Here is a 288,358-nt window from a genome sequence, read left to right as displayed (position 1 = left end):
ATATAATAGTTTTTAATACTCTAATACACCCCAAATAACTAGTTTACCAAATACCAAGAGCCTGTCTCTAAGGTAAACCAATCATCCCAGCTTACTAGGCCTACAAGCCCCAATTAGCCCTCAAATTCTATCCTCTTGCATTTTTCTGCACATTTTCCCATAAAATAAAGAAAATAAATTGAATATTAGGATACCCAATTGGCTTCTCTATGACATATCAAAAGATCAAGTATGCTTGTTTTGGACCAAGTCTGTGCTGTTACACTGTGGGTCACTTTTTAGGCATAAAAACCCCTCCATTTATAAAGGAACTATATGGAATAATTATCCCCCAACCATAAAACTTAGTAAATTATCTTAATATGATCCTAAAATAAGGATTCTTCAATTGGATTGAACCCATCAACTCTCTATATGTGCTTTTTATGAAACCCTCACCAAATAAGGCCAAAAACTAGGGCCTCATCAAATCTGACCAAGAAATCACTTTCAGGACCTATTAGTTGATCCTACACCATTTTTATGATGATTAATTTTACCATTTTACATAAAATCATGGCCTCCTTTAGGTAGATCTCCTGTTGCTATACCTATGTCATCAAATTTAATGCATTTTCATGCACCCAAGCACTCCAAACTCGTCCAAGTGGATGATCATCTAGATCCTCTAACTATTCCATGCATTAGTATGAATAATTACATATGATACATTTTAATAATCCATCCCTAAGTCACAGTTAGAATAGAAAGGGGATGGTTACATCATTTTTCTTGAAGGAAATTGGTCTAGGGCACCAAGGTAAATGGATAGTGATCTTAGTTTTGGATTTGGAACATTAATAAGAATGTTGTAACAAGACCAAAATGTAAAGTCAATTGGATGCAATTCTAGGTCTTATAGGACCGTGTTCTGGAGATGTACAATAACCTCTCTTTCTTTTTGGAGATCTTACTCCATTTTGATTTTGCGACGCCATCTCGAGTGATGTTGAAACTCGTAGTGTTGGCTAGTACAAAGTTGTAAAATTTTAAATCTTCCTCACCATTCATTGTGGGATCAAATTATCTATTCTATAAGCTCTAGGTGGCCAGGTAAACCCTAGCCCCAAGCTCATCACGTCCCATTGAGCGTGCGAACATTCTTGGGCATGCCAAACTAAAACATCCCTAAGGGTCACTAAATGCCATAGGGAAGCGATATTTGATAGGGTATATCTCAGAGCTCATGCGAGGTATGGATGTGATTCTATGTCCTATAGGACCATGTTGTAGAGACCTATAATAACCTCTCTTTATTTTTGGAGATCTTACTTCGTTTTGATTTTGTGATGCCATCTCGGGTGACGTTGAAACTTGTAGTGTTGGCTAGTACAAAGTTGCCAACTACCAAATCTCCCTCATCGTTCATTGTGGGATCAAATTGTCTATTTTGTTATCTCTAGATGGTTAGATAAACCCTATCCCCAAGCTCATCCCATCTCGTTGAGTGCTCAAATGTTCTTGGGCATGCCAAACCAAAACGTCCCTAAGGGTCACTAAATGCCATAGGGCAACAATCTTTGATGGGGCATATCTTGGAGCTCGTGCAAGATATAGATGTGATTCTATGTCCTATAGGACTGTGTTGTGGAGACCTACAATAACCTCTCTCACTTTTTGGAGATCTTTCTCCATTTTGATTTTGCAATGCCATCTCGAGTGATGCTAAAACTTGTAGTGTTGGCCAGTACAAAGTTGCCAACTGCCAAATCTACCTCACCATTCATCATGGGATCAAGTTGTCTATTTTGTTAGCTCTAGGCCACTAGGTAAACCCTAGACCCAAGCTCATCTAGTCCTGTTGGGTGCTCAAACATTCTCAAGCACACCAAACTAAAAAGTCCCTAAGGGTCACTAAATGTCGTAGGACAGTGATCTTTGGTAGGGCATATCTCAGAGCTCGTGCAAGGTATGGATACGATTCTAGGTCCTATAGGACCATGTTGTGGAGACCTACAATAACCTCTCTTTCTTTTTGGAGTTCTTACTCCATTTTGATTTTGTGATGCCATCTCGGGTGATGTTGAAACTCGTAGTGTTGGCCAGTACAAAGTTTCCAATTGCCAAATCTCCCTCACCGTTCATCGTGGGATCGAACTATCTATTTTGTTAGCTCTAGGTGACCAAGTAAACCTTATCCCCAAGCTCATCTAGTCTCGTTGAGCACTCAAACTTTCTCAAGCATGCCAAACTAAAATGTCCCTAAGGGTCACTAAATGCCATAGGGCAGCGATCTTTGATAGGGCATATCTCAGAGCTCATGTGAGGTATGGATGTGATTCTAGGTCTTATAGGACCATGTTGTCGAAACCTACAATAAGCTCTCTCACTTTTTGGAGATCTTTCTCTATTTTGATTTTGAGATGCCATCTTGGGTGATGCTGAAACTTGTAGTGTTGGCTAGTACAAAGTTGCCAACTACCAAATCTCCCTCACCATTCATCATGGGATCAAACTATCTATTCTGTTAGCTCTCGGTGGCTAGGTAAACCCTAGCCCCAAGCTTGTCCCATCCCATTGAGAACTTGAACATTCTCGGGCACACCAAACTAAAACATCCCTAAGGGTCACTAAATGCCATAGGGCAGTGATCTTTGATGGGGTATATCTCGAAGCTCATGTGAGGTATGAATGCAATTCTAGGTGCTATAGGACCATGTTGTGGAGACCTACAATAACCTCTCTCACTTTTTGGTGATCTTACTCCATTTTGATTTTGCAATCCCATCTCAGGTGATGCTGAAACTTGTAGTGTTGGCCAATACAAATTTTCCAACTGCCAAATCTCTCTCACCTTTCGTTGTGGGATCGAACTTTCTATTTCGTTAGCTCTACGTACTTAAAATGTAAACAATAAAAACAAGATATATATTATGATGTTGGTACCCAATATAGACATAGTTTGAAAAAAAATTAATTTATGGTTTCAAACCATTCAAAGTGGTTCAAAGAGGAATCTTGTAGGTTTAGTTCAAGCAAAGTTCAAAATCGACATTTGATTCAACACCAAAAATTAGTGGTTGTCAAGATTGAAGTTCAAAAGGCTCAAGAGTCAATGTTCAAAAGATTAATACATAGTTTTTCTCAATTCCATGTGTGATTTCGTTGAGGTAGATTCAAGCATTGAGGGAGATTCAAGCTAAGTGTTAAGAAGAAGAAAGACATTGAATCTTTATATACAAAGCAATGGCAATTACAGTTGTCTATCATGAGATGATCGAACATTGATAACTTATAGAGACCAAAAGTAGAAACTCAAGATCTTTTCCTAAGATTCATGGTACCAATTGTGAAGACCAAATTCATGAGGTATGCTAGGAAACTAGGCTTAAAGAATATGCAGAACTATCACAGTTTGGAAGAAGAGAATAAATTGCATTAGCTATCATTAATATCATGAGAGGCACCAAAAGCATTTACACATTCACTCAACAAGTAGTGCAATTTTAAATACAAAGTAGATAAATCTAAAAATGTGACGAATGATGATGTTAGGTTGCAAAAAGAGACACTCATTATTCTGGGATGTATTGATTATTCCCCATTTTTAATTCCCATGGCTAGATACAACAATGCAGATATGCTCTTTCTTCATCATAACTTGTTTGTTTGAATATTGGTGGAGATTCAATAGAATGAATAAAGAGACTCGAGTACATTATCTCATGGATGGAATCAATCTAGGGTGATTAGCATCCTGATCTCCACCAAGTCATTCACATGAAAGATGCAGGTTAGTTTCCCTGCCAAGTATGGGAAGATATAATAGAAAGCAAAGCCATTCTACGATGACTAGTTGGGACCCCTAATCCCCTCTAAGAGGAACAAATTGGTTTGGTGGTTTTTAATACCCAAATGAAAATCATAGTTTATAATTTAACATTAAAAGGTGAGATTCAATGCCATCATCTCCATGTTCAAAACACTCACAAGTAGAAACACGAGTGTGAAGAATTGTAAATTCATATTCACCATTCGTTTGGCACATCCCGAGTTGAGAAGTTGGACTTAACATGAAGCCTTGACAAGGAGGAGTCTTAGATTTCAATAAAAGAAAGAAGACTAATGTTCATATTCTATAATGAAGAGGCAAACTTTTCCAGGGAGAATTCAGAAATCTTGCCACAAAATTGTCCCTCCTTGCTCTACACCAGTTTGATCATGGGTTTAAAAACAAAGCCAATGACCTAAGTGAAAAAAAAGATCATTAGATTGAACTTGTTATGATGACTCTTCTTTCAAATATCGGAAACATACACTCTCCATTAATAGGATTGGATCAAGCCTTGCATAGACAAATTTAAGTTTAACCCACATCCATCAAGTGTTTGTTAAGACACCTATGCACTTGTGTTGAACATGATCTGACCCTAGGAGAACCTGCAGGAAAAGTAAAAAGAACATGTGCTAGATTTCATGGAAGGTTCTCCAAGCCATAGAAGACAATCACAATATAAGTGACAGAGCACTTGTAATCTTGAGGGAGATACGAGTGTACAAGAAAATTTGAACTAGCATCAACTAACATATTTTCCTTTGTCTCAAGTTGAACCGGCAATGAAAATGGTTCAATCATTAATCCAGATTTGGGAGGAGAAATGTTTGAGAATAGGCATAGACATGGCTATAGAGAAGGTTGATGATCAGAAGCCATCTTTAGAAAGAATATTGAAAACCTTCACATGGACAAGAATATCATTATTCATTGTCAAAATTTGTTAATATGGATAAGCCAAAAAAAAATTATTCAAAATACTCACTCCTGCTATCACAAGAAAATGACACAAAATACTGAGATGAAGGATGTAGATAAGGAAGTAATTGAGCTACTAAGATGGTTAGCATCATCCCAAGCCAATACACGAAGACTCAAAGCTATGGCATTCAGATAGAAGGTAGGATTTTTTCATGACAAGTCAAGTTATTAAAGATTTGAAGGAATCGTGATTCATGGAGCACCCTCACCAAAGCCGAGCCTTGTATTCTTAATCAAAAGATGACTGTCACAAATCAAAAGTTGTGGGAACTCAAAGAATGTGGTGAAAAGATGGGGTGTTGGTAAACAATGACATGTGAAGGTTAATATATAAAGTACACAAATTCCTTTAAATAGGTGTGATTACTTATTTCCTAACCAAATATAGATTTGAAGATGTTATCCATTCCATACAAAAGAAGCCAATATAATGCTAAAAGTGAATCATAATAAAATGTTTAATTATGAATAAAGCATTACACACATATAGGAGTATAAGAGAATAGAGGGAGGTGGTTTTCTTTTAAGAATCGGTTATTATAACTAATAAGACTCGTCAAAAAGATGAAAACTTATATAAAGGGAGAGAGTCAGAGGTAGATGGTTCCACTTTTCTTTCCCAGAGGTAGACTGGGCTGCTACAGCAGGAAAGAGAGACAAAAGATTTTGGGATTGTAGGAGAGCTGATCTTTATTGTCTTTTCTGAACTTTGTGTTAGTAAGAATAGGAAATTTTGATTTTAGGTGTAATGAAGGGAGATTCTATTTTATTTTAGATGGTGATTCTGATGCAATATATGTTGAGGTCTATGTAATCTTATACATGTTAGGGAAAAAAGATTTTAGAGAAAATTGTATACTAAAACTTTGAGTTTGGGTAGATTTCTTTCCACTGATTGTTATCTTGGTGTAACTTTCAGTTTTCTCTAAATGCATTTAGTATCACTATTTCTTGAATATATTTGATTTCAAGATGCCTTTAAAAGTTTTGATTCTTCACTTTCTCAAGATTTTCATTCCTTTTGTAATGCAGCATCTAGGCAAATAGACTTTGTGTTATTTCTTGTTCTTTTCTTTCAGTCACTTAGTTTCTACATCTATTTTGTGTTTAAGAGTAGATATTTTTAAACCTTTTGTGCTTTCTAGTTAAAAGAATCCATATTTAATTCATTGTAAATCATGTATAGGGATTTGTACTTGATAAAATTTAGAGGAAGGTTATCAATTCAATGATAACCTATCCAATTGTTAGTGCTGATTCACTCTTCCTATCTAGGCATTTAGAATTAATTTGTATTTATTTTTTCGGAGGATAATTTGTTCACTAACATACGATAACCAATATGGGTACGAGTACGGGTACAACTATTTTTTATAATAGGGGACGAGGGTACTTGGGTATATCAAACTTTATTTTTAATTATATTTTTATATTTACAAAAAACCTGAATTTATGAGTCATGACAATGATTTTTCAAATCAAGAACAGTGATAAAGTTTGCAAATGTAATGTATTGTTTTCAGTTTCAGATTTGTTATATGTTTGTAATAATAATTTATGATAAATGTTTAGATGCATAACATAGAAGGAAAACTTTATACATGAACAAGATGATCATAAAGCATATGACAATGACATATTGGAAATGATAAATTTCTAGCTTTAATACTGATAAAGTTTATTGTTGATCAATATTGTATCAAAGTTTCAAACTAATTAGGTATTAAATTAAGCTTGATAAACAAATAATAGAGAAGGAAAACTTTAAACATGAACAAGATCATAAATCATGTGACGATGACATATTCGAAATGATAAACTTATGCTTGAACAATGATAAAGTTTATTGTTAATCAATATTCTATCAAAGTTTTGAACTAATTAGGTATTGAATTAAGCTTGATAAACAACGAGATGATACACAAACAAAAAACCAAAAAAAAAATCAAAAATCTCAATCAAGGTCCTTAGCTATGATGCTCTCCACTGAGTACTTGGTACTTGGGATACGTGTACCTAGTACTTGAGTACATGGGTACGAGTACCAAGGGTGTGAGTACAAGTACTCATGCAACCTCATAATATATTATGATAACCAATACTGTCATACATGAACAAACATATAATATATTATGATAACCAATAATGTCATACATGAACGAACATATAATATATTATGATAACCAATAATGTCATACATGAACAAACATATAATAGAAAATGATAACCAATAATGTCATACATTAACAAACACATAATATATTATGATAACCAATAATGTTGTACATGAACAAACATATCATATATTAACCAATAATGTCATAAGTCTAATAATGTCATGCATCAAATATATGTCATACATCAAATATAAAATGTCATATATACATCAAATGTATATCGAATATGTCCACTGAGATGAAATCCACCATATATGTCCACTGATGCTTATGCATGTGTGTCTATCAAATCTATCTTCTCCTTCCCATGAGGGGAAGGAAAAAAATCCCTAGAGGTCTTCGATCGTCATGTAGAGGGAGATGATGGGGATGATGGGGTCTTCCTCACATGCTTGCTCATCCTCTTGTTTAGGATCTTCTCTAACTCAAGCTGATAAAAACAAAGTAGATATAAATCAATAATTATTATACATTGAAATCATATATATGTACACACAAAATTAATTATTTTCTTACCATCATCAAATAGTCACTCTACACGTCCACCTCAAATGTTTGGGGACAATCGGGTGTAAAAAGGCCCTACAAAAATTCAATCAATATAATCACTTATAAATAAGATTAGAAATTTTGATACTAACTATTATAAACAATAATAAAAACCAAGAAAATTCTTTCATACCTCAGTCAATGGCTTTGAACTAGCCATCATTGCAGCAACTCCACGATCGATGGACTGTCGAAGATGAGGAGTCTCAGATGTCAAGATTTGCATGTCATACAATACAAGTTACATGTATCATAAAACATGAAACAAATATAATCAAATGAATTAAATTAACATGAAACAAATGTACCTCTATGAAGCTCATATCACGACTAGGCTCAAAGTCCCTAGTGAATGTCGATGATTCAATAGAAAACTGATGCACATGCATAATTTTTTTGTCAATTTTTCATATGATTACTTAATAAATATATGTATTAATTTAAATGATTAAATTGATACATACCTCTGGACTCGTTGGTGGGACAAAAAATGGGGTTGGGGGATCTCTACTAGAGCTGCCAACACTCTGACCTTGAATTTTGAACAATGTCAATATATGCTAATTAATTAGTCATTCACTATACATATGAAATGTGATCAAATTAATTTATTATAATTGTAATTCACCTATGTGTCAATGCCAAATGTCTCATTTAGGAACTAATCAGTGACTAGCCCATCATCCATACTGTCTCTAGCATGACTGCCAAATGTGCATAAGGATACGAATGATGTGCACATGTGACCGTGATGCACAAAAGGCTCCTTCTCAACTAATGGACTCATCCAATGAATGAGGGTCTACATCAAAGCATTAATAGTCCCTAGAGTGATGGTCTCTATATGTTCCTTTACAACTAAAGGAATAATCACATGCTCACTCTATGGCTTGACAATAGATGCCTTAACTACATTAGGGTCATGACGTGCCCCTGACCTCTCAAATGATTACCCCCCACCTCTACCTTGAGATTCTAATATATCAAAATAATTGGGGATCTCCCCAAGGAAAAATTCACAATACAATTTCCTTAAGAAATACATTGGGACCTTGTGATTATTGTAGGGAGGGGCATCAAATATCATCCACCATCTATACCAAGAATTATTTCTAATATCATCATGTATGCACCAATGGATGGGGAACCATTTATTTGTCTCTCTAACAGTATTTTGTTCACCAGGCTTTCTAAACAATGCACAAATGCTACCTTTTGGTATTTTATTTTATTTTACATCTTGATATGATAATTTGTTTACATAATATCTTTTTTGTTCCTCCCTCTTAACATGCTATATATCCAACTGACCACTAAAGAAAGCTACATGGGTCATAATGGACTCGAGGGAGGATGCCAATTGTGCTCTCCTTGGATTGGTTTGTCCACAAGCTTTCAACCTACCAATGAGTGCTTCTAATTCATTTTTCCCTCTTTCTATTTCATTTATTATGTTGTCTTGTGTGCCAAGAGGAGGTCTTCCAATCGGTGTAGGTTGCAAAATTTCTTGTTCTTGTTGTGGAGGGTTTTGATTCTCATCTTGTGGAGAGTTTTGGTTTTGATCTTGTTGGGGATTTGTTGGTTCATTATTCACATTTTCTAATAAGAAACCAATTGCAATCTAAATAAACAAGCAAATTTAAAGAAAAATTGAAAAAAACCTACAAAACAATGCAAAAACAAGGGTAGAAAACATACATCATGATCTTGATCTTGAACTTCAGTGATGAGGAGGCATTTTGAGGAGGTGGGTGGCGAAAATCTTCAATTTCTTCAACTCATCTATGCACTATGAGGAGGAAATCTTGCCAAATGAAGTTAAAATGAAATGGGCTGTGGTTTGTAGCCCATTTATTAAAAAAAATGTTTTACAAAGCGTGTATGCACTATAGCACGTACCTGCTTTGTAAAACTAGAAAAAAAACAAAAAAAAAAAGGTGTCATGTTTTTGGCACCACGACTTGGTGCACTTACCCACTATGAGCTTCTTTATTCGAAAGGAGAGATAGAGCTTTTATTATCATACCAAGTTGAACCAACCAACTTTAAATAAGCTTGTTCCCACAAATGGGAGTTAGCAGTGCAAGAAGAAATGGAGTCTCTATTGGCCAATAATAATTGGGATTTGGTTCCATTACCATCAAATCAGAAAGCACTCAAAAATCAATAGATTTTTCAATTGAAAGATGAAGACCAAGCCTAGAAAAGATTTAAAGCTTGAATAGTTGTTAAAGGCTTTGATCAACAAAAATGAATAGATTTCAATGAAATCTTCTCACCCATAGTCAAGATGACTACAATCTGGACTATACTTGGTTTAGTTGTTGTTCATAATCTTGAACTTGAACAGTTGGATGTCAAAAAAAAATTCCTTCATGGTGACTTGAATGAAGATATCTATATCATGTATCTCAAGGGATTTGTTAATTATGAAAAGGAAAACTTATATTGCAGATTGTGGAAGAGCTTGTATGGTCTCAAACAAGAATCGAGACATTGGTACCTCAAGTTTGACTGATTCATGACTGAAAATAAATTTATTTAGTGTGAATCTAATCCATATGTCTACTATAAGAAGTTATCCAATGGTTCCTTTGTTCTTTTATTTCCCTGTGTTGATGACATGCTTGTTACTTTCCTCTATGAAGTTGATTTCAGAATTGAAAGAGAAGTTGTCACAAAGGTTTCATATGAAGGACTTAGGGGTAGCAAGACAAATACTTGGCATGAACATTATCCATGATAGGCACAAGAGATAAATAAAACTTTCTCAAGAACATTATATTCTCAAGGTGTTAGAAAGATTTAGCATGTCAGATGCCAAACCGGTCAGCACTCCTCTTGCTGATCATTTTCATTTATCTTCAACCATGTGTCCCAAGACACAAGAAGAGAAAAACTACATGAAAAACATCACATATTCTTCAATAATGGGTAGCATTATGTATGTGATGTTATGCATGTAACGCCCCACTTGGGAACCCAAGAGAAATAAACCTATCATGTTACAATGTTTACTGAACTATTTTTTTTAAAGGTTTGAACAACATCAAGATAATATTAATGTGGAAGAAATATGAACATACACATCAAATACACATTAGCAATTACAGATACAATTTCAATTCCTCAAGGGTTCCTTTATGTTGAGTCACATTTAAGAAGTTTAAATTAATTAGTTTAAGTTTCAAGTACAATTGTATCCTAAACATAAAGAAATAACAAATACATAATCACATAAGCAATGCATAACTAATACAATGAAAGTACATCCAATAGATAACATCCACTACACATGTCCCAGGGTATGTGACAATAAATACAATACATCAGAATACATGATAGCATTATTACATCATTTGAAAAGAAGTCTCTAAGATAGGAAATAAGAATGATAAAGGTACATCTTTTGCAATGAGCATCCAATAGCTCGCAATGTGAGGGAAACCCAAATGGTAAGAAGACACTACCTCCCGACTGCATGGTTACCTAGTTAGGCTTCCACTCTAACCGTGCAAGGAACATAATGAACGATCCACATACGGCTAATCAAACATAAAACATTCCTAGGTAAGGAATTTCTACTAGCCAAAACTATCTCAAAGGTAACACATGCTACTCAAGAAGATAAAATAATCCAAAAAGAAAGAACACTCAATCCAATACCAACACCACATAACCAAACATCATACATGAACTAAGTATAAATCAAATACCAAGATCATAAGATAAAGTCAACAAAAGATATTCACCTCAAGTCAAAAACCACATGTCAAAAGTACATCATCCATGAATCACCAATCATCATCAAAGAAAGTAAATAGCCACAATATCACATCCAACAATAAGTACACCACTAGAGGTACACAAAATCTATAGAGAAGACTCAGGCTACATACTAGGGAGTGTCATCACATGGTCAAACTACTTGAGTTACCCTAGGCTGGTCTCTCAATGGACCCCGAACCCTCAAGCATTGAGTTACCCTAGACTGGTTACTCTGAACCCCAGTCCCTCAACATAACACATGTGGAACTAGAAACCCCTCTCAAGAAGATGAGGCAACCAGTTATATTGTCATCCCATTCCCATCCTTAGTCTATACAAGCACTCCAGGCATGGGTGGATCAAATATCTCTAACTTATCTTTTTAGTGTGTTTCCCCAAAATATCAATTACTAGATTATCACTTATTACATAACTTACAATAGGTTACCCTGGCACTAACCACTTTGGGTCCCGGACCTCTACTGCAAGCCACTCCCAAAGACATGTACCTAGACAACCTCTCCTAAGAACATAAGACATAGTTGTGTCCCATACCACAACACCCATAATGATCAAACTCGGTTCTTTAACAAGCAACCTGAAAATAAGCTGGTTCTCCAAACCCAAGTACACATAATTGCTCCACAAAGTAAATCTCATAAATATAATTTCAATTTGAATCACAAGACACATCATGAAACCTAGCCACCTAAATGGTATAAAAGAAATCTCACAAAGCCTCCAGTGTACAACCTAGACTGATCAACATCTAATTCTTTCAAAAATCCCAAAGCATAGACAATACAAGCAAAACAGTACAGTTTCATAGTTTGGGTTTGATTTGAAAATACAAAATTGGGTTACAAGTAAATTTTTTCAGTTTTATGTTCAATGTACATAATTTTTTCAGTTTTGTGTTCAATGTACGTTTCCAAGTGTATAAGATTCTCAATTTATTCCACCCAATAACCCATTTGTTTATTTCATTCAACTATATAAAGTTACCCTCATTATTAAAGTCAATATCCTAAAAAAAATAGTCTTATAGTTCACCCTTACAATTAACTCATTTTTTAAAAAAATAATTTAAAAAGTTATCCCTATTTGATTTAGGTCCAATTTTTCCAAAATAATCAAGGAATATTAATTTATTCAAATTATTAAACAATACCTATCAATTTCTAACTAAAATAATTTACAATTAATTAAGGTCAGTATTATCGATAATTTAAATAAATTCAATACTTAATCGAACATCTTCCTTTATTAATTAACCTTAGTTAAATAAAATTTTAACTAAATTAATTAATACATACATATCTTAAACGGATCCATTTTAATACTATTTAATTATTTATTTACTAAATAATATCAATCACAATACTTATTAATTAATTATAAAAATTCTAAATTTTAATAAAGTTTATTAATAAAATTCATTAATTAAAATTTTCTAAATTTAAATATAAAATATAAAAGAAATTTATGAATACTTATATTTAATACCAAATAAAATCTATTTATAAAAATTATTATTAAATTTTTTTAAAACTAAGAAAAAAATATAATACATTTGTGATTAAAGGCACGTCGGCCTAGTACTTGTGACAGCAGGGTACCCTACTACGCACAGTAGCAGTACAACTGTTGCCTGCAGCAGTAGAGGTACTGGTTGTTGCAGCCAATAAAAGCTACTGGTGGGTACGAGGTGGGGCTTTTATATATATATATATATATAGTTTTTTTTTTAAATATAAAAATTTTCTTTTAAATAAATATCACCCATAACTTTTTAAAACATTTTTCCTTTCTTTTAAACAAAATTAATTTATTTTATATTAATTTCATAATTAATAAAAACAAAATAACACTATTCTTATAATATTTTTTTTTAATAAACAATTGCTATCTTAACCTAATAGGAGGAATACGAGCAACTATTTGAATTTTCCCATATTAGAATTTTCTTTTCTTTCAAACCCTATGTGATTTAATTAATTTTTTCTATGATTTTCATCTGTAAATATAAATAAGAATCAAATTTATTCCCACATATCTGAGAAAATAAATAGAATGTCAAGCAAGATTTAAGTACCCAATCAAACACGGAGCAAACAGATCTTTTCCAACTGAAAATACATTCTTGGAATTTGAAAATCCTACCTCGTACTAATGCTAAACTCTGACCACTAGATGAAAATTATTAAGCAAAATCCTTCAAGCCACGAAAAATTCCCTTCTTTTCCAAACCCTCTGAGTTGCTCTCCAAAACCTGTGTGTAATAATGACTCAAAAACACTCTTAATATAAACTCTAATTACCTTTTAGGGTTTTTGTCTCCACAACTCTAAAATTATAATTATTTCCTTCATGCACAATTAGTTTGCTTTTTAATTAAAATATTATTTTATTATTCCTTTCATGAATGTCAAATGAATTATTATATCACCTTATTTAATTTTCCACTTGACTTTGCTTTTATTTAATTTATTAACTTTTAAATCTCATGTGCACTTTATTAGAATATCTTTATTAAGTTCACATATTTTATCTTTTTAATTAATTTTCTATACTTTAATCTCATACACACATCATGTGAACTTGAATCTTTTTCATAATTTAATATATTTTCACTTCTTAATTTATTTTTGAACATTTGATTTGATAAATATTTATTAACTTAAATAACAATAATATTTAGCATTTATTTTTTAAAAATGAACTCTAAATATATTATTATTAAATAAAATAAATATTATCACATTCTAAAATTTAAACTTATAACTTTTATCTTCGAATTCAATTCTTTTTATTTAATTAATTTATCAATTAATTAAATATTAAAATGTCATAATAATTTTCCATTAATTTAAATCATTAAGTTAATCCTTTAATTAGACTTAATTAACAAAAAATTCATCGAAGACTCATAAAACAACATACGTACAAAAGACTACCGAGTTTTAAAAAGGGTAGACAGTTTGTTACAAGTCCTCCTTGCAAGACAAGTATTTTAGGCTATGGCTGGGATTGGACCTAATCATTATCTTCCCATTCTCACCATTTGAGTATTTGTAATACGGCACGCTCATCCTGGCAATTCAAGGAAGTCAATGCCTAGTACCTGCATCTTGCATAAAAGATGAGCATGTGCATGTACATGAATATATCTAAACTAAATAGGTAATGGCAGGGAGTGGTACATCATGTAGATCTCAACTAGTAGGTGACTATGACTCCCTCCCCTAACCACATCAAACATGTCAGACAGAAAGATAAAATAAACACGCGCACCATACACATGCAAGTATGGGGTAAGTATCATAAAAATCACAAGTCAAACATCAAATGCTCAGGTATAAAAATGCATCATCATGAATATGAAATAATCATCATTAACAACATCAACTCACATCGCTATGAAAGAGATCTCATTTATTAACTACAAATCATTAAAGCATCAATAATGCACTAGTAACCACAGTTATTAAACAACACGTGAAATATAGTCAGCCAAGGAATCATCACTGATATATCACTAATCCAAGTCATGAAATAATATCATAATATTGTAAATCCAGTATCTCTAAAACTAATCAATGCATAAAATCGGCCTAAAAGAAGTTGACAGTCAGAACATAAAAGCAAACTACGGGTGGGCATTACAATGCACTTGTCTAGATATTGCTCAAGCATGGGGGTTGTCAGCAGATTTATGAGCAATCTAGGTAAACAACACTAAGATGTGGTTAAATGGATCTTGAGGTATCTTAAGGGTACTTCTGATTTTTGTATTGTATTTTGGTGGCAAGTATATTTCATTAGGAGGTTATAATGATTCAACTATGGCTAGAAATTTAGATAATAGAAGATCCACTTCTGGCAGGGTAATCATTAAGAAACCACCTTCTAAAAAGAGATATAAGATGTTGGCAAATCTTTCATTATTTTGAAAAACAAAATTATTTCTATTGGTGAATCTCTCTATGTTTTTACTTTAAATATTATTTATATTGGGGATTATTTTGGAATCACAATTTTTGTGTAGAAAATATTGGCGAGTCTCAATAATGATAGGAAATTCATTAATCACCGTAAAATATTACAAATCAAAATTGAATTTTTTTTACCTCGTGGAATATTATGAGGATCATTACATTATATTTTAAATCAATGGTGAAAACTAAATATTGGTGATATATTCCTAAAGTAACTAATAATAATGATAATTATTGGTGAGTTAATTTTAATTTCTATAATAATATATAATATTTAGGCTAATTAAATCTAATCATGTATCGAATATTGTGGCAAATATTTCAGTTTAATTTTTTTAATAAAATAAATTATTAAGTGATTTTAAATATTTTAGAACTAAATTTAATAAAAATCTGATGATTTAGGTTACATTTAATCTGAAATTATTAGCCAAATTACTAGTCAAAAAATTCTATAATTAGCCAATTGACAAATATTAGCCACTAAAAAATACCCTAACTACTGGTTATGGTTTTACATTTGTTGGAGCAGCAATTAGTCAAGCATCAAAGTTGCAATAAGTGGTCTTAGTTTCATCTACCAAGGCTGAATATATTGCTCTCACTAAAGGGGAAAAAGAGTTGATTTGGTTGCAATGTTTTTTTGGTGACCTTAATTGTCCTCAACCCTTGTTGTGATAGTAAAAGTACCATCGACTTAGCCAAGAATGTAGTAATTCATAGTAGGACTAAGCATATTGAAGTTTTTTATCATTTCATTTGAAGCAAACTTGAGGAGGGAAAACTTCAAGTCATAAAGATTAACACTAAGGAGAATCTAGTTGATGCACTTACAAAGGTTGTTCCACAAGAGAAGTTCAAGTTTTATCGAGCTTTCTTGGCATTGTAAAAAAAATAACAATAGGGGAATTCAAGGGAGTCTCATATATTACAATAGTTGAACTATTCTCACCCATAAGTATTTTCCAAATATTGATGTTGTCGAATTTCACCACTTTTCTCTAGAAGGGAGAGGATCCATGATTTGGAATATGCTAAAGTTTGGAGCTCAGCTGGTTAAAGATGGTCTCTTTTGGATTTGTCATTCGGGATCACAAACTTTATTTTGGCTTGACCCTTGGGATGGGTACCCTCCTATTCTTACCACTCATCCTCAACTACATGCCCTTTATCAAAATTTTAGTGTTGCTGGTTGGGACACAGTTAATTTTTATAAGATAGGGTGTGTTAGAGGTTTGGCTCCTTCCTTTCATTGGAAACACCCTTTTGAATGACCTCTAGGAGGATCTAAGGAGGATAGGAAGGAGATTTTTCAGATTTTGCAATCTCATGAGTGTACTACTTTCGTGGGTAATGATGTTCTTGCTTGGGATAGAGAAGATTTGTCTGGAAAATTTGCAGTGTCTACAGGATATGTTAAGCTTCTTTGGCAAATGTTAGAGGACATTTAGATGCCTTAGTGGAAGCAAGTCTGGTGCAAGTTCTCTTGGCCCAAATGTAATTTTTTTATGTGCTTGGTGGTCCATAGCTGATGTCTTACATGGGATAATTTATGCAAGTGTAGCTTCCAAGGACCCTCAATGTGTGTTCTATACCAAACTAGTGAAGAAAATATCTCTCATCTCTTTTTCCATTGCTCTTTCAGTAGACATATTTGGCACTCATGGTGGAATGTGTGGAACCAACCCTATTGGCATGTTTCCTCACTGGCAAAATTCTTTGCTTGCTAGGGTAAGGCTCCTGTCAAGACTTCATTTCTTCAAGTTGTCTGGACTCTTGGACCCTCCTTAATAATTTAGCATATGTGGTTGGAAAGGAATTGTCATATCTTTAAGGATGAGCTTTTAGAGGTTCCTCACTTATGATGGAAAATTCTCCATTCTTTGGGAGAAACTATTTCTACAAAATGTGACACTTCTGAGGCCATGGAACTAGGGGAGGATATTTTCCATAATCGTCTGAATATTCCCCCCTCACATGGAAAACTACTAAGAAAGATGTGTAGACATCCCTTGCGAAAGATAAATAGGGTGGAGAAGTGGAGTGCCCTTCCACATAGTATTCTTAAAATCAACACAGATGGGTCTTCCAAGGGAAATTCAGGCCCTGCTGGCATTGATGGTGTTGGTAGATATAGTAAGGGGATGTCCAGTTTGTATTTTCTATTTATAAAGGTCATAACACTAACAACCTAATGGAGGCCATAGTTATTTTGTATGTTATGAAGAATTCTTGTGACCTTGGTTGGAGAAGGCTTATCTGTGAATCTAACTCACAAGTGGTGATATGTCTTTTGAATCAACAACATTCTGAAGTTGTTAGTTGGAAGTTAGCTTTGATTGCAAACCAGATTCATAATTTGTGTACTTCTATGGAGTCTATTACTTTTTCTCATATTCCTAGGGAATAGAATAGTGTTGTTGATTGTTTGGCGAAGTGGGCTTCTAACCATATGTGTAATTGGAACATTGTTAATAAGACTCAACTTTCGATGGGCTTGTCCCATCAACTTGATCACTTCTGGGTTGATCTTGATAGGGTTGTCTAATGCCCTTTCTCTGTTTGTTCTTGTTTCTCTTTATTTCATTTCATTTGAGTCTATAAATATATCTTATTGGAGGTTTATTATTCATATTGTATTCGAACAGCTAGAGCTATAGCTATGATGTAAAAACAAAATTTGAACATTAATAAGAGATTCCCCTATAGTGTGGATGTAGCTACAATTTGCGGTGAACCACGATAAATTTGTTTTTTTGTGTTTTCTTCTATCTCGATGTTTTGTTTCTTTTCACTTCATACTTTCAATATACTTCACACTAACCTAAAGAATATATTTCATTAAATCCATGACATCAATAAGTATATACAAAAATGTCAAATATTATTGTCCAAACTATAGCAATTGGTTCCTTTCATAATCATAAAGATATTAATAGTACTTGCTAAATGTAATTTGGATCTAAACCATTTTAAACCATATAGATTTGGAGTAAATTTGTCACAGGGAAAACTAAGAATTTTGTAATATTAATCACAAATCTCCAAGCCTTTTATGGGGTTCCACTATAATTTACTTCTAGCACTAGCTATTTGAATCTCTTGCGTAAATCTCATAGCCTAGGGCATGATCTACGCTCAATCCCTGTGGGCTCATTGAGAATCATTCATTTTCACCAGTAGACCAAGGGCCTATTGACTTTTTTTTTTTTTAATTAACTAAATGGCATACAAATTTAATAATAATTTCTATGTAATGGTCATCAATTTATCTACCAAATTATAAGAATATTATAAAATATTAAAAACAAAAATAAAGGGATTGAAATTGATATGAATTTGAAAGACAAATTGAGATACTTAACTACCTCTAAGTTGAGTATCTCTTCATGTTTCCTTTTTAGTTCTTCATTTTTTCACTAAGCTCCATAAAAGTCATTTTAATACTTTATTAATTATTTAACTAAGATTTTATTTAATTTAATATAATTTAATAACTTTGAATTTAAATATTTAATTGAGTACGAATATCTCCAAAAGTAAACATTAAAAGGACTTGATATCCTCTTGTAAGAAGCTTAAATATCTTGTTTTATGTGATTCTTGTAGCATCAAAAGCTTGATGGATGTATCAATGCAAGTGGGAATAATATTGGTCTTTGATCAATTTATTATAATTATAAATTTATTATTGATTAGGCTAAGTTTTGTTGGAAAAGATATATGGTCAAATGTGTTTACCAACTTATTTTTCTTTTTGAAGTGTTGGGCACATCCCAGGTTCTACATAAATCTTTGGCTAAAATTGACTACTAAACTTTTAAGGTTCCTATGGAACCTTAGCGATGTGTATCATGGTGATAAGAGGCTACTTATATATCACATATTCTTAGATAGTACAATTGAAAAAATATGTAGAGGAGGGGAGGCACTCTACAAATGTTTTGAGGTGTTCTGCAAGTAAGCCAACTGCACATTTTGCCCATACTTGCAGGGCATGTGTGCCATTCTTGAAGCCTTTATTGTGCATGTCTTTTAATCATTATTTGTGTTTCTTTCATTTCTGGGCTTTTTTTTTAAATCATTTTTCTTGTGATTGTGTACTGTTGAATCCTTGGTGTCATCTAGGGATTGATCGATTTGATATCATCTATGTTTAATTGCTTTGGAGAGAGTCTAGTCATGATTTCTTGTCTGATTAGAGAAATGAGGAAGGATTTATTGCAAGGAATGGAAACTAGAAAGAAAGTCATAATGAAGATATTCGGGCAATGAAAATTGTTCATATAAGGTTGTGGTGGATGACAAAGGAGCAACTAAATGCCCTTCTTTTGATTGTTTCAATGGAGAAATTATGAGAGCCCTTGTCAGAGGAACCAACATAGGAGGCACTCCAAAAGTCGATGGACATCAAGTGGGGAATGGTTGCATCATCTAAGGTTCAAACCCCGAAGGGGGAGAAAATTGTGGGTTGAAAACTCTATCATTATCTTTGATTGAGGACATGGTAAGAGCCATAAAAAATGAACAATATTGGCTAATAAATGTAAAAAAAAATCTATTTACATGGGTAATAAGTTTCTTCCTACATCAAAATTTATTGACGATTGGCATAACAATGTTTGGGGAAGAAATTGGGCATTTATGTCAATTTTAGTTGTATGATTCAAAAGTGGTTATTTGTGGTGTTTTTGAAAAAATATTTTATGCAACAAAGAATTTTGAAAATGTCCTTCTTGAATGTTCGACAAGCTTTATTTAGGGTTTTCTTGTGGTCCCCTAAGGGCAATTTTGAAAATATTTTTTCTAGATCTCCATACATTGGGTTGAAATTAATAATCTACAACTAGAGGTTTGGCCTTTTATCCCTCAAATTGTCAAACCTTTGGGGTTGGTTTTGAAAGTTGAAGAAATGAGAGCCACCCTCCCTCATCTAAATGACTATCTCCTTATTGCCCTACAATCAAAATTCAACTTCCCATATGTCATTTCCTTAAATATTGAAGGTGACTTTTGTTAAGATTATAGCTACATTCGGATTGATTTAATCATAAGATACAAAGTTAATATTATATATATATATATATATATATATATATATATATATATATATATATATATATATTGTGATTAATATTGTTAATATATATTAACTAATAATGATTAAACATAGAGACATGTCTCTTCAAGAGACATGTCTTCTACTCTCATATTTATAAGAAATTGGGATCTACATTTTGAAAATACCAATAACAATGGCAGTGTAATTACATTTGCAAAAACCAATCCATGTTACTCAACATGGTTATCAGAGACGGTTGCAAATGTAGAAAAGAAGATGAAACACATAGACTTCAACAACTTTTGCATGCATTTGACTTACCTATCACAAAGTATAGTTGAAGATATCGATTATATGAGGCTTATAGATGTATGAGAAAATGCATTCTCCCTGTTGGTGTTTTAAATGGTACTAAAACTACTAAGCGACAAAAAGCTTAATACCAGAATGACAGTACATACACAATCTAAAGACTAGCCTATTCTTATCAACAATTGCATATGTAAGGTATTTGGACCCAACTTCAACAAAACTACAAATGGTTTTCTACTCTTTTGGCTCTGCACAACCAGGGTGGGTATACCTAGGGATGGTTCAAATATGAAACTATTGTATGAGGATTATTCTTAGTTTCATTCTGATTCTCATTTCAAAATCCTCAAATATATACATAATTCTTACTAACTTGCCAAAACACATCCCATAAATAGATATGGCCAAGAAATCTTCTATAGATCTGCAGACGTTTTCAACAACAATGGCTAACTAAAGCTAAAAAGATTTCATGCAGACAAGTGCTAGCCAACTTTGAAGATCTACAGGAAATAAAAGTAAAATTTAATTTGATGATGCATTTGAACAACCATTTGTAAGATACTTCTCTTTCAGCTGAAATAACTTGATCAGTGCCTAATCCATTGGGGTTTCAGAGTCTATAGCAAAATCTAAGATCTAATTTGTTTCCTTACGAAAAATTGTATCAGCAATTCTTATCAGAATTTATCATTCAAAATCCTTTTCAATACTTAAGGAATCTTATCACATTCATCAAAGCTTTTACTTAATCCATTGAATTAACAGCAATGATAGATGGATATACAACCTAACGAGATTGCATTCAATTGCACAGGCTTTTACTCATACAACATCAAGGTAGCTAAGTATTGAGTAGGAGACAAAATTCAAAAAGAACTGATATGGGAACAATTCATAGTTTGTATTCATTTCCTTTGAAAATGGTACATATTTTACAATAAACTCATAATAGCCTTCAAAAATAAACACAGTTCATTCTATCTTCATGTATTTTCAGAAAATTTGACAGAGAAACACATTACAAACTTGCCTTCAAAATTTGGACCAAAAACTAGACTAAGCATAGTACTTAGAAGAAAAAGAATTCGGACCATTCTTTAGCCTTGGGATCTCACTTAAATAGTGTGAGATGCAACAAGCTTAGGGCTAAAGAGAGTGACATGTGTCCTTTTACAAAAATTTGGTAAATTACCCCTTTTCAAAAGAGAGTCGAACAAACAAAACCAAAACAAATAAAACGGAAGGCAAATGACAACTGGAGCATAAAATCTTCAATTTTGTCCTTTTCTCTAACTGCTCCCAGTTGGTAGCACTTTGATTTTTGTGATTGCTTCCTAGACAAATATTTCTCTTTTAGTGGTCCAATCACATTCTTTAACTGTTGTTAATTCATCCACTATTTTCTGCCACCTGGCATCAGTAATCACCCTTCCTTCTATGATAAACCTATTCACTTCAGTTTCAATTTTGAAAAGGGTATCAATTAGTTCATTGAAAAGACATCCATCAATACCATCTTGGAGGATGGACACCATTTTTGGCAAGTCTATAATTCGATCAAAAGAATTAGACCACTCAGCAAAATCTTTTAACTTATCACTAGAATCGATAACAGAAGGAATCAAAGAATAGAAACCATTTGTTAGCATTTTTAATTTACTTTGGATTACTGCCAACTTCCCTGTGAAGATTTGCAATAATTCTTTCACTTTGTCCATACCTTCCTTCACAGTAATAACTTTATCTGGGAGATCTGGCTTCTTGGCTAACAAGGGTATCAACCTGTCAAAAAATTGCATATAGGGTCCCCACTGTTGAAAAATAGGCTCAAGCCACCTAACTGCACCCATGCATACCTATTCCGCAGATTGTAGACTGACGAATATATTATAAGTATCCTGAGATATTCTTTTCAGAATGTTGATTCTATGGTTTAATACATTCATCAAAACAATTTTCTTGGTATTATTGTCAACCTGGGAAACTTCTGTTTCCACACTAATCACAAGCACTGACATTGTTGTTTCCATGAGCATTTCTTCTATTTGAACCTCTGCTTCTACTTTGTGCCTTCTTTCTTCCTCTTGTCTTGGTGCATGCTCTGCCTCTGCTACTATCTTGAGCTGTTCTTTGAGGGATTTTATTTTTGTTTCCAGAATTTTAATTTTTTCCTCTAACTCCTCTATTCTTTGTTTCTGTACATGGCTCATTTTGAGCTCTTCTTCGTATGTTCTCCTGATATCAAGGCATCCATTAAACATTGCAGCTAACTTATCCTCAATTTCATCAACCTTTTCCTCATTCATTAGAGCAAAATGTTTTACCAAACTGGAGATTTCCTTCCCAATAGTGCTCTCCAATGTCCACACAATCATATTGCCCTGAGCAGTTTCTTCTATATCCATCATCTTAGGCTTCTTGGTGTCAGGGGCCACACTCCATACTGCTAGGGTTTTAGTGTCCACATTAAAACCTGACCCTCTTTTAAAACCTTCACTGCTAGTGGCTTCATAACTGATGGCCTTATCTTGTCTTCTCATTTGGTCCAACACAAAAGCTTTCTCAATATCCCAATGTGGTATTAGAATCATACCACTCCTATGTACTAATTCCCTAGCTTCTGCGACAGTCATTGCTTCACTTTCAGGGTCATAAGCCAATAGTTTTTCAACTAACTCTTTATTTTTTTCTGGATCTTCTCCTAGCATGAGACTCAATGTGAGTTCATTTTGTTTGATTTTATAGAGAAAACTTTTAAATTCTGATGATTTAATAAAATCATCATCTTCCATGAATTTCTCAGATTGAATGAGCCTGTCATCCAACCTTGACACTGCAATTTGCATGTCAGTAGAAGCTTTTCCTGCTTCAATAGCCCTTTGATGAAAATAATTTTGCCTAATATCAGCAAAATACTCACTACTTCCAGACATGACCTGTATAGCTCTGCTTACCACCTTTTCAGGGATGTGCATTGTCTTTTGTCTTTTATTTCCTTGTGGTATCCAAGCTGAAGTTGATGGATTCTCTTCTTCCAAATCAATTTCTAATTGTGTATCTGGTTCAAGGGATTCTCTATTTACAATGACTTCTTCTCCCTCTGGTTCATGAGGCATTTGTAACATAATATGATCAAAATCTTCAATCATTTTCCTCAAATTATTAGGATATGGGATTTTTGTATAAAAACCCTTAAAATCAGGGTTGGTCCTCTTCAGATGGTCCTCTTCAGAGCATTTTCTACTTTCCTTATTTCTTCATATTTCCTCAGTAACTCATCTGCCTCCCCTGTTGCTACTATGTTGGAAATTAGGTCCTCTACAGGGATAGGCTTATTTGGAGGCTGAACAAAACCCCTAATGGTCTTAACCTCGTTTGCAATGTAACCGTCAAGATCATATACCCTATAGGGCCCAGTAGCAAATTTATACTGACCTAAATAGTCACTCAATTCCTCAAAAGCATTCTTGCCTATTTCAAAATCTCCTACCTTAAAGGTTCTACACACAAAAGTAGGCTTATGCAGTGAGGGAGGGATCATTTCTTTATTTATCAACAAGAATTGCCAAAAGAATTCAATAATGGCCAATCTAGGGGGTAGATATTTAGGCAATAGATGAGGAGGCTATGGGCATGCAAAAACTCTGATTAAAGTACATTCTTTAAACAAAAATATGCTTCCCTAGTTATGATCTAATTTTCTTTTTTCATCTAAGAAAAGGGGCCTAAGCAGAGTCTTCAAAACATTGGGTGCCCTAAAGAAAGTATGATCTAGCTGCCTCATAATAACAGAACTGAACAAATTGAAAAAAACTAGAGCATTTGAATAGAAGAAATCTTTGTGCCAGATACGAGTCCAGAGTTGCACAGGTAACTCACCAAATTCATTAGAAGTTTGATCAATGAAGTCTCCACTAATGTACCCAATGTTGCTATACAGGATAAGTTGCATCAATAATGAGTAATGGTGGAACTTGAAGTCTTTCAGTTCTCCTTTCTTAGCATCACATATTTGCATGTGCATACTGTCAATGATAAAGGCCACATAATCATACTCCTTATGATGAAAAGGATCCTGTATGTCGCATGCCATTAGAAAAAGAGAACCATATACACAATCCTCTGCGCCATCACTTCCCAATACTTTGTGCAACCCATAAACTATGTTTTTGAAATAATTTTTGAACCTACTCAGAGGTAAAAAATCTCCCACCTTTCTTGGAATTAACCCTGCCTTCTTAACTCTGTAAGGAATGTGCGGCAGCATGACATTGTTTACAAAATAAGTTTTATTTCTAGCGAACTTTCCTTGTAAGTCTGCTATGTCAATAGGTACATCCATTTGTCCCATCAATCCAAAAGCTTCAATAAACAAAGTTCTGTCCAATGTACATAATACACTCCCATTATGCCTGTGAAAAGTCCTGGTTACTAGATTGTATGACTTTATTAGGGCCTTCAATAGGTCAACATCAACGAACACTTCTGGAAAAATTAGTTTTTCCATATTTCTATTCCAAGGGTTACATACTGGCACATTCTCTATTCTGTTCTGATAAAAGTACATGAAAAGATCATAGCCGATAATTCTAGGGCATTCAGCATCTTGAACAAAAGCATAAGGGTCTATGAATATATGATCGTTTGTAGAAATTGCATTTGACGACCCTGGAAGAAGTTTTAACCAGTCTTCTGCATGCTTGTTCAATTTTCTGGCCCTTGTCTTCTTTTCTGTTTTGACAGCAATTTTCTTCCTTTTTCCTTCTGGTGTGACTTCTACCACATCATCACCCTCGTCTTTGAATTCGAATTCTTCTGCATGAACTTCTTCAACTTCTTGGTCGGCCATTTTTTACTTTGAATTCTTCTGCAACTTCACAAGATACACAGAGCTCTGTAGCTTTTAAAACTTCAGAACAGCACAGGAACAAGCTTCTTGAGTCTGGTAATTCAGATAAATCCTTGATGTTTTAATTATATATCTGCCAACCTTTTTAATAAATTTAGCATGCATGAGCTTTAAAACTTATGGTCGCAAGGTCGTCATCAAGGTATATCAGCCGCAAAATTTGATTTTGATTGTACTTTTCAAAACCTTACTTTGCTTGGTTACAGTAGTTTTGTCCTTTTTGCTTATCTGTCGTGATACATCAAAATTTCTTTCTTATATGACTACCTTTCGTTCTTACGCTGAGTTACACCTTCAATCTTCGTCATGTCGGAAAAGCTATTGATGGATCTCTACGCTCACTCAAAGAAAGCTTCAAAATGCCCTAATCGTAGGAACGTAATGATGCTCTTACAATGTATTACAAATCCCTTTTATGTTCCTACGAAACCTTTTACCCCGTAGGATCTCAAGCCCTGTTACTATGTATCTCCGCCTCTATGATTTAATATTCCTTGTGCGAGCATAAAACCCTCATTCAAGCTGTTCTGGTTGCCTTTACGCTCCTACGTGCATGTATCTGCGGAGACCTTGGAAATTCCTTCTACGTTGTTCCGCTTACTTCATTTCCCAGAGCAGCGTAAGGCTTCAAAAATTTATCTCCCACTCTTATGACTCAGCTTTATTTGTATCACCGGAGAGCCCTCTCAACTACTATTGCGGTCTCACGTCTTCCTTTTGTTGTATGAGCGTAAACCCCTTTTACTGATTTTCCTTCTTTCCTCTTTACGCTTACACGCTGAGACTGGATCCGTAACCACAGAGGAAAGAAAAAATAGCTCTTCGTTCATACACTTAACCTACAAGCGTAAGGGCGTAATATCAAAAGCTTAAGTCATATGCCACGAGGGATGGGCCCATCTGACATAAATGTCGTGTCTCCATCTGATTTGCTGCAACTGGGCCCTTCTAACACTTCAACAAGTCCCACATGATTCCCTCATCGCTAAGAACAAAGCTTTACGATTGTCCGCAAACCTAAGAATCGTAGACACGTAAACACCATGAAACCTTGCTTTCGTGCTTACGGAAAAACCTTTACTCGTAACACCGTGATACCCTTGCGTGCCCTTCAAATCATGCTTTACGCCTTTACGCTACCCATTGAGGCGCATATGTGTAGGTCACATTGTAGGCTTCCCCGCTCCTTCGCTCAAGTTATTTACTCGTAAGCCCGTGACGAGAGCTTTTCCAGGCGCGATAATCCTTTACGCCTCTTCCCTGTATCAAAAAGCGTGGTCACGGAAAACAAAAACAAAAGGCATTCCGTTGTTACATGAATCCTCACACCGTAAGAATGTAAAGGACCAACTTAAAACATTTTACAACTCGTTCTGAGAAATTCAAAAGGGATGCCATCAATTTCAGACCTAGGACAATATCATGGGTGTTTTTAGGAGATCAACCCGGAGAAATCAACAGACTCTAATAACATATGAGACAGGGCAAGACTTAGGGCAACCTAAGAATTCAAATAATTTATCACCATGATTTTTAAAAAAAAATTAGGTTTAAAAATCAGACCAACACTCCCAACATCTGTTAGAGTAAATAATTAATTTATTAATTATTTATTCTATATACTTAAGCTTACTTAGGTAAATGCATTCATTAATTAGTTGTAGTCTAGGAGTTAGTTATAAGTTGTTGACAATACGAGATTTTGTTCTCTCTAAGTCATACTTATCCTCTGACCTTGTTCGAGGACTTTCCACCTCATGTGGATGTATGCTTAGTTGTCACACTTATCTCCTAGCGTCTTCTAGCTTGTTCTAGGAGATTCTTGGAGCTCTTTATATTCGGGCTCCCTCATTGTATATCAACATAACATTCAACATATTGTAAATAAATATTTTCTTGTATTTGCAATATTTTATCTCTCATGTCCATTTAGGGTTTTTCCCTTGCTCCACACTCTTCCTTCCTTGGCTTCCCTTTGACAGGTTTTTGCATGCATGTGATCTTGGGTGTCTTCTGAGTTGGATTTCATCAACTCCAACAACATCCACTCTTATGTTCTTTTGTGTCCTATAGAACATGTTAGAAAATACCAAATGAACTATAGATCCTGAATAGGTGCAATCATGGTTTATGCACAAATACATTTGTTGAAAAGTCTTTATAAACCTCCAAGAAATGTGACCAGCAGATATCGAGATGTGAAAGCATGAACACTATATAGGGTGTATCAGAGATCAAAGAAAAGGATATTGTCTTGGCGAATGACTATGGATGGAGGTGAATACAATATCTCTAAATCATTGAGACAAGGAAAGCCACTAAAGTTTAGAATGCTATCAAGGAAGACACTTAACAATAAGTACAATAAGTAGTCATCTGGAATAATAATGTTTGGGAGAACATACATCGAGGGGTAGAAAGGACTATACAATATGGGGAACACCAATAGGTACTCTTGAAGATATTTTACAGAAATGGTGATGAATGGAATAAAGAGGAATCTAAATAAGGAAGGACATGGGTCCCTTATGATAGTCCATTTCATAAACTTGGTTGACGATTAAAATAAGGAAGTTGTCATCGTCCTTGTATCTCCAAATCAATGAACACAGTGATAGTATAATCGACTAAGGTGCAAGTGTGAGTCAATGCTCAGAAGTTCACTAAATCAAATTAAAATTAACTGCTACCATGAGGATAAATTTGAATACAGAAATATTGAGCAAGATATTCAACATCCTTACAATTCTTAGAAGCAAAGAATTCAATGTCTTAAACAAGACAAGTTGAGGAATAAATGCTATGAAGAAAATGATCTGGTGGATGACAGAGATCCTATTCAGATGTCTGACTTGCCTGAAGATTCTGAGAAATTCAAGTTAAAAGTTTAGAAAGCTTTCCTATATTTTACAAAACACGATTAAACAATGAACAACTAAGAAAGATCAATGACAATGTATTTCTAAATGTCTATAAGCAAGAATTTATGTATGATGAATGAAAATTTCATCTGAGAAAATAGTATGACATCATTTACAATACACTAACATGTTAAATGGGGTTGTGTAGTCTTTAGTGATTGCCATAAGTATTTCATTAGTAAATGATTGATATCTCCTACCATTTCAAGACAAGGACACGATTAATAGTTGTATAAGGTTATGTAATAAGATGCATAGGAAGGATGGAGGCTGACATCAATTAAGGGCCACATATCATGAATGTGTACGGGGTGAAGGAAAAATGACTCAGGAACCATCTGACCAATGCATACATGGAGTAGCAAGGCTTTCATATGAAAAGGGTTTAAACTTAATAACCATGTAGCCTACAATTACAACATGGAACATGGAACCCCAATAATTGTAAAGGCATCAGGTAAAATATGTGGCCATCAAGTCATCTATTAAGGGTAGATAAGACATAGATTAGAGCCCACATTATCAGGGGGGCAAGGTAAGTAGAAATTGTTAGGATAAACCATGGACAGAAATAAAAACTACATGCAAATATAACCAATAACAGAAAATAATAGATCAGATAGAAATGAACACAAGGCACCAAGATTTAACGTGGTTCACCCAATCCTTGGGCTATGTCCACCAAACAACAAGTCCAATCTTATTACAATCCAGTGATTACAACCTGATTACAGCCTGTAATCCCTTACAGCTCAATATCGCCGCAAGAAGCAATTTTGCATCACAACATAATGAAAAAATACCTAACCCTAAACCCTTTTATACAAGTATTTCATCTTTTTTAGGGTTACAACATGTTGGCCATTACACTCCACACTAAACAATAATCTCCCACCTGGAGACTGATCCTATAGCAATACCACTACCACATGGGGCTCCCACTGGATCAAACCACCCTGGACTCTACTGTTCTTTTATTCATGTTTAGTCTAGAAGACCAACCGAAGCTGAAGAGGAGTTCAACTTCTCCCTTGTTACAACCTTTGTCAACATATCTGCTGGATTGTCATTTGTATGGATCTTCTCCAGCTTTAACTATCCATCCTCCAAAACTGACAGAATGAAATGGTACCACAACTGTATGTCTTTCGTCTTAGAATGTAGAGCTGAATTCTTTGCAAGATGAATGACACTCTGACTATCTGTGAACAAATAATTATCCTTCTAAGGATGTCCCAATTCTTCCAAGAAGAACTGAAGCCATATCATCTCCTTGTCTGCCTCTATAGAAGCAACATACTCTACCTCTGTAGTGGATAGAGCATTAATCTTTTGTAACCTAGAAACCCAGCTCACAGCGGCCCCACCAACAGTAAAGACATAACCTGTAGTACTCTGCCTGGTATCGATATCCCTTACCAAATCTGAGTCAACATAGCCCTATAAATCAGTAGTAGAGCCCCCAAAGTGTAAACACTTATTGGATGTTCCTCTCAAATATCTAAGAATCCACTTGACAGTATTCCAATGCTCAAATCCTGGATGACTCATACCCTTGCTAACGACTCCCACTGCATGTGCAATATCTAGCCTAGTACATAACATAGCATACATTAAGCTTCCTACAGCTGAAGCATAGGGTACCTTGGACATCTTATCCTCCTCTTCATGTGTCTTAGGACACATCTCCTTAGTCAACTTCAAATGACCAGGTAAAGGTGTGCTGACAGCTTTAGCATTCTCCATAGAGAAACGTTGCAACACCTTCTCAACATAATCAGTCTCAAATAGCGCCAATGTCCTGTTCTTCCTATCTCTACAAATCTTCATACCAAGAATTTTTTTGGCTACTCCCAAATCCTTCATAGAAAATGCATGTGCTAATTGGCATTTCAGCCCCTTAATATGATCCATGTTAGACCCAGCTACAAGCATATCATCAACATATAAACATAAAATAATGTAGCTATCATCATCCAACCTCTTAAAATAAACATAGTAATCTGAAAGACACCTATTATATCCATGCTCATGCATAAAACTATCAAATTTCAGATACCATTGCTGAGGTGCTTGGTTCAAGCCATATAAACTTTTCTTCAATTTGCACACTAAGTTCTCCTTACCTTTGACCTCAAAACCCTGTGGCTGAGCCATATATATTTCTTCATCAAAATCACCATAAAGAAAGGTTGTTTTAACATCCAGTTGCTCTAAATGAAAATCTTCAATAGCCACAAGACTTAAAACGGTACGGATAGAAGTCATTTTAACAACAGGAGAAAATATCTCATCAAAATCAATTCCCTTTTTTTGTGCAAATCCTTTTACAACTAACCTAGCCTTACATCTTTTCTTACCTCCTTCCTCTTTTTTCAACCTATAAACCCACTTATTCTGTAAAGCCTTTTTACCTGCAAGCAACTGACATAGATCCCATGTCTTATTCTTTAGCAAAGAGTCCATTTCATCTTTCATTGCAGACTCCCACTGAATCTTAGTATCCACCTGCACAGCTTCATCATAATTTTTAGGTTCACCAGCATCAGTAAGTAAAATAGAATACAAAGAGGGAGAAAATCTTTGTGGAGGTCTAATTTTCCTCATTGACTGTCTAACATTCACTAGTGTGTGTGGTATTTTTTGTTGCAATGGTTGCACATCATGAGGAATGGCTGGAACATCAGCTTTTGGAGTATTATCCAGCACTAGATAATCATCTTCTTTCTTCTCATGTTGCTGCAACAAATCTTTGTACAACACTTTCTCATTGAATATGACATCCCAACTTCTTACAATTTTATGATTTTCAAAATCCCAAAGCCTATAACCAAATTCATTAATTCCATATCCAAAAAAGACACATTTCTTTTATTTAGCTTCTAGCTTGGTTCTATCTTCAGTCTATATGAGCAAAAGTTTCACTACTGAATGTTTTGAGAAAAGAATAACTCACCTTCTTACCAGCCCATGCTTCCTTTGGAATACCACAACCCAAAGGAGTAGAGGGACCTCTATTAATCAAATATATTGTAGTATTGACAACCTCCGCCCACATGTGTAAGGGAAACCTAACATGCAACCTCATGCTCCTTGCGCGCTTCATTATAGTCTTGTTCATGCGTTCAGCCACTCCATTTTCTTGTGGAGTCCTTGGAACAATTTTCTGTCTACGAATACCATTAGTGGAGCAATAATCTTCAAATTCATGACTGCAATAGTCACCACCATTATCAGATCTGAGACATTTTAATTTCTTACCAATCTCATTTTCAACCAAGCATTTCCATTTCTTAAAAGTTTGAAATACATCAGATTTTTGTCTAAGGAAATAAATCCATACTTTTCTAGTTGCTTCATCAATAAATGTAACATAATAGTGAGAGCCACCAAGTGAAGATACCTGAGTTGGTCCCCATACATCTATATGCGCAAGCTCTAATTTCTCCTTTTTATTTTCCTTCCCAGTATTTACAAAACTCACTCTCTTTTGTTTTCCATACACACAACTTTCACAGAAATCCATATTAACACATTTCAGACCTGGTAAAACTTTCTTTGAATGAAGTACTTTCATACCTTTCTCACTCATGTGCCCAAGTCTATTGTGCCACAGTGTTGTATCAGAATCTATAGTAGCTATTTGTTCTCCCTGCTCAACTGTAGCAATTGTTCCTAAACATTCATTTTTCTCTGAAACAATCAAAGTAGAAGGAACAATATGACCTATACAAAGATATAAGGTGCCTACTTTCACACCTTTTTCTACTACAAGGGAACCTTTTGAAACCTTCCAATTTTTATCATTAAAAGTAACTACACAACCCTCATCACTGAGTTGCTCCATTGAAATTAAATTCCTACTTAGCCTTGGAACATGTCTTACCTCATGTAGTAGCCAATGATTCCCATTCTGCAACTTAATCTTAATTTTTCCCTTTCCAACAATCTAATAGGGTTCATTATCCCCCAAATAAACAAGCCCAAAATCCCTTTGGAAATAATCAATGAAATAACCTCTATGAGGTGTAGCATGAAATGAAGCACCAGAATCTAAAACCCATGAATCATCAACACTTTATAAAGATAGAAGCAAAGCATCCTCTTTGGATTTGTTACTTACCACATTTGCCTCCTTGTCTCCATCTAATTTATCTCCTTCATTTTTATTTCGATTCCAACAATCTTTCTTTTTGTGCCCTAGTTTCCCACAGTACCAACAGTTGTTCGGTCCTCTTGATTGAGACCTCTTCCCTTTTGACTTTCCTCTTGATTTCTCATGATTTTCGGAGTTACTTCCTCTCTCAGTCATTATGCCCCTTCTTTGTGCATTCAAAGCACTTCCTGATGTAGATCCACCTAAGGATTTCCTACGAGTTTCCTCACTCAAAATAACACTGATCACATCATCATATTTTAGGGTACTAGATCCAAGAACAGAACTACTCACAACCATTACCAAGCCATTCCAGCTTTTAGGAAAAGAACACAAAATCAAGAGAGCCCTAATTTCTTCATCAAAATTGATACCCACAAAAGATAACTGACTAGTAATTGTATTAAACTCATTTAAATGATATGTAATAGATCCACCTTCTGCCATTTTCATATTAAATAAACACTTCATGAGAAATACCTTGTTTGAAGCGGAGGGCTTTTCGTACAGTGTCGCTAGGGTTTTCATCAACTCTTCTGTCATCTTTACTTTTGTAATATTAAATGCCACTAATGGTGCCAAGCATAACCGAATGCTTCCGAGTGCCTTTCTGTCCAAAAGATGTCATTCAGCATCTGACATAGTTCCCTAATTCTTGACTTTGCCTTCCAATGGCTTCCATAAATCCTTCTGATACATATAGTCTTCCATTTGCATCTTCCATAACTGGAAGTTTTGCCCATTAAACCTATCAACCCTCAGCTTACCCTCATCTGCCATTGCTCTCACTCAACCGTGAGACTCCCACTGAACCGTGAAACTTTCCTATAGAGGATAACTGAAAAACAATTAGGCGCTGATACCAATTGTTAGGATAAACCATGGACAGAAATAAAAACTACATGCAAATATAACCAATAACAGAAAATAATAGATCACATAGAAATGAACACAAGGCACCAAGATTTAATGTGGTTCACCCAATCCCTAGGCTACATCCACCAAACAGCAAGTCCAATCTTATTACAATCCAATGATTACAACCTGATTACAATCTATAATCCCTTACAACTCAATACCGCCGCAAGAAGCAATTTGCATCACAACATAATGAAAAAATACCTAACCCTAAACCCTTTTATACAAGTATTTTATCTGTTTTAGGGTTACAACATGTCAGCCATATGTCAGCCATAATATGTCGGCTACAATGTCAGCCACGGCCAAAAAAAATTTTATGAAGTATGTACAGTACTTTCCTGATCAGTCACCATAATCTAACAGAAATAAGGTAAGCATGTATGTCATATTAATACTAGCATGCTTATCTATTAATATTGATCTATTAACCTATTTTATTATTATGAATAGTGAATATTCAAATAACTATTAGACATATTGGAGGGTTATGTAGAATATTAATTAATTATCATGTCGATGTGAAAATGGGTATTTAGTAGCCTTGAGTATTTTATTTAACTAATCAATGAAGTCTCTCTCTTATTTGTATTTGTGTAGTTTTATAAGAGCTATATGTAGGAAAAGAGGGAGATTGAGATTTAGAGGGAGACTGACATTTCAAGCAACCTTGAAAGAGAGGAAGCATATAGAGGATATGATTCAGTCAATCTTTGGTGATCTTGATCATATTAATTCAGAGGGAGTAAACCACATTGTGATAAATTCACTCATGATATAAATTTGGAATACAAAGATCGCAAGATGTTCATAATATAAGTTTAATCAAAAGATCAAACAAACACCTTTGCATGAACAAAGGAAATTTGAGTTGTGAGAAGTTAATGAAGCTTTTAAGAATTCATTGTGCATTCATTCATGTGGCACAAACATACTCAATCAAGATATTGGCAAATTATGGACGAGTAGAGAAAATGGAAGGACATGTTCACTACTATTAAGCTAAATGAATGTTTGGACCTTAATGGATGAAAAGGGCAAGATGGAACATGGAAAGGTGTTGTCATATTTGATACAAAATTGTTCAACAATATAAGAATGAGAGGAAATTTTTACATTGTAGGGGGAATAATAGTCAATTTTCCATTTCCCACTTGAACCTTATTTAGAAGGGAGATGTTCCATTCTCCAATAATCTAAAAAGGCAATTTCTTAATCTTCATGTGCAGATACGTATTCTTATCTTTTACATTTATCTACTCTTTGTAGTCTCTCTCTTATTTGTAATTCTATAAATACTATAAGAGTTATTTACCTTGATCTTTTCCTTTATGGTTGAGCATATTCTTACAAGAAAAGAAGGTTGGTACTTTACATATATGCTACCTAATATTGTGCAGACTCAATCTAATGATAGTAGTTAGACCCTAATGATCATGATGGATTAAATGAAGCTCTTGAAGAAAACATTCTTGATGATTGAGATTAAGACATTCTTCTATGTTAAGAGGGAGTATGACACTTCTTCTAAAACAAACACAAGAGCTTAGAAGATTGATACTCAGAGGGAGTCTAGAATTTCATGTGTGTGACTACATGATTTTGATGGGCCTACTCCTATGTATATCATGAGGAAGTGATGACTTATCACCAAATATTAGATTCAAAGTGAGTCTGACAAGAATCCTTGGGGAAGAGAGCCTCTAAGGGAGTAATTATTGAACCTAACTTCCTAGGATCATTGTTTAGAGGGAGAATTTTTGAGGTGCAATCCTTTGTGAATGATATCTTCTCTATAAGGAGGAGATCTAAGTGAAACTCCTTGTAATACATTTTCTCTGTGAGAGAAAATTAAGGTGAAAGATACTTTGTACCACCCTATACCTAGGTTCATGGTGGTTACTATTTCACATATGATATGTAATGAAAGATTATAATATTTTACTATAGACTTGATAAGATCTATGTTGACTCTTATGTTCTTAATGTTTCTCATGTTCATAATAAGTCTATAGAAGAGGCTAATATTTTGAATCATTGCCCCATCTTGATGTGTTAATATTGATGGTGGTCAAAATGGCATTTTCATTCCCATAACTAAGAATCTTGACAAGTTGAATGCCTCCCTCCTTAAATATCAAGATTCTAATGATGCTATTCACATAGCCTCCTACCTCTCCAGGTTTAGATCTAAAATTAATTCCTTGTTGAACAATACAATTATATCTTTGAAACTTGGAAGGAATCATTCCAAATTATTGGAAAAAGAAAGTTATGGACAAGAAAGCCCATACTACTAGATGTCAAAGGATGCTTAATGAGGTGGAGGAAGAAATTCATATCAAAGGCACCAATGCTAATCTTGAAAGAAAACAAATTGCAACTAAAATGACATTAAGAAAATAACTAAACTACGAGATCTAAGGATAAAAGATCTGACCAAGAATGAATTGGATTAAAGAAGGTGACAAAGGGACTAAGTATTTCTTCAATATTATTAGATCCAAGCATAAAAGAGAGTCTGTTGATGAAATTCAAATTGGAGATGGGCTCTCAAGTGATAATCTTTTACAAAGAATTGCTCACCTCGGAGCATGGTATTAGTAAAAAGAAGGCTCTTGAAAGTTGCATTAAGTTGGCACCTACGAAGATTTTAACAGAGGAGTCTAAAATTCTTAGTGAAAACATTAAAACCTATGAAATTGAGGATGCAGTCGAAAGCATGGCCAATGGTAAATCTCCTGGGCTGGATGAAATTCTTGTTGAATTTTACAAACAAAATATTGAGTGAATCATAGATGAATTGACTACTTTGTATGCTAATGCTTTTGAAAGAGGCTCTTTATGAGAGATGTAATAAAGGGGTGATTAAATTGTTACCCAAAAGTGATGATATAACTCAAGTTGAAAATTGGCAGGCTATTACTCCTCTTTATCTTTCTTATGAAATTATTGCTAAAGTTCTAGCTAGAAGGATTGTTAGCATTCTTAGTAGAATTATCTTAGTCAAGAAAATTGTATTTATTAAAAGAAGATACGTTTTGGAAAAATTGATCACTAGCCAACAAGCTATAAATTGAGCCAGATAGTCTACATAGAAAGTTTGCATGATTCTATTGGACTTTGAGAAAGCCTAAGATGGAACAGAATGGCTATTAGTTATTAGTGTGCTTGATTGAGGCTTTTAGATTCCCTTCCTTCTATTGCAAATGGATCTCTATTTTGTTCAAAGATTCTTCCACGGTGATTGAGGTCAATGGTGAAATGTTCGAGCTTATTCCCCTGAGGAGGTCCATTAGACAAGGCTGCCCTATCACACTACCTCTATTTTTCATTCCAGCAGATGCAATGTCTTACATATTAAGGGCCTCTAATTTGGTCACCCCTATAAAGACATCTCTTTACAAAATGACGATGAGTTGATTAATGCCCAATTTGCTAATGATGTTGCTTTGTATTTGGAATTACACAACAAAAACTTTGATAATGTAATGAGCAGGCTCTAGCTATACTATCATGCTTCTAGAGCTAAGATTGCTCGCCACAAGTCTAATATTCTTAGATGGACTAATAACCCTCCTTCATGGCTCTTTCAAAAAGGTTGGATGTGGAATGGTCTAAATTGTGTTGTCAGAGACTTGTTTCAAATGGATTTTGCTTCTTAAAAAGCTTGTTCTTGGTTTCGTCCTTTCCTCTGTTGGGTTGAAACTAGTTCAATGTTCTATCTATGGTTTTTTTTTAATCTTTAAAATCTTTTTGTAATTGTATGTAATGTGTATACAGTTCAAATAAGACCAAAAATTTTAGTAGGCTAGATAGTGGCAACTGGTATATTAGAATTTCTATTGGAGTAGTGGTACTTTCACCTTGAACATGTTAAGTTTCTTGATGTGATCAACTTTACAAACTATTTTAATAAAAAAAATGTGAAGGGCTCAACATTTTAGACAAATAGGAATACGAGAAGCAAATCAGCAATTTGGCCTTTAGGTCTCCAAATGAAGTTGATGTTGACGAGTCTATCATTTATCATAATATGTAGTTGAATATAGGTGTATTAAAACCTTTTAATATTACCATGGTTAATTATTATCTTGAAGAATGTGTGGACAAGAAACTACTCAAAATCTTTGGAATGCAAAAGCTCGAATAAGAAGAAACAAATCTTACAATATGGTAGTCACTACCCTAATTTGATGGGGAAGCTAATAAAGAATCGACAGTGCTAATAAGAGTTGGGATATGTTAGTCTCTATCCTACTTGTATGGAAAACTAATAAACCATATCAAAGGTATGGAAAGTCAAATTCAAGCTACCCAAGTAATTTGGATGGAGATGTTCTTTCTCACAAAGAGCCTTTTGTTGCAACATAAATTTGATTAGGTTTGATATTGGTATCTTCAAGATAAGATTTGTTTATCTTGACAATTTTTTATTTCTACGCACACCTTGGGAGTTGTAGAATTCAACAATCTATTGTTTTGTTGTTATGATGGCTCATTGTCATGGCATAATTCAATGCTAATAGGTCATGATTTGATATCACTTTGAAAACTCTTATACAACATATAGCTATGCAATTTTATTTTGTCAATATAAGAAATAATAACTATAAGCACATTTAAATAACATATTTACAAGTATAATGTATAATTCCATGTTTGCCAATGTGATCAAAACCACATTACTGAGATGCTATGTGGTTGGTCCTCTCTACAATTATTATTGGTTAATCACAAAGACCCTTCGTCGAAATCAACTTCTACTTGTGGTCTATCCGATTTCCTTACAACTCACAGATACATGTTTGAAACTGACCTTATGGTAGTCAATTCCAAAAACTAGTATCCTATTTTCCATCGTAATTGTGCACCCTTTCATTGAAATCAATAGCTTGCTTTACAAACACATTTCGTACAATATTTATTGGCATTTAAAAGATTGCGTTACAGTTCCCACGAATGTGTCTTTGTACATCAAGCTTGTTTGAATTTGCATATATCACATTGAAATGGTGTCAAGTTCTCTCAAAAAAGACGTCTATATAGATCATATTGATGTTTCTAAAAAGAAGTCACCTTGTTTAATAGAATTTTATAAAACTGCATCCATATAACGAGACCTACTCATGTATCCCGTTATATTAATATTGAATGCTGACCAGGACCATAAACCAACTTCCTCAGCGACACTCCCATTACACTCGAATATATAAATGAAGATATATATCTCTCTCACTGATCCTCCTTCAATACCTCGTTTGTTCGTGTGCATCTCACATATAATTTCATATATACATGGTTTATCAATGTAGGATTTGACAAGATAAGAGCGCTTATCAGAGTTGTGGGAGTAATATTAATAGTCATATTAAATTGCTAAATTCAATTTGCTCAAGTGATCCATTCAATTCATTTAAATATTCACTAAGTTAATCTTCTACTTTGTCTAATCCTATGTAATTAGATGAGTACACTTGCCAAAGTCTTTATTTCACGAATCTTGAAGCTTCAGTATCACATTTTTTCTCTGCTTGATTTCAATATCATCATTTTACTAACAAGAGCTCTGGGAGAGCTTGAGTCCCTGCCTTCAAAGCACTAAGTAATGACATCAAATGAATTGAAAAAAATACAGTTACAAAGTAAACTTTAAAGACTATTATTCAACTTTTTTAAAAATAATTTATCAATTGCTTTGAATATTTATTTCTTAAACATGTGTATGTCTTAAATGATTTTTAAAAGACTTAAGTAAATATATATATTTAAATGATGTAAATTATTAATTTCCATGTGAATTAGTGTGATAAAAATTTTAAATAAAACATACATTTTTTTTTAATGATGGAAAATATTAATTGATGTGAACATCACGATCACAAATAAAATTTGAAATGTAAACAAAGAAAATTTATTTCCCAGCAAGGTAAAATCTTCCTGATATTTCTAACACAATTGTTTATAAGATCTCTCATGAGTTAAATGTGAATTGGATCACACTAGGCTATTGACACTCTCCTCTAGCAGGTGTGTTTGATCTTAAGAAATTTCAGAATGTGTTTGAGTTGTAGTGTATTACTATTAGATAATCATTGGACAATCCCAATGCTTTAGTGTATTACAATTAGATAATCATTGGACAAATCCCATTGCTCTAGCTAGATCTACATAGAACCACCTAAACGAACAATTAAATATGAATTCATATGAACTAAATATGGATCAATGAACTTATGTACTAAATAGTCAATTTATTCACATGAAAGGGATGAATTCATGTGAACTAATGTGTGGATCAATGAGTTGTACTCAAAAAAACTATATTACTTAAATAATTTATTCCATAAGAAATGAATTCATGTGATTGAAATTATGAATCAATAAGTTCTACTACAAACAACAATATAATTGAATCATAAGAACAATATAACATTACATCAAAATTTAAAAAACTGATTTTTATCCAAAAAAAAAGAAAAAAGAAAAAAGAAATTAAAAAGATGAAGCTATATGAACTAAAATATGGATCAATTAGTTGAATTCAATTTTATTTTAAGATCTTAAAAAAACTATATAATAAGAAGATCTAAGAAATGAATTTATATCAAAATAAAAATTAAAAAATTTAATAAACTCTACAAAACACTCTATAATTGATTGAAAGAACTCTATTACTTTAATTAATTAAACCTAATTAAAATAATAATAAAAAAATTAGCTTTACTCAAAAAGATCTTACAACTCACTCCTCTTTTGGAAAAAAAATTACACAACAATTTTTATCCATCCTCTTGTGAACGAAAAATGGTTACACCGCTTGCCACCTGACAAATTCCTCAAAAGCAAAGAAAAATCCACCACCAGCTCTATTTTCTAGAGAATTTAAAAAGACTATTTTCCTATACCACTCAAAGAAATCGCAATTCATTTTATCTGATTCTGATGGTAACAAGAGATGCAATGCGTCATAGTTTCTGCCTAACGCATAATGGTTGTAGAGGTGTAGATGAGTGAGAATCTAAATTAACATTGTGAATGCATTAATTTTTGCTTAGAAATGCACTTGTGGTTTGATAGGATTGCTCATATTTTGTTGTTAAATTCTCATCCTAAAAATGCGCTTGTGATTTGATAGGATGGCTCATATTTTGTTGTTAAGTTCTCATGCTATATTATTATATCTTTGGGCATTTAAGCCCAAGAATAAGAGGCCAAAGTCCCCAATATGGCACTAAGTACTTAATATCATCCTACGATCAATACATATGTTTTAGACAAATTTGCACCTTCTACATTGACAACTTAAATTATGTGTAATGAGGAAAGATATCCATACCAATATTTGAATTATAGAACTTGAATAAGTGATGAAGCATTTGGACTATCACATTATATGTTTAAGCATACCATGCATGCTACTAGAGAACCATAAGTAGTTGGAATAACTACCCCAACTATGTATTATTCTCATCTTGATTATCAAATGGAACTCACACTATTTTAAATCACTAGCACTGGACATGTTGGTGTTTGAAAACGCCGGAGGGTTTTCAATTATCCCATTGAGAAACTGACATATCAAGGGGTAGCTAACTCCCATTTTCAACATGCCATTTCTAACAACAGGCCAACTATAAGGCATGACCCTTCTTCTACTTCAGGCCATGCTAAACCTAGGTGGGTGGACCTCATATTCAATTGATATCATACCAGTGCAAAAACATATCCCTAAATCTATTAAGCAGATGAAAACCTCTAAAATCTCCTAAAGACTTATGTGGTAACAAAGAAATGCAGTAGCAAATTACAACTCTATGGAATGCACAGGCTGAGTGAGGATTAAATTGTTCTAGCTCTTCACCATAAAATGTAAAGATGACTTGAATTTGATTTGATTTTATGTGGGTGGGGAAAGTGGATGAAAACCAGGTATGAACAACAAGCTTATGATCCTATAATAGATCAGTGCCTCATCCATTGGGCAATTCATGAATCTCCCTCATGCACTTTGGATATCTAGAACATAATTCTCATGCCAAGACTCCAAATCTATCCATTCACCTTGTAAATTGGATATCAAAGCTCAACTTAAATCTCATTATCACCTAATATCCTCCTCAATAAACTTGCAACCCTGTTGAATCTCTGAAGCATTTACACAATTCCTTGAAATACAAGCAACAATGAAGCAACATACAACCTTAAGGGACTACACTTATGATCTAGGCTCTTTGTTCAAAGACCATAAAACATTACAGCTCAAATGAGAAAGGAGACAAGATTTGAACTGAAACTAAACAATTGTTGTTCCTTGTATTGATTTCCTTGAAATAATACATGAAAATGCATGAAATTAACTCACAAATCACCTAATAAACCAGACTATACAATAACATATGATGTCATACAAGAGATAAAATGGTGGGAATTAGAAATTGATGGGATGGGAAGGGGTATCATAGCCAAAGCAAAGCTTCATGGTTTGGAACCAGCACATCCCAGATCTTCCATTCAGAATTCATCAATTCCAAGGCCAATTCTACCAAGTGTTTCCATTCCAAAGAAAATTTTCCAAAATTCCAACCCTTACGATGAAAGAAAGAAAGAATGATATAGGATGAATGAATTCTCGGATCTAATCTATGCTTGACATGTGTCCACTTCGAATTCAATCCCTTGCAACTGAAAAACCTCCCTCTACCTCTCTCTTCCATGGGTAAATCAAATCCCTCAACTGTTAATCATATCCTTTCTATTTTTTCTTTCCAAATGCAAAATATCTCAACAAAAGACAAAGATCTGCTAATGAACCCGGATATGTGCCAATTTATCAAATTGAAGCCAAAACATCACAAAAACTCAAAATAATCTAATACAAGAGTCACTGAATATTTTTATAATGTTTTTCCATGGAATTCTGCGACTAGTGACTTGAAACACCTGACAAAACATGTAGATCAATCTCTGAGAGAAAACCTCCTATAGCATGTACCAGTGAGATCATGTGCAAAAACTAGCTTCAAAAATGGATAGTTCATCTTTTGCCAATTCCAACGGTATATTGGAGTCTATGTTTTGAGTACTGAAAACCCTCTGAAAGTTGATTTGAAAAAACATCCCTCTGCCAGGGCTCTATGACTTGCAATCTTTTAAAATTTAAATTTCTCAAGAATTTAAAAACATCTAAAGTTTTTACTTTAGATAATACCCTTTCTGAATTCAAAAGATTCAACGTGCATTTTCCTTTTGAAAAAACAATATTTTAAAACTAACATTTTAAAATATTTTCCTTTTTGGTCCATGGGGGCACCTGACATGTGCCACGTGGCACTATTTTATTGGCTACTTTAGTGCTCTGTCACCTACTGATAGGGGTCGCCATGTCATCACCGAGCAGGCCCACTACCACGTGGCGGCAACCTGCTTACCCACATTACCTATCCACTGAGCATCTTTCTTTTGCGAAAATGTGTAGTCCATTCTATGCACCACGTGTCGACATCTGAGCGATTCCTGCTTGAGCTTGCTCTGCAACGCCACCTCACCATGTGCAGGACCCACTGCCACGTGGTGGTGTCCTGCATTCTCGCAATTTTTAAACTTTGATCACTTTTGCCTTGCGGGCTTGCGCCCACCACCGATCTCGCCACGTGGCACCATCTTATGCATCAGCCTATGAATCGGCCATGTCATCAACTGTTCCAGGCCCATGCCACATCACCATGCGTCAGGACCTGTTGCCACATGGCGCTTGCTCGCATGCCCGCAATTCTTATCCTTCGAGCAACTTGATTTTGCAGGTGTGCGCCCATCGTCGGATGAAGCCACGTGTCAGCATCTAAAGCACTTGGTCTTCAATCCACCACATCAGCTCGCGCGTTGGTTCATTTAAAAATTTTGCAGTGCGCCTCCATCCGGCTGACCATGGGCCCCACCACAACATGCGGCCTTGCCTTTCAAAAGGCCCAGTCTTTGAGATACAATGAGTGATGTGTGCAAAATTATTTAAACTTCACAAATCTCCTCCCTCGTTGAATGTGGGATATTACCTTTACATTGTTTTTTTTGTGACTGCAATTTTTCCTCCATGGAGGCTTTTTTTTGTGTGGAGTGTTCTACTTATGCTGGCCTGATCTCTTACATGTGTGGCCTCCTTTTTTATGCCTGCTTGCCTCTTTTAATCTGCATTTTTTACCTCTTCCTTTTTGGCATTCCACGTGGATGCTTTGCGTAAAAAACACTGAGATTGGTTTGAAAGTCTTTACATTTTCTCAGTCCAATCAAATCGAGGGTGTGGTAGATAGTGCTAGCTATCTTGGGCTTGGTATCACAGCCGCAATGATTAATAAAAAACATCATACGGCCCCCTTTTCAACAGTGCCGAGCATGACGAAAATGCTTGCGCTACAATTCCATGGAAAGCATTTGGTGGCTCTTCCTGATGCCGCAGAGGAACGAAAGTACAAAGATTTCCCGTTGAAGAATGAAAGAAGCCCAACAATGAACTGATATGGTTTCCCATTGCTCAATATCGTGGAGAACACATTTACTCATTATGGATGCATTTTAGCGAGTCAAAACAACGCAATTTCCTCATGAAAGCAATACAATTTCTTGTGAATCAGAAAAAATATGTTCTTGGGTAGTGTGTCCCTATTATAGAGTTCATATGAATCGCTCGGGTAATGATGAAGAATGTTGGCAACATTAACCTTGGAAAAATCTTCTTTAATGTTGGGCAGCTTAGTGCTCTGTGGTCAGCATAAGGCTGAGTCTTCTTAGATTACAGCATGAACTATGTTCAATTGCTTACGGATTCCCTTTATGAATGCAGGTTTCCTTTGATTTTAACTTTACCTGACACATTGCTTGCAAACAGATATATGCAATCCAGGGGAGTCATTGCCATATCATATAGATCGGCATTCATTGAGAGGGCACATTACCAGATCATGTGGATCATGAGGGATGAAGAATCAACAGATATACCTATGTCCTTTCAACATCCTCTCATTTAATATTAGCTTTCCTTTTCACTCCTTGTGAACACATTTTCTTGCTCTATTAAGATGGCTTTGAATCCCTAGACACAAATTGGCAGACTTTATTACTGAGTCCCACTTTAGCCCAATGCACCACATTGTACTGAGAAGCTTTATCTGTGCATTTAAGTTGTAATATTTACTGAGTCTCCTAAGCCAGCCTATATAGGAAATATTAAGAGCGATGACAGATGAGATATTTTGTTGATCTTGTTTGATGTATAGATATAAGTTATTCAATAGTTATGCAGCAGGAGATTGACTACCGCAGGTTCTCCATAATTATTTGACCTTTCACTTCTTCTCCAGCCTCTTGTCCATCATCACCATTATGTCTTATCAACTTTATTCCACTAGTATTACTTCGCAATCTGATGTAAATTAGTCGGGCCCCAAAGTGGGTCCGATTATAAAAAAAAATTCATTTTCAAACACTTGACTTCTCAAACTGGCCTATTGAACTCATCACACTGATTGGAACCAAATTTGATCCGTGACTAATCATTTAAAACTCACTTTATCACTTTCTTGCAAACTGTCAACTTTGTGCCAAGAGGTCCTTTGACTGGCCTTAAAAGCTGACAAAAACACCTGATTGGGCTCTAAAAACTAGCTCACTAATTCTCTGCTCCGCACACTTGTACCATGTCAAATCTCGTCTCATGACAAATTCAAGGTCAAAAGATATTCGTTGTCAAAGTTGACCTTTAAGAACTTCTTGCAAGAAAACATGTCAAAAAGCAATAAATTGAGTTTAGAATCAACTTTGAAAACTGGGTAAACTGACACTTGGGAAGACGAAAACTGGGGCATTGGTTCTCTGTCATGAGGACATTATAAATCTGCAATTTGGGCTCATGATGAATAACATGACGCATTTGGCGAGCGGTCAAAGTAGGCTACTTGGATTTGCTGACTAGAGACAATGGTAAGAAATCAATTTTTGCAAATGGAATCAACCTGGAAAAGTGTGCAAATCGATTTGTCATGACTTACAAACTAGCATACTTAAAGTATTTTCGGAGGACAACATAAAGGTACAATCTATTCAATCTCACCAATCACGGATCTCAAGTTATAATGTCCCGAACAGGGGTCCTGAAAAATCTGCAAATGTCGATACCAATAAAAAGATAGAAATTGCGTTTGGAATCGCATTTGAAAACTAATTAAACAGATTCATCATAAGCTGAAACTTGAAACACAACAAGTCTCTGACGTCTATAATGCAACGCAAAAAGAATTTCAACATTTGGGTCAACTAGTCAAAAGTTATAACTCGTCAAACAGAGCCTCCCAGAATTATGTGCAATATGCATTAGCATGACAAATTTAAATGACCAACTTTGAGGGATTCAAAACCTAGTCAAACGAACTGGAAACGACTCGAAATCTGAAACATAGGTTCTTGGATATGGACACTAAACATTCCCAAAGCAACGAGTTATGAAACATTTCTGGGTGTGAGATATTCAATAGCAAACACAACCTCATGTCGCTATCTAACACTTAGGTGAAAATGCAGATTTGAAATTTGCTCAAAATGGGACTTCACGGAATAGCTCAAAATGTTTAGTTTAACTTCATAGAACACTTAGACACACTGACTGCAGGGTGTTAGAAACATTAAACACCTCATATGTTTCAAATGGGCAGCCGGGACATAGGCATCAAAAGGCGTTTATAGGGCTTGAAACACTCAATGGTACTCAAAATTGGGAAAGCAATTTTGAGTCCCAACAAGACAAAAAATAGGATAGAGATATAGATAGAGGTAACAACAGTATAAAACAATAACAACATAAACATATATGCAGAGGAAAAAAAAAGATAGATAATATACAGGAGGAAGAGGAAGAGATAAAATAGTAAGAGAGTGATACCAACATAAGTTGTGTGTGTGAGAGAGAGAGTTAAATATGATTATTTTTTTTAATAAAACAAATTGTCAAAATAAAATCCTGGTTATAATAAAAAATTAAAAAATTATTATATTTTAATTAATGAAACTAAGAATTTAATTTTTATATTAAAACTCACATTTCTATAAGAAAAAATGAAATCTATTGAAATATAAAAATTATTTTATAAGTAAAAACTAATTGTTTAATTTTACACAATTAGAGTAGGTTTACTATTTAATGTTTTGTATTTCCAAAATTTTCATAAAATTAAGTAATTTTTAATTATGAAATAATATCTATATAATTTAATATGTACATTTGTAAATAATAAATAGATGTAATACATATAAATTTGATGTTGATGAAGAAATATGATGTAATAAATAAGAAATAAAATATAACTATTTAATTTTAATACATAGTTTATAAAATCCTAATAATAATTTATATATCTTTTAGAATTGAATTATTTCTTTTTTGTGGTTATTTCTTTAATTTTTTTAATATAAAATATAATTATTAATTTAATATTAAAATATATATTTAAGTTTTAAATGTATTTAAATAAATGATAAATTGTTTAAATAAAAAATATTAATAATAATAAATGATATAATTTATAAATTGTAACATTTATCAATTATACATATTACAAATGCTATTATAAAATATAATTAAAAAATAATATTGTTTAATTTATTTTTATAAAAGTAAAATAATAGTCATAATCTAACTACTTTTATTAAAAAAGAAAATTTTTAAACAAATTAGAAATTCAAATATGAAGATATAACATATTGAAATTATATTAAAAAGACATATTTATTAGTTTTATATATATATATAATTTGAGCTTATGCATTACATGAAGTTTTAGGAACAAGTTATATCAAAATAGTTAAAAATAAACATCAATATAAAATTAATAATAAATATATTTAAAATTAAAAATTAAAAATATTTAATCAATTGTGATAATTAATATTGATGAGGTAGAAGATAAAATGATTGAAAAAAAATCTTATCAACTTGTCACAAATGTGGAAAAGATAAAGTTGTAATTAATACATTCATTAATGCAAAATGAAGTTGTTAAAAAATATTTGTATTTTTTGTTGAAGAAAATTAATTTTCTCCCCCACCAAAAATAGTATGGGCCAATAGAATGGATGGAAAATGTGATTTATAAAATAATGAAAAATTAGAAAAAGATATCAACATTTAAAATCTCATGTAATCTTTTAAATTCTTTGATTTGATTGATTAGTGTTAATGTCATATTTGCATTGAGTCGAATGCATAAGTATTCCTCCTTGACAGGCACTTATGAAACTAGTGGGCAAGTGTTTATCCGTCAAAACCATTTTCCGAAAACAGCAGAAGAGATTTTTACTCCACTAATTTTGGAAAATCAATGGAGAATCGATTATTTGGAGAACCCAAAACAAAGAAATCTTTTTCCTCTGGAATTATGAAAATATAAATTTTTTAATTGAAAATAGTGTAATGCGTAATGTGTAATGTGTAATGTGCATGTAAGGTATGTCTGCGTATGAGTGGAGAAAGGTGAAATGGAAGAAAGGTGTGCAATGGAACAGTAAAGAGGAAGGGGGGAAGGAAGGAAGGAGAGGGAAGAAATGTATGGATTTGGACTCGCAATGCCGCCCTCGTGCAGTCAGACGATAACGATGGTGTTGGCAATGACGACCACCACGAAAAGGACGGGCATTGTTGTTGTGTTGTACAATTGCATTGCTTTCCTTCTGCCCATTTTCTGACGCGTTATGCGCCACAATAATAATTATCCCTATTCCTACTCCTCTTCCTTGGCTTCCTTTGCTTTCTTTAACTCCATTACTTACGCTCTTTCCCATCCCATCTCCTTTGCTTTACCAATTGGACTTGGTCATCAATCAATCATGATGAATGATGTTCATATTGTGATGACCGCGCTCTAACGGGTTCTCACTGGCCCCGGACTCCATCATATCTCTTTAAGATAACAATTTCTCCCCCATCTCTTCCTATTTCTCTTCTACACAGCTCAAGGCCTATCTTCTGATCCTGATTTGGGTGTGAGTGCCAGTTTTGCAATCTCTATTTGGGTTTTGTTTGTTGGGTGGATTGGCAATGGCGGTTCAAGCTCAGTATCCCTCAAACATTGTGCTATCCGATTTCAGAAGCATCAGGTTAGTCTGTCTTTTTCTTGGTTGGATAGGATTGCTTGCTGTGATCAGAAAAATCGATGCCAACAGAAGGGGTTGTTCTTTCAATTTGGAATGGATTGTAGAATCTTGAAAACGTGGAGGATCGAGAATTGTGAAAGAGCAAATTATCATTTTGGGGAAGAATAAATTGTGAGAAGCTTCAAGAGAAGTGAATGGTGAAGTTTCTGGAAGAGTCTAGGATTATTTTTTATATTTTTTAAATGGAAAAAGAGTGAAAACCCCACCTAAATTTAAACCAGCCAATAAGAAAAAAGAAATAACAGTTAGAAAAATATTTTAAAAATAAAACATTTCTGAACTTTAGAATATGACATAACAGAAAGAAAAAAACAAATTGAAAAGGGGCCACTGAAAACATTAGTTCCCTGCCTTTATAAGGCAGCGACTAATAAAGTTCTCTGTGGATTTCTCGAGTCGAAATGAAAAACATTATCATTCATTGAGAAGTATCTTTCAGATAATCATGTAAAATTATCATAAAAATCCAAATATTATCACTACAACATGCCTGTTGTTATTGTCAATAGCTCTTAAGTAGTTGTGAAACGGTTATATTAAATCAACGGGAGTAAATTTCCAATGACATTATGGTAGATGTGTGTAACTGAACTTTTTTTAAATGGTGTATGGCATCGTTTGTTTAATATGGATCAGGTTGTATGATATAACTCATTCACACAGAAGCCTGTTAGGTTTTTCATTTTAGTGCAAGGTGGTAGCAGAACGTATAACCAAAGCCTTGAATTTACTTGACAGAAAAAAACCTCAATATTTGCAGGAGTGGCATCAATTTACAAACTAAGTAAATACACATTCAATTATTAAGGAATAGTCATATTGGAAGTCCACTTACTTGACAATGCATCTTCGATTTTAATTACAAAGCTTCCCATTAATGCATCTCTGACATCTAGAGAGATTGCAACATATATATACTTTAGTAGGAACCTTTTCGTAAAATCAAACTATTTCTTTTTTCAAGAATATCTAATTATGCAGGCTTTTGTACAATTAAATCACTTATTGCCAGCCATATCACCCATTGGCTCAGCTTTGACTAAAAGAGGTTCATGAATATCTTTGCCCTCTTCACTTCTAATGGCAGGACTTATTGGAATGATGCCATCCAGCTTATCATCCTCCTCTTCTAGTGCCTTGGCTAGTGATCTCTTTGCTATTTTAGTTACCAGAATGATAAGAATTACTGCATAAATGAAATGCAAGTAAAATACATAAATACGATGAAAAATAAATATAATGAAAACAGAGACAAAGGAGCTATTAAAGTTTCAAGTAGAAAAAGATCAAATCATTGATCTGAGTTGTTATTCTCAAACTGAACATAACTAAAGTTTTCTACTGAAGAACTGGTCAATGAATAATATTGAAATGATAATTACCTGATGCCACTAAGCTTGCAATCAGTAAAATCTGCATGCAAAGAGAAATATAGGATTTCTTAATTACGTATATTCCAATTCAGATAGAAAATAAAGTGTAAAGATTCACTTGTTTCAATAGCCAATAGAAGCAGATTCCAGTTCCAATCTTTGCATTTATAGATCGATTAATAGAATCATTTCTCATTTCAAATATCACAAACCTGAAAAATGGGTAGGATTCTAGATTAGACTGAAAATAATATATTTCTTAATTGCTTTCATCATCAAAAATTCCACTTGTTAAAGAGTTAAAAGGAACCCAAAAACCTTCCCATAAATGTCTTTTTTGTGTGTGCTTAAAGTATGTGAGACGAGAAACAACAGACGGCATCTATGTTTTTGCTTTTGGTAGCTTTCCTGAAAAAAATACTTTGTTATAAATCCCACTGTCCCCTCCCCCGCACCCCCCCAGTTAATCTCAGTCCAACCCCAGCTAACACGTGCAGCATAGGTCTCCTTGACCCAAAAGGGACCTGGTGTGCTGGGGTGATACCTTGAGCAAAACCAAATAAACATTCAGCACATGGGGACCCAAACATTAAAAAAGAAACATTTTGAAAGGCATTTTTCCTTCTGGTATTCTGGTTCTGGTTCAGTTGCCCAATTGTAATGACTTAATTAAAAATTTGATGCATCATCACCTGTTTGACAACATAAGACAATGATTGAATGACTTTTTGGTGGTGGGGGTTATCGGTTGTGTTTTAGCCAATGTGAAACTGACTATAAGAGCTTGCACTTCCAAGTGAAAACTCACTTTTGCACTGTTCCCAAGAAAGTTGCTGGGGAATAAATATTTCTCTTAGGACAAATGAAAAGGGTTGCCAAAACAACAAATAATGATGCATATTAAAGAACAAGCGTGGATAACTACATGGTAGTAAATAGATCAAAGAAAAGAACATCCTCTTGCCAAGAAAAACTGGTAGAAAACTCCTAGTGACTTAACACAACTGGCAGGCCCACATCCTTCAATGCCATTGCCACCATCTTCCCGAGAAGAGAATATTTCAAATAAAAGAGGTACTTTGAAAAAAGCATTCAATAATGATCGGAGGAGGTTGCAAATGAGAGTATTTCTCATTCATTTATGGCAACGGGCTTCCTTTCAACCTCCTTAGATCATCCATAGAAAAATCACCATATTAATGCAATATGGTGGCAGTCATTGCCAATGCACCTTCTGATTATGTTAATCACGGGTATGAAAAAGAATGGACAAACCTTTTCGGCAAAGGCAAAAGCTTCTATAGAGGCATCATTGAGAGAAATCAAAGATACATGTTCGGAAGCAAAGGCATCCATTTCTAACAGATGTAAAGATTATGAAAATAGACCATTGAACAATGTGTCATTGCAATGTCCCCTAGAGACTGATGTTTTTGAAGGCAAAGGATTGTGAGGGTCAAGTGAAGGATGCCACTTTTGCTGGCAATATCCTCATAGAATCCATTGAAATGGGAGGCCCTCAAAATTGTCAAATTTATAATGAACAATATTAAAAATAGCAGGTAGGCTAGTTCTAAAGAGGGCACATATGTGCTGTCCACTCACTCAATTTGATATTGCAAAACATTGGCATAGTTAGTCAAGGAAATCTACATGGAGGCCAATGAGATAAAATGTTTGTGATTAATCATCATATGTCACAAGGAATTTTCAAGCATTCTCCAACTTGGAATTGTTGAAGGTAGTTAATATTTTATTGTTAAAAATATACTTTTTCATTTTTTATTATTGATACGTGACATGTAATCTACCTTTCAATATGTGCTCAAACTTATTAATAGGAAGATTTGCTAAAGGTGAGTGCTTTTGCATGGAAGAAGCCAACTTCACATTCAAAGCACACAAAAGACAACATCAAAGAAAGTTTCCCAACAGGTTTCTTTATTTTCAATAAAACTCATAGGTTTCTATAGATCAATGCTTGTTTCTATTCTTGGTACTTGTTTCTATTCTTGGTAGAGATTCATAGTACCAATTTCACAAATTTAACATAACATAATAAGATTTTTGAACTCAAACATTAAAAAGTCATTTCTTTGTCTTTACTCATTTGATGATCAACAATAGACAGTGTGTGAAGTGTTTATCAAACAAGGACTAAGATTGCAAGGCCAAGGTTCCATCCTCAATGTCAAGACTAGTAGTTTGTTTCAAGAAAATTCAAAGGATTTGCAATGCTTAGAATAAGATGCATTAACATCATGTAGAAGAGCCAAACAAGATTTGACTAGCTCTTTTTAGATGGTGATATTTTTATCCACAACTATTCTTGACAATTTCTACGTTTCACAAGACAGCTATTTCAGCTTTGAAATAGTCCTATTCAAAAAATCCCATTTTTTAATGATCTAAAAGGTCAATTTATAGATCTCTATGTTCTTATAAGAAATGTATTTTTAGAGCTTTTGATTTTAGTCAATCTATTTGCACAAATTTGTATTTAAAGCTTGTTTGAATTGCAAGTAAGCTATTCTTAGCAAGAGGAAGTACAATTTCTTTATGAACTTATTTATCATGTGAGATAGTGTTAACACTTTTTAAATAAATGATACTGGCTTTCAGATTTTCTGATGGCGATTTTTAAGCCTGTGTTTTACTAAGATTGTAGTTCAAGCTTTTTGTGATTTTGTTCATATGTTGCTTGAGTAAATCAAATTGTTTGTAATGTGAATTGTGGGCTTTCTAATACTAGTTTCATCAAGGTAGTGATTGTAGCTTTGTATGTGACTTCTCCATTCAATTTGATTAACCTTGGTGTTCAACACAATTCTAAGTTTTGTGTTGTCTCCTCTTTTACCTAAAGGCTATGGGTGTTTTCTAGCTATCATTGCTCTATTTTTAATGAAAAGATACAAAATCTTTCATCTTGAGTAGATGATGTGCACTAATAAGCTTCGTGCCCTTGCTTGAGATCTTAAAAGATAGATCAAGTTTCTAGCTTGATTGCAATGTGTTCTCAAAATCTGGAAATCTCACTAGGACATAGTCTAAAAAGCTTGAGATCATTACCTTATGTTGTAGGGTTAAGTTTTTCTTTGTATTACAAGGGTTATTCCCCCTTCTCATATGTTCCATTTTTTTTCCTCTAGAAGAGAACAAATTAGAACATGAACTTCATAATTAATAATTATTTAGTTTGAAAATTCTTTGAATTATCTTTTCAAGCACACCCTATAAAAAAGACATCAAGACTAAATCGTGTTTTTACAGTTGAGCACATTCTTCAATTTCTAGGAATCATCTAACGAAACAAGATTTTCAATCATTTCCACTCATACACAAAAATAAGTTTCCCCTTGTGCAAATCATATTCCCCCATCTTACCATTCACAAATTTTTAGGTCTAACTTAAACTCTGGAATGCACACAATATTAGCATTACATTCTAAAAAGTTGCAATTAACCCATGTAATCACAACCCACCTCATTTGTCATGTCATTTTCAAAAAAATAGATTGACATTTTTTGCATACCTTCCCTTATTTGGCTCATGTTTACATAGAAGAAAAATAGAGATTGGAAATTTCAACTTAGCGTTAAAGATAGAGCATTCTAACTTGTTAGGTTTAACTTTATTAAATTTTTTGGAATTATAACACTATAAAGGGTTTGTAATGTTTGCAATCGTACACCATGTTTTGTAGGCATAAGCCAATTTCAAGGTTTTGCATAAGTTTGCTAATGCATTGCCAATTACGCCTTTACTAATGAAGCTAGTATTACTTAACTAGCAATGGGTTTTTCTTTGCATGGTTTTGACAACAAATGCTATTTTTATTAAGTCCTAGTATAGCACCAATCTTTTTGGGTTTTCCTTGGTTTCTTCTTTTTGGTCCTTGGCGAATAGTACTATTTATAGTAAGTGGTTGCATGACACTAATCTTTTTGGGGTTTTCTAGGTTTGTGATGTGTTACTTGAACACTATTATTTGTAGTAAGCAACACTAATCATTTTGGGTTTTTTTTTTGTGTTTTCTCTTTGGTTTTAAAAAAACACTAACTTTTTTAATATGTACTTGTACTAGTATCAACTATGATTTGTCAACTTAAATTGCCCCTGGCATGTTTGATCCCTGTTTTTCGATGGTTTCCATAAGGTGATGGAAATTAGTTTAATATTTTCATTGTGTTTAAAAAATGATTTTTCAACATTTAAATTAAGTGTTATGGTAAATCTAGCAAGAACCTACAACACAATGGTAAATTGTGAGCCTCTTATCTGGGAGATCTTCAGCCTGAGTCTACTCGAGCTTAATAAATAATAATAATTAATCACAACACATAATAATTAATCTTGGCTTCAGTCTCTTAATGATTAAAAAAAATGTGTTATGGTAAATCGATGTTGTAGTTGTATTAAACAAAGGAGATGAAAGCATGTTTTTAAAAGAAATAATTGTGAACTAAAGATGGAAATAGGAACTACTATATAAACTAAAGACTAACTAAGATGACCATTAAAGAAACATTACAATCTTCTAATACCCTACCTTAATGGTCATTGTGTAGCAGTTGTCTTTTGGTCACAAATCCTACAAAACATTTTGCTACTGCTGAGACCCTCCTTGGATCTGCAAAATATTAATGACCAAGAAGCCATCCAAAAAAATTGAAACAAAAAAGGGTGCCCCCCTGATGGAGATATAATTTTTACAAAAAAATTAGGGCCTTCATTTTTTGAAATAAGGGGTGGAAAATTAATGTAAATGAATATCTTTTCTACTGTATCTAATAATTGTGCTGAGAAGGAGGAGATTTGAGTTTCCAGAGGCAGTACCACGCAAGAGGACAAACTCATTGACAACACAAAAGGATAAAGAGAAAGTTCACGTCTAATGTTCCTGCTACAGGAAACCTGCAAGGCTAGAATCACTTTGAAGTGGTGATGTAATTCCATATTAAGGGTTGTAAATGAACTTATAATACTTCTCTGATTGAAACAGTGAATCTAATTTGACAGTGACTCCTAAATCCATTCAGGGTGTTAATTACTGTGCTACAAAACAAAGGTCTGATGGAAGCAAATGCATCCTAAATCTCATGAAGGTTTACTCTGATCCTGTTTAGAATTTCCATGGTGATAGAGATGGTCCAACACCAAGATGATTGTGTATATGTGGAGGAGAGTGGCAATATGCATTTTTCTGTGAATAGATATCTAGAGTATGGTCATTTTTCTGAACACAAATCAAACAGAAGAAGAGAGTGTGTTGCAAATAATTTATAGAAACAAAATCTCGCTGACCCTTTTTTATAATTGACATCTTGATGTACTTTATTGGGAGATGTCCCAGGTGCTCTACCAAAGGCATTAGATCATCTGAAACATAGAGTGATGATTGTGGCTCCTCAATGTGAAGTTTCAAATCTGGCACCAGAATCCAAAGACGGAATCATGAACCCTGTGAGTGCCACGTCCATATGCATAGCACAAATTACTATGGATATAGTTTTGGATATTTATAAACAGTATTATTGTAAAGTCCCTCTGAAGTAGCACCTCTCGTCTCTCAAACACTCATTCATTTGAGAGACCATTCTTCATTCAGAAGAAAAATCATGGAAAAACCATGGCACATATTATGAAGAAAAAAGCAACGTATAAAGGAATCAACGGCAACAAGGAGTCGGGTCCATGCAGACAATTATGTGTGACCATGAGTTCTGGAGTCTTGTGCCAAACTGACGGAGTTTGTTCGTGTGCGTATATTCTCTATGTGGCTTCCGCAGGCATGATAGATATGAGGCAGTGTCTCCTCCGAGCAATAAATCTTTATTCAGATATGCATACATCTTCTGTGCGATTTTAGAAACCTTGCTCTTCAATATTCATATCATCTTGTATTAGGAGGAATCGAAGTTCGAATTTATACTGAGCAATATGAGATGAATCCGAAATAGATGATGTTGTAAATCTCCACGTGCATACAAAGACAAAACTATTATTCACGGGAAGTGCATACCACCAGACTTATTCATATCATAAAGATTTTTGGCACACGTCAAACATCGTTCATCCTCAATTAATCAACATATTTCAAAGTTTCAAACTATTAAGGGCCTGTTTGGTTGCTGGAATAGGACTGGAATAGGAAGAGAAAATTAGAATATGTTTTATACTCTTTGTTTGGTACGCTCAATCAGCATTGGGAATAGGAAGACATATTCCAATTTTACCTAAAATGGGCATATATCTATGTCAAAAAATAGTTGGAATTGGAATAGCCATTCATATTCTCAATCTCTTTTTTTATAAAAATAAAATTTAATTTAATTCCATTCCCATTCCATTTTTCTATTCTAATTTTTAATTCCTATGCCAACAACCAAACGGTAAGAGATTAAGGCAGCGGACAAGATTATGGGCGATTAATATAAATATTGAGGAAATAATAATTAAGGAAGAGCCTGTTCAATAAAATGTCTGTGTGTTATATTTTAACAATTAAGAATAAATAATAATTAAATAAAGAGATATTGACTTTTTCTTTTGAAAAGTCACAACCGCTTTGAATGGAACATATATGAAATCTATTTTTGTAGAAACAAGATCTATTCGAGAAAAAACATTTTATAAAGAAGTGTAATATGACTTTGTGATGTATTCTAATATAATATGATGTTGTTATGTGTTCTAATATTATATTTCAGTGATTCATAAAAGCTTGTTGCTTTTTTATTATTTAAATGAAATAATAATTAAGGAAGAGCCTGTTCGATAAAATGTCTGTGTGTTATATTTTAACAATTAAGAATAAATAATAATTAAATAAAGAGATATTGACTTTTTCTTTTGAAAAGTCACAACCGCTTTGAATGGAACATATATGAAGTCTATTTTTGTAGAAACAAGACCTATTCGAGAAAAAACATTTTATAAAGAAGTGTAATATGACTTTGTGATGTATTCTAATATAATATGATGTTGTTATGTGTTCTAATATTATATTTCAGTGATTCATAAAAGCTTGTTGCTTTTTTATTATTTAAATGACTGTTGCTTTTTTATTATTTAAATGATTGTTGCTTTTTTAAATTGCAGTTGATTGGTCCTTTATAATTGTTGTGTTGTGGAGCCTAATCACATTCGGATGTTTATTCAGTACAGTTTTCTCTCCATATTATTTCTACAGGGTCAAGGGGCGGGGCCCCAAGTGTGCTCCTTGAAGCCAAAAATGCCCTTTATATTGTAAAAGGCGTCGGCTGCTATTTCTCCTATTGGAAGACTTATTCTAGCCCTAATTTTGTAAGTGGCAAAAATTTGTATAAAAAAACTTAGGATTAGGGATTTTATAATGTAATGGTGATATTGTAGCTTCTTGCGGTCGTATTGAGCTGTAAGGGATTGCAGATTGTAATCACTGGATAACAATAATATTGGACTTGTTGTTGGTGGACGTAGCCCAGGGATTGGGTGAACCACGTGAAATCCTAGTGTCTTGTGTTCTCTTCTGTGCAATCTATTATTTTTTGATATTGGTTATATTTGCATGTAACTATTATTTCTATCTGAGGTTAATCCTAACAATAATATTTATTTTTAAATTCTGTAAACAATTTGTCAGAGAAGTGGATAAGGTCACATCTATGGCATTTTAAACTTGATCATCGCAGTTAAAACATAATCTGGACTAATTTAGAATTGTCTATATATATTTTATCTGTCGCATCTTGATTATTAAACTAATTATAGTTTGTGTATAGAATATTATAAAGTTATATGTTATAATCTTCATTGTAGTTGACTTTGTTGCTCAAATAAGCTAAAGCATTGGTCTTTTATCATTAAGCATTGGATTTATATTTGAAGTCAAAAATATCTATAACTTCCTTCTTACAAACCTCAAATCCATTGCTAAAAACCTTATACAAAACATTCATTCTGAATGATCACATAACTCCATATCAATCGAGTTTGAAGACCTTGCCAACCGAAGAACTCACCAAGCTTAAATTTGCTATAGAAAAGCTCTGAACCAAGTGATCAAGTTTGAGGAGAAGGTCTACCCACCTAGGTGTAGCGGAGCCTGAAGTGCAAGGAAATTAAGGTGATTTTCATTCATTAGCCAGAACTAATTGAGATATCCTATTGGAGAAGTGGAAGACTCTTAGATTTCCAATCTGTGGTTTTGGGAACCAACACCTCCTTCTACAGAATTCTCTACAACAAGAGACAAGAGCCCGCCACTGACTCTACCACTGAGAGGAGTTTGTCACTTAACCTCCCAAAAGCAACAAAACAATTAGACCAAAAATCATTTACAAAACATCCAATCTGATGTTGGATAACAAAGTTTCTCTTCCTTGGAGACAAAAACAACACTGAGAATAGCTAGCATGATTTTGTCGAAAAATCGTCAAACCCTCCAAACTTTGCAAATGAGCATGATGCCCCAAAACATACTACAAAAGGCCACAATTTCTTAAGGAGAAAAATTGGAAAAATGAGACAATTTTTGGGGTGATAAATCGATCAAAACTAGACAACAAAATCTAAGATACAGATCAAAGAATACAAAGCTGCACTTTTTTAGGAAAAGTGGTAAAACCTAGCATATAATTTTTGAGGAACCACACAACTTTATGAATTACAAAATCAGAAATTTTTAAGGGAAAAATTTCTAAAATCCCATCAAAGAAACTTTCATGCAGCAAAACACAAGACTTTGCATGGTAAACCAGCATATGCAAGCAACATGTAAGCGACATGCAAGAACATGCAAATACATGCAAGCTTAAAAAATCAAAGATTTTTGCCCAAACCAAAAAATTGTGCAATGAAAGCTCTCAACCAATGCTTGTGATTTTCAAAAAAAATCTTCAAAGACAAACTACAACAATTTCATAAAATACCTAAGGATTCTTATTGGATTTTTTTTTTTCAAAAAACAAAAATTCTAGATCAAAAAATGCTTGATTTTTTCTTTAAAAATTCTCCAAATCTTATGAAATCCCATTGACCTACTTTGATACCATGTTATGCTAAATTGATGTTATTGTAGTTGCATTAATTTTAAACAAAGGAGATGAAAGTGATATGGGAGACACAGGAACTGTGTTGGAATTAACATCGATTCACATAATCGTAGGAGGAAATAATTAAAAGATCAGCTTAGTCACATTGGAAGACTACCAAAAATCATTGCAACGAGCAAGACAAAGAAGAGCGACAAAGGAGAGACAAGAACCGTCAAGTATTGGGGTAAAGACCAACGAATATACTGACAACACTGCACACGCCACCAACTAGGATAGAGATAGATAAGACTGGTCAGAGCAAAGTACATAGATGACCAATCTCTCATTCAAAACCGATAGTCACTGATGTATGCAAGGTGGTTCATCCTAATAGGGAAATATAAACATTAGACCCACATATAATAAGGTTCAATAACTGCAAGTATAGGGAAGGATATTAGTAAATGGACATAGGTCAATAAGAGAGTGAGAAGTTAAGAATAGAACTCGACAACTGAACATATACGGGAAGTGAGATGAAGTAGAGTCCATGGGCAATATGTATATTGAAGGAAGATTTAATATAAGGAAAAACAAAAGTTTAAACATGAGAATCCCCACAGCCAGTTGATGTCCACGTGGTTGGTGGACTCACCATAAACACTAAAACGAGATCTAATAGCGATTGAACATCAAGGGAATAGGAAGTAGAATGAAAAGAATTAAAGTAAACAAAAGAAAGTAATTTCAAATCTGCCATCATGGATTACAAGTTTATAACTCATTACAAGGTAGTATGAGCCACTTGCACCTCTTTCAAATTACCATTTATTAAGCAATGTCAATGTCACCCGACCACTAGACTTCAGGGTAATAAGGAAACAAAAGACTTTGGAGAATGTTGCCCAAGTTTCAGTTCATATCTTTTGCTCTAGGATTTTGAGTCAAGTGTCAATGTCTTGAATCCGAGACTAGATTGCCTATAGGATGATCTTTCTTCGCATCATTCCTTTGAGTCAACCTAATGCAAGAATCATATGAGCGAAGCATCAGTCCAAAGCTAGGTGATTAGGGTTTGGTGGGTTTGTTATGTGTTATCCATAAGAAGGAGGCCTGGAATATTCTGTTAAATCATATTTTCTTGTTTCTAATCATTTCGAAGACAAATATTCACGTTGAGAAGTAGTTCTTCATGAAAGCATTTTTAAATCTCTAAGAGTTTCTAACTTCATAGTCAAAGGTCTATATCTAAAGAAGAATACATTTAAAAGAGATCATACGCATGTTTAAAGAAAATACAGTAGAGAACACTGAAGACTAAAGCTAAAGGATTGATATACAATCATGAGAATAAGTCAGAAGCAAGATTAGTTGAATTCGATACAAAGTGAGCCCTCAAAAATGTTGAAATGGCGAAGGAACCAAGTCAAAGGTGGTATGACTCTTTTTGAGATGAAATCGACGATTAATATTTAATCCACGTGTATACGTTGCAGAGTTGAAAAGTCAATTGAATGAAAGAATGCGTGCTATTGGCCAGTTGAAAAGTCCAAATGCTTATCTGTCAGATTGGGTTCCATTCAAATATTAAACGAAAGTTGAATGCCTTCAACCATCCGATCTTACAAGATCTACGAAGGTCGTTATGTCATCATAAAAATAATACTTCTAATAATACTAAAGCCATGCTTCAAAAATTGTCTAATGAGCTCATTTCATTGAAGAAATAAATCAATAGGCCTGCTAATTCTTTTCATCAACCTTATCAAGAAGGTTATAGAAACCCAAATGGAGGTAAAGCATTGCAAATAACACCTATTCAACAAAGATTAGTAATTGAAGGTGTTCCCAAAAGACAAAATATGTGTGTTGTTCACTTAAGGGCAGACCATGATGGAGATACATGTGCTGATATGATTAGATATAAGAAGATGGTGGATAATAAAAAACAAACAATTGAATATCCTGAAAGTGAGGATGATCATGCTCCTTGTGGTGACTCTGAAAACTTTTTCTTGGAGTATCAATCAGATTCAGAGACAGGAGGCGACTGCTTTGCAACTCTAGAAGGGCCTCAATTGATAGTAATGACTAGGGGTCAAAAAAATAGAAATCAGATCAACAATGCAGTCCCTATCAAAAATAATGCACCATCAAAAAAACTGATAAAGATAAAGGCATGCTAACTTCAACTTCACAAAAGGAACACAAAGGTAAATCATCTTATTCTTTTGACATAATTCAATACTGTGAAAAGACAAGAATTCAGATATCTCCATTGGACTACTTGAAAGCTAATCCTGATCAGTTGAAAAGGTTAGTTGAACATTGCAATAAAGATAAAGAATAGGTTAATGCTAATATTGATTATCTCAGTAAAGCTACTACTAGTCGATCTTCTTTAATTGATGAAGATTTTGCACTCCCTAAGTTGTTTAAAGAAGAAGAACCTCTCGTCTTAGCCACATGCCCAAATAAAAAACTAGATCCTTTCTACATTTCCTTGTTCATCAATCGAAATAGATTGAGTAATTGCATAATAGATTCAGGAGCCTCTGATAATGTTATGCCTACCTCTGTAGCAAAAGCTTTAGAGCTTCCACTGAGTAAAACCTTTGATAGATGCTATTCAATGGATGCAAAACAAGTACCTTTGCTTGGACAAATAAAAGATGCTCAAGTTGCCCTAGTTGTCTATCCTTCAAAAATACTTAAGCTTACCATCCTAGTAGCAGACATCCCTGCAAGCTATGGAATGCTCATGAATAGAAGTTTTTGTAAAGACATGGGGAGAGAGATAAAACTAGATTGGTCTTGTGCTACCATCCAAGTTGGAATTAAGAAGGTGAAGTTAGAACCAAAAGAAAAGGCAAAGTTTATTGTCTTGAAATCAGAGGATCCTAAGTCTCAAATCTTGTATCATGAAGTGTAGTTTGGTAATTACATGCTTTTCTCTGACACCCTTGATATTTCAGAAGAATCAAAACAAAATAAAGGTGATTAATTGTGGATTCTAGAATGTGATGGCAGTTGTGCTAATGTTGGTTCAGGTGCAGGGGTAGTATTGACATCACCTAGTGGGGAAATGACTTGCTCGGCCTATAAGTTAGATTTCAAAAAAACTAAGAATACTGCAGAAGATGAAGCTATTCTCCTTGGAATAATGGCAGCAAAACAAAAGGGAGTCAAAGTACTTAAAGCTCAAGGAGATGCAAAATTGGTGGTAAGACAAGTCAGAAATCAATATGCAATAAAGAACTCAAGATTGAGAAGTTACCGTAATAAAGTGTGGGATGAGATTTAGGGTTTTGATGCTTCTCAATTACATCATTACTTAGAGAATTCAATTCAAGAGTTGATTCTTTGGTAGTTGTTGCATCATTGCTCTTACCACATCCTGACTTTAAAGATCAAACCTATAAAGTAGCTTTAAGTACCTTCATCCACTTTACTTGGGTTCTGATGTTCTAAGAGTTTGTGCCTCATGGGTTTTTGTTTGTGGTAGTGGTGATTTCGGAGTTTGGTTGAGCTATAATTGTCAATTTGATTATGGATTCCTCTTGGTCATATTGCAAAGGATATTGCAGGAGCCTATGTTAATTGGTAGTAGTATAGTTCATGACTACATTTGGGATCCAGGTGGATTGATTGGTTTATTGTTCAGCCATTGCTTGAGGACAAGCAATGATTGGGAGGGGAGGACTTGTCATGTCCCCTTTTCAAATAATTAAAAAAAAAAAAAAAAAAAATCTTTGCTAAGGCAGGCAGGCCCAAGAAAGTGAAGTTACGGAAAAAGGGAGTTAATCTTTGGAAATCGTTGGACTAATAAATGATAATTATTATTAAAATATGTTTCATTAACCTCTCTTGGACGTGAGTTACAGTTATGCCCTTTTTAAAGAGGTTTGGAGGCATTTTGGGGGGATTCCAGACTTGATTTTCACTCATTCTTTGTTATTCTTCAGAGGCTGCCAAACCTGTGGAGAAGGAGACCCAAGAACGGGAGTTTGCAGGTTTCCAGGGAGACCCAAGAACGGGAGTTTGCAGGTTTCCAGGAAGGCTAAGGACGGGAGTTTGAAGCCATTCCATGTGCATGCTCATACAGAGTTTGCCTTTGTGCTGAACAGTGCAGATTTGTGAGTTTCCGGGTGTATTTTTGTAAGAGTTTGGTGTTTCCGGTTGAGTATTTCATATCAGTTTTGGTTGCTGCTGTATTTTATACTTTAAGCTGTTAAAATAGAGCTGAATATATATATTGGGACGTGATTAAACTTCTGAGATAGATTATTAGTGTTCTTGTGGTGTTTCCGAGCATATTTTGTGCTATTTCGGGAGCCCGATGAGCATAGTTTTGGTCCTACATTTTCGAGCTGTTGTGTAAAGGCTATACGGATCTGGAAATATCAATTTGTAGGCTGTTATGCTGCTGAAAGTTCTGTAAAAATTTCCATTTTCAGATTCATTAATAATTTGTGAAGTTGTGAAGCTTTTAGCACTATTTTCAACATACCCGATTTGGGGTTTCTTAAGGAATTTGGTGGATCTTTGTGATAGCAGTTGTTTGATTTTAAAGATCTGATTAGAGGTTGGAAATATCATGAAAAATCAGAAAAGGGACATTTCAGTGGTATCAGAGCCATGATCTTGCCAGCCTGAGGGTTTGTAGAAGTTGCAGGTCAGTTTTGACAGCTACCCAGATCTTGCATTTCAGTTTTGAGAACTACCCAAATCTTGCATGTCATAATTTATGATTGCATGTTGCTTCTAATCAGTTGCATGTCAAAATTTATGGTTGCATGCTACTTCTAATCATTTTCATGTTAGTTCTTGGTGAATTTGGTGGTTGTAGAAGTTTGCATTTCAGTTTTGACAAGTACCCAGATCTTGCATATCAGTTTTGACAACTACCCAGATCTTGCATGTCATAATTTGGTGGTTGCATGCTTCTAATCAGTTGCATGTCCAAATCTATAGTTTCATGCTACTTATAATCATTTGCATGTTAGTTCTTGGTGAATTTGGTGGTTGTAGAAGTTTGCATTTCAGTTTTGACAACTACCCAGATCTTGCATGTCATAATTTGGTGGTTGCATGTTGCTTCTAATCAGTTGCATGTCCAAATCTATGGTTGCATGCTACTTCTAATCATTTGCATGTTAGTTCTTGGTGTTTGAAGAAGTTATATCCTATTGGGGTTACACTCTACTTTATCTAGAATGGACAGGTATAGTACAGAGTCTCAGAGGGAACGATCTTGGACAATTGATAGCCAGAGTCAAAATAGTAGAAAGGATGGTTATTTAGACATTCGAGATAAACTTATGAAAATAAGCCATGACATGTCTAAACAGTTGGTTGAGCACCACCGTATAAATGACATGTTATCTGACCCAGCTAAGGTGGATAAGTTGACTGGATTTCTATTTGGCAGATTTTCTCACAGGACAGATGACACAATTCCCAAGAACTTGCATGAGGAGTTTGAGAAACTAGCTGATAGCCAGGTAGTGGTCTCAGATTCTACTTTGCCACAGGAGGTGGTGGGAAAGGATATTACACAGATTGATAGTAACAGTCAACTTGATACTCAAATTGAGACAATTGTTTACAGGTTGTCAAAGGGTGATGCCACAGGTATTCAGGATGGTATAGTTACAACAGGCAGTGACTACAGTGTAGTGGGTTCAGATGATGATTATGAGGATGTTGTTGTGCAGGATGGTGAGATACCTAGTAGAGATGAGCAGACATTGAGCATTCATGAATTTGCTGAGAAAGAGTACCAGGCGCAGTTAGATGCTTCATCACATGAGGTTGAGGCAGGTAGTACTTCACATGATTTATCCCGCCAGCTGAAGGTGAGTGAAGATAGTATTGTGACTTCATTACCTTATCATGACAGGTATGTGGAGTTAGTTGGTATTGGTCATATTACTCAGGTGAGGAGTTTGCTTGAGTTACCAGTTGATTCTAGTTTACGGATATGGACACGAGATTGTTATATTGGTGTTTGGGATTCAGTTGACTGGAGATCTTTAACACTTTTTGGTCGCAGTGTTTGTTTGGGTGCTATCATGGATTTGATTAGCGGATTACACGGTGTTGTCTTTTCTTGTGCCAGTATCTTGTCTGATGTTGGTATTAGTTTTTATACACCGGTGTTGGGCTTTGTTCATATATCCAGTCGACCATACTTGCTGGAATGTGTTGATGATCTTTCATATTTGGCAGTGTGTACAGATGAGTCCCAGGATCATATTGGCATCGATGACATCCAGGAGGATGTAGTGGGCAATTTTGAAGACTTAGTTTCTTTGGGTACAGAGGAGTTGGACAGCAGTGCTACAAATTTTGTTACTCTGTATGTTGATATGAGTTTTAGATTTGATTCACAGGATATGGATGGTAATACTCTAGAGACTAGTAACTTTGAGGATACTCCTTTAGACAGTGCATCAGAGGAGGTTTGTAGGAGACAGTCAAGCCAGTGCCATCATGTGTCTAATCAGTTGAGAGTTAGTGACCAAGACATTGCTATCACTTGCCAGCATTTCGATGCTGCTCGTCAGTTGTTAGCAGTTTATGGATGGGGTTCTCCTACTAGTGATGAGCAGGGAGGCAGTTATCTTTCCTTGACAGAGTTCCACTCTTTATGGGAGGCTATCCAGATTCTGAGACAGGATTATATGCAGTTGGTAGCCGACAGAGATTATCTTATGAAGTGGGGCAGTACAGCATATGATGCATTGTTGGCCAAGGAAGATGAGGTGAGTGAGATTACTGAGCAGCTTGTGGTGACTTCTGAGATTCTTGAGAGTACACAGTTGGCTTTCAAGGATTCACAGTTTCATTTGGCTAAGGTGACCATGGAGTTAGAGCGACTACAGTCTTCACCTGATTCTATACAGTCACAAGCAGTGGTGTTTGGTGATCCGAGGATGTCCATGGCCGAGATTGTCAGAGACAGTGGAGATGGGGATGCATCCATACTTGATACTAACATTGGAATATCAGGTTCATTCCCACTAGAGTTAGGTTCAATTGAGTTGGGTGTTGTAGCAGATTGTTGTATGCCTGACATGGTGGTGACCTCTAGTACTAATGGCACGAAGACTAGAGATGTTGTATCAAAGACCATGTGTGACATTGGTGAGCTGATAGTTGGCATGGTTCCTACTAGTAATACTACTCCCTTCGCAATGTCTTCAGAGGTAGTAGTCAGTTCCAATTTGGTTAATGATCGATTGCAGTTAGTTACATCTGGATTGCAGTCTGAGCCACTGACTGAGATTGGTGCATTCTATCGGCATTACACTGTGAGGTATGCTCATCTATCTACCTTTGATGACCATGTTGATGAGATGATGATACAGAGATGTACTTTGGTTCCTAGTGCTTATCATCAGTTATGGGACAATTTGATGCCTCAAGATGAGAGTTGTGATGGGCATGACATGGCGATAGGTTCTACAGTTGACAGCTTGATAATACATGACTTAGAGCAGGAGTTTCAGAGTGATGCTTCAGCAGGTGTTGTTATTGATTCTACTCCTTTGGCTATGACATCTCTTGACTTAGCTGGTGATCAGTCACAGTGGGTTGTATCACTTCTTCATGGTGAGCTGTTGACTGAGGTTGGTTTTTTTTATCAACATTATATTGCAGGGTATGTACATCAGTTAGCATTTGATCCTTGTGCTGAGGAGTTGATGGTAGACAAATTTGGTTTGGATTCCATTTCTTACTCTTTATCTTGTAATGTCTTTTCACCATCAGCAGTGTATGGGAGTTATGGTTATGAGATAGTGGCCGATGATTTGCAGAGTTGTGTTGACTGCAGGAGTTGTACAGTGTGTGGATTCTCCATACTTGGTACAGTTTCATTCAAGAGGGTTCACCATTGTTTCAGAGTTGGATTGTACATTCCATATAGGCCAGTGGGATGCGTTGATGGTATTTACTATGTTGGTAGTTTGATTTGTCCACTTTACTTGGGTTCTGATGTTCTAAGAGTTTGTGCCTCATGGGTTTTTGTTTGTGGTAGTGGTGATTTCGGAGTTTGGTTGAGCTATAATTGTCAATTTGATTATGGATTCCTCTTGGTCATATTGCAAAGGATATTGCAGGAGCCTATGTTAATTGGTAGTAGTATAGTTCATGACTACATTTGGGATCCAGGTGGATTGATTGGTTTATTGTTCAGCCATTGCTTGAGGACAAGCAATGATTGGGAGGGGAGGACTTGTCATGTCCCCTTTTCAAATAATTTAAAAAAAAAAAAAAAAAAATCTTTGCTAAGGCAGGCAGGCCCAAGAAAGTGAAGTTACGGAAAAAGGGAGTTAATCTTTGGAAATCGTTGGACTAATAAATGATAATTATTATTAAAATATGTTTCATTAACCTCTCTTGGACGTGAGTTACAGTTATGCCCTTTTTAAAGAGGTTTGGAGGCATTTTGGGGGGATTCCAGACTTGATTTTCACTCATTCTTTGTTATTCTTCAGAGGCTGCCAAACCTGTGGAGAAGGAGACCCAAGAACGGGAGTTTGCAGGTTTCCAGGGAGACCCAAGAACGGGAGTTTGCAGGTTTCCAGGAAGGCTAAGGACGGGAGTTTGAAGCCATTCCATGTGCATGCTCATACAGAGTTTGCCTTTGTGCTGAACAGTGCAGATTTGTGAGTTTCCGGGTGTATTTTTGTAAGAGTTTGGTGTTTCCGGTTGAGTATTTCATATCAGTTTTGGTTGCTGCTGTATTTTATACTTTAAGCTGTTAAAATAGAGCTGAATATATATATTGGGACGTGATTAAACTTCTGAGATAGATTATTAGTGTTCTTGTGGTGTTTCCGAGCATATTTTGTGCTATTTCGGGAGCCCGATGAGCATAGTTTTGGTCCTACATTTTTGAGCTGTTGTGTAAAGGCTATACGGATCTGGAAATATCAATTTGTAGGCTGTTATGCTGCTGAAAGTTCTGTAAAAATTTCCATTTTCAGATTCATTAATAATTTGTGAAGTTGTGAAGCTTTTAGCACTATTTTCAACATACCCGATTTGGGGTTTCTTAAGGAATTTGGTGGATCTTTGTGATAGCAGTTGTTTGATTTTAAAGATCTGATTAGAGGTTGGAAATATCATGAAAAATCAGAAAAGGGACATTTCAATGTCCCCGATAATGAAGATTCATGGTAGGTGTTTGAAGATGATAAGCACATACTAAAATTCATTAAAGGGGAAGATCCTTTTGAATGCTTGTATTTCGAGGGAAGCACTAATGCAAGTGATGATGATTCAATGACAAGTGATAAAAAGAAAACAGAGCCTGATATGATTCAAATGAAAGGTAATAAGATTCCACCGAATCTAATCTCTTTAGAAAAACTTTTTGACAAACATAATGCATACGTAAAGAACAAAAGAGATAGGAAAGGAAAAACTTGTGGTGAATACAATGGAATCAATATAGGGACAAAAGTCGGTCCAAAGATGATAAACATAGGAAAGTGTTGCACACCAGAGGAGAGGGTAGAGATCAAGAAATTACTTATTGAATTTTAAGATGCATTTGCTTGGAGTTATGAAGACCTAAAGAATTTCATGGGTGGAAAGTTCAAACATGAAATACCTCTTAAACCAAAAGCAACACCATTAAGGCAAAAACAAAGAAACTATAACCCTATAGTTGAAGGAGCAATCTTCAAGGAGATTGACAAGCTACTGCAAGCTAGGATTATATATCCTATTCATCATTCCACTTGGGTTACTAATATTGTGCTAGTGACAAAGAAGAATGGAGAGAAGGATTTGTGTAGATTTCAGAAATCTAAATCAAGCCTCACTCAAAGATAATTTTGCTCTCCTTAATATGGATCATCTTTTACAAGCTGTTACAAGATCATAAATGATGTTCATGTTAGATTTTCAAGATATAATCAGATTCAAGTAGATGAAGCAGATCAACTGCATTTACTACACAATGGGGTACTTTTTCCTACAATAGAATGTCCTTTGGTCTAATTAATGCAGGTGCAACTTTTCAACATTGCATGGATTTGGCCTTTGAAGATCTGAAAGATAAGAATTATTGTCATATACCTTGATGATTTGACAATATTTTTTAAGAAAAGAAAAGATCATATCAGAGATCTAGAAAAGGTGTTGCAAAGATGTAAAGATCATGGTATCTCACTGAATCCAAAGAAGTCAGTATTTTGTGTGACAGAAGGCAAGCTGCTAGGTCATATTGTATCCCAAGGAGTGAAGATTGATCCAGACAAATTAAAGCTATTCAGCAACTAAGTCTGCCATTGAGTAAAACTAGGGATGAAGTCCTTCTTTGCCCAGGTAAATTTCTTGAGATTTGTGCCTGATTTCTTTGAGATAGTTAAATGTATAGTTGATATGATGAAAAGCAATAAAAATTTCAAATAGAGTAATGTTGGGAAAAGGGCTTTTGAAAATATCAAGGATGTCATTGCCAAAGCCCCTGTGCTTGTTAATCCTGACTACACTAAAGAATTCATCATTTACTGTTATGTCTCAAAACATACTATGTTAGCTATATTGATGCAAGAGAATAAAGAGAGAATACAGGCTCCAATTGCTTTCATGGGTATACCACTAAAGAATCAAGAATTGAAATATTCACAAATGGAGAAACATGCATATGCAGTGGTGAGGGCCCTTAAGAATTTCAGATTTTATATTTTACATTCACTCAGTAATATATGTGCCAAATCTTGTAGTAAAAGTATTTTGACACAACAAGATGTTGGTTACAATAATAGAGTAGTGTGGAAAGCAAAGGTCCAAGAATATGATATAGAAATTAAGCCAACCAAACTTGTGAGAGGAAATGCACTTTGTAAAGCCTTGGTAGAAGATCAACAATGCAAAAAAGATATTCCAAAAGTTCTTATGGTAAGTCTTCAAGATCCTTGGTGCTCAAACATTGCTTAGTTTTTGATATATAGTGAATGCCCTAATGGATTAACTACAAAACAAAGAAGAGATCTCAAAACAAAGGCCTTGAAGTATGTGATTCATGATGATGTCTTGTACAATAAAGCAATTGATGGAACATTTTTAAGATGTGTAGATAAAGAGTAGCAGGTAAAGTTGTAAAGATCTTTTCATGATGAAGCATGTGGAGGACATTTTTCTAGCTTTGTTGTTGCATTCAAAATTCTACGACAATGTTATTATTGGCCTAGTATGTTTAAAGATGCATATTAGTTGGTTGTTGATTGTGAGAAATGCAAGATGTTTACTAGTAAACCTCAGCTAGCTACCTTACCTCTTAGACCAGTGGTATTCTTGGCCTAGTCTGAGTCTAGATTACCTATAAGATTATCTTTCTTCTCATCATTCCTTTGAGTCAACCTAATGCGGGAATCATATGAGTGAAGCATCAGTCCAAAGCTAGGTGATTAGGATTTGGAGGTTTTGTTATGTGTTATCCCCATGAGAAGAAGGTCTAGAATATTTTGCTAATTCGTATTTTCCTGTTCCTAATCATGTCGAAGACAAAGATTCACGTTGAGAAGCAGTTCTTCAAGAAAGCATTTTTAAATCTCTGAGAGTTTCTAACTTCGTGGTCAAAGGTTTATATCTAAAGAAGAATACATTTAAAAGAGATCGTAGGCATGTTTAGAGCAAATGCAGTAGAGAACACTGAAGACTAAAGCTAAAGGATTGATACACAGATCGTGAGAATAAGTTAGAAGCAAGATCAGTTGAATTCAATACAAAGTGAGCCCTCAGAAATGCAGAAATGGTGAAGGAACCAAGTCAAAGGTGGTATGACTCTTTTTGAGATGAAATCGACAGTTAATATTTAATCCGGGCATATATGTTGCAGAGTTGAAAAGTCAATTGAACAAAAGAATGTGTGCTATTGGCCAGTTGAAAAGTCTAAATGCTTATCTGTCAGATCAGGTCCCATTCAAATATTGAACAAAAATTGAATGCCTTCAACTATCAGATCTTACAAGATCTACAGAGGTCGTTATGTCATCATAAAAAGATGCCCGTTTGATGCAACATGAAGGCACCTGTCCTATGGGCCATCACATTTCATGAAGAAAAACTAGGTCAAATGTCAGATCTTCCAAGCAATGAAGTAATGCCACATGTCTGCCACAATATGCCTAGTTGGAAAGAGGGACCTGTGTCGCGAAACAAAGAGAACTTAACATCATTTTATTACCACCGTCAAATCAGAGAAAGATCTAGGTTTGTCACTATCTTGCTACATAAAGTTGCATGGAAAATAATCATAGTGACATCACAATGGAGAGACACCTGTACTCGATGGACCCACGGAGGATATTATAAAGGAAGAGACAAAAAAAGGTTTATAACTATTTAATCTTGACCATCGATTTGAGATCAACAATGGGAATTCAAAGTTCTAGTGACCGTTGGAATATGAAATACGTAGGTTGGCACGAAATAGCAGGATATGAAGAATTAATGATTTTCTACAGGATTTCACAGAATTACATGAAGACAAACAAAATACCATGAATTCAGAATCATCAGTAGAAGAGATACCACATGCTTATATCATGATGCAAATTGGATAATTTTATATTTTATTCTCATTTTTTTTTGGTTATGTGACTATTGCTCTACTAGAACAGAGGGATGATAGAGAACTATAAATGTAACCTCGTTTGACAACACAAAGGTCGGAAAACTTGATGGTGAATTGGTCTATAATTCCATTTACCCTATTCACTTGTCATGTTTTGTTGCCCATTCTTAGATTAGTTCTACATTAAGAGTGGAAGGACAATTATATGTGATCATGTGATAATCAGGTAGATTCCATTTCATTTTGATATTTGTAGTAAGAATTTTTTAATATATAATTTTGCTTTCTCTCCTGTTCATTTCATATCATGTTAGATAGTTTCATTAGGAATTGAAGAATAGATGTGTATGAATCTATTGGTAACTTGTTGAGTTCCATTTCATTCAAGTGTAGTAGTCAAAGCAATTCTATTTGCCCTCATGTGCATCTCTTTTTCCATCCCTCTTTGCATTTAGATGATTAACACTACATTTAAAATAGAAAGTAAGAATCAGGAATCTCAAGATAGTCTATTGCAGTCATTCCATTAGGCGTGATAAGTTGTCCAGATCTATTTTGCCTGAATTATTTGTGTCTACAAACAATTTGGTTATCCTTTACTACTTTCAAGTTAAGAGCTTATAATGTCAAGACTTCTGATCTTATAAAAACATATTCATCGCATATCATTGTGAATCATATGGAGCTATACCTAGTCAATTCAAAGGGCAGTGATAGAATACATAAATTGACCCATTTGTTGGTAAATATCCTTTTGTCTCTCCAAGCATTGGGTATCAAAGAGTCAAGATTATAAAATCTAATAGGAGAACAAATTGTTAACCAACACAGAAAAAGATTAATAAAGTGAATGGGTACATTAATAAGGAGTCTTTTCCAACCCATCAAGAATACATCTAACAATGTCATTAGTAATTTAAATAAAGTCATAAGATGAACGCATCAACAATCATGAGGACAATCAAGGATGTTGATGTACAGATAACTATTTATTATCCTTACGTATTTCATTTATCTACTCATCGTAGAATCTCTCTTATTTGTATTTTTATATGTACTATAAGAGCTATTTGCCTTAATCTTTTCCTCTTTGGGGATGTTCTTGCAAGAAAAGGAAGATTGTAACAACCAGTTTTTCTGGGTCTTAATTATCAACTAACGTACTCAAAGAAATACAGTTATTACTTTATATTCATAGGAAGACAGTTAAATCAGTTTCGTTCATGTGAAAGAGATTGACGGTTAAAATCAGTTAAACAAAATTTCTTAACTAAGTATTGAAATACCATAAATGAATTTTCTATGAAAATTAAAATCTACATACCATGGAATTTGAACCGATAAATTATTGTAAAAATACTTTTGCAATCACCCAGATTAGTCCACAAATACCACTATCACTACATCATATAACAACTACCATCCAATACCACTATATCTAAATCAAATGACGATTACCATTAAATACCACTATATAAAATTAGGGCTTCATATACCACTATATCATTTAGGGCTCCAGATACCACTAAATCAATTAGGACTTCAAACACCACTGTATCATTCCTTACCTTCCAATTTCATAACTGTGGCAAAAACTTAAGAATAAAAGATATGCTCATATTCAATATTCATATAAATAAAAGACTGAGATAACAATCCATCAGATAAATCTATCTCTCACAACTAAGTGTAAAGTAACTGTAATGATGATAAAACTCAATTAATCTTACCCTCATCTTGCATATACTTCATAAAAGTAAAACTACCTGTTTCCGACAACAATTGAATGCATAGCTTATCTTTGTCTGTTGTACGTCCGACAACTTGGGGAAAGGTGAAACATTGTCAAAGGCTTAACCACCCAACATCGGACCACAACTTTATCCCCACACAATCTCTAACGAGAAATGCCCTTCCTACCGGAACCGACAAGGTTCCTCTTGTCATCCACTGAGCATTTTGGTGTTTAACCACACCCCTCAACTTGACAACAGGAGATTACAATAACAGGATCATTCATGAGCTATTAAATAATTCATATTAAAAATGATAAGCATTGTTATGTCATAACTGATACTGTTTCATGTCATTGCAAATTCCTTTCTCACCTCATCACTCATTTCCTTGGCTACACAGTCGGGTGAGTCCCAAGTGTTCGAAATTCTCGGAACAACCGGTTTTGTCAATTATAAAAGAAGATTACATGCATCCAGCATTTCACAATCTGTGATTACATGATTATGTTCTTCAAGGATTCCAAAATTTGATTCTAATATCCAGTGGCATAATAATTTATGGATCCATACCATGGTTACTTGGCTTTCACTTGTCATGAACAAGGTTAAATTTAAAGGTGGTCAATCTATAAATTTCAAACTAGATATCATCATGATAAATGTTGAGAATTGCTGCTATGAAATTCGATGTTGTTATTCCTTTTTATTTTTAGGTTCTATTGCATGTGGAAAAACTCTCCCACAAGAGATAATATTCAACTGGATATAATGAAAGTAAGAAGAAAGTTCATTATAAATCACAGGGACTATATAGTAAGATTAAAAATGTGATCTTAAACAAAAGATAAGAGATTCCTGTGTCTAGCCAGCTGCTTTAGAAAATAAACATATTGGAATGATAACTTAGAACCTCTTAAGAATTCGGTAATGCTTTGAAGATCTTGAAAACTAATCAGTTTCCACCAGTTACTTGAGACGTCAACTTCAAAGCATACAATCTTTGACTCTTAGCCAGATTACTTGCACGGAAAAGGGAAGACATTGCTCTGATTGATCAAAGTTACTCTTCAATAAATGCAGGGTATCGGTAGGAGTAAATTACTGAACACTGAGATGAAGTTGGGTGTTTAAGAAATAGGAAATAAAATAGCGGAAGGAATTCGGAAATGTGTAAAACGTATGGAATTAATAATAAGTCTGACTCCTCTCACAGCTTACATATAAAGGAACGAGTCCTGACTTCTTGGCTTCCACCGGTTTAAAAAGATTATAAACCAATTCAAGTTCAAGTGTTAAATCGATTGGGAAAAGAGAGAAAAAAGAAAATAAAAAGGTTGGAAGAGAAGTTGGAAAGATTATGGTATGATTATTGTTATAATTTATATTTACATACGTATATGTAAATATATTAATGTGGTGACATCAATTTATTATATTATTATAATATAATATTATGGTGTCATTTCATTTTTATATCTATATGTACGTATATATATATATATATATGATGAAAGATCATTAAAAATTCTAAGGTACGTTTTATATTTAACTCAATTATTTTATGTTTATCAAATTATTTATTTAATAGCTCATGCGAGTCCCACAGATGTATCATGTTTCAAGTCGCTAGGTCCTCAACCCATTTGCCCAGTGATGGTGATGCTCTGCCTAATTCTTTTCTAACAATACTTCCACCCCTTCGACATGTTTCCTACAAGGAAATTCTCCACAGTTAAATTATATTATCATAATAAATTATTTAATCATAAATAATCATAATAGTTAACCATCTTCTCAATTCCATGAATTCATGATAAATGATCAACTAGCTTGTTGTCTTCACTTGAAATTATAACGACTAACCATCTTACCATTTCATAGGAGTATAACCAAATTAACTGTCAACTGACTTCATGTGAACTTCAACGGCTATATTTTAAATTAGGTCAAAAATTGGGACGTAACAAAGATAGATATTGGATTAAAAGGGAGTCTAACACTTCATCAGAGACAATGGATGAGGAGATCAAAAGATTGATATTCAAAGGGGGTCTGACAATCCATATGTGGATGACTACATGATTTTTAATGGGCCTACCCCCTATGTACCTCATGAGGAAATGACGACTTCCAAATGATTATCACTTTTATTTGTAAAAAAGTGATCATCTTACAATAATTCAATTATGATGGATAGCTTATGATGTCTAAGAAGAGTATGATAGACTATATCTTGCACAGTGGATTGATTTCCTTAAAAAAAACATGAATATAATGTTCGTATGGTAATTATCATTGAGGTTATGTGTGCACACAATTTATGGACATTTTTTGAGTTCTTAGTGAATGTCATGCAACTTGATGTTCAGGAGGCCATTACTTAGAGAACTTGGTGAATATCATGCGACTTGATGTTTAGGAGGCCATTACTCAGAGTACTTGGTAAGTATCTTGCAATTTGGCATTCACAAAGCCATCACTCGGAGTTCTTGGTGAATATCATGCAACTTGATATTTTGAGTCCATTACTCTTGATAGTATGAGATGATATGTAAATGGTGAGTATCTTTTGATCAAAGATGTCCTTAATCATGCCAACTTAATATTACATTGAGGTAATATCTAACTATGTGTTTATCCTCCCTATCTAAGAGGGGGTGTTGATGTTTTGTAGCTTCTATTGGATAAATACTATGAGTCAAAACTAGTGAATATATATATATGAGATGTGTGCGTATATATATATATATATATATAGTAAGATTATTATTATGTAAATATTAGAGAAATTATATAATAATGACAAGAGATATTATGTATATGCAAATACATATACACATATATATAATGGTCATTATATTAATCACATAATAATGAATAGACATGTCCCATAAAGGAACATGTCTCTTCTTGGCTCATTCTCAATATAAATGCAAGAGATTGCTACCTTTGGAAAATACATACTTTATAGAAATGCTATTACATTTGCAGCAATACTAAAATAAGACCATTTGCAATCTATTGCATTACAGCTATGGTCTTAGGGAGTGTTTGATCTACATCCTTGTTCTCTACAAAAAGCTTATGAAGGTACCTCAAAAAAAAACACTATAGATCCAATACAAAGCACCCAAAAACTTTCGCAATCCATTTTTACCACATGAATAAGCATATACCCACTACCTGCAATGCTGCTCAATAAAATTTGATCAGAGAAAGAACAATGTTGCCTTTCTGCCCCAACATAGTGAGATCATTAATTTAGTTGAAGTGTACAACATTCTATACTAAATTAAAATGAAAAAATTGCCATAATGAATTTTCATTTCTCTACGTTTATAGCACCACCAATAACCGACACAATCCAATCAGTCAACAAGGCTCTAACCGAGCCCAAACCCTAGGAATATACCACAAATTTAGGGTTTCCAATATGATAGAAACATATTGATGGTACATATGTATGATTTCATGGATCTGCGAACAGCACTTGCAAAACTTGTTTTAACATCATCCTTTTCACTTGGCCAATGTATTTTGACCCTAATCTATGCTACAATGCATTACCAATGGAGCAATTAAAGCTTCTATTGATTCACCGATGACAAAGCTGAAACAAAAGCTTTTCACATGAACAATACAAGGAGCCCACATATTTGTCAACCAACATCCTTATGCAGCATAACCATACTCATTTCAACCATTGCTGGAGATTATTACATCAGTGGAGCACTTGAATAGTTTCATCAATGATATGGTAATCACTATTGACGTGACGTATTTTCATTTCATATTGGTAAAACTATACATTATTATTTAAAAACTAATGCCCTCCCAACAATCTAACAATAAGATCATGATGTGCCATGCAAAAAACAAATGTAGCCCACCAAATTCAAATTGTGTTTCACACTTTTAACCTGGAATGTATTTAAATCATTTTTGTTTGAAAATTGATTTTATATATATATCTGGTCATTTATTCTTCAATCATTTTAATCTACAGTGATTTGAATAACTCCCTTAAATGTCAATCTTAGGCTCTACGATTTCCTCAAGCACACCAGGTCCTCTTGTGCACCCAATCCTAAAAAAAATTGTACACAATCAATTGAACCATGAAATGCTCTGAAACCACAACTGTATTCATCTGGGGCAAAAGGTGGGTGGTTGTTTAAAATTGATTTCTGACTTCTTCTGCAAATGCTTGAAACAAGCCAGGTAGCATCCGAAATTGTCTTCAAAAACTGACCAAACCTAATCACGAGATCAAACAAGCATGCTCATTGATTCTATGAGAATCGAACTGCCAAACAGTTTTGCATGGAACAACCCAAAGTGCAAGATTTTGATGCCCAAAGTTGACTAAAGTGATTCAGAAAATTACGTCGCACTCATCTGAACCATGCTAATTTAGTGCCTTGAAAAAAATATCAAATCTCTACTCGGGAGGTCGCCACTGGACATGTGAATTTACTAAGGTACAGTGTGGAAGTGTGCCAAAGGTATTTGTGTACCTCTGTATTCTTTTCTAAATAATAAAGGTCAAAGTTGACCTTTCTGAAACTTCATGAAACACGCAGACAGAAAAATTCAACAAATTCCATCTGCACTTGGCTTAAGAAAAATGTTAAACTGAATGTTGAAGCTCTTAATCGGGCTTCATTGCAAGCTCATAACAGTGCCAAGCCTTAAATAGGGTGCATTTCAGAAGAGTGTAAATAATTGTAGGTATTCATTTCCATCATGATTTTTCTCTCTGACCAAGGGTTTACACAATAAAAATCTTAGCGTTATTGTGTTACTTGTGTGGATGCTTTTATTAGTTGTCTTATTGTTAGTTTCACAAGTTATCATGGAATGAATGAATAAATGATGTTAGATCTGATATTGGTTAATCAATTTTGTGAAGTTGTGATTTAATTTTGAATTCAGTGGATTACTGATCCATCCCCTCCTTCCCCTCTCCCCTTCTCAGTAATCGAGGGCCTTAAGTTATTAACATGAAACTATTGTCTAGTTGTATAAAACCTCCCTTCATCAATAAGGATATCATGAATTTTTCACCACTTCTGAGTTCATTTACAAAAGACATTTGACATGGATTCTCTACGTAGAAACATCATTCTGGAGACCGGAAAATTATATTTTTGAATATTATAATGGTGTGGAGATCTGTATTCTTTGGAGATGCCTCTTTTTATTTTTGGCCTGACTTTTCCCAGCTAGTACAATTTGTTTGAGATGGCATTTCATTGGATATTAGTGTTGAGTAAAGTTCTCTGAGTAGTGGCCACTTCTTGTAGCTTGCTGAGGAGATTATCACTCTATCAATCTGGGGATATATGTGCCATTCTAGCTAGCACAGCAAGTTCAGAGGTGGAGGCTTTAGTTTTGGCATGAGATATCCATACTTCAACATTGTGGGTTCTTCTTGGGTTACAGCTAATATTAATTTTCTATGGCATGATGAAAGGCAGATCGGAGCCGTAGTTTCTGTCCTAAGCCATCCGCACCTTTATCTAAGGTTGTGGATCTTCATTGAGCCATGTTTGGTGTTAGAAAGGTGTCGCTTTTTATTTTGAAGGAGATTATTCATCTTAGTTGATGCCCTTTCTGTGCAAATAAATTCGCATCATTACTCTTTCCTGTGTAAAAGACTTTTCATGGCTGCTCAGTGAAATAATTGAATGCAAAGGCATCTGGAGCTTACTTGCAAGTTCGACCTGGAATTAATTGTATTGTTTTTCATTGTTGACGCTAAACATTAATGCTAGCAAATTGGAAACACAATGCATTAAGTAATCAGACTAGAGTTGTGGCTGGAACTTCGTGCAATTTCTGTACAATTGTTTGTGTATAATTAAGGTCAGGTTTTGCATTACATTCTGCAGTATTTCCTTAATTCTGCAATTTTGTGTACACTTTATGTTCTGCTGCTATTGTTTATTATCTGCCCTATATATATATATATATATATATATATATATATATATGTTCCATGTCATTCAATTTAAATTTTAAACATGTAAAACGGATTAATTGGCAAATCTGGAAAACATTGAATGGTAACTTGAGACAGATTTGGGAAGTGGTCTTTACAAAGAGTAATCTAAATCACAAGAAAAGAGATTTTGAACGTCTAAAAAACAAAGAAGATGGGTTACGCACTTGTTGCCAAGCCTGCAAAAAAAGTTATGTTAGCAATTCACAATTAGACCAACCAACTAGAGTATCAGAGGGCCCATTCTTTCCTTGGGCCAATGCCACTCCTCTAGATTGAAACATCATACCCTTCTTGATAGGCACCCCTGATCTACTATGTATGTGGAAATTATATCTAGTGATATAACCAAAATATTGAAACTTCGTACCCTTCTTGATAGACACCCCTGATCTACTAAGTATGTGGAAATTGTATCTAGTGATATAACCCAAGTACTGCCACCAAAAAGATGTACCAGACATCACACGGATTTGATTCCAAGAGCATATTGAAGAAACAAATCGATGACTTGGGGATTTGCTACAAAAAAGCCTAATCAAAGAAAAGTCTAGTCTGTCTGGTATCAACAGTGCTTGTGTAAACAAGGTATGGAGAATGGTACACGTGTAAAGATTCAAGCAATGTCAAAAAGATAATTTTGAAGTAAATATTTAAATTGCCACAGATGGATGATCTGATAGATTGCCTGAGGGACCAAAGTTCCTCACCATGATTGATTGAACAATGGATATCGTCGTATTTAAATCAGACATGGCAACAAATGCAAAATAGCATTTTATACTAGGAGAAAAAATTAATGAATGGTCATGCCATTTGAAGGTGCAAAGCATGTTTATGAAGATTGTGAATGAAATGTGGAATCTTTTCATAGGCAAGATTGTGATTGTATGTCTAGCTTCTAGATGATATATTAATTTCCAGTGAAACAATAGAGGAGCACATGGTACATCTACAAGCCGTGAAGAGACTTAAAGAAGAGTTGTTAGTTCTAATGAACTGTAGTTTCATTTAGGAAGAATTGGTGTATCTGGGAACTGTGATTTTCAATGATAGGTTAAGGATGGACCCGTTAAGGATGGACCCATGAACAATCCTAAAAGTAAGTTTGAGGCTAAAAGTTAAATAGATTTGAGAGCCTGCATTTCCCAGTCAAAATCGTAACAGTAAAGAAGTGATAAAGTATTGATCTACAAGATAAGATCAAAGTCAACACAAAACAAGGAAAGCTATATAATCTTGCTATTCTTATGGCAGGCAAAATCTTTTATATTTATAGTTTTCTTATACAAAAGTGAATTTAAAACAATGCCCAAAATAATTCACCCATCAAGGATACACGAGACATTTTCATTATGGAATAATTTCTCCTCATTGCAATGAAATGCCTCTCTTGTATGTTATTTGATATATTATTTTCAGAAAGATGTAAATGGAATTAAGCCAACAAAAAATTCAATAAATCTATGTACACCTATCCGATGCAACAGGTATTATTGAAGGATAAAATCTGCTTAAAGGAAAACAGACCTTAGATTATATATTCTGTATCAAATTCTATTGAAAAAATACATTTCTTAAAGGAACATTTCACAACACTATGTACAAACAAATGCCATGCAACATCATTACTAGTTGTGTCAATGATTAATATAATACTATGGCTTTCCAATATCAGACATAGGCAGGTAGTTGTTATAACTCTTAATCAAAAGTCTTCTAAACGTAAATCTAATCAAAAAGTTAGAGAAGATGCTCACCCAACGAGCTGTTGAAACTTCACGCCAACCATGAGTGACATCAGAAAGATCCTTAATGGTAGTCCCAACATACACCAGAACAAAGGTGATTGGCTGCACAAATTCGAAAATAAACTGAAATAAAAACTAAGCAACTCTTAACAAGCTTTAAAATATAAATCAAATCAAGCAGCAGGTGACTATATCATGAGTGCTTGTAAACTTCAACTGCAAGCTGGTCCTCGAATAGAGATTTTGTAACTTCCAACTATAATTATTGTTTATAATTTTTCTTTATCAAAAACTATATGAATAAACACAGAATAAATAAATTAAATTTGTCTCCTGAGTTAATAAAGTTACAAGAAACATGAAAATTTGAATTCCAGCCAAAGGAAAAATCATTACCATCATACCAATCCAGGAAGCCAGCATGTATTCCCCTAAACCAACAGATGTCACAGAGAGAAGATAATTTAGGATGTTAAATGGAAGTAATGGGACAAGCCGAAGAAGCAAAACAATCTGCAACAATAACAAAAATTATCTATGAATGGCTTGATTTTATATGTTCAATTCCCCAAGTGGAAAAACTGTCTACTTAAATCAGGTCTATTATCACTTTATTAGAACAGAAGTAATGCCCTCAGATGAAAAGAAAACAATCTTTTAATCTGTCAGTCAGGAAATTTATTACTTCGGGGAAAATGACAAATCATCATACTATGTTGCTTTATATGCTCTTCTCTTATGTAGTAAATTAAAAAACTCATTTCTGGAATATAGGAAAGAGGGAGGATCTATGAGGGGGAAGGAGTAAATTACTTTGTAAACAGTAGAGAATAATGAATAATTGAATAGACAAACATTGAATCAAATAAAATTTCCAAACAAGCATAATATTAAATAGAAACCTTTCCATGCACTGGTTTGGTATTAAAAGATGGCAATCACATGGCATTTCCTCAAAGCATATCCCCACAACCTTTCAATATAAGACAAGTCAGATCTATATACACAATTCATGCACAATCTTCAGAAGTTGCAAACCCTCTTTGTAACAAATGGTTTTTCATAACAAAACAAAGACGAACTATAAAGAATTTTTCCCAACAAATTATTGAACAAGTAACTGAATTCCTTTTCATAGGACATTAACTTTTTTTAACTACCAACGATTAATGGAATTAACCATGTTCAACTGAGATAACTATATCAATGATCAACTGTAATAACTAAAATAACGACCAACTAGAAATAACTATATCAATGATCAACTAAAATAACTAGAATAATGATTAATTGAAATAATTGTATCAATGATCATCTGTTATAACTGGAATAACGATTAACTATCTTTTTCTACATACAAGTAAGTAAATGCTTAACATGAAAAGAAGAAAAGAAAACATACAAGTAATATCCGGTGAGCCCTTTGTTGGTTGTGCAAGCCTCGGCTTTCGGTAAGACGAGAAGCATTGACTTAGGCTTAACCTCCCAAACTTGGACCATACTGATCCCCACACAATCTATTAAATTAGAAAGGCCTTCCCTACCCCGGATCAGGCTTGGAATACTTTTAGTCCAACCACCTAAGCATTTTGGTGTTTAAAATGTCTGCACAGTTATGGATGGACATGTCTGAATAACTGGCACCACTGACATCAGGTGATCTTAGATGGAAAACATGGCTTTAAACGACCTTGGCCAAGGTTTTTCTAATGGGTTCAATGACCCAATTACCACCGCTCGACTTGATAACAGTGGAACAACAATATGGACAAGCATGAGCTATTAAGTAAAATTATTTAGATTTATTGTATCATATCTGATTTCACTTCCATGTTATTGCAGATTCCATCTCACCTCTTCACCTTTTCCATGGCTATACAGCCAGTGATCCTAGGTGCTCGAAATCTCAGAGCAATCGGCTCTGTCTATTAATTCATGAAAATTATATACTTCTAGCTTTTCACAATCTGTGATTTGAGAGATTATGTTCTTTAAGACTTGCAAAAATAAATATCATTTGATTCTAATTTCTAGTGGCTAAATAATTCATGATTCCATTTCATGGATACTTTACTATAATTTATGGTAAACAACTCCTTGACGTTATTTAAGGGTGATGAATATAATTTGCAGCTTCCTATTATGGAAATCGAAAAGCAATAACAATTGTTAATGGAATTATATCAATATTTGGAATTTGATTAACCACATGACCTGGTATAATCCAGAAATGTCTTGAGTCTTGCTAGACGCTTATGTATCAACTCTTATTCGAATTGCTTTCCAAGTGTAACCACAGTGTGTAAATACAATCACAACTTCAGCGTGGAAGATATAATATAAGGCAGACTATAACAAGAATGGCACTGTTATAAAATGCAGAGGTATCCATTTGTAGAAAAAGGAATCAAAAGTGAGAAGGGAGTCGGAAATGACAGGAAGTCGGAAATGAGAGGAAAGTCGGCTGCTTGAAAACAAGATGTCTTCCGCCTCTCTCGACTCGTTAATAAAAAGAGATGTTATGTCTCTTTGGCTTCCTAGAAGCCGTAACATAAAAGGAATATCTTGGCTCTTGAACACCAAATAAAAATGCCAAGTGTTTCAATCGATTTCAAGTAAGAAAAATGGAAAAAACAAATTAAAAAAGGTGGGAAAGGATTTAAAGGTTATAAATCGAAAAATAATTATGGTTTATATCTACCTACATGCACGTAGATATAATTATGGGATGACATCATACTATTATAAAAGAAATAATAATATTATGGTGTCATTTTTTTTATTATCTATATGTATGTACATAGGAATTAATTATAATTATGTGATGGAAAGGTCAATCAAAATCCTTTGAGGTACGTACTATATTTTAATTAAATAATTTTATTTTTTAAATGTTTGCTTAATAGCTCATGCGGGTCCTTCAATTGTATCCTGAAGTTCAAGTTGCTAGGTCCTTACCAAGGCAATTTAAAGTCATACCTATCATCCTGATGATTAGACTAAGCTAGTATCCCATTCCATTGATCCTATTTAGCAATACCTCCCCCCACTTCATCTTCTCCTGCAATCACCCATGCAACATTTCCATGATAATAACAAGTTCCATAATAATTTTCATATTAATATTTAAAAGAATTTAATTATTAACCATAACTCTAAAATCAAGCAACTGCCAAACATCACATGGCAGATAACAGATAACAACTCTTTTCATTAAACAGTTTATACAATGGGTATAAATAAATACCTACTTCACATGATTATGAAAGAAAAATCCGTTCAATCTAACGGCTATGAGAAAATTTAAAATTAGGTCAAAATTTGGAATGTAACACTCTTTAGATTTCTACTTTTGAATTTTAAAGATGATCCTCACCAAGACTGGAGTGGTTTCATTTCAAGAATTGCCATTATGTAGATTGAAGTTTCAATCTATTGCTCCCAGCTATGGAGATTTTTATGTGTGTTAATTTGAAGAGTTTCAAAAGTTGTTTTCAGATTTTGTAGAGATTTTTTAGAGTTGCTAATGTGTTTCCTTAAGGCAATTTGACAAATTATTTGCTAGGCTGTACCTGTACCTTGCATTCAGCTTTTCTGTTTATGCCTTTGTTAGGCCATCAAGACTGAAAGTTTCACTAAGTTTCTCTAGCAGCCCTCTTAGCAGTCTAATTTCAGCATGGCTGTGAGAGATTGGAGGGAGTATGAAGGAATTTCATTCTAAATTATTCGTCCCATTGCAATTCCCACAAAACAAGTGGATGCTACCTCTTCCACGTTTCATGCATCCCTCTTGTTAAAATAGGATCGATTTGTCTTTGTTGTAACTTGTAATAGCACTTATGATTTTTTTGTGTTTCAAGTCACCATCTCAATGCATACGTATTTGATACTAACAAGCATGCCTCCTTAGAGACATGTCTCTTTAACTCTCATTAGTTATCAATAAAATTTTCTTATTATCATCATTAAGAATGTGGTGATAAATAATAATAATAATAGAATATAATATATATATATCTCATATATCTAATATATGTTTATATTAAACGAGTTAAGTAAATAACTCACATATATATATTCAAATGAGTTTTATTCGATTGAAACTACACTAACATTAACGCTCCCTCTTAGTTAGGGAGGATAAACACATGAATACATATTACCTCAACATAATATCAGGAATGACAAATTTTAATAATATCTGTCATTAGAAGATATCCACCATTCTGATATTATGAGTAGTGACCTCCTGAATATCAACACATGATATTCACTAAGTACTCTGAGTAATAGCCTTCTGAATATCAACACATGATATTCACCAAGTACTCTAAGTAATTCTAATATCCAATCCCTTAGTTTTGTAAAGAATTCAGAACTTGTCTAGTGGCATTTTTACAAACAGTTTGTGTGCAACCCCAAAAATGAAAGTTCTGATATTACTGCGATATTCTTGCTAGAACTGTTATTAAAATTTATGGCATAACTAATCAAACAATTGATATATATGGACATCCAAATATAGTTTATACCAATGGCAGCTCAAGAAGGACAATATTATTTCATTAATATGTATAACTTCTAATACAAGAGCTGACAAAAACTACCAACTGGAATGTGAGATTAAATGAAATAATTCTTAGCTCTCATAAATTGACAGTCCTAATATGTTGAGAGGAAATACAATGGAAGGAACCTAGAATGGATGTGCAAATCCCGTAATGAGCTGGTGCTGCGGTTTGAAAGTGATTCACGCTACCTATTGATTGACCAAGCCGCCATCTATGCCTCTTTAGAAAGATGTCGCCTTGGACACTAATCCCCGATACCTATCTTACCCAAGGAGGATGCCATCTGTGTGGAGGAATGAACTCCCTTACTACTGGAGGATGTAATGTTTGTACTGTTGCTGTAGGGATGACCAGTTGTTGCCTTACAGTCCTCCGCAATCACTCGTACCCTTGCGTTTAGTTCCCACTCCCACATCAACCTTGTTGCTGGTTTTGATGCTAAGGATGGCCATGTTTTGGTCCGGTTAATCACCAAAGCCGTGTTACATCCAATCGACTGAGTTACCTCTGCAAACTCAATTGTGGAGAGACTATCAACCTATCTACCTTTTTGCACTCAAGTCGGCCTGTTGTTGCTGCTTGTACATCACCAACACCAGATATTACCTTCAAATCTCTATTACTTCTATCTGCTATGGAAACCCCAACTTCCCATCGATTTCCACTATGCCAAAGCCGATTCCAAATCTGGATATGAAATGTGAGCCACTGGGTTTGCATCTAGTCTCACTAATCTCCTTAAGGGTTCTCGTCCTTATGAAAGGGCCAGTCACATTCAAGCAACTATGTTTTTGAAATAATATGTTAATATATCTCATGGTACTATTCCCAACGCAACTACTTTCTTTTATAACCTCGAAGTGAGGGGAATTGCAAACAACCTAGCAATTTGGGATAAAAGCCTATTTTGTCTTTTAGTCACTTAAGTCATTTTGTCATAAAGTGACTTTAAATAGTAAAGTACTTTATAAATCAACTTAATAAAACAATGTGATACCTATTTTACCCAAGGAGGATGTCGTCTGTGTGGAGGAATGAACTCCCTTACTACTAAAGGATGTAATGTCTAAACTATTACCGTAGGGATGACCTGTTGCTGCCTTACAATCCTCCGCAATCACTCTTACCCTTGCATTCGGTTCCCACTCTCACATCAACCTTACTGTTGGTTTTGATGCTAAGGATGGCCACGTTTTAGTCTGGTTAATCACCCAAGCTGTGTTACATCCAATGGACTAAGTTACCTCTGCAAACTCCATTGTGGAGAGACTATCAACCTATCTGCCTTTTTGCACTCAAGTCAACTTGTTACTGTTGCCTGTACATCACCAACACCAGATATTACCTTCAAATCTTTGTTACTTCTATCTACTATGGAAACCCCAACTTCCCATCGATTTCCACTATGCCAAAGCCAATTCCAAATCTAGATATGAAATGTGAGCCACTAGGTTTGCGTCGTCTCACTAATCTTCTTAAGGGTTCTCATCCTTATGAAAGGGCCAGTCACATTCAAGCAACTGTGCTTTCGAAATAATATGTGAATAGATCTCATGGTACTAATCCCAATGCAACTATTTTCTTTTATAACCTCGAAGTGAGGGGAAATGCGAACAACCTAGCAATGTGGGATAAAAGCTTATTTTGTCTTTTAGTCACTTAAGTCATTTTTTCATAAAGTGACTTTAAATAATAAAGTACTTTATAAATCAACTTAATAAAAAAAATGTGACTTTAACCTTAGAATTTCCCACTTAAATATCTCCTCTACTGAAACTGAAAGACTCCTGTGACTGGCTAGCATCCTAAAAAAAATCCCGTTAGCCTATCCGAATGGGAAGATAGACCAACTAGGTGCCATTAGGTCTAGCGCGGAGAAGGGGACATTATAGTCCTCCCTTACCGGAATTGCTTTCCCTCAAGCAATCTCAATGTCAGATGCTACAGAATTGACTCGCTTTCCCAAGTGGCATCTTCATAAAGCAAATCCTTCCAACGAATCAGGTATTCCTTGATGGACCTATTACGTAGCTTCCTTTATCTGACTTGTCTATAGGTCTTGAAAAAGTTTGGGTATCCTGCTAAAGGTGCATTACGAAGAGTTTCCATAATCTTACCCTTGAATTTAGATCCTGGTATGAGGTAGATCCTATCCTTATAAAAAATAACATCATCAAGTACCTTGTACCTACTATCTTGAAGCTGTACATCCATAATCTAACATGCTTGAGTATTCTTAGAACACTCAACTAGCAACTGGGACTTCCAATCTACCAATATCTCGGAAATAGCACAATATTCTACCACTGAAGGTCTCCTGGAAAGTGCATTAACAACTACATTGTTCTTACCCTTGACATACTCGATCTCAAAATCATAGGCCTGAATATTGCTGACCCACTTTTGTTGTTTTTCATTTAGATCCTTCTGTTCTAAGAAGTAGAGCAAATTGTTGTGATCCATCCTAACTATGAATCTGCTACCCACCAAGTACTATCGAAACTTGGCTAAAGCATACATAATGGCCAACATTTGCTTGTCATAGCTGGAATACAGTCTCTCACCATCCTTAAGCTTCCTACTCTCATAAGCGATTAGATGCCTATCCTACATTAGAATTGCGCCAATCCCGCCCCCTGAAGCATCACACTCTAGTACAAATGACCGAGAGATATCGGGCAGTGCCAAGACTAGGCATGTGCTCATGCCCTGCTTGAGCTTATCAAAGGTCACCTCTGCATCAACTGTCCACTTGAATGCCCCTTTCCGTGTAAGATTGGTGAGAGTTGTTGTCTATGAAAAGCCTCTAGCGAACCTCCTGTAATAAGAGCAAAGACCCAAGATACCCCTCAAATCTAATACATTCCTCGGTGGTGGCCAATCTAGGATTGCCTGAATCTTTTCTTGGTGTACCTTCACCCCATCTACATCAATCACGAAACCAAGGTAAAGAATCTTGGTCAATCCGAACTCACATTTTGACTCCTTCACAAATAACGAGTGTTCCTTCATAATACTAAGTACCTCATCTAAATGTTGTAGGTACTCCTCCCAGGTTCTGCTGAAAACCAAGATGTCATCAAAAAATACTAATATGCTCTTTCATAACTGTTTTCTAAAAATATGGTTCATGCATGACTGAAATGTAGCCGGTGCATTAGTAAGTCCAAATGGCATAACAAAGAACTCGTAGTGTCCATAGTGACATCAGAAAGTTGTTTTATGCACATCCTCCTCGCCAAGCTGTATCTGATGGTATCCCGATCAGAGATCAATCTTTGAGAAGTAAATTGCCTCATGTAGCTCATCCCGTAACTCATCAATGTGAGGGATAGGGTTCGTATTCTTGATGGTCCTCTTGTTGAGAGCACGATAATCAATACACATGTGAAGAGTGTCATCCTTCTTCTTCACCAATACGACTGAAGAAGCAAAGGGACTGGAGCTAGGTCTGATGTGTCCCATGTCTAAAATTTCCTTAATCGTCTTTTTCTATCTCCTCTTTATAATGCCTGAGATGACGATAAGGTGTAATGATGACAGGTTTTGCGCCCTCCTCTAACTCAATGATATGCTCAAACCCTCTATCTGGGGGAACACCAAGAGCTATGTCCTTAAAATCCCTCCTGTGCTTATGTCGATATGAAACTGTTGTCCTGAGTCTAAGGTAGCCTTAGAGGAAATGAAATAGTGTGCTACCCACTCCATGTCAACATGCCTCATAATAGCCTCCATCCTATGGGCTTAAATGAACCTGAGTTCACCCTCTGGCATAGCCTTGAGGATCACCTGTTTGCCATCTTGTAAGAACTCCAGTTGCATCTTATCGTGATCAACTGTGTATCTGCCAATAGTCTGCAACCACTATCTTCCCAACATGGCATCCAATCCATCAAAATTGACCACATAAAAATCTACCTCAAGAAGGAAGTCATCAAAATGAATCGGAAGTCCTGAAACTTTCCCTGTGCATCTCAATCTCTCACCTCCTGCCACTCTAACCTCAAACTCGACTATGTCATCAATCTGTTAACTTCCTCTTTGTAACCTAGCATGTGCTTATGAAGTTACGTGATGCCTCTGTATCTAATAAACACAAAATTCACTGTCCCCTAACTATTTCCTTCAAATGAAAGGGATGTTCCGTGGGATCGCTAGAAAGGGAAGCTATGATAGGAGGCTATCCCTGAATGGATTCCTTCTTTCTCTCTCTAAGTTGTTGTTCCTCACTTTCCTCTTCATCACTGCCATCAACATCGTTGCCCTAATATTGCTCATCCTCCTACTTTGAAAGTACCTCAACATAATCTATTTTGCCTTTGCCAAGGCATCTATGATCCAGTGTCCATGGTTCTCTGCAAGTGAAACACAGCTTCTTCCTCCTAAGTTCATTTCGTGTCTCAAAGTCCATCTTGGGAGGTGTAGCCTTATGTTGGTTATTGTTATTTTGGAACGAAGTGGCCCCCTTATACGGCTTCTTAGGAGGCTATAATATTGAAGAGGGTGAGTCTAGATAGTGTGCGATCTTAATAGCATCATCCAAGGTGTTTAGCTTAAGTACCTTAACTAAACCTTTATATCTGTCTTGTAGACCCTTAGTAAACAACATTACCTTACGTTGTTCTAACATATCCAAAACCATCACCGAAATCTGTTGAAACTCATCAATGAAATCATCTAAAGATCCACCCTGTCACAACTGCACAAAATCCCTGTAATAGACTCTATATCCTTCCTGTCAAGGTGAGTGATCAGCTTAGAGCTGAAAGCCTCATAAGACATAACAAGACCATGATCCTGGGTGGCCAACCCATGATGCCACCAATCATATACCACTCCCTCTAAATGCATCGTAGCAAATCTAATGCCTTTTGTCTCTAACATGGGCTTAAGTGTTAGGTAGGTGTCTAGCTTGTGAATCCAAGCTCTCGTGGATGTCTTACTACTGCCATCAAAAGTAGGGAGAGATGCTTTATTCATGGCATGCTTCAAGTTCCTTTCTGTACTCTAGGTCTCCTATCCTGTTGTGGTCTCTGTGTCTCCCTTTTTTGATTCGAGTACTGAACAAAGGACAAATTTTGCTTAATCGGATCAAGGAATAAATCTCATTCATCGTACATTACCATAACGTTATCCAGTAGTAAGTTTGGTGCCGCAGGTGGTGCTACCTCTTCCTCTGCATTAAAAACAGGCACCAAAGGTCTGTTAGTGTTCTGTGTGGGGGCCCTAGCAGCTCGGGGTGATCCTGCCACACTACCACCTCCACTATGATGACTCGGGGCTGCCCTGTGAGGTGGAGTTAACTGCTGCATAGGACCTGTAAGCTGCTGAAGTGTAGTAGCTATATTGTTTTGTCCATCTCTAATAGCCCTCAAGGTTTCCCTCACTTCCCGTTCTTGTTCATTCTCATTACGAGCCATCTGGATATCCTATACTTGTTCACCTTGTTCAATTTGTTCAACCTGTTCACCTATTCCAAAAATTAACTCCTCGTCAACTGAATAACTATCCTCAATGTCAATCTGATTTGAAGATTCTGCCTATTCAACTTGGAGGTGACCAAATTTATAAGGTTTTTCCTCATGCCTAACTGTCATTTTTTTGTTTCATCCAGCCTGTTACATGATAAATTTTCCACAAGTTGGCAAGACTTATGGCTCTGATACCACTGCAATATCCAATCCCTTAGTTTTGTAAAGAATTCAGAACATGTCTAGTGGCATTTTTACGAACAGTTGGTGTGCAACCCCAAAAATGGAAGTTTTGATATTACTGTGATATTCTTGTTGGAATTGATATTAAAATTTATGGAATAATTGATCAAACAATTGATATATGGACATCCAAAGATAGTTTATACCAATGGCGGCTCAATAAGGACAATATTATTTCATTAATATGTATAACTTCTAATACAAGCGCTGACAGAAACTACCAAATGGAATGCAAGATTAAATGAAATAATTCTTAGCTCTCATAAATTGACATTCCTAATATGCCGAAAGGAAATACAATGGAAGGAACGTGGAATGGATGTGCAAATCCCGAAATGAGTTGGTGCTGCGATTTGAAAGTGATTCACGTTACATGTTGATTGACCCAGCCACCGTCTATGACTCTTCAGAAAGATGTCGCCTTGCACATTAACCCCCGATACCTGTTTTACCCAAGGAGGATGTTGTCTGTGTGGAGGAACGAACTCCCTTATTGCTGGAGGATGTAATGTCTATACTATTGCCGTAGGGATGACCTGTTGCTGCCTTGCAATCCTCCGCAATCACTCTTACCCTTGCGTTCAGTTCCCACTCTCACGTCAACCTTGTCACTGGTTTTGATGCTAAAGATGGCCACGTTTTGGTCTAGTTAATCACCCAGCCATGTTACATCCAATGGACTGAGTTTCCTCTACAAACACAACTATGGAGAGACTATCAACTTATCTTCCTTTTTGCACTCAAGTCAACTTTCTGTTGTTGCTTGTACGTCACCAACACCAAATATTACCTTCAAATCTCTATCACTTCTATCTGCTATAGAAACCCCAACTTCCCATCGATTTCCACTATGCCAAATCGAATTCCAAATCTGGATATGAAATGTGAGCCACTGGGTTTGTGTCTAGTCTCACTAATCTCCTTACGGGTTCTCATCCTTAAGAAGGGGCCAGTCACATTCAAACAACCATGCTTTCAAAATAATATGTTAATATATCTCATGGTACCCATCCCAATGCAACTGCTTTCTTTTATAACCTTGAAGTGAGGGGAAATGTGAACAACCTAGCAATGTGGGATAAAAGCCTATTTTGTCTTTTAGTCACTTAAGTCATTTTGTCATAAAGTGACTTTAAATAATAAAGTACTTTATAAATCAACTTAATAAAATAATGTGACTTTAACCTTAGAATTTTCCACCGAAACCAAAAAACTACTGTGACTGGCTAGCATCCTAAAACAAATGTCGTTAGCCTATCTGAATGGGAAGATAGACCAACTAGGCTCCACTAGGTCTAGCACGGAGAAGGTGACATTACAGTAATGATCTCTTGATTATCAATTCATATGATATTCACCAAGTAATCAATAATAATAAGGTAATGGTCTCCTGAATATCATGTCACACGATATTCACCAAGTACCTATGACATATCTATATAAACAACTCATAGAGCATCAATGTAATGACATCTATCACAAGATATATTCTATCATGATATGCTTAGACATTTTTTTTAAATGTCTATCACAATACAGCCATAAAAGTTATTGTCACCTTTCAATAACTTCTGCAAATACAAATAATGATCATTTGACAATTGTCACTTCCTCATGATATACAGAAGGGGCAAGTCCATTAAAATCATGCACTTGCACTCATGACATCAAAAATTTACATGAAGCCAAACTTCCTCTGAATCTAATATCAACCATTCTGACCTCTTAATACAAGGTTGTCTCTGATGAAGTGTAAGACTCCCTCTGAATTTGATATCATCGTTTTGACTTCCTGGTAGCAAGTCGTATCATTCTCCTTGGTTCAAGAAGTTATCCATCTTTTTAGGAATGTTATAGTTTAGAACTTTAGATATCCACATAAGGCCTTCCAACCTACATAACTGCTATAGTTTTCTAATTAGTAGAGAAACCATCTTAGATGTCACATCCCTTTTTCTAGCCAGTGGGTTTTGTTACACCATTAGTCAGTTTTCCCTTGGTCTCATGGGCAAACCAGGTTTTCTATGTGATCAAAGCAATTTTTGGCCTAGGGCATTGCAGTTGTAGGCTAATCAAGATTGCTCCAATGGGGTTTTCAAACACTTACTATTTATAGTAAGTCGGCAAACTCAACATTCTTGGCATTGCAAGGTTGGACTAGGAGCGTCTTGGCAAGCTCTTTCCAATGAGTTAACACGCATATCTAAGTCTATATGGTTAGAGATTTTAATGGCTAAAGATTTAACACATTTATTATAAAGTGACTTTATAACTGAAGTTTATATTGCAATGCCACTTTATTATCTATGGGTACATTATTTCCTTAAGTGGGGGAAAAGTTATTTTAAAAAATGAGGAAATAAAGAAACAGAAACAAGAAGGAGAAGAGACGCTTGTTTAATGTTCTTAAAAGGAGAGATGGAGCTTATTTCCAACACACTTGGTTTGTAATTTGGATTTCATTTTTCTTTCTTGCAAAGTTATTCTCGAAAGCTTCAACTTTCAGCAAGTAAGAGAACGGAATCCCTCAAGCTTGGCAGTGGACGAAAACCCATTGTCAGTTGAAGACATCACTCAGGTGTTTCACATTGTATTTTGAAATATCCCAAACAAGATTTTTACTTGATTTTTCATCAAAATATATTCAGAACTAAACATATGCAGAAGTATTACAAAACACAATAAGATCCAACAGAATCTCCAACCGATATTAAACCGTTCTTTCTCAAAATGATACTCAGGATTCAAGCATATAAAAATGCATTATAGACCCACAATATAAAACTAGAAAACTCTCATAAAACTCCTTAAAACAACGTTATTGCATTATACAACAGCAATACAATAACTAGTACTTGAAAACAAATCTTAAACACAAAATTTATAGTCAAATTGGAACACTCAAAGAAGAACCTATAAGTGCATATGAGACACCTCAAATGACGTCTCCACGAGGGGTTACATCTTCACACTGGCTGAAAGTTGAAGCTTTATGATTACTCTCCCAAGGGAAAAACTAAAATTTGAATAATAAATCAAGCATGCCAAATAAATGAGTCTCGTCTTCTTTTATCTTTACAATTGTGACTCTTTGACTCCCTCCCTAGCCTTTCATCTTATCTCTCTGTCCTTTTTATCCCACTATATAATATTAAATTGACCTTTTATAATTTGAGTTCACGCTCTCCAAGTCAATTTTAATATTATATAAATAAGTCTTTAACTTTTCTAATGTCCCAAAAAGGGGACATTACAAATCTCCCCCCCTTGAAATTGCTTGTTCTCAAGAAATCCATACCAAGATCCCATACAAATCTGCAAGTAGCTCTACAGCCTAATCTGAAAATGAACTCAGCCATACTGCAAAACAAAGTGTCACTCGGCAATCCATCCACCAATCGGATCTCTGGATCCCATATAAATCTATGAAATAATGCGGCACCTGTAAACTGTACAACTCTGATCATTACTACATCCAACCTCAAACTGAATAGAACTACAACAAAGTCCTCCACAAGCCATAGATACATATGATCAACACCTAGATCCCAAACTCTGTTGTCATAACCAGCCAATATGATAAGGTAGAAAGGTATCACTGAACTATGCATAACCCAGTAGATGGTGACAACCCGACCTAAATAGATGACATAAGAAACAAGCTGCTTAAAAACTAAAAATAACATCATAGCCACATCAAATACCATATTGTTGTCATCAATTTGGAGAACCTCTGGGTACATAGGTACATATCGTCACATCTCTCTGTCCTTTTTAGCCCACTTTATGATATTAAATTGACATTTTATAATTTGAGACACTCTCCAAGTCAATTTTAATATTATACAAATAAGTCTTTAACTTTTCTAATGTCCCAAAAAGGGGACATTACATATTCCACATTCATCTTTTCTATTATCCATCTTGTAGTTTTTGTATCTACGATTGGATTTATAGCTTATTTTATTTAAGAACTTCAATGAGATATATGTACTTTCCATTGGAGATTCAATGCAATAATATTTTGGAACTGCTTTATCTAGTTGTTTATTGGAGTTTTGCTGAAAAAATCTGAGAAAATCATTGCATCAAGTTATTTGTTTAAAATTTTCGAGTTTTTATTAAGGGATATTACAATGGTATTAGCCCATCAAACCTGTTAACTGTGGGTTATATCTATAAAAAGGGTTTATCCAGAGCTGGAAATTATTTATCAGAGTTTTATCAGATTTGTGCGGCCTCCCAGCCTGTGAGGCTATTTGAAGAATAGAAACTAAAGCATTTACAGATCTAGATTATTTTATCTGGTTTGAAAAAATTATATCCTGGCAAAATTTCTGAAGTTGAGCATTCTTTTGGGTAGCTACTACATTGCCGAGAAGAATTCAAAGTATTTCATAACAGGGTGACTTTAATTAATATCGGGTATTATTGGTACGATTCATTGAAAAGAGGAAATGTTTGAAGAACCTTGTATCTGATTAATTGGTGTTGCAACCGGGACGACAATATTAAAATTATTTGACTACTTACATTATCATGAAGAATTACATAAATTTTTATAATGTGCCTTACAAATAAGTGGAAGTATTGCATAAAAAAATTTAAAGTTACTGGCACTTTAGAGTTGTCGTGGATTAATAAGTACAAGTATACAGATTAATATTATTTGAGGCTGAAATGGCTTAAGTGTAAAGTTGGGGGATGTATTTTTTTGAATATTAAAATTCTGTGGAGTATTTGGCAAAGTATTAATTTGTTGCCTTGAAAAATTTATTTATCAAAATCATTGAGCCTCACTATACAAGGAGACTTCTATTTGCGGGGGAAGTAATGTCTATTGAGGAAATTTTAATAAAACATCGAATGCTTTGATAAGGGTTTCTAAGGCTATAGTTTGGAAATTTTTATTGTGTCATTGATGCGGATGGAGTTTATTAGAAGCACATGTTTTAAGGCACAAACATAATATTTAATAATAATAATCATTTTGTCAGGCAATATTAAGAGGATTTGGAAATGTTAAAGAGGACAATATTGTCATGACTACATAGGGGGATATAAGCAATTCGTATTGAAGCTGTTGAAAGGATTATAAGCAGATTACAATAGTGGGCACTGCAGATTATTGTTTCTGAGGTGTTGGTTACACAAGCATTGGGACTACCAAAGGCCTTGGTCATTGGGTTGCAAAATGATGGAGAATGTGTTAAGAAAAATTGGATCTGAGATAAAGATTCAATAGTTATAAATTTCTGCTACATCATCTACTTACTGATATTGATATATCTTAATCTGTTCTATAACAGTACAGTTTCTGCAATATGTATATGGTGAGACCACCTTCATATTAATATAACTTTGCTGATGCTGTTTCTCAAACTGCAGATGTATTGGACAATGACTGAACGTAAAACAATGTTCACTGATTAATTGTTTTCCAGCAGTGATCGCCCATGAAATAAATATCTATTTTAATAGTCACCCTCCATGTAGAGTCATGACTCTGTGTGGCTTGGACCACATAGGGTCAAGACCCTACATGAACAGTGACCCAAATAACACAAGAGTCTTTCCTTAAATGAGCATGGAAGATGTATTATGAAACGTGATGACTATTAACACATGGCAGATTAAGTGCCGATACTAATACATCCTTTGATCGATGCTGATACAATCTTTGACTAACAATTATCATATCACGTGATAATGGTGCCAATGCAAGACACAGGTCTGATCGATGGTTACAATGAATTTTGATATAGTGTTTGGCAGATTAGTAGTATTAACATAATCACTTTGACATGTGTGTGTGTGTGTGTGTGTGTGTGTGTGTGTGTGTACATACATATACATATACATATATATATAGTCTTCATATCAGATTATGTCATCAAGAACAAATCCGACTAATGCTACATTCTCAACACTCCCTCTTAGCGAGGGAGGTACAACCAACACAACCATCTCACAATATGGTAATCAGAATTCATAGTATCATATAGGAAATATTCATCAATCCCATATTCTTTTGACATGAGTATTAGCATCAACACCAAGATGCCTATCAACAAGAATATCACATTAAATCATATCCTAGAAGGATATGACTTATCTGATTTCCGGCACACTCCAGGACAACAACTGAATGTAGTCTTATTAGATGACAACCTTGATCTTAGGGACAAACAATGTAGTCTCCATCATGATCTCCAGCTTACTCCAAGACATCAACTTAATGTAGTCTATTGTGATAATGTTAATTGTCATGATCTCCGGCACATTTTGGGAAAACAATTTAATGTAGCCTATCATGGCAATATATCAAGAACTCAGTAACAACAAATGTTGTATCATGATCTGCGACACAATCTGGGACAACAACTTAATGTAGTCTATCATTATAATTGGTCAAGCCATTGCTAAGATCGTCACCTTACAATAGCGACCTTACAGATACATCAAATGAAAGATCGTCACCTTTCATGACATAATCCACATATGCAACATTGCAACTCTTTTTAACATTTAAAATATAAATGAGTATATGTTAAATTTAAACATGACTGAGACTCAATCTCAAGAATTACAGTGACATTTTAATCATACCAAGTTTACCTCTAAAGTACTCCACTTTCAACTTTGTAAAAGGTATGGTAAGTATGTCGGCATTTTGCTCTTCATTGCTGATATATAGCAACTTGATGACATTCCTATCTACCATATCTTTGATGTGGTGGTAGGCAATTTCTATGTGTTTGGATCTGTTATGGAAAATTGGATTTACTAATAGTTTAATGGAGCTTTGATTATTACAGTATATAACTGTGGGATTCAAGGACTTCCCAAATAGTCTAACCAGTAACTTAACCATACTGCTTCTCAAGCTCCCATACAGGCAGCTACGTATTCAGCTTCAATGGAACTTTGAGCAACTGCAAACTGCTTCCTACTAAACCAAGATATCATAGCAGACCCAAAGTTGGAAAAACATCCTGTAGTACTTTTACAGTCGATGGAACTATCAACCCAGTTTGAATTTGAGTACCCTTGAAGTTGAATTACAACATTGTCATATTTTAGACCAAGTCCAATGGTTTAACGTAAGTATCTTAGAATGTGTTTGGCTGCCATAAGATGAATTTTCTTAGGTTCACACATGAATTGACTTAATGCATTTGTTGCATAACAAATATCATGGCGAGTATTCACCAAATACATTAGGGATCTAATTATCTATCTGTAGTATGTAGGATCTGTAGGTTCAGATTCAAATGCATCACATTTAAGTTTATGAAGATTTCTCCATCGGTGTGGATAATGGTTTATAATCCATCATCCCAAATTTGGTCAAGATGTCAATAGTATATTTTCCTTGATTTAGGAAAATGTAGTCCTCCTTTTGCCATACTTCTAGACCTAGAAAATAGTGCAAAAGACCCAGATCTTTCATATCAAATTCAGCTGCAAGATCCTGTTTGCATTTTATAATGAGATGGTCTTCCCCTGTTATCAGTAAGTCATCAACACAAAGAACAAGTATTAACATGTAACCATCAAATACTTTGAAGTATATATTAGGATCTATTTCATTTGTGGAATATCCTAGTTTGGTGAGGTAATTGTCTATTATTTCATGACATGCCCTAGGGGCTTGTTTAAGGTTGTAAAGAGCTTTCTTCAATTTACACACATAGAAGTATTTGCCATGAGTGACAAAGCCTTCTAGTTGTTCTAGATGTACTTCATCAATAACACCATTTAGAAAAACAATCTTTACATCCATTTGATGTATCTTCCATCCTTTGGATGTTGCAATGGCAATAATGGTTCTTACAGAGGTGTATCAAGCAACGGGAGCAAATGTCTCTTCATAGTCAATTCCAACCTTTTGAGAAAAACCCCTAGCAACGAATATGGCTTTGTGTTTTTCAATATTACCATCTGGTGCGTGTTTTATTTTGAATAACCCTTTTGAGGAGACAACTGATTTGTCATTAGGTCTAGGTACAATATCTCAGACATCATTTTTTAATATAGATTGGTATTCCTCAATCATCACATCTTCCAAGCTTAACATTTTAAGGCTTCTTCAACATTTGATGGTTCAGATTTTATGAGCTCAGTTATAAGAGCAACATAGCATGAATGATTTCGTGTTTTCTAACTTTCTCTAAAGATTTCATCAGGTGCTACATTGCTTTCTTCAATCATCTTCCTTGCCCATAGTGGCATTTTCTTGTTGTTAGGGATTTTAGCATTTTTAGTATTAGATGATAAGGGTTCATGATCTTCCAAACAATTCTCCCTCTGAATCTCAACTGTAGGGTTTTCATCTAAATTTTCTAGATGGTTCATCATTTGATTCTTCAATATTTTTAGAGAGATTATATGCAGCATCTTCTACAAATTTAACATCTCTATTGATTACAATAGTTCTTTGTCCTAGAATATAAACTATGTATCCTTTAGTGGATTTACTATAACCAACAAATATACTTTTCTTCCAGGAGGGTTCTAGTTTGGACCTCTTTTCCTTAGGAACATGATATACATTGGACAACAAAAAATTCTAAAGTGACTTAAATCTGGTTTGTTTCCTGTAAAGGCTTCTTCAAGTGTTATATTTTCTATGATTGAATGAGGACATCTTTTTTGCATGTATACTATCATATTTGAGGCTTCGGCCCAGAATGAGGTGTGAAAATTTTGATCATGCATCATGGCTTTAGCCGCTTTGACAATGGTTATGGTTTTCCTTTCTACCACTCCATTCCGTTGTGGATTATAAGGTACTGTATACTCCCTATTAATTCCAACAAAAGTGCAAAATTCTTTAAAGCATTCAAAAACGTAATTACCCCCATTGTCTGATCTTAGAGTCTTAATTTTCTTCCCTATTTAATTTTCCACTTGCTGGTTCCCGAAACTGTAGATTGGAAATCCAAGAGCCTTTCACTTCTCTGATAGGACTTCTCAATCAGTTTTGGCCAACGAACGGGAATACTTCTTGATTCCCCTGCACTTCAGGCTCTATTACACCTAGGCGGGTAGACCACCTCCTCGAACTTGATCACTTGGTTTAGAGCTTTTCTAAAGCGAATTTAAACTTTGGAGTTCTCCAGCTGGCAAAGTCCTTGAACTCGATCAAAATAGGATTGAATGTTGAATGTTTGAATTGTATAATATTTGTAAATAAGTGAATTGATACTTGTAGGAAGGAATATATATATTTTTTGACTTCAATAATAGAAAGACCAGTGCCTCTGCTCATCTACGCAATAGAGTCAACTTTAGTGAATTTTAATGTACAACTTTATAATGTTCTATGCACTTATACTGCCACCAATTAAATAATCAAGATTGCAACAGATCAAATATTTATGCAATCTTAAATTAGTCCAAATTGAACTTTAACTCCTTTGGTAGGGAGACAAACTAGATACAAATTCAAAAACAATTAGATATTTCACAATATCTGTGATGATCAAATTTAAAATGCTAAATGACCATGTCCACTTATCCGACATTTAAATTGTATACAAAATTCCAAAAAATAATTATAAAAGACGAATCATCTCCATGCCATTTAAAAATAAACAAAAGGCATTTTATTTTATTATAAAAATAAAATCATTGAATTTATATTACAAGTCATATTCAAGCCTTATTCCTCAATACAAATAAATATAAAATGCTTCTTCTTGAGAAATGATAGTTCGAATCTGTCTTGTCACAAATATCTTGTCCCTTATTTATATCTTAGATATAAAGAGACGTGACTTTTAAATTTAAAACTTATACCCTTTCACATATTAATCACAGCTCTTGGCTATCCTTCTATCGGTGATCAAAACTAATTAAAATATTTCTCTCTGTGGAGATCACCAATAGCATGCATACCCAACCCAAAAAATTAAAAATCCAGGATGTCTATGTATTTTATTCAAGTACTTTCTTTTTCCAAAGTATATAGCACCTGATAGTTGTAATTTTAATTGTGTCAATGGTTTTGAAAACATTATTATCTTTACCCAAAGTTATCAGGATCTTTTACTTTAGCATTTCTTTGCCTCATGATAAACTTTTTGCCATCGCACTTTCAGATTGGACGCCACAATTTGATAAACAGAACTCCTTCATTGTTTTCTGTTATTTTCCTTCTATCACAAGTGGCAATGATGAAGTCACATATATTTTTGTCATGGCATCTCCGTAGCGAAGCTTCTACAACCTATATCGTCTCATCTTCATGTCGTTGAATGGTTTTTGCATTTGTGAGATTCCAACGGTGCTTCATCGGTATTTTTGTGCCAGAGATTCATCTATTTTCATTGGTCTTTATAGTTGTCAATTGTCTTTGAACACCTCTAAATGCCGCCAATTCATATACCTTTGCTATATTCGAATGCTCACTTCATTTACATAGCACATGCTCATCTTATTCATGTTATGGTTGTGAGATCATATATGTTAACCCTATAAGAAATGATATCGATGTAATTGGTTGAGACTCGTAGTTTTTGATCCTGAGAAATCTGTACATCCTCCTACACATTGTCAGCAGTATTCATGGAAGAACCTTTGTCTTCTGAATAATCACCTTCTTCAACTGGTTCACGCTTGTCAATATCTTCTTCATCTATGGGAGAGTTTTGTTAATGAGCATGGGTATTGAGAGCTTGCAGTATCATCATTGTTTCTGTCTAATGGTCCCTGCTGAAGATAGATTCAATTTCTATTTAAGAGTAACTTTTAGTATATCAGAAGATAATTTTGGCTGGCAATATAACCTCTGCAATCTGTATTTGAAAATTCCGGATGCAGACTTTCTTTTGTCCAATGGATGGCCCTCAAACTTGTACAAATCATTATATTTGTTTATCTATCAAGAAGTACACCCACTGTTATGATGTGTTTGAGCAAACTTTTTTCTTTAGTGCTGTGTCCTGTTTGATAATCAAATCATGTGTACAGACTTTCCCGACAACACAGCTTTATCTCAGTCTATTCTACCAACTCGATCTGAACATATGATAATCTCAGATTGTGATTATTCTGGCCTCTATGCGCAATATCCTTTTCTGCTTTGATTGCACACTTAGTTGCAGGTATGGTCACAGTGATCATAAAGCACAAGCAAGATGGCACTCCAATTGAAAATGGTCAACAAATAGCAATTAGAGATATGAAATCAGACATGATTTTTTGGTAAGATAGACTGCTGCAACAATTTTTGTTACAGTATCAAAAAGATTACATGCAGGGGCGTACCTAAGTGGGTAGTTTTTATCTGCAATACTAAGTGGCAAGGACAATATTTTGTATGAATATGGAGAAGACTAATTATGATTAGCAATTTGTATAGGTCACTAAATTTTGCTTTAAAGTATGCAAAATAGAACAACAATATATATCATAGGGTGAAAAGATTAAGTATGGTGCACAAATGGAGACCCTAAAAATTAGGGCTCCATCACGACTAAAGCCTTAAATTCTTTGAATTTCAATAATACTACAAGATTTCCTAGAGTAGTCATCAACAAAAATCACATAATACAAAACTCCCCCTAATGAGGATATTGACATTGGACCATTCAAATCAATGTCAATAAGTCGTACAACTTTTGATTTATGTTCACTTTGTGAAAAAGATCCTTGGGAATTCTTTTCCAGGGCACATCTTTTGCAAGTTCCAATATGTTCATATTTTAGATGAGGTAATCCTGTCACAATTTTTTTTTATACAGGGTAGGGCACAAAAATGGAGGTGTCCTACCTTTCTATGTCAAATTTCATTAGTGTTGGAAACTTCATGATTTAGTGCATGTTTTTGAGCATTACAGAGTTTATATAAACTTCCATCTCCAAACCCTATAGAGATTGCATTTTTTATGTTTGATTTTTCGGTCAAGATAAAACTTTATCTTCCTGAAAGGTGACATGATATCCTTGATCTACTAGGTCAAAAATGGCAACCAGCCTTCTTTTCATGCCAAGTATGTTACATCCCAAATTTTGCCCTAATTTTCAAATTTGATCATAACCGTTGGTTTATCGAATTATTTATTTTCATGATCATGTGAACAAGTTAGTTAATTATATACGTTGTATCAATTGTTAACAGAATATTTCTTTTCCTGACCTGTGAAACGAGTTAGTTAATTATATACGTTGTACCAACTAATAAGGACTTATTTCTTTCATGATCATGTGAAATGAGTTAGTTATTATAGATGTTAATGAAAATAATCAACCAACCTATAACTGTCATTAGATGATTGACAATTGTTTGATTGGAATTAAAGATCAATATATTTTTGAATTAATGTCTTGGCGAGAATGTTTTGCTTGGGTGATTGCAGGAAGAAGACTGAAGAGAGGGGAAGCATTGCTAAACGGGATCATTGGAAGGGGATGGTCGATTAGTCCAATCATCAGGATCGACAGGTATGACTAAGACTACCTTGGAAAGGATACGAAGACTTGACCACAGGTTACATTATGGGACCGCATGAGCTATTGGGAAAACAATATAATAAAAACTTAAAATAATCTAAATTAAATATAATTCATACCTTTGAAGATTTATTACTGAATTCTCTTATTAAATCATTATTATAAACCCTTAAATACAAACACATATATATAAAAAAATGAAGTGGCACCAATAAATCATAATTATATAATCTAATGATGTCACCTCATCAATATACATACGTGAACGTACATAAGAGCATATAATAATAATTAAATTAAATTAAAACTCTTCAACTTTTTAATTTTTTTCCCTCTTTGTTCTCTCCTTTTTAAATTCAAATTTATGAAGTATCTGAATAGCCTTCTTGATAACCAATGGTAGCTAAAAGGTCACGACAGACCATTAAAAAGAACATCATGAATCGATTTGAGACACCCTTTTTCCTTTCTACATTTTCTCTGCTCTCCTCCCAATCTGTTACGTCTTGTTACTAAGCCCAGTGAACAACATGACAAAGGATTTTCTCCATTATTTTTGTATGTTTCTTTTGCACTTTTACCTTTAGATTCATAGAAGAATAAATAGATAGTTTAGATTTCTTAAAACATAAATTGAATGCATAAGTTAGTTGATATAGAAGATAGTTGTCTCCTTACTTTCAGCGGAACATGTTATCGGTTAGAAATGGTTAAAATGTTAGCAATGTATGTATTTATTTATTTCATTATATCAGTAGAATATAAATTGCAAATAGAATAGAAAATAGTTACCCTCTCTAGTTAAATTTAGTTAACGGATGTGATTGTCATGTGGAAAGGAATCAGTTATTTGTTAATTTAGTGTTTTAAATTGGTTAGGAAAATTCGTTTATTACAAAGTACAAATAGAACATCTTTCAATTGCTAGGTAACTCTGGTTTTTAATTGAATTGAGTAGGTCCCAATTTCTTTCAATGCATAGGTGGAATTATCCTCTATCGTGACCTCTTCAGTTGAGTGTCTTCTAAAAGTTTTAAACTGGTCTCTGAATCCAGTTATGTGTCGAGATGCTCTGCTATCAATTATCCAAGTATTCTTGTTTAGTTCACTTAATAAAGCTAAGAAGAACAGCAAATTTTCTGCTTCCTTGACTTCAGTTGTAGAGGCTTGAGCTTTCTTCCTTTTCGGGCAGTACAGTGAGTGTGTCCAAACATATCACACTTGTAGCACTGAATTTTAGACAAATCTTTGTTTTTGTGGTTTTGATTATTCTTCCCTCTTTTTCGTTTGAAATTTCTTTTCTTCCATTTATTGTTTGTGTTAGCATGTAGGGCTTGAATTTCTCCCTCTTTATTTGGACTGATCCTTCTCGTAATTAGTCATGATTCTTTTTGAGCGCAGTCATTCTGAAGTTGATTAAATTTTGGTAGAGTAGGTTGTGCACTAATACCTTGGATAAAAGATTCCCAAGTAGTTGGTAAACATTTAAGGGCTATTAGGGATAACTCCATATCATCTACATTATTTCCAATAGTTGAAAGTTGATCTTTCAATTCTGAAATTCTCATAAAATAAAACATAATTGTTTCTCCTTTATTCTTTTTGATATGCAGAAGTCGTATTAAGGTAAGCAATCTGCTCATATTATTGATCTCATATGTATTTTGAATAGTCATGAACATATTATAAACAATTGTTAATTTTGATATAGTCGCAAGAATATGATCCTTATCAGGATCAATGATAATTTTCATGGCCTTATTGTTATGTCCTTTTTCATATTGTTTTATCTGGATCATTATTAGGCATCAATTTGTTTTCTTCTACATATGATTCTAGTTCAAGTTCTCGAAGAATTATCACTACTCGAGTTCTCCATGATACAAACTCTGATGTGCCTTCTAGTCTATCATCGAGTTTGACACCGTTCACCATGATTGCACTTTTGAATGAATGTAAGTCTGAAATTTTAATTAAAATTTTATTGTCTTTATTTGATCTCTATCAGTTATGCTCTGAGACCATGTTAAGGAATATTGGATCTGAGATAGAGATTCAATAGTTATAAATTTCTGCTATCTCATTTACTTACTGATATTGATATATCTTAATTTGTTCTGTAACAGTACAATTTCTGCAATATGTATATGGTGAGACCTTCTTTATATTAATATAACTTTCTTGATGCTGTTTCTCAAACTGCAGATGTATTGGACGATGACTCAAGGTAATACAATGTTCATTGATTAATTGTTTTCCAGCAGTGATCGTCCTTGATATAAATATTTATTTGAATAGTCACGCTTCATGTAGAGTCATGAATCTACGTGGCTTGGGTCACGTAGAGTCATGACCCTAAATGAACGGTGACCCAAATAACACAAGCACCTTCCCTTGATGAGTGCAGGAGATATATTATGAAACATGATGACTATTAACACACGGCAGATTGAGTGCCAATACTAATACATACAGATTAAGTGCCCATGTCTAGAAACACACTCACTGTTAAAATGCCATATCTGGCCCTTTCTAATTTGAGTTTTATAGGCAAATTCATGTTCTTGGTTAGTTGATTTTGCAAACTTCGATAGTAGTGTTTTATTGCAAGAATACAGTCAAACTCTATAATTACAGCACCAAAGTGGCATTGGAGTTCTTATCAGATCAAAAAGTATTCTGGGTAGAACCATAGCAGGAACCCTAGAGTCCATTGAATGAACATAAAAATATGCTTTTCAGACTGCTATTCAATGTCTGATTCGATTTAAATAAAATTCCTAAACTGAGACAGAACTCCAGGCCTGAGAAGTCTTGCTAGGAAGATAGTGTCAAACAGAACGTTGTTGGGAATATTGGTGAATTTCTGGAACAGTATGAAAATCACAGGAGGAATGAAGTCGTTGGTTGCTCATTTCTGAAGGATTTGCAGCCTATTATAAACATGGAAATACCCAAACTATTATCGGTACCACTATGAGACCGTGTATGAATAAAACAAATTTGTCTCCACATGGTTTAAATCAGACAACAAACATGTGTGTCCTATACAAATTAATCCCTTCAAGCACGATGCATTGAGAGCTTTGTAGAAAGAGTGTTTGTGTGGAAAGGGTCCAGGTCAATGTGTATTACATGGGGAGAAACATCAACATAAGACTTGAATATATATATATGCATTTCATTGTGAAAAAATCACGTGGTTGTTTATTGTGTGATGCCGAGTGACGCCAAGAGTGTAGACAACAATCTCTTTACCCCATATACGAGAGTATCTGACTATGTTACCACAAGTTTCCAGGACGATGGGATGGGGGGATGGGGAAACAGATTTCCGGGACGATTTTTTTTTTTGCCGAAATAGGGGACGGCTTTATATATATCTGAATTTTAACTGAATTTTCAAATATATTCATCAATTCTACATTCATCACAGCAACATAGTTTAAAATTATCAATTTCATTCATCAAATAATGATTCATCAATGATCATAGAGCATAGCAATCAGCATCTAATCGAATCATCATAGAAAATTCTAAATAGCATCATTTTCAATCATCATTTAAATACTTAAAATACCATTAGTACATAATGAAATGAATCAAATAAGAGAATGAAAAACATCAACTCTCAATAAAATGGAAACATTGAATAGATAAAGACTCAAACTTTAAAGTTTTAAACTTTTGAAGTATCAACTATAGTGTATCAATGATCATATGATATTATAATGTCAAGACAAAACACTCCGAAGTCTAAAACATCAAAGTCAAAATGAAAACAAAAGATACTAAGGCAGCTGCCCTTAATCATCCATATCAAAGTCACTATCACTATCGTCCTGAGTTTCAAAATGAAAACAAAGCTACTATGATAGTTGCCCCTAATCATTCATTTTATAATATATTTTATAAAAAATTTGACTTCCACAAGTTTGGGCCCACAGATGACTGGAAAATCATTTTTTTAATGGCTTTTTTAAGTTTAATAAATTTTAATAGAAAACCTTTTATGCAGTCCCCGGGACGTTAGGAAACGGAAAAATAGTCCCTGAAACAGTCAAAGTGGTTCGGAAACTCATTGACCATTTCCAAAGTTCGGGGACGCGTTTCCTATTTTCTTCTCTAAGTGGGGACGTCTAGGAAACATCCCCTGCCGTCCCCCCGTCCCCGAAACCGTCCCCGTTTTCGAAACTTCAGGTTTAGGGGTGGAAATGCGTCCCCGAGTAACATAGGTATCTGATAAACTATTCACATCTCTAGGATACCAAGTTGTGTTTATGCAACCAATTCATCCACCATAGTTTATATTTTATCCATGACACTTTGTAATGGAGCCACCAATGTTTGTAAAGGAGTGATCGCAATTTGTAACAAGGATACCATGCCACCAAATGTGTTTTGTATAGTCACCAATGGTTGAGATATAGAATTCCCAATATCATGATGGGAATTAAGATATGTTTTCAACCTCTCGTGAGTTGATTATGACAATGGGTTATCTACCTTGGCACATGTTTCAAAAGTTGCATGTGATAATAGGATGATGTAACATTTTATTCTTGTTCTAAAAACTTATGTATCCAAACTTAATATGCGTCGACCAAGTCTTATGCATGATTTATTCTTTTGGATAGACTAGATTCTTTACTACATGAATTGAGCCTTGAGTGTTGTTAGCAATATTACTCCAATCAAATTTATCTGATAGCCATAATACAACAACCTCTGTAATCTACGATGACTTCACTATCATATAGTGAACTCTACCAGTTCCTTCTTATTGATTCCCATTCATATTATTTTACTTTCTTGTATGTAGATGATTGAAGGTTTTCCTCTTTGTCCAAATCAACTTCTCTGATGAGTTCAATTTACAGTCATTATTTTCTTCTTTAATAAGAAAAGTTCCAAATCAAGTCTGGATGAATAACAGACTATTTATCTTTATCTGGTATACAAACAGGTTCCCTATGATATTATGTCTGCGAAATTCTATATGATCCAATCTGAGAGTAGACAAAACCAAGATAATCTGTGATCAGTTCTCTTAATGGATATTTCTTCCCATGCATCCTTGCCATGAACTCAAATATGATTAAACAGACAAAGATACTCATTAGGTTCCATAATCTCTAGCTTCTCCAATAAAAAATAATAGTCTCTTAATCTGATTATTATATGGTTCAATTCACCTTTCCGGAAGTAATATCTTGCATCTGTATGCATTATAGAGAATGCTCTAGCCATGTGGAGGGTTTGACAAGCCTGATACGTTACCAATTTATTGATAGTCATTTTTTTTCCTACTTCTAATCTCCAAACAAAAGTTGCCATAGTCGTTTGGAAATATTGTGTGCATTTATTTCGAATTCATTATATCTCGTAGTCTTCGCATCATATATAAGGTCCATATATTCTTACTCCCACAATAATGATCGCTTCTACCAACTGACATGCAAGATTTGTCACTGATTGTGTATCCTACTCCCATCGATTATCCTCCTTGCTGACTGCGATCATCCCGACATTTTTAACCGTGCACTTGATCTGACTTGTTTTCGGATATTATTTTCCCTTTCATGTCTTTTTTGTTTTATTTTGTACATCCTCATTCTACCACAAATGACAATGTATTTGTGGTTTGTGTTAGTCTGCACAGTAAACATTCGATATATGTTGTGGTTTAAGTAGTGTTTCGTCCCCTGCTGCATGTGACCTTGTTCTGCCGGTGTTATTTTACCTCACCTTGTTATATTACAAACTGCTTGGATGAAAAAGCGCTGCCCCAACATACAGGTTGGTCTTTCGTACAAAGATCATTCTCATTTGTCTTTGGCCCGAGAATTACATATATGTCCACATTCCAATTGGGTGAATAAAGTAAGCAACTAAAAATTCAAATCCTGTGTCATCATTGAAATCGTAATCCTTTGCAATTTGGAACGTTGAAGAGTGCTTCTTCAGTGCACCGAATCTCCTACGGAAATATGCATTGGATGTTTCAACAAATAAGTGAGATAATGATATCTCCAAATTACGTACGATCATTGAATCAACAATGAGTCATCAGACCCAATTTCAGAGGCACATCACACTTAACAAAAAAGATGTTATTCAATCTTCCCACCGATTCAACATTACCAAAGAAGAACTAATTGGGAACTACATGAATCCTCGATCATGATGGGCACATTGAGATCACATGATCATCTGCTCAAATGGTATCGTTCTACTGTCTCAAGAAACCATCCAAATCAACCATATTATTAATTCAATCATCAAAACTACATTTGCAGTTTGGCTCTGATACCATGTTAAATATCATGGATCGGTTCTACAAATGTAATTATATTGCCATTGTTATAGATATGTTCCAAATGCAGATTTGGATCTCATATAAGTATGAGAGGAGGAGAGATGTCTCTTGAAGAGACATGTCTCCAAGGTTTAAACATCATTGGTTAGTATATTAATAAAATAACCATATGTATAATATATACATAATTATATATATTTATATATATATATATATATATATATATATATATATATAATGATGATTTACCATCAATAATGACACTCATAAACATATCAATCTGACTGTAACTACAAACTTAACAACTTCAACTGCTGGAATCATTTGTATTAGAACAATCAGCGTTGAAAATTATGCTACATTGGGATGCAAATCTTAATTCAATCTGGACACTGAGAATTATGCATTACATATCAGACATTCACCTTCACACGGCTGGAGTTTACAATATCACAGAAGGCATCTAACCATTGCCAATCAGCCTGTGCATTGGATGCCATTATAGGTGACTCGAATCACTGTGGCTTCATTGGCTCTCACTGTCGTTTGTGTTTCCTGTATTGGTGTAAGACTTTAGGACAGTCGCTGCTCTGTTTTAGTGACTGCAATCTGCATTTGGTGAGTGGAGATAGCCATTCAAGCTGGGGAATGAACTGCCATTTGCTATCTGGGGACTGCATTTCGGGGAAGCTGAACATGATTGGGTTCTTCTGCTACAAACATCCGCCAGCTTCTACACACAGGTTCCTTTCATATCATATATATATAATTTGCTGAGGATAGAGACAGTAATCTTTCCAGCTCTGAATCTTGGAGATTCATGATAAATTTGTATTGAGCAAGGGCTATTATTGATAGTGGGAAAATTGGTCGTGGTGTTCTATAATTAATCTGGTATTGTCATTTCATGCAAATTTCAGTATTGTTAGTTGTAAGCAGTTAACTGCATATTCTGGTATTGTGTTCAAAATGACCAAGCTTGCTTACGAAGTGTGTGACAAAACATCAAACAACTGATTAGTAAAGAAATTGGTGTTTGTCAAAGTTATAACCGGTTCGGGTTATTACATGGAGATATTCTACTTGGTAAAGATATAATCCTGACCCTAACTTGTTGAAGTTGTGATTCTAGGGTAAATCCAAAAGGGGACATTATAAAATGTGAACCTATGAATACTCATATTTTATTGCATTAAATTTTGTATCGAAGAGTGTTCCAAGACATAAAGATATGGAGGAAATGTCCCATGTTCCTTATCCAAATCTTGTTGGAATTCAAATGTATGCCATGGTCTGTAATGGACAAGCAACGCCCATGCAATAGGAATTTTTAACACTTACATGTCAGATCCAACGAATATGTAACTATTCTTAGAGGGTCTTTAGATATTTGCATGGGACTTTGGATTATGCTATCAAATAAACATGGAAAACTTGAAATGAATAGATCTGTAGATGTACAATACTTTATTCGTGCTGAATGGGATGGAAATATTGTTTCTCAAAAATCTACAAGTTATGTACAATTTTCTTGGGAAATAACCTGGACAATAACAATGAAACAAGCAATTGTCCCATAACAAACTATAGAAGCCAGTACATAGCAACCACTCATGCATGCAACAAAACTATGGTTTATACAGTTTATGTTCACATATTAGTTTCTTGCAAAAAGCCAATGCATGTACTGCAACAATCAAAGTGCAATCCATTCATGGAGAACCATGCTTATCATGCTCATATGAAGTATATGAATGTGCAATATCATTTTGTTATCAACATGGATGATGAAAAAGGTGCTGCCAAAGAACATTGATACCTTGAAGGATATTGTTGAATTACTCACAAGCTATAGTGCGAGAAACTAATGAGTACGAACACTGCAACATATCAATGCAAGATCCCCCTATAAAAAGCATTCAACAAGTGGGATATTCTTTGCAGATGTGTTCTATAAACTTACATCTCTGATGGAGTATACATCCTGCCACAACTAGTGGGGTTCAAGGTATCACCCAAATTAAAAGAATAGGGGGCCAATGCCCACCCCACCATGTTGGAATTTGGTGGTAACAATGGCAAGGGAGAAAATAAGGGCCTTTATAGCTGGTTTTTTGGCCCATGGTTTGAAGCCCATTTTTTTCTAAATCTGTTTCATAGTTTCCCATATTACTGTGTCTATGAGTACTCATGCGTGAATTAAAGCTTACCATAAGCATGAAATATCTTATTGTGTTGAGAAAGGTTGCCATGATATAATGAATATTGTTTTTCATTCGGACTTGTCCTAAGAGGATTTCCCAAGATAAACTATCTTGTTCCATTGTGATTACACCAATGTTTCTTTCTATTGGATTTATGATTCAGTTAATAATGCTTGTCCTGCACATGTCTATCATTATTATGTCTCTTCACATAACAATTTGTGATGACTTCAATAAAAAAAACTGGCAATGCATTTTTAATCAAAATTTTCTCATATTTATCAATATAAACTTCTTGTATAGATTTCATTCCTCATTAAAATCAAAATCCTTTTCAAACATGTAAAGTCGAGAAGTTATAGAAGTTGGACACCTTCAAACTGCCCACCTAATTACTAGGGGGTCACCCATCCCAACACCATTCCTGCTCAAGAACACTTAACCATGGAAGGTTCCCCATCGTCAATCCCACTTAGCTTGCTCCCCCATTTGTAAATCAGAAATTCCTTCACCAAATGTTGTGCCTTACAGACCAATCAATATGAAGCTTCCTAGCTCGTTCCACTATACATAAGAGGTGTTTTTGCAGTGCATCAAATTATGTGGTCAGAAATTTCAAGATTTAGCTACATGATTTCAAATCAATCTACAATGACTCATTCATGAGTAATATTTCACAAGAATCTACTTAAGCATGCTTGAGCCACAAACATAGTACTGAGATGGGTAGCCATGCAAAAGTCACAATGCTTCACTCCTATGAGAATAACTTAGTTACAATGAGAACTAAATAAACCACCCATTGTCATCATATATATTTTTCTGAGCCCCAACTCATGATATATGGATCAGTGTAGATTGGTATGAAACTATTTAGAGAAATACCAGAAAAGCATTACTTATAATTAATGCACTATAAAAAACCCACTTGTGTACACCGAATGAAATTGGAGGTTTTGCAAATGGGGCAACAAGATAAGTAGGCTTCATCATAGGGAGACTTCATAATCAAGCACATTTAATCCAATCTAATACATGGATTTTCTATTACTCCATCTGTGATCTTATTTCAAGAATAGAAAAATTAGTGATGTTTACACAATACTGCTATTACTCAAGAGTCAAAATTAAAACTGTTCTTAGAAGCTACTCAACGATGGTTGCAGCGATATGAGCACTCTATCGATATGATTTGACTCTACAGTTGGACTAGGTTCAACCCAAGAGTAGAAGGATCTAAGTACAATGGAGGGCACTACTCCCATGTGTGCAAATAGGAGACTATACATCATAAATAATACAGTTGTAAAACAGCTAAAGGGTGCAAAGCACAATTCACAAAATGTAATTCAATATATAGGCATAATGTACTGCCACAGCTTTGAAATACTATGAGTGACCTCAGATAGCTATCTAGTGACACTAGACTTCTGAAAATGATGCTGGCACTAAACTTTTACAATGAAAACATGCCTTTTTGGTATATAAACGACTAAAAGGCTTCAATGGTAGGAAATTAGTAAACTACCCATCTAGTGAAAATTTTGTTGACACCGCAATTAAGTTGTCTTTTGGTGCACCTATTGCTTACTGACAGATGTTTAAGAGAATTCACTGATAATATTGCCGAGACGAAAATTCTGACCGCCCTTCAGAGGGGAAGGTTTCAGAAGTATTTGAAGAATAGCAACATTAATTGCCATAATAAGTATTCTCAAACCTCCAGTCCATTTCAAGTCTTAACCAGCTCAAAGCTTGTGAATGTCTGACTGCATTAAAAGTCCTGAACATTGCTGGAAATCAAGAAGATAATCATAGGTAGGTTATCAATAGTGGGCCTATCTATAAGAATTCTTCACCTATGCTTTAGTGATACTAAACTATGGATTGTTAATCAAATTTCTGTCATCCATTTCTGTTAAAAAAACATCTAAAATTATATTACACAGTGATGAAAACTTTCTACAAAATCTAGGAGGGGAGGCTCTTCACAAAGATTCAGATGTCAATTGTAGTAACATTACGTCACTAACAGTAATTACTTGAGTACCCTTCCTCATATTGCCTTCAGATATTTTGGTAATCAAGTCCTCGAAAATTCTATCAGTGGGCATGGACAAAATGCTTCTAAATACTGCATGCTCATAAGCTGTTTCTAGAAAGATACAAAAACATGGAGAATAACAGCTTAATCAAGAAAAGTAATCAACAATCTGTAGCATCCCCTCTTTTCAAAAGAGAGGAATAGTTGAAACAGATTGCTTGCATCTATACTCTATGAGATAAAACTTGAAAATTGAAATTAAACGGAAGACCTTAAACCCTGATCTTTGAGTTGCTATAGCAACAGCTTGGAATTGTGGATAATCCTTCAATTTGGACTCTACATAAGACCTTCCAATCTGCATGCAGCAAAAAAACTGTTAATTAGAATACTTGATATTTCCTCAATAATTTTCACGATTCACAGTCTCTCCTTAAAGCTAAATAAAATTAATTCAGAAGCCATTCATGAAGCAATGGATGTTAATAACTTAATTCTGCCCTTTAGTCGCCTTCTATAAATATGGTCCACTGTAAAAAAATCTACTTTTTGAAAGCCGAAAACTAAATAGAATAATATAATCTGATCCCATTTAGCAGTCAAAATTAAACAGCTATCTAAATCCCTTCATCCTGATGATGATGGATCATGTGGTGTGATGTGAGATATTAATTGAAAAAATACTGTGCAGCTCTCTACATGTTAATTAGATGTTTTACATTTTTTTAATACTTTTATCACTATTCATAACACAGAGACAATATTTCTATGATGCATATTACCAAGCATAGATGTTTAGTCTGCACTGTATATAGATTAATTTACGTTCTAAGTCATTAACAAACTAGAAGTAGTATTTGCACCAAAAGAGGTGCAATAGTTATGCCGATAGTTAGATATATAGTTATACGTTAAATATTATATTAAAAAGTATAATTTTTTAGAAATGGTGATAACAATTTCAAAATGTCATAATAAACATAAATTGACAACTATCCATACATGAACTTTTGGAGTCTTCAAAATACATTTAACTCGTGAAGCTAAATGTATAGATTTGATCTTGACGGTGATGCCTTATGTATTAGGGTTAGACATTTCGAATAATTATAGTTGAGATTAGGTTTAGAGTTTCATTAAGATTAAGTTTAAAATTATGGTTAAAAATTGAATGGCGGACATTATTTAATTTTTATATAAAATACTTAATATTTAGATTAGTTTAAGAATAGAATTTCTATTTTTAATCTCATGTTAGGATTAACAAGACGGAAATTACATGCAAATATAAGCAATATTAGAAAATAATAAATCGCACAGAGAAGGACACAAGACACAAAGATTTAATGTGGTTCACCCAATCCCTAAGCTACTTCCACCAAACAGCAAGTCCAATATTTTTATTATCCAGTGATTACAACCTAACTACAATCTTCAATCCCTTATAGCTCAATACCACTGCAAGAAGCTACATTCTCATCGTACATTTTGAAATCCCTAAGCCTAAGCCATTTATACAAGCTTTTTTCCGCTTACAAAATTAGGGCTAGAATAAGTTGTCCAATAGAAAAAATAGGGCTTTTCCCCAAGACCCCACAAGGGGTGCCACCCCTTGACCCTGTCTTGGGGGCGTTGCCTCCAAACACCTACAATAAAATCTGAGTCTAATTAAGCTCCACACCACAACATCTCATTCACCAAATATATTATTAATTACCTAATATAAAAATTATGTACTGAAACTTATTTAAATACATCCTACCAACTCATATAAAGTTCTTTCTAACAATGTAGCTGCCAAATAAAGAAAAATTATAATATCAAATAATGTTTATGGTTTTATATTATATAAATTTTTAATTAATTTTAAAGATTAAATTTTGATTGAATTTTATTTGCTAATTTTTTAATAATATTTTATTTTATTTTAAATTTTGAAAGTTAAATATGATCAATTCATTTTTAAAAATTTATCTTTAGCTTGAAATCGACATTTCTTAATTTATTTAGAAATGATTTAAGAATATTTCAACAAACTTGTTACTTGTCTATTATGCTAAATAATTATTATATACAACTATTTTAGGTTTGAACTCACTATTAGAATTTTGAATTTAAATTTTAAAATTACAACGTTAATAAATAAATATTTATAATTAATTATTAATTTTATTTTTGATAAATTTTGATTTTATTTAAAATTAAATATGATTATTGATATTAAATAAATACATTAAGTTGGCAAATTCTTCCTCTTTTCTACTATATTTATATTTAATTGTTGATTTTATTTTAAATTAAAAACAATTATTTGATTGCAAATAAGTGCAATAAGTGGGCAAATTCTTGATTTTTTCTCATGCAAGCCTACAATTATTCATACACTTACAACTCTTTTCTTAAACATAGATTTTTATAATTTAGTTTTTTTACTATTATTTAAATATTTAACTTTTTCTTCTATATTCATTGATTAAGAATAATATTTTTTTCTAATTTATTTATAGTTCAAATAATTAGTTTAACATATAGCAATTTAAATTTAATATTTTCTAAGATAAATAAACATACATTTATTTTTGTGAATATAAACAAATTACCATATAATTACTTAAATATCTTCAAAGTTATAATATTTCATAAAAATTATATTTAATTATATATAAAGTATGATTATGCAATTTCATTTAATTTTGTTTACTTATCTAAGTAATTAGATCAAAATTACACATTTAAAAATAAAATAAAAAATGATAATTTTTTAATTAAAACAGTTAATCCCCAATGAAGTTCAGTCAATGCCAACAAGTTAATTCTAGATAAATCTATTTCAATTTTACACCACATCAATGGATATTCAATATAGTACCAATTCATAAAATTTGTGTATTACCCAGAAGAATCGCACAACAGCTGATGATTGAGTTCAAGACAAAATTTGGAAGCAATTTTGAAGACACCAGTTCAAATTCGATGTTTGAAAAATGAAAATGCACTCATCCCATTTTCACTAAACTTCATGCCCAATTGTCTCTGGCACAATATTTGCACCAATAATTTCATGTAGGTATTTGTCAGCAGCAGAAAACCTAAGGCACGGATGCACATATCACAATAAGGAGCAAATATATATATATATATATATATATTATAGAACAGCGACAGATCAGCAGGCAAGTGGACCACATTTAACGCATTGCCTGCGTTGCACGAAAACTTAGCTTCCTTAACTCTGGAAAATGAAATACATCACCCAAAACATTGGTTGGCAGTCCATCACAGTATTTATTCCAGAATAAGACCTGATACATTAAGCCGACTGTACATGTGGCGAGGCACTAGGGAGGCAACTTTTCACTTATGGCTCACTACAGAGAATGCCACGCCAGGGGTGAGACAGGTCCAGTCACATGGAGAGGCAGAGCTCTATGCCCATTTTCTGCTACTGTGCTTGTTTTAAATTTCTATTTTTTCGTTCACCGAAAAACAATTCCGTGTGAAACATTACAAATACTGGCCAAAGTCTGTTGTATAATAGCCTATCAGCTAATTAAATGACATTTCTAAAATTTCTGAAAAGCATGCAATCACAACTATAAATATCAACTATAAATGCAAGCTAATTGCCATAAATGCCCCATATTAAGTTATTATAACATTCCTGCAGTTTTCAACTTCATTTTTCTTAATGCTAGGAAATAAACATTTTCATTACCAGTAAAGATAATGTGCCATCACCATATGCACGTGACACTTTTGCACCATACACAATCTACAATGCTGAGTGTTCAGCAGACTCACCAAACCCCCAGGTGAGAGAACTCAGACAAGGCCAGGGTTGCCTCAGGACTGAACCTCAATTCTAGCATGTAAGGTTAGACTTACCCAGTCCTGACTATAAGACTTGGCTGTGAAACAATTGAAGACAATAGAAAAATAAAATAAAGAATAAAAATCCTGAAACCTAAAACATTAAAAGGACCTGCAACACTTCAACAAGCACAAGAGGCAAAAAAGTGCATTTAAGCGAAAATACAATCTATTCAAACAAAACCAGCAAATATATTGGCAAGTCTCACTGGGGGTTCTAGTACCACCTACAAAACCTACTTTTGAAAAGGAAAAAAAAAGAAAAATCATTTTGGGCCATGATGGATGGAGAATAAAAGCAATGTATCATCTCAAATGTTTTGTAGCATATATTGGCAAGACTCGAAGGCCCTTGACTCTAATAGGCCCTTTATCCCCATTCATCTACGTTTCCCATCTACCTCACTACTAGGGATTGCCAGTGCCACATCCAAAACCTCAACTCTACTTTTTAAAAGAAAAATATAAAAACCATTTTGGGTTATACTGGATAGAGAATAAAAGCTTTTTATCATCTCAAATGTTTTCCAGCTAATCCTAGGTTATTAAATTATAATAATACTTTTGGTTTGCCATGTCAATCCCAATCCTGAGTCATGCTACTATGGATTGTGATGCAGAGTCCTTTAAAGTTTATACCATAGTTATATGACTCTGTGTTGTGATTTTTGTTTTTGAAGCCATGGATATCACAATCCATGAGCCTTGTATAACTTGACCTTACTTGTTCTGGTTTTGATTAACAGGTTTAATTTGTAATTTTGTACATCCTGCCAAAAATAATTTGGGGTATCATAAATAAATAATAAAACTAAAGCATTAATCAGCTCCTCTAACATTTGCTAGCTATTATCTAATTAGTATAATAAATAAATAATAAAACTAGAAACAGCAATTGGCTCCCTTATCCTCTGCTAGCTATTTTGAACCCTCGAAAACCTCTAGTACCAAGGTGTGGCCTCCATTAAAGAATCCAATCTAATTTCTTTTAGTAAGAAAGGTTGCAGCCTTAGAGGAGTTCACGAAACCCTTAAAGAAATTAAATGTCACTAGTTCCATTCAGGTTCAGTGATATTCATCCATGACAAACCCACTAACATCTACACAAACCCTGATGTCCCCAAACAAATTGGCCCCAAATTTGAGTCAGGTCAAATTGCACTTGAATTTGGGCATAGCAAGGAACAAATCAGAAACCTCAAAGCAAAAGTTGAGAATATTTATCACCTAAACACCGGATCCCTGTATATAGGCCTGCATTCCCTGTGGGTCTTGATGTGGGGAATCTTGGCAGAACCCAAAGCTGTGGACACCCAAAAACGGGCCTCACATGCCATTTTTTATTTATTTTTAAATGTAAATACTAAAAAGCATCTAAGACCCTAATTTCGATCATAAAGCATGAATGTGGTCATTTGATGATCATTCATTCATCTCTCAAGCATTTTTCACCATTTTATCTTTGTGAGTTTTAGTTTCTGGATTCGATTGTGTAGTTTTTTATCATCAACGTTTCGGATCATACTACATGATCCATCATCAGGATGCCAGAGAACATGAAGAACAAAAAATAATAAGATGCAGATCTAGCAGACCCCTCTCTCTTGTTCCTTTTTAGGGGTCTGCTAGATCTGCATCTTATTATTTTTTGTTCTTCATGTTCTTTGGCATCCTGATGATGGATCATGTAGTATGATCTGAAACGTTGATGATAAAAAACTACACACAATCGAATCCAAAAACTAAAACTCATATTCATGGATTGTGGAAATCTCATAGATCTCATTTTATCTTTGTTCTACAGCTGTAACATTTTTCTCAAATGAAGTTGAAGTGGAACAAAATGTTGACCTTGATTCCTATAATGATAATGAAGATGAATTTGGAAATTAAATATGGCTTGTAATTCAAACTTTCATTGTCTAATGATATTTTGAAACTTATGCAAAGTATGAATATGATATACGAGGCATTATATTTATAATTTTATTGGCAAAGATGGATTTATAAGTATCACACATCTAACTTCTTATTATTATATATTTGAAGTTTTGAACCAATGAGTGAGTATCATGCTTCTAACTTCTTATTGCTATATGTTTGACGGTTTGAAGTTTGAACCAACGATGAAAGAACATTGAATGTGTTACATGTACAAATCTATAAATGTACACACATACATATATTATTATATACCCATGGTACCGGAACCTTCCCAAATTTTTTTTTTTTGCCAAATCTGAGCCTGAGTCTGTATCAGAACCAGCACTGACAGCTAAGATTTTATTTAAATAACTTTAGTTGAGAAACAATAGTTAAAGAATATAAAGTCATCATTGAGGTAGAAAAAGAATTGCGAATTATAACTTAAAAGCAACTTTAAATATATTTCTCATGATGACTTCATAGTTTATTTAAATTTTATAAATTTCAATTTGTAGAGGTGACAAAAATTTATAAGGATAAATATTATAAGGTCACTTTATAAAAGTGATTTAATGATTTATTTTAAGGTAGGAATTAAAAAGTACCCATTTAAGGTTTTATGAGAAAAAATATAAGGTGTTTGGAGCTCATTTGCTATGGAGGGAAAAGTATTATGAATCGTAATTTAAAAGCTATTTTTAAATATATTTCTCTGGATGAATTTATAGTTGATTTTAATAAATTTGTAAAGGTGACATAAATTTTCAAGGATAAATATTCTTAGGCCACTTTATAAAAGTGCTAAGTGGTTCATTTTTTAGGCAGGAGTTAAGAAGAACCTTTGGGGAGGTTTTATGAGAAAAAATTAAAGGTGTTTTGGAAGCTCATTTGCATAAACTTGGTACTATTTTCTTTGTGGAGACTTGAAGCTTTAAGTGGGAGCAAACCCAAGGACATAAATTTTAAGGGAACTGATTTCTGTGCTGAGACATTTACCCTAGCTGAGTTCTAGGTGGAATCACATAGGTTTCATGCAAGCAACAAACAATTGAAGATTGAATTTTTTGCAGACAAACGATAAATTATTAATTCTCTTTGAATTTACATACGAAGGGTGTATTCTGAGGGCTTTTGTTCTCAATGCCTTAAATTTGGAAATCTCAAATGATTGAATTGGGATGCAAAACTTGAAGGAATGTTCCTGATTGTATATTGCTGACCATCTGAACGAATTCTTAGGAAAGTATGGGAATGAATGCTTGTTCAGCCCTAGTGGACAGCCTAGTATAATTATTTAGAGAAGAATAGGAAGCTGTGTGTGAAGGTTTATGTAATTCACATCATTCCTTGGGGACAGCGTGGGGTTTTTTGGGACATTGACAGTTTTGGAGGGAACATATGACAATCGCAAGACAGTGATCCATTTTCAGGTTATACTAGTTGGACTTTAATGACCATTGTTCGTTCATGCACACAAATTACATTATAGCTGTCTAGGGTTTGACATGGATTGTTGAAAAGATTTATTTTCAGGTATGCTATATTACCAGCGTAGTATCATGATGTTATATAAGGAACTTTTTATGCGTTGAACATTATATCAGGAGACTCCAAGGAATGTTAATCAACAACCAGTTCCTATTTGAGGTTGGCAAATTGCTCTTCCTGTCATGTATATGCATAATAATATCTTATCAGCCACTGAAAGTGTGAATGCAAAGTGTATGTCAAAATGTTAATGATTGTTCCCAGCATCCCTCACGAGGTTCATGACATGGCTTAACCACCTCCTTTCTCTTCTGTAAGTCTAGTGCTTGTATCGAGCATTAACAGGTCAATCTTTTGGTGCAATGGCAACCCTCGCGATAAAAAGTGGTATCAAAGCTTGGTCACAGATTGGAATCACACAGGCCACTGAGAGTGACACTGGGAGGGGTTGTTGGCAATGGGCCAGAGTCCCTCGCAGCGTTCTTGACATGGCTTAACCGCCTCTTGTGTCTTCTATAAGTCTAGTAGTTGTATCGGGCATTAAGAGGTTGATCTTTTGGTGCAACAGCAACCCTAGCGGTTAACAATAGACTATATATATAAGTATGTTGACTTTGTGCTGACAATTCTTTTGGTCAATGATTCTTGAAGGTGTTCTAAAGCCCTACCTCTACTAGATCCGATTCAATGACACTCTGTAACTCAACAGCATACCACACACTATCCTTTGGCTTGATCTCACTCAATATTGTAACTTCCTCTGCGATCGCAACCTCTCCAACTTTGCATTCCACTTGCAACCAACCAATCATGCCATTCATTCTTTAAATGGGATTTGTTGACTGGTCTATGATTTTCGTATTGTTTGAGGAGATATCCTTGTGAATTCAATTAAGAATGCCAATAGTTTATGATGAAATTTTGATTTAGATTCTAGAACCTTGCTAGCAGAAGCTCACAGTTTTTACCTAAAAATACCTCATCTAATTGGATACAAATTAATTAACGAAATGTGAGGAAATTAAAAAATTTGAAATGTTATAATTGAGCAAAAATTTGTCAGAGTTATTACATGGATGGATTAGCATATATCATCAATAGCTAGGTGTGTTGCTAGTGGTCAAAAATTAGTTACAGAGATGACCAAGGTTGTTGCTGATGGCAAGGAATTTCGAAATGTGTAAGCAGTATCACGTGGATTGTTGATACATTTTAGGAGTACGGATTGGATGCGGCTTGAAGTTGTATTTTCATGATGCACGTATCCCATGTTGTTGCAGGCTTGCAGGTTGATTTCAACAGATTATATGAGCTAGGAAATTTACTTTCAATATTTCTGTGAACTGGTTGTTGATCTGATATGGATTTTGTTCTTGTACAAGTATCCTTCTCTTTTTTTGTAATAGTGTTCTAAGTCACTGACTATGATAAGTGCCCATGGCTGATTTAATCTGAATTATCACATGTTTTATGCCTGTTAGCCTGAATTATGAATTGTGTTGATAAATAAACATGCAAAAAGATGTCATGCTGGTCGGAGGGTTATGGTCTCTACCTTGCTACAGAGGGCATTCTCCATTGGTCAAGGTGATTCTAGGGCATCAATCCTTGGTGTTTGGGTTCAGTTTTCTTAGGTAAACATGGTACTGCAAATTAGTAGAAATATTGAATGCAGAATTTGCTTCATGGTATAAGTGTTGTCGCTTGTGTCTGGTGTTTGCAGGTAATAGTTTTTCCATATGCGCTTCTGAGGTGAGATTTGCCAGCCTAGAAGTGCCGCAATTGATTATCAATGTAGGAAGTTGTAAAATATGTCAAGGTGCATTGAGATAAACATATGGATTCAACATATGGATTACATTTCTACGAATGTGGATGTCTATATTATGCTACATCCTTTATACATCTGATTACATAGAAGAATGCATTTGTTTAATCATAGAGCCAAGCTTATGGTTCTAAACACAAGTCTGGTTCTCATATTCTATCTTGCAGATATTTTTGCATATGAAGTCTTAACACTGGGCTTAGTCATGCAAATTATCATGGCACCAATCTTTTGTACTTTGTCCGTTCATTGCCCCTTAAATAATCAAAAAGTCTTTGTATCAGTTGTAGTCTATATTTCAGGCCTGCCTATGTTCATATCCTCTTTATAACCTGTGGCATATTTGGGGAGCTCACACTTGAATAAGAGATTCAGAGAGTTAAGCATATAGGAGTTTTTCCCACCTTTATAACCAATGGTTATAATGTATGCTAAATCATAAGAAATTCAACATTTGATGATCACATAGAGTTATATATGTGTTGTTATAATGTATGCTAAATCATAAGAAATTCAACATTTGATGATCACATAGAGTTATATATGTGTTGTTTCAGATTTTATATGTAGTATGTAACGTTAAGGGACTCATCTCACGTGGTATAACTCATTCTACATTCTAGATGCATATGCTAATTGTTCTTCCATTTGCAATATCAAAGGTCAGAAAGTTCTTCTGCTTGCAACTAGTGTAGTGAAGGTCTCTTTGTGCCTCTTGTTGTGAGGTTCTCACACCATCGCCCCAAAACTTTGGGGACCCCCTTTTTTTAATCACCTTGGCAAATTTTTGGATTGTCCAACAATTTTGATTTGATTTTTTTGAGATTTTACGTCCTGGACACCTTCAGGCCAGAAGGGAGAGGTTTAGCTTTTTTCACCCGATTCCAGCTTGATTTTCTAGAACAACCAATTTCATCCTTAGGCCGGACAAAATTTTCAAAAACAACATTTGGCAAGATAAAATTGTAAAATTTGTACTTAAACGATTTCTTTTGAAAATTTGGATATAATTGTGTAAATTTCTATAATTTTAAAAACATGAAATTTTGTTAGATTTGAACTTTTTTAGAAAATCTTGAAATTTTTTCAATGAGAAAATTAATTTTTGTTATGATGAAAGCAAATTGCAAAATCAATTTTAGACTTTAGAGAAATAATTTTATGTGTTAAAAATTTAAATTGCTTGCCAAAGTCAATTTGAATTGAATTGCAAAAAAATTGGCTTTAATGGATTAAAATTGCCTTGAAATTTTTTAAGCCTTTAATGAAATTAGTAATTTAATATTGAAAAATGGCTTTTGGCTAGCAAAAAATCGATTTTAATGACATATTAATTGCTAATTCATCGTTAAATGGAAATATTTAGCATCTCCAAAGCATTATTTAATTTCTTTTTGCAATTTTGGTCTAATTGGCAATTTTAAAAAAGTAAATTTCATCACGACAAAGTTAATTTCGTGCTAAGCATTTAATTGGGGGGCCAGTTTTATGTGCTAATTAATATTTTTCTTGCTCCCAAGGTCCCAGTCAGCTAGCTAAGGAGAGTATAAGAATTGGGTATAAGAGGAAACTCTTTCCCCTGTTCTCCTCATTCCTCACTCCTCTTTCATGCTTAGGCAATTTTTGGCTAAGGGCAGATTTTTTCTTCCTTGGACAATTCTTGCAAGGGCAGATTGGTATTTTCCTTGAATGATTTCTTTTTAAGAGCAGATCTACACTCTTCTTGCTTGGCGAATTTTGTGGGAACCGAAATTTGTGGAAGATAAAATTTTGATTTTCAAGAGGAGCTGCGATTTTCTCCTAGAGCTAGGACCTCAAGGTTTGCAAGGGGTTTGAAATTCTTGAAGTCCGATCCTAAATTCCAAAAAGAAGATCCGGCTATTGTTAAAAGTAATTTCAAATCATTTAGAGTTGAAAGGGGTCCTTAAGCTGACTTCCTTCCTTCGTTCTTGTCTAGATATTGTCTCCCTTGATTCTTCTTGCACTCATTGTCCACCACTTTACCATCCCATAATAGGGCGACAAGATGGAGGATGGTAGTGCAAGCAAGAATCCTAAGGGAACAAACACTAAGAAAGACAAAGAGGATATGATGCTCAAAACAACTTTCTTCTCGAAAATGAGGTGAATAACAGATCCGGCTATTGATAGAGGTGACTTTTAATCATTTGGAGTTGAAAGGGGTCCTTAAGCTAACTTCCTTCTTTTGTTCTTGTCTAAATATCGTCTCCCTTGGCTCTTCTTGCATTCATTGTCCACCACTTTACCATCCCGTAATAGGGCGACGAGATGGAGGATGGCAGTGCAAGTAAGAATCCTAAGGGAACAAATACTAGGAAAGACAAAGAGGATATGATGCCCAAAACAACTTTCTTCTCGAAAATGAAGCGAATAACTGATACCAATATCGGTACATTAAACATAATACAGGTAAAGGCCAAACTAAAGGAAGGACAATCCCCTTTGGCAAAGAAGATATACAGAAGGCGGTTGCATATCATAGCCCAGGTGTCGATACTTCCATTACAACCATGAAGAGCAACATCGGAGCAGCACTTGATTTTGAAGATATCAGAGAAGAGGGCATCAATGAAGCAAAGCTTGGATCAAGATTGGATAAGCTAGGAAAGGTTACTATCAAGAAGAGACATTTGAACACCCTTTCCTCCCTCAATGCTTTTGTTGGATTCGCAAAAGAGTATGAGAAGGATCATGAGAAGACACTACAAGCAGCAAACAGCATGATGAAATTGGCGGAGCTCAAGATAAAGCACACACCTTGTCCTCCTATAGAGGAAGTCAACAAAAGGCTAGCTAAGTTCATTGCCTTGGCTAAAAGAACGAAAGAAAAGGGGAGAGTCATATTAGAAGATCATTTAATGTAAGCCCAAGTGGCAATTTCTCTTTCTTCTAAAAAAGGACAAGTGTCTATTTCTGATTGGCCGCCATTTTGGTGCCTTCTCATTGGTTGCCACTTTTACACTTTTTTCATTGGTCCATTGACGAGGTGGCATCTTCTCATTGGCCGATGGGGTGGCAACCTATTGTGAGGTTCTCACACCATCGCCCCAAAAATTTTGGAGACCCCCTTTTTCTAATCGCCTTGGCAAATTTTTGGATTGTCCAACAATTTTGAGTTTTGAAAAATTTCACGCCTTGCCAGCTTCAAGACAAATATGGGGAGGCTTAGCTTATTTTCACCCGGTTTTCTTAACTTGATTTTCCAGAGCTATCAATTTTGTCCCTAGGCCGAACAATTTTCTAATTTAATTTCAACTTGGTAGGATAAAGTTGTGAATTTTGTACTTAGACGTTTTCTTTTGAAAATTTGGTTTTAACTCTATAAATTTGGATAATTTTCAAAAGAGAAATTTTAGTTAGACTTAAGTTTTTGGAAAGTCTCAAATTTTTCTTTGGTGAAAATTTTTAATTTTGTTGAAATGTGGAAAATTGCAAAAAATCGATTTTTGGTTCTAAATGCAATTTTAATTTTTTAATTTTTAATTTTTAGCTTGGCAAAATCAATTTGGTAGAAAAGTGCAAAAAATTGGCTTTAATTGGATTAATTGCCTTGAAAACTTTTAAGTTTTTAATGAATTTAGTAATTTAATATTGAAAAAATGGCTTTTAGTTAGCCAAAATCCAAATTTAATGATGTATTAATTACTAAATCGTCATTAAATGGAAATATTTAACACCCTCAAGGCACCATTTAATTGCGTTTTGCAATTGGAGCTAATTGGTAAATTTAAAAGTGCTATTTTCTTGTTGGCAAAATTAATTTTTTTTTAAGCTAAGTATTTAATTGTGGGCCTTAACTTGAATTTAATTTTTGTTTTTTGTTTTCTCCTAGACCATGTAGGCCAGCTTTATGAAGAAAGAAAATTGGCTATAAAGGGAATCTCCTCCCCATTTTATTTTCACAAATCATTTCTTCCTCTCCATGTGGGCGAATTTTGTGGAGGAGCAGATTTTTTCCAGACTTGGGTGAAATTTGTGGGGGCCGAAATTTGTGGAAGATAAAATTTTGATTTTTTTCAAGAGGCTGCGATTTTTGCCCTAGGTTGGGTAATTTTATTTGGAGGTGAATTGCATGGTAAATTCCTGATTTGCAAAGGGATTTGAACTTCTTGAAAGTTATATCCTAGGTTCCGAAAAGTCGCTGTAAGTTTATCGGTTAAGGTGAATTTTCATCATCTAGAGTTGCAAGGAGTGCTTAAGCTGAGATATCCATCTTTCGTTCTAGGCTAAGGATTGCTCCGCTTGGTTCTTCTTGCCTTTTGGTCCACCACTCTACCATCCCGTAATAGGGCGATGAGCATGGAGGATGATAGTGCAAGTAAGAATCCCAAGCAAGCAAACACTAAGAAAGACAAAGAGGATATGACGCCCAATACTTCCTTCTTCTTGAAAATGAAGTGAATAACCGACACCAATATCTGTACAGTGGACATGATACGGATGAGGGACAGACTAAAGGAAGGACAATCCCCCTTGGCTATAGGTAGAGGTAATTTCAAATCATTTAGAGTTGCGAGGAGTGCTTAAGCTGAGATATCCATCTTTTGTTCTAGGCTAAGGATTGCTCCGCTTGGTTCTTCTTGCCTTTTGGTCCACCACTCTACCATCCCGTAATAGGGCAACGAGCATGGAGGATGATAGTGCAAGTAAGAATCCCAAGTGGGCGAACACTAAGAAAGACAAAGACACTAAGAAAGACAAAGAGGATATGATTCCCAAAACTCCCTTCTTCTCGAAAATGAGGTGAGTAACCAATACCAATGGTGGTACGATAAAAGGATATACAAAAGGCAGTTGCACATCACGGCCAAGCATCGACTCTTCCACTGTGACCATGATGAGCGACAACGGCGTAGCCCTTGATTTTGAAGATATCAGAGAAGAGGATGTCAATGAGACAAATTTTGGATCGAGGTTGGATGAGTTAGGAAAGGTTGCTATCAAGAAAAAGCATTCGGGCACCCTTCCCTCTCTCAGCGCTTTTATTGGATTTGCAAAAGAATATGAGAAGGATCATGAAAAAAATACTACAAGCAGCGAACAGCGTGGCAGAGACAGCGGAACTCAAGGCGAAGCACACACACCTTGTCCTCCTATGGAAGAAGTTAACAAAAGGCTAGCTAAGTTCATTTCCTTAGCTAAGAAAATGAAAGAAAAGGGAAGATTTATATTAGAAGATCATTTGATGTAAGCCCAAGTGGCAAATTTCCCCTTTCTTCTAGAATAGGACAAGTGTCTATTTCTGATTGGCCACCATTCTGGTGCCTTCTCATTGGTTGCCACTTTTTGCACTTTTTTCATTGGTCCATTGATGAGGTGGCAGCTTCTCATTGGCCGATGGGGTGGCAACCCTAATTAGGGTTTTAAGGATCCAATCTGGATCGTTGATCTTGTTTTGATCTCCACTGTCCATTGTATTTCTGGCCTCTATAAAAGGCCATTTGCTCTCATTTGTAAAGGGGTCGGAGAAATTGTTGCGAAGATAATACCAAAATGCTCTCTTTTTCATTGTTGCAATTGGCATGTTGATCAAGAACATTGGGTGTTATTGCATGTTTTCTACTTCCACTTAGTTAGATTTCCTTTCAAATTGTTAAAGTTTGTTTCATTTGAAGTTGTTTAAGCAAGAGTAGAGTAGATGGATAGTTGTATGGTAGCATTGGTAAATGTTTGATAGGGATCAATACTAGGCCACTAGCATCCTAGCGGCTGGTTGGGAAGCTTTGTGTGGTAAACTAGTTTATTTTTCCTTAGAATCATTGCACCTGTGGAAGTGAGGTCACTGGTCAGCACTCATTAGGTTCGATCCCCGTCCATTTGCTAACCTTCCATTAATAGGAGTAGGAGTAGAATAGTAAGTAGCTAGGTAGTCAAAGCTTAGAGAAGCAAGTTAGAGTAGATCAAGTGATAGAACTCATCCATTCACCTTCCATAACCATCGCTTTCCCATCAACATCATCATCGGCAGACACACCCTCCATCATCGTGACCATCAACATTATCTGCCTCCACACATTTCACAAACTAAGTCACCATCACTTTCATTCCACCAAAGTCCAAGTCATCCTTGAATGAATAGCGTAAGGCCACCTACGTGATTACCAGCAAATCACATCGATAAAACTGAGCGAGTATCCAACGGTGTAAGGAACATTGGAGTTATACTCATGTCTCATGAGCATTAACTTTTCAAGAGAGGAGTTGTATGTTTGATATCCTATATCAAATATTCAAATCCTAATATGTTATATAAGTGATACAAAACTCGCATCAACATAACCCTAATTAGGGTTTCTAGGATACAATCTGGATTGTCGGTTTTGCTTTCGATCTCTATCGTTGATTGTAATTTTGGCCTCTATAAAAGGCCATTTGCTCTCATTTGTAATGGTCGGAGAAAATGGTTACATAAGATAATGCCAAAATCGCTTTCTTTCTCATTGTTGTGACTTGCATGGTGATTAAGAGCCTTTGGTATTATTGCATGGTTTCTACTTCCAAATAGTTAGAGTAACATTTGTGAGGGAGTTATGTTGGAGGATTGTTGCCAAAATACTATAAAAATTGTTCTCTATTCATTGTTGTGACTTGCATGGTGGATATACATGATCATTTTGCTGTATTGCATGGTTCTCATCTCTCAAATTAAAGTAGGATTTCATTTCATGTTGTTAGAGTAGAAGTAGATGGCTAATTGTATGGTGATGTTAGTGAATGTTTGATAGGGATCTACAACTAGGCCACTAGCATCTTAGCTGTTGGTTAGGGAGCCTTGTGTGGTAAACTAGTTCTCTTTTCCTTTGAATCACTGCATCTATGGAGGTGGAGCCACTGGTAAGCTTTCATTAGATACGATCTCCGTCCATTTGCTAACCTTTCCATTCATAGGAGTAGGAGTAGAATAGTGAGTAGTTGAAAGAGTAGGAGTAGAATAGCGAGTAGTTGGGTAGTCGAATTTCACTCTAAGAAAGTTAGGAAGGTAGAAGTCATTAGAACCATTATCGCCTCCTCCTTGCGCAATCAACATTATCTAGCGCTACATCCTCCACCATCATCGTCACCATCAACATGACCTGGCACTCATACAAAATCATCACCATCTCACCAAAAACCCAAAACATCCTCGAATGAATAGCGTAAGGCCACCTATGTGATTACCAGCGAATCACATCGATAAAACTGAGTGAGTACCCACAAGTGTAAGGAACATTGGAGTTATTCTCATATCCCATGAGCAATAACTTTTCAAGAGAGGAATTGTATGTTTGATACTCTGTATCGGATATTCAATTACTAATATGTTATGTAGTGATACAAAACTCGCATCAACATCTCTCTTCTTTGCTTTCTGTAACACTTTTGGTGTACCCTTTTCCCTTGCCGCTTGCTTCCCCCTTCAACTCTTGATCATAGCACTCTAATCTCCCACGCCTCCACTCTTTATGAGATCCCTGGCTTTTGCCCAAGGTTGTTTGCAATAGCTTTCCGAACTACTGGTCACAGCACATCATCCATCCGACTCATAAATCAAGTTAGTCTTAGACCCTGGCAACTACAAGACTATCATGATTGAACATACTTTTGCCAAACCCTATGCTACATTGTTGAAAACTATTGTTTCCAAAGAGATTGATCGTAGATAGTGTTGAGCTAGGGGGCAGGTAGGTTTCTGTACTGATTTCCACACCCCATTTTGACTTTGCGGGTTGTCATCGACGAGGCTCACCATCGCTTGGCAAAGGTATTTGTTGCTTCATTGATTTTCAAAAAGCCTTTGACTCTGTTCCCAGGACGGCTCTGTTCCAGAGCAGAGGCATTGGGCTTTTGGAGATTGTTTTGATAGCTACCATCAGGCTTTATGAGTGTTATGTTGGTCAATCTAGGAGTCAGTTGGACTTCTCAAATCTTATTCATAGCAGCATTGAGGTGAAGCAGGGTTTCCCTCTCTCCCCCACTCTCTTTGGTATCTACATTGATAAGTTGGAGTCTTTCCTTCATGATATCTTACCTTCGGGGGATGGTTGCTACTTACATCAAGTCTTAATATCAATTTTTCTTTTGCCGATGAGGTGGTTCTTTTGGCTTCTTCCTCTGAGGGGCTCTTGCGAACTCTTCATGGTTTAGCCTCCTTTTGTGAAACAAGACAATTAGTTGTGAGCCTAGGTAAGACCCGAGTGATGGTCTTCAATTGTTTGAAAACTTCCCACCTCCAATTTTATTTCAGGGGAAGGAGATTGAGATCACCTATTCTTATACATACAGATCCAATTTTCGAGGGCCCATTTCAGGTTGAGAATTTTCATGAAACCCCTGGTTAACAAGGGCCACGGTTCACTTGCTAGGCTTCAATAACGGTGTTTTTTATACCACGACCAATTTGTCCCTCTCGGACTCCTTGGTTAAGCCGACAATACTTTATGGCTCTACTATCTAGGGGCCCTCACTCTTGGAGTTTGATTGGGCCTCTGTTGAGAGAGTTCAAATCCTCATGCTTTGGTGCATCCTCAAATGTCATAGATCCACTCCCCACAATATCATTTTGGTAGAGTTTGATGCTCATCCCTTCAGGTTGGGACCATCTTTGATCTGGTTTTCTTTATTTACTGGTTACAAGGCTTCGCTGACTCCTCTGAGGGTCATGACAGATACTTGTACTAAGCTTATTGCTTCTCTATGGCGGCCACCATATCCAACCACGCTGGCAAGGCCTACTGTGGGCTCACTCAGGTCTCAGCTCTTCTGGGTTCGATTACAATCTCGATTGGCCGCCTTCTACCATTTCAATTCTCCCTTGATGCCCTAGGTCACCTCCTTGCCTCCTGTCAGGAGCTGAACATGTTCATGATGGTCGATATCTATAAACAATACATTATCACTTCTTGGACCAACCCCCTGGGGGTCTCTAGTCAAGGATGTCTTGCATTGAGCACTACACGGATATTCAAGACAAGTCATTGTTCGCCCTTGGTAGCTTGCTTGTTGTTGGTCCCATGCCATTCGCATCTCATTGGGTTCCTTCAAGGTGGGCTCACACCAGCTTCACATTCAAACAGAGCATCAAATTGCCAAGGAGGATAGTGTAAGGAAACTTGCAACAAAGAATATAATAGTTTCCACATAACCCATAATAGATATAAAACAAATATACAATTATAATCCACATGCAAGTGAATAGAGAACATACCCACAAAAAATGTGACACAAGATATACCCTGAGAAACCCTCATTGAGGGAAAAAACCCAGCCTCCAAAAGCATCCCTCACCATGTATTATTCGACAAAAACACCATTGCAATACAACCATGGAAGCCTTCAATGCCATAACCACAACCAAGTAATCCATGTGAACAAGCATGAATCCACACATCATATGCCATGCTTCCAACTTTCACAAATGCTCACTTGGCTAACCTCTCAAGCCTTGTCCCGCTCAACTCTTGCTTTTTTGCCTTCTATCTTTCTCACACAACAACTACCCATGTGGCTACTTATATAGTAGCAAGTCCCACAAAACCACCAAGTGGTATTACATAACCCATGTGCTACCTAATCCATTGACTCCACATTTAACATTGGAAATTTGATTCTTTTCCACAATATTAAATAATTACATGAAATATTATCACAATGTTACAATAAAACTCATCAAGTATATCCCATGGGAATCTTTCCATGTTGCACGTCCATCTAGGTGCAACATTACATAATAAAATAAAATAATACAATATAACAATATTATGCAATGTGTGCAACACCCATTATCTCAACAGATAGGATATGTCACCTTTGCTCCCTTGAGAAGGTGGAGTCTGCGACTCATTTTGTTTTATGTTGTCCTGTTTATTATGAGATCAGGGGGAGATTCTATTGCCTATTTAGAGAGTGCAAGAGCCTATCCTCCTTTTTCAAATATACTGACCAGCGGTGCCTTGCTCTTTATTTGCAGGAAGCCTCACAACTTCGTTCCACTCTCTCAAGTCTCAATACCCTCCACACCAGGCTTGTAACCAACTCATCATGTCCTTCACTCTGGTGGCTCCTGCCTGGGGGATGAAGAGGTTGCATGAGTATATCCATGAGACCTCGTTGTGGATACACTCGTCAATCTTGTCCTACCTCCAGTGGTGCCTTGAGATAGCACAAGATCAGCACTTGCCTTCACCTCAGCCCTTATCCTTCGATTCTTGGGTACTTCTCGTCTCTGGGAAGTACTTAGTGTTTTGTTCTTTGGTGCTTTGCCTTGCTTTTGGTTTTCTTGTTTTGCTCTTTTCGCAGACACCATTTGGTGCTCCCATTGTTGGCTATGGCCCTATTGTACTCTTTAGTCTCTTAGATCCGTTTGTGGTCTCTTGTTGGGCATTAATAAATTTATCTTATCTTATCTAATACTTTGGGTATGGTTGTAAGGGCCATATGTAGTTTTGCATTTCTCTTTTATTGTCTTGTTAAGTGGCCTCTAAGGACTACCCTCCTAGTTTCAACAGAACCTAAAGAACAATTTACACCTTGTGCCCCTCCCCCCCTCAATTGGCCCAAAGCTGCCAATAATTTGATGATGAATTTTCCCTCTTTGCTTGTGAATATTGTTTCCTTTGCATGAATGTTGAATGGCAAGTGTAGCAGAAAGCTCATTTGCATTGAAATAGTTATAGTTTTCAGTAGAGATCTCATCAAATGTTCACTCAATGTAATGTTTAGCATAGATGGAAAAATCGTAGAATAATCGCCAATTGTTAAAACTGTCAAGTTTTTTTACTCCGCAAGTTTTTCCACGAAAAACGCACAAAAAAAGGAAGTCGGTTTTTTAGAAAAACTCGCTACAAAATCAAGGAGTTTTTGTAAAAAAGTCTCACCAGCATTTCTTTCGACGTCTAAAAGAAAAGAAACGTCATTTTTTAAGCTCATTTTTTATTTGCAGGAAGATTGGTCATTTTCTCAAGTCAAGGGCAAGAGGAAAGTATAAGATATCTTATACTTTAAGTTATATTTGAATAAATATTGTTAGGATGTTTGAGATAGGTTTCAGCTTCATAGCTATTGATCAACATGAAGTTGGAGCAAGGATTGTCTAATGATTCTAACTCATTTTCTCATAAATCACTTGGTTTCAACACTATATTCTTAAGTCCTGGCAGACTTAGCTAAACCGCTTGCTCACACCAAGACAAGCATTACTTTCCAACAAGTCAAAATTGTTCAAACTCACTCTCAGACTATTTTGCTATGATGTATTTACTTCTAGTTTTATAGAAACTATTTACTATGATGAACTTTTTTCTAGTTTTATAGAAACTAACTACAATGATGTATTTACTTCTAGTTTTATAGAAACTAATTACTATTTTGCTTCCCGCCATCAACATTCTGCATGAGAATGTGATTTTGTACCCACTTTGCATTTATATATATCTAAACTCTGCTTTTTCTTTTGTGTGTCATTAATTAACTGATTGGATGTATCTTCTCGTTGAATTTTGCAAAAAAAAAAAAAAAAAATTAAGTTCTTTTTTAGGTTCCTGAGTTTTTTTTTTAAGAACTAGCGAATTTTTTCCCAAGTTTTTTTTGGGGGTCTAGGTGAGTTTTACGAAGTGAAAGTTTTCCATCTATGATGTCGAGAAAGCTTCAAGAACTATTTACAGTTCTTGTTGGAGTTAAATCAGATTTACAGATATCCTAAAAAAAAAGCTTTACATGGTTATAAATTTTTGCAAATTTAACAACATAATTTCTGTTAGTAGTTCTATTTGATCAACTAATACAGCATTTACAAAGGGTATCACAATTTTTAAATGGTTTTCTAGGTTAGATTTGTTAGAATCTGAAAAAATTGATAACCCAGAAAACTAGTGCAAAGAATAGATATCTAAACTATGAATGCAAATGATACAAAATCAAAATAGCAACATAGAGTTAGTTTCCAAGAGAGTAATGCAAATGCTAGAAGCAAAATAGCATTAAGAGGATGCAAAAAAAATCGATTACAAATACAAACCAGGTAGCATGCTTATATAGACTAGGAAGAGGGAGCAGGTGGCAACACGACCAATGAGGAGCAACCATCTATCAGACTAAAGATAGCAAAGTATCTTCCTAAGATAGCTAATGGATGCTCACATGGAGGAAGGTGACACCTCGCAACCACTTTCTAAATAAGACATGCTTTATTAACCTAAGCAAGATTATTAAAAGTGTAGGAAAAACCTAGCAATATAGGGGAAAATAAATAACCCACTAGGAAATTAAAAAACTACACTAACAACCCCCATAAGCGAAGCTTAGGTGGATGTAGAAATGGGTCTCGGCAAGTCACGCCTGATGAGGTACCCATGTACATAAAAGTCCCCCAAAAGAGAGAGACAAAAGACTCCCCCAAAAAAATCAGGACTCCAAGTGAGAGGAAGAGGCCCCCCCAAGAGATGAAGCATCTCACATCCCTAGCAAAGCTCGCAAATTTTGTCCGATAGATCCACTTACATCTAACAAATTTGCTTACCTTAGGAAGAGGGACAAGATCCCAAGTGTGGTTCCTCATCAAGGAACTATACTCTTCCTGCATAGTTGTATCCCACTCAGGAATACCAAAAGCCTCATGAAAGGATGATGGATCTGAGGCAGTAGCAATGAAGACATGTGGAGCATCTTGGAATTGTGAACGCCTGGTGTCTGATGGATCCCCAACCCTATCACCTGCAAACTGCAAGGTCTGTCTAGCCCAAAGTGGACCAGAAGATGGAGAATCTAGAGGAGAATCATCAACCTATGAATGATGACTACGAGAGGAAGGAAGTGAGTCCTCTGAATCACTCTCTGCATCGGAAGTGGAGGTAGAAGACGGCTCAGGTGAATCTAACTCATCAGAAGCTCTGTCATGTATTCCAAGTGACTCCAATGTCAAAGTAGAAGGAGTTGGAGAAGTGATAGAAAGGGAGCTTGAAGGTCCCTCCTCAAACTGAACACTCCTTTCAATGAACAACTCATGTGTAGTAGGGTGGAGCTACCGATAACCCTTCACACCATCAAGATAACCTACAAATATGCAAGGTCTGCTCTGCGGATCCAAGGCCTTGCGTTTCTTTGCAGGAATGTGGGCCCATGCAGGAGAGCCAAAGACTCAAAAGTGCTTAACTAATGGTTTCCAACCATTCCAAGCTTCAAAAGGAGTAACTCTCTTCAAGGCTAGGTGAGGAACACGGTTTTGGATATAACAAGCACAGTTAATGGCTTTTGCCCAATACTATGGTGCAAGAGATCTAGAGTGAATCATACAATTTGCCATTTCCTTCAAGGATCTATTCTTCCATTCTGCAACACCGTTCTGCTGAGGATTGTATGGAATTGAATGTTGTAAATCAATCCCCTCTGAAGTGCAAAATCTTTCAAACCGATGGTTGACATACTCACCACCATTGTCTATGCGCAAAACTTTGATGGCTTTCCTGGATTGCTTCTCTACAAAAGTTTTGAAGTCCTAAAAATGATCAAATACCTCGGACTTCTGTTTGAGAAAGTACACCCAAGTATATCGAGAAAAGTCATCAATGAATGTGAGGACATATCGGGCCCTGCTGAAAGAAGGATGCTAAAATGGACCAGCCAAATCACTGTGAACTAACTCTAATATCTGTGAAGCTCTCCATGCCTTAGTTTTGTCAAACTTTTCCTTAGGATTCTTACCAAGAATGCAACCTTGGCAAACACTGCCTGAGAACTGAACCGAAGGCAACCCTGTAACCATGCTCTGTTGGTTGAGCTGATGCAAATAGCAGAAGTTAAGATGGCCAAACCACTCATGCCATAATTTACTTACATCATTAGAGTGAGTGAGCAAAACAGACGAAGGAGGATCAAGAACAAAGTGAGAAAACAGATAGAGTCGTGACTGATGATCTGCTCTTCCAACAGCAACTGTAGAATCACTATGCAACTCACGTATCTCCACTGAATCAGGAGTGAACTCAACCCGCTTGCCTGAACCTGTGTAAGCGATCTGGTATACCAATAGGAGATTAGTTGATAATGAGGGTACACAAAGAACATCATGGAATGTGTCATCCCCCACATCAATAGACCCTCTCCCACACACCTCAACAAGAGTGTCATCATCTATCAAAATATAAGGCATAGTACACAGCACCAAAGATGCAAGTTCTTCCTTAGATGAAGCCATGTGGTGCGAAGCACCCAAATCAAGAATCCAAGTGGATGGTGAGGAAGTAACTGCAACAAGGGCCTTGCCCTTTCCTTTCCCCTTGTTGTTTTCTTTTTCCTTGTTAGAACCTTCATTAGAACTTTGTTTGATAGACTCAAGAACACTGATATTATTCTTCTCAAGAATGTATGTCAAGTGATTAATTTGTTTCTTCAAACATTTATGTTCATCACGACCAAGTCTTTTGCAATAGGCATATTTGACCTTTTCTTTCTTAGGCTTATCGCCCATGGAAGATGGGGTATCAATAGTTGCTTTTCAAGCAACCGGTATCTGATCCTTCTTTTCCTCACTATTATTTTGTTTCTCATCCTTACTATTGTTGTTACTACTTTGTCCTTTTTGTTCTTTTGTGCCTTGGTTGGCAGCCAAGGCATGTGACTTAGAGGACTTAAGAGTGCCCATATGAATTAGCTTGTCCTCTTCTCGAGTGAGATTGACAACAAAACCATCTAAAGATGGCATGGTGAATTGAATACCAAGTGCACCCTTAGTAGCATAGAAGGTAGAGACAAACACAGAGTATTTTGAACTTAGCTTAGAGAGAATACTAAGAATCAGTTGTTCATCTTTCTTTTCAATTCCACATTGTTTTAACTGCAACCTTAGTGACTTCAATTTAGTGAAGAAACCCTAGATTGTGTTGAAATTGCCTGGACTTAAACTAATTAGTTCATTTTCCAACATATGACTCCTCATTGAATCTTGTGTGCCAAATAATGTTTCTAGCTTTAACCATATTTCATTTGGTATATTCAAAGATTCAATGTGAAATAGAAAATCAAGAGAAACAGACAAACACAATGATCCATATGCCTCATCACATTTGTTAAACCACTTAGGCTTATCTTCATCTTTATCAAGTTCAATTTCAAGTCCCATAGTTATCCTATTTAATCCAACTTTTCTTAAGTGAATTGTCATGCGTGATTTCCACTCAAAGTAATTGTATGGAGTTAGGATGGGCATATTTGTTTGATCCATGATGAAAAAATGCAGAGAAGAAATGCCAAAAAAAGAGAACCCAACCACGACAAGGCCCCCCCTTTTTACTCAATCAAAGAACCCCCCAAAGAAATATGATTTGGCACTTTATTTTAGTGCATTTACAACTACCACTAGAAAAAAATACTTAGTGGTTTTGATTTCAATGCATTACAAACTCTAATGAAGAGCATATGCTGAAAGTGAAACTTGGACACAATAATCAAGCAAACAAATAGCACCACTACGATCTACTTGAAAAGTCATGCACTTTCAAAAAAAGAATCGCCTCGATACGAAGTCGCATGAAAAAGTTATGATCCTCCAAAGTTTTCAAAATAAGAATTATACACAATCACGACTGAGAATCTGCAATTTCTGAAAAATTTATGCATGAAAATCAAAAAACAACTCTAGTGGATAAAGCACAAAAAAATAGCCAAGGTCATAACAAGAATCATTGAAATTGGAATCCGTATGAGCAAGAACAAGGCATTTGAAAACTGGATTAAATCTGCGATTACCAATGGAGAGGGGTACAGTCGTAGCTTTTCATGCTCGATTCTGCAAAATATACAAATTGCATGCAAAAACTAAAAGATACCCAGATGGTTTTTTGGCGCTGCGAACAAAACCCAGAAAGCTTTTTTCTTGCTGATGTATAGAAGATGTAGTTGTAGTGTAAATTAGACGTCTTTAACAACAAAAAACGGTCCCAACAACCAAGAACCGACCCCAGCAACCAAAAGATGACATGCAAATGTTGAATCAGCTTCCTAAGTCCATCAATGGCATGTTGGAACCTTCAATACTGATTGAAAACCCCAAATATGCAAGTTGGTTGTCAAATTTGAGATTGAAACCCCAGAGATGCAAAACGTTTTTGTCAAACTTTTCTGATTCTCAAGATCATCCAAAGATGCAAGAGAAGAACATACTTCGTTTTTCAAAAAACTACAATAAGATTTATTAGCCCCCCTTGAATCTCTCAAATAAGGAAACTAAAATCTACTCTTGCACATAGAAAAGCTCTGATACCATGTTAGAATCTGAAAAGATTGATAACCCAGAAAACTAGTGCAAAGAATAGATATCTAAACTATGAATGCAAATGATACAAAATCAAAATAGCAACATAGAGTTAGTCTCCAAGAGAGTAATGCAAATGCTAGAAACAAAATAGCATTAAGAGGATGCAAAAGAAATCGATCACAAATACAAGCCAGGTAGCATGCTTATATAGACTAGGAAGAGGGAGGAGGTGGCAACAACGACCAATGAGGAGCAACCATCTATTGAACTAAAGATAGCAAAGTATCTTCCTAAGATAGCTAATAGATGCTCACATGTAGGAAGGTGACACCTCGCAACCGCTTTCTAAATAAGACATGCTTTATTAACCTAAGCAAGATTATTAAAAGTGTAGGAAAAACCTAACAATATAGGAAAAAATAAATAACCCACTAGGAAATAAAAAAACTACACTAACAAGATTTAGCTATCACTATTACCTACTATATATACACCATGTTTGATAATGAAAAATGCATTTTTTGAAGCATAGTTTTAATATCATTTATACGTTTTCTCCCTAAGAGTGCTTCCGGATGCACATGGATGTGCCTGAATCTGGATATGGGGGCAGGGTGCACGCACCTAGTAACCAAGCAAAAGACCAATAAGCATCTCTCCATATCCCCTAGGTGTCCAAGCTAAATAGGCATTATGAAAGCTGATAACTGGTTTATATTATAATAGTAGACACATCTGGAAAGACACAAAAGTGCAAGAGATGGAGGTAGGTCAACACACTGCATGAAGCACAATTGCACAAATTTTGTAGGAATGGGGATGGGTCCAAAAACTAAGTCTCTGAGGATGAGTTAGTATTTTGTAATGAATAGATGAAGAATAATTTAAATTTCCAAAGAAATTGCATTAATTGTTTCAGTGGGGATTTCTAATTAATATCTGCAGCAATATTTTATGATGAAACTATTATGCTTATGAGGTTTAGTGATAATATTTTCATATTCAAAATCTATTTTTCTCATGCTTTAAACAATTCTAAAATCACTCCTCTTAGGAGTGTTGGGTCGCTGCACTTTCAGAAATTTGTCCTGATTAAAAAGCATGCTAAGGTTGCATGGAAACCATGCACTGCAAATAGCTAGCATATTACAATTTTAAAACTTCAAGCACCATCTATGGAGCCTCAAAAGGTTTCATTATAGATATCTAACATATCAAACTCTGTTAGCCATAAACAAGATATATGCCATTATTTAAAGAATATGGAAAGAAGATAGGAAATTAGTAACAACCGTTTTACCAACAAGGAATGCAGCAGTACACCCAAGTGTAGATCCAATTGAGTCTGCAACGAAACCAACTGGAAGCCCATATAGGTACCCCCCTCCAAGCTGAGCATAAGTATCAAATGGAAACACAATAAAAATAATTAGAAAACAATTAGGTCAATTTCATACAGAAATGAAAAGATTGGGAAAGAGTGGGAATGAAAACAAGGCATTCAAATGTTAATATTAATCCAATACGATCAACAATATTTCTTGCAAACAAGATTTGGCTTATATGTACATGCAAAATAGGGCAAGAAATATAAGTCCTGTGTTATTTATCTTCTCAGCTATGATAGTTCACTGTTATGGGTCTTCTATTTCGATTTTTTTTATCATTTGGGTTTCCCACTTGAAAAAGTTGTACTTTTTTATCTCTCTGTCAAAGTTAGAAACCATTTCTTTTCTATTCACACACATACATTTGTGCACAAAGAACAAAACTCATGGTTTAAGTGCAGACAACAAATTAAGTTTCCATACAACTTGCCAATTGTAAGGAAGTTGTCAATGATCCCAGTCATCATCGAAATTTATATCCACTTACACTACAGTTAATAACCCAGTAATGATGGTTGTGTGTGCTCATTGTGGATCAAACTAGAAGTAATTTTTCAAGGTTCAACATCACCAAGGTATGCACAGTTTTACATTGCAACAGTTCACATAATTTATAAATCAATGATTACTCCAATTATTGACATCAAATGAAATCATTTTCATTAAATGTTTAAAAAAGAGAAGGATATATCCAGAAACTGGAGTTACCAAACATTGTAAATTTATTTGTTGTGAAAACTAATCGTATCATAAGGGTTGAAACTTGAAAGGCATGTTTTACAAGTTGAATGAGAACTTCCTCCAGATCAAAATGACAAAATGTCTTTATTAGTCCTAGTGCCCAATAAATATTTTGTAAAGTTCTAACAGTGCTTAAAGACATTTTTCCAATCTCTACAATAGGTAGAGATGGTACAACTTCTTTCTTGATAACAATTTCCAGAGTTGGTAATTTATATTCTGGAATATTAGACAAAATAGTGACCAGATAAGTTAGTACACAGCCTGGTTACAGAAAAATGTTATCAGGATCATTGTATAACAATTGAAGAGGTTTGCAGGAATGTTTAAGTAAACAGGTCATCTAGGCTTTTGTAGTGGTCCTATTTTTCAACAAGCAAATGGTGACTTTAAGTTTCCCAACATCCACACAAGTCTGCATCCTATGCTGATGATACAAGCTCTTTGGATGAATTGAATAGCAAATACAATGCATATATCATCATACAATTGTGCTATTTAATACTAACTATTGTAACCTACTAGTGCTTGCAAAGACCTGTCTTCACACTGAAAAGTGAAAATAACAATTACAGTGTGGAATCCACTTTTACACAAGTGAGGAAGAATAAGTCTTTACCAAATGGCATTTACTTACAAAAGAAATCATTAAACATGAACAAAAATCTATTGATGCAATAAATCATATGGATCTTAAGAAGAGATATGTTTATGACAGACTTTTTACTCAAAATTAGTTAAGAAAATACCAGTACTGTTCTAAAGATTGTGCATGCTAGCTCCACACACTTGTTAATGTTGCGATAAACAGATATGAACATCATGTTAAACTTAGCCAACAAATCATTTTACAACGAAATGGTTTTTTTTCTAGTACTGGACTATGCACTTTTTAAAGGTAATAGCTTCTTGATTTTAATGATTCTAATGACAAAAAAGACTTTATGGTTACGAATATTTAAATTCTAATTAAAAATGCTAGTGGAGTTATATATTTTTCATTGTAAAAGTAGTGCTTTTTTCCATAGTAATCATTTTAAGTAGTTGCTCTAAAGGGAGAGATCCAAATATGGCTCTATAATGTATCAGTTGCTTTATTGCTTTTCGAGCACTTATCGTGGTCATGCTAATTACCTTCTAAAGTGTTTTTCATTTACAATATGTTTATATTCTTATCTACATGCTTCTATCCTACTTTATTTTTATCTCCAACAACTATGCAATAATGTCATTCTGTAATACACAATATTTCTTATCTGCATTTTGTTTCTGCTGCGCAGTACTTATTCTGTAAGACTCTGTAAGAAGTAATCTCAAATTTGGAAGCAGATGATACATTTAAATTTTCTTTCTAGACACGTAAGCAAGAGAAAAACAGTTGTTAACCCTTTTCTATTGTAAATAAGGCCTAATTTTATTAAATCTGGAAAGGAAAAAAAGAATGTGTGCCAAAAAGTGAATGAATGGAAATGCAAGAAAGGTCAGAGGAAACAAATTTATACTTACTGTGAGAATGGATGCCGGAACTGCCAGGACTGTCAATGGAATATACGTCACAGCCCTGCATATTATTCAATATTTGTCTCATTAACACTTATAAAGACTGTTAACAGATATTAGTTAATAATCTGTTTAAAATATTTTACTGTGTTTTCAAAAAGTTGTGCCTTCAGTTCCTACAGTAACAGGGCATCTCTGGTCATAGAGAGGATAATAACATATTTCTAACGTCCCTCGTTGGGACTTACATAATTTATTCCAATTCCTTAATTGAACTTTTTGTGGACCAAATTTTATAAATCTCATTTTATCCTCCATATGTTTTTGGGTGATTGATATTTCTTAATATACCTTGATATGCAAAAAAGGTGTCTTTTCATTATATTATTTGTTAATATTAATTTATTATTATGTTGTTATTTTTTATTAATTATTTCATTAATATTAAAATTAATACAACTCAACTTATTTTAAGATTATTAATGTTTTATCATTTTAAATTTTCATATTTTAATATTAACATATTATGCAATATTATAATATGATTAATATTATATTGATATTTTACTTATTTATTATTTATCTATATTTTAATTATATGAATCTTATTTGACAGAGATATCACAGTCCTCTCTCAAATTTTGCTTGTCCTCAAGCAAGATCATTAATTTTCTTGTAGAGCCAATCTACAATGCATATTACTAGATGCATCAAAACACGAAGCATAAACAAAGTAAACATCTAGCACATGAAAACACAAAGTAGACACTCGAATACATGAAGACACAAAGTAGACACGATGCAGACATATAATGCATACATTCTTGATTAATGTCTTTTAATTTGCAATAAGCTAGAGCAAAGAAAAGCTTTACAAAATCTACTTCTTCAATAGAATCTTGCAACCACGTGATTATTAGTACTCGTGTATAAATTTCAAAGCAAATGTGAGTTATGATATATTACTCCAAGCCAATCTCATACTTCTACATGAAGTGGCCTACTTAGCAGGATGCTTGTTTTATTTTGCTCTTATTATTAATCTTAATTGAGAAAAACACTTAAGATGTAAACAGATTTCTTAGGGACGGAACTCAATGGTTTCCCTCAAGGCTTTATAGATCCAAGCACTTAAGCCTTTCATGGATGTGTCTGCAAGGCACTTGGGGACGCTGATCCTATCCTTTCTTGGAACAACCAATTGGCTGGATTTGAACTAGCCTCTCCCTAAATACACCTTTGTTCTTTCTTGTGAGGCTACCCTTATAGGTAAGTTAGTAATAAACTATAAGTGAATTGAGAAGTTCATGCTATCTTGGTTATAACTCTAGCCTAGAAGGAATGTTAAGATACAATATGTCACTTTGAGACTAAACCCAACAGTCTCCCTCAAGGTTTTTGTGGATCCAAGCCCTTAAGCCTCTCTTGGACATGTCCTCGAGGTGTTCAGGGACATTGACACATACCTATCTCAGTATAACCCATTGGTTGGATTTATACAAGCCTTTCCCATATTCTATCTGTACTTATTCTTTCTAGCTTAGACTTGAGCATGGATATTATTTAAGTGAATTGATCGTAATAGATAATATACTTACTATAGAGATGCATAAGTCTTAACAGTATATCCTCCCTTTTGTGTTGGTGATTTGTGTATGTCTGTATCAGACATAGATTTCAGCATTTGCCTCCTTATTGATTTTATACCCTTTTTGGGCACTGTGTGTGATATAATATCTGTTGGCTACCAACTATATATTTCGTGTATTCTTTCTATCTTTCTAACTGTTTTTCTTGTTTGTTCTGGTTATATATGTCGTTTAGGATAACCTATATGTGTCATTCTTTGGCTAACTGTATCCTTCCTCTGTTGTGGTGCTATTGGTTATGCCAGAGATATGACTATATCCACTATACAAAGTTGCAGACAATATGCAATTGAGTTCTATTGCTATATTTCTTCCACAAGATCATAGTGGTGTGGGATATTTTGCAGGTACTCTACAAATAGCTTTGATGCTTATGATCTTATATTATTCTTTGGGGTTACTCGTTTCTGTATATATATATTTATCACTAAACTTTGATTGTCTTTTCAATGATGATAGGTTTGTGTAGTCAACTCCCACTCCTTAAACACTAATTCCTATATTTGGGTGTTGACATAATTATATCCACTGATGTTTTATTTTATAATCCACACTGATTCCCTGCTCCTTATGATATGATTTTTGGCTGACGATATATGTTTTATTTGTCATAATCAACATTGGAGCCACTTTTCAGAGAGCCATGGATCTGTCATTTGGTGACCTCAAGGACAATATCATAGTTATCTATCTAGACAACTTGATTGTCTTCTCCAAGAAGAGAAAGGATCATTTGAACGATCAAGCACAAAATTTCACTTAACCCGAAGAAGTTTGTCTTTTGTGTCACCAAAGGGAAGTTGCTCAGACACATCGTCTCACAAGGAAGAACTCAAACTGACCCTAAGCGAGTCAAAGCAACATAACAGCTGAGTCTCCCATCGAGCAAAAGAGGAGTAAAGTTCTTTTTTGGAAAAGTAAGATTTTTGCAAAGATTTGTCCCAAATTTCTCCGAAATCAAAAAACACATTGTGGATATGATGAAGGGAAACCAAAGTTTCCAATGGAGTGAATCTGGCAAGCAGGCATTCGAGAGCATCAAAAGTGTCATTACGTATGCCCCTGTTTTGGTTCATCTAGACTATATAAAGGAGTTCATCATTTACTGTTATGCCTCGGAGCACACCTTATCAGCTATACTTGTACAAGAAAATGGAGACACAATACAAGAGTCTATCACTTTCATAAGCATTCCTCTTAAGGACCACGAGCTCAAATATTCGCAGATGGAGAAACATGCCTATGTTGTTGTCAAGGCCCAGAAGAATTTTAGATTCTACATCCTACATTCTCACATAGTGGTACATGTGTCGGACATAGCTGTAAAGAGTATCCTTGGGCAATAGGAAGTAGGGTGCAATGCCCGTGGAGCTTGGGTAGCAAAGGTTGAAGAGTTTGACATGGAAATCAAACCCACCAAGCTAGTGCGAGGAAACGGCTTGTTTTGAGTGATAGCAGAGGATCGATCAATGGAGGAAGACATACCCAAAGTCTTAATGGTAAGCCTCCAAGATCCATGGTTTTCCAATATAGCGTATTTCCTTACATACAGTGAATGCCTAGGGGGCCTCACCCAAAAGCAAAAGAGAGATCTCAGGATGAAAGTGTCCAAATGCGTGATTTGGGAAGACCAACTCTACAAGAAGGCCATCTATGGCAGCTTTCTCAAATGTGTTGAAACCAACAGCAGGAAAAACTACTTCAGGCTTTCCACAATAAGGCATGTGGCGGTCATTTCTCCTCTATCACAGCATTCAAGATATTGAGGCAATGCTACTATTGGCCCAAGATGTTTCAAGACGCATACAAATGGGTGGCTCAATGAGAGAAGTACAAAATGTTTGCGAGAAAGCCACAATTAGCCGCCATGCCTTTGAGGCCCGAGGTGATAGAAGGGTCATTCCAATAGTGGGGATTAGACTTTATAGGTCCAATCAATCCGCCTTCCAATTCAAGACATACCTATATCTTAACTACAACCAAGTACTTCACCATATGGGTCGAAGCGAAGACTACCAAGAAGACTACATCAGAGCTTGTATGTGAGTTCCTAAAAGAAGACATTTTGGTAAGATTTAGGGTTCCCACCAAACTGGTGATGGATAATGCCTCATACTTCTTGGCAAAAATCGTTAAATTCTACTACGATCGTGGAATCCAGTTGGGTCACTCTTCAGATTATTATCTGCGAGGCAACGGTCAAGACGAGATGAGTAACAAAAACCTAGTAAACATCATAAAGGAGCTCCTCACAAACAATCAGAGGAGTTGGCATAAAAAGTTGCATGAAGCTTTGTGGGCAAACAAAACCACCCACCGAAGGGCCATTGGAATTTCCCTTTTTGAGCTCATGTATGAGGTAGAGGCTAACCTCCCTCTTCCCCTCGAGTTGTCCGCCTGTAAGCTCCAAATGTCACTAGAAGATAGTACTTTCAAGATGGACTGGAAAAGAGGATCATATATCTAACTCAATTGGAAGAGAAAAGAGAAGAAATGGTGGACCCCATTACCCAGCACCAGTTGCGGGTAAATAGCTTGTTTGATAGAAGAACAAGGCCTTAGAAGTTCAGGGAAGGAGATTTGGTCCTATAATGGGATAAGAGAAAGAAGCCTAAAGGGATGCATTTGAAATTCAAATCTTTGTGGAAGGGCCCATTTAAGATCCACCAAGCAAACAAGCACAATTCTTTCAAATTGGCATATCCAACTAGTGAAGTCTTTCCATTGTCTGCTTAGAAGAGTCTGAACATGCAAGTAACCCCTACATTGTATTATAGTTAGATAGTTCGTTGTGTCTTTTCTTCTCAATTCCTTGCTTCAAATCTGTGTTGTTGCTTTAGTTTAGTTGTGTCTCATTCTGTTTTGTCATGTCTTGTTGCTTTTCTTTTGCGAAACCAGAGATGTCTAGGTCCCTTGCTTAAGGACTTGCATATCTAAGTCCCTCGTAAAAGCTAGTTGTTGCCATAACTTCAGTCTTACCATTTCTGAGTCCTTCCCCTTCCTTGTTGTCTAAAGCATGTTCAAGTCATCAAGTTCGGGTTTTAACCCAAGTAGCTTCTCATCAGGTTTCCTTTCCCCTTTGTGTGGGTTTTCGGGATTTGAGTATTCCTGCTTCTCTCCCGCTTGCTTTACACGGAAAATGCTTGAGTTGGGTGTGCACAAGAAATATTGTTCAGGTTATGCATCAGTTTACTTAGAAGAGTCATAGGGTCCCTACGCTATGAGAAGCAAAGTCTTAGCCTTTTGTTCTTTCTTCATCAAACTGATTTCGAGATCTCCCCTCTCACACTTCTTTTTTGGTTGGAGGAGAAGCAATTTCAGTGCGACTCTGCAAAACTACAATGTGAACCCATGGTGAGAAATATACTCAAATCCCCAAGAATATTCCTTCAAAGATTTTGTCAAGGCGTGTCTTCAAGGAAAATCTCTTATCAGTGATTCACGCAATGAAGGAAAATGTGTAACGGCTACCACCTGCCTTAGCAATAAATTGAAGCTGGAAAATTAAAGGAACCATTATCTTCACTTAAAATGATAAAGCTCAGAAAGGAAGCACTCTCCATACCTCTCCGCATAAAGGAAAGAAATATAAAACATAAGGATTCGGAGAAGCGCTAAGGTGTCTACTCTAGGTTTAAGGATGTTCAAGGAGCATTTCAAGGCGCATGCAAATTCCAAATTCGGAGGACCCTGTTGCCATTCTAGCCACAATTAAAGCTCACGAGGCAAATTTGGAAAGCAACAAAAAGACTAATGATGGCCAAGACGTTTTCACTTCTTGAATTCTCCCTCTCCCCGTTGAATGCAATGTGACAAGTGTCACTTGCTCTTTTGTGTCCCCCCATCTTCTTAAATGTTTAGTTTTTGTAACAGCCAAGAAATGGGGCCTACATGTAACATTTTGACAATTAATACAAAAGATCGGCAAATTTTAGTGTGAATTTTCTCCCTTTTGTAGAGACAACTGAGTGAGTCTCAAACATTATAATCAAATTTTGTTGTTCATCCTGTTGAATGTTTTCTTTCTATGTTTGGCAAACTGAACTATAGCAAAACTATGAGTCATTAAGTTTTAACTAGATGTTGAGATTTGATGGTTTTAGTAATCTGAGAATTATTGTGGTTTCAATCATTTTTGTTTCCTTTGTTTTGTAATTGCACACAGTAAATAGCATTGCATAAGAAATCTTTACTTTGGGTAGATGCATGTAGGAGTAAAGGATGAAGTGTTAGAGAAAGGTTTATTACTCTCATAGTTGTGGAAGTAATTAAGGCGCGGAAATTAAATGTCGCCTAGGTCCTTCATGGTGATAGAGAACTCGGAATTTGCCTCTTCTGCTCTCTGGTCAAGAGCATACTCATTTTAAGTAGGATACTTAAACAAATTTATTGCAAATTAATCCAAAGGGAGTTGTACCTTCAAATTCAAAGGGAAGTGTACAAAGTGGAAGACTTCCCCTCTATTCGTAGTTAGATTATTCTTCACCTATTGGGCAAAAGAGTAGGAGATCTTGGTTGGAGAAAGAAGTACAAACTGTAAACCAACACTTTTACATATCCCTTTTTCCTATTTTTCCTTTATATCCCTTTTTCCTACTTTTCCTTTTATTTTATTCAATTGATTTCTCTTCTTTTATTTCTATGGAATAAATATTAAAAGTCTCTTTCCTCACTTTATAAAGTTTTAATTTGGACCCATTGATGAAGTCTTTTAAGGGATTATTGTCTAGAGTTGATAACTTTATTGCTTCATTTGTCCCTACTATTATTTTGTATGGTCCCAACCAACGTACCTTGAACTTTCCTGGCTTTACTTCATTCTTACCATTGTATTTAAGTATTAACTGTCCCTTTTGAAAATTGATTCTTTTCAAATGTTTGTCGTGCCGAAATTTCCTTTTGTTTTGTGCTATCTTTGTAGCCCATTGCTCCATCATCCTTCTTTCATCCAATTTCATTAACTCATTGAGCCTCTCCTATAGGCTTTGCATATTCCCCAATTTGTGTTCAACTCTCACTCTCAGACTTGGTGCTATTTATTCCACAAGCATTATGGCCTCCTGCACATACATTAAGTAAAAAGGAGTTTGCCCAGTGGTGGCCTTATAAGTAATCCAGTGCGCCCACAAGATTGTTGGAAGCCTTTCTTCCCAATCCTCTTTCTCTACTCTGCATGTTTTGAATAGGATGGACACTAATTTTTTGTTTGTGGCTCTGTCTAGTTTGTTTGCCCTGGAGTATTATGGACTAGAAAAAGTATGAAAGATCTTAAACTCACTTGTCATTGTCCTGATTACCTGATTCACAAAATGTACCCCTCTATCACTTGTTTAAGGCAAGGGTATGCCAAACCAAACGGAGTCAATATCTTTTCATAGAGATATTTAGCGGTACTTAGCGTTGTGTTGTTAGGAAGTGTCTTTGCTTCCAGCCATTTTGTAAGCTCCTTCATTGCCCCCACTACATATTTACATCTATGGGTGTTACTAGTAGGCAGAGGCCCCACAAAACCCAATCCCTATCATTTAAATAGCTCCTACAACTATGATAGAAAAAGTGGCATGAAATCTCTTTTTAAGGGGTTTACCTACCCTTTGACTTGTATCACAGCTTAGAACCCATTCTTGGGTATCTATTTAAAGTGTAGGCCACTAGAATCTGACTAGTAATACCTCGTGGGTTGTTGCATCTGGTTCCATATGGCCTCCTACCAGTCCTTCATGAGACTCTCTCAGCGCTCCCAAAATCTCCTCCATCACGCATCTTCATAGTAACTCATCCAGCCCCATTTTATACTATAGTCCATCGATAAGCTAGAATGACTTAATTTTCAATGCGATCTTTCTCCTTCTTGCAACTGGCATCTCTCTGGAGAAAGTAGAAGTTAATAGGTATTGGCCAATGCCTTCATACCAATGCGGTAGTACAGTGATTTGGAAAAGATATGCATCCTAAAAATTCCCATTCACTCTCTTCTCAACCGATTCTCCTGATCTTATCCCAGATAACTAGTCTGATAGCACATGGCTCCTTCCTAGACGTACTATGATTTTAAAGATGAACTCCTGGAGGAGTATCAGACATCAGCTTACCCTCCCTTTATGATGGGTTTATTCACCAAATACATAAGAGCTTGATGAGCAACAAAGAATGTGAATGGGGTGGCCAACAAGTAGTGTCTAAACTTTTGAATGGCATAATCCATACCTAGTACTTCTCTTTCTGTTGTATTGTAGTTTCGTTCAGCTTTTGAAAGTAGCAAACTTGCAAAATACACTAGATGATCAAATCCCTCCTGTCTAGTTTGTGCTAGTGTGGCACCTATTGCATAGTTGGAAGCATCCACATGAACATGGAACTAATTGTTCCAATCTAGGTATAAGAGAATCGGCACTCCCACTAGTCTCCTTTTTAATTCTTGGAAAGCCTCCTCCTGCTCCTTTCCCTAGACGAATTGTTCTCCTTAACAGGTTAATTTTTCCAAAGGTAGGGATACTTTTGCAAATCCTGTTATGAACCTCCTATACTACCCCACATGTCCTAAGAATGATTTGACGCCAGTCACATCTAAGGGAGCCTTCATATTAAGAATGACTTTGATCTTGTCGGGATTTGTTTTCAATCCTTCTTTGCATACTATGTAGCCCAAGAGTTTGCCTTGAGGGACCATAAATTTGTATTACTTTGGATTCAACACCAACCTTGTCCTCCAACATCATTCCATGCACTCTTTGATGGCTTTCAAGCGGTGCTCCTTCCCATTATAGATTGACCAGTCATCTAGGAAAGCTTTGAAATTACCTACTAATATTCCATCAAAGATGTGGAGTAAAATTCTTTAGAATGCGGTGGGTGTATTACATAGCCCAAATGGCATCCTGTTGTATGCATACACCCCATCTTCCACTATGAATGTGGTTTTTAGTTTATCCTCTTCAACAATGCTGATTTGGTTATACCCTGGAAACCCGTCCATGAAGGAGCACATCTCATGACTGGTCAATTCTTCTAAAATGTTGTTAGTAAATGGAATTGGAAAGGGATATTTTATTGTTATAGGATTTAGACATCTTAAATCTACACAGGTCCAAATTTGGTTCGCATCTTTTTTCAAGGATATAACTATGGGCAAAACCCACTCATTAGTCTGCACTTTAAATAGTATTCCTGCATCAAGCATCTTAGTGATCTCCTACACTTTGGCTGCATAGTTCTTGTTCATTCAATAGGGTCTTTTGAGCACGGGTCTTGCTATAGGTACGATAGGTATTCGATGGATGCATAGTTCTGGTGGTAACCCCTTTAAGTCCTTGAACATCCATGCGAACATGTCCTTATATTCGAGGAAGATTCTAAAGGTTGTTGCTTTCGACACCAAGTCCTAGTCATCTCCTATGAGAATCTCCTTAGGATGGTCTTCCTCCCCTAGATTCATCTTTTCCAATTTAGCTTCTTCGTATTCTATTTCTTTGTCCTTTTCAAATTTGTGTGTTGAGGTGTCATCAAGTGTGATTGTACCCTCGTTGTACTCCTTATAGCACCTTGGGTATTCTTCCTGAGATACCATCTCCTAAATCTACAACATATTACATTCTAGTTGAAATACTTAGTAGTCCCCAATATGCCGATGGAACAGACCATTGAGGGACCTTGTTTCATCTTCTGAGCATTCTCCCAGTCGCAATATGCCTTCTTAATTTGGCTCGACTCCTTTGCCATCTTGTCCCTCTGCCTTTAAATCAGAGGTGAGTTCCTAACTTACAGTTTGGTCCTTAATTCAATTGTATACTTTCATCCATCTACTTCAATGGAAAGGGTTTTTCTTTTCAAATTATGATTCACCTTCGTTATGACTAGTCATTCTCTCCCTAATAATACATCATATCCCTTCTTTTCCAAACTAATAACCATGAAATCTAGGAAAAATTGTTGTGTGCCAATCACTACTTTCTGTCCCATCAAAGTACCTATGGGCTTGATTCAGTATTGATCTACTCCTACCAACTGAAATGTAGGTGGACAAAGAGTTGGTTTTACAAGGGCCTTCCACGTTTCCTTAGGGAGGACATTAACACATGAGCCTTCATCCACATTAGTATTTGTCAACTTGCATCTCATTATCTCCATTTCTACCACAACAAGGGTTCTCCCCATCCCTATGTTAAATAAAGTGTTGGTGCCCTTCCCTACCTTTTCTTCCTCTTTTCCATCCTCCTTGGAATGTTCTTCCACAATGCTTCCTCCTTGTGTTATTGCCACCCTTAGCTGAGGTAACATTCCCAATAGATCGACAATCTTCACTAGTGCGATGGCCTCTAGCACTTGTTGCATGATGTTAGTTAATGTTACACAACTAGTGGAGGGGAGTTTAGAGGTACTTACTTTTCCTTTGCCATGGTATCATATCCCTCCTGGCTTCCTCAAATCTCTCTTTCTTTGTGCCCGCATTAGGATATGTAAGTTTCTTGGCCTGCAATCTTGTGATGGCTAGTATTTCCCTCCCTAAGTTTGCAACTTCTAGCATGGTCACACCTCTTTTGTCTAGGCCAGTTGGCATCCTCATAGTTACTAGGTCCACACCACTTGCAAAGCAGTCCTACACTCTAATAGTCCCGAGCAAAATGTCCCCATTCATTGCACCTCATGCATTGTATCATGGGACGTCCTCTCTGGATTCAACTCCTGGGTGTATTGTTATTGCTATTGTTGTTAGTTCCCCTTGTAACAACCAGTTTTTCTGGGCCTTAAGTCAACTAACATACTCAAAGAAATACAGTTATTACTTCATTTTCATAGGAAGACAGTTAAATCAGTTTTGTTCATATGAAAGAGATTGATGGTCAAAATCAGTTAAACTAAATTTCTTAACTAAGAACTTAAAACACCATCAAGGAATTTGCTATAGAAATTAAAATCCACATACCATGGAATTTGAACCGAGAAATCATTGTAGGGATGCTTCTGCAATCACCCAGATTAGTCCACAAATACTACTATAACAATATCATATAACGACTTCCATCCAATACTGCTATATCAAAAATCAAATGATGATTACCATTAAATACCACTATATAAAATTAGGGCATCACATACCACTGTATCAATTAGGGCATCGATTACCATTGGATCATTTAGGACATCAGATACCACTGTATCACTTAGGGCTTCAATTACCATTGGATCATTCAGGGCATCAGATACCACTGTATCAATTAGGGCTTCAAATACCACTAAATCAATTAGGACTTTAGATACCACTGAATCAATTAGGGCTTCAAATACCATTGTATCATTTAAGGCTCCAGATATCACTGTATCATTCCTTTCCTTCTGATTGTTTAATTGTGGCAATAACTCAAGATTAGAAGATATGCTCATATTTATTATTCATATAAATGAAAGATTGATATAACAATCCATCAGATAAATCTATCTCTTGCAACTAAATGTAAAATAACTGTAACAATGATATAACTCAACTAATCTTACCTTCATCTTGCATATACATCATAAAAGTAAAAATACCTGTTTCCAACAAACAATTGAATGTATAGCTTATCTTTGTCTGTTGAATGTCCATTAACTTGGGGAGAGGTGAAACATTGTCAGGAGCTTAACCACCCAACCTCGGACCTTAACTTATTCCCCACACAATCTCCAATGAGAAAGGCCCTCCCTACCTAGAATTGGACTTGGAATATTTGTCATCTACTGAGCATCCTGGTAACTAACCACACCACTAGACTTGACAGCAGGAGATTACAATAACAAGATCATGCATGAGCCATTAAACAATATTATTCTAGATTTAATGTATTATATCTGACTTTTATTTTCTAAGTCATTTCAAACTCCATCTCACCTCTTCACCCTTTCCCATGGCTATACAACCAGTGAATCTTAGGTGTTCGGATCTCAGAGTAATCAGCTTTGTCTTTGATTCCCAACAAATTCATGAATAACATATATGTTCTAGCTTATCACAAATTGTGATTTGAAAAGGATATTCTTAAAGATTGCAGAATTTATTCTTTAATTAATTAATTTAATCATATCTAATTTCTCTTCTGCATTCTTGCAGATTCATTCCACCTCTTCACCATTTCATGGCTATCAGCCGGTGAACCTAGGTGCATTAAAAATTATGAGCTCACTGCCCTTTTTCACCTCTTCACCATTTATGGTTTCATTGCTGGTGATTCCTAGGTGTATTTAAATGAGCACTCTGCTCTTAATATCTTCTCATGGTTTGTGACAGCATAAAACTTTGCTAATGATATCATTATTATTCATGATGGTTCATATTTCATTTTGAGACCCCTAAGTTACCATCGACTTCTTTATTGATGGTCTGAGATACAATGAATAAAAATATATACAAAGAAAAACAACTATGGAAGGCTCTATGTGATTTGAAGGTGACCAACAGCAGTGCTACACATGTTAATCTCTGTCCTAATACTGATTTACCATGCCGAGCCAGCTGCAGTATGTCTTACATTCAGAAAAAAGGCAGTAAATAAAACGTTGGAAGCATTTCATAACTTGGTTTATTGAAGACTTGACTTGGATTCGGCACCCTCACGTCTTCCAGTCGGAACTCTTGCATGGCTTAGTAGAAACACACAAATTCGATCAGGCTGGATACAGCAATTGCAGGGTACGGGCGGATATAGGTAATATACTATGATATCTTGGAAACTCGGCCTGTCACAAAGCAGGCAGACGGAAATGATAGCAGAAATATAGTAAGGTTGGGAGTTGTGTTGCCCGACTTCCATTACAGCTTCTATTTTAAAGACTAGCCATGGCTTCTTGACTTCCATTGGTTTAAAGAAAGAAATCCATTCGAATTCCAATTATTAATTTGATTTATCATGCCAAATGTTAATCGGTTAAAAGCAAGAATATTAAAAAGAAAATAATAGAGTTGGAAGATTATAATTTGAATGTTATTATACTTGGAATATTATTATAATCTTATATTTATATATGTACATGTAAATATTAATGGGGTGGCATCACTTTATTAAATTATTATAATATAATGGTGCCATCTCACTTTTATATCTATATGTATGTATATAGATATATCTATTATAATAATAAGATGAAAGATCATATTAAATCCTTTGAGGTACATTTTATATTTTAACTCAATTTTTTATGTTTCTCAAATTATTTATTTAAATAGCTCATGTGGGTCCCATAGATGTATCCTGTTTCAAGTCACTAGGTCCTCAACCCGTCTGCTCAGTGATGGTGATGCTCCTGTCCCTAATTCTTTTCTGACAATGCTTCCACCCCTTTAATGTGATTCCTGCAAGGAAATTCTCCACAACTAAATCATATTATCATAACAAGATATAAATAATCATAATGGCTAGCTGCCTTTTTAATTCCATGAATTCATGATAAATAATCAACTAGCATGTTATCTTCACTAGAAATTATAACAACTAACCATCTTACCATTTCGCAAGATTATAACAAATTAAACTGTCAACTGACTTCATGTGAACCTCAACGGCTATATTTTAAATTAGGTCAAAATTTGGGATGCAACACCCCTCCTGTTATTCTAATACCCAAGTGATGTGTCAATGTTTGTGTTTCGTGGGGGGGTGGAAGGTGGTGTGGATTATTCCCCTTGTGTAAAGAATACCTAAGCATTGTGTACCTTCAAATTGCAAGGACATTCCTTAATCAAATGTCCTAATACTTGACATATGTCACAGAAGGCCTTTCTAGGGCAACCATTTTTTATGTGTCCTTCCTTTTCACAGTAAGTACACCATAATTATTTCCCTTCTTATTTCTCCTCCTTGCTTGTTGTCATTTCTTTCATCATCCTCATCATATCTTTTCTCAATGCTTGGATTGTTTTACACTCATCCCACTCTCTTTGGAACTCACTTTCGCTTTAATGCCTCCTTCCTTTTGAGGTTTTTCTTTCGCTTTCTATATCCATAGCACAAGTGTTGTCATCTGCAAAAGATGATGGTGGTACTACTTTCATTTTTCTACGTAGGGATGGAGTTAGCTCCTCCATAAACCACCAGTTCTTTAACCCATTTGTTGGCTAATTTTCTAGTTTCCCATCAATTCTTTCATCCTCCTACTATAGGCTCTTATAGATTCATTCTTCCCTTGTCTTGTATTGTATATTTATGTCACTATCTTGTCATCATCCCGTAAGATTCTAAATTCTTCCTCAAAGGTTGTGCGGAGATCCTTCCATATAGCTTTCTTCCCAGTCACCAAATCTATGTACTAGTCAATGGTGATGCCCCTTAGGGTTGCCAGAAATGCCTTTAGCCACTCGTTTGCATCGTTCTCTCCATCAGCCTACCATATGGTTATGCATGTTTTACAATGTCATGTTGGATCCTATGATGTTGTAAATCTAGGAAGTCTTTGCTTGTCTGTGGCCGTCCTGATTCTCCCACTCTTCCCTTGGATGTTCCCTCCTAACGGTTTAGTAGTGCCTCCTGACAAGAGTTAGTGTTCCCTCCTCATGGAAGTACTCCTTGAGTACTTGGTCCAGTTTCTTCTCCTCCCTGTAGTTCTCCCTCTGCTTGACTAGAGATTTGTTCTTGGGTAGGACAATGTTCTCTTCGTGTTGGGGTTTTTGGGTCCATCCACCCCTCCTTCCTTCTCGGTCATTCTAAGGTTGCCAAATTGGATAATTCCCTTATGGTGTTTTCAATCAAATTTCTTTTGTTTGGTTTGGCACTTAAGTTTGATTAATAGCCCTCTCAAGTGACGGCATCTTTCTTCTTGTTCCCTAGTACATAGGATCTTTCGTAGGACAATTTCCCCTTCAGTTTCTTCCTCTAGTACTTGCCTCGAGTCCTTATTTGGAATTAGGGGCATGAATTTTTTTATTGTCTCATTGTCTTCCTTGGATTTTCCCGCTCCTGGAGTTCACGGGTGCTTCTTTCCACAACCTATTGGAGTACTTGTTGCCTTCTCCGCTCCCTTTGTACTTCGGCTCTTTCTACCTCCACTCATACCAAGTTTCTTGCCAGTAATCGAGGTATTTATCCAAGGAGTTCATACAGTGCTTGTGGAACCGAAAGTTCATCTTGTACCCTTCTCTCTGGAACTGCTCTCTCGAACTTCCCTTTGCACGTATTGGTCAACACAAACTTCCCAAGCTACCACCAGGTCTCGTGTCACTTGATCTTGTCTTGTTATTTCTTCCTCTTTCCCATCACTATTTGTGACTTGTAGTAGAAATGGTCTACCCATTACTCCATCCCGTTTATTATATGACCTCCAAGCTCGAACATAGGCAATGGTGCCAAAATCTAGAATAGTTACAATATAGTATTCTAAAGCACGAGTTCAATGTAACCAGTCTCAACATAATCATAAGAAACTATTACCAATGATAAGCATACTAAATATTTGCAAGGGAAAACAATATTCTTTATTGATTACCCAAAACAACAAGCACATCATTCATGTTCCAATGTTCTTAAATAGTGCTCAATTGGTTAGGGAGACCAACAAACACATCTCCTCGCTACCTAACTACCCAAACCCATTAACTATCTTTAATTACATTATTGTTTTATTACGCCCTACAGGGTGATTGATATTTCTTAATATACCTTGATATGCGAAAAGATTTAATATTAATTTATTATGTTGTTGTTATTTATTATTGATTATTTTATTAGTATTCGGCATCGTGCCCCGAGCAAATTTGGTAGCGTGGATGCTCCTTAGTCCTTGGCTCTTAGCCAAAGAGGTTTCAGGCACGCGTGGGCCCATATCAGGTACCTAAAACTTGTTTGTGGATGACCTCCATCAAAAAATATTAATACAATTCACTTTATTTGATTATTTATGTTTTATCATTTTATATAATAATATTAAATTCTCATATTTTAATATCAATACCTTATGCAATGTTATAGTATGATTAATATTATGTTGTTATTATTTTACTTATTTATTGTTTATCTATATTTCAATTATATGAATCTTATTTGACAGGGATATCACAATATTTCAGGGAACTACAAGAATGAAATGCTCTGATTTCGATGAACTTCAATTTTGTAGTTTTAAAATTTAATCATATTTCCTAAACATTGATGTTCCTTAACACGATTTTGTTAAAGTTATTGAATGGGAGCAATGTGCATTAAAAAACATGAAATACATTGGAGAAAACGAAGTTCAGAATAAAATATTGCAGAACTCTCTCCAAGAAAATACACCAAGGCACATAAAGCCTGTAATAGGATTTGTTTTAGGGTCACCAAAAGTGTAGGTTTGAATAAGTATGAACAAAAATATCAAGCAAATGTGATTTCTTTTTAAGGAAGAAGTTTTTTTGATACCATGCATCAATGTATGGGTAATCAATCTGAATTAAGACAAACAAAATTAATATTCTAAAGGCTGCGCACATTCAGCTCTCCAAATATACTGAACAAATACATGCACTAGTCCAAATTGTCTTTGGATGAACAAATATGTGCACTAGTCAATATCTTCTTGTTTCTCACTAATAAGTCATTGTTGAGTCCTTATTCACTATGGCTGTGAAGTTTGTTGTCAATGTTTTTAGCTAACATCTTTGCAGGGTCAATGAAAGAAGATATTCAGTGCATCAGGTAAAATGACCACATAAAATTGGATGGTGAAGGAACGACAACAGCATTCAAAGGAAAAGAAATGGTGATGAGGGTTCCCAAAGGATGCCAAGCTCGACAAAATTTCATAGTTCTCCCTGTTTGGATGCCAAGCATGCCAAACAGGGAGAATGTAATATTCTGGTGAACATTAAGTGAGAAAGTCACTTCTGTAAGAATACTCCAATAATTAGAAATAGCTCAAGTGATTCAAATATCTGTTCTTTTCACTAAGTGCCAAAAATCAACAAAAAATTAGAATAAATAGTGAATTGGGCCCTTTAGGGATAGTGGCATGCCAGGACAGAGATAAATCACTTAAATCCATGTTTATAAATAATAAAAAGTGCAATGTTAGAACATGACAAAAAATGCAATGCGGCCCCTAGGAACCTGCTCGTGCCACTTACTGTCATGTTTTGACCTTGCCACTTCAATGTCAAAAAAGGACAAAACATAACAAAAGTTGTTATTTGAGTGCCCAAGAACACACCAAGGGAGTAAAAAGGCAAAACTCAAAGTGAAAATAGATGTAAAAAGTGCAATAGACCTCTCAAGTGCTTTCCCAAGAAGGATAATATTGTTTTTGATCATGAAAAGATTTATTTTTGTAGATATGAATGCCCTCGATGTGTTTGTGCCAAGTAGAAGTGAAACCATAAGTTACTATTCTCTTTTATGTCAACAGATGTAACTAGGACAGGGAGGGGAGGTGTTTTGACCTTTTCACACCATCACGCCATTGCAAATAGGGATCCCCTCCTTTCGATTTAGCAGTACAGTAGATGCAGTTTGATGGCACTTTCAATGTCTTCAAGTCCATGGCCTAAGTTTGAGCACACAACTAGATGCAGGCCCCTTATCCATTTGGGGGCCAAGGCCATCTGGTGGAATCGAACCAAAGCAGCCTATACTTAGATCCTCCACGGTGAATGTAATGACCCTCTCTATAAAGGCCACAGAAACCCTCAAACTGAACTTAGGAATTTTGTCAAACACTTGGCGTGTAACAGTAACAATATTCAGAATATGGTAATTTCAGATTTGATACTTTCAGAATATAATCACAGAATTACAATATATGAAATATATTTCAATTACAATGCCATAAATTCTGAAATTATTTTATTACCAATTCTGGACTGATTATTACAATGACTGTATGACAGCAAATTTACCCAAAAATTGACATCTATTTCAGAATGCAAGAACCTGGTTTGAAGAATTATGGAAGAACACCACGTTTTGCTGCAAATCTTTGATGAAGACCTCCAACCGCACCCCCAAACTGTCCTTAATTTGCTGCTGCTGCCCAAACTAGCAGGGCCGTACCAGGCCGTACCTGTACGGCTGCTGAAATAAAATAATATTAGGGTTTTGGGACCCCCAAATGCAAGGAAAATGGGCGCCTAGGGTTAGGTAGTAACCCTGTAAAACCATAAAAAATAACTCCAAGGGGTTGAGGAGATATGAGCAATTATGTGGTTCCGAACCCTGCTTTGCCAATTCTGAAAATGCACTTATTCTGTCTTCAAACTCTTGTCAATGCTTCTCCAATGATAGGGCAAATCTGAAATCTTTATTCCAACCAAAAACAAACCCTAACAACGAATTCTCAATAAGCTCCAATGAGATGGCTGAATACCAACTCCAATTATGCAACAATTCAGGTGATATTTCACACCCTCAAAGTCGCCAATCCAAGGGAGTGATTCGTTCCCAAAGATCGAATAATTTGCAGATCCAAAGTCCACAAATGTCTTCACAATGAAGAAGTAGAAGAGTTCTCCAATCCAAGCATGTCCAAATGAGAGGCCCAGCCCTCTATTTATTCACTTTTCTAAGAAGTTGCTAGAACTTCTAGAAACATCCTTTATAATTTCTCATTATAATGCACTTTTTTATAATAAAGTAATTTTATAAAATAAAAAGTGCAACTCAAATTAAAATTATAACATGTGGGCCCCAATATCACATAATGATAAAATATAACCTCTTAACACTTCTTCAAGAGCAAGATATGACTATCTAATCCGCAGAATTGACTCTCTTTCCACACCATTTGCCTACGAGAGTCTGTAATAGGCAAATCCATGATCAATGCCATGTCGAACTAAAGAGGGGACATTACAGTCCGCCCCTCCTGAAATTGCTTGGCCTCAAGCAATCTCAACGCCGGGTGCTGCAAAATAGCCTCCCCCTCCCAAGTAGCATCCTCAACAGGTAAATCTTTCCACTTAACCAAGTATTCTCTGATCACCCTTCTACGAAGCTGCTTTTCTCTGCTCTCCAGGATGGATTCTGGTACTAAAATCAATTTTCCCTCATCGTCTAAAGGAGGTAATACTGCAGAAGGCACCACATTCTGACCCAACGCCTTCTTGAGGCGTGACACATGAAACACATTGTGCACTCTGCTGTCTGCAGGAAGCTCCAACTCATAAGCCACTTCACCAACTCGCCTGATAATCCTGAATGGTCCATAATAGCGTGGCTTAAGTTTCTCTGCCCCACTCTTCTTAAGAGTAGATTGCTTGTATGGCTGCAACACGAGGTAAACCATATCATCTACCTCAAAACTACGCTCAGTTCTCTTCTGGTCTGCATACTGCTTCTGCTGGTTCTGAGCTCTTGCAATATTGTCTTTGAGGGTAGCAACTATATCCTTACTCTCCTGTAATAATTCACCTGCACTGGGTACCTGGCTATCGCTCAACAACAAATCCAAGAAACTAGGTGCTTCATAACCGTAAAGTGCCATGAAGGGTGTCATCTGTATAGTCATATGATATGTAGTATTGTAACAATACTCGCAGAGATATATCCATCTAACCCAAGCTCGCTGCTGAGCTGCCACATAATTCCTTAAATACCCTTCCACCCATTTGTTCACAATTTCTGTCTGACCATCGGTTTGTGGGTGATAGCTGGTGCTGGGAGTAAGCTCCGTGCCACATAACCGGAATACCTCCTGCCAAAAGTGACTCATGAAACGGCTATCCCTATCACTCACAATGTTCTGAGGCAAGCCGTGCAATCTGAAAACCTCCCGAAAGAAAACCTCTGCCACCTGAGCTGCTGAATGTGTAGTGGTGCTAGGAAAGAAATGAGCATATTTCGTTAATCTATCTACCACCACATAAATACAATCTCGTCCTTGTACCTTGGGCAAACCTGTGATAAAGTCCATGGAGATGCATTCCCACTTCCTGTCGGGAATCGGAAGTGGCTGTAGGAGCCCTGCCGGATAGCTGTGTTCTTGTTTGTTTTGCTGGCAAACAAGACACTCTCGAACATACCGCAAAACATCAGCTTTCAGCTCTTTCCAAGTGAACTGCTCTCGAACTGACTTGTAAGTCTTGAAGTACCCGGGATGGCCTGCTGTCGGTGAGTCGTGAAGTGCTCTCATAATCAGTTGCTTAACCTTCGATCCTGGGACTAGGTAAATCCTGTTCTTGTAAATGATCAAATCATCCACAAGTGTGTATCTGGTATCAATCACTGTTCCCTCTACTATATCGGAGGCCCATGTATCCCTGGCATACTCTGCTATAATCAAGTGTCGCCAATCCTCTGATATCTGAACCATAAGAGTGAGGTGTGGCCTTCGAGATAGAGCATCTGCAACAACATTCTGAGTTCCCTTGACATATGAGATGTCAAAATCATATGCCTGCAACTTACTTACCCACTTTTGTTGGCGATCATTCAGGTCCTGCTGTCCCAAGAAATGCCTCAGACTGTTATGATCAATTTTAATACAAAACTTGCTACCCACAAGATATTGTCTGAATTTGGCCAAAGCATGCATGATGGCCAACATCTCCTTATCATATATACTGAATGAATGCTCAGGCCCTCTGAGCTTCCTGCTCTCATAAGCTATGGGGTGCTTATTCTGCATAAGTACAGCACCTACTCCCTCTCCAGATGCATCACATTGAAGCTCAAATGGCTTCGTGAAATCAGGTAATGCTAGAACTGGGCACGTAGTCATTATCTCCTTAAATCTCATAAAACAGTCCTGTGCCTTCTGAGTCCACACAAATTCCCCTTTTTTCAGTAAATCTGTCATGGGAGCTGCATGTCGTGAGTAGCCACTGACAAACCTGCGATAAAAACCACATAAACCAAGGAACCCCCTTAACTGTGTAAGGTTCTCTGGTGGAGGCCAATCAACAATAGCGCGTATCTTTTCAGGATCCATCCGCACTCCTTCTGCACTAATGATGTGTCCTAAATATAACAGCTCGGTCATCCCTAAGTCACATTTGGACTCCTTTGCATACAAGGACTCCTTCTGTAGAATGCTCAACACCGTCTCCAAATGCTCTAGATGCTCCTGCCATGATCGGCTATAGATCAAAATGTCATCAAAAAACACCAGCACGAATTTCCTCAACTGATGGTGGAAAACTCTGTTCATAGTGGACTGGAAAGTGGCAGGTGCATTGGTCAGGCCGAAAGGCATGACTACAAACTCAAAGTGCCCACAATGACATCTGAAAGCAGTTTTCTCAATATCCTGTTCACGGACTCTGATCTGGTGATATCCTGATCTCAAATCAATTTTCGTGAAATAACAGGCCCCATGCAATTCATCTATCAACTCATCAATGCGAGGAATAGGATACCTGTTCTTAATGGTTCTCTTATTTAATGCCCTGTAATCAATACACATCCGAAGCGTTCCATCCTTCTTTTTTACCAAAACAACAGAAGATGCAAAAGGTGACTTACTAGGTCGGATGTGCCCCATAGCTAGCAACTCCTCAATGGTCCTTTCGATCTCATCCTTGAGTCGCTTTGGATGTCGATATGGTGTGATCATGATAGGTTTAGCACCTTCCTCCAGTTCAATAATATGCTCAATACCTCTGTCCGGTGGCCTGCCTGGTGGAATCTCACTGAATACCTTTTCGTACTTAATCCTCAACTTCTGAATATCAGGATGATATTCCGCCTTATGTTGCTCCTCCTGTGTAGGTATCAAAGTACAAACTGCTGCCCACTCTATATCATTATGCCTAGTTAATCTCTCCAACCGCCTAAATGAGATAGTCCTGATGTCTCCATTACGGATAGCCTTTAGCACATGAATCCTACCATTCATTTCGAATTGTATCTCCATATCCTCTAATCTCAGGGTAACCACCTTCAATGAATGTAGCCACTGCATCCCAAGTACTATGTCCATGTCACCCATGTTGACCACATGATAATCCGCCTTAAACTCATAGTTGTTCAAGCGCAAAGGTAAGTCTCGTACCATCCTGTCACAACGAAGAGTGTATCCATCAGCTACCTTGACTCTTAGTCCTTCGAACTCCTCAGTAATGAGTCCACGCTTCTCTACAACTCGTGCATCAATGAAATTATGCGTGGCACCTGTGTCCAACAATGTAATAACCTTTTGTCCAGCCAAGACTCCCCGAAGTCTGAAAGATCCCTCTCTCTGGATACTAGACAGTCGTGCTTCCTGTAAATGTAGCTCTGTTTCCTGCCTTTGCCCTGCACTGTCTATCTCCTGCTCTCCCTCTACTTCATCAAGATCCTCATCATGATGTTCTGAACCATCTGAATCTGAGCCTTCGTAATAAGCCCACATTGCCCGGTTGGCCTTCCCTTTTGGCCTCATAGGACAGTCATGGCCGTACTCATACGGGCCTTTGCAATAGAAGCATAGCTTCTTCCTACGCAAGTCATTAAGTGTCTCCTTGTCCAGCCTCTTACTTTCTTCCTTTGGTAGCTGTGCCTCTCTATGAAAGGGTTTCCTGTCCTTATCTTTTCCTGAAGGGAAACTCTTTGCCTGAAATTTATTTTTAGAAGCTGAAGAGGAATCCATGTCACGAGCTTTCTTAATGGCTTCCTGCAAAGTGGGAGGGTTGAGAGCTTTAATCCACCCTCTCAACGGATCAACTAACCCATCCATAAATAAAACCAATAGCCTTCGTTCAGATACATCTGTTACTAACACTGCAAGTTTCTGAAACTCTGAAATGTATGTTTCCAATGATCCCCACTGTTTAAGCTGGGCTAATTCCTTGAAATGGAGTTCTGGATCTTTCTTATCAAAACTTTCAATCAGTCTCTCCGTAAACTCCACATATGAGGTAATGTGTGCATGACCCATAGTGATCATACCATGATGCCACCATTCGTGTGCTAACCCATCCAGGTGAATTGCTGCATACTTAATAGCTTCTTCCTCAGACATAGGATTCAATTGAAAGTATGTGTCAAGCTTTTGAACCCAAGCTCTTGCTGTAGACTTCCCCGAGCCATCATAATATGGTAACTGTAGTTTTCCTACTTTCTTTCGTAGCTCATAGTTCTGAGTCCTGTCTTGTCCACGGGGCATATGCTTCATCCGCACATCCATATATTCTCTAAAGGTGATTGCAGCTGTAAAATCTGGTCCTCCTGCTTCCCAATCTCTCCTCAGCTGATCCTGTATGTCAGTGATCTGGGGTTCTGGTACCGGCTGCTCTGGAGCTCTAGGAAGGAACGTAGGAATCATAGGCCTCGAACTTACTGTCCGAGCTTGCTGGGGGGCATGACCGAAATTGTTCCCAATTTGTTCGCCTCCATTATGTCTCTCATCCTGATTATTCCCATTCTGATTGTGACCATTCTGATTATTTCCTCCTCCTATGTTAGCGTTCAACCCCATTTGTCGAGCCATCATCTGCATCATAAGCTCCATTCTCTGATTCTGTTCTTGTGCTCTTTGTTCGGCTAATCACTGTCCCTGTGCCAGGGTGTCTAATAACTGTAAAAATCTTTCCTCTTGCGGATCTGGACCGGCATTCCCGCCTCTATCCATATTGTAGTCGTAGTCTTGATCAAAAAATACCTCCCCTGTGTCTGTATGACTGGATTCTATGTCCACCTGGATAGATGAGCTAGACTGTTCGCTCTGCAGGTCAGAAATCCTATCTTGTCTTGCTTTGGTATTGCGGAAATTATAAGGCCTTTGTCGCATGCTCTGATTTTAGTGTTTTGACATTTCGTCAAACACTTTCCCTCCTATCCAGCTGTTCCAAATTCCCTATAAGACCTCCACAGGATGGCAGGACTTATAGCTCTGATACCACTGTAATGACCCTCTCTATAAAGGCCACAAAAACCCTCAAACTGAACTTAGGAATTTTGTCAAACACTTGGCGTGTAACAGTAACAATATTCAGAATATGGTAATTTCAGATTTGATACTTTCAGAATATAATCACAGAATTACAATATATGAACTATATTTCAATTACAATGCCATAAATTCTGAAATTATTTTATTACCAATTCTGGACTGATTATTACAATGACTGTATGACAGCAAATTTACCCAAAAATTGACATCTATTTTAGAATGCAAGAACCTGGTTTGAAGAATTATGGAAGAACACCACGTTTTGCTGCAAATCGTTGATGAAGACCTCCAACCGCACCCCCAAACTGTCCTTAATTTGCTGCTGCTGCCCAAACTAGCAGGGCCGTACCAGGCCGTACCTGTACAGCTGCTGAAATAAAATAATATTAGGGTTTTGGGACCCCCAAATGCAAGGAAAATGGGCGCCTAGGGTTAGGTAGTAACCCTATAAAACCATAAAAAATAACTCCAAGGGGTTGAGGAGATATGAGCAATTATGTGGTTCCAAACCCTGCTTTGCCAATTCTGAAAATGCACTTATTCTGTCTTCAAACTCTTGTCAATGCTTCTCCAATGATAGGGCAAATCTGAAATCTTTATTCCAACCAAAAACAAACCCTAACAACGAATTCTCAATAAGCTCCAATGAGATGGCTGAATACCAACTCCAATTATGCAACAATTCAGGTGATATTTCACACCCTCAAAGTCGCCAATCCAAGGGAGTGATTCGTTCCCAAAGATCGAATAATTTGCAGATCCAAAGTCCACAAATGTCTTCACAATGAAGAAGTAGAAGAGTTCTCCAATCCAAGCATGTCCAAATGAGAGGCCCAACCCTCTATTTATTCACTTTTCTAAGAAGTTGCTAGAACTTCTAGAAACATCCTTTATAATTTCTCATTATAATGCACTTTTTTATAATAAAGTAATTTTATAAAATAAAAAGTGCAACTCAAATTAAAATTATAACATGTGGGCCCCAATATCACATAATGATAAAATATAACCTCTTAACACTTCTTCAAGAGCAAGATATGACTATCTGATCCGCAGAATTGACTCTCTTTCCACACCATTTGCCTACGAGAGTCTGTAATAGGCAAATCCATGATCAATGCCATGTCGAACTAAAGAGGGGACATTACAGTGAACCTTAGTCAATGAGTCAAGGACTTGATGAAAGTAAGTTCTCATCTTTGGGAAGAAATGATGTATGGTGCAAAGAGAGTCAAGACTGATTTGAATTAAGTTTGATGGAAACCTGAGACAAGTTTGAGTAGAAAATAATAGGACCTGATTGAAAGCATTACCTTTTGAATTGCAAACGAAAGAATTGAGGAATAAGGTTGATGGAAACGATCAAATTGCAAATCAAAAAGTCAAGAAAAGTAGAAGTTTGAATGTGAAAGGCCAATGAGAAAACATTTTTGACTCTTGGTTGAGCCCAAGCAGAGGTTGGATTCCGAGCCCTCTTGGGGCTCATGGTTCCCAACAGGAGGTCGGGTTCTATCCTGCCATGGGGCTCCTTACTTGGAACCCACTTCCATAACAAACACTTGCCAATTCAATCCTTGAGGAAACTAATGGGAATCGATCAAAGCATGAGGCTAAGTTGAGGAATTTGATAGTGAAGTGAAGTGAATTGAAAGGCGAGATAGTCAATCAGCTGACAATGAGAATTGAGATGGGAGATCAACTTGTTGATGACGAAAGCGTTGTCAAAATCAGGTCAGTTTGTTGATGGAGATGAGGAAGAAATGAAGGAATGATCAGATTGAACATATAGAAATAAACAACATCTAGTCATTCTTTAAGGGACCACATGGTGCAGAGCACTATACATGCTAATTAGCCTCGTAAGAGGCAAAAAGTGATTTCTGAGGAATTTTGCTTAGTTTTAGTTAAATAATGCTTTGTAAGGTCAGTTTAGACTATTTACATTAATTTTAGACCATTCTCAATTTTTCAATCATTTTCCAAAGTTGCAAGTCTTTAAACTTTTTATTGCAAAAGTTAGTCAAATTGGCAAAGTTGTAAAAATCAACTTGGTGCAGGAATTAAGGTGACAATGAGCTTCCATTACTATTTTTGCTCATGGCTCATTTTTGTTTATTTATAATTTTTTCTTTGACAAGACAAATCTATCTTCCAATTCATCGAATGTAAATGGAATGTAAATAGAATGTGAGACCGAGAAGGTGTCACCATACCAACCCAAGCCTTAATGTTTTGTGTAATATAATGAAAGCACATTTTGTACAACAAAAAAGATGTACAAAGCAATTTCACATTCTTTGAATTAAATTAAGACCGCGCACCTATGAGCATCTTGCAATTAAACTAGACAATGTCTGAAAGGTTATGCCCTACATCTTCCCGCTTCTGTAAGATAAAGTTTTTTGATCTTTAGCCTCTCTTAAATCAATAGAATTTCTAAAACAAATATTATGTATCATAAAGTTTTTTCAAATAAACTGCTTAGGGCAACTTTCATTAACCCAGATACTAAGGTTTAAGAATGTTAAAATGTGTTGAATTTGAATGCCATTTGGTGAAGGTATTTTAAAGCTTAGGCCAGGAAATAAAAGTTATTTGGAATCCCTGCAATACTACTGTGGACAACTAGATAAGATGTTAATGACAAGGAGAATCAAGTCCTAATCAACCACACATTTTAGGGGCCGTTACTACCAAACAGAATTCATAGAATTTGGGCAGAACGGCATAAATATTTAGTTATTGAAAGAACATTTGGCAACAATTGGAGCTGGCATACAAGTGATAAAAAGACTATAGAAAACATTCATCCTTATGTGAGTAGCTCTACCTTATACCTGATGTTTTGACCTTCCATGAGATAAGCAAGAACTTCATCCTCTGCCAACAAAACCTCATTTCCAATTGACAATGATTATAGTTAAGGGCCCGTTTGGCAACGGGAATACAACTGGAATAGGCATATGTATATTCCGGAAATTTTTAATTCTCTGTTTGGATGCACCAAATCGGAATAGGAATAGGAAAAAAATTGGAATACGTATTCCAATTTTGGCCCAAAAATGAGGATTTGGTAATCCACCTAAATAGATGGAATAGGAATACGTATTCCTATTCCAATTTTTTTAATTTTAGAAAACATAAATTTTTGAGTCCGTGTATTCCGCATCAAATTCTGGATGAACCAAACAAGAATAGGAATACGTAACCCCATTCTCTATTCGAGAATAAGTATTCCAGAATAGGTATTCCTATTCCTGTTTTTATATTCCCACAACCAAACGGGCCCTAAATCAGCAAGTTTTCCACTAAGACAAAGGCAAGAAAAGGCGTATAGAATCCACAGAGTGCAAAATCTACATAGAATTTCTTCCACCCTAATCAAATCAAGAGATGCCTAAGCGGGAAAGGATTGGTGAGCACTCAGTTTATACGAGCAGAATCAAGGATGTAGTCATAAGCAACAAGTGTGGGATTGCCCATCTACTACACAGGATTTGATCTACATTTTTTAAATATCTGCTGTTTTTTGAATTTCCAATATATGGGCAAATGCGATCCTGCAAAGTTGCAAACAATCTTAATTGTTTTTGACAAACTCTATTCATTTGATACGCATAAAAAATCTGTCAGTGTGTGCTACCAGTAAACTCTTGCAATGGGCCTCTCGTCTTGATAACCCTCTTAGGCAAATCATTGTTTATGTTTTTGTGTTAAGTTTGTTAACTGCTACTTTACATTCAATTAATGGAATTTAATCCTCACTTCAGTGGATGTCCTTGTGTTTTGTGTAAGAGAAGCCGACTTAATCCTCATTCACCCAACATTGGGAAAAAGTAATAAGAAATCACAAACAAATAAATATAAAAAATTAAGGACACAGAAAATTATCTTACTGAAAATTACAAAAGATACTATTTAAGATAATATAACATGATACTTACAATACAGGAGGCCCCCAAGGACCCACATTCTTGTCAATCCAAATAAGGAAGTCTTTTAACATCTGTACAATAACAACAACAAAATCTGTTATCAACAAAAGCACAGCAATTCAAAACAAATATGAACTTTATATCATGAGCGGTGATAATGATCATGCAAAAATAATTCCAAAAGCAATTGATAATCAAAGAGACAATCATATGAAAGTGTAGAGTAAATCATCATGCTGTGAAATTGTCTCCAAAATCAGAAACATATCACACTGCAACATAAAATTTAAATTTGGTCATACTGTATCTTGTCTCTATGGCTAATGTGTTCAAGCATTTTATCAGAAAAATACATTTTTTTCAACATCAAGTTGAATATAGATCCATTCTTATCATGTCAAACAATGAGGGATTGATATTGCTCATCAAAATAAGGCAATATTTGTATTCAAAACCATAGATTCCACACTCTTCTTTTGTCAAGGAATCTAAGACAAATCAAATATAAGTTGAATGTTAGATACATGAGTTGAATGCCTGTTCATGAAGCATCTTTTGAGTTAGATGCCTGTTCATGAATTACATGTAGTCCACCTTTTTACTTCTAATACTATGGGATATTCTGCCAAAACAATTTATCTGAATTTAATTTAGTTAATTGTCCAACGGAAAATGTCCCTTTCTGTTTAGGAAGGCATATTCAATATATAGAAACAAGATCTATGGCAGTTACTGGTTTGAATTCCCAAAGAGATAGACTGGCCCATATATCCAAATAGGGCCTCAGTGTTGATTGGTCTTTTCCCGTAGTGGGGAATGACTGGCCTTCCTGCCTGGATGGATCTTCTTGCCCCGTTATACAGAGAATGGCCTTTCTTTCCTCTCCCGTTGGTTGAGTGTCTAAAGTCCCTAGGAGAAGGGCCCTTCTAAACTCTTGGATAGCCTGGGACTTTTGTCTGTCGGGAGAAGGGATTGGCCGATGAAATAGCCTTCCTTACTGCCTATACTGCCACCAATGTATTCTAACATTCAATTTACTCAAAATAGAAGTGTCCTTCGTTTACAATTAAGCCGCGTTACTCTTTAAGGAAAAACTGGTCAAAACGATTTCATGCCATGAGAGATCAAGCTGCTCAAATATTCTTTTTTTAACTAGCTTGAACCAATGATGCCTTAACATTAAAGAACACTCCTATATAGCCACTCATGTCATTATTGTGGACAAGAATAAATTGATAACCTACATTCTACACATTTGACCAACCCACATAACTTAGACCACACATTTAACCATTAGACATGTGTCTACCCAAGAGTGCCTCAATATACTTTCTAATCTATGACTTTAGATGTACAACATTTCACTCCTATTAAATCACAGCGAATCACTTCCTACAAATGTTTTTTTGAAACATGACAGGAGACTAATAAAAAAGACTTCCATAATTGTGTGTAGACTTGATGCCATGTTCAATCATCCACGCATCCAAACCTTGACTTGATTAGCGAATGGTCCTTGATGATGTCATGCTTCATCTAAACTACTCATTTCCATACACGTTTACCTAAGCCACATAAGCATTTGAGGATCAAGTTCCCACCTCCCAAAAGCATTTGGACAGCTCTCGATCATGTGCTCACATCTTAGAGAATATTCATTTGTTGCATTGTGTAAAACTATCAACTTCATAATGTTGGATAACTGGGGGGGTGAATCAGTTATCCTCAAGTCCCTTAAAAACTTTCAACCTTAAAACCTTTTCAGCAACCTACCTCATTAATCAAATTTAAGCATTCAATCACACTTAGAGACCTGTATTTAATGTGGAAACCCAATTTGGGTAAAAACCACGGCGGGAATTATCACCCACAAATAATTCACTCTTCTGAAGTGAGCTCGATTTCGAGCCAATCTTGTTAGAGGTTATAAATGAATAGCCTAGCTAGAGGACTTAGTACATTTTTTAGAATGCCACCTTACAAAGGATTTAGAAATTTGACTGTTAAATCCACTTGGTTAAGAGATATTCTGATGCAACGGTTAGAAAGTAACAGTAAAATGATCTGATATAATGTGCAACTACCTTTTTTTGTTCAGATCTCCTTTTTGTTCTATGCTCTTCTTCAAACCTTTCCTTACAGGCTAATCAACATGTATCCTTCAACTTATTACTTTCCTTTTCCTGATCCGCACTTTTCTTCTATTATGTTCTGCTCAGTTATTCTTCTGTACCCACTTGGCTATCAGCAGCAACAACCTTCTTGTTCATCCTTTATATAGACAATTTTTGCTGCTAAATCTCATACATTAGGGTTTCCTTGAATTAATCTCATCCATCGATCAAATCTCAACTCACATACATTGAATCTGTCGCTTGGAAAACATTTTATGGATCGTGCCAGCTAGATCTTTACCTCCGAACTTGATTTTTTCTTGGATCTCTAACCAAACATTAAATCTTTACCATTTATGTGTACCTAACCTTTTTAATCCATTGATTTCACTAACAGACTTCATTCCTTCCTTAGAATCTTCCAGATCAACACTCGATGTCGCCATTTAATTGATTTCCCAAAACGACTCTTCCTACCGACCTATGTTCTTGCTTAACCGAACATGTTCATTTCCTCAGTTAAGATTATTTACTCGGTTAACAATGTGTTCTTGGTTTACTACAAATGACCAATATCTTTTCCTACCAACCACCATTTATGACTCGGTAAGGCACACTGATTCCTTGTCTTTTCACTTCACATCTTCATTCCTAACTGACTTGTGCATCATTCTAACACTTCATCAAATCATGTAGAAAACAATCAAACCAATATTACCTTGTCATGGACTAATTCATCAATTGCCCATTTAAGCTCACACTAACATGACTTCATCATTTCATCCTCTATCTTTACTAACCATTTCTTTACTCAACATTGCATACTTCAGATTGATATGGCAACTTACATAAACCAGTAAGTCAAATAGGTTTGACATCAATGACAACATAACAACTAATCCAATTCTTCTACATACCTTTCATAGCTTTGTTATCTGACCGTGTTCATCATCAGCATCAGTTTGGGGTAACAAAATCAGTTGAGGTAACACATAATATATGTAACACTACATAAGATTGTGAAAATTTCCATAAAATGCATTTAAGGATCAACCTTTACTTGTATAGTAGCAAAAGCCCCTAGCACTATTGCAGTCCATGCATACAAGACCAAACAACATGTAATATCCTCCTAGGATATTTGCACCAAATTTTTCCAAATGTTCTACAAAATTTATATTTACTCAACTATGTTTTTTAATCCAACAAATTATATGAAAATCATATTATATCAAACTGAAATAAAATCTGGAATAAATTATGAAGATAAGTCATTATAACCTTAATATAAAGTTATAAACAAATATGAAATACCTCTGGTATGATTTTGTCCATCTGTGAACTCCATTGCAAATCCATCAAGAAACTAATTTAGTTTCCATTTAATCGACCAAGAAATCCTTAAGGTTTTCATCCTCAAGTTTTCAAAACTAAAAGCCAAAGGTTTTCACAATTTTCCAAGAGAAAACAATAACCAAAACATAAGCCAAGCCTATATCAAGCATCCTTAGAATGAGCCTCTCGATGTTCTTTAATAGCACAGCCCTGTAATTTCGGTTTCCTTCTACCTCTCTCTTGGCATTCCTTTTCGTCACTTACTTATCCCCCTTAAAATTTATGACTTTATTAATTATTCACTAAGCTCCATTGAAGTCATTTTAATACTTTATTAAATAATTAAGTCATCACTAAATTTGATAGAATTTGACAACTTAGAATTTAATTATTTAATTGACTACTATTGTCCCAAAAAGGTGATATTACAATCCTCCCTTCCTAGGGCAAGCATTCTGCACCTAATGCTAAAACCAAATGCCTGGATCCCTAATCAACCTCAAGAATGTTGCTCCACCAATCCCCTGTGCCACTCTAATATAAACAACATGCCCAAAATTGTGAAGCCACTCATCAAAATCCCACTGAAGTAATGCACCAAACATGCAAATGCCAGGGTCCCAAATTATCATGTTGTCATAATTGTTAAATATGAGAAGATAGTAGAAAATCTCAAGGAGCTATCAACATTGAACAACTCTACAACTACAAATAATCTCCCATTTAAGTGCATAAAATGCATCATAAGCACACATATTGATGTTAAGAAGTGACCATAGTGACCCAAATTTTCCCAAATGGAAGTAAAGAATATTTTATTTGTGCCCACAAAATGTCCCACAACAAACTAAATTGAATATTGCAAGTGCACAAAATCAAACTACTCAAAGATTGAGGCAAATACCTACGATGTGGGAGAACTAGTACAACAATAATCAATTTGAGATGTCACTAAATACATAGGAATCATGAGTAAGGAAATAGCTGAAAATTCATCTCCTATGATCGAACCATATATACCATTAGTTCTTAACCAAAAACTACTTAGCTATTAGACCACAAAATCCATCCAACTCATCTAGATAAGAATTTGAACCCATATGTAAGCTTATTGAAAATGGGGCAGTACTAACAATAGAAATTGTTCTGATACTCCAACCTTGTGACCAAAACTCAGCACTAGTAACTACACCTTAAGTCCCAATTCCTGCAAACAATTCCATTCTCATCACTGGAGTCATAAAGAACTCTCTTACAACTCAAAAATTGGATTATCAAATGTCCAATCAAAATTGATGCAGTGAAAGCTAGGTGTATCCCCAAACGAGATGACCTAGCCCCCAACAAATAACTACACAATGGAAGAATAACAATAACTTAGAGATTTAGATCAATTGCAACACATTTTCTCCTATTAGAATCAACAAAATAACATCCAACATGCCCGACTATAAGGCCTTCCGAGTTACGACCAAATACATAAGCAACTACAACAACGATTCTACAAGACCTCGCAAGATCTAAACACCAACTAGTCCAAACCCACAATCTGGTAGAAACCCCAAGAAGAATATAGACTTGTGCTCATAAGCCACCAAGCAACCTTCTTGTTTCCCAAGCCCACACTTAGCTACTTGACGCAGTGCAAAGTAGGAGAATCCCCAAAGGAGATGTCCTAGCCCCCAGCTATACAACCATGCAGCGAAACACAATACCAAGAAACAAAATGCAAGATCTGATACCAAGTCACAACTCTTTATTCATAAAATAATTGTTACATGCAACGTGTCGGGCTATAAGGCCATCCTGGTTACGGCCAAATACAAAGCAAGTAATAGTTCTGCAAGATCTCTCAAGATCCAAAACACTAGCTAGTCCAGATCCACACTCTGGCAGAAACCTCCAAGATCTCAACTTGTGCTCGCAAGCCACCAAGCAACCTCCTTGTTTCTAAACTACAGCCACTAGCTCTTCTCACAAACTCACAACTCCACCACAATCCTATTGTAAACTGCCTCACATTCGGCGCTCTGTCCACAGACTCAGGAAAACTCCCTCCTCACTTCCTCCTTCTCTCCAAGCTTCTACTAAGAAGAGATCACACCTTGAAGCTTTCACACCTTCCAACTTGTTTAAAAATGCTCATATGCCTTGCTTAAATAGGCACTTTCCACCCTAGATGTTACAAACACAACCAATGTGGTATAAAAGGTAAATACACCTACCTTCAACAAATATTTAATTCCCACCCAAATACAACTAAGCACCACCACATGACCCAACAAATATTAAATACATAATTTAATAAAATATCCACAACCTTCTAGAATTCCACCCACACACCTCGATAAATGGAATGACAAACATTTTTATTTATTTTTTCTATTTACGCCACCTTTGCACCTCGAAAATAGAAATTCCTCTTTTCTTTTCTCCTTTTTCTCCTTTTCTATTTTTTTAATTATTTTCTTTCTATTTCGTCACTTTCTCTCTCCTCCACAATTTTATTTTTATTTATATTTTTTATAAATTTTTCCATGCAAAATGCTCCTACATCAGACTCCCCCGGTAGATAGAAAAGTTTGTCCCACACTTTGATGCCAAAAGAAAGATCTCCAACCATCTTCATCTTCACCAAAGGTTCCCACCTCAACAGGGACAAGGAAACCAACATGCAAATCTTCCACATCTGCATCCATATGTCAAACACCAAAATCTCAACCATCCAATCAGCATGCTCACTCCCAAGAACAAACAGAACACAATACTTCATCAACAAACCCTTATCCACATCAGCAACTAGTGAATCCACACCAGCAGCAACAAACTCCATATCAGCAGCAATATGTAACTCCTCAGCAACATATGCCAAACTCACAACACTAGCGGTCTCATTGCTCACAACAAGATGCTTTGCAATATAAAAGTCATCACCAACAGCAACTAGATTATCCATGACCGAGTACTCCATAATCTCCATATCAGACTCAACCAACTGATCATGAAAACTAATCTCCATCCCAACATCAACAAGGTTAGGAATATCTTCAACAACAACCTCAAGTTGCTCTGCAAGTTCTGTATCAGACTCCACAAACTGATCAACAAAACCAACTTCTTCCACCTCAACCTTGCGATGCCATCTTCTCTCTCGAACAAGTCTCTTAACTAGCCAAACAACTCTCTTCTGGATCGGTAGACTCTAGCTCCACAAACATTCACGAAATTCCTTCCTCACCCCATCCCTAACTCGATCAGCCAAGCTAGCTTCAAACTAAGCAGTCATCTCAAAAAACCTCCTCTCCACCACATCATGAAGATTCACAATCATCTCAGGGTCCAATGCTCTTGGAGCCATCTACTAAGATCTTCGTAAACCCTCAACAACAAATCCTTCCCACGCTCCTTGTGACAACCTCGAAATGTTTGCAAGTCAAATCGCAACATGCCACCTCGCATAAACAATCAGGAACCACATCACAAGTCTAGGACCACAGACCTATAATCCACAAGCTTTCTACAATCATGCCTCAACAAGTTCAGTCTTCCATCTCCGCATCCATCGATCAATCTGCATGTCCTCCCAAGATCTTGGTGCAAACTCTCAATACTTTGGCGATTTGTCTACATGCTCAGGAACTACTCGGCGCTGATACCACCCAACGCAGTGCAAGGCAGGAGAATCCTCAAAGGAGATGTCATAGCCCCCAGCTATACAACCATGCAGCAAAACACAATACCAAGAAACAAAATGCAAGATCTAATACCAAATCACAACTCTTTATTCATAAAATAATTGTTACATGCAATGTGTCGGGGTGTAAGGCCTTCCCGGTTACGGCCAAATACAAAGCAAGTAATAGTTCTGCAAGATCTCTCAAGATCCAAAACACTAGCTAGTCCAGATCCACACTCTGGTAGAAACCTCCAAGATCTCAACTTGTGCTTGCAAACCACCAAGCAACCTCCTTGTTTCTAAACCGCAACCACTAGCTCTTCTCACAAACTCGCAACTCCACCACAATCCTATTGTAAATTGCCTCACATTCGGCGCTCTGTCCACAGACTCAGGAAAGCTCGCTCCTCACTTCCTCCTTCTCTCCAAGCTTCTACTAAGAAGAGATCACACCTTGAAGCTTTCACACCTTCCAGCTTGATTAGAAATGCTCATATGCCTTGCTTAAATAGGCACTTTCCACCCAAGATGTTACAAACACAACCAATGTGGGATAAAAGGTAAATACAACTACCTTCAACAAATATTTAATTCCCACCCAAATACAACTAAGCACCACCATGACCCAACAAATATTAAATACATGATTTAATAAAATATCCACAACCTTCTAGAATTCCACCTACACACCTCGATAAATGGAATGACAACCATTTTTATTTATTTTTTCTATTTACACCACCTTTGCACCTCGAAAATAAAAATTCCTCTTTTCTTTTCTCTTTTTTCCCCTTTTTAATTTTTTTTATTATTTTCTTTCTATTTCATCACTTTCTCTCTCCACAATTTTTTTTTTTTTTTTTTAAATTTTCCCATGCAAGATGCTCCTGCATCACTACTAGCCCTGCTAAACATTGCTCCTCTTAGCTACTCCATCTTCTTCATGCTCCACTGATGTCTCAAGACAAGGCAAGACCCTCTACTTATACCAAACCAAGCCACAAGTCGGACTAGCAAGTCACATTACATAAACACTCTCATTAAATAAACACTCAGCCACAAGTAGACCTAACAACAAACATTAAATACACATGAAATAACTAAACACTTAGGACAAGCCCCAAGTTTTACAACCATAACTAACTCATAAGACCACATAAGAGTACACGGCCTTAGACATAGGTCCATGTGCCATCCAACAATCCATATCCAAGAGCGCACAAAAAAATTCCCACGGATCAAAGCTCGCGAAAACAATCTCCAAAGTCCGCCCAGGAAATACGAACACATGACCAGCAGCCACCAAAACAGCTCTAACTCCAACACGATCCATCCAATTGTCATGCGCTCATAGGATAAGGTCCACCAATATGCCTCGAACATAACCCTAACTGCGTGAAACATAGATCTGCAAAATCCGAGCTCAATGCTCCTACATACAGGACTGCCACTACCCTAGGAAGCTCCTGCATCAAGCGTCCACCTAAAACAAAGAATTGTCAACCAACTGAATATTATCCAACTTACACTAAAGTTTTGACTGGTCCAAAAATTTATCACTTAATCTTGTGGGCCAATTATCTCAATCATAATTTTGTTGTATGTTGTCAAGTTCCTTTATCACTTCCCTCATAAATTCAATCCTTCCTTTGTCCTCTTCTTCCCTAATGATTGGTGACAACAATCTATTTTTTTACTTCTTGAAGAGTCATCTGCGTTCTCCAATATCTCATGTGCATTGTTAAGCTCCATTATGATCCTATTGATCTTGCCCTTTTTTTTCCTTCAATTTGTTAGCATATACTTCAGAATTCTTTAAGTATGATCCCTGACTGAAAGTAAACACAAACAATCAGATTTCATTAATTCCAAAGCCACTTTAACAACCTGCAAGTCTGCAAAATAGATATCACATGCCATGCCCCTTTGTCTCCTTTCAATTTGAACCTTCCTATAGAGATCTTCAATGATCTTATGTGTGTCATCATATGTATTGAAGAAGCAACAACCATATCATCAATGAACTTCAACTGATCCTTCAGAGTATGTGTATCAAAACCATCACCTTGAAATGCCTTCTTAGATTGAACCTCCAAATCAGCCCCTTGAGAGTCAACTTCTTGGTAATTTTTTGACTCCAAAGTAAGAACAACCCTTTGGTCAATAGACAATTCACCATCCCTGCTGCAATAATTACATCATCGTCAAATGATTCATCATGTGAAAAATTATTTTCTTCTTTGGAAACACCATAAGATTCCAACGTGCTTTCTCCTTGAGTAAAATTATCCTCATCAAAATGTAAAACAAGTTTGTTTTCTTCTCATTTGGTTTTTACTCTTTGTTGTTTGACTCGCAAGTAAGAACAATCCTTTGGTCAATAGACAATTCACCATCCCCGTGGCAACAATTTCAAATATATCAGATAAATCTTCCTCCATCTCTAAATGCATGGCCACGACAACTGTTACATCATCTTCAAACGATTCATCATGTGAAAAAACATTTTCTTCCTTGGAAACATCATAAGATTGTTAATGCTGTAGCCTCAGTCGGATTGAATTAATCTAGAGATAATCCTTCTATGGTTATTAGTTAATCATCAGTTAGACAAACTCACATGTATTATATATCTATATATATTATAATATAATATATATATTAAAGAGATATGATTGTACATTGTGTTAATATTGTCTAATGGTTATTAAGTTAAATTTATAATAGAGACATGTCTCTTCATGAGACATGTCTCCACTATACATATTTATAGAACATTCAATCTAAATTTGGAACACATAGAAATAAAGAGCAGTGCTATTTCATTTGCAAAGATCCTTTCACTTAACATGGTATCAAAGTAGGGCTGCAAGTGTAAAAATGGTTTAGTAAGAAAGTCTAAGAAAGATATACAAGTGCAGATAAAATTATAAAATCATGTCATAAAAAAAAGAAATTTATATTAAGATGATATATCAGATTATATAGAAAATATCATCTAGTACGTAGAAGAACAAAGTTCATTACTTAATTTTAGAGATATAATACAATAAGCGGGAGTGAACTAGGAGGACCATGATCACAATCATAATGAGCACAAAGAAAATACCTCGAGGGGAGGAAAGATATTAAGGAAATGAAATGACTAATTGGCTCACTCAAGTAACGGCAAGCAAAGGGAAGCGGTCAGACATCAAGCTTTATACAAAGGAAAATGGTATCGCAAATTGCAGAAGATAGTTATTTACTATCCACATGGGAAATGGTGGGAAAGACTACCTAGAACCCCTAGAGAATTTGTAGTAGATAACTTGTGTGCGATAAATGAAAATATCATCTCGTTGTTATGGGGCTTCTCTGCCTGTACTACCGCAAACCAACAATTCCAATCTATGCATATGCTATTTGTATCTAGCATCGACAAAGAAATGGGAAATAGGAAGTCAGTGATAATGAAGATTGTATTCGGATCATTCCATACAGAATTTTTTTGAAGAGACCTACCCATAAGTATAAGTGACTATATCGAACTCAAGCAATATTATCGAGCATAAAGGGATGAGTTTGAATTTTGAGAAGTATACAAAGTGCCAGGATGGTAACATGGAGATAACGACTATTATATCTGTTAAAATAATAAATGCACTTCCAAGTCCACACAATCATCGAATTGATGGCACTCTGTCAAAGATAAATTTAGAAAGGAAAGTATACGATCATCAAGGGAAAAGACTGTTGATGCGAGTTTTGTGTCACTACATAACATATTAGTAATTGGATGCTTGATACAGAATATCAAATTCACAATTCCTCTCTTGAAAAGTTATCTCTCATGGGACATGAGTATAACTCCAATGTTCCTTACACCGTTGGATACTCGCTCAGTTTTATCAATGTGATTTGCTGGTAATCACGTAGGCGGCCTTACGTTTTCTTGTTTGAGAAAAATTTGGATCTTGGTGAGAAAATGGAGATGGTGGTTCGGTGTGAATGCTAGATGATGTTGATGGCGTGATGATGGCAATGTAGGGTGAATGGCGATGGAAGGTGAGAATGCCGATGTTTTGGTTTACTTCTCTAACTAACCTCTTCTAAGCATGAAATTTGGCTACTCAACTACTCCTACTCCTAAGAATGGAAGGTTAGTAGATGGACGGGGATCGAATCTAATGAAGGCTAACCAGCGGCCCTACCTCCATAGATGCAACGCTTCAAAGGAAAGTAAACTAGATCACCACACAAAGCCTCCCAACCAGCCGCTAGGATGCTAGTGGCCTAGTGTTGACCCCTATCAAACATCTACCAAAGCTACCATGCAACAATCCATTTTATTTTACTCTTACTCTAACAACTTGAAATGAAATTGCTTCAACTTGAAAAGAAAATTTAACTATGTGGAAGTAGAAAACATGCAATAACACCCAATGTTCTTAGTCAACATGCAATGAAAAAGAGAGCACTTTGGTATTATTTTCGCAACAATTTCTCCAACCCCTCCTCTCCTTTTACAAATGAGAGCCAATGGCCTTATATAGAGGTCCAAAATACAATGGACGGTAGAGATCAAAACAAGATCGACGATCCAGATTGGATCCAAAACCCTAATTAGGGTTGCCAGCCCATCGGCCAATGAGAAGATGCCACCTCATCAATGGACCAATGAAAAAAGTGCAAAAGTGGCAACCAATGAGAAGGCACCAAAATGGTGGCCAATCAGAAACAAACACTTTTCCTATTCTAGAAGAAAGAGAAAGTTGCCACTTGGGCTTACATAAGATGATCTTCTGATATAATTCTTCCTTTTTTTTAATTCTTTTAGCTAAGGCAATGAACTTAGCTAGCCTTTCGTTAACTTCTTCCATAGGAGGACAAGGTGTGTGCTTCGCTCGGAGTTCTGCTGACTTTGCCACGCTGTTTGCTGCTTGTAGTATCCTTTCGTGATCCTTCTCATATTCCTTTGCAAACCCAATAAAAGCATTGAGTGAGGAAAGGGTGTTAAGATGCTTCCTTTTGACGGCAGCCTTTCCTAACTCATCCAATCTCGATCCAAATCCTTTCTCACTGACATCCTCCTCTCTAATACCCTCAAAATCAAGCGCCACCCCAACGTCGCTCATCATGGTCGAAATGGAAGTGTCGACGCTTGGGTCGTGTTGTGCAATCTCATCATGAATTTCTTCAAGTGTTCTGAATCTGGTAGTCAATGCGACATACCAAGATTCAACTATGCTCAATCCTCTCTCATCAACCAACCGGGCTCTTTCCAAATATGCCTCCGGTAGCCTAATGAACGCCTGCAGCCTAGGAATAACCAAATCCTTGATGGGAAGAAAATTCTTCCATTCCTCTTCAAATAATCTGAATTTGTTTCTAACAATCACCAATGACTGGAATGTTGAGATGGAGGGCAAGAAATTTCGCCCATCTTGGATTGTATCATAGATCCAACCCCTTACTTCATGTAACTGAGCTGATACCTCTTCTGAATTGCTCCCGATGTCTTGAGGAAGGGCTGCCTGATGCAGCTGTTGGATTGGCTGGCAATCTCTCCAATATTTGTTTTCGGCCTCCAACTTTACTATCCTTTCGTTTGCCTTCCTCAATCTTTCTCTGATTGATGCTATGCCTTCCTGAACCTCCTCACATTCCATATCATCTGTATTTCTTCCCAAATTATGTTCTACTATTTCGTACTCCTGGGCTGCAATCTCATCTGCTGCCTTATTGACTGTTGGTATAGCAATCTGAACCCTTCGGTGACCATCACTGTCGCTTCTGATTACCCTTGCCACCGTATTTGCCATCTATTTTTGGTTCTCGCTATCATCCTTTTCTATTAGTCCTTGGATATCATCAACTGCGTGAGCCATTACCACCTCGCCTCTCGGCATAAGCATTTGCCTTAACCATAGTGGTGCAGTGCATCTCCCCAAATCCGGATTCGATTCGACCAACAAAGCATCACCAACGGCCTTAGACGCCTGACTTATCTCTTCAATATCAATCGGCCCATCTTCTTCTCTACTAGTTTCTGCCATATTTCCTTGCTGGTTCTTCGAGAGAGGGGAGTACTCCGTACTTTCACTGTAGCCACTTGATTCCGAATCAGAGCTCACCTCCACTGCGGCCCCTTTATCACTCAAATTGACCTCTTGGCTTCTAGCCTTAGTTATACTCTCCCTTGACGGCGCTACCCGCTGTCTCTTGGCTGGAGGTTCCGAACGTTCTTGGCTTTTCTCTACCTCCAAAGCCCTCTTCTTGCTATTTCTAACTGCCTCCGATTGCCGGCCACTTCCTTCACCCTTCTGTCCGATTGATTCTACTAGACCTTCCTTCGGTTTCATCATCTCATAAGTAAGGAGAACCTTTTGTCTTTGTAGCTTTCTCAACTTGGCATTATACCACGACTCGGTATGCAAATCTACTGTCCTTGTGACTGCCTCCAAGGAAGGATCCTGATGATCGTCCCAATCCACTGGATTCAACTCTGTTCCAACTACTGTCTCATAGTCTTCTCTCAACACACTACGATCATCCTCCAATTGATCGGGAATATCAAGGCCTCTCCATCTGATATCTCTCATCATGTTCACCGACAATCTCGAGAAAGCTAGCTTTCTCACGTGAAAATCATCCTTTGCATTGGCCCAAAAGTCCTCTATAGTGGGAACATGCTTAAATTCGCTTCCATGAGATGCCTTGATAAGACCAACAGGGTCGAATCCTTGCCTTGCTCTGTACCATCCTAGATGATACCACTCCAATTCCTTTTCCGCAGCCTCAAAGGTGGCCCGATTTGGGCAACTATCATTGCCAATTATAATTGAGAAGGAAACGCCTGTTTTCCCCTCATTCTTCATTACTCTATCATAGTGCTCAAGCTGCCTAGCCAATTCCATCAAAACTACCTTGTCGGGCGGGTATCTTGGAAGCCTCTTGGGACAAACTGTACTTCCTGCCACTCTAATGTATGTGAATTGCGGGAATTGGATGAACCAACTCCCAAACTTCTTAATCCTTGCTTCTGCTTCTGATGAAAGTCTCTTAGCAAGCGCCCCTTGTAATACCCTTACTGTCTTCATGGCGAATGCATCGCAAAACATCTTGTAATCCTTGTTATTGTGCAAATGAAGCTGCGGATAGCATTCATGCACCAAATATTGCCCCGGCCCATTACCAATCTCTCCTAAGGCCCTAAGTCCCGGACTCTCATACAATCTAGCAATTAAGTAAAACAGATAGGATCCCATGTAGAACTGCCTTTGGTTTTGAACTGTTCTAAGTTGCAACTCTAAATTTTCACTTATGATCCTAGCCCAATCAAATTTTCCTTTTCCCTTTTCAATTTCATCAATGAAGAAGTACATCCAGTTTTCGAATTGCATAGCTTGAGCTAGGCCCATGATCCGGCTGAGAAGAACAATGAGATCGCCATATTCCGGCTTGAAATCTGCCACTGTAAGCCTTGTTGATTTGTTAACTCCTTTCCTTCCTTCGTGTATCCAATTCCGCTTTAGATGTGAGAAGTAGGCCTCTTGGTTACCTTGAAATGATTTGGCCGCCTGATCCACCATTACAACTGTCATGCCCTTGCTCTGGGGAATATTAAATGTCTCTTCAATTGCTTGTTCACCAATGTTGGCCAACACTCTCTTCCCTTCGCCAAAAATGATGGATTTACTGTCTAGATCAAATCTGGATGCACACTCCATAATCAATTCCGGACAAGGCAAAGTAGGAGGAAAAGCTGTTGCATGTACAATTCCGCTCTTGTATATCCTCTTTGCCAAGGGGGATTGTCCTTCCTTTAGTCTGTCCCTCATCCGTATCATGTCCACTGTAGCGATAATAGTATCGGTTATTTTCTTCATTTTCGAGAAGAAGGAAGTTTTGGGCGTCATATCCTCTTTGTCTTTCTTAGCGTTTGCCCGCTTGGGATTCTTACTTGCACTATCATCCTCCATGCTCGTCGCCCTATTACGGGATGGTAGAGTGGTGGACCAAAAGGCAAGAAGAACCAAGTAGTGCAATTCTTAGAAAAGAGCGAAAGAATGGATGTCAGCTTAAGCACTCCTTGCAACTCTAGATGATGACTTTCACCTTAACTAATAATCTTACAGCAACTTTTCGAAACCCGGGATATGACATCAAAGAATTACAAATCCCTTTGCAAATTAGAAAACAAAGCCTCTAAGCTTATCCAACACTTGCCTTCTATGCAAAAATCAAACTTTCATATGTATCTCTTCTCCCAACAAAATTGCCCAAATCTGATATAAAAATTGCAGCCCCTCTAGAAAATCAGAATTTTGTCTTCCACAAATTTCGGCCCTCACAAAATTCGGCTAAGCATGAAAAAAAAAATCTGCCCTTCCACAAAATTTGCCCAAGCAAAGAAGGAGCAAAATCTGTAAAATCTGCCACCTAGGGCACAAATCGCAGCCCACAAAGTGGAGCAAAAATCCCCAAAAACGCAAAAAATCTGGCCCTTAGACAAATCGCCCAACAATGGCAATGGAGAAATTGCCCAAAAATCGCCAAAAAACTGTCTTCCACCAATTTCGCCCAAGTTTGGAAATCTGCCCTTGCTTCAAATTCGCCCAAGCATGAGGAGCAAATGAATTGATGAAAATGAAATGGGAGGGGACTCCCTTTATAGCAGCTTTCACCTTCCTCCCAGGCTGGCCGACTTGGTCCTATAGAGGAAAAAAAACCAAAATTAAAGCCAAGTTAGTGGCCCACTTTAAATACTTTGCCAAAATTTTAATTTTCTAAAATGAAAACTGCACTTTTAATTTACTAATTAACCACAAATTGCAAAACGAAATTGAATGGTGCCTTGGGGATGCTAAAAATTTCTATTTAATGAGGGTTTGCTAATTAATACATCCTTGAAGTTGAATTTTGGCTAACCAAAAGCCATTTCTTAATATTAATTTACCAATTTCATTAAATACCAAAAGCTTTCAAGGCAAATTTAATCTATTAAAGCCAATTTTTGCAATTTTCCTCTAAATCGATTTTGCTAAATAATTAAAATTTTATGACAAAAAAAAATAAAATTGCCTCTAGAGTAAAAATCGATTTTGCAATTTAACTTCATCTTACAAAATTAAATTCTATTTCACCAAAAAAAAATAAGATTTTCCAAGAACCTAAGTCTAACGAAAAATTTCCTTATTTGAAAATCATTCAAATTTACAATTAAATCCAAATTTTCAAAAGAAATCGTCTAAGTACAAAATTCACAATCTTATCCTGCCAAGTTGAAATCAATTTTAAACTTATTCGGCCTAAGGATAGAACTGATAGCTCTGGAAAATCAAGTTGAAACCGGGTGAAAAATACATCTAACCTTCTCCACTGGCCCTAAAGGCGATTAAAAAGGGGGTCCCCAAGATTTTGGGGCGATGTGTGAAAACCTCACAACAAAGACATCATACTACAACCATGTATAATGAGGGAGACAACATAGAAGAATAAAAAAATGGTTACTAACAAGAACATATATAAATGATGTTACCCAACCCGGTACATGGAAGGATCAAATGGAATATTCTAAAGATCAGACTACCAAACAAAGACAAGCCTCCAAATTACAATAGCTGGCTCTAAAAATATATTAAAGCTTTTGAGAGACTAAACATTGGCCTTCGCTAGTGATGGTTTGTTGAAAATGTTTAAGTATCCAGAACTGGTCTCAAAAGGCTAGAACTATAGGAGTCTTTGACGTGGACTACTCCGACTTGGATGTCTACCCTTACAAATTGAAAATAGAGCTTCTACTTTGATCACTCACATGGCCTCCCAAGAAATGCATTTATATCTGTATGAATATTTGTAGTGGTTAATATGACCAAATGCATAATGTTGATGCATTTTAGTGAAAAAGGTGGCTTGGAAAACATTCATTATTCTATTAAAAAACTTAGATAGTGAACGAGGTGCTCATGATAATAGTGGCCTCGGCATGGGAGGATTAGAAGCCTCCTCATAATGTGTCATTTCTAGCACATGTGACCACAGATGCAAGGGAAATCACTAGGCTCATTATTTTTTTAATAATCTTGGTTTCTGATGCTTCACATGCCCCCACCATATTTCATTGTTGGAGCAAAACTACCGCGGTAAGACTCGCCCAGGCTTCCTAGGACTCGCATCCACTTATGAAATTTTCAGAGAACAAATCATATCCTACTATTGTATGTCTTTGTGTTTTGGATGAGAAGACCCGATAGAGAATTTCAGTCAATGTTCAAATCTTGACTGCCTATATCTGGTATGGTGATACAAACCTGGACATGTGGAAGGCACATATACATCAAGTTTATGTTGTAACGTCCTATGTCATGAAGGAAACATTGTTGTCAATATGTGTGATGTTTTAGAGTTATATAGGCAGTATATTAAACGTGGCAAACATCATTATCACAGAGATGACGATTAAGTATCACAAAGACAACCTGTCAAACAACAATGTCAAGTATCAGGCAAATTGCAATGATCAATAAAATAACAACAGGTAATAATCAATTGGAAAAGCAAATAATATTGGTTATGGTATCACAAATTGATATTGTCTTGAAAAGGCACAATATCATTTACAAAAGGATTAACATAACAAAAGTTTCAGCTCAAATCCTTATCTAAGAAAAGAACAAATTGGTTGAACTACCATATGAGAATAAGGAGTATATTTATGGGAATGGTCAGGGATCTGAAAGGAAAGATCTGAATTTTGATATTTTTAAGGGAATTTGAAAAGATCAATGAAACCCTTAGGAAGTCATTAAGTCTTCATATCGCCAATACGACTCTCCTGGCATATTTGGATTGCTCAAAAGATCTTTGACACTCTTAACTAAGATGGAATTTGTATTATTCAAACGTCATAATTCAAATTGGGTTGGCAACAATTTGTGAGGAATTTAAAAGTATGCATTTGTATAAGTAAAGAAATAAGAAGTTAGCAAATTGAGAATGAAGTGTAATAGAAGTGGACAGTAATATAAACTTTTCCAAGCGAGGAGAGACTTGTATAAGTAGAGCATCTTCTTGTCCAGTGGATCAACACTATTGCATCTTTTAATGGTTGAGTGTTTGATCAATTCTTAGTCATGTTTTCTTCCTCGAATGCATCCCCATCTAGTTTGGTATTTTGTCGTTGGTTCAATTAAAGAATGGAGGAGTCAAAATTCAAGGTCAATTGTAAGCATGTGGACAACATTAAATTTGAAGGGAAAACTCTCTCCTTGGTGCTACCAAAATTGTATCAATTCAAAAGTATATATAAGAATAGGAATTGTACATTACGGGGGGGGGGGGAATAATAACCAATGTTTCATTCCCATTGTTTAACAAATGAGTATATGAAGGTATTTTTCGATTTGATGCGTAGGGATATTCCTCCAGGGATCTTTGTGGGTGATAACATCAAGGACTATGAAATAAAGTCTAGACAAGGGGCTCTTCCATTAAGAGGGAGTCTAACACTTCTTCAAAGGCAATGTAGGAGCTCTAAGGATTGATATTCAAAGGGAGTCTAAAAATAAATGTGTGTAACTGCATGATTTTGATGGGCACACCCCTACATACATCATGAGGAAGTAACGATTTCTCACCAAAAAGTCAAAAGATTGATATCAGATTCAAAGAAAGTCCTACGGTTTATCACAGGCATCCTTGGACAAATAGAGCCTCTAAGGGAGTAGCTAGAGGATCTAATTTCCCAGGATCTTTGTTCAAAGGGAGAATTTCGAGGTGCAATTCCTTGTTAATGAGTTCTTCCCTGCGAAAGAAAAATTCAAGTGAAATTCCTTGTCATACATTCTTCTTTGTGAGAGAGAAGCTTAAGTGAAAGACCTTGTTCCACCTTCTAATCCGGTTCATGGTGGACTTTATGTGAGTTACTACATAGTTCTGTTGAAAAACGTCATGAAAGGTGACGATCTTTCAATGATGTGTTTGTGAGGTCTGTTAAATATTAACCTGATAATCATACTGATCTAAGAAGTGCAAACCGCACCTTAATCTTCTCCCATTATATCATATGATAGCCTATATATACACTAGACTTGGCAATAAGATGGGCAGCAATCCTTGGCATAAATTATATCTTGTACTAACTATAATAATTTGTTATGTTAGTTAAACATTTGATAATTTCCTTTAGGCAGCGATTTCTTCAAGTAGTGTTTGGGTCAACCTAGAGAGGGTCATGTCCCTTTAAGGGACATGCCCTTGGTCTTGATATAAAGGGTAGGTTTTATTGTAGTTTGAGGACACACAATAAACACAAGCCTGCTCCCTCAAGCAATAATACCTATATAAATTCATTGCAAATATAAAACAAATTCAGATCAGAGTTAATGGTGATAACTCCTCCTACCTTTGGAATTATAAGAAGATCATATTCAGCACTTAGTCTAAGTTTTAGAATAGAATTTGCAGAAACTTTACAAGGTCGCTATTGCAAGGTGACAATCTTAACAATGGCTTGACCTGTTATCATTTTAGACTATATTAAGTTGTTGTCCCAAAGTTCTAAAGATCATGATAACAAACGTATCATGATGGACTACATTAATTGTCCCAGAGTGTCGGAGATCATGACACTCGTCATGATAGAGATCATGACTCTATCATCATTGTTATTTGATAGACTACATTCACTTGTTTCCATAGAGTGCGCAAGAGATCTGATAACGAAACATATCATGATAGACTACATTAAGTTGTCTCGAAATGTGTCGGAAATCATGATACTAAAATTGTTAGTTCTTCATCTATTATCATGATAGACTACTGTAAATTGTTGTCATGATAATTAATGTATCACAATGGACTGCATTAAGTTCATCACCTGGAATATGTCAAAGATTGTGATATCTGTGATGTAGGAGTCTACTTTGTTGTCCCTGAGATCAATGTTGTTATTTGATACACTACACAATTTTTGTCCCAGAATGTGATGGAAATCAGATAACTTCAATCCTCCTAGGATATGATTTAGTGTGATATTCTTGTTGATAGGTATCTTGATATTGATACTAGTGATCATGTCACAAGAATATGAATATCATATGATTGATATTTCTTGTTGAATCATACTTCGGATGATATTGAAAGATAACATCTAAGTTCATAGATATATGATTAATATCCTTTCCAAGAATATCATATTGAGATGATATCTCTCTATATGCTTAAGAGTATATTGTGTTCTATAACAATCCTCCCTAGCTACGAGGGAGTGTTAACATTGTAGCTTTAGTCGAATTGAATTAATCTAGAGATAATCTTTCAATGGTTATCATCAGTTAGACAAACTCACATGTATCTATATATATATATATATATATATATATATAAAATTAGAGATATGATTATAAATTGTGTTCATATTATCTAGTGGTTATTAAGTTAAATTTACCATAGAGACATGTCTCTTCATGAGACATGTCTCCTCTACACATATTTATAAAACATTCAATCTGCATTTGGAACACACAGAAATAAAGAGCAATGCTATTACATTTGCAGAGATCCTTTCACTTAACAAAGATTCCAACATGCTTTCTCCTTAAGTAAAACCATCCTCACCAAAATATTTATCAATAACAACTTCCAAGTCACCAATTACGAGGTTTGTATATCCCTTAGCTATAAACAATGTTGAATCCATCTCTACACAATCATTTCTGTTATTTTGTTGGAACCAAGTTGTGTGAATTCTATCTTTTTCAACGATGATCCAAACTTCTGTAGTTGACTTATCTTCCTTACTGTCCCCACAAATGTGATCAGGCATCCATGTCTCTTGGCATTTAAAGAAAATTTGCTTCCTTCTCATTTGGTTTTTACTTTTTTTGCTGCAACTTGTAAGCCCATGGAGATTAGATGATTTTCAGTCATCTCTTTCTTGACCTCTTCAATTTTATGCTCAACCAATCTTTTGGAGAACAAATAAGCAATAGGTGATACATCCTATTCCTTCCTCCGAACAGCTAAAAGTTTGATTGCAACCACTTACAAATATTAGCATGTTCATTCTAATATTAAGGACATAATGGTCTGCATAAAGCCCACATTGTCTAGATGATGTATCCTTATTTTGATTAAGAAGAATCAAAATGTTTGAAGAATCAATTTAACCATAACTGAAATCCAAAATGATTTGGTTCTTTGACATCATGAAACCCATGTAAACTCCCCACAATCATCTGTAGAACTTTCTTCAGTATGTCATCATTATAAGGTGCTAAAAGAGTTGTTATTCTTATGATCTCACTGTGATAAGAACCAACTGCAAGTCTCATCTCTTTGCAAGGATGCTCCAATAACCTATGCTGGACCAAAGCAAGCATTGCAGGTTGCAAAAGCTCAATTCAGAAGCCTCCAGTCTGACTGGTCTACTTGGAGAAATATGAGTTTGATTCCTCCAACTTAGAGAAAACACCATCCAGAAATTTCTTAGACTCCAATTGTAATCCAATCATACAAAGCCACTTCCCTATTTCCTTTCCTTTCTGCAAGTCTCTTAGTTGTTTGCCTTTAAAGGTCATATTAAATTCTTTTGAGGAAAAATCAATTTTTTTGTTCTTTCATGGTCTTCATTTTGCTTACTGGAATAACCACCTCTGTTTCTAGTTCTACCAATATTTATGCACTTCACCTTTGAAGTAATTCCGTCAAACAGTTTGTGTTCATTTACAGATATATAACTTTAACTTGCTGGTCATGAGAACTCAGCTTGCTGATGACTTGATGTTTCTCTTTGTAACTTGCATATGTTTGAATTATGTTTATATCCAATGCACAAGGGAAGCAATTTCATAATATGAATGAGTAGAACATGAATAATTTAGCAATCAATTCTGAAATTATACTGCATTAAGAAATTAATCAACAATCTGACCTTCCAATTGTTGGAATTCTTTAGAATAACTGAGAGGGGTTGAATCAGTTATCTAAAGTCCAGATGTATAAATAAAACTTTTCAGTACTAATCAGATCCATACCCATAAAACCTCAACATGCATGCATCCATTAGATCATACAATACTTTAACTTTGTAAGTGACTGTCCTAAGTCAAAACAACTTTGCAAAAATGTAAACATGAAATACCCACACAATTTGACACATGAATTTTACATGGAAACCCAATTTGGGAAAAAAATCAATAACATGCTACTAATTCTCACTCTTTTGAAATGATGCCCTATGAAAGGCCAACCCTATTAAAGGTTACAATACACACTTTTAATTGTGACCTAGTTAAAGGATTTCAATCACCCTGTTAGGAGTGAGCCTTGTTAAAGGACTTCAGACCATTCCACTAGAATGTCACCCAGTTAAAGGATTTACAAATGACTGTTAGGTCAACCTTAATCCAAAGGATTTTATCCACACTGATACATTTATTAGAAAGTAACAGTAGGACTTGATCTGATAAAAACTTACAACTCAATTGTAGATTACAGATCTTTTTTTCAGTCCTTCATTTTGCTTGGCATTCATACACTTCAGCTCTGATAGCTTGTTCACCCTTCAAGCATTCATCCCCTTAAGCCTTCTTGCTTTGTATGCCAATTGCAATCTCTTATGTTCGGCCACTAAATGAAGCAATACCCTAGACTACTTGTCTTCCTTAGGTTCTCGCACATGACAACCTTTGCTTCTGACTAGCTATCTCTATAAATATAGATTATGGATCTTTTGCCACTTAACCACAATTTTCCATTCTAGGGTTAGGTAGAATTAGGTAGGATTCAATGACTCTACACACTTTTCCATTTGGTTCCTCTAGAAACTTCCTCTACAATCTTCTTTGACTTTGCCTCCAAACGGTTTACCTTGAATTTTGTGTCACCAACTCATCATAGTTATCTTTCACATGCTTCACATAATTCAAGAAATCAAAATAGTTGGCTCAGATTCGTCAAATTTTCGATTAAACACTATTTGCTATCACTCGGCATCTATACTGTTCTATCACTCGGTAAATACTAAAGTTTATTGATACTCGACACCAACTAAACTTTACTCAGCATATACTAATATTCACTTGGCTTGCACTGTTTGTCTTTGTTGCTCGGCACCTATTGATTTTCACTCGAGTTCTACTAATTTTTGCTCGACTTGCACTGATTGCTCGGTAAGGCTTTCTAGACACTTTTCTTACTTGATCTTCTTTCAGTCTTATCTTGAGTAATCTTTCATTTCAGAATTTAACTAGATAAACAATACACTATAGTATCAATGTCTTACTTGGTCTTAGTGCTTCTTTTATATACCAAATAACTCAACCTTTCTCTAGCTGCTTTTGTTATCTCCTCTTTTCAAATCCTCTTCATCAATCAACTAAATGATAGCTTTCAAACCAAAAAGCAATTGTCTCAGCAGCAAGTAGCAGGTTTGACATCATTGACAAAATAACGATTGTTCCATTATAGGTTCTTCACTTCAAAACAATCTCATATCAACACTAATTACTAAACCCTATCTAGTATTACCTGTAGACACCTAAATCCTTTAGAAAATAAAGTATTTTTATTTTCTGAAAAAATTTATGATGACATCATCATTTATTAATTAATTATTTATTTAATTTATTTATTTATTTTTATGCCATTAAATCCCTTTATCTTAATTAAAAATATTTAATTAAGGAATCCCTCCCAAAAATGTTTAAATCTTATTTAAACATTATTTTCTTATTTATTAATTATTTAATTAATAAATTGACCAAAAAATTCAAAATAAATAAATAATTTATTTTTTGCCCAAAACTTGGCCAATTTCCTTAAGACCACTAACCTCTTCCAAAATCTTCTAATCCTTCTTTAATTTTGATTAAAGGCTAATTCCATCATTTCCTACCCCTAATCCCAACTCAAAATATTTAATTAAGATTAAATATTAATCCTCATGTTTATTAAAAAAGTTTTAATAAATATCTCCTCAATCCAAACCCTTGAAATAAATAAAACTTTATTTATTTTCTAAAAATCTAATTTATCCTCATTCTAAGAAGTTCTAGACTCTTTAGAAAGTCTTCATCCTCATCCTAAGAAGTTCTAGACTATTTTAGAAAGTCTTTATCCTCATCCAAAGTCTAGACTCTTCTAGAAGATGTCTTTAAACCTAATCCTAATCCCCTCCTAACCTTGTCACATTCCCTAAACATGGGTTAAGACTTAATAACCCAACCCAAAGTTAACAAATATCTCCTCCTTCACCCACCCTCATTAAATGCCATCCACTTGCCTATCCCTAAGCTAATCCTAAACCATCCTAATCCATCCTCTAATCATTTGCACAATCCTAAGCAAGCTTAAAACCTTCCTAAGCAAGCCCAAGTCGAAATTCCTCTCATCTCCCTCAAAATATCCCAACCATAAAACTTTATGAAGCCCACTAGGCCATAAATGACTCTTCCAAGCCTTTTCATTGCTCTTACAAACCATTATGAGGGTCTTTATGAAGATTTTATCCCTTGAGCCTCTTTTGTTGACTCATACTTCCCCTTTCTTCCATCCTCTCACCCTGTGACATGTGTCCCTCCCTGATTGGCTATAAGGAAGCACAATCCATGTGCTCTCCTGTAATGCAATCTGAGCCCTCTATGAGCTTTTCCCCATCCTTGCATCTTAGCTCTCAATCCCTCAAGCCTCTTGCCTATAAATTGGATCCTTCCCCTTTGCAAAAGAACACAATCCATGAAGTAAAGTCATAATTCCATTTTAAGAAGTCATTTTACATCAAAACCATACACTCACACCCAAATTCCAACTCCATTTGAACCTTTTTTGAAGCATAAGCTTGAGCATACATCCTATCTATTTAGACAAAGTCACTCAACAAGAGAGCTTCTCATTGAGAGAGCCCATTAATGGCTCATATTCTCAATTGAGAGCTCATCTTAATCTATCTTGAAGTTCATGAATTTTGTTTAGTTTGTAGAAGCTTTATTTAAATTTGGTTTCTATTAGCATACTAGCATTGCTCATATACATTACCAAATTACACTGCACTTCCAAAAAATCCCAAATAATGAATTAACTCGTGTAAATTTAGAGCTGTCTAGGTGGGATGCACATGCCAAATGAAAGATTGGTCCCATGTCACACTCCGTGCCATTACAGGAAGCTCATACAATCAGGGATATTCAAGCCCATGGAATCTTCTAGAATAACTACTGCTCCAATGGTAGCAAGAAGACAACATTGTCATGCAGCAATATGTATATATAGAGAGATATACTTCTGTTTTGGGAGTTGTTCTTGAAGACCAAACTAATAACTCCATCATCTGTTACAAAGCTGCAGCAGTCTAGAAAACTAATAGGTATAATGAACTCAGTCACCCAATGTGTCCTTGTTTTGCAAACAAAGTATTCTTTCAACATTTGTGTCAGTTTGCAGCAGCTTCATATGTTTCCGGTAGAAACCTTGTATTAATATTGCAGTCTCAAAATACTAATCAACAGCACCCTTGTATTGCGACAGGATCAAGAAAGGATTCAGTCTTGTATTATGACTCTTATTGAACCACCTTCTCGAATAATCTATGCCAATGCTTAATAACATTCATTCCAACACCCTGCAGGAGTAATTGATGCTCACATAGTTCAAACTCTCATTCTCTGTCACTTATCGGTGAGTCAAAAAATGAAGTTCTCGAGAAATATCGGAGATAAATCGGCAATTTCTCAGAAAAATATTGGGAATTTTAAAGATAACATAAATTTAATTAGAAATGCATTATTTTGCAAAATTCAATAAGGGTATGCATCTAATGAGTCAGCAAACGAGTAAACAAACCAAACAAGTTGATCTAGATATATATAAATGCAATATGTAATAAAGTTGCATCCTCATGCGGGATGTTGATGGCCAGTAGCCATATTCAGAGACTTTGAACTCTAAAGCAAACTAGAAATAGAATATTGTCTTTATAAAAAGATAAGCAAGTACAAATGTTAAATAAAATATGAAACTAATCCACATCTTCCTCTTCCCCTTCCCACTGAAAAGAAAAATAATTTAGAAAACTTACTTGTGAATCCAGAATCTACTTCGAGTTCACTTGTGATCTATCTACAAGGCTGCCAAAAACTATTTTTCTTGTCGAAACCCTTTTTTCCTCCAAACACTAAAAATTGAAAAACAAACAATGAATGGGCAAGTTGTTGGGTGTCCCAATTTTACTGGTGTTGCCCAAGAGAAGTAGTTAAGTTATCGCAAGAAGTTTGCGATTAATCACAAAGAAGTGGCCAACTTATTGGCGAGGATTCAAGGTCGTCTCGGCTTGAATTTCTCTCCAGAAAAACTTAAGTTTTCTTGTTTTGGAAAAGTTCTCGCGAGAATTAGAGATATCTGCCACTTCTTGGAGAGATTTTAATCTATGCTGTCATGCATTCCTGTGATTGTAAATGGCATTGGAGTTGCTCTATATTTAAGCAATTGGGGATATAGTTATCCAGGCATTGATCAAAGATTTGTGATAAAAATGAGAAATGCCTCTGTATTAAAGATGTCATAAAAGCTGAGAAGAAACGAGTATTATAGAATGAAAGGAGAACAATAAAGGCATCAAAGGAAAAAAGAATAATATTTACTGTACCCACTACACAGATATAAATAAGGAATAAAACAGAAAAAAAGAAATTTATAATGCAGTTGGTACAAACAGCTAACAACTGGTAGACAACATACTACATACAGAACTCACAAGAGTATAAATAAATAAACTCAGCCATCAGCATCTGTTACAACCAGATATAGTATACATCACCAATGTAGAAGGAAGGACAATTTGTTGGTAGAACAAAACTTTGTGTCTCTAAGGTAAGTATATTATGTACTGTAATAAGTTGAATCAACTCACTTCAATAATACCTATAAACTAATCAGTTATAAATCTAAGCTAGAAGAAATGAGTAGGAATATGATATGGGAAAGGCATGTATAAATCCAGCCAACAGGTTATCTCGAGACAGGTAAGAGTCAACGTCACCGAACACCTTGAGGACATTATCCAAGAGAGGCTTAAGGGCTTGGATCCAAAAAAACCTTGAGGGAGACCATTGAATTTGGTCTCAAGCGACCTATTGTATCTTAGTATTCCCTCTAAGCCAGAGTTATAATCAGATTAGCATGAGTTTTCCTAGTTTGCTTACTCTTGATTTAATCATGTTATCTAGTTAAATAGAATTCAATCGTAATAGATTTATTCATATATAAATAGACAACTCACAAAGGTGTATTCAGGGAGAGGCTAGCGTAAATCTAGCCAATTGGTTATTCCAAGAAAGGGTAGGATTAGTATCCCCGAGCGCCTTGCGGACACATCCAAGAAAGGCTTAAGGTCTTGGATCTATAAAGCCTTGAGGGAAACCATTCAGATTGGTGCCTAAGCAATTTGTTTACATCCTAAGTGTTCTTCTTGACTAAGAATAATAACAAGAGGAAAAAAAGACAAGCATCCTGCTAAGTAGGCCACCACGTGTGGATGCATAATCACCGCCACCAAGGCCAAGGGGGCCAAAGTGCTGCTCTTGGACTTAGTATGGGATTGGCTTGGATTAATTTATCATAACTCACATTTTCTTTGATACTTATATATACATGTGTGTACTAATGACTACTTGTGGTTGCAGGATTCTATTAAAAAAGTAAATTGTGTAAATCTTTCTTGACCCTAGCTCATTACCAGTTGATAGGCATCTATCAAGTCTGCATCATGTCTTTATGCATTCATGTCTCTACTTCATGTTTCCATGCATACTCCATGAATCCCTTATGCTTTCTTGCATTTAATTATATACTCTGAGAAAAATTACGAATATATCTTTTTGCTTGAGGATAGGCAAAATTTGAGAGGGGAGGACTGTGATATCCCCATCAAAACAAGATCCATATAATTAAATATAGAAAAATACTAAATAAATAAAATAATAATATAATATTAATCATTTTATAATATTGCATAATATATTAATATTAAAATATGAGAATTTAATATTATTATATAAAATGATAAAACATTAATAATCATAATATAAAGGGAATTGTATTAATATTAATATTAATTATATTATAGGCAAGAGCCTACAACACAGCAGTGAATTGTGAGCCTCGTATCTAGGAGGTCTTGGGTTTGAATCTACTCGAAATTAATAAATAATAATATTATTAATTAACTACAACACATCATAATAATTAATCTTGGCTACGACCTCTTTATCGATCAAAAAAAAAATATTAATAATAACATAATAACATAATAATAAATTAATATTAACAAATAATATAATGAAAGGACACATCTTTTATCATATCAATGTATATTTAGAAATATCAATCACCCAAAAATATATGGAAGAGAAAAGATGATGCATAAAATTTGGTCTGCAAAAAGTTCAGTTTGAGGAATTGAAATAAATTATGTAAGTCCCGACAAGGAACATTACTTTTGGGGTTTCTGTTATCTATTTTCAGTTTGAGGAATCATGTCTACTTTTGGGTTTTCTGTTATCTATTTTCTTTAGCTTTGTTTTGTCTCATTTTGTTCTCTTAGGTGAAAAGTACACGAAAATACCAAATATCCCCATCATATGAGGGAGCTGTCCCTCTCAAATGTAAAGGAAAATATCAATCTGATTCCAATCTCTCCAATTGTTGGCACAATTGTCACTGCTCCTTGGGTGAATAGGGTCAATTTTGAAGAACCGTTTGCAATGACAAATCTGTAAACCAAAACTATTGTGACCCATGCTACACTCAATGTCATTACAGTGCCATGCATTTTACAATGTTTACAATTAATAGCACAACAACTTTCAACCTACAACCATGCACTTCCTACATCTGTGAGGAAAATTCATGCAAAATACAATTATGAAAACCATCATTAAAATGCCCTTGGCTAGCCCATGCTTGTCTGTACAAGTGATATTGATTTCCTCTGCATGCCATATCATCAACACGTGAAACAAATTACAGCCTACAGTGTTTACATTGCAATGAAATCGAAACCAAAATATATATGGTTACAACACCCAAGAACCTGCTCATATTGCTACCAAAGCTACTTCTTGTACCAATTTTGCTAAAATCCTTGTCTTTGTGAAAGAAATGTAATTGCACTTATGTACAACATTCAAACATGTTTCACAGTATTGCCCATGCTTAACTAAATGAAGTATACATGTTTTGAAACAAATTTTTGGAGAGATGGTGGTGTAGCATTTTGTGAGAGTTGTCTTTACCTATGGACATGTTGTTTTGTCTGCTTCTCTTTCCCAAGTGGCTGTCTACTCGTGTTTACCATTCTTTGGTGAAGCTTTGCCTATTGATTCCAATACTCGCCATACCAATGCTCTTCAATCTTGCAATGAGAGCAATATATAGTTGCCTTGCAAATACTCAAATCAATTTGCTGATCGTCTTTTGAGTGTGTCTTGACATTTCTCTTCCCTTTGTCTAAGAATGTGGCTTCTTCCTTTTCCATCCTGCTCTGTAGTGGTGTTTCCTTAGCATGTCATCCTACAATTGTTTGGGGACTATTTGATTTTTAGGGTTGACAGGTTTCAGCCTTCTGATGTGTTTGATGTTAGGTGGGCATTGTGCTTTGGCACAGGTATCAGGCACCTTTCAAAAACCTCCTTGTGTCCTTTATCAAAAAAATATTTGAACATGTCAAACGGATTGTGGTGAAATGGGAAAGAAGTACATTTGCAAGAGAGTTACCTGGATTCAAATCTCCATGCCCTATCAAGAAAAGCCATAAATCAGAACTAGAAGTCATGTCATACAGACAAAGACTCCCATTGGGCAAAAAAATCCTATCACAAGGGCATGCCCTACCCTAAATAGAAAGTATACAATTGACATAGCATAAACAACCACCACAACTCATAGCTCTTAAACTGCCAAGAATTTCAGTGCCAGGAGGGATAACACTTTTACTAACACATCTCCCCTGCATCTTCAAATCTAAAGCCTGCTTATGGATTGGCAAAGACTTGGCATAGATACCCCACTGCAGTAAGTGACCATAGTGTCACCTCCACACCACTGAAAGATGGTGCACAAAACAGGAGCGTCCCAGGTTCAAATCTCTGTACTGCACTAACATGACCCATAACTCACAGGATACTTCATACACTCTTATTGAAGGGATCAAAATCCCAACACAAGGGTATGCACTATGCTAAACAGGTTGAAAATGAACGACACATATATAATAACAACAAGTTAAGGACGGCCCACAAGGCATAACACTAAAACTGCCATTATTGTGATATTTGTTAAATACTAATGCATGTCCCTGCCTACTTGCACCCCAAAGCCTTCTCTTGAATTGGCAAACAATTGATGCAGGAAAGTCTTAGAATTTTGATAAGTGGCATTATGCAGCATTGAAAATGAGTACATTTGACCCAATACTGCAGTAAGAGGCCCACATTCCCGGTAGCTGAACTCGTAAGAGAGTAACCCAGGCTTAATTCTATGCTGCACCGAGGCAGGCATATTTAGCAGCGCATGTCAAGATGTTCTTAATGCAAAATACCATCATAGGGACATGAATTATGCACTACACTAACAGGCATCACGTAAATAACAAGCACAAGTTAGAGAAGACACGATGTGTACTTACGAGGCTGCCGACAATGTAATTTGAGTATCAGAGGAAATGGCAATAGAAACATATTCCCCCGGACACTTGCACTCGAAAGCTTTCTTTTGGATTAAAAAAGCTTTAGTGTAGGTAATTAAGGAAATCTGGGAGGGTAGAAATCAACCCCAAACTACAGTAACTGGCCCAGGGATTCATCCCCCACAGGAATGTGCTAAAATTTATGCAAAAATTCAAAAATAATGTGGATGTTTTGAGGATTATTTCAATAATTGGACTGTGTAGAAGATTTGGCATTATACATTTCTCCAGAAACTAAATATTACAACGTAGCACATAGTCCTGTAGAGGAATCCAGAAATATGTTGCCACTATGTACTTATATTAGTTTTACAAAATTCTTAATTTGGATAAATCATGCCCTACTTAAATTTACCCACAAACACTGAGAATTGGAAATAATTTGACAGATAAATGAATACCTTGTCCACTGGAAGAACAAAGCAGGCGATTGCCACGGCAACTAAGACGGCGACTATCAGCACTATGCGAAATATCGTTCCGCGACAAACCGCCATTTTTACCAGGAATTACACAATAAACACTGCTGCTTTTACTTGATATCTGTAAGCGTGCTCTAGCACTTTAATCAATGATTTCCAAACGATAATTTCTATGAATATGCAACCAAGATGCCCGTGGCAGTGCAGGGAGGGGAATGGTAGTTATAGTTTTGGTTTTTTCCGCCTTTATATTGAAAATCATTATTTATTTTGTCGTTGTTTATTTCAGTTATAAGGAAAACTGGTTGATGAAGAAACCAGAGAATGAGGCCCCAGAGCGGAAAATAAAGTAGGTACTCCACACAAATTTGATTTCAGGCTATTTTAATTTTTAAATAAGTGGACCCCAAAAACTTTCGTTCTTTAAAGCACCTGCCTTTGAAAGTACTATTGTTGTGATGAGAATTCTTTATTTGGTAAATAAATAATAATTAAAATTATTGGTATGGGTATTGTTAGGTAGATATTGTTTTTATATTAGATATAAAAGTATTCAAAGAACAATATGAATTGTTGTATTGGTGATTTCACAATACACCTTGCTTGTATATCATATTAGCTATTACATCATATATTTAATATATTTATTATATTTATTATTATCAAATGTAAATATATACATAGTATATGTTTCTAGTACACAATGTTGGTTACATCTAGATCTTTGTACAAAAAGTATGAACAATTTTATAATTTGGACATAATATAAGTCCTCCCATCATCTCTCTATCCAAGCTACCAAGCCTACTTGCTCCTTCATTCACTTTAGGACCTCATTGTTCCGTATAGTCCTAAAAAGTTAGCACCCATTAACTTGGAAGCTCCAAGACATATTGGGCCCCATTTTACTAATCTCCTCAATTTTGGATGCATTTACACTTGATTTTTTTGCTTATCTTTCTATTTTTCCTCAAAACTCTAAACATTTTTCAAATCCTGTAATTTTCACCTCGAAATTAACCCTAGGTATAGGTTGGACACTTGGAAGCTCCAAGACGTATTGGGCCCCATTTTAGTGATCTCCTCAATTTTGGATGCATTTAGACTTCATTTTCTTGCTTATCTTTCTGCTTCTCCTCAAGACTCTAAAGATTTTTCAAATCTTGTAATTTTCACCTCGAAATTAACCTAGTTATAGGTTGGACACTTGGAAGCTCTAAGACGTATTGGGCCCCATTTTAGTGATCTCCTCAATATTTGATGCATTTACACTTGATTTTCTTACTTATCTTTCTGTTTTTCCTCAAAACTCTAAACATTTTTCAAATCCTATAATTTTCACCTCGAAATTAACCCTAGGTATAGGTTGGACCTAGGCCAACCTATATTAGTGTCGGTTGGACCATTTTTGACAACTACTTTGGGGGTTTAATTTTGGTGGGTTTTGGGCCTAATGCACGGTGTTTTCATTTTCTGTCTTGTGAAGTCAACCTTCATAAATTCAATTCCTTAAATCACTATAAAAAGAGGCCTCTACCTCATATTTTCACTGCATCGTCTCAATCCATTAGTTGCAATCACAACCACAAGATCTCAAGCAAGCTATTGTGTGTTTGAGAAGTTAAAGTAGTCATTTATTAAAGGCATCCACCCATCCATCAAAAATTCAAGCATTTCCTTTCATAGATCTAGCTTCTTTCTCTATAAGAAGCAAATGATTTTGTCATTAAGGGAGGAGATCTACATCCATTCTCCTTCTTCTCCATTCAAGCATATATACCATTGACCCTATGGCAAGACATATTGTCAGTTAGTGCCAAAACACTTAGTCATCATGGGAAGTCAATTAGTACTGCAACTAAGTTCTCCCTCGGGCAACAAGCATCAGTATAGCCCATGCTACCAATTAGAAGAATCTTAACCGAGCTCCATTGTAAACAGAGTTAGCTGAGCATTCTAGTTTTAGAATGAGAACCGAGTAGGCAGAGCAGTATGAACCGATCCAACAGAGTTTTCCAAGTGATCAATGTGAACCAAGCATCCAAAGTCAACCAAGTGCTAGAGTTAGCCAAGTTGACAATGCCCAAGTAATCTGCATATCACCTGAGTAAGCTATTGGACTCAAATATCAACATTGAGCCGACTTGGTATTTATTTTTGAAACTATTGAATTGCTTTTGTAGCTGACCTAATACAGAGTTACTATTTGGATCAATATATATGAAAGATATCTTCTTTCATCCAAGTCGTCATGAATTATGGAATTATATTATTCATTATCATAAGCAAATATGGATAATGGAAGAGCAAATTGATTAGGAGGCTACTGAGTAGTACAAACGCAAAGCAGAGACACATCTATCATAGTTAAGTGATCGTTACATTATTCAAAGGATCTTCATCAGAAAACATAGTTGCAAAGTAGAGATCAACCTGTTGATTCATCTTAATAGGTGTATTAGTCTCAAATCCTCTAACCAGGTGGACTTTACAGTCCTTGCAAAATCTCTTAATAGAGTGCATACTTCATTGTATTGTATAAATCCTTTCACAAGGTGGACCTAATAGTCCTACTTACTCTCAACTAAGTAGATCACCAAAAGTGATCAATTGTAAACCCTAACATGCCAACTTTATTATTGCACTAGTGAAGCATTGTGGGTACCATTCCCACCCCGATTTTACCTTCTCATTAGAGGGTTTATGGGTTACCAAATATTGTGTCAAAGTGTTATGGTGTTGTTTCTCTTATTACTTTATGTTCCATAAATGCAAGTAGATTAGTTAATCTAATAAAGTGGTATCAAGAGAAAGAAGTTTAAGTCATTCCTGATTCACCCCTTCCCCCCCCCCCCCCCCCCCCCCCCCCCTTCTTAATCACTTGGTCATCATTACACTTCCAACAATTGGTATCAGAGAGAAAGGTTCTCTCTTGTCAAAAGTTTAGCAACTTGAGAGCAGAGATAAGAGGTAATGGAAGTGTACAAACTAGAGAAATCCATTGACAATGAAAAGTTGGATCTACATGTGGCCATGAAACAAATCAAGAAACCAAAGGATCAACTCTCTCAATCCGTGAAAAAGAAGAAAAGAGTTAGTAGTACAGATGAATGAAAATCTATGCATAGAAGAAAGAATAGAAGACATTTGCAGAGAAAGAAGTTCAGAAGAAGCAGATGTAGCTATAGAAGATCTATTTGGAAGGAGCCTCATTTTGCAAGAAGAAGTCAGGAAATTAAAAAGAGAATGGAAGATTCATTCAGTTAGGACATGTGAAGTCATGGAACAAAAGAAGCAAGCTGAAAATGATAAAGAGATGGCAAATGAAGATAAAATATTACTCAACACAAGACTAGAAGAAAAGGACAATGAGATCCACCAACTATCACTACATCAGGCAATTATGATAAATCACCTTAATGGTGCAAATCAAGAAGTCATCAATCTAAGGATAGGAAATGATAGACTCAAGAATAATCCTAGAGTAGAAAATGAATTAATGAAAGAATAATGAAATCACAAGAAAGAATGAATCAGTTGATTGAACTATCTTAGAAAAGACACAAAGGTAAAACATAATTGGGTTACATTGAACAAGGAGAGTCATCATAGCAAGGAGCTCAAAAGAATAAAAAGCCTACATGCAACCACTATGGAAAGATAGGAAACTCATCAAATAAATGTTGGAGTAATGGAAACTCAAAATTCAATGGAAATTGCTATAGTTACAGTAAGCCTGGACATAGAACAAAATGAATGTAAAGATAAACCAAGCTTGAAGGGAAATGCTTTACATGTAACAAGCAAGGTCATAAATCATCTAAATGCAAAACAAAGCAATGGAACATTGGATAGAAACCAGGAGCATTTATCAATTGGGGTTACAACACATGGTACAGATTTATCTATATGGAGAATATGGACACATTGGAGCAAACTATGCAAGAACTCACTTTAGGAAAAGGAATCCTACCAAAACATGTTATGTATGCAAAGAACTTGGTCATTTGGCAAGGAACTGCATGAACCGATCTACTGTAAATACTAATGAAGAAAATAAATGCAATACTAAGATTGATGAGATCAAAACTCAAAGGAATTAACAATGGGTAAGGAAATATCTAGAAAGCTAAAGTCAAAGCTCAAAAGTTGTTAAGACCCAGTTCAATGAGTTGAGTGATTCAACCATCTCTAAGTAAACATACAAGGAGACCACTGGAGTTATGAGTAAAATATAAGATCCTACATCAATTCTAGACAAGTAAGCAAGCAAGTCCAAATCAGCATATCAGATGCACTAGGAGAAATGGAGGAATCATATTTTAACCAAGTCAAATCTTAGTTATAACCAAGCTATCAGACATTATCAAGTTATTCTTATAACCCTATAAGGTCGAGTTCTATGAGTCAACCGAGTCATATGACTCAACCAAGTGAATTCAAGTTGACAGCTAGTTCCAACTGAGCTTCACGTTGTATAGTTCATGTTGAGTTTGAGTTCGAAGATCTAACCAAGTTATTTCACCTACCATAGTATGGAGCATTTATGAGGCCTTAAAAAGTTTTAATTTCTATAAAACGTGAAATCAAAGTTTTATTCTTTCACTGCAAATTCAGAGAGAAAACTGTAGAGAGTGATTTCAAAACCTTGAGTATCCAAGAGCGAATTTGTTGTCGGGCTAAGTTGCTAGAAATTCTATTTATTATCAAGAGTTCTTTATTAATCAAGAATTATGGCAGCTTCATCAAGGGCAAAGGTTAGGAAGGGGTTCTTAAATGTTGGTTAAGAACATAATTTGTGAAGCACCTAAATTCGAACTCTACCCTGCAATTGCTGAAGAGAAGGATCCCAAAGGAGCTCATTTAGTTATCCCTCTGAAGGTACTTCTAATTCATGATGTAAGGACTTTTTACCACTATTCAATTCAAGAGTTAGGTAATTTTGAGCTAGTTAGGCATACAATGTGTTGTGTAAGAATGGAGCTTTGAAATCCAAACATAAGCATTTGGAAGTCAAGGGTTTTACCCACATCCTTCATATGCCAAGGAACTTTCAAATAAAATAGATCAGATACATATTGAGCAGAGTCCACGACATGACCTTCTGGCTCGAGCAACCAATCATAATCACCAAGAAGATGATCCATTGAGTTATTGGTTATCCAATGCTAGAAAAATCTAAGACAACAAAAACCCTAGCTCGAGGAGAATTGTCTAAGCTAACCATAGTTGAATGGGATGACATATGCATGAAGTTAAATAATTTTACTGACATGGAAATCAAATTTGGAATTCATGTCATAGCCCGTAAGATCTACAATTCAAGCTAACCCAACAATGGTCCTTGTGAAGCAGTTAACCTAGCATACAAAGTGATGAAGAAAAAATTGTCATTTGATCTCATCAATTTGCAATGTATTCAGTTGAGCAAGAACATGGAGAGCATCTGAGCATCTAAGAACAATCCATGTAAGTTTGGTTCACTTCTGATATTTTTATTTTTCTATGTGCAAAAATTCTTTCTATCTAGGGTAAATGTTGTATAGGGGAAGGACTGACCTGGGTTATATCATATGAATGATTTCATTAGTGAAATGGGTGAGAATTTTGATGGCATCATGGATGCATATTTTGAGAACTTTAAGGAAAGAATGCAAAGAGGTTTAGAATTCCCAAGCAATTGGTTGGTGATCATGAGCAAGACATCTATTTCCTAGTTGATTGTGATAGAGTTTACATTCAAGTAGTCAAACCTAGGATTACATGAGTGAGGCCATTGGGTTATGAAGTTAACATTGATGGCACTAGAGACATCATTGAAGCTCTTGTCAATGAATGAGTGGATCCTAAGGCTACCTATTTTGGAACCTATGAAGAAGCCAAGACTATAATCTCACTTGAGATTCAAATTCCTCAAATCTTGAAGAGAGGAAAGAAAAGGATGGAAAACCTTGAGAATAAATTTGACAAATTTGATGCATCTCTAATGCTTACTGAGGGTAAAGATGATGATGTAGAAGAGGAAGAAGAAGAGGAAAGTGAACATTAAGAAGAAGAGGCATAGGAACCTCTAAAGAAGAAAGCAAAGACAACATCAAGAAAATCTACAAGGTCAGTCCTGTGATTACTGCACCAAGCCTAGGAAGTCAAGAAGGAAATTGAGGCTTGATGATGAGGATGATGATGATGATGAAGATAACACACTAATCATCTCATGAAAGAAGCCTCCACCATCTTTTGAACAGAGGTTGAAATCAATAAGGGAAGGAAGTGGCATGGCTGATTTCATATACTTCAAATATGAATCTAGAAGCAAAGAAGAACAGAAACATATTGAAGATGCATTGGTGGAGAAAATGGCAAAGTGGAAATATGGCCCCAATGAACTCAAAGGGAATGCTCTTGAAGCCCTACTTCAAGTTTTTTCTCACCACTGGACTAATTTAGTCAAAATGGAGTGGGATATTAAAGAACAAACTCTAAGGAAGATAATGCCAAATCTCTTTGCAAAGGAAATAAAGGAGGCAATATTAAAGTATAACAATAGACAGACTCCTAAATTCAAAACATTTCAGATTCTATCAAATAAAGTTGAGGATTTTTTATAGTCCACATCCAATATGTGGAAAAACATTTTTTTATCTAAATGATAAGAAGGAAGTGGAAGATCCACCAAAGGTTCAGTCCATTGAAGAATCTAATCCAGAAATGATAGTTGCAACAGTTATGGCATCTCTTCCAACCTCTCTAAGCCAAGCCCATGTCTCATCAAGTTCCGAGCTGTAGTCTACTGTTAGGAACCTGTGTGTTCCTTCTGTTTATTTTGTTAGAGTAGTGTTGTTGGACGCATATGCTTTGTAAGTCGTCCCGTGAGTATATTTTATTATCCCACATGCATAGGTAGTATTACTTTTCTAGATCGTACTCAGTATATAAGAATAGGTTGAGGCCCTTGATGGGCACGGACGAATTTATTGTATTGAGCTTGCTCAAAGGAGGTTACCCCCTCGAAGTGGCCTGCGATCAGTAGATTCATTCTGAGTTCTGCTATCACTTTGTATTCTGTTATTTCGAGCATTCTCACGATATTGCTATAAGGAGGTTCATCACATCTGGTATCAGAGCACTCTCTTGGGCTCGCTGGGTGGAAATTACATCAAATTTTTTTTTTTCTGTCGTGGCCTTCAGGTTCCTCTCACTTCTAATATCTCTTGTTATTGCAATAACTCTTTTCAGTTGTTCTGTCTGTGAGTGAATTTTTCTAAGTCGACTGTTCAAAAAAAAAAAAAAAAAAAAAAAAAAAGAGTAAAAATTTTTCTATTTTTTAGTCGTAGCTTCCTTGTTTGCTTTCTGTTTCTACTCATACTTCCGCAGAACGTCTGCAATATCATTTCGCATACTTCCTTCCTTGGCGACCCAACCCCAAATTTTACATATCAAAGCCCTAAATCCCTCATTTATCTAATTTTAGGGTTTGCCCTATCTTTTTCACCTCTCATCCAATCGCCACCAAACTGAGCCACAAGATTCAATTCCTCATTTTGCTCCCTTATCCCTCTTGGACTGTTCGCCTCATTTCGCCTCCCTACCCTTGAAACCCTCATTTTTTTGTTTCCCTTGTCCCCAGATAGTCTCCCACCACCCGTCGAACACCCATTTCCTATCTGAGTTTTACCCAAATCCAAGTTTGCCGTAACTAAAAAAGTTTTTGTTTCTCGTCTTCTACCCATTCCAAAAAAAAAAAAAAAAAAAACCCTTGCTTTATGGTTGTTACGCGTACAGGAGCAAAAATCATGGAAGAAGAAATGGCATCCCTCAAAACCAAACTTCAAGATCTGGATGACAAAATTCTGGGTCTTAACTTTCAGCAGTCAGCCATGAGCCGAAACCATTCAGGAGATACTGGGTCCTCTTCTGGCAATTTCCGTGGACCAAAGCTTGATTTTCCACGCTTCGATGGTTCTGATCCGACTGGATGGATCTATAGGGCAGAGCAGTATTTCAGCTTGCATAATACTTTGGATAACCACAAAGTCCCCCTTGCATCTTTTCATTTGGAACATGAAGCTCTTCAATGGTTCCGTTGGTACATCAAGGCTAATGTAGGCCCAACGTGGAGAGAATTGTGCACCCTCATTTTGGAGCGCTTTGGCCCTAGTTCCTTTGATGATTTCACAGGAGCACTCACTAAACTGCGTCAAACAGGCACTGTAAGAGAATACCAGACAGAGTTTGAAAAATTAGCTAATCACACAGAGGGCTTGTCTGATGAATTCTTTCGTAGTTGTTTTGTCAGTGGTCTGAAGGATGCACTTCGCTCAGAAGTCCAAATGTTTCGACCTACTACAATGATGGAAGCCCTTGGGTTGGCTAAGTTAGCAGAAGACAAGATTAGTGCTCTACAACGCTCCAGATCTAATTTTGTTCCATTCAGAAATACAGGTTCTCACAACCCTCCAGTCATACCAACTCCCAGAACTACTCCGATCAAGCACTTGTCTGAAACAGAGATGCGAGTCAGGCGAGACAAAGGGCTTTGTTATAATTGTGATGAGAAATGGTCTCGGGGCCATAGATGTGTTCAGCAAAAGCTCTATCTCTTGGATGTCGATTCTCCACCTGAACTGGAAGAATATGTAGATGCTCAGGAAACAGTGGATGATGAGGTTGAGCCTCACCAGCCTGAACCTCCTTCACCAGAAGCTCCACCAGAAATATCTGTCCATGCTTTGGCAGGAGTCACTACTCCACAAACCATGCGGGTCCAGGGTTTCTTCAAGAAGATCCCTCTTACTATACTCATTGATTCTGGTAGCACTCATAACTTCATTGATCCACGAATAGCCAAACAGGCTGATTGCTTTATCCATCCCTGCTCTAGCTTTGAAGTCATGATTGCCAATGGGGGCACTTTACCTTGTAAAGGGAAATGTCGCAATGTGCGTCTCTCTATTGGTGATTATAACATGCGCTCTGACATGTTTGCCTTACCCTTAGGTGGCTGTGATGTAGTTTTGGGTGCCCAATGGTTACGCACTCTTGGCCCCATTCTCTGGGATTTTGCTGAACTTTGGATGCAGTTTTCAGCCGAGGGGCACCAACACACTTTGAAAGGCTTACAACCAGGGTCTCTCAGCATCATCAGTTCACACCGTATGGAAAAACTTCTTAAGAAGAATTCACATGGTGTCATCGCTCAGCTCCATTCCATTCAGATGCAGCCATCAACAGTTTCTAGCACTCCTGCCGATCTCCAACACATTTTGGACAAGTATTCTGGTGTATTTGCTGAACCTGTGGGATTACCTCCTTCTCGTCCATAGGACCACCGTATTCAGCTCCTTCCTGGCAGTGTTCCGCCCAACATCAGGCCCTACCGCTACCCATTTCATCAGAAGACCGAAATCGAGATACTTGTCCGTGACTTACTGAAGCAAGGTATTATTCGCCCTAGTACCAGTTCCTTTTCTTCTCCAGTTCTGCTTGTTCGCAAAAAAGATGGGTCATGGCGACTCTGCATTGATTTCTGAGCACTTAATCATCTCACTATAAAGGACAAGTTTCCCATTCCAGTTGTTGATGAACTTCTTGATGAACTTCATGGGGCTCATTTTTTCTCCAAGTTAGATCTTCGTTCTGGGTATCATCAAATTCGGGTTAATGAGGAGGATATACCTAAAACTGCCTTCCGCACACATGATGGTCACTATGAATTTTTAGTCATGCCCTTTGGCCTCACGAATGCTCCTTCAACATTTCAGGCAGTGATGAATAACATATTTCGACCATACCTCCGAAAATTCATTCTGGTCTTCTTTGATGATATCCTCATATATAGCAAAACTTGGGCTGAGCATCTCCATCATCTGGAGCTTGTCTTGCAACTTCTCTCTGATCATCAACTCTGTGCAAAACTATCTAAATGTGTGTTTGGCCAGGAGGAAGTGGAGTATCTCGGGCATATTGTTGCACACCATGGAGTGCGGGTGGATCCTACACAAATAGATGCCATGAAAACTTGGCCGCATCCTAAAACTCTCAAGAGCCTTCGGGGTTTTTTGGGGTTGACTGGCTACTACCGCAAGTTTGTCAAAGATTACGGGAAAATTGCAGCACCATTGACAGCTCTGTTAAAAAAGGATGCCTTCTCCTGGACCCCTGTTGCTGAGACTGCATTTGAACAACTGAAACAGGCTATGTGCAGTACACCTGTTCTCGCGATGCCAGATTTTTCCAAACCCTTCACTATTGAGAGTGATGCTTGCGGCAATGGATTGGGTGTTGTTCTCCTGCAAGATGACCATCCTATTGCGTTCACTAGCAAAGCCCTCTCTGGTAAGAATCTAGCCCTCTCTACTTATGAAAAAGAAATGATGGCTATTTTGCATGCTGTACAGAAGTGGCGGCCATACCTCTTAGGGAGTCATTTTTGCATCAGAACCGATCACCAAAGTCTGATGCTAAATTCAAAACATTTCAGATTCTATCAAATAAAGTTGAGGATTTTTTATAGTCCACATCCAATATGTGGAAAAACATTTTTTTATCTAAATGATAAGAAGGAAGTGGAAGATCCACCAAAGGTTCAGTCCATTGAAGAATCTAATCCAGAAATGATAGTTGCAACAGTTATGGCATCTCTTCCAACCTCTCTAAGCCAAGCCCATGTCTCATCAAGTTCCGAGCTGTAGTCTACCAAGTTGGACATAGTTCAACCAAGCAGTGAAGAGAAGGAAGAAAAAGATAAAGAACTTACACCTTCATCGAGTGTAGCTAAGGCAGAAGAGGAGAAACAAAATCTTTCATCCACCTCAATAGTAACCAAGCATCAGGCTCTAACTACTCCTAGGGAAAGCCTATCTGAGAAACTACCTATCAAGGATGAGGATACGATTGAAAAAGAAGATGAAGATGTCAAGATTCAACTGAGAAATGAAGAAAAGAGTATTGAAGGAAAAGGGAAAGAAATCATTCCTTCATCAGCTACCAAGGTCAAAGGAAAAGAAAAGAAAATTGATGATATTGACCTAGATGAAGAGATTGTGATTCTAAATTGGGACCTATCCAATCTCTCTACTAAGTAAATGGATATAATGGGTGAACTTTGGAAGAAAATATCCGAGCAACAGAAGCTAGGAGTAGAAAGGGACATAAGCAAAGTCCTTGACGACATTACAGGTATGTTTTTTGGATACAATATCTATAGAGGTAAATGAAAAAGCTCCCATCATTGAACAATTAGTTGAAATTGTACATAAGTTCAATGAAGAGGTAGATGGTCAAGACAAACTTCTTGAAAAGGAAGAAAGGAAGTTTGAAAATAAAGTTTTAGAAAATGTAGCCAAGAAAATTGCCATCGACCAGGTAGAGTTATCCACTCTTATTGCTACATTGGAGAATGTTGTAAATAATGTTGTATCTTTATTTGTAAAATTGAGTGATACTATAAATTTTAACAAGGAAATCAAGGATAAACTGGCTAAGATTGATATGGAATTAAAGGCTAGTGCTACTCAGTTAGAACTTAACCCAGTATTTTTTTGATAGATCTATAGGCATAATTGTTAAGGGAAAAGGCTAGAATAAGGGCAACTTTGACAGACATTCAAAGTATGATGCTTCCCCATATGGATATTATGCAGAAGAGAATTGAACATGCAAAGACACCAGTCAAAGACACAAACCTTTCATTGGCAAAGCATATGATGGAATTACTAGTCGAGCTTCAGATGGATCTGCACATCTTAAAGGTATTGCAAGATAATTGGGCTAAGACTATGTCTTTGATTTTGAAGGTGCATAATGATTTCCTCTCTCATTTTGGCATAACCTTGTAAATTTTGGCATTTGTAACAAAAACAAGGGGAAATATATATAAATAAGGGGAAAATATATATACAAGGGGAAAAAAGTACAAAATAAGAACTGTATAGAAGATATGTAAAAAGGAGATAAACAAAAACAATTATGAAAAATCAAAAACAAAAATAACCGAGTTGTAGAATTTTTAGTTCAAACTGAGCTGCCAAACATAACAAATACAAAGGCAGAGTTTGACTGAAATATTTTGATTGAAGATTTTGTGCATGACAAGTGTTTTTATCACTAATGCAAAAGGGGGAGATTGTTGACCTTATGGAAAGACATATTTTCTGTTAGTGCCAAAACATTTAGTCATTAGGGGAAGTCAATTAGTATTGCAACCGAGTTCTCCCTCAAGCAACAAGCACCAATATATCTCATGCTACCAATCAAAAGGATGTTAACTGAGCTCCATTGTAAATAGAGTTAGCTAAGCATTCCAATTTTAGAATGAGAACTGAGCATATCAGTATGAATCGAACCAACAGAGTTTGTCGAGTGATCAATGTAAATCGAGCATCTAGAGTCAACTGAGTGTTAGAGTTAGCCAAGTTGACAATGTTGCCCAAGTAATCTACATATCACCCAAGTAAGCTATTGGACCTGAGTATTAGCATTGAGCCAACTTGGTTATATTTTTTTAAACTATTGAATTGCTATTGTATTAGACCTAATGTAAAGTTACTATTTGAATCAATATATACGAAAGATATATTATTTCATCCAAGTCATCATGAATTATGGAATTATATTATTCATTATCATAAGTGAATATGGATAATGGAAGAGCAAATTTATTAGGAGGCTACTGACACTACTACATTTGGGCTTGAATTACGACAGTAGGCCATTGCTATTGCAATGTCCACCCATTGCCCAAGTGACAGTACCACAAATTGGCTCTCGTCAAAGGGTGTCAGACTTTTGCTATCACATATTGTGACGACAAGTGCATCTATCATAGTTATGATGGAAAAAGTTGTCATAACTTGGAAGACAAGGGCAAGGGTTCATCTTCATGCTATCACATTTGCAATAATAGACTATCGCAAATATGATGACTATCTATTAGAGTAGACCATCAAAGGAGTGACAGTTATGCGACAATAGTGTTGTCGGAGCAACAACTATCCATCAGAATAGGTCATTGCAATTGTGACGACTTATCGAATTATTAAAAAAAATTGGTGGCAAACGTTGAATAAGTATTCTCAGATTCCCCATGAGGACATCACAAAGAATAGGTGAAGTCAATGCTTTGTATGGATTTATTAGTCATGGCATGGTTCTGCCTTTGGTCTCAAGATATTCCTCCTGAACAGGTGAAGTCAATGCCTTCTTTTTATTGTGTTAATAATCATGGATAGGGCACCCAACTTCTCCAATTATAATGAGCTCTAAAATATTTCTTATGTTTGCTTTGATGATTTAGGAAGCAATACGAGTCTAAGGAATAATAATAGATTCACACAGTTAGTTGTCATGCAATCATAGGTTAATGTTGAGCTTCACTTATTTTTGGGAATAGATTAATATTATCTACTAATCAGGTCCAACCATGTGAAGGTGGAAGCTTGTTTGCCTCCCCCCCAACATCTAAATTCCTCGTTAACATCTAAAATTCATTCATTCCATTAATAAATTCCCCATTAACGTCATACCATTGATTTGACAAACTTGTGAATGTCACTTTGAATCGAGAATGCACATGCAACTACATTCTTTATGTATGTACAATAGGGGGAGCTGAAAAACCCCACCATATTTACTTTTATTTAATAGTTCTATGCAAACCTCTATCAAAAATGCAAACCTATGTGGTTTTTTTAGCTCCGCTTGATGTCGTATGCATATGAATTGAGATTGCATATTGAACTATGGTGTCCTTTTGCATTGCCTGAAACCAAGAGATTCACACAATTAGTTTTCATGCATAGGTTAATGTTGAGATTCACTTGGTTTCAACAATAGTATAATATTCTCTACTAATTAGGGCCAACCATGTGAAGGTAGAAGCTCATTTGGCCCCACCACCCCCCTAACATCTAGATTCCCTATTAACATCTAAAATCTCTATGAAAGGATCAATCTTTAGAGTACCTGGAATGTCCTCATTGCCTCCTGCTACTCTCAGGAAAATTCCATCTTCATTTCTCACGAGCAAGTTATCACAATTCTTTAGTGATTCTTGTACATCTAACACAGATACATCTAAAAATGTCCTCATCGCATCCTGCATAAAATGAATCCAATATTACAAAATGCCCCCTAAGAAATATAGTTCGAGTGAAATAAATGCATGAAAAATGAGAGAGAGAAAGAGGAATCTACTTACCAATAGGTGTTGCCACCACATATGTGGCAATGCTACATGTTGAGTGAGTTTTATTGTTTTTCTCTTGTGCCAAGATCTCTTTGTTTATATACATACATACATACATGGACACACACATGTGTGTGTATGTACATGGACACACACATGTGTGTGTATGTATATACACACACACACATACACACACATATATATATACATATACATATATATGTATATACATATGTGTGTGTGTGTGTGTGTATCTATATGCATACATACATACATATATAGAGATCATAAGGGCACTGCAACAAGATGTAGAGATCATAAGAGCACGACAACGAAATTTTAAATCTCCATTGATTTCCACAATCCACAAGATCTCTCTGTATATATACATACATACATAGACATGCACATATGTGTGTATGTATGTATATATACACATATATTTATATGTATATACATACATATATACATACATACATATACACATACATATACACACATATATACATACATATATATAAATACATACATATATACATACATATACATACATACATACATATGCACATACATATATAGATACATACATACATATATATAAATACATACATATATACATACATACATATGCATGCATGCACACACACACACACACACACACACGCACATCTGCATATGCAATTTTATCACCTTGGAAAATTGTATTCGATCCTACTAGCTGGCAATAGTTGATTGTTCTTGCTATGATATGTTTTTTGTAAAATTTCTTGCAAACTCTGGCCATTTTTCCTAGTCTATATTATTTTTGTGCAGGATCTTGAGGTAAGTCACTTGGCATAGGCTGAGTGAGTTTTATTGTTTTATTATTTGGATTCTAGAATATGCATGTAGCAAGATCAATTTTCTATTGTGCCAAGATCTCTATGTATATATACATACATAGGCATACCCATATCAAATGTTTGACATCATGTCCATGGTAGTATTGGGACACATCCTCAACCATATTCCTCTCATCGATCAAGTAGTGGTCATGATGGTACTACACATCATGATCCACCTACTAACCACTCTTTTGCCTCAGAGGGACATATACATACTAGTACACACCCTTCAGCCAGTGTAGGGCATGGTCAGAGTTCATATGTGAGCCTTAATGATGTTGACTTAAGCTTGTCGACCATAAGATGGATGGATTTGTTAACACGTGACAATTCTACTTCTATGCAATGTCATCTAGTCAGTCCACTTGGCTCGTAATTATTAGGACCTATACCAGTCACTAGTCATGCTAGCGTAGATGTGGAGATGGAGCTAGATGAGGCCCAATAAAATTTGGATATATTGGTGGACACAATTGATGCTAGGCAATCTGAGTATTATCAGATGCCAAAATCTACAAAGTTAAATCTATAGTTATTTTATTCATGTTAAAATTTCAATTGTTTGTTCAACTAATAATTTATACATGTATACATATCGTGCCTTTGTGATTATACATTTTTTGATTTGATTTATTGCACATGTATGTATGTATTATAGGGGGACATGCCTCTATTTACTCCATCTTTGATACCAGATTGTGTACGTCGTCAAGACTCATTTGATGATGTCAGTAGTGGACAGATGAGTTTTAAATGTTTTGAATTAGACACATGTGAGTTTTAAATGTAACATATAAATTGCATGCAATTTGTAAATTTAAAAGAGATTTAATTTAATATGAAATTATGTGCATTGATATCACTTTCCCTTGAATATATAGGGGTTGGCACATCCTAGTGAGTGTCCTAATAGTCAGTCTTTAAACTGCGCTGTGAGGAGATGTCGTGATGATAGTCCTGCACCTAACAATCTATAGTTTTTTTTATATTATAGATTATTTGATCTAGACTTTCATCTAGAGAGATTATTTGTTCTAGACTTCATCCATATTATACATGTTTTTTTAATTTGTTCAATGACTGATACATATATTGTAGACTCAAGAACAATATTCGACACATGTGTTCATGTTCAGGTTCATATATATCTTTGATGATTGATCTACATATATACATTCTCTAAACACAAGTTTCATATATATGTTTGATGATTGGCATAATTATTTACAACATTCATAATAGGGTTAGGGTTAGGGTTGGGGTTGGGGTTAAAGGGTTAGAGATAGAGTTAGGATTAGGGTTAGAGTTAGGGTTTAAGTTTGAGCTTGAGTTATACTTAGAATTAGAGCTAGAGTTAGGGTTAAAATTAGAGTTACTTAGTTAGAGTTAGAATTAGAGTTTTAGGGTTAACAATAGGGGTATAGTTAAAGTTTGGGTTAGCATTAGGGTCAAGTTTACAATTAGAGCTATAATTAAGATTAGAATTAGGGTTATAGAACTAGGGTTGTGTATAGGGTTAGGGTTAGGGGTGGAATTAGAGATAGGATTAGGATTAGGGTTAGGGTTAGGGTTAGGGCTAGGTAGTTAGTTACATAGTTCCTAATTGGTTACATATTTCCTAATTTCTAATAATGCAAGTGATAATTAGATATGATTAAAGTCTAGTACTAATTTCATCCCCTTAAGACAAGTTTTCAAATTTCTTCCCCTCAAGGCACATGTCCTAATTAGTTGCATATACGTTCCTAATTTCTATAATTAGCTACAAACCACAATTTAAAGTTGACAAGTTAAATGAAAGAGTAAAAGTAATATATAATTAGTTACAAGTCCTAATTTCATCCCCTTAAGACTAGTGTTGGAATTTCTTCCCCTCAAGGCACATGTCCTAATTAGTTGCATATAAGTTCTTAATTTCTATAATTAGTTACAAATCACAATTTAAACTTGACAAGTTAAATGAAAGAGTAAAACTAATATATAATTAGTTACAGGTCCTAATTTCATCCCCTTAAGACACAACTCCTAATTTCATCCCCTTAAGAGAAGTGTTTGAATTTCTTCCCCTCAAGGCACATGTGCTAATTAGTTGCATATGAGTTCCTAATTTCTATAATTAGTTACAAATTACAATTTAAACTTGACAAGTTAAATGAAAGAATAAAAGTAATATATAATTAGTTCAACCAAATTTAAAATTGAAAATGATCAAGTTCAACCAAATTTCAAATTGTTGAACCAAATTTCAAATTTCAAATAGGTCAACCAAATTTCAAAATGTTCAAATTATTTTAAATTACAAGTTGTTTCTAGTTCGTATCAAGTGGGCCAACTCATTGTTGGATAAAATTTAATATTTTCTTGTGATCATCAATATCAAGCCTCCACTTATGTTTTTTAAGTCCTTTGACAGGATGAAGAGTTAGACCAATTGCAATAACATGGTTACTATACTGATATACCTTATTGTTATGTTGATAATCAATGAAATAAATCTCATTCTTAAGTACTCTACTTTTCTTCAAATATGTTCCATGTACAACAACATAACTGGCATACACATTTAGAAAATATCGCATAGATTAATTAATTATTGAATATATGTACACATATCCATATATATACATCAATCAAATTAATCAATAAATTTGAATTCATAAAACACATAGATGTACATACATGATTCAACTATATACTAACTTGTGGGAAACATAATTCCATCACTTATTTCAGTCTTTGTTAGCTTCTCCCTTTGTATAGTGCAACACAATAAATAATAGCTAACACCTTCTATGTTTTCAGATTCTGCCATGACTGCAAAAACATTGCCTACACAAAGTATATGTATATGAATTTCATGTGTCATGTACATGAGTACATATATTAAATAAATTAACCAAAATTATGAAACAAATACACTTGTACATATACATACATACCAACTCTGGTCAATCCTAAAATATGGTCGTAATCACTAGAAACCAATGGAATATCATCATAGCTTTCATCCTCAAACTCATTTGTATTGATAACATCTAGTGGCACCAAAATCCATTCACCCACATATCCACATTTTGATTAAGGCAACCATCATAGTTTTCATCAATGCAATCAGGACAAAAACATGAGTATTATCTTGTGTACAATGACCACACATTACTATGTGTACTCATAACTTAATACAAAGATCATGTCTTCTCTACTCTCTTGCATGCATGCATTGATCTTCTATCGACACCTGAATGTAAGGTCCACAAATACATATAAAAAATGAGTTTTAAACATGTGTGCACATAATTTAGTTGTCACCTAACGTATTAAATATAAATTTGATTCAATTGTAATATTCAAATTAATTTATACCTGATACCTCCCAAAACACTTTGAATGATATGACTCGATTTGCTTGCGATGATGTGGTATGCATATTTGCTAGCACCGTAAAATGTGTTTTGCACTACTCAACCACATCATGAGAATTACTAATGTGATATCCTTTATAGTCCATTTGATACTTTCTTAAAGCACATTTAATACAAGCTCATGCACCATCATGCTCACCCTTTCCATGTCCACTCTCGAAAAAAATCCAAATGTGTGGTATATTAAGGTATTAATGATATCTATACAATGCATAAAATGGTCTAGCTGATTCAAATTGTGTTGCACATCCATCTAACCATACAAAATGTTTTTCCATTTTTATGCCTTTGTTTTTCAAATATTCAAAAATGTCTTGAAACAATGTTCCACAAAATGTGTGTCGTGTTCTTTGTCATCTCTAATGTAAAAGTGATACTCTTTTTTAATGACTCATGCTTGATCTTTACTTTCCACACCATCCAAATCAATTTGTACATGATGATAAGACACTTGAACCATAATAGTAACCTGCTCTGTATAGTAGTATTTTGCTTGAAGTTGTTTATGAGAAATGAAAGAGTAATTCTTTGCAAAATCAACAACAAATAAAATTGTTCCAAGTGGAAAAGTTTCTCTTAGTGTTTGAAATTTTTATGCTTTCCACTTAGCAAAAAAAACATGACGTATATATGGTTGAATCAATTTATGAAAATTTGACATAAATTCTCCAACAAGTATGTCATCCTCTACATATTCCAACCTTGTTGATTCTTTTCCAACTTTTGTTTTTGATTTTATGTACTTATATCTCTTATGTTTTACCATCCTTGTCATATCAATGTCCTCATCTCTTAAATGAAATTTAGTCAGGTTAACACACATTTCACAAGTTCCTCTTATGCAATCTATTTCACCTATTGCACGATCATTTGGTTTGTCACATAAGATTGATGTTATGAATTGTCTCGGTCGTTTATGAAAATAATTTTGAGAACCACCTCTTTCTTCTATCATCTTTCAGAACCCTTGATACTACAAATAAAATTAAACATGTTTCAACAGATCTATTTATCTTCACAAAATAATGTTTCAATCTTTCAAACATTGTTTGTCCAATATTTGTGTTAGGATTCAAATTACAAAATGAGAGATACAATTCATGTTGCATGACATTCAACCAATGTTTTGCATATTGAAGATACTCCTTAGGCCCAATCCTCTGCTTCATGATATCTCTTCTATTTGGTGAAGGGCGATGGGTTACACTTTTTTTGCCTAAACTGACACTAAACAATGATTTTTTGAGAAAACTTTCACTTTCAAATGCAAATTGTTGTTTAATAGTTAGGAATTTGAAGATGAAGTAAATTAGAATTTTTTAGGATTTTCTATCTAGATTCTAAATATTTATTTTTGTACTAATTTTATTGAATTATTTTTTCTCCCACAAAAATTGGTATGTTATTAAAAACCTTATTTTGAAAGAGTCATACTGCTTCTAATACACAGTTTTTTTTTTCTAAAATAGATATCAATTTGATTCTTTCGAATTTAGTTTGCTAACATCTATACCAAAACCGTGGAGATGGTCTGATGTATTTATCCTTAGTATTTCATATTTTATCGAAGTCTAGAGTTGACATAACACTAATTTGGACTTATGTGGCTTTTGACACATGAAACCTATTAATATTTACCTGATTTCAAATTTTCTTTTTTTGATTAAAAGAGGACGTAAATATCGAGACTATAGCTATTTTTCAAAAACCAAATTCTCTTAGTTACTATTTTTCCATGAGCATCCACTATAGAGGTTTATTCTTTATAACGATCCTTTGTTCAATTCACGTAAAAAAATGTATACTTAAAAAATATAAAATGTGGTAAATTCATAGTTAGAAAGCTCATTCAAAGTACTTTTATCATGCAAAATGACATATCTTTAGCGCTCCATCTAAACTAGGTAATCGAGCCTATAAGCTATGAAAACACTGGAAATCTTCTAAGATTTGGAGAAGACTTGTAATTAGCTAGTTTAGATAGAAACTAAGTTTCAATAGAAACAAAATCTTAAAGTTTATATTGAAACTAAAAAGGTGGGTTATGCATGCACTTAACTGACCTCGGGTAGTTTTGACTGAAACTCTTGTTAGCCTTTAGGGGTTTCTTTTTTCTAATAAAAGTTATCATATAAATTATATATATATATATATATATATATATATATATACATATATATATATATATATATATATATATACATATATGTATATATATATATATACATATATGTATATATATGTATATATATACATGTATATATATACATATATATACATGTATATATATATACATATATATACATGTATATATATACATATATATACATATATGTATATATATATATATACATATATATATATATGTATATATATATATACATATATATATATATGTATATATATATATACATATATATATATATGTATATATATATATACATATATATATATATGTATATATATATATACATATATATATATATGTATATATATATATACATATATATATATATGTATATATATATATACATATATATATATATGTATATATATATATATATATACATATATACATATATACATATATAATTTTGGAAGAAGAATTTGTGACATGGGCAATAAAGATAAAAGAGCAAGTAAATATGCATGAAGAAGGACTCATGAACAAGAAGATGAAAATCATTGAAAAACTTTAGTAGGATACTATAGGAGGCAAGGTACACATGTGCAATCTTTTTTTCAATGCATGTTTAACATATAGCATACAATTGTAATCTAGACTTTTTGTATGTATATAGTTAGGATTAAGGTTTATCCAATTAGGAATATGGTAAATATTAACTTAGGGTTACTATTAACTTAATATTAAGAGTTTATTAAATTATGAATATTTAGGATTAGGTTTTATTGAATTATGAATATTTAGGATTAGGTTTTATCAAATTATGAATATTTAGGATTAGGTTTTATTAAATTATGAATATTTAGGATTAGGATTTATTACATTATGGTTTTTAAATTATGAATATTTATAATTAGGGTTCATTTTAATTACGGTTATTTAAATTATGAATTTATTTAGGACTTAGTCAACAAGGACAGCCTATTGAAGTTGGAGAAGATTCATCTTAAGTTCAAACAGGTATGTATGCATGCATCTCTTGCAAGTACAATCTCTCTGTATATTTCTAGGTCTAGGCAAACTTTATATCTTTGATTTTTAATTTTAGAGACAAATCCCCTTACAAACTTGCTTGATTTTATTTGTTATATCATGCACGTGTAGTAGTAGATGATGAAAATGTTGGACATGAGGAAATTAAAGATGAAGCAATGGATATCGAAGAAGGATATCTGAAGGTTAAATAAAACTGTATTTAATAGTTCACTTGTTATGTATATACACATATGTCGCTTAAAAAGAAGTTGTATCTTAAGTCTTTATTTTGATTTTTCTTGCAACCGGGGATCAAACAACAAATGAGAATGTTAATCTAGTTCAAAGATTGAAGAGAAAAATTAATCATAAAAACAAAGATCATTTAATTGAAATGGATGTGGAAAAATTGAGAGAATATGCTAGTCAACCTACACATAATATGAAGAGGAAATTGAATAAAAATTCTAAAGAAATAATTACACAATTTGAGAATCTTGATATAGTGGAGAAAACTCAACTATTATCAATTTCACTTCTTAAAGATGAATTAGAAGTCATTGAAACTATTGGGTATAGATACAAGTATAAAAAAGAGGAAGATTTCTAAACTACAAAAAGATATTGTTGAAAGTGTTAAGGAAGGGTTACATTCCATTGGGAAAAAAACTAGATCTACAAATAAATTCATTGCATGAAGATTGATGCTGACATATGTTTTAAATAAGAAATTATGGCAAAAAAGAGAGATCTCTTCACTATCACGACAGAAATGAAAAATTAGGTGTTCCTTATTCTAACCCTAAGAATTTAAGAAAAGTTGTGAGGTGTCAACTAACGTAAACTAGGCCTAAATCTAGATACAAAACTCATAAGACAATGTCTCCTAAACTAAGAAACTTGAGGTAGAGAGAAAGAAAACCACCAATAGATAAATAAAGGGCTAGATGATAAAGACCAAGCATACTAGAAAAAATCTACTTGATCAAAAGTTCCATCCAAGGAAATCTAGAGCTTAAATCAATTTGAAAATTCACATATTGAAATTAGATATATTTCATTAATTCCCAAATCATTGAATCCACCAGCCCATGAGAATAAATACAAACCCATTTAATTTTTACAAAGATCATTACATTTTCACTTTATTAATTAATTAATAAACCATGGAGATGAATATCAAAAATTCAAAAATTTCATAATTTCATTATATTAGAACAACACCTCTTGTGCAAGAAACTATCTATATGCAAAAATCATTTACCCAAATAAAACCAAAATGAAAATAGAAAAGAAATAAATAAAAAATCTTTGCATCCAAAATCTATGATGCTCCAAATGTTATAAATATCTAAAATATATTTAGAATTATAAAACTATCCTTGTATACTTAGGAGAAGTCAGTACAAAATCTTTAAGGTGATAACTAGTCTGAAGCCCAAAGTAAAGCCTTTCTTAAACCTTTGGACCACACATATGTAATATATACATAGCTAGCGTTATACTAAACTTTGTTCACCTCAAAAATAGACTGACATATAATAACTAGATGGTTACATCAACTTATACATTTATAACACCTATAACACAAAGAATATCGACTATACTATACTAGCATCTTTAATCTAGGATACCTTTACATTGAAGATACTAGTCAATTCCTTTCCACTCTACATATAAGTGGGTATTTTAAAAAACCAATAGAAATATTGAGCTACATTTTATTTCTTCATTCCTTTCGTAGAGAAACTATAATTTTTAATCTCTAGAATTAGATAGACCATGAGGGTTGATCTGTAATCCCAAACTCACTTCACCTTGCAATAAAGAGATTGTCATCAGTACTTTCTAAAACCATGTTGAGTTGTTCCAATAGATAACCTTTTAAGAGAGTTTTGCAGAGCTCCACAATCTCTACCTTGTCTCAGTCAATATGAAGTATATAGAAACACTCATTGCCACAATATCTATATTATGTTTATGCATGTCCATCAAATTAGGAAATTCCTCTCCGATCACTTTCAAAATTGCCCTGTATACTAGTTTATTGCATATCTTAACCATTTTACTAATCCTAAACTCATAAAAATCTCCCTTGAAAGACATATTCCTATTACTATGAATCATCCAAATAGGGGTGTCCCTAATAACTACTACCAAAGTTTTATCTAGAGAGCTAGAATCTATCTACTGCAAGAAAACTTTTAAAATAAAAATCTTATTAAAATCCAATCAAATAAATAGAGGATGAGTTTGGACTAAGGTTAACTCTATGAAAAGGGATCAATGATGGAAAATAGACTTAAATTTCCTCACCACTAATAATAATTACCATAATAAAGCTTGAAAAGATTCTAATAAACATGACTTGTACTATGGTGTCCATGTAATAATAATAAAAAATATCTCATATAAAATCCATTCTAACAAATTATGATATGAGGGAATGTTCTATAATAAATATAATCGTATAATCTTACTCATGTAAAAAGACCATAAACATGATATAAAAGGGGCTATAAACTATAAGATAAAATTTAACCAAAAGGGACATTGGCCACCAAATTTAGTTAAAAGAGTTCAATAATCATTTCATCATATCATGATGAGAAATGTTACTTAAGACTATGAGAAAAAGTACAAAGAAATTGATATTAAGCAATGAAGGTTAGAGAGACAAGAATAAGAAAATTTATCTTAATTTGGAAAGATCAAATCTAGTAAAAATAACATACTTAGAAACTACATTGAATCCAATTGTAAAGATAAGATAATTGTAGAAATTTCCAAAAAAAATTATCATTTAGAAATATGTCTAACTCCCACTCCCATGCTCCAATTCGATCATCCACAATAAATGTGTTGATCTAGTTTGGAACTAGATGTGAACAAACATGCAAGAAAAAGAACATGAAATCCAAATTCCTCCACATAGTTTGTATCCAACTAAGGAAACCATCCAAATATTCCACTTCCATTAGTGGGAAGGCTTTAACCTCTCTACCTTCTACTAATTATTGATTGTAGAATCTGGGTTTAGAAATAGAGAGACCCCCTCTATAGTATTATTCACCACTAGATGTCTTAATCCTTTAAATAAGAATCCTTAAACAATGTGTTTGCATGGGAATTTAATTGGCATTTATCAAGGTCTAGTTGAAGGGTTGAAGCTAAAAACATTGTGAGGATATCAGAATCTACCCTAAATGTTTTGTGGTTATGGATGAATACATTCCCATTAATAGGCTCATAAAATTATATAAAACGAGTTGAATACATACTATAAAGTGAGTAAACAACATAATTATTCTTAATATTTTCACATTAATAGGCTCGTCAAAATCTATTTGAACATTAGGACCCCTAAGCTTAATTGGAGTAGACATAGGGACAAAAGTCAATCTTAGGGAGATCAATGACAAGGATTAAGTGCCTCAACCAAAAAGCATAAAAAACCTTAAAAATACTTCTTGGAGAAGGACAAGACAATAGAATATGGAAAGACTTCCATCAAATATGTTGAAACATCTTAGAATATGAAGGGAAAAGGACTCAAACTTAATCCTAATCGATAACTAAACTCATGTGATAGGCTAGAATTGAAGGACTAAAAGGACCTAAGATAGATTTTTCTATGAGACCATTTAAACTCAAGGAGACCAATCAACTCAATCAAAACATGATAGAAAACAAATATCAACAACAAAGACCAAGCCTAGAGGACCAAATTCATGAATTTCCTTCAAATTGGTCATAGAAATATCAACCTAATCCAAAAGGAAAACCTTGGTGAAGTTAAAATAATATTCCTTTCCCAACAAGGATAACCTAGTTTAAGAGGTTAGCCTACTAGCTAATAGGTTCCAACTTTATCCTTGTGAAGATAATACCCTGAAAACCTAGCGTATCTAAATCGAACAAAAATTATGCTATCTAATACCAATTCTTTCCCCATTGACCTCACAATCAACTAATTGATCTACAATAATATTACCCTCTATATAAATACGGTTAGCCACGTAACTATTAAAACTACTAAAAAAAATCTTTTCTTGTTGCATGAATTCATCCAAATTCTAATTGAGAGTTTACCCCTTTCTAATTGCATTGATAACTAAAGTTGAGTATGCTTCAATTTCTAGGTTCTTTATACCTAAATGATGACACTCTTTTAGACCATCATGGAGGGTATTAAATTTTTCTACAACTTTGGTAGAAACCCCTATCAATTTTTCTATACTAGATATACATTTTCCATCCTAATTATGGATATAGAATCCCATACCTACCTCTCCTAGATTACCTCTAGAGTCTCCATCAAAAATTAACTTATGCCATCCCATATTGTAGGGTGCCTTCCACAAATAATATTTTCCCAACCTATTTTAATCCCCTTTTGCAAGTTCCTTTACTAGAGGTATAGCTAGACCTGCCCATTTATTCCTCATATTTTCATCCCAAAAACAAAATTGTACAATCCCTTTTTGAAGTCTTAAGTGGCAATTAAATGTCTCTAGTTTTATTCAAAAAATGGTTCAACTCCATAGATTTATCCTTAAAAATTATTTTGTTTCTCTCCTTCCATATTTCCCAAATTATGGGAGGAGTGGATTTCCATATGGCTCCATAAGAACCCTTGATATGAAGTATAGGCCAACTAAGAAAGAGATCAACCATATTATTGGGTAGAACATATTTCCAAACTAACTTATTCAAAATACAAAGTGAACACCTATTTGAGAAATCATTATTAACAAAAATATGATATACTAACACTTTGACATTTTTGTAGAGGACACATGTGGAAGGACCCTAGAAACCTAGTTTGGAAAAAAATTAGCTATCAAGATTTTGTGTTGGGAAGATCATCCAAGGAAACATGTTGGCTTTGGGTAAGAAATCCTTCCTCTGGCATATATCAATAGGAATATTAGATCTAGGAAAGGCTCTATATTGATATAGAATCTTGTAGCCCTCTTTGGTGAAGTATTTACCTAAATTATCTCTAGTCCATTTTATATTATCCTCTCTCTAACTAAGAGATAAATTCCTCAATTTAAGAACCTCCCTCAATTTGTCTTTGAAACTATCATGAATATTAACATTCCATCCATCTTTCCGTTAGAAGTATAGACCCAATGGGTTCCATCTTGGGCTCATATAATCCTTCACAAATAGCCCTAGATTCTCCTTCATTACCTTGATGGGTTCCTTATTCGGTAAGTATTTTTCCAAAATAGGGAAACTCCTCCATGAGTCTGTTAAATAACTAAGAGGGGGCGAATCATTTATCCATTAGTCCTTAATACTATTTTTGTCAACTTAACAATTTTAACTTTCAATTAACTAGCTCAGTAAACAAATCAAACTTCACAATATTATCAAATCAATCTTTGCACTACAATGTTAACTTTATATACTGAGTATCACAGTAAACTTCATCTGTCTATGTCAAGTTGTAGCATAAAATAATAAACATGAAATAAACAAGAAACACAATCAACATCCATACATTTTAGCATAATTATTTTAACGTGGAAACCTTGTAAAGGGGGAAACCACTTGGGAACTGACAACCCAAAATTTTCACTCTTCTAAAGTAAGCTCTATTATGAGCCAACCTTTTTATAGGCTACATATACATTGCTAATGTGACCCTATTAGGGAATTTTCTCCAAATATCATCTAGACCTTATCACTCCTCAATATTAGTGAATTTCTCTTAAGTATTTACAAATAAGGAATATCACCATACAAATAGATTTACAAATAAGTCTTTTAAGTCCACTCGGTTAAGAGATTTTATGCTATAATGATCTGAGAGTAATAGTAAGATGATCTAATCAAGAATGCAACTAGCTTTGTTGTTTCATATCTCCATTTTTCTCATTCTTTGTCCTATGTTCATCCTCTTTCTTCCTTATGGATAATCCACTCACATACACATCAAATTCGCACTTCACTTGCTAGATTTCACAATAGTTCTCTTATTAGTTTCACCTTCTACCTTCTTCTTCACAAACAACTTGATCAACAATAATGTATGTCTTGTTCATCCCTTAAATAGATAAGTTCTTGGTACTTCACCAGATTCTTGTTCATTTTATTGCTTAATCACAATATTTAGATCTTCATCCAGCTAAGATTCATTTAATCTAGAAACTTGGGTGTCACATTTTCACCTTTCTTTGTGCTTCATTACAAATAATTAAATCTCCTTCATCAAATCTTCTTTGAGTTTCTCCAGTGATAGATCTTTTAATAAACTTCATCGTTATCTTTGAAACTTCTCAATATATCCATATTTTTATCAAATGTCATCCTTAAATCAATTCTTCTCCGAATTGATCTTATTTCCTTTGCTAAGTTAACACTACACTTGCTTGATCAATATGAATCTTGATTAACATTTTTCTTTCTTGGTTAATATTTCTCATTCTTCATTCACTTGGCATATGCTCATTGATAAATGTAATAGCTCGGTGACCATTAGTCCTTCATTCACTGACCAAATTGACTATCTTTGTGCAATTTTTGGTTTCTTTGTCTTCTCAGTTCATAACTTTCTTATACATGATCTCAACACTTAGTCACATCATGTAAAATAATCAAATTAAAATTATCCTATCAAAGTCTAATTCATCAAGTTCCCATTGAAATTCACCACACTTATCAATACTTTCTTCTAATCCTCTTCATCAGTCAAATGATATGGCACTTTGTTGAATTAGCGTAATATCTTACTGATTCAGGCTTGACACCAATGACAAAATAACAACTAATATGACTCTTTCAAATCCATTATCTTCCTTCTCCTCATCATTTATAGTTTGGGCTAACATAGTCATCTGAAAAAAGAGTTTTTTCTCCATTACCCACACTCCAAGAAAGCTTACTACAAATCAAATATCTATACCCTTTTAGGAAATTCCAAAGACTGGATCCATTGGCTAGATTATCATGCCTTAGTATACTAAGAAGGATATGGCCATCTAGATATTTGAATCTTACAATCCTAACCCATTTCAAATATGGGTTCTTCACCATTTTCCAAACTAGCTTGGCACCTAAGGCCAAGTTCTGGTCATCTAATATTTTGACACCCACATCACCATCCTCTTTAGATCTACATATCTTATCCCAAGCAATAAGGGCCAACTTATTTTTTTCATTAGGATCTTTTGTTTGAAACTACAATTGGAGCAATTGTTATGTTGTCATTGATATCAAAGCTAAGACAGGGTGTCAAACCTACTAGAGAGACATTTTCCTAACAGTATAGAGTGCTATATCATTTGATTGATGAAGAGGATTTGAAAAGAAGTGATATTAAGGTGAGATAGTGGTGTTGTAGAAATGATGAGAAGTTAAGTATCATAGAAATACAATGGGTACTTGATAAGTTAGTCCTTGACAAGATATTATGTTGCTAAATTAATACATGAAGTAAACAAGATAGTTGGATGAAGCTTACAGTTAAAACAAGTCAAAAGAATAATCTTGAATGAGTATCAAAATTAGTTAGTCAATGAAGGAGTTGAAGTAGAAGATTAAGGAAATTAAGTAGAAGTCAAACAAAATAGTTCAAGCTGAATGTTAGTTATTGCCAAGAAAATGTAAGATGAAGTGTTTGCAGCGATCGATCATAGTAAGAGTTGAGTGAGCACGTTGATGTTGAGTGAGATATTATAGTGTATATCGAGCTACACAATGATGAACAAGCAGAAGAACACAATGATTGTCGAGTGATGAAAAAAGTTATAGTTTGAGAAACTTTAGAATTTAACACCAACAAGGTTAGAATTTTAAATTATTCAAAGCACGTGGAAAATAAGGATTGATGAGCTAACATATTTAATGTATGAGGAGATTTTTTTAAGAAGTCAACGGAAAATATTTGATCAAAAAAATTTAGAATGAGAAGGAGAACAAAAAGATGGAAGGATTCGATGAATCTGACCTAACCCTAAGATCAACAATGATGCTTAAGAGGCAACATATTGAAATTACCTATTTAAGGATACATAAGAGATATTTTCAAAGGTTGGTTCATTATTGATTTGTGATCTAAAGGAGAAGTTGTGAAGAGAAGAATAGCAAAGGTGAAGTGTGAAGAGTTTGGTGAATAATTTATTTCTTGAGGAGATGTCAAGTAGATCAATGATGGAGATGTCAATAGAGGTCAGTCAATGAACCTGTAGATGAGAGAATGGAGATTTAAATTCTCAAAGTGAATTGTACTTTACAGGTCAAACCTACTATTACATTCTAACCATTCTATCAGTCAAAATCCTTTAATCAAGGTTAACTAACAATAATTTTGTAAATCTTTTAATCAAAGTAACATTCTAACGGAATTTTTTTAAGTCCTCTAACAAGGTCACTCCTAAAGGGGTGATTAAATCCTTTAACAAGGTCTCATTTAATAGTGTGTTGTATAACCTTTAATAGGGTTATCTCATAATCAAGATCACTTTAGAAGAGAGAGAAATAGGTAGCATGTTACTTGGTGGTTTTACCCAAATTAGGTTTTGACATTAAATCCTGGTGCCAAAGTTATATTTCCATGAGTGGATGTTATTGTTATGCATGCTATATTTTATAATAGTTTATTGACTGGAAGTCGACACATATAGAGATAGGGAGTTAAAAAATTGCATGAAAAGTTGATTTGTTGATGATATGCTATATAGACTAAGTGGGTATATGTTATTGATTAAGTTGTTTAAAATTAGTAAAAGATGAACTAGTACATCTGGACTTGAGGATAACTAATTCAACACCCCCCCCCAGTATCAAAGCATAGGTACTTATAAGGAAAGTTTGAAGGGACTCAAGCCAAAGATAAAGATATATAAGAGAGAGATGCCTAAGCTAAACAAGGAGAACTTCCCATCATAGAAAAGCCTGATGAGATTACACTTATATGGTATTGGAGATTTCACATCTTACTATTTGGACAATGAATACATTGAGGTGCCAAGACCTATGATAGTAGAGAAAATGAAAGTGAAGCAAGAGCATAACCAAATGATGACAACAACCCTAAGTTATGCAAAATTTGATGATGTGAAGGAATGCACTACTACTAAGAAAATATGGGACAAGTTGGAAAAAATCCATGGAGGAGACAAAAATGTGTTGAGAGAAAAAGCATAAATCTTGAGAAGAAATTTTGATGACATAGAGAATGAAAGAAGGTGAAATTGTTACACTGTATTATGGTCAAATCAAAGAAGTAGTGAATGTTATTAGAGGAGTTGAAGGATAAATAACTGATGAGATTGTATTGAATAAGGTATTGAGGACTCTACTTCATATCTATGCAATTAGAGTATCCATAGTTCAAGAACTAAGATGTGCACCTAGTAATGATTTGACCTTGGATAGTCTAACTAGTAAACCCACTACATTTGAATTATAAAATTTTGATAATTTTTTCCCTATTGGTGTTGAATCTGCATTCAAAGCACAACTAACCCTTGATGGATCTAATAAAAAGAAAAGGAACAAGTATGTAGAAAGTGACATTGCATCTAATAATGACCTTGATGAGCTTAAAGCATTTTTAGCTAGAAGACTTCCCAAAGGAAAAGGAAAATACAAAGGTAAACTTCCTATTATCTATTTTACATGTAAAAATGTTGGTCACATTGTTGTTAGATGTCTTGATGGAGATTACAAAGAGAGAAGGGAAGACTTAAAGTAAAAAGGAAGAAGATATGATAGAGACAACAGAGGCAACAAAGATAGATGAGACTACAAGGACAAAGGTAAGAAATCTTGCTATATTGCTGAAGAAGATGGTTCTGACAATTATTCTTATGATTATGATCAAGAATTTGTTTATGTTGCAATGAAAGATGATTCTAATGAAGATGAGAAAACCACATTGATTTCACATGTGAGTAAGAATGATAGATGGATAATTGATAGTGGTTGCTCACATCATATGATTGGTGATACAAGTAATTTTGAGAAGCTAGAGCATTATAATGGAAGTGGTGTTAATTTTGGTAATGATGCACCATGTTATCTAAAAATTAAAAGATCAATTTAGCTAAATGATAAGATCAAGTGTGACAATGCATATTGGGTTGATAGTTTAAAATTTAACTTGTTGAGTGTGGCACAATTGCTCAATTCAGGCTACATAGTTGATTTCTAGAACAAGAAAGCAAAGATATATGATGCTATTGGTGATCTGGTTGGAAATGGAGAGAAAACAAGACTTAACTTGTTCTATCTAGATCTATCTGAAGATACTTGTCTATTTGCACAATGTGAAGATTTTTTGTTATGGCATAAGAGGCTATGTCATGTGAACTTTGATAATTTGGTAAGAATTAGTAGGTTGAAAAGAGTTAGAGGATTAACAAGACTAAGAAAACTTGATAAAGTGATGTGCAAACAATGTCAAATGGGTAAAATGACAAAGTCTAGTTTCAAGAGCAAGACCTATTCTTTTGATGATATTTTGGAGTTGGTTCATAGTAAATTATGTGGTCCTTTTGGAGTGAAAAGATATTATGGTGATAAATATTTTGTTTTGTTTGTTGATGAATTTTCTAGAATGATGATTGTGATGTTTCTTAAGGAAAAATATGATGCATTTCAAATGTTTAAGTAATACTTGACTAGAGTTGAAAAAGAAACAAGAAAGAGCCCAAAATGTTTGAGATCAAATTGAGGTGGTGAATTCATTTTAGATTAGTTCAACATATTGAAATAAAAAAGGAATCAAGAGAAAAATGAGTGCAGTAAGAAATCCATCACATAATGGTATAGATGAGAAAAGGAATAGACCAATTATGGATTGTGCAAGAACACTATTAATGGAGCAGGATGTTTCATAGAAGTAGTGGAGGGAGGTTGTAAGTATTACAGTATATGCTCTTAAATGAGTTCAAGTGAAGAAAGGAAAAAACAAAAATCCTTTTGAAATTTGGTATGGATATGCACCAAAAAAGAAATTAAAGTTTTTGGAAACAAGTGTTACATTGTGAAAAATGAAAGAAAAGGTAAACCTGATGTGAAAAGTGATGAGGTATATTTCTAGGTTATTCCACCAAGAGAAAATATTATAAGTGTTTGAAATCTAACACTAACAAAATTGTGGAAAGTGCAAATGTTAGATTTAATGAATTTACAGAGAAAAATGAAGAAGAATGCAAGAAAGAACTTGAAAACTATAGAAAATTTATCTATATCTATGAAGGTGAACCTAGTACCTTACCTGAACCAGAAAAGGTGGCTATAGAGCATCAGAATCCATGAAATTTCAAAGTTATATCGAGCATCAGTAGACTGAAGAGCATTAGGATATAGGAGTTGAATCATAGACAGAGACTCATGACAATCAGACAGAGGAAGCCAAGTTGCAGCAAGAGACAATAGAAGATGTTGAACACGCTAAATCTTGTGAACAACAACAAGAAGAACCAAGACTTAAACCTGTATTGGAAAATTATGTGAGAAGACATCATGCACCAAATAAAATTATTGGAGACAAAGATTTAGGAGTCATGACAAGAAGAAGATTGAAGAATGGTAAATGCTTATTATGTGAGTTTGAGAGTTTGTCAAAGATACTTTGCAAAGTGAAGATTAGATCAAGGCAATGAATGAAGAAATCAACCAAATTGAGAAGATCAAGACTTGGACATGGATACCCAAACCAAAGGATAAGAATGTGATTGGAAATAAATGGGTTTTTAGAAATAGGCTGAATGAAAAATGTGAAGTTACAAGGAACAAGGAAAGACTAGTTTGTAAGAGATATGCATAAGAAGAAGGAGTTGACTATGGTGAAACTTTTTCCCTAGTTGCAAGGTTAGAAGGAGTGAGATCTTTTTTTGCATATGCTTCTTACAAAGGATTTAAAGTGTACCAAATGGATGTAAAATCTGCATTTCCAAACAAAATTCTAGAAGAAGTCTACATTGAACAATCTAAAGAATTTTTTGATACAAGCAAAAGGAATTATACATATAAGATACACAAACATATATATGGTTTGAAGAAAACCCCTAGTGCATGGTATGAAAGGTTACACAATTATTTGGTGAAAAAATCTTTTTCAAGAACTAATGGCAATAACAATCTATAATTTAAAAGTGGAGCTGAAAATAAGATACTACTAGCTGAAATTTTTGTTGATGAAATTGTTTTGGGGGAAAGGATTCATTGAGCAAATCATTTGCTGATCAAATGAAAAAATATTTTGAGATGTCAATGTTTGGAGGGATTAAATTCTTTTTTTGATTACAAGTGTATCAGATGAATAAAGGTATTTTTATTAGTCAATCCAATTATATCAAATAAATTTTGAAGACTTTTGTTATGAAAGACTCAAGACCAATTGGAACACCTACGGTGACTGGACATAAATTGTCAAAGAATGATTATTATAGTGATGTAAATCAAACATTATACAGGTCAATGGTTGGAAAACTACAATATCTTGTAAATAGAAGACTTGACATTGCATTAGTTGTTGAAATTATTGCTAGATTCTCTACTAATCCCAGAAAAAATCATATCATGGCAATAAAGAGAATACTAATATACTTGAAAGGAACATAAGACTATGGTTTATGATATACTAGAAGTGAGAAATTTGAACTAAAATTTTACATAGATATTGATTGGGTAGGAAATATTGATGACAAAAAGAGTACAAGTGGAGGATCTTTCTTCTTGGGAAGAAGATTGATTTCTTGGACAAGCATGAAGGAAAATTGCATTTCACAATCTACAATAGATGCTAAATATATTGTATAATGAATTGGTCAAAGATTGTATGGATCAAGCAAGTGTTCAAAGGAATAAAGTGAGATATTTGAATCCATTGTGATATATTATGATAACACAACTTCTATAAACATATCAAAGACTCCTATGATGCATACAAAGACTAAGAATATTAAGATCAAGTATCATTACTCGAGAGAGATGGTACAAGACAAAGAAGTGAGATTGGAATATGTGAACACAAATGAGAAGTTAGCTGACATATTCAAACAAGAACTACCTAAGGATGCTTAAGAGTATCTAAGAAGTAATTTATGGGTCATTCCGCTACCTAAATCAAACTAAGTAGAGATGTTGCATTGCATCAAATATTTAAATCATAAAATCATAAACATTGATGTAGGAGGTCACATTTTTAGGAGCTTTCCAAAGGTGTGAAAAGTAACACACTGAACAATTAATAGATGACACTGTAAAGAGTTAATGTTGAGATGGCATTGCTATATCAACCATTCACATATAATTTGGTGTCTTTGGCATTGATTAGTTAAAGAGGGAGAGTAAGATCAGGTTACCATACAAGGATACATACAAAGAGGGAGATGTATGGTAGTTACCATTCATATAGTGAGGGAAACAAATTATGTAGAGACATATGTTGTTGATCTTGTGAGGTGTTGCTATAGAGGTAGAATATGTACTGAACTAATAGAGGGACCATCTTGAGACTGCATGGATAAGAATCAAAATGAAACTAAGAAAGAGAGAACACAAACACAAAGGGAGTTGACAGTACAATATTGAATATTTTGGATTGCATGGTAACTAGTGAAGTGTGTGAGGTGTTACCATCAATGCCAAAGAGGGAGATTATTGGAAACTACAATTGGAGCAATTATTATGTTGTCATTGATGTCAAACCTATTGGTAAAAAAAAGTGTCAAACCTACTAAAGAATTTTTTTACTAATAATATAGAGTGTCATATCATTTGATAGATGAAGAGGATTTGAAAAGAAATGATAGCAAGGTGAGATAGTGTTATTGTTGAAATGACGAGAAGTTAAGTGACATGGAAATACAATGGGCACTTGATAAGTTAGTCCTTGACAAAATCATGTGTTGTCCAATTAATCCATGAAGTAAACAAGATAGTTAGATGAAGCTTAAAGTTAAAACATGTCCAAAGGATAAGCTTGGCTGAGTATAAGCATTGGTTAGTCAATGAAGGATCTGAAATCGAAGATTAAGGAATTTAAGTAGAAGATGCACAAAAAATTTCAAGCCAAGTGTTAGTTATTGTTGAGAAAATGTATGAAGAAGTTTTTTTAGTGATCGAGCATAGTAATGGTCAGAGATCCTATTAATGTTGAATGAGATAGTATAGTGTATGCCAAGCTACATAGTGATGACCAAGAAGAAGAACACACTGATTTTTGAGTGAAAGAAAAAGTTACAGTTTGAGAAAGAATTAAATTTGAGGCCGACATGATTAGAATTTTAAATTAGTCAAAGTAAGTGTAAGATAAGGATTGATGAGGTGTCATATTTAATGCACAATGAGATTTTGTTAAGCGATCAAAGGCAAGGATTTGATCAAAAGTTTCTAGAAGGAGAAGGAGAACAAAAGGATGGAAGGATTTGATGTATCTAACCTAACCCTAAGATCAACAATGATATTTAAGTGGTAAAAGATCAAAATTGCCTATTTAAGGAGGCATAAGAAATGTTTTCTTAGGTTGGTTCATTGTTGATTGGAAATCTTCAGGAGAAATTGTGAAGAGAAAAATAAAATGTGAAGTGTGAAGAGTTTGGTGAAGAAATGATTTCTTGAGGAGATGCCAAGTAGATTAGTTATGGAGTTGTCAATGGAGGCTAGTCAATACACTAGAAAATGAGAAAATGGAGATCTTGATTTGCAAAGTGAGTTGTACTTTATAGATCAAACCTATTGTTACATTCTAACCATTGTATTAGTCAAAATCATTTAATCAAAGTTGACCTAAAAGTTATTTTGTAAATCCTTTAATCAAGGTGACATTCTAATGTAATGTTCTAGAGTCCTCTAACAAGGTCACTCCTAATAGGGTTATTAAATACTTTAATAGGGTCACACTTAAGAGTGTGTTGTATAACCTTTAATATGGTTGGCTCTTAACCAAGCTCACTTCAAAAGAGTGAAAAAGTGGTAGCATGTTACTTGCTAGTTTTTTCCAAATTGGGTTTCCACGTTAAATCCTAGTGTCAAAGTGTTATTTTCATGTGTGGATAATATTGTTGTGCATGATATATTTTATAGTAGTTTATTTATCAGTGGTCAACACAGATAGAGTCAGAGAATTAAGAAATTGCATGAAATTTGATTTGTTGATGATATGCTATATAAAATGAGAGGGTATATGAGATTTATTAAGTTGTTTAAAGTTAGTAAATTTTCAATTGGTACATATGGACCTGAAGATAATTGATTCACACCCCCCCACCCCCGCCCTCCCTCTCAGTTATTCTAAATTATTATAACACCTTTCCAAAAGAATGATCAAGATGAGATTTTTTTTAACATCTCCAAGAATCTCAAAGTAAACCATCTGAAAAATGGGTATGGTTGTTAATCTCAGATTGGTTTTGACTAGTGAGTGTCTATACACTTAAAGTCACGTACTTAGTTCATGTTGAAAAAGTAACATATGCCGAGCACAACATGTAAATTTAGAGCATGTCGAGTAAACAGTGAGTGTCAAGTCACTCATATGCTAACTCACTCAAGAGCTGAGCAGATAGTATATGCCAAGTGATTCAGGAGTCGAGCAGACAGTGTATGCCAAGTCATTCAAATGTTGAGTGACAACATTGAAGTCACAGTATGTGTCAAGCACCAAGGACTTTAGATGCCAAGTAACACAATTTTGTCATAGTTGTTTGTATTAGCACAAACTACTATGTAAACCATTTTTGAGCCAACTTAAAGATTGAATTACGACATTTTGGTGATCAGGATGAATCTTAAGTTGGAATCCCTATGTATTACATGCACCCAATTAGGTAAAGGGAAGGTTTAAGTGGAAATATAGATGAATCATAGCTATTGATTCATACGTCACCGTAAGTCAACTAAGTCTTCTTAAGGAGATTGAACTCTAAACTTCATATGTGCATGAAAGGGAATGAATGAATGAAAAAGGAGAGTTTTGCATGTGCAAACCAAGACATTCATGGTGATCAAGGAATTATGATTTGAATTGTGGAATTAATTAAAGGAGAACAAAGGAAGAAAATAGTGGACAATAGAGAGACATTTGATCAAGAAGGATTAAGTACATAGCAGAATATAGGTGATCTGTTATCAAGCATCAAAGTGCTAACTGCAGGATCATTGCTAAGACATTTTAATAGGTGAATTATTTAAATCTCTTAACAATATAGTCCTAATAGGCTGTATTGAAATCCTCTAACAAGGTGCTTACTTAATTGTGAGTTGAAGTCCTTTTACTAGGCACACTTCTAACAGGGTGAGACCTAATAGTCTTTGTAAGTCTTTAATTTGGCGGGCCTTTCATAGGGTAGATCATGTTTCATGATCAAACATTGTAACCTTCATTAGATACACTTTATTAATGCAGTAGTGAAGAATTGTGGGTGTCATCCCCACCCTAGTTTTACCTTCTCATTGGATGGTTTTTGGGTAATCATATCTTGTGTCATATATTTGTGAATGCTTGCTTACTTACATGCTTTAGGTATATATGATTTACATGGTATTTTAGTTTACTTATTGAATATGAGAGGTGGATGTGTGGTGAATATTTTATGGGTCAAATTTTGAAGCACTGATTCACCCCACCCCCCACAAAGTTCACTTTTCATATTGTAATTCCAACAATTGGTATCCAAGCCCCATTTTTTGAAAGTGAAGCCTAATAACTTTGAGGAAAGATCTTGGAAATAAAAGTCTACAAGTTGGGAAAGATCATTGAGAATTAGGAAATTGAAATACAACTCATTCTACATCATTTGAATGAAGCAAGAGATGATCTGAAGAAATCATTGAAGAGAAGGAAGGAAATTTCTATAAAGGAGAATGACACACAATATTGAGAGATGGACACTACTAAGCTATTTGCAAATGGAGACTCCAATGAATTTGATGCAGCAATTGCAGATCTAATGGAAAAGAATAGAACTCTAGCTGAAGAGAACATAAATCTTAAGATAGAGAAAGAATCACAAGCCATACTACTATGTGAGGTGACACAACATAAAAATAAAGTTATATAAGATAAAGCCATGATTGAAGATGGAAAAATAATTTTGACTACCAGATTGGAGGAGAAATCATTAGCGGTAACTAGGATTTCTAACTTGCAATTGGAAACTTTGGGTCAAATGATAAATGCAAACCATGAGCTCAATGCCAAGGACATTGTGTTGACATTGTAGTCAAGTTTGTTATTAGTAACACATGCTTATTTAGATAATAAGTATCTATTGAGCTTATTTTATAGTTAACAATATTAACCCAGTCTTTCAGACTCTACCAAGTTCTACAATTGCTACAGAGTTCAAGGAATAGTATTCAGTTTGCACCGAGTAGTTTGTACTAGGTTGGTGATTATTAGTGTAAATCAAGCTTCTTAGTGTTTACCAAATTTCTCAGTGCAAACCAAGTTATTCAGTGCTTACCGAGTTTGCACTTACAATAATGTGAATCAATGTTGACCAAGCCACTCAGTGTTAACCAAGTGATTCAGTTTATATGTCAAGTTTTATAGTATTCACCGAGTCACTAGTGTAGACTGAGTTCAAACTACTTGGAAGTGATTAGTATGGAATAAGATTCTACATCTACTAAATGCATGATGATGTCAAGCATCGATAGTGGATGTTGATTATAAGAACCTCATCGAGTTAGTCTTTAGAACCTGAGTTCTTATAGTTGGGCCGACTTTGTGTATTTTGTGTAAACTTGTGATGTAGATAACTTTGTTAAATTGTAAATTGGATTGGTATATATGTAACATATTGTATCACATCCAAAAAGAAGTATGAAAGTATGTAACAAGTAGAGAAGATAAGAAGTACAAAGGCTACAATAGTATAAGGAGCAACAAATATTTATCTATCACAGCAAGGTGATCATTACACTCAATGGTATCTCATTCAAAGAACCAAGTTGCAGATCAGAGATCAGCCACTATTTCATCCTAATAGGTGGACCAGTTAAATCCATTCACAAAGTAGAATTAATAGTCTTTTGTAAATCTCTTTACCGAGTCCATACTTTATTGTATGTTTGTAAATCCTTTTGCAAGGATGACCTAGTAGTCCTTATTGCTCCTAACAGGTCAGATCATCAAAAGTGATCATTGTAAGCCTTAACAGGCCAACTTTATACTGTAGTACTAAAGCTTATGGGTATCATCCCCACCCCAATTTTACTTTCTATTTGGAAGGTTTCTAGGTCACCATATTGTGTGTCGAAATGTTATGAATTTTTTAATGCTTCAGTTTTTCATGCATGCAATTAGATCATAATACTCATGAAGGATTAATTGGTGAAATAAGATTAAGTTTTATTAGTTACAAATTCACCCCTCCCCTCTTAGTTACTTAGCCTATCATATATATTTCCAATAATTGGTATTAGAGCTTAGTGGTTCTTAGAGAAAACTTTAACATCTTGAGCAAAGATCAAGAGGCTATGGAGATATTCAGACTTGATAAGGCTATTGAGAATGAAAAGCTAGATTTGGAATTGGCTATTGGACAACTCAAGAAAGCAAAGGAGCAACTTTCTCAATCCTTGAAAAGAAGAAAAGATCTTGCAATTCAGATGAATGACCAACTCTAGATTAAAGAAAAAAATGAAGACATCCTTTCAAAAAGTAATTTAGATGAAGTTAATGAAGCAATCAAAGAACTATTAGAAAAGAATTGTATACTCCAAGAAGAAGGAAACTAAAAAGAAGCAAGAAATTCAGTCAGTAAGATTGTGTGAAGGCATGGAAGAGAAAAATAGGATAAAAGAGGAGTTAGAAGGAAAGAATAATTAAATTCAACACCTATCTCTTCAATAGGCAGACTTCGTTGAGCAGCTCACCAATGCAAATGAAGAAATCTTGAATCTAAGATCAAAGAATGAAAGATTGCAGAATGATCTAAACACTAAAAGGCAAACCAATGAGAGGATGATAAAATCTCAAGTAGACATGGATCAACTAAATGAGAAAATTCAATATAGATAAAAAGGAAAAGCAAGAACTGGATACACAAAAGAAGGTGAATCATCCAAGCAAGGAGCTCAAAGGAATCAAAGACCTACTTGCAATCACTGTTTAGGTCATACATTAAATAAATGTTGGAGCAATGGGAAAGCTAAATTCAGTAGAAAATGTTACAATTGCAATTAGCATGGTCATAGAGAAAATGAATGCAAATAGAAATCCAAATTTGAAGGCAAATGTCACAAATGCAAGAAGCATGGGAATAAATCTTTAGAGTGCAAAACTAAGATATTGAACCCAGTAGAGCAGATTGTAAAAGCTATATTTGGTTGGGACTACAACACTTGGTGCAGATATTATTACTATGGAGAATTTGGACACATTGGAATGGATTGTGTAAAACATCACGTGAGGACAAGAGACAACACCAGAAGATGTTTTATTTGTACAGAACTTGGTCATCTTGCCAAGAACTGCATGAATACAGTAAGAATTAAAGATGAAAAGAAAGCTAGGTCTGACAACATCAAAAAGCAGATGAGACAACAATGGATTCCAAAATCTTCTAAGATTACAAGTCTGAGCAATGAGAACATGTCACTCAAGAATTAGGTGACTCAAGTATTTCTACTTGATCTCACACAAGGAGAACTAGAACTAGGATTATGAATAGTCATCTAGAAGGAAAGATCCATATTAGCATTCAAGATGCAAAGGGATCACCGAATATTACAGAAAATGCTAGTCATTACCAAGCGAGGTTGGGTTGGAAGACCATACCGAGCAAGGTTGGGAGTTACTAAGTTATTGTGTGGAAACTAAGTCATGAATGTTTCTATTAAGCATTTATTGCAAGCTAAGTGGAAGATAGTCTATCATCAACCAAGTGATTGTACCGGGCATTTATGGTGATCAAAAGGTGAACCTTGATAAAGAGGGCAAAATAAAATTCATTTGTCACCGTGAACTTTCAAGAGCTATTTGTGCAGAGCAATTTTAGTGCATCTGAGCGATCTGTGTGAATTATTGTTGAAGATTTTTGTGTCTTTGTAAACCCTACCAAGTGATGGCATCTACTAGCAGCAAGACAATGAAAGGATCAGAAATGTTGGTTCGAGGTGTTGAATGGAAGGCACCAGATTTCAAGCTTAGTCTGGTGGTTACAGAAACTCTAGATCTAATTGGAGCACAATCACATATTCCATGCAAGGTACTATTGATTAACGATATTCATTTGCATTTTTGATGTTCTATCCAAGACATAAGAACCCAAGAAATGGATGAAACTTTGGAGAAATTATGTGTGAATGGTGTGTTAAAACCAGAGCATCAACACTTGGAAGTGAAGGGTTTGACTCACATTCCACATATGCCACGAGGTTTTTAGATTAAGTGGATAAGATTTATCTTGAGTCATGTACATAATGGATAGTTGTGGTTGGAGAAACCTATTTTGATAATGAAGAAGATGATCCATCAAATTACAAATCTTCTAATGCTAGCGAAGGCTAAAATGACTAAAACCCTAAGTCAGGTAGAATTAGAAAATAAAACCCTTCTCGAGTGGGATGGAAGGGGAATGAAGATTAGTTGTGTCATAGATATGAAGTTGAAATTTGATATACATTTGATTGCACATAAGATATAAATCTTGAGTCATCTAAATAGTGTATCCTATGAAGCAGTGAATCTTGCATTCAAAGTGGTAAAGAACAATATATCATTTGACCTAGCCGAGTTGATGTTGAATCAATTCAACAAAACCATGGAAAGCATCAGAACTTCAAAGAACAACCCTTGTAAGTTTGATTTACTCTTAACTTGTTTATATTTCTTTGTGAAAATTTTTTTCCCATCAAAAGGTACAATTGTGTGGAGGAAAGATGTACCTGTTCTTTACCAAATAAATAAATATATAGCAGAAATGAGAGAAAACTATGTTAGTATAATGGACAACTATTGTGATGCATTTAAGGAAAAGATGAATAACATATTAAGGATACCTAAGAAACTTGTTGAAGACTACAAAGATGATATTCATTTTATGATTGATTGTGGTAAAGTGTATATACAAGAAGTAAGACCGAGAATTGTATGGGTCAAGCCTCTAGGTTATGAGGTTAATATAGATGAAAATAAAGATATTATTGAAGCACAATTAAATGAGGTTGTTGATTCAAAAGATGCATATTTTAGCACATGTGATGAAGCAAACAAAAGAATTGAACTTGAAATAAAACTCCTTCAAGAGGTCAACAAAGGGAAGAAAAGGATTGCAAAATTGAAACAATCTAGCACCACTCTCCTATTGATAGAAGGAAAAGGAGATGACGTTGACGAAGATGATGCAGAAGATGAAGAGAAGTTAGAAGAAGAAGAGCCAATAAAGAAGAAAGATAAGGTTATTATAACCAAACATGCAAAGCCATCTACTGCAGTATTCACAAGGAGGGCATCCAAGAAGAAACTTGGTAAAGAATGAGGAGATGTGATCTTCAAATGACCACCACCCACTTTTTAAGAAAAAATGAAAGAAATTGATTCAGGAGCTGGTATAACAAACTTTAGATCACTAAGGTATGAGATAAGAACTACAGAGGAGCAGGAGCAAATTGAAGACATTGTTATGTCTAAAGTGGGAAAATGGAAATATTTTCTAGACCAGCTTGCTCAATAGATTTCGAGTGATTTAATGGAGAAAATCAAGGGCCAAGATGGGAACATGCTATGAAAACTACTAAACACATATATGAGCAGACCCTGAGGCAACTCATGCCGAGCTTGAATGACAAGGAGGTGAAAGAATCCATCAAGCAAAATGAAGAGAAACTTACCTTGAAGTTTAACACTTGCTTGATATTGATAAATGACATTGAACATATGGTAAGGAATGTCAGCAACACATGGAAAAACATTTTCAATCTTCATAAGAAAAGTGATTTTGTGGTTCATGTTGGTGATGAGGATGATGATGGTGAAGATGATAAGGAAGAAGAAGGAAATGATGGAGAAGAAACACATATGACAATATAGATGATGAGGAATAGGAACAAGAAGCTACTGAGGAAGATCTCCCTAAGGTTCAGAACATTGAGGAGACCAACCCCAAGAAGATTGTAGCAGTGGTCATATTGTCACTTCCTCATTCTTCGAGCAAAACATTGAAGACATCAAGCTCCAAGAAAGCTACTGCAGAATTGGTTGTGTCAAATATTGCAAGTTCAAACACTCAATCAATATTTGCACCTGTTCAACCCAAAACTTCATTGCACTTCATCTACTGAGCAATCAACACTTCCTCCTCCACCAATTTTGCTTACACAAGGTATTTCTTCAATAAGTGCAGTATCTACTTTTTTTGCCAGTCCTATTTCTAGAAATTTAATAAAGATTTGAATGGAAAAGATAAACTGTTGCAGAGAGCAGAGAATAAATTTGACAATAAGATATTAGAGCTAATTGCACAAAAGATTGCAATTCATCAAGTAGATTTGTCTACTATTCTAGGCTCATTGGAGACCTCTATCATCAATGTAACTTCCTTATTCGATAAACTATGTGACACATCAATTTTCAACAAGGGAATCAAAGATAACCTTTCAAATATTGATGAAGATCTAAAGGAAAGTGCACAATAGTTGCAACTTGACCCGAGTTACAACTTGATCAGATTTCTAACTGATATGTAGGCAATATTGCTAAGAGAAGAAGCCAGGATAAGAGCTACACTTTTAGACATATAGGGCATGATTCTGTTGAACATGGATGCATTACAAAAACATATTGCACATGCTAAAACCCTCATCCATGATAACAACTTCTCTATTGCAGACTACATGATAGAACTATCAAAAAAAGTTCAGATTGCATTGTACACAAGCAAAGTATTGTAAGAAAATTGGGACAAGACAATGACACTGATTCTAAAGGTACATTCTTATTTCTTGTCACATTTTGGCATTACTATATAGTATATAGAATACACCTTTGGCATTTATGTAAAAGGGGGAGAATATGTAGATGTATATAAAGCATATTGTAAAAGGAAGAAGATATGTACAAAGGGGGAGAAGATGAGAAGATGTGATGTATAAAGGGGAGAAGATGTATAATATATTTTATATATATATGGGGGAGCATCATAATATCATACATATACATGTACAGAAATTCAGAGAAACATCTCTTACAAAAGAAATTTTGAAAAATCTCAAAAATATAGTACTCTACCAAGTTGAAGACACGGGATGAAGAATAAAGATTTTTTTTGGAACTTTTTGAGAACTCAATTTTGACTTATAAGTGTTTTTGTCACTAATTCCAAAGGGGGAGATTGTTGACATTGTAGTCAAGTTTGTTATTAGTGACACACACTTATTTAGATAATAAGTATCTATCGAGCTTATAGTACAATTAACAGTGTTAACCACGTATTTCAGACTCTATCAAGTTCTACAATTGCTACCAAGTTCAAGGAACTATTTTCAGTTTGTACCAAGTAGTTTTTACCAAGTTGGTGATTATAATTGTAAATTGAGCTTCTGTGTTTATTGGGTTTCTCAGTGCAAACCAAGTTGTGCAGTGCTTACCGAGTTTGCACTTATAGTAATGTGAATCCAATGTTGATTGAAGCACTTAGTGTTAACCAAGTGATTCAGTTTATATGTTGAGTTTCACAATATTCATCGAGTCACCAGTGCAGACCGAGTTCAAACTACTTGAGAGTGATCAGTATGGACTGAGCTTCTACATCTACCGAATGCATGACAATGTCGAGCATTGAAAATGGATGTCGAGTATTAGATTCTCACCGAGTTAGTCTTCAAAATTAGAGCTCCTACAGTTGGGCCGAGTTTGTGTATTTTTTCTAAACTTGTTTTGTAGCCACCTTTGTTAAATTGTAACTTGGATTGGTATATGTGTGATGTATTGTATCACATCCAAAAAGAAGTATGAAAGTATGTAACAATTAGAGAAGAGAAAAAGTGTGAAGTACAAAAGCTACAATAGTATAAGGAGCAACAAAGATTTATCTATCACAACAAGGTGATCATTACACTCGAAGGTATCTCATTCAAAAAACCAAGTTGTAGATTAGAGATCAACCACTATTTCATCCTAACAAGTGGATCGGTTAAATCCTTTCACAAGGTAGACTTAACAGTCTTTTGTAAATCTCTTTATGAAGTGCATACTTCGTTGTATGTTTGTAAATCCTTTTGCAAGGTGGACCTTGCAGTCCTTATTGCTCCTAATAGGGCATATCATTAGAAGTGATCATTGTAAGCCTTAATAGGCCAACTTTATACTGTAGTACTAAAGCTTGTGGGTATCATCCTCTTAGAAATATTAATCTTTCCTTGGATGTATTTAATTGGAATATTCCAAGGATCCCTAAATGTAGTTTGTCCTATTTTACACATGTGGAGGACATGTCATTTACTTGTCCTTTAGTCCACATGTGAGGACAACTCATTTTTGTAATTCCTTTATAAGGAAAATAGTTATTCCTCCTTAAGAGGATTATGACACTTGTTATGCACACACTTATGAATGTGGCAATCATTCACATGGGAGTTACAAATAACTCCTCTTCTCATCTCTTTATAAGAGATGCTTCTCTCTCATTCTTCAACGCACAATCATGATGTAATTCATGTAATGAGCCCTTTGAATCCATCTCTCTCTCTCTCTCTCTCTCTCTCTCTCTCTCTCTCTCTCTCTCTCTGTGTCTTTCCATTCTTTAGGTATTTGCCTCATTCATATTATTCACAAGGGTTTTTCTTTGCTTTCCCCTTTCAAAATCCTTTTCTCCTCTTTTGTGTTGATCTTGGAAAGCTCATATAAATTATGGTAATTATTTTCATTACAAACTCTCTTGGATTAATTTATAGTTATTTATTCTTAGTTCCTTTCGATTTTATTATTTCTATCATGGTATTCGAGCAAAAAAATCCTTGTTTTGAGTTTTATGTGATGAAGGTTGCCATTCATTGGAGTGCAACTTATTAAATAATTTCTACCTAGGTATCTCTATTAAAAAAATAAAAAAAATTGCTCTTATTTTGGAAGGTGTGCCACCAAAACAAGTAGCATTTATATTTTATTTTTATTTTTTTAATATCATTTTTTAAAAAATTACATAGTGTGCAATTTTTTTTATCTTAATTACACTATCATACTATATTATTATTATTTTTTGATTAAATTTTAAAATCAAAAAATAAAAAATTCTTGTTTCTCTAATATGTTATTGCAAGGAACACTTTAAAAAATTCTTCTTTATGATTCTATTTAAATTAATAAAACCTATTCATATTTTTTAAAAATATTTTATTATCTCTTTTTTAAATTTAATTCTTACTTATTATTTTTCTAAGAAATTCTGAACAAGTTCTAATATAATGTTTTTTTTTTTACAATGTTCCTTTCAATTCTGATCTCTTTTTTAGAAATTTCCTTTTATTTCTTCATATCTGATTCTTTTTAGTATCTTTCTTGTTATCTCCCTAGTTTTTCTCTACTCTCTCGCATCTATTTATCTTAGTTGCAGCTCTTATTTTTCCTTTTTTTTTATCATGATTAAGGAATTCTCAAGATCTTTTATTTCATTTCTTGTATTTGGTCTTTTTAGTTAATTATTTCTTGGTTTGCTAGTGGAGGCATTTTCACAAGCCTACAAATTTAATTGCTTGTCTTGTCTGATCGACCTCCTTTTTTTTCTCTTCCTTGTTTAAGCATATGTTATTGCTACTCACATTCTAGTTATTGTCATTATCTTAGTTGGTTGCTCACATGATTGATTCATTTTTCTTGAGGTTACTAAAGCTCTTGAACTTTGAATGCAATCAATGGTGAGTAAGCTTTCTCATTAATCACTTTCTATAGTTTCTACATGCTATTCAAGATGGTAGTCTTGACATTGATTTTTTTGGCCAGCTATTGTAGCTTTTAGCAATTCTAGTTTGGTGTTCCATCTTTTTTATAGCATCAGTACAAATTGTTTAAGTTAGAACCATAATTCCTATAGTGATAGGGAAATTATTATTTGTTGGGATGTGATTCAATATCATAGTATAGTATGGCATTTATCTGATGGCATAGAAATTAAATAACAGGGCAATGGATGCAGACTTTAAATTCCATGGAAGTGGCATATAGAACAACAGAGGAGTTAATGCCAAAAGAATGTATTTTTTTTCCCTACCCTCTTCAAATCAAGGCATTGCAGGAGTGCCATTTTAACCTATGGCTACTGGAAGTGAATCATTCTTGTGAATTGTTTCCTCTCATTTTGTTGTTGCTATCCCTTAGTGTCATCTCTGCCATAAAAGGAGTTCATAGACATCTATTTCATCTGCCATAACTCCTCTCACGTGCTCTCCCCTTGCTTGTGGTTGTGACTCCTCTTGCTATCACCCCCTTCTTGGCTTGTCACGACCTTACCTCTCCCTAGGTGGCTCTTTCTTCACACATGGTTGAGGAGGAAGATTGTTTGCCTTCTTTATGGTTTCCTATTTGTGCATGCATGTCATTATAGGTAGTTGTAATGTGTAAGATTTGGTGCATTCCTATGATTCTTTGGATCTGTGTTACAAATATAAGTTTTTTATGACAAAAAAAAGATACTATTGCATACTTTACTTTCATATGCATTACCTTCACCAAGAATTAGATCACCTGAAGATTCGTCTAACCTTGAATAAGGCTCCAAGTGCTTCTTTCAACTCCATTCTCTTTGTTTGCAACTTATAGTAGTTCCCCTTTCCGTTTTCTCCCTTCCTCTTCAATTACACTATTGGTTGCCCAATGCATCTTAGTGGATTTTTTTTGGCTCACTTGCAACTATCTATTTTGGTTATATTCTTTTGTAACTACTAACTTTTCTATCATTGCTTTAACATCTTTGCACATGTATGTATAAAGATAAGAGTTTTTGTACATGTAATATTTTTAACCAAAGCTTTCTTAGCTTTCATTATTCTGAAAATTCAGTTACATTTTTTTTAAGCACTCTATTTTAGTTTGGCAAGTCATTCCTATGTCATTCATAATGATAATATATTTCTTTGACTATGATTAGATTTCATTATTTCATTTTATCAAACTCCTATAGATAATTATTGTTTAAGATATTTTGTCTTTGTTCAAAATATTCATTCTACTTGGAATATAATTTTATAGAAGGATCCTCTCAATGTTTTTTTGTTAAAAGTAAACCATAATTTTTTCAGGTATTGTGACTTATCATTTACATTTATTTATTTAAGTATATATGGGTGCACACATATATGCCCAGATAAATATATAATTTCTTATGACTATGATGATTCGGAAATTGGTATATTCCTTCAGAAAATGAATTAAGTACTCATGTTTACCCTCAATGGAGTTTTTTATCTGATATCCATATATTGTTTATTTCCTTGGATCTCTGAATTTACCTCAATTGTGTTTGGATTATGAGTTATCTTACACATTTGCCTTCATTTTCATCTATTGATTTGCACATAGTTGCAACTTTATGCTTTTATAGCATCGTTCTATGCCCATGTTGGCACTTTATGGTTTTATACCATTGATTTATATGAAGTTATTCAAGTTTTTTTATAAGTTGCATAGGGAGCCAATTTTTTCAAGGTTAACTATGAAGGTCCCCTTAGTTATATATGATTCATATCATGAAGGTCCCCTCAGTATAACTGATACATAGTTTCCTTATCTAGCCCGTGGAGTATCCCTCCATCCTATAATGGTGTGCACTTACTTTATATGGAATTTCCCTCCATTTGGTTATATTTGTTCCATGTTAAAAGATGATATTTTATATAGAGTTTCCCTCTATTTTGATCTATTTGTTCCACTTTGAAAGGATGATATTTATATGGATTTTCCCTCCATTTGGTTCTATTGGTTCCACTTTAAACGGATGATATTTCTATGGAGTTTCCCTCCATTTGATTCTATATGCTCTACCTTGAAGGTTGATATTTATGGAGTTTCCCTCCATATTGTTCCATTTTGTTCCTCAATGAAGAGGATGTTATTATTGGAGTTCTCCCTCCAAATTCAGATGGTTTGATCCAATTTGAAGGCAATATGTTGTTAAATCCTCATAATCCATTCCTTTTAGTATCCTAACAAAAATTTTGATAATATTAATTTGATCAAAATGTCTCTCCTTTTACTTTATTTTTATATATTAATGTGATAATGATCTGCATACTTTATTGCTTAGATCATGAGTCATGCACATGGAGGGACGCCCCCATTAACTTGCAGTGGGATGATTCATTAAGTGGACTATCTATATCCACATGATTGATGCAATGTTAATGCAAGTATCATTAGTTAGCACTTGTTGTGGTTATTAGTGCATTAATATAATATATTTTTCATGAGAACACTAATTAAGTCTTTTACTCAATTTAGCCTTGTTGATTATTTTTTAAGCATATAATTTATCTTGATATCAGGTTATCTCCATTGCTTTCTGGTAACATGTTTTATTTCCCCCTCTGTTTCTCTATGAGAGTTTTCTTATCCTTATTCAAAAAGATTTCTAATTTGAATATAAGATGAAATACTCCTTGTGGATAGTTGTCTTGTTTCTTGTTTCTATGTTTTTCAAGTAATCCATCTAGACACATACAAGACATTATTATTTGGTGACCTATCCACTTCTCTCTTGGTTGTACGAAGATCTACCTACACTCACAAGAGACCTTTTGCATGATTGAAGACATTCTCAAAGATCAAGTTGCTACTATTCAGAATTTCATTGTAAAAATTTGGGTTTAATACCCTTTGATGTAAGCTCCCCAAGTAAAGATTAAGGGGGGTGTTAGAAATATTAATCTTTCCTTGGATGTATTTAATTGGGATATTCCAAGGATCCCTAAATGTAGTTTTTCCTATTGTACACATGTGGAGGACATGTCATTTACTTGTCCTTTAGTCCACATGTGAGGACAACTCATTTATGTAATTCCTTTATAAGGAAAATAGTTATTTCTCCTAAGAGGATTATGACACTTATTATGCACACACTTATGAATGTGCCTGTAAGGCCCCTTCCCCAATACCATATTACAAACCCTAAATAACATGAATATGGTCAAAACTAGGAAGCATAGGTGAGATGTCATGTCTTTGTCTCTCATGCATGGTAGGTGAATTATAGACTATTACCATACACCTTATGATAGAATGATGATAAGTACGTTCTAGGATTTAGGTATGTCATGATTGACATCCTTCTTATTAATATTGAACCTGATATCTTATTAAGACTAATATACATTGTAGTCATTATTATCATAAGTATTGTATTCAAAATTTTATCAAGTTGGTAAGCTAAGACCCTATGGAACAAAGACTCGAGATGTTATAACTTAGAAACTATGTTGATGGGTTCATAGTATGTTATGATCTATTAGGGTAGTTGTTTTAGGTGGCCATTGTGAAAAGATGAATTAATACCTGCCTTTGTGAGTATTAATAATAATTATAGACAAAAATTGCTATCAATTTAGATAAAAGCCTACTCGGTAGAGCTCGACATGATGAAAATATTATAAGTCAATTGTTATACAAGTAGTATTAGGTGGATAGGCTACAGAGAATTATGATTAAGAGAAAGATATAATATATTGACTAACAAATATAATGGGTTTACCTAATGACTAATTTTGAACCTATGCAAACATGATTATGAAAACATCCCAATTCCTGACATTAGTGATTTTAGAGACATATGCCTTATCATGTAATATGGAATAAAGACTTGAGATGTATAGCTTAGAAACTATGCTGATGGGTTCATAGTATGTTATGATCTATTAGGGTAGTTGTTTTAGGTGGCCATTGTGAAAAGATGAATTAACACCTGCCCTTGTGAGTATTAATAATAATTATAGACAACAATTGTTATCAATTTAGATAAAGGCCTACTTGGTAGAGCTCGGCATGATGAAAATATAATAAGTCACTTGTTATACAAGTAGCATTAGGTGGATAGGCTAAAAATAATTATGATTAAGAGGAAGATATAATATACTGACTAACATATATAATGGGTTTACCTAATGACTGATTTTGAACCTATGCAGACATGATTATGAAAACATCCCAATTCCTGACATTAGTGATTTTAGAGACATATGCCTTATCATGTAATATCTCATAATGATAATGAGATAGTGTTAGTAATCAAACTAAATTTAATTGAATAAAGTATACTAGTTGTGATGAATTACATTTTGGTGGTTTTGATCTAAGGTATGTAATCAAGACTAATTTTCATGTTGGCTAATTTAGCAATATAGATTCAAAATTTCGTCATTATGATAGTAAATGAATTATGATGTGATGTGAAATGCTAAATTGATTATGATAATTTATGATTAAATGTGATGTATAGATTTTGATATTTGAAAATTTTGAATGTCTTATTTGAAATGATTAAGTAAAGGAATTCCATTGAATTATGCTAATATAGATTACATAACATTTAAATTCATATGTATTTATGATATGTATTTTATATGACCTCCTTGGACTACTAATGCTCAAGTTTAGTGTGCAAGAAGTGAAACCATGGAAATCATTAGGGGAAACAAGTTCCAAACCTATGTGAGCATGGTTTAGCCAAGGTGAATCTTTGGAAGATTCAAAAGCCTTGTTGTGATGTATTTTATTTCATAAATGTAAGCTTGCTTGTGTGTGAAATTGTTAATCTCAAAGATGCATTAAGGACATATCATGATGATGTGGAATGTGCTTTTATGTGTAACTTAACACTTGAAGATTTTTGTGTGTTAATGACATGTCACCTAGGTTTTTGGTCATGGTAGCATTTTACCCTAAAACTAATTATGTTGTTAAGGACTAAATAAACCCACTTAACAAGGGATAGGATGGGTCATTATAAAAGGAAATTCGAATTTAGACTTGACTAGGCTTTTGAAGGGTCATTAGGTGGTCCCAAAGTGTCTTTTGTGTGAAAATAAGCTGCCCGTATGATCAAATAGCATGTTATGGACCTAATTTTGACCATGTTAATGCCTAGGTAGCCTAGAGGACCCCTTTACCCATGCATTCTTCTATAAATTCGAAAATGGAATTGTCATATGAGTTCTTCCCCATGATTCCACTAAGTCAAATATAGCAACTTAGGGGGAGACAAGTTTGTAAGAGGAAGTGGCTTGGTGTTTTTTGCCAAAAATAGTTGGTGGGAAAGCTTTTTTAGAGAGTCTTGGAAAAACTAGTGGGGTGTTCACCCACTCTCTAAGTTTAGAGATAGTTAGGGTTTTGGGAGAGGCTAAGGGAGCTATTCATCAACTATCATTACCATTAGCTTGGACCAAGGTGGGTGCTCAAACCATTACCATTTTGATTTAACATTGCATAATGAATCTGCAAGTATGGAGTTTTGTTATGGGATCATGTATTGTTGTTGTAATCCTTGTGTTGTGTTGTGATTGTGCATTGTGGTTCATACATTTTCTTGATTTTTTTTTTTTTTTTTGAATTTTGAAATTTTTCATGGGTGTGAAGGCTTCACTCACCCTTGGGAGAGAAGAGAAGTCTTGGGTGGAGGGGTTAGTTGGGCTCAACATTGAAGTTGAGAGATTTTCCTCTTGGAGAAGGTTTTGTTGTTCATGGACTATGGGCTCCATCGAAGCCATATGCCTTGTTTGATAGCCTTGAAGAGGCATTTGTATTATTTGAGGTATAAGTGTATTGATGTGATGAGGAGGATGTATTGATAGCCTTGAAGAGGCATTATGCAATTAAAAATGTATATGTGTTTATGGATATGGCATTCTCCTCTTTGGAGAGCCCACCTTCACCCATTATTTCATGATTCCAATGGCGAATCATTGTGTTAAACCTTGGAGGTTTTCATAAATGTATTATGAGATTGAGTTTTGCATGCATTGTGACATGTTTGAGTGTAAACCATTTGAGTCTTGTTTCTCCTGCTTGGTGGGTGGCTTCATAGAAGCCTAAGATGGGAGGTGAGCCTCCATGGTTCTCAATATGTGTTGTAGTGTGTAGGTTGTGGAAATGAACATCTTGGAGAAGTTGGGGTCTTCCCTTGACATTATCAAAGAACCAGGGGTTGTGATGAGTTCATATTTTTTTATGTTATTTTGTTATGTGTTATGAAGTTCCAATCCTCATTATCATGTTTTTGAAATGAAAAGGAAATGTGTAGATGTAGCATATGGACTATGATATGCATGTAGTTAGTATTATGGATATAGTACCTTCATTTTTGTATAAGATGAAAGAAATAATTCATGTAAGGGGTGTACATATTTTGTTGGAAATTATCAAGTGAAGTAATATTCATCATTCTAGAAAAATCATGTGGTAGACAACTCTTGTATATAAATAGGTCCAAGAAATTTAATGCATAGAAAAGTTAAGGAAATTTTCATGTGAGAGAGAGTCAATGAAATACTTGCTTAAATAGGATGGGTGGAATCATTGTAAAGTTTAGATTTTGTGCTTAATGTAATGAGAATAAAGGTTCCATTATTGCATTTGTCCATGCATATGCTTGAAAAATGATTCAGTTGTTAGAAAGAAATTTAGTGCATGATTTTAACTCATTCCTTGGAAAACTTTCAAACTTGGGTTTGTGCATGTGAGTGTTAAAATTAAGTCATATCATACTAATGCATTAATGGACTATAGTATCGCTAACCTATCACTTAGAAAACTCTCTAAATTCCATAGTAGTGGAGAGAAAAGAAATTTCAATGTTACTCATACTCTAAATCTATAAGGAAAGGTATGTGCTAGGTGCATTTTTTGTCCTCTAGAATTTGTATGAGGATGAGAAACTAAAGTCTCTCCTATTATAATATCCTAGCTAAGGGATAAGACTTAACAATTAATAAACACCTAGTTATGTGTTATGAAGTTCCAATCCTCATTATCATGTTTTTGAAATGAAAAGGAAATGTGTAGATGTAGCATATGGACTATGATATGCATGTAGTTAGTATTATGGATATAGTACCTTCATTTTTGTATAAGATGAAAGAAATAATTCATGTAAGGGGTGTACATATTTTGTTGGAAATTATCAAGTGAAGTAATATTCATCATTCTAGAAAAATCATGTGGCAGACAACTCTTGTATATAAATAGGTCCAAGAAATTTAATGCATAGAAAAGTTAAGGAGATTTTCACGTGAGAGAGAGTCAATGAAATACTTACTTAAATAGGATGGGTGGAATCATTGTAAAGTTTAGATTTTGTGCTTAATGTAATGAGAATAAAGGTTCCATTATTGCATTTGTCCATGCATATGCTTGAAAAATGATTCAGTTGTTAGAAAGAAATTTAGTGCATGATTTTAACTCATTCCTTGGAAACCTTTCAAACTTGGGTTTGTGCATGTGAGTGTTAAAATTAAGTCATATCATACTAATGCATTAATGGACTATAGTATCGCTAACCTATCACTTAGAAAACTCTCTAAATTCCATAGTAGTGGAGAGAAAAGAAATTTCAATGTTACTCATACTCTAAATCTATAAGGAAAGGTATGTGCTAGGTGCATTTTTTGTCCTCTAGAATTTGTATGAGGATGAGAAATTAAAGTCTCTCCTATTATAGACCAATATTTTATTGAGAAAGAATATACTTGGAATCTTGTGCATAAAATATTAATTAAATAATATCCTAGCTAAGGGATAAGACTTAACAATTAATAAACACCTAGTTACTAAATTTTGTAAGAAAAAACTCCTATGAGTCATGTGTCACTATGTTATAAAACAACAAATTTTTTTTTTTTTTTTGTATATATATATATATATATATTAAGGCCATGTCAAGTCAAGTAATGAAAGGCCTAGGCATCTATCCTAATAGACCTAGGTGTAAGAATTTTCCTAAGGGCAAAATTCACCCAAAAACTAAGAACTCAAACACAAGCACAATTGTAGACTAGAAAGAGTATGATCAGAATATTGATATGTATTCAATTCAATATGCATAAAAGTACACTAGGAGTGCATGTATATAAAGGCCTCTGAGATGCATCTAGAATGCCTAGAAATCATCATCATGATAAGTCATACAACTAGGCACATGTCCTCTAGATATGGGTTATCCTCCATTAAGCACGGAAGTAAGTGCGATGATGAGAGGATAAGCCTACAATGGTGTAGCACACAAATTTATGTTGTAGACAACATGTGCTAAAAAGGGAGTGTGAATAACTGTGTTGTCTACATGACAACTCAGTGAACGATGCAAACTCCAGTGTTGTAGACACCATGTGCTGAATTAGAGTTGCATACTTCTGTGTTGTCAACATGAAAACCCATAAAGGTGCGCAAACTCGTAAGTGTCTCAGAAAATAAATAATAAAATAATGCATTAACCTAAGTAAACTTAAGTAAGTGTAAATAGTACATACATATTTACACCAACACCCCCCCTTAAGTGCAACTTAGGGGAATGCCCTTAAGCTTACGAAAACTAGAATGAAATGCAAAATAGGTCTTGGCTACTAGGTCATGTTAGGTACCCATATACATAATGAAATGCAATCTCTTAGAAAGTGGATAAAGAGGGAAAACATCAAGGGAAAAACCCTCCCTTAAAAAGAGAGATAAAGAGACAAGATGCATGGATGGATGGAACAATCAAGACCCCCCCATTACGACATACATGAAGTATAGACAATAGTGAAGAATGGGAAGAACAAGGCCTCATAAGAGGAAAAAGTCCCCCCCATAAGAAAGAAGAGGAAGAGAGACTAGGTAATCCCCCCCCCACCCCCCCCCTTCTTAATGAAGAATGTCAACCAGTGATTGCTGCTCCAAGGAATTAGTTGGTCCATGAGTGTTGAATGATGTTCCTCCCCTTGGGAAGAAACAATGACAAAGATACAATCTTGAAGATGTATGGTGGCCTTGAAATCTTCTCAAGTGTCCTTGTGTCGATGCTGATGGTCACCCCTTCCAACTATGCTAAAAAGAATGAATGTAGATTTGGCAAGGATGTCTATTGAACCTGTCCCAATGAGCCATCTGTCACCTCAATTGATAAAGAGACCTTCAAAAACTATTGTTCATAAGGATCCACAATCATGTCAACTTGTAAAGATTGATCATGTAGAGAATGGACATGAGGGTTAGAGTGAGCCCTTGTAACATCTATAGAAGGATCATCTTCATCAAAGAGAATATGTAAATTGTCAAGAATGTCTCCCAAATCTATAGTGCATGACTCCATGAACAAACCTGCAATGTCTGCCATGTAGTCATCTTCTGTTACTAAAGCTAAAAGACTAGAAGTACACTGTTGTGTTGGATCTATCACTATGGCAATGTATGTGTGTGCACTATGTTGATATCATGACCTCTCATTGCAATTGTTGATAGAACCCCACGTGTCTGAATCTTTTGAAGCATTATCACTGGTGTCACTATCAGTTTCCACAACGTATGAAGTGTGGAGAGGATTAGAGAATGAGCTAGGTGAACTTTCCTCAAAGTGTACATCCTTTTGCACAAAAATCTCATGAGTCTCTGGATCCATAAGTCTATATTCCTTTACATTGTCTTCATAACTGATGAAAGTACAAGGCCTAGGTGGTGGTGCCTTGCATCCCCTGGAAGATAGGTTTGCCCATGCTGGACAACCAAAGACTCTAAAGTGACTCACAACTGGTTTTCTGCTACACCATGTCTCAAAAGGAGTCTTCCCATCTAATGCATTATGAGGAGACCTGTTAAGTATGTGAGTGGTACTGCTAATGGCCTCGACTTCAAGTGTTGGATCAAGAGACTTGGCTTTAATCATGGAACTTGCCATGGTCTTAAGAGTTCTAGTTCTCATAGCTACAACATTTAAATTATGCGGACTGAATGCTGGTGGATTCTAAAGATCAATTCCCTCAAGTTTGCAAAAGTCTTTGAGTCTTCTATCCACATATCTACCTTTATTGTCCATCTGTAGAGCCTTGATGGCTTTCCTTGATTTTTGTTCAACGTGACTCTTGAAGGCTTGAAGATTATCAACCACTTCATTCTTGTGATGAAGGAAGTAGATCCATGTGAAGCATGAAAAGTCAACAACAAACGTAATGATGTAGTGGCCTTGAATGACTGATGTCACTGCAAAAGAACCTGCTAGAACCATGTGAACCAACTGAAGAACAAATAGAGCTCGTGAAGACTTCCATTTATCATAATTCTCCTCGAGATGCATATCCACTGAACATGATGAACACTCACCCTTAGAAAAGTTGATGTTAGGTAGACCTTTGACCATGTGTTTTGAGCAAAGTTGCTGAAGATGGTAGAAGGCAAGATGACCAAACCGCTCATGCCATAAGTTGATGTGTGAATTAGATTGAGTTAACAAGGCTTGAGAAGGAGACTTAGGCACAAAGTGGGAGAAGGAATAAAGCCTTTTTTCATGATTGAATTTCCCCACTACAACCAATGAATCATCTCTAAGACTTCTCACCATCACTAAATCTAGAAGGAACTCAACTTTGTTGCCATCTCCAAGGTGAGTGATTTGGTAAATTGAGAGGAGATTGGAGCTAAGGTTTGGAATGTAGAGAACATCTTTGAATTCCCCATTTTCCATTTCCACATGTCCTTTCCCTTTAACTTCTATTTTGGTATCATCTCCCACAAAGATGTGTGGTACCTGTGATTGCTTCAATGAAGAAAAGTCTCCCTTTGAAGAACCCATATGATAGGAGGCACCTGAGTCAAGTATCCATTTTGAAGAAGAACTTGTATTTGTCATAAGTGCTTGCCCTTTCTACTTTGAAGAGTTTGGAGTTGAATCCTTGGAAGTACCTAGCACTTGAATTTTTTTTTTCTTGAGTAGGTTTTCCAACTCATCAATTCTTTTTAGTTTTGCAATGATGCTTGTTATGATTTGGATTTTCGCAATATGCACCAAAAAGTTTGTCCTTCTTTTCATTACTTCCCTTCTTGTTGGAAGAAGAATTGCCTTGTTGTGAGGAGGATTGTTGTGTCTTAGATTTTGATTTCTGCTTCCACTAATTCTTCTTGTTGTTGCTAGAACTTCTTCCTCCTTGACTTGATTGGTTCTCATCACTAGCCACCAATGCTTTGGTCTTTGATGTTGTGAGAAGTACCAAATCTATCAAGTGAGATTGTTCAATAATCAACATTTTTGCAAATGCATCAAATGTAGGCTTCTAGAAAGCACTTCCCATGGTCAACCTATGAGTGTTATAACTCAAAAAAAAGGAGGCATACTCTGAAGGTAGCCTCTTCAGGATGTGATGAATCAACTTGTCATCTTTCATGGGATTTCCACAATATTTGAGTATTGCCCTATACTCATTGGCTTTGTTGATGGAATCCTAAATTGTGTCAAAGTTCTTTGGATCCAAGAGAAGTAGATCATCCTCAATCTGAAAACCCCTTTCCTCATCCACCTTACCATACAACGATTCAAGTTTGTCCCATGCAAGTTTGGATTTCGTGAAACTAGCAATATGGAAGACGAGATCTCTATGTACACAACTCCTTATAATTCCTAAAGCCCAATTGTCTATAATTTTTCAATCAATGAGTTCTTTAGCATCAATGGGTTTTGTAATTGTACCATCAACATAAAGATTTAGACCTTTTGCCATTAATCTACTCCATACACTATCTTTCCATGTAGAATAATTGTGTGAAGTTAGAAGATGACATTTAGGTGAACCCATGATGTAGAAAAGTAAAAGAGAACAAAAGAGAGACACAAAAAACACAATACACCCCCTCTTTTTACTCAATCAAAAGAACCACCCCAAAAAAGATATTTTTGGCACTTTATATGTAGTGCATGTACAATAGGCCACTTGTCAAAATGTACAAAGTGGAATTCTATTTTTTCTTTTTACAACTACACTTTGAGGCCGAAATCTGTCACTAAGAACTATAGCTCAAATGTACAACAATTCTAAAAAGTAATCAAAGCAATACAATGCAGAAAAAGCCCTAATTCTGAAAGTGAGATTTTTTTTCCACACAGCCCTAGAGTCTAACTATAGATCTAGAAAGTAGACAAAAAATAACTCACTTTCAAAAAAAATGAAACCTATTTTCAAGTCCAAATGAGCCCGTACAGAGCATTTGAAGTTACAAAATGCAAGATTGAACAGGTACAATAGCCAAAAAATGTAATTTCTAAAAAATATTTGTACCAAAATTAGAGAAGAACACCACCACTAAAAATGTTAGGAAATTCTACCAAATTTCAAAAAAAATTGCACCTAATTTTGAGTCCAGATGACCAAGTTATGGGTTTGCAAAGTCAGGCTACCAAATCAAAAATCAATCTGAAGAGGGGTCTAGGCAAGAAACTGTGTGCTTGAATTTGACAGTCAAATGGATTTCATAGCAATTATAAAATGCCTAGAAATCACAGTCAGATGATCATCAAATTTAACCTCGTGTTCGATTTACATCAACAAAAATTAGCCTCCATGGTGACATGGCAAGGCCGTATGCTGACGTGGCAAGGACATATGCTGATGTGTGCAATATGAAAGATGAGGTAGTGTCATACATTGATGTGTCAATGAGGACACATGGCAAAGTTATGGGCTAACCAGCAGACGTGGCCAGTCTATGTGGCGGCTGAGCTATCTTAGTAGGGACGACGGGTCTGTGTGGACCTCTATGCTGATGGGGCTTGTCATGCTATTAGGTGGTACAGGTGATGGCTATGTGGAAGTTTGCAACACAACTGGCACAATTTTTTTTTTGGGTTGGAAGTCTTTATGGGCTGTCAAATTATAAATAGTAGCCAGAATTTTAATTCAGTGATTATCGGAGATAATATTGCTGGGGGTTGTTTGGTCAGGAAACCAAACTTTCAAATTTCCACCACGGGAGGTAAGCTATCACCAGGATAGTCGTCAATTTTTGGTTTGAACAGTGGCCAGGTTTTGTGTTTGTGTTGTCGAATGCACCGAAATCTTGTGCTAGTACCGAAAGATGTTCAATGCAGGTTGGAGAACCTTTTATCGTTAGGTGGGTTTTCGCTAGTTAATCACACATGCATGGGAAAGCAGGTTGCAACACTTAATAAAAGAGTGAACCTACAACTTTTAAAATAAAGTTCTCGGAGGTGTAGGCTTGTGCGACAGTCTGTGTTTGCAGCCAAATATTTGTGGTCAGTCGATAATAGTAACCACAGTTGAACAATAACACGCCAAAATTTGCAGTCGCCCATATTATTCAAAGGCTTAACGATTAAATAGTTTCCTCCCAAATCGTAGGGCCAGGGTGCCACTACTCGATTTTGCGAAAAAAAATTCTCTGCTAGCCCAACTGGGAATTTTTTTTTTGAAAAAAGCTATACAAAAAATGTAGAGAAAAATAAAATTACAGATCCAAAAATAATTAATTAGATCTGCAAAATGACCATACCTGAATTTTCAAATCAGGGCCTCCGAGTGCCAATTTGTAAACAAAATTTGCCTCATGATTGACTTTGGGCTAAGGTGGCCGAATTTATAGCCGATTTGCATTGACTCAACATTTTGGACACAATGGCGAGGTTTGTTCTAGCTCTAGACGCTCCCAATTTCTGTGATACTCTGGATCTGAGCTAAGGTGTTGAAGCAACAATGGTCTCGAATGGCTATGTGTAGAGAAAATACCCAAGCTCTAATATTGTGTAAGAATTTGCCTAAGGGAAAAATTCACCCAAGAACTAAGAACTCAAACACAAGCACAACTATAGACCAGAAAGAGTATGATCAGAATATCAATATGCATATTATTCAATATCCATAAAATTACACTAGGAGTGCCTACATATAAAGGCTACTGAGATGCATCTAGAATGCTTAGAAATTAGCATCATGATATGTCATACAACCAGGCACATGTCCACCAGATATGGGTTATCCTCCATTAAGCATGGAACTAAGTGCGATGATGAGAGGATAAGCCTACAATAGTGTAGCACACAAATTTATGTTGTAGACAACATGTGCCAAAAAGGGAGTGTGAATAACTATGTTGTCTACATGACAACTCAGTGAATGATGCAAACTCCAGTGTTGTAGACACCATATGTTGAATTAGATTTGTGTACTTCTTTGTTGTCAACATGACAACTCATAAAGGTGTGCAAACTCCTAAGTGTCTCACAAAATAAATAACAAAATAATGCAATATAATAAAATAATGCACTAACCTAAGTAAACTTAAGTAAGTGTAAATAGTAAATACGTATTCACACCAACACTAGGTAGTACTCAAAAAAATTGCCATCAATTAACAATAAAAAAAATTCAAAAAATTCAAAAAAAAAAACCTAAGCTGAGTGTGAGTGCCACTTACTAAAGAGTATGAAATAAGTCAATGATACAAGGGAGGGGAATATTGGTCCCCACCCTCTTAAGTGCTTTCCCATGTTTGAATTCATTTAGGCACTGGAGAAAGGGACTTCCCATTGACATATGTCAGTTCCCTAAAACATTAGTCATCTTACCTTGAAAAAAGATAAATTCAAGCTTCACTTAAACATGTTTCCCAAGTCCTCTCATTTAGGTGCCAAAGGAGGTGATGGGACCAAGGCTACATCACCTTGGGAGGATGGAAAAGGGGGCACGTGACCCCAAGACATGGGAATTTTCTTGGGAAGATGTAGAGATTTAAATGGTAATTAAGGTTGGTGTAGACATGTGTAGTTTCATGATAAAGGTAAATGTTAGGAAAATGGGGATAGTTAAATAGGAACTTAAGCAAATAAAGATAGGATTATAGTTACTAAGTAAATTAATAATGTTTGGATTAAATGTAAGATTATTAGTAGTAAGGTAGGTTAGGTTAGCATAAGTGTATAGGTGATTAGTAGTATTGTGGATTAAATCACTATATAAAATCATGGGTTAGGGCGTAGAGTGGAAATGTGATTAAGTGAAGTTAGGATTTAAAATAATAATTAACTATGTTGCAAGGGGGTAGAGATAATTAGAAATCACATTTGGTTATGAGTTACTATCGAGATCATGTAAGTATTAGTTAGTAGTAATATGATTAATTTTAAGTTTAGGCAATGTGCTACATGTTTTCTTTATATTATAATTATTTCATTATAAATAGTATTCTTAACGTTAAGAGGCATTGTGTATTACTCTATATACATTAAATAATTTTTTTAAAAAAAAAATTGTTAATTAATCTCCCCATAAACTTCGACCAATGAATGTAGCATACTCTAAGAAATGTGTAATTGAATTTATATGTGAAAGGAAAATATGACATTGAAAAATAATATGTTAGTTAAGACATGTAAAAATATTAATTAATATGTACATCACTCTGATGATAGATATATATGTGTGTGTGTGTGTGTGTGTGTGTGTTTTTGTGTGTGTGTGTGTGTGTTAGAGTATGAAATTATAATCCCTCCATTAGTACAAGGTATCTTTCAATTAAGTAGGAAGAGGTTGACTAAACAGGAGATTGTATGTTGAATAACATAAAAGAGGCTAGTGGAGATTCCTGGTTAGTAAGAAACAATTATTAGAAGCATGTAAGCTTAGTGATAGAAAAATTAAAAATTAAAATATAAATTTTTGATAAAGGATAAAATGTAAGAAATCCATTAAATAGTTATAGCTATATAATAGTAAACTAGAATTGAATTTATTCAAACTTATCCTGAAATGTCACCATTCCTCTTAGGTATCTCAAACATGCTCAAAACATTCCTCAATGGTGCTAAGTAATGCCTCTAACTCAATGATTGAATGAGAAACATCCTAGTGTTCTTGAGGAGACATGAGTTGTTATATTTTGCACATTCCATAGTTTGATGGTATATCCATAACTAGTATAGGCCTATATGTATTAGATCACCTTTCAAAAAAAAAATTGTTGGTTGTGTTTTTGCCTTGTAAATCTGGGCATGACAGTGGCAATCATTCACATGGGAGTTACAAATAACTCCTCTTCTCATCTCTTTATAAGAGATGCTTCTCTCTCATTCTTCAACACACAATCATGATGTAGTTCATGTAATGAGCCATTTGGCTCCATCTTATCTCTCTCTCTCTCTCTCTCTCTCTCTCTCTCTCTCTCTCTCTCTCTCTCTCTCTCTCTCTCTCTCTGTCTCTCTCCATTCTTTAGGCATTTTCCTTATTCATATAATTCACAAGGGGTTTTCTTTGCTTTCCCCTTTCAAAATTCTTGTCTCCTCTTTTGTGTCGATCTTGGAAAGCTCATATAAAGTATGGTAATTATTTTCATTACAAACTCTCTTGGATTAATTTATAGTTCTTTATTCTTAGTTCATTTCAATTTTATTATTTCTAACACATCCCCACCCCAGTTTTACTTTCTATTTGGAAGGTTTTTAGGTCACCATATTGTGTGTCAAAGTGTTATGAATGTTTTAATGCTTTCAATTTTTCATGTATGCAATTAGATCATAATACTCATGAAGGATTAATTGGTGAAATAAGATTAAGTTTTATTAGTTACTAATTCACCCCTCCCCTCTCAATAACTTAGCCTATCATATATTTTCCAATATATTGAGATAACAACACTGAAGTTGCAAAATGAACAGTTGAGCAATGATCTTAAAAGGGAAAAGGATTTTGCTAAAAGTTTCAATAAACCAAATGAAGCTATCAAATATTTTAAACAGTTAATGAGGTTTCCTAGATCTAAGAATTATACATCTGGACTGGGATACACAAGTATTGAAGAAGGAGAATCATCCAAAAGTGCTAAAGAAAGAGGTAACAAAGGTAAGAACTCAAAACCTACTTGTCATAATTGTGGTAAGAAAGGACATACTACTAATGTGTGTAGGAGCAAGACTGTAAATCAGAGTGTTAAGTAAAAGAGTGTGGGTCACTTCCATAAGTGCAACAAACAAGGTCATTAGGCACATGAATGCAGAACCAAGACCATGCACACTCAAAGATTTGAAGGATACTATTATAACTATTAGAAGTATGGTCATAGAGATTTTGAGTGTAGATCCAAACCCATGTGGTCATCAAACAAGCAAACAAAGGTAAAGAACAATGGAAACTTTTATTATTGGGATTATAATACAAGGTATAGTTGTCACTATTGTCAAGAGTATGGACATGTTCCTGAAAATTGTATTAGGATACACTTTAGGAGTGACTGCAAAAGATGGTTGAGTTAAACCACATGTTTTTGTTGTTTAAAGATTGATCACATCAGTCAAGATTGTCCAACAAGGTCAAAGGCACCAAGTTGTGAGTTCAACAAAGGCAAAGGCAAGGGAGATATTGAAAATTTTAGAAATGAGATGAAAAAGACATGGAAGAGAAAGGAGGATTACAACACATCAAGTGTAGATGAGATCACTTCACCCAATGGGTCAAGTGATCATGCATCATCAAACTAAGCAATCAAGAGGTATGTGGGACTGATATTTAAAAGGTTATACCATACATCAATTCCAAGGATTTAGTTTTGAAAATATCACATATGCATCAATAGAGATGCAAAATGTTATTAGAAATTAAAAAAAAATCTTTAAAGTTTTGTCAGCTTTTTCATGTTACTGTTGAGCATCAAAAGTTTCTTATGATTACTGAGTAAAATGTTAGTGGATGTTGAGCTAACAGAATTGGTTAGTTAAGGCCAAACTTGTAATGATTGTCGAGTGAATGGAAAGACATGTGGATTTCGAGTGAGCTAGAAATTAGTTGATGTCAAGGTTATAGTTGTGTAAGCACTTAGCATTAATTACAATGTTTTAAGAGCTATTTTGATCAATTTCTGCTCATTTAACATCATTTAAAATCGAGAAAGAAGATGAAGAGATAAAGGTGACCTAAAGAACTTCATATGAACATTTACAGGAGATTTGAACAACTATTCAACATCATTTCATTAGGATTTGTAAGACATTTACCATGTGCCAAGTTACATAGTTTCAAATTTTGTAAACCTTAGATTTATGTGATGGCATCTAGTTATTCGAAAGAAAAAGGTGTAGAGGGAAAAGAAGTTTTAAATAATCAATTAATTAGTAAAGAGATTAAACAACCTATTTTCAAGGTTATTCTAGACATAGCATATAAGCAGGATCCCTATGGTGCATTGTCTATGATACCACCATGAGTCTTAATGATAGAAGATGTCAGGAATTGTTATAATTGAAAGATTGGAAGCATAGATGACATGGAAATTAGATAAGAATATGGAAGACTATGTGAAAATGGAACATTGAGAGAAGAATTCAATATTTTCTAGAAGAAAGGGTTAACTCGTGCCCTAGATTTTTTGAATGTCTTCAAAACTGAGTGGATAAAGATTGTCTAGAATAGAATACATGACAGCTCAGTATGGTTGGAGAATGGACAGGTTAAAATTACAAAGAAAATTGTTCATAGGGTAATAAGGTATCTAACCCTAGATCAGCCAAAAACTATGAGAAGTGAGTCAAAGGAATTCATTGAGAAGAACACAGGGGCTATGTAGAACAAAAGCGAAATGACAATTGATACAATCAGAAATCCCCTAATATCTTTTGCAGTGAGGGTAATAGCAAATAAGTTTTATCAGTCAATAAAATAAAATAGTGTACCTTGCATTGTAGTGAACATGGGCTACAAAATTGTGAAGAAAGATCATACTTATGATCTTGCCGAATTGTAGTTGCAACAACTGATTGAAAACTTGGGAGAAATAAGGAAAACAAAGAGTGCTCAATGCAAATTTGGATCTATTTTGGTATGTCTTTTCTTCTATGTGCAGAACATATTTTCTACTTTTGATAAGGTTGCATGGAAGACAAATAGATCAATTGTAGTAAAGTTAGGAGAATTCATTGAACAATTAGGCAATAAATTTGAGTCAGTAATGACTAGTTATTTTGAAGATTTCAAACAATCCATGAAGAAGAGATTAAGGATACTTGTCTCACTAGTGGGAGAACATTATGATGATGTTTGCTTCCTAGTTGAAACTAATCACACATATGTACAATCAACAATTCCTAGAGTGAGATGGCTAAGGCCATTAGGTTATGAGATAAATGTTGATGAAGCCTTTGCAACAATCACAACATTACTTGTAGAAGAAGTGGACAAAGAAGTCAAAGCATATGGTAACTATGAACTGGCAAAATCTAAAATCACTTTGGAGTTGAAGACTACCTCTATAATCAAGAAGAAGAATAAATTGGTGAAGGAGCCAAGGAAGAGGAAAAAGAAGAAGAAGACACATAGGCTCAAGCACCATTGGCTCTGACGCAAGGTCAAGGAGAGGATCAGCAAGAAGAGGAGATATAAATTGCAAAAGGTATTGAGGAAGAAGAAGCCAAGGAAGTACCTACTCCTACTAAAAAAAAGAAAAGGAAGGCAAAGAAACCTGTATTGACAAGACCAAAGAAGGTTGCAAAACCTAGTCAGTGTTGGAAATGTTTTAGAATCACTGAGAGGGGGGGGTGTGAATTTGATGCAGGAGCATCCAGAGGTATAAGAGCAATCCTGTGTCACCCAAAAAAAATGTACTTAGACTTAGTTTCTGTTTCATGTCTTTTCATTTTTGGATACCCATTTGGGTCAAATAAAGGTTCCAACTCTCACAGTTCAACTATCAATGTGCTAGAAAATCCCAAAAAAATAGGAGCATGCAATTTGGCCATCATTTTGGTGACCTAGAAGGTGTGAATTGGCCAGATGAATGTAATTGTGATTTAGAGCATTCCAGAAAAAGAATCAGGTCAAAAGGCCCCACGGTTTGAAAGTTATTGCAATTTTTTGGGTTTTGGAGACCTCCTAAGAATGCTTCAAAGTCAGGTTAGGGGCATTAAATGACCTCTAAAAGGGTCAAAAAATGGGGGACGAGCAAATATTGTCCATAGGGCTATAGAGCGCTTCGAGAGCTTTTCGAAAATGTAAACGGTTCGTCAATCGGAGCTACAGTTCAAAAGTTATGCCTCCCGAAAGTTCGGTTACCGTTTCTGGATTCTTCTAGATTTGCGCCGACTTCTACCACAGCTTCCAAAACCTTCTATTTGGTCGGTGGGTGCCTACTAGCACTTTCTAGAATGTACTCCTAGTCCTTAACCCTCTGGGGTCTATTTAAGGAGATTTTTGGCATTGTAACAAGCAGTTCGGAGTGGAGTTTGAGAGGAGGTACTAAAAGGAGAAATTTTCTCCAGATTTATGCTATTGTAAGCCCTTAGGGCATGTTTTGAAGTTTATTTTCTCTGTACTGTTTGTACTAGTTTATTTTTTCAGTTAATACAATTTCCCTTTTCTGTTGTGTCCATTCTGTTCTTGGGTTGTGTAACCATCAAGTGGTATCAGAGCCGGTTTTCCTGAGTGTGTAGACAGAGCGCCGATTGTGAGGCAGTTTGCACCAGGACTGTGTGGTTGTGGGATCGAGTTAGAAGATGCCTCCATGAAGAGAGCATGGTGGAAGGGCTAGAGCTATTAATCCTGAGGAGGTTAGAGCCCTCCAAAGGCAGGTGCAGGCATTGCAAGAGGAGCTCCGTAGAGGAGCAAATGTTGCCGTAGGTGACAACAGTGAGGATGACAATGAAGAAGAAGTAATGGGACCAAAAGAGGAATTTGATGGGGAAGTTCTAAATCATGCAGAGGAAAGGCTTTTTAGGGCCATTACTAAGTTTTGGAAAAGACCCACAATTGAAGTGGGTGTATTTTCAGGAAATCTGAAACCAAATGAGTTGATCGATTGGATCAGTGAACTGGAAGAATACTTTGAGTATGAGGATATCAGGGACCCAGATAGGGTTAAGTTTGCAAAGGCCAAACTGAAAGGCCATGCAAAAATTTGGTGGCAAGAGGTTCAACTAGAAAGAAACAGAAGAGGAAAGGAGAAGATCACAAGATGGGATCGCATGGTGGACAAATTGAAGAAGCAGTTCACTCCTGTGGACTACGAGCTTGATCTGTTTAAGAAGATGCATGGGTTAAAGCAAGCAGGAAGATCAGCCCAAGAATATACAGAGGATTTTTACTGACTCTTGATTAGAGTGGGGCATGCAGAAGCAAAAAAGGAGAAGGTTGCTCATTATATCAGTGGGTTGCGACCTAGCATCTAGGAGGAATTAAGTCTGGTAAGAATAACCAGCGTTGAAGAGGCATACCAGTTTGCCCTACGAGTTGAAGAGAAGCTGAATAAAAGGTTTGAAGGAAGACAAAGAGGGCGCGGTCAAGGAGGAAGGGGAAGCGGTAGATCATCTGGAGGCAGCAATGAAACCCAAAAGAAAAATGAAGATGTGGGTACCAGCAGGAACCAGAGGAATGAGGGTTTCAACCGCTCCCATGATCAAGACTTTGGAAATCAGAGAGGAAGAGGTAGAGCACATGGAAAAGGAAGAGGAGGCTTCCGTGGTACCTGTTTCCATTGCAATGAAGAAGGTCATCGTGCCTTTGAATGCCCTCAATGACAAGGAAGGACAGATAGGAGAGCTGAGGGCCAAGCTAGGGTTGCTCATGTGGATGAGGATGCACAATCATCACATTTAGAGGATGCAGAAAGAGGAGAGACCTTGGTAAATGAAAGAGTCCTACTAAGTGGTGAGATTGAACCAGGACAATGGAAGAGTTTGTTCTGTACCAGATGCAAGTGTGAAGATAAATGTTGTGACGTGATCATTGATGGTGGTAGCACTGATAACTTGGTATCAGAAGAGATGGTCTCTAAGCTGAAGCTCAAGAGGGAGAAACATCCCCAAACCTATCAAATTTCTTGGGTAAAAGATGATCATAAGGTCCTGGTAAGTGAAAAATGTTTAGTAAAATTCAAAATTGGGAGTTACCATGATGAAGTTCTCTGTGATGTTATTTCAATGGATGTTTGCCATCTATTGTTGGGTAGACCATGGCAGTTTGATAGACATGTAGTGCATGATGGACATGCAAACACATACTCTCTGACAAAGGATGGAGTTCGCCACAAATTGAAGCCCATGAAAAAGGAAGGTGAAAAGGTATGTAGCAATGCTAGGATTTGTCTTGTTGATGGAAGAAAGTTTTTAGATGGCATGAAACATCAGCATATGTGCTATGCTTTTATTCCTAGGAAAGATAAAGAAGGTAGTAGTTAAATACCAGCTGAAGTTTTAGATTTACTAGGGGAGTTTGGAGATATTATCTCTGATAATGTTCTAGATGGATTGCCACTAGTAAGGCAAATTAGTCATCAGATAGATCTGATTCCGGGAGCTAGTTTTCCTAACAAGGCTGCTCACAGGATGACTCCTACTGAAACAGAGGAGCTAAATAGACAGGTTCAGGAGTTGTTGAGGAAGGGCTTGATTTGAGAGAGCCTAAGTCCATGTGCAATACCTACAGTACTTGCACCAAAGAAGGATGGAGAGTGGAGGATGTGTACAGACTCTCGAGCTATAAATAGGATCACCATCAAGTACCGGTTTCCTTTGCCAAGGATGGATGATATTATGGACTGCTTGAGTGGAGCTCAATACTTCACAAAGATAGATCTGAAGAGTGGTTATCATCATATATGGATTCGAGAAGGAGATGAGTGGAAAATAGCCTTCAAGACCAAGGAGGGTCTTTATGAGTGGTTAGTCATGCCCTTTGGATTGACGAACGCCCCAAGCACCTTCATGCGGCTCATGAATGAGGTACTTAAGAAGTTCTTGGGAAAATTTGTTATTGTCTATTTGGATGATATTTTAATTTTCAGAAAGATTTTGGAAGAACATTTACTGCATATTTGTAGTTTCCTTGAAAGGCTAAGGGAAGAGAAACTATTAATTAATTTGAAGAAGTGTATCTTTGCAAGAATGGAGTTAGTCTATTTGGGTTTTGTTATATCACCTGAAGGTCTCAAAATGGATCCAGAGAAGGTAAAATCCATCTTGGAATGGCCTACTCCAAGATTTGCTACTGAGGTAAGATCGTTTCATGGTCTGGTTAGTTTTTACAGGAAGTTTATTAGGAATTTCAGTGGCATATGTGCACCCCTAACTGATACAATAAGAGGGGATAGAAAAGAGTTCAAATGGACTATAGCAGCTGCGAGAAGTTTTGAATTGCTGAAGAAGAAGGTAACAGAACAACCTGTGTTGGCACTTCCAGATTTTAGAAAGGTTTTCCAGGTGGATTGTGATGCTAGTGGCAGCGCTATTGGGGTTGTATTAAGCCAAGAAGGTAAGCCTATTGCATATTTTAGTGAAAAATTGAATGATGCAAAGAAGAAGTATTCTGTTTATGATCAAGAGTTCTATGCAATAGTTCAGGCCTTAAAGTAATGGAGGCATTATCATGTGGGTAGGAGTACCAGAAACAGGCAGTATGAAGAGTATTTGGTCAAATGGAAAGGATGACCGATCGAGGACTCAACTTGGATTTCAGCAGCTGAGGTTTCCCATTTGGGATTTCCTCTACCATTCATAAAGTGACAAGGTCACTTTTCAATCTACCCAAGGTGTCTGATGCAGGAGCATCCAGAGGTATAAGGGAAATCTTGTGTCACCCAAAAAAAATGTACTTAGACTTAGTTTCTATTTCATGTCTTTTCATTTTTGGATACCCATTTGGGTCAAATAAAGGTTCCAACTCTCACAGTTCAACTATCAGTGTGCTAGAAAATCTTGAAAAAATAGGAGCATGAAATTTGGCCATCATTTTGGTGACCTAGAAGGTTTGAATTGGTCGGATGAATGTAATTGTGATTTAGAGCATTCTAGAAAAAGAATCAGGTCAAAAGGCCCCACGGTTTGAAAGTTATTGCAGTTTTTCAGGTTTTGGAGACCTCCTAAGAATGCTTCAAAGTCAGGTTAGGGGCATTAAATGACCTCAAAAAGGGTCAAAAATGGGGGATGAGTGAAGCTTTTCCATAGGGCTATAGAGAACTTTGATAGCTTTTCGGAAATGTAAACAGTTCGTCAATTGGAGCTACGGTTCAAAAGTTATGCCTCCCGAAAGTTCAGTTACCATTTCTGGATTCTTCTAGATTTGCGCCAACTTCTACCGCAGCTTTCGAAACCTTCTATTTGGTCGGTGGGTGCCTACTAGCACTTTCTAGAATGTACTCCTAGTCCTTAACCCTCTGGGGTCTATTTAAGGAGATTTTTGGCATTGTAACAAGTAGTTCGGAGTGGAGTTTGAGAGGAGGTACTAAAAGAAGAAATTTTCTCCAGATTTATGCTATTGTAAGCCCTTAGGGCATGTTTTGAAGATTATTTTCTCTGTACTGTTTGTACTAGTTTATTTTCTCAGTTAATACAATTTCCCTTTTCTGTTGTGTCCATTCTGTTCTTGGGTTGTGTAACCATCAGAATCAGTTACCCAAGGTCTAAATGCCCCAATAATACTTTTTCACTAATTATAGTGAGCCCATTAAATTATTCATCCATCCAAGCTTAAAACAACCATCTTAGCAAGTTACAACAAGTCAACATGCAAGATCAACACATGACACAGTGATTTACATGGAAACTCAATTTGGGAAAAACCACTAGTAACATGCTACTCAATTCTCACTCTTCTGAAGTGATGCCTTGTTAAAGGCCTACCTTGATAAAGACTTACAACACACTATTAAATGTGACCTTGTTAGAGGATTTCACCATACTATTAGGAATGGGCCTGGTCAAAGGACTTTGGAACATTCACTTGGAATGTCACCCTGTTAAAGGATTTACAACATGGCTATTAAACCAACCTAATTCCATAGGATCTATACTAATTGTTACAATTGCTAGAGAGTGACAATAAATGCTTTTGATCTGATACAACTCACAACATATCTTGCAGATTTCATATCACACTTCAGTTCAATCCTTTGCTTGGCTTCAATCACTACGGCTCTAACAGCTTGTCTTCCTCTCAAGCTTTGTCTCCTTGAGTTTTATTGCTCATCATACCACTGCAATCATCTTTATGGTCATCTATTGAAATAGAGTTTTGTGCTCTCTTCCTCCTTAGCACCTTCTTCATCACTTCATGCTTTCACACTTGACGAACTCCTTTGCTTCGTGACCTTATGACTCCTTAAATAGAAAATTGGAATACTTTTCTCACTCGATTCTCCCTCTCCAACTTTAGGGCTTCAATAGATTAGGTAAGATACAATGTATCTATCCCATAGCTTGTTTTTATCTAGAAACTTTGTCTAAAATCTAGTTGTATTCGCCAAAAACATTTTACATAGTGTTTTGTGCCACCAACTCATCATTCTTATCTTCTATCTAGTTCAAAAAATTCTAAATAACAACCATGTCGACTCAGATCTAGCGAATCTTTGACTTTTCAAAATAATGCAGCAGCTCGACACTTTTGACTTTCTGATGCTTGACACATGAACAGAACTCGGCACTTGATCTTCACTTGGCACTTGACCTTTACTCGGCACTTGATCTTCACTTAGCACTTGATCTTTACTTGGCACTTGATCTTCAAGTATATTGTCAATACATCACTTTATCATTGTCTTAACTGATCTTTGAACTTCATTCCATAACCATAACTCAACCTTTCCCTTAGGTGCTTTTGTTACATTTGATTGATCCCTTATCAATCAACTAAGTGATAGTGCTTGGATCTTATAAGCAACTGCCATTCCAGCAAATAGCAGGTTTGACATTAGTGACAAAATAATGATTGAACACATTTTGTAGCAACAACATCTTTCATACAGTGATCTGTTTCAATCAGATTACAACAATCTCCCTCTTTGGCATTGATGGCAAACCAAACCAAAACTGACTGATCAACCAAGTTAAGAAAATTTTAACTAGGCTAAAATAGTAAGTCAAATGCCAAAAAAAGAAAACTTAATGACTTTGGTATTTCCCTCTGATCTTATTCCTTCTGAACTATCTTTTGTTGAGTCTCCTGAGCTGAGTCTCCTAAGCTGAGTCTCCTGAGCTATTCCTTCTGGGATCTGATTAGTTTCAAATTTGACCAATTGTAGCTATTTTCTCCCTCTATAATCAGTTCCCTCTTCTTTCTACTTTCTCCCTCTTTCTTTGCTTTGATCAGTTTCTGCTATTTCTCCCTCTTTGACAATAATATCAAAGACATATTATTTCAGCATCTTATCATGCAACTTGTAACGCCCCGCCAAGGAATCCAAAAGAATTAACCTAAAGTTTCACTAAGTTTGCTAAACATTTTTTTTTTTTTTTAAAAGTAAGAATGTATAACATACACCTCAAATATATAGTAGCGAAAGCACTTACACGTAATCAACAACAAACATACATCACAAGTTACATTCCTTAAGGATCCCAAGACGTTGAGTCACATTTAAATTTAATTAATTCTAAGTCTAACAACTACCACATACATATGAAAGAATAATCAGAAAGTCCAATGTCCATAATATACATTTTCTCTGAATGCCTCTTGGCAAATTAATTCAGAATGCTCAATCATCCACTGTACATGTCACAGGGTATGAAAGGCTTAAAAGAATATACATATGTAAAGATAAAGATACATCATCCTCAAATCCATGATACAAAGTACAGTAAAATAAATGAAACTAATAACATACCTGATACATCCATACATCCATAATGATAAAACATCTATCATAAAATCTAACCATCCATCATAATAATCCAAGAACATAGTGAATGTAAATGTCAACCAAGAAAGTTCTAGCCATGGTGACCACAGACGGATCTCAATGGTAAGAGTAAAAAGCACTACCACCTGACCGCGTGGAACCTAGATGGTCGACTCCCACCGCGCTGAGGAGATAGTCTCAAGTCCCAAACAAGGTATCAAAACACAAAACACAAGTACTCTCTAAGTCTGGGAAATCCTAAAAGTATACTAACTCAAAGGTTCAACATAGATAGACATCTAGACCCAAAGGCACCACAAAGACACGTAGGAAACCTTCTATGCAAGCGGGAAAGTGTCATCACAAAAGTCACATAGAAGTTACCCGAGCAATCCCTTAGGAATCCCGGGTCCCTAGTGATCCTGCGGCCATTAATATCCTCTCGTATTGACGAGGCATACTATGGAATGCAAGGTCGCAACCAAGCATTCTCTCTACCCCATCCTAGCCTATACTAGCACTCAAGGCATGGGAGAGAACATACAATTATCTTATTAGGTTCATTTAAGTTAGTATTTAGGTGAGATGTTTTCACTTGTTAAAACAACTTACAATGGGTTACTCCAAGCAGCCTCTTAGGGCCCCGATCCCCATTGCAAGCCACTTCCCGACACTACACATAGATAACCTACCCTAGGCTCATGAAATCACAAATCAAAGAATCATAATAAAATCACCTTCGTCCTATACAAGCAACTGAAAAACATCATAAAAGATAAGCCACAAAAATTACATTAGTTCTTCATGAGCAACAGATAAGCATCAAATAATAATCATATGATCACAACAGTTCTCTATCAGCAACTGAAGGCATCAATGATAAATCACAAAATCCAATGGTTCTCCAATGAGCAACCAGAAAGTATCCCAATAATAAATCACAATACTGATCAAAGACTCCAAAATGGTCAAGTCAACACATGACATCATCAAGAACATAACAAACACTTCAGTCCTCTCAAGCGACCGAAAAGCAATCCAAGTATAACTGATCGATGACTCAAAAATGGTTATCAAATATAACTGATCGATGACTCAAAAATGGTTATCAAATATAACTAATCGAGACTCGAAAATGGTTAAGTCAGGTATCTCATAAACATACACCTTAGCTTCACACAAGAAGACTGAAAGCAATAACAACTAGTAAATACAATCATGTCATAGAGCAGTCCATCACATTACCATGGTCGGGTTAAGAAAGATCGAGACCAAATCATCATAACATCACATTCACAACCCCGAGCCTCTAGTAACAACCTAAACTGGTCAATACTAGAACAACCCCCAACACCCCCAAACATAAGCAGTACAAAGAACACATAAAAAGGACAATCTACAGTTTGGTTGAATTAGAAAACACATAGTTTGAGTTAAACAAGAGGGTTTCAGTTTCAGTGTAGAGTTCAAGTAAATAATCTCGTATTTCAAATTGGTTGATAATGTACTATTGAGCCAATGTAAGGTCTCTATTCCCAGTTTCATATATATTTCAAGTAATAAGTTTTCATAGTTTACTTTACGAGTTAACTCATTCTTGTCTTAGATAAATCTTGACTAAATAATAATCATTTATTAATTATTAAAATAATAATAATTGATTATTAAATAAATAATAAAAATCTCAATTTCATTAATAATCAATTTTTTAAAATAATAACATAATTATGATATTTCTTATTAATTTAGTTAATCCCAAAACCAATTTACCTTACTAAATTAATAATAATTATTTATTTAATAATAAATAAATAATTAATAAACAATGTCTATTAACAAAATTCTCTAATAAATAATATTCATAATCATTAATTAATTCAATAATAACAACTATGATAAACATTCATTTATTAAATAATATTTAATAAACATTAATAATGCATAAATTTATATATATATATATATATATATATATATATATATATATATATATATATATATATATATATATATATATAAAATTAAACTTAATATATAAAACTTTATCATAACCTAACTAATAAATCAAAACAAAATATGAACAAGCGATATTAAATCGCTACTGGCTGCTGTCGCAGTAGTACTGCTGCCGCAACAGTACCTACTGCGACACATGGCAGTGAAAGGACGGGTGGGGGTGTGGGTCAATGACCCCCCCCCCCCCCCCCCCACCCCCATATAAATATAAATTTTAATTAATTCCTCTCTTTTTTTATTATTATTATAAAATATTTTATCATAATTATTATGTTTGCAAAATAAAATTTTTAAATAAATAAATTTATTTTATAAATTTTATACATATACTACATTTTATAAACAATTCTTTTCAAATATAAATTTATTTATTTTATGAAATTAATAATAATTTATAATTTATTAAACTATATATATATTTTTTAATTTGATCACCACATTACTCTGATAGAGGAACTATTGCCAACTATCCAAATTATAAATTTAGAATTTTTTTTTAAAAAAAAATTTGAACCCTTCCTAATTCAATCGTGTCTTCTTTAAGTTAGAAGATGAGGGATCCTAATTAAATTTATTTTTCTTCTAAACATAATTTAACAATACCCTATCGTAGATACAGAACCAAAGAACAAGAGATTCATGCAATGAAACCCAGAGACTTGATTTTAACACTCATGAAGAAGACAGGAATCTCAAATTGCATAATTTAACCAGTGATCAAAGCACAAGACCCTACCTGGTCCTGATGCTAATACGAAGTCCCCGAAACTATGAGAGGATTTGCTTCTCTTCAATATCTTTCCTATAATTCTCTTTCTGAAATCCCCTTCCAAAAATTGTCTCCCAAAATTCTTGTCTCTAAAATTATTTTCCCAAATTCCTTGTCCAAATTCGTCTCCCCCAAAAATGAACCCCAAAGTTGTGATAAGGAGTTTTCTCCTCAAATCGGGGCACTAATTGTGCGTTCACCTGAGAAGACTCTTTGCACAACTGAGTTAACTCCAAAATTAACTTTTATTAATCTTTTATTTTATTTTGCATTCATCTTTTCATGCACATTAAGTTGAATTATTAAACAACTTTATTTAATATTCCACTTGACTTCTATTTTTAATCTTTATTACTTTTAATCCCATGCACACTTTATGAAATTAAAATAACATTATAATTTCCTCTTATTTTATCTTTTTAATTAATTTCTTTATTTTCAACACATGCTCGCATCATGCAATCTTACAACTTTTAATAATTAATATATTTTCTTTTTAATTTATTTTAGAAACTTAATTGATAAAATATTTAATTAACTTAAATAACAATAATATTTAGCATTTATTTAAAAATGATCTCTAAATATATTATTATTAAATTAAATTAATATTATAATGTTCTAAATTATCCTTAAACTTTTATCTCCAAATTTAATTCTTTTTATTTAATTAATTTCTCAATTAATTAAATATAATCAAATATTAAAATATCATAATAATCTTCTATTAAATTAAATCATTAACTAATCGTTTTAATTAATTTCTTTTATATTTAAACTCAAGCTTAGATCATGCGATCTAGAAACCTTTAATAATTTAATATCTTTTCCACTTTTAATATATTTAAGAAACTTTAATTGATAAAATATATATTAATTCAATTTTATAATAATATTTAGCATTTATTTATAAATGAACTCTAAATATATATTATTATTAAATTAAATAAATATTATCACATTCTAAAATTATACTTAAAACTTTTATCTCCAAATTTAATTCTTTTTATTTAATTAATTTTTTGATTAATTAAATATAATCAATTATTAAAATATAATAATAATTTTCTATTAAATTAAATCATTAATTAATCCCTTTTAATTAAACTTAATTAATAGAAAATACATCAAGGACTCATAAAGCAACATACGAAAACCCATCATAGAAAAATACATACTAAATCAAACAAAAGGGTTATAATCACGAAATAACATCATTTGATGCATTCGGAGGGTACTTAACTCAGATACTTGCCCTAATTATCAATTAGGACAATTGGCTAAAAGGGTTTAGGATTTGGACTTAAGAGTTTATCTCCCCTCTTTTACCATTGAGATAATGCGATAGGGTATGCTCATCCTGGCAATTCAGAAAAGTCGATACTCAGTACCTGCAACTTGCATAAAATCCACGCATGTACATACACAATATTCTAAGCTAAAAAGACAATGGCAGGAAGTGGTGCATCGTGTAGATCCCGACTAGCAGGTGACTACGACTCCCTTCCTTAACCACATCAGAAACACCATACATAAAGAAAACAAACACGCACACCATACACATGCAGTATGGGGTAAGTATCCATAAGAAAGCACATGTGATAATAAACCATCTAACTAATCATCATCGATAACTGAAAACATTGAATAATCATCATACATGCATGAAATATAGAGTACCAAGTCATCTCATCATATAATAAATTGAGTGTAAAACAACATCTGATAATCTGAAAGTAATGCTACTAAACATCAAGTATAAAACTGGCCTAAAAGAGTTTGGCAATTAAAACAAAATGTGAACTAGGGGTAGGCACTACACAACTATAGGTTTTACAAGAACTTCCAATATCTCCCTCTGCCACCTTGCTTGTGACTTGTTTGGAATGTCAGTACTTTGATTACTTCAGGCTAAACCAAAAGTAAGAACCCTCTGCATCAACTTATATCATTTGATCAATCAACTTATTTGATGTAGGGCAGTCTTGTTGTTACTTAAGTAGCCTTGGTTAGGGGTATCACCCCTAACTTACCTCTAAGATATTCAAATGCATCTTTAGGTAATGGTTTTGTGAAGATGTCAGTAGTTTGTTCTTTTGTATTGATATATTCCATCTTCACTTGCTTGTCTTCCACCAATTCTCTTACATAGTGATACTTGATTGCAATATGCTTTGTTTTGGCATGCATCACAGGGTTCTTTGATATGTTGATAGCACTTGTGTTATCACAATAAAGTCTCATAGGTTCAGTTATTTCTTCCTTAATTCTTTTCAACAGATGCTTGATCTGCACAATATTTGTACAATTTATAGTAGCAGCAACATACTCAGCTTCTGCTGTGGATTGTGATGTACAACTTTGCTTTTTACTAGTCCAAGTGACTAATCTTTTTCCTAAGAAAAGTGCTCCTCCACTGGTGTTTTTTCTATCATCTATGTTACCTCCCCAATCTACATCAGTGTAGGCCTTTAAATCAATTTTTTCAGTCTTCTTGTATTACAAACCAAAATCTGTTGTACCTTTTAGATACCTCATTATTCTCTTGATAGCCATAAGATTATTTTCTCTTGGGTTTGCAAAAAATCTTGCCACTATTCCAATAGATAAAGCAATATCTGGTCTACTATGTACAACATATTGTAGTTTTCCAATCATGGATCTGTACATTTTCTGATTTACTTTAGCTAAATCATCATTCTTAGATAACTTATGTCCTATTGCCATTGGTGTACTTACTGGTTTTGATTCATCTAAACCAAATGTTTTGAGCATTTCCTTGATATATTTTGATTGGGTTACAAATATACCATGTTTTAATTGATGTACTTGCAATCCAACAAAAAATTTGATCTCTCCAAACATTAACATCTCAAATTCATGTTTCATCTGATCAGCGAAATCTTTACATAGAGCATCTTTTCCTCCAAATATTATATCATCAACAAAGATCTCAGATATCAAAACATCTTTACCTTTCTCTTACTTGATATATAGATTGTTGTTGTCAACTGTTTTCTCAAATCCTATCTTGATAAGATATTTGTGAAGTCTCTCACACCATACTCTAGATGCTTGTTTCAAACCATAGAGTGCTTTATGTAGTTTACAAACCATATCCCTGTTGTTCTCATCAACAAATCCCTTTGGTTGTTCAATATAGACTTCCTCTTACAATATACCATTCAAAAAAGCAGACTTTACATCCATATGATAGACTTTAAAACCTTTATATGTAGCATATGCAAGTAAAGTTCTCACTCCTTCCATTCTAGAAACAGGGCCAAATGTTTTCCCATAATCTAATCCTTCTTCTTGAGCATAACCCTTACATACTAGTCTGGCTTTGTTTCTAGTAATCTCACCATTCTCATCTAGCTTGTTTTTGAATACCCACTTGGTGCCAATCACATTCTTGTCAGCTGATCTAGGAACCAAACTCCAGGTTTTGTTCTTCTTTATTTGATCAATCTCTTCTTCCATAGCTTTATACAAGTCACCATCTTGCAATGCATCATACACTGTCTTAGGTTCAAATTTTCTTAACAGACATGATTCATTTCTTATTCTATTTCTTTTCATTGGTCTTGCATCTTTATCACCAATTATCTATTCAGCAGGGTGATGTCTCTTCACATATTTGGATAATCTTGGTTCTATCCTTGTTTCCATGTTTGATCTTTCAGATTCAGGGTCACTATGCACTTCATTTCTAGGTAGTTCTACATCTCTTTCATGTGTACTAACTTCAGAGTTAGAATGTGTATTTTCTTCATTCTACAACTTAGCTTCTGAATGCAGCTCGACATTCACTGGTTATGACTCGGCCAAAACTAAAACTTTCTGTTGAATCCCGATTTGATTGATAGCATCCTCATCAATAGGAATTCCTTCATAAGAATACACAAAGGTTTTGTAATCATCCATTCTCTTTGGTTCTTCAACTTGGACTTCTGTATGCTCATCAAAGTTTACATTTGCACTTTCCACAATTTTGTGAGCGTTAGTATTTAAACACTTATATGCTTTACTTCTAGTGGAGTAACCAAGGAATATGCCTTCATCACTTTTTGCATCAAATTTTCCATTTCTAGTATCTTTAAGGATGAAGCATTTGCAACCAAATACTTTGAAATGCTTTACATTGGGTGAGTGACCATACCATAATTCAAAAGGTGTTGCATTTGTACCTTTCTTGATTTGTACTCGGTTTAGTGTATGAACAGCCACACTTACAGCTTCTCTCCAATATTTCAAAGCAATAGTCTTTTCTATCATCAATGTTCTGGCACAGTCAATCACAGATCTATTTCTTCTCTCAGCAATTCCATTTTGTGGGGGAGTTCTAGGAGCTGATATTTGTCTCTTGATTCCTTTGTCATTGCAAAATGTCTCAAATTCATTTGATGTGAATTCTCCACCTCCGTCTAATCTCAGGCATTTCAAACTCTTTCCTGTTTCCTTTTCAACTCTAGCCACATACCACTTAAACATTTGAAAAGCATCATATTTTTTCTTTAAGAACATAACAGTCATCATCCTAGAATAGTCATCAAAAAACAACATTATATATTTATCTCCTTTGTAGCTTTGTACTTCTATTGGACCACATAAATCATTATGGACTAACTCAAGTACTTCTTTAGATGTATAGTTTTTACTCTTGAAACTTGACTTATTCATCTTTCCTAGCTGACATTGTTTGCACATGATGTTGTCAAGCTTCTTCAGTTTAGGTAAACCTCTAACTTTCTTCATTTTACTGATATTGACCATATTATCAAAGTTGACATGACATAGCCTTCTATGCCATAACCACACATCATCAAATTTTGCAAAAAAAAAAGAAACATTTTCCATATCAAGATAAAATAGATTACTTCTTGTTTAATCTCCTTTTCCTATCAATTTACCATCAGTATCATAGATTTTTGTAGTTTTGTTTCCAAATTCTACTTTGCACCCTACATTGCCTAACTGTGAGACACTCAAAAAATTGTAGTTTAGTCCTTCAACATAGTATGCATTATCACATGAAATTTTCTCTGTAAGCTTAATGGAGCCTTTTCCCTTGATTTGACATAGAGCATCATTTCCAAATCTAACACTATTTCCATCATATTGAGTAAAGTCAACAAACTTACTTTTGTCTCTTATCATGCGATGTGAGCACCCACTGTCTATGATCCATCTGTCATTCTTGTTCATACATGTTACAGTGTTGTAGGCTCTTCTTCATCAAACTGGTCCTTCATGGACACATAAACAACTTCATCATCATTATCATCGGAATCCTCTTCAGTGATATAGCACTTCTTGCCTTTGTCTTTGTAATCTCTCTTATCATCTTCTCTTCTATTTTTGTACTTGATGCCTTCCTTGTAATCCTTTTTTTGTGTACACCCTACAACAATATGTCCTACTTCATTGCAATTGAAACAAATGATAGGCAGCTTACCCTTGAATTTTCCTATGCCTCTGGGAAATCTTCTAGCTAGTAATGCTTCCAATTGTTCCACATCTTCCTCATTAGCGCTACTGTCACTGGATACATATTTCATCTTTCTTCTTCTTTGATTTCAACTATTTAGTATCTTTCAGTGATAGCTTGGCCTTGAAAGCATATTTAACATTCTCAAGTCTGTAGTTGTCAAAGTTAGATAACTCAAATGCAGTGAGTCTACCCACTATACCTTCAAAACTTAGATTGTTTCCTGGTACACATCTTAGCTCTTGTATAGCTGATACTCTAATAGCATAGATAGGGAGAAAGGTTCTTAAGAACTTACTATTAACAGTATCATCATCTAATTGACCATCAAACATCTTGTTGAACTTACCACTTCCTTTATTCTAGAGACATATTGAGCAACATTCTCACTTTCCTCCATTTTCATGTCATCAAACTTTCCTCTGAGGCTTTCTCTTTTTGCTCCTTAGACATTCTAATCTCCTCCATAAATGTCTGATAGGGCTTTCCACATCTTGAATCTAGTGTCACATCCTTTGATATCATCAAATTCAGCGTAGTTGAGTGCAGAAGCAATCTCTAGCATTGTCTGATTGTGTTCCTGTTTGTTTTTCAAATCTTTTGTAGTAAGAGTACTAGTTGGATCAACATGTTCAATAACAATTGAATTTTGGGCATAATCTCCTATGGATCCAAGATGCAGCTTCATCAAAATTTTCTATGCAACAAAGTTGTCTTTGTTGAGCTTGGGAACTTCTCTCTTAGGCATTTTGATCTTTTCTCAAGGTCTAAATGCCCCAATAATACTTTTTCACTAATTGTAGTGAGCCCATTAAATTATTCATCCATCCAAGCTTAAAACAACCATCTTAGCAAGTTACAACAAATCAACATGTAGGAATAAAACATGCAAGATCAACACATGACACAGTGATTTACATGGAAACCCAATTTGGGAAAAACCACTAGTAACATGCTGCTCAATTCTCACTCTTCTGAAGTGATGCCTTGTTAAAGGCCTGCCCTGTTAAAGGCTTACAACACACTGTTAAATGTGACCTTGTTAGAGGGTTTCACCATATTGTTAGGAATGGTCCTGGTCAAAGGACTTTGGAACATTCACTTGGAATGTCACCATGTTAAAGGATTTACAACATGGCTATTAAACCAACCTAATTCCATAGGATTTATACTAACTGTTACAATTGCTAGAGAGTAGCAATAAAGGCTTTTGATCTGATACAACTCACAGCATATCTTGCAGATTTTAGATTATACTTCAATTCAATCCTTTTCTTGGCTTCAATCAGTGTGGCTCTAATAGCTTGTCTTCCTCTCAAGCTTTCTCTCCTTGAGTCTTCTTTCTCATCATACCAAGGCAATCATCTCTGTGGTCATCTATCGAAATAGAGTTTTTGTGCTCTCTTCCTCCTTAGCACCTTCTTCAACACTTCATGCTTTCACACTTGACCAACTCCTTTGCTTCGTGACCTTATGACTCCTTAAATAGAAATATGGAATACTTTTCCCACTCGATTCTCCCTCTCCAACTTTAGGGTTTCAATAGATTAGGTAGGATACAATGTAATCTCTCCCATATCTTGTTTTTATCTAGAACTTTGTCTAGAATCTAGTTGTATTCGCAAAAAATGTTTTACATAGTGTTCTATGTCACCAGCTCATCATTCTTATCTTTTATCTAGTTCACAAAATTCTAGATAACAACCATGTCGGCTCAAATCTTGTGAATCTTTGACTTTTCAAAATAATGCAGCAACTTGGCACTTTTGACTTTTTGATGCTCGACACATGAACAAAACTCGGCAGTTGATCTTCACTCGGCACTTGATCTTCAAGTATATTGTCAATAAATCACTTTATCATTGTCTTAACTGATCTTAGTACTTCATTCCAAAACCATAACTCAACCTTTCCCTTAGGTGCTTTTGTTACATCTGATTGATCCCTCATCAATCAACTAAGTGATAGTGCTTGGATCTTATAAGCAATTGTCATTCCAGCAAATAGTAAGTTTGACATTAGTGACAAAATAATGATTGAACACATTCTGTAGCAACAATATCTTTCATATCTTTCATACAATGATTTTTTTCAATCAAATTACAACAGTTGGCCCAAACCAACAACACCTACCACAAGGGATAGTACAAGAGTCACTGCACAGAAGGCTAAAGAGATAGCCTAGCCTAAAGAAAGAAGGTGGACCACAAAAAAGATCGAGAAGAAACTATGTTGCTCAAGTTGAATCTAATGAGAAGACTGAATGTGATGACAATAGCCAATTCCAAGTGGTGAGTTATAGTCCATCCTCAGACCTAGATAATCTATGTGAGAAAATTAAAATAAATGTTGACTTGTCAGGTTTCTCTCACATTAAATTTGATAACCTTGGAAAGATTGAGAAAAATCAAGTAGAGGAGGTAATATATGCCATGATGGCTACTTTCAAGAAGGCTCCTCTAAAAATTTCCAACTCTATACCTAAGAGTTTATATGATAGAGTTGAGCAAAAATAGCACTATTGTCTAGACATAGAGAAGCAAATTAGGGAAACAACCCTTGCTTAAGTTATGCCATAACTTAGCAAGGCACAAATGTCTAAAGCCATAAAGAAATATGCTATAATATTTGTACCTAAGTATAGGGCATTTAGCATACTAAAAAATAACATAGAGGATGTTGTAAAGAAGTCTAAATAAATGTGGAAGATTACATATTGACTAGCCACAGTCAAAGAAGGTGAACAAGAACCTATTGAGGTAAAAGACAATGAAGAAGATGACAATGAAGAAGGCACAATTGAGGCACTAATATGAATATAGATGATCAACCAACAACTGAGGAAGAGAAATAACCAAATCAGAGTGTACAAGATACATAAATGCCAAGTGTCAACCCTCCACAGGCAATAAGTACAAGTATTAAAATTGTCATAGTAAAGGATGTTTCTGATCCTACTAATCAGAACATCAATCCCCTAACAAAGGAATATTTGAAAAGAATACTTGATCAATCCACACTACAAGCCAAATTATGTGACAACCCTGTATTGGTAAGTGTTGATGAAATTCAGAAGTTAGAGTCTATGATTGCAGGGGAGGAAGTGAAAACACAAGACACACCTAAAATCACTCCTTAATTCACAAGTGTACAACCTTCACCACACATGGTTGTATATCAAAGGAAGGAGACAATAGGATGCACTGTCAGTACACCCATAGAAAGCACTCCAGTCTCACAAAATGTTCAAGAACCTGAAAAAGACAAGGTTGGGATAGTTGGAGAATATAAGGTGGAAACACCAATCAATGATGGGAAACCAAGTGAAATAGGTTAGGTAGATGTACTTACACCTCTAGCACAAGTTCAAGGTGCAACTAAAATTAGAAAGGCAGAAAAGGAGAAGTCTAAAGAGATAAATGTGACAAGCTGGCCAAAGGAGCTAGAAGCAATTCAAGAACTGGTAACATTACCAGATCAAGAACTCCTTCCAGTCAAACTCTTCAGAGGTCGAGCATAGATGCAACACTTTTTCAATTCTTAGTGCCAAGTCCTAGCTCATCTAAGGTAGAAGAGGTAATTCATTATGGAGATGTTTGCCTAGATGAAGAAATTGTATTGCCTAAATTTGATTATGCTGAAATAATAATTGAGCAGATGGGCATACTACAAGAGACCCTAGCAAGAAAAAAACATCAATAACTACTCATAAGG

The 288,358-nt window shown here is 35.1% G+C and overlaps 1 protein-coding gene and 1 long non-coding RNA gene across 2 annotated transcripts; one reads left to right on the top strand and one right to left on the bottom strand.

The window, feature by feature from the left end:
- The first annotated feature begins 47,922 nt into the window (after positions 1–47,922).
- LOC149542697 (uncharacterized) lies at positions 47,923–57,679 on the top strand. Its single transcript, XR_016355496.1, has 2 exons — positions 47,923–48,706; positions 57,239–57,679. It is a non-coding gene; the product is annotated as an uncharacterized LOC149542697 (long non-coding RNA).
- On the bottom strand, positions 49,536–202,691 carry LOC149542696 (uncharacterized). Its single transcript, XM_089797575.1, has 9 exons — positions 202,178–202,691; positions 170,936–170,997; positions 143,548–143,602; positions 141,205–141,303; positions 114,826–114,912; positions 81,640–81,756; positions 81,253–81,345; positions 50,146–50,176; positions 49,536–49,949 (listed from the first exon to the last, which is right to left on the bottom strand). The coding sequence occupies exons 1-9, from the start codon at positions 202,271–202,273 to the stop codon at positions 49,762–49,764; spliced, it is 828 nt and encodes a 275-aa protein (XP_089653701.1). The 5' UTR covers positions 202,274–202,691; the 3' UTR covers positions 49,536–49,761.
- Between the last annotated feature and the right edge of the window lie 85,667 nt (positions 202,692–288,358).

Source organism: Cupressus sempervirens, chromosome 8, assembly GCF_028749045.1.
Source record: "Cupressus sempervirens isolate cs-2001-9-10 chromosome 8, ASM2874904v1, whole genome shotgun sequence".
NCBI lineage: Eukaryota > Viridiplantae > Streptophyta > Pinopsida > Cupressales > Cupressaceae > Cupressus > Cupressus sempervirens.
Note: the sequence above shows the minus strand (reverse complement) of the source record. Positions and strands in the feature narration are given on the sequence as shown.

What these genes read in the sequence shown, in the direction of transcription:
- LOC149542696 (XM_089797575.1), bottom strand. Translation starts at nt 202,273, where the DNA reads ATGGCGGTTTGTCGCGGAACGATATTTCGCATAGTGCTGATAGTCGCC. An exon ending in CATTCCTTGTTGGTAAAACG is followed by an intron (nt 114,913 to 141,204) that starts GTTGTTACTAAT and finishes TGCTGCATGCAG; the next exon opens with ATTGGAAGGTCTTATGTAGA. An exon ending in CTTCCTGGATTGGTATGATG is followed by an intron (nt 81,346 to 81,639) that starts GTAATGATTTTT and finishes GAATTTGTGCAG; the next exon opens with CCAATCACCTTTGTTCTGGT.